The sequence below is a fragment of the Triturus cristatus genome, chromosome 7 (genome assembly GCF_964204655.1).
Source record: "Triturus cristatus chromosome 7, aTriCri1.1, whole genome shotgun sequence".
Classification (NCBI taxonomy): domain Eukaryota; kingdom Metazoa; phylum Chordata; class Amphibia; order Caudata; family Salamandridae; genus Triturus; species Triturus cristatus.
In genome coordinates this window covers 1628455780-1628744137 of record NC_140590.1, presented here as the reverse complement: position 1 = coordinate 1628744137, position 288358 = coordinate 1628455780, and the positions used below count along the sequence as shown (strand labels likewise).

The 288358-nt window shown below is 45.7% G+C and overlaps 1 protein-coding gene and 2 long non-coding RNA genes across 31 annotated transcripts; 1 reads left to right on the top strand and 2 right to left on the bottom strand.

The window, feature by feature from the left end:
* Window positions 1–84317: 84317 nt before the first annotated feature.
* TPD52L2 (TPD52 like 2) lies at window positions 84318–251771 on the bottom strand. Of its 29 annotated transcripts, none has more exons than XM_085619620.1 (11): window positions 251637–251771; window positions 220810–220967; window positions 169659–169807; window positions 168474–168533; window positions 158000–158059; window positions 154593–154694; window positions 153588–153644; window positions 139790–139816; window positions 118630–118674; window positions 117554–117602; window positions 84318–86822 (listed from the first exon to the last, which is right to left on the bottom strand). In XM_085619620.1, the coding sequence occupies exons 1-11, from the start codon at window positions 251653–251655 to the stop codon at window positions 86727–86729; spliced, it is 822 nt and encodes a 273-aa protein (XP_085475746.1). In that variant the 5' UTR covers window positions 251656–251771; the 3' UTR covers window positions 84318–86726. The 29 variants fall into 29 exon arrangements, with proteins under 29 accessions (XP_085475746.1, XP_085475747.1, XP_085475749.1 ...); XM_085619621.1 differs by having other exon boundaries at window positions 118630–118671; XM_085619623.1 differs by having other exon boundaries at window positions 220810–220940; window positions 251637–251770.
* On the bottom strand, window positions 200668–204189 carry LOC146812577 (uncharacterized). The gene is made up of 4 exons (XR_014965960.1): window positions 204088–204189; window positions 201268–201347; window positions 201078–201165; window positions 200668–200773 (listed from the first exon to the last, which is right to left on the bottom strand). It is a non-coding gene; the product is annotated as an uncharacterized LOC146812577 (long non-coding RNA).
* Window positions 231403–232778, top strand: LOC146812576 (uncharacterized). The gene is made up of 4 exons (XR_014965959.1): window positions 231403–231441; window positions 231940–232004; window positions 232263–232357; window positions 232691–232778. It is a non-coding gene; the product is annotated as an uncharacterized LOC146812576 (long non-coding RNA).
* Window positions 251772–288358: the final 36587 nt, after the last annotated feature.

The window sequence follows — 288358 nt, the reverse complement described above, 5'->3', positions numbered from 1 at the left end:
ATTACATAGCATGACACTACAACGCATTTTTAAAAACTACCTTTACAACGCATTCCAAAACATCGCATACTACCTTTACAACGCATACCATTACAACGCATAATATTAAATTGCATTTAAGGTAAGTATTAGATAGTATAGGGGTAAAAATTACTATTCTAACTCCAGGGGGTGAAACAGTAGGGTAAGTGTTGGATAGCATAGGGGTAAAAATTACTATTCTAACTCCAGGGGGTGCAACAGTAGGGTAAGCGTTGGATAGTATAGGGGTAAAAATTGCTATTCTAACTCCAGGGGGTGCAACAGTAGGGTAAGTGTTGGATAGTATAGGGGTAAAAATTACTATTCTAACTCCAGGGGGTGCAACAGTAGGGTAAGTGTTGGATAGTATAGGGGTAAAAATTACTATTCTAACTCCAGGGGGTGCAACAGTAGGGTAAGTGTTGGATAGTATAGGGGTAAAAATTACTATTCTAACTCCAGGGGGTGCAACAGTAGGGTAAGTGTTGGATAGTGTAGTGTAATATTATGCGTTGTAATGGTATGCGTTGTAAAGGTAGTATGCGATGTAATGGAATGCGTTGTAAAGGTAGTTTTTAAAAATGCGTTGTAGTGTCATGCTATGTAATGGAATGCGTTGTAGTGGATGTTGCGTTGTAAGTGTAGTGCGTTGTAAAAGTTGCATTGTAAAGGTTGTTCCCCTAGCATAACACATAACGCTGTCCATTTCAGGGGCAGGTGTTTTTTAGTTGGCATTGATTCACAATTGAGGACTTTCCCATCCTCTCTCCTACTCTCGGTTCTCTTCCTTGACTCCCTTTTGACCATATTGGTCGAAATATGGATACGTTTTGTCTAGCCTTTACTGATGAACACATAGCATCTATACTCTCAGGTCCATCACTATTACCTAACGCCCCTCAAAATGGGACGTCTTCAGCCCGTGATGAATGGGAAAAGCTATCTAACACTAGGAAACGACAAGTGAGGATTGCTCTCCACGGAGCGTTAATGACCGAATACCTCAGGGCAGGTGCAGCACCTGCTAGTCTCCTAGTGCGTATAGAACCCAAAATCTTTTTGGAAGACAAGAAATTCCGGGTGGACTGGAGCTACATAGCTAACAAGTGCACCCGGGATTGGCTTGTCTTGATTATTAACACGGCTAAGAGACTTAGCGATGAGCTCCTCAAAGAAATTTTAGAGATAGAGGAAGCAATTAAAGCAGATACAACCATTGCTGATATGAAAGAGCAATTAGCCAAGATTCAAAATGATTTGGGTGAATACCAGACATACATGGTTAACCAAAAGATCAAAGGACTCAGGAGAAATCTAGATAGATTCAGTCACGAATGGGCTTTTCCATATGTAGAAGACCAATACTATCAACAGACTCAACCACAGCTATTGTTTCCAACAGGTGTGAGAGGTGGTCGTCGACAGGGTAGAAGAACTCCTAATAACTGGACATTTGAGAACACGAGTAGTGAGGATGAGGAATACGCTGCCCAACCATCAACTTCTAATCAGAGAGTGAGATTTAATCCTTAAGATAGAACTAATGAAGATTTGGGAGCTATGTTCAGGGTTTTTTTAGGACAACAAACTCAACACCCTGTAGATCAAACAGGGGTCAGTCACAGAGGTCGGGGGACGGGCCGGGCCCGCCAAAACTTGAATTCAACTTGGCAGACATTCTCCCCAAGGATCACACGCAGCAGGGGCAGAACACCCCTATAACTGTGAGCGACAATAACATAGTGGTTAACCTCTCTAAACACCAACTTACAGATGACGAACTTGAAGTGCTCAACAAGGGGCTAGGGTTTGTACCAACTCCCCACCATGATGGGTTTAAACTCCGGGGTGAACTACATGGTCTTATGAGAAAGATTAAATTAAAAAAGTTTTTTGAAGGGAAGGAACAGGATAGTACATCGATCTTCTCGACCAATTTGCGCTGTCCATCACAGTTTTGTCCCTCTAACAGTTCAGTGGGCCCTGAGATACAGGTTTTTGAACAGAAGGTTCTCCAAGACATTCTAGATTTGGAACGGAATACGCAGACTGCCGTGCACAGTAACATGAGTCATAGAGATTGGCAAACATTAAAAACTATACAGAGCAATCCAGCCATCACCATCAAACCAGCCGATAAGGGCGGGGCGGTGGTGGTGATGGACACCCAGGACTACGATACTGAAGTTGCCAGGCTCTTGGGAAATTGTTGTAACTACAGACCTTTGGTGAGGGATCCTACTAAAGAACTACAGGCAACCATTATTAAACTGGTGACAGAAGCAAAGGAGAAAAAATGGTTGACATATAAAGAAGCCGAATTTCTGATCAATATGAAACCGAGAGTTCCGGCATTTTATATAGTACCCAAAATCCACAAAGTGCAACGACCCCCTCTGGGACGCCCGATTGTGTCGGGTATTCAGTCCGTGTTGGAACCTTTATCGCAGTTTGCGGATTTTTTTCTGAGGGAGTGTGTCATCACCAAACCCTCCTACGTCCAAGACACTACAGATGTACTGAGATTTCTAGAGGATGTAACATACGATCCTCTTAACCAATTCTTAGTCACTATAGATATAGAATCGTTGTACACAAGCATTCCCCAGGAAGCGACACTGGTGGCAGCAGCACGTGCCCTGGGGGATTGCGAGTGGTTTTACGACACCCCTCAGACTTTTGTCTTGCAATGCATAGAGATCGCATTGACCCAAAACTTTTTTTCTTTCAAGGACCAGATGTACCTACAGGTGTCTGGCACTTCGATGGGGGCAACCTTTGCTCCCAGTCTGGCCTGCATTTATGTAGGCCAGTTCGAGGCACATCACATCCATTCTGACACCAATCTCTTCCAGAGGAACATAGTCCTCTGGAAGCGATACATAGATGATGTGCTGTGCATATGGTCAGGCACGGAAGAGAGACTCAATGAGTTTCTAATATGGCTAAATGGTTTAGACGGCTGTCTAAAGTTTACGTGGTCTGTGAATAGAACATCCGCAGTATATCTTGATCTTGACATTCAGGCAGAACATGATAGGCTAGTGACTAAAGTGCACCAAAAACCAACTGACAAAAATTCTTTATTGCACTACAGATCATATCACCCCAGAGCCCTTCGAGATAACCTGGCCGTGGGGCAGTTTTTACAATACCGCCGCAACTGCTCTTCCCTACAAAAATATTCAGAACAGGCTACGGTATTAGCCAGTAAGTTGGAGAATCGAACTTATCCTAAGAAGGTTATCAAACAGGCGAGAAAACGAGCATACAATACGCCACGTGCCGCTCTTCTGGAAAAGACACCTAAGAAGAATGGCGACTGTATTCCTGTGGTTACCACCTTTGGTCCACTCTCCACGAAAATCAGACACATCATTCGGAGGCACTGGCACTTGCTAAACACTCCGAATATGCAAATGCCTCAGCCTCGGTTTGCTTTCAAACGATCAGCCAACATCTGCGATCGTTTGGTACATACTAGACCCAAACAAGAACCACGTGAGACCAATATCCCGCAGGGACACTACCCATGCGGGAGTTGCTCTGTATGTGAATTTACATCTCCCACAAAGAGTGTCACACTTGCTAGTAAAAAAACCTGGTTCTTAAATAAATTTAGCAACTGTAATACAACCAACGTCATTTACTGATTGACATGCCCGTGTGATTTACACTATATTGGCCTCACAACCAGGAAGGTCAAAATAAGGATACAAGAGCATCTGAGCACATTACGTGCAGGGAAACTTAGTACCAAATTGGTGCAGCATTTTCAAACTCATAAACATGCCCCTAAGGATGTTCGTTGGGTGGTCCTCAAGAGGGTGATGGGGGACCAATGCAACATGGAAACGAGATTGAGCACCAGGGAATCTGGACTGAACGATCTTATTGAATGGAATAAGGTCAATGTATAATCCATCCATCCAAGATGATTTTTCATGAGTGTGTATACCTAACTCTCCCTTGAACCCCAGAAAGTCGGGAATATAAAGGGAAAATAGAATTACTATCGAACACGATATGATATAACCGTCTGTCACATCGTGTTCAATATACCTCTTATGGCAGTCCTCATATGAGAGGAGCAGCTAAAAATTAATATGGTTGCTCTGTTCTTTACGTAAGATTAAAAACATCCCTCGTTGAAAACCGAACTACATATACATCCTTGCCTACATTGTACATCTTGGGATCAATAAAGTTATCAGACATTGAATAGAAAAAGAAACCCATGCTTTCAGTAGGGGCTCTGATGTTTGTTGTTTGCCCTCAATCTAAAGCTGTTCATATACATCGAGTTATAGCGATGCAAATTGTGACCATTGGAATTTAGATAGGGCTGCGCATTGTTGCACATAGACCATGTGGCTCTTCAAAATATCGTGAAGTGGATGACAAAGCCTACACAATTGGCACGGATAGATAATTTATCTAATGTCGCCAATATCGTTATCGAAACATCCTTTGTCTGTGTAAATAACAAAAAACGAATATTTCACTAACAACCCCACCATTTAATCATGGCGACGATGGTAACAGGGCGTGCCGACTGAAGCCCCCAATGAAGGCGGGGACGACCAGGCGCGGTGACGTGCCGAGCGGCAGCACGTTTATACTCACGTCAGGCAACAGCCGGCTAGACACGGTGCTGAGTTAATACCGGACACGGACTCGGTCACGGTGAGTCTACCTTAGGCAGTTTGCTCTGAAAACAGGCTCGATGAGCGTTAGGCTTTTTAAATAAATAATGATAACCATTAGACCCGCTAAGTAAAAGGAGAGTTCCCATCTTTCATTTGTCAATGCTATAGTGAGAGTATATGCCACAAGAGGGAAAGAAACTAGACGGGGACTGGGTTTTAAGATAAAACAGTCACAACACAGCATAGGGATATTCCCCATTTCACCACTCGTAAAAGCCATAGTGAGAGTATGTGCCAGAGAGCGGTAGATACACTTAATAAATGCCAGCACGAGTACTGTCATTTAAGATTAAGGGTACAATGGAAGAATACAGGTTTGGGAAGCTGTGGAGTTTGCATCACCCATGGTCTCATGACATTCTGTTATGCTTTACAGATTCATGATAGGAAGTGACTGGAAGAGCCTTTGAAGGAGTGATTGAATGTACACACATAAGTGCTCGAGGGTAAAGGTATGCCCATGATGGGCTACATCCCGGTAAATTTTATGAGAAAAATCAGTAAGGGAAGTCTCTCATACTGCATTACGTTCTCTGTGATTAGATGCCAACTAACTTTGTTATGTGTTGTTTGTCTATCTTTTGTTTCCCTGTGTCTCTATTAGAATTGTTTTTAATAGACAAGTGTTGGTGCAGGGTGGAGCGATAAAACCCACGCCCTGAAGAAATTGCCGTGAGTCTTTCCAGTGGCAATGAAACATGTCGGCGTTTTAAATGAGCAGACACACAGCACAGAATAAAAATTGATAGCAAGTGTGATCTAGCTCAGTTTGTATATAGGGACATGGGGATTGATTTCCTGATCCCCAGGTCCTAATTGTGGGGTTGTATCTGGTGCACGAATTATTGCACAGTTATTCTTCATCACACACCCTAGCACCTTCTCTTTTTGGGTTTCTACCCACTCCTATTCTTCTTCACATTTTCCTTTCAAAGTGGTGGTAGCTGATGATGAGACCTTGAGGTAGCAGGCGAGTACCTTCCTGCTTTATCCTCCCTGGTGTTGCTACCGTGAGGCACCACCATTCCATCTTCACATCTTTTTCACCACAGTTAGGGTTTTTAGAGACACAGGTCACTGTTTACATAGATAGCCTCTAATTCTCATACATTTTTCTCTCTTCCTTTGTTGGTGATCCGTTCCTGCAGGAGTACAGATGGTGTAACCACTGGCTCAATAGATTGTCTAAATGTATGACAACTATGTTAGGATTACGAGCTGTGACATCCCCGTGTGAACAGGTCATTTGCTGTGTATAAGTCTCAGAGTGGGGGAAAGACCTGTTTTCTGCCCCTATAGCTCCTTATTGTGTTTGACCCAGAAGTAGCTGACTGCTGAGCGGGAGCAAGGCTGGTCCTGATCTGAAGTCTGCAGGGTCCATCAGTCTCCTTCAGTGAGCTGAATAAAAAAGTATTCACCAAGTTGTCACTGTGTGGCCTGGGATTCCTACAATTAACACAGGCCAACTGCTACCTAAGGTACCTACTAACAGGAGCTGCTTCCTTAGCCTTCAGGGCTGCAACTGGCAAAGATGAGCACCTGTCTGCATCCACTTCTAGGGCCGCAACAGCTAAAGACAAGCGTCTCCCTGCACCGGCCTCCAGGTAAGCAACTGCCAAAGACGAGCATCCACCTACACCGGCCACAAGGGCTGCAACTGCTGAAAATGAACATCTGCCCACAGTGGCCAAAAGGCCACAAACTCTGACAAGTATGGTACCGCCTGGCCTGCATTTTTATTTGCCTGTCAGTAAAACAAATTGGAGTCATGATATCTGGTATTTTTTACCCTTTGAAATCTAAACCTAAAATAGCTAATGCATGAAGAAACCACTTTAAAAGTGCTTGAGAGCTGCCTTAACAATATGTAAGTGATTAGTACAACAAACAGAGGGATAAGTGATGTTGTATAAATGAATTTTATGAGGGAGTGGGCACTTTATGGACATTTACATTTCATTAGATCCCGTAAGGGGTATACAACCCTGTAACTGAGCCATCTTTGGAATGTGCAGTATTTAGTATTGCTGTGTGATTAAAGCACCTTCTTTTACTTAAAGACTAGCATTGGGCTGTATAATTCTTTAAAATATCTGCTTGTGTGCTGTTCTGAATTCTTCACTCCCACACCCCCCAAAAAATTTACCCCCTTTGCCTGATTGCCCTCACTACCCTAATAGCCAAGTGCAGAAAGGGTTGTACTCGGCACAGTTCGCAGAGCCGAAGGGGGTTATTGCCTTGGAGCTTCTGTGACACGTAAAGGTGGGGTTTTAGCAGGGGCGGCTCCTCCGCTAAGGGGGCAGGGCATCACCCCACTGCTTTCAACAGTGCAAAAAAGGGAAAATAAAATGATAACACGATGTTATAATCATTTTATGTGGTTAGTGGTTAGCGGTTGGGGCACTTTATAAGTGCACGTGATGGTTTGGCCGGCCGTATTGGGCCTGCCAAACAGTTATGTACACTTTGCGTGTTCTCCACCAGGGTGTATCACAGCCCAGGTGGGGAACATGCACAGGCTCATAATCCCCGTCTGAGCCTATGTGCTTCCTGCTTCCATGTCGGGACTCGTCAGAAGGGAAACGGAGGAGAGATGTTACCGCCAAAGAGGTAACTGATTATATTTTCTACACAATACCCCCTCCCCGCTCATCACCCCCAATCCGTGCCAGCCGCCACTGGGTTCCAGCATTTTCGTAAGTGCCATTGGAGTCCTCTCTCCGCATTGTTGAGGAGGGGTGCTAGACCAAACAGGTCTTGATTGGACCATAGTTCTAAGGGGTCAATGTCTGGACCAGAAGGGGTTGGTGGTGCATAGATAGCACTAGGGCTAAACAGATAAGCAAACAAACTGGTATTCCTATTTTCTGTGAGGGATTCTTTCTGAATGTGCGAGAACACGGTCTCAATGAAAGTGAGCGCTCAGGTGGCTAAAACGATTGGTACTCATGTCTTTTGCTTGCAGGAGTATGGCACTTACACCACATTAGCTTGGATCATCCACCAGTTCAGTGGATTTTGCAGGGCTGAAATACTATATGGTAGCTTCTAGTGGTAGAGCATCGCTTTTTGCCCGGAAAGCAACTTATTCCTTACTTTCTCTTCTCTGCTCCACCCTGCGTTCTGTCAGTTTGCGGAGTGATTCAACGATAGTGGCTAGTTTGAGAATTAAATGATTGCAACACATTGCCATGCCAAGAAAACCGCAAACTGCTTTCACTGTGTGGTGAAGAGCTGCTTTTTTGTTGCTGACCTTTTTTGGGTCTACAGACACCCCTTAGCCAAACTCAGTAACAAAGAACTTGGTAGGCAGTTTGTTGCCCCCTGGTCTGAACTCAGTTTAGAATACTCCTTTGAGCAACAGGGCTTTCAGCCCCCTTTACATGCATATTCTCAAGTTGGTGTGAATGAGTCTAGCACATTTTTCAGTTGTCTCTACTGTTTTTTGTCCATCATATATATTGACACTACTGTGGATGTTTGGGCACCAATAGGAATTGCAATTTGTCATGGGCCTACCCATCTTTTGTGTTTTGAGTAACGTTTAAAAATTGATATGAGAAACACTTCTTCATTTGCATCTCCCGGGTGTGGAAGAGGGGGTTTGGGCATCATTGTGGCAACTTGCCATCTGCTGCTTCTAGGTTGCACTTTTCGCAGTGAATGTTTTCCAGGCTGCGGCCAATCTAGACTGGTCTAGTGCTGCATCCCACTGACATAAAATGTCTGGACTTACCTCCTTTCTCAAGGTTTTGGCATACATCACAGGCATGCTCATCACTATGGAACTGCCCCAGAGCACCTTCATGAGGTTGTTGGTTGGATCCAGTCATTGATCTTCGATTACCAACAACCCTGGACAAATAATATTGCCCAAGTGCTTCTGCTATTCTCCTTTTGGCTCATATTTAATGGTCATGTGGGCAAGCGTAGACCTCATTTTGGAGGTCCATGTTTGTAACTAGGTGTGTGATCTACTCAAATGTAGGATCACCTCGAGGGTCATGCAAGTCTCTTGGAAGGTCAGCCAGTTCAGCACGGCTAATTGACAACCCTTAATTATATGCACCATCACCGGTTTGCTCTGATCATCATTAGTGCGTGCATAGTTTTCTATGCCATATATGGAAGTTGTATCATGTTTCTTCTACTCGTTACTGTGCTTGATGTGGTATGGAGTGTTGATAATCTGGAGTTATTTGGGTTTTATATTAGGCTTCAAGGGCTGCAACTGCTTTCTCATGATCTTCATCATAGGTGTCATGGAGCTTCTGAAATAACCTGTATATTCTCCTGTGTAATAAAGCAGAAGCATCCCATTGAATCCCTCCAATTGTTCTCCCTTGTGCCATTAAAGAATTTGTTCAAGTGACAAATCCATATTTCCAGTGTAGTGTGGTTGACACGCGGAGCAGCAACTCACTTAACAGCGGAGGAGACATGAAGTGATGCTTACCGGTCTTTACTTTTGGTCTGGTTTTCTCACCCGTACTTCATCTCCCATCATGCTCGTTGGCATGCAAATGAATGCAGCGGTGCATGTTGGTGTAGCACTGGTACCATCACCAATTTTTAAATCTAAATCCTTTTATTGCCACCACCCCACAGAGCCTTGCCTGGGTTTGCACATACCGATGAGTATTATATGGTCGCTTTATTTTGCATGAGCTCGATTTGCAGTACTTGTTTTGGGAGGTGTAGCTGAAGCGGAAGGTGTGAACATAATCCAGTTTGACAAGGACGATTGTCACAAACACATATCAGGGAGTTTTCCAGGACCTGTGGAACTCGGTGCAATTAGGCAATCCTTGTGACAAGCACTGCAATTGTCCTTAGAACCACAGGAGTGAGGTTCTCCTGCACAAACACTGAACTGCAAACTACCTCCTCCTTGGGCATTGAATGTCAGTGGATAGCAAGGTGGAAAGGTCATGGATTGCTGTTTGAGGGTAGGATGGGACAGAATGCTTCTATCAGCTTAGTACTTTGTTTTAGTGGTCAAGAAAGAGGAGACATTTCTGATTAGAACTAAGTGATAATTAGATGATTTAATTAGCTGAGTGACTTGATTGTTAATGGACAATGTGATCCAACTAGCTTCCTAGGCTATGAACAACTAACTGGCAATGGCATAGTGCCCAGTGTATCTTACCACTGGAAAACCAGTCCATTAGTAGGTGATATACTCAGTGCGCATATCTATCGCAGCCATACCTCCATCAAGGGCCAGTCTTTTATTTCATCCATGCCTGGATGGCTTTGATGCAGGTGAAGAGAAGCCCACGGTGGCAATGCTCCTTCTTAGAAGTGTCCCCTCAATCCCCATTCAAACCAATGACAAACTAAGTGTATTTCGCATAGACCTGGAATCCTAGTTTGAATAACCCTATAAAATCAGGCAGTGGTTACAGGTAAAGCTTTATGAGTTGAGAGGAAAACTAGGGTACTTGTATTGTCCCTACATTCCAGGGCATCAACGGAGAAAGAGAAAATCCGCTCATCAAATTCTGAAATCGTTCAGAGTTAAAATTGCTTCATAAGGCTAAGGACATGAGTGACACTTTGCTCAGTCATTCAGGAAACTGAAGAGCTCATCTTGCAATGCAGTAAAATTGAGGGGAGTTCAAGGAGCTGCTTGAATTCCTGCCCATTCCATTTACATACATACTTAGAGTAACCTTACTCAGAGTGAGGAGGTTGAACTCAGGCCCCTATTTCTTATATACATCATTAGGCATCCTTGTGTAACTAATACAATTAACTCCTAAACATCATGGAGGTCATTCAGGGGTCACAGCTGCGACCCCTGGCTTGCCCCTTGCTATGCCTAGCACTGCCTTTGAGAATACTGGCCTCAGAGGAGACAAATTCAGTGCAAGGAACACAGGGGCAGTTGGGATTCCACTCTCTTTATTTTCTGTCAATTTTTATTACACTAACAGTGAATAAATAAGATATAATATTCACTAATAGTGTAATAAAAATGGAGAACAATTAGTTAGAATCTGCCCTTCCAAGGCAGCGGAGGTAAGTAAAAAATGCTTTTAAATGTATGTTGTGTGAGTGCTTGCGGGTGAGTGTGTTTATGTCTGAGAGAGTGTATATGTGTGAATTTGTATATGTGTGTGTGAGTGAAAGCGGATATCAAAGGGCGTGTGATGTCACTTCCGCTACCCCTGAAATGTCGGTGAATTGACGTCCATTCTAAAAGTACTTTGTTTCAGCTCACGGTCAAAATAAGATCAATGGAAACTTAGTGTCTAGGAAAAGAAAACGCTGTGCAACGTGCCCTGGGATCACGGTTTTAGTTGACTGCAAAAACAAAAACATTGTCTTGCAAACGTAAAGGAAAGGTTATACCAGGACTCTATGGAATATTCGTATTGGTAGACTGCAACCATCAGAACATTACCTTACAAAGGTTAAGCGTTTGTGAGCTAATTTTATAAGCAGCTGTTTGTCAGGCCTACTGGAATACAAAACCACGAATACCAGCTCATAGATCAGGAATAATGAGGTTCTAGAGAAGAAACTATAGACATCTGTGCTGGCAAACTAATGGGGCAGACCACTGCACAGCATGTATCCTCGGATGGCACACTCAGATTTAGCATTGCATATTATTAATATTTGCTTGCCCACACCTCTCTAATCGCCATGGTCTGTATGACAATCATTTCAAAACTCTCCAGCCCAACACTTACCGCTGCAAATAAGGATAAGAGAGACATGGTAGACCCTACCATTCCACACCCTGATGCCACTCCACCAAAGAACTTTACCTACCTGTGGCTCCTCACCTTCCTGCTTTGTGATATGTAAGCACTTCCCTTGGAAGCTTTTAGTGGATTAAGTGCCTTTCCTTCAAACATGTAGGTCTGTGTTTGAATGTATTTTTAAGTTGATCATCAACTTCTCCAGAAGAATGGCCCTTCAAGCTGTTTGGTTTGCCTGCTGTAAATGGGAGTCAAATCCATTTTTTTTAGATCTCGCCTGGGCAGTGCATCGCATGTGTTGTCTCTTTGAGACATTCCGTATCTAGGATATGGGCTTAAAAAAACACCCTTCTTTTTCATTGGTTCCTCCTGCTGTCCTTTAGATATGCTGCCTTTTTATTGGTGAATTCACTTAGTAGTCCCTCCTTTTTGAATTATGTATCCTCCCATGAGGATTGCCCCGGTTACATGTGTTCTTATTCTTCAGGTTATTTACACTTTTAGAGCACTCTTTTTTTGGTTGGCCTGCCTCTTTGCTCGTTAAGTGTTCTGTTTACTTTGGTCTGCTTAATTTTTCTTCCAATGGATTTGCAAATATAAGACAGCTGGGTGCAAGAAGAAACTGGGAGATACAGTAAAAAAAGGTCTGGCCCTTTAAACAAATGGAATATGGTGCTTTCCTCCTTTAAGGGGACTTGCTTTGTCCACTAAGTATGAGTCACTAGTCCACGTCTATAAAAAAATTCAGAAGGGATTGTGTACTATTTACTAAATAAATCTACACCCATAGAAATACACCTATACACAAGTGCATAGCTACTTCAAACATTCCCAGATGTATGCATGGAATGCTGTGCACAGCACAATTTCCAGGCAGATATCTGGAAATATCGTGCAACATTATGTAAAGGCTCCTATTCCCCAAGTGGAATTCTTCATAGTGGAGACCCCTCCCCCCCCCCCCCCCCCCCACACACACACCGATTGGAACATAGCCTCCTGTGCAAATAAACTTTTTTAAACTTGGAAAACTTTATTTCCTGTGTAGAAAGTCCTTCCCCTGCACCCCAGCACCATTGATGGGGGTAGAAGGGAGTGGAATCATCCCCCATCCCATCCATCAAAGGCACTTTACTCCAGCCCTAGGATGGAGTCAATCTCCAAACATTTCCAAGATGGAAAGATAAGTCTAATGAAAGGCCTTTGGCAGGGGAGTGTATACACCTGGAGACCTTCAACCAAAAGAAAGCAAAGAAGAGCAACATTTAGCAATCACATTTTCACAGATTTGTCACGCACCTGGCTCATGGATCAGTGGTGCACTTTTCCACTAGGTTTTGTGCACCCATCACTGCACACTTACCGCAGCTCCCTCTTAGGTGCCTCATACTAATTAGAGTGAACTACATTGCAAGTGGCTCAGGTTTTGCACACTTCTTCCTGTTTCATGCTGCGAAGACTGTTCCTCAGTGGCCTCAGGACTTCTTATTGAAGGTTTCTTTGTAGGTACTTCCCGGTGGTCCAACACACATCTCTCATTGGTATGTATTCGACAGTACTGCCACCGTCTTAAAATAGTGCTACTTCTGACTGTGAAGTTGGCCCTTCCCTAGTTGGAGCTGTGCAGAGCGTTCTGGACCCTTGATCCTAGAATCCCCTTACCTAAAGTGGAACTACTTACAGAAGTTGATAAGCTTTGTGATTCCCTTCCTCACAATATAAGATCTACTCACTCCTGTTTTGCCACCATCTACAAACCTAAGCTGCCTCTTGGTCTTCGGTATGGCCATACTGCTGCTCCAAGTGATGCACCACAATGTCAACCATTTCCTGTCTATCCTTATCTATTACCCTACCTTGATTCACTTCCTAAATTATCTCTTCCTGCCAGTCTGTCAATCCTTTTTCTTCTTCTCCCTTCAGAATCCTGGAACATGTGGTCTGCTATCAACACTCACCACTACTTGGACAGTTAGGGCAATATTTCCAATAACATGTCGGAGCGCGGTGTTACAGCAAAATTGGTAACATCACACTCCAACATTTTTTTAATTCTCACTTCGTTTCTCATAGCGCTGGCACTAAAAAAGCTGCCTAGTGTCAACGCAGTCACCCTTGCGCCATGTTACATGGGTGCCTGCGCTGCAGGGGCGATTGTTTATGTACATAAAGGGACACCTTCCTGCACATAAACAATCTTGAAAGGATATGTGCTGTGTCAATGTGTGCTGCAGAATGCAGCACACATAGAAAGAGCTAAATACGAGGAGAATTGAATGATTTCTGCTGATATCGCCATCCTCAGACCAGGTTTTACCTGGCTTTAGTTTTTGGCGCTGCCCCATCCTAGTAAATAGGGTGGTGCGTCAAAAAGCAATGGATGTTGCGACGGAATGGCCACTGCAACACCCATTGCACTACGTGAAACATGAAAAGGGGCCTTATTTAGAAAGGCGGCGTTAAGCCACATTTAGTGGCTTTATGCCGTGTTGTAAATAAGGAGATGGGGATATCGCCGCCAGAACATCACTAAAATAGATGTTCTGATGGTGATATCTCCTTGTGTTCATATACCCCTAACTCTCTTCTTACCCCTCTTCTCCCTCCCTCCATTTCACCCCTCAATTAAATATGTCTTTTTTGTGTCAGTTTCACTATCACTACAGATAGAGGAAACCATAGGAGGTAAAGTGGTTTGGTTAGTTTAATGCTTGCAACTGACATCTCCTGTGATCTGCATAGAAAGTGTTTGAAACTCGGTAAGTTCGACTTTGTCTTCTGTCCTTCGGAGTCAGGTAAATTGAGTTCAATTAAATTAAATAATTATATTTATTACTGCAAGTCGCTCACAACAGTCCTCTCTTCAGCACTGGTATTAATCAACAGCAGTGTCTTTTTCCATCATCCAGCGCTTTACCAGTTTACCCTGGCGAGTCAGACATCTGATCTCTTATCTTGCAAAATGTGCTCCTCTGTGTTCAGATTTAAGCCCTCTAAATTTCCACTTATGCCACCTATCTTGGTTCTATTTTCCTTTCTTTCAGATCAACTTTGTTTCCTTTTCATCCTTCCCCACTCATGCACCATTCCAGCCTGTTTTCCTGACACTCAAACTTAGATAACATGATGTTCACTTTAAATGCAACATAGCTGAAATGTTGATATTACTGCCTCATTTCCTTATGTTTGCCCAGCATTGGCTTTCATCTAGGCCTGGGCGAAGAACTTCTCTCCGTTCGCGGAGTTTTTGGCACTCTGCGGAGCATGAGGATTTGAAGTTTTTTCCTCGCTCGCGAACGCCAACCTAAGTTAGCAAGTGCAAGCTAGGAAAATCCGCAAATTCACCGCCCAGCAAGATTTCTCAACATGCTCGCGCTGAGAAACCATCTGTTCGCATTAAGGAAGCTGCCGCTCGAGTAGAACATTTACTTGAGCGGCAAAAATAAGCAGTGCCTTCATGTGCTGCACTGCACATGGTGCCATTCATGCTGATTTTCCAGTGCAGGACAGACATCCAACGCTAAAAATCAGCACAAATGGCGTGACCTTAGGCATTCTGCCACTTGAGGAATGCCGTAAACTCAGGCCCAGGCCTACTTTCATCCCCGTCCCTTTTCTTTCTTGCAAGACTTGTACCCTTTGAGTAATCTTTTATTCTTCTGACATTTTCTTGTCTCATCACCAGTTACTCAGTTTGCAAGTATCAACTTTACATCTGCATGTTCGCGCCTTCTTGATCTTTCACAACCCCCTTACAATTTATTTTTGCATCAGGAATACTGACAGAGCCTATGTATATTTTAAGCACATCTGTTCAAGTTTACTCCTACAGCTCACAAATCAGATTTTATTCCTTTTCCTCCATGGTTACATTTCCAGACTCAGCTCCATCATCCATTTCCTCTATTGTTCTAAATGCCTGCATGATCTCACGCATCCTCATCTTTCTTCTCTTCGTACAGTTTATGTTTCTTTTTTTTTGCTCTGAAACAGTGCCGGATTAAACCCAGCAGCGGCCGGTGAAGGTAAGAGCGGTGGGGCTGGGTTGGGGGGGGGGGGGGGGGGGGGAGGAATTTCAACAGATGACAGACGACGACGAGGGAAAAATTAATTATTTATTTATTTCTCTTTGTGGTCGTCTGTCGAATCCGCCCCCAACCCAGTCCACCACTCTTATCTGCATGAGCCGCTCTTGAATAAACCCTGTGGGGGCCCTAGGCAGTCGAAATTTCAGGGACCCCCCTCGCAAATTAGCCCCTAAGTTATGTGAATCTGATGTCTCTGGTTATGTACTTTTAGTTGTTAATGGGCACATTATATTAATACAGTATTCTCTCGAAAGAACGTTTAATGTCAAGTTTTTGTTTCTTTGAGTTGATTCATTATTTCTCTCTTTTGGAATCAATATTTAAGACAACTTGATTGTAATTTTCTCTCAAGATCAAATCAATATTATTTTGATCCGTTGTCGCAGGGCCCCTAAACGGAGTGGGGCCCATAGGCCGATGCCTACTTTGCCAATTTGGTAATCTGGAACTGCTCTGAAACCCTAAAAGATTCATACCGGTTCTGTCCATTCGGTCTCTACCATTCCATCCCCAGGTGCTGGATTTAAGGATTAAAGTCCCTAAAATGTGCGAATAGCAGCACTATACAGTCAAGTTCAAGTTTCAAGTTTTTATTTATTTGATTTAATTCTCAACTGAGAACAACAAATATTTATAGAAGAATAAAAATACATTGGTCATTAAAAATTGCTTAATTACTAGGTAATTGTTCTAATACAATTTATAAAAAGTTTTAAAAAATGTAAACAGATAACACACTAATTCATTAGGAGGTGACTTAAAAAGCAAGCTCAAGCTCTGAACAGTTGTGCTATTACATTTTGTTTGTATTGTACCGCTTTCTAGCATCTACAACTGTCGAATTAGGACAAACAATACATGTTTCAAGTCTTGCACACCTCCATTACAGAGGTCACATGAACTGCTGGCATTTTCATTAAAAGTCCATTCGGAAGTAAAAGATTTGAGAGGGAGAATCCCGAGCCGAAGTAATATTATGCAACGCGTAACTCCATGCTTTAAATTAAAACGAATGTACTGTTGCAATTTCTTATATTCTATTGTCTCAGCATAAAGTTTGTAATGATGCAATTTAGTACAGTGTTGAATATCAAATTCATAACTTATCCTTGGTGTTAAATGTTTTAGGAAGAGCCTCAGATGTGCAGGAGTCCAGGATTGCAACAGATCAATTGTAACCTTCGATACTTTGAATGCAATGGATAAGTTTTGACTAAAAACGTACTTTGATGAACCTTGGTCGAAAGTCTGTGCTTTTAATAAAGATGTTAGTGCCTTGTTTAGCGTGTACAAGGTTATAAGCCCATCTTATGATGTTGGTAATACCTCTGGCATATGAACTGACTAAGGAGAGCTCTAGGCGTAGAGCTTGTACAGGAACTGCTTGATGCATTTTAATCAGTTTCCAGAGGATTTTCCCTTCTTTAAGTTGTGTTTGTTGCCATTGTCTTATTGGGATATATTCAAGAGTGTACGATAAGATTAGTGGGATCTTGGAACTAAAAACCTGGAGAAGAGAAGAAAAGTGCCTGTGCCCGGTGGAGGAATATTTCCCATTTCTGGACCACACTGAATTTTCCCTCTGTGACCCTGTACCCCAAGACTACTGGATACTGTGTGTGATGACGCTCACGGTTGCCAGAGGCTCTACCGGGCCCCGTGATTACTTTTAGAGGCCACAAAGCTATTTTAAAAATCGGAACTGTATATTTTATATTGCACTCGCACTTTGTCTGCTAACCCCCTTTTAATTGTGCATGTTGATCGCATTTGCTTACTTGGGCTTCATTTGTGCATTTGCCCCTGATTTGTCTCCTGGCAGGCGATCGAAGCGCTGCCCGGGACCCGACTTTGGCCGCCATCTTGGGTGAGGAGCCTGGAGTGGAGCCGAGGCGAGCGGACTAGCGCTCGGCCCCTCCCGCCCTCAGCCCTACAAAAGCCTCATTCGTGCTTTGGCCCATTGATAGACGCTCACGGTTGCCAGAGGCTCTACCGGGCCCCGTGATTACTTTTAGAGGCCACAAAGCTATTTTAAAAATCGGAACTGTATATTTTATATTGCACTCGCACTTTGTCTGCTAACCCCCTTTTAATTGTGCATGTTGATCGCATTTGCTTACTTGGGCTTCATTTGTGCATTTGCCCCTGATTTGTCTCCTGGCAGGCGATCGAAGCGCTGCCCGGGACCCGACTTTGGCCGCCATCTTGGGTGAGGAGCCTGGAGTGGAGCCGAGGCGAGCGGACTAGCGCTCGGCCCCTCCCTCCCCCCCCCCCCCGGAAGCGCAGCGGACGAGCGCAGCGGGCGCGACGCAGGCGCGCCGGAGTTGCGCCTGAGTTAAGCCCGTCTGCGCCCGTCCGCGGCCTGACGGGCCCAGGGCCTTGGGATGCTGCTCCTTTTATCACTCATTCAGCTGCCACACTTAGAGCACTACAGCACCCTCCCTGTGCTCTCTCGTCTACAATTTGGGATCGCCTAGTGTCTCTTGGCATCTCGGCTGATACACCCTTACCCCGACTCACACATCAGTCTCTGTCTGCCCCGACCCAGCCTGAGTCCTGTATCCGCATACTTTACCTTAACACACGCTCCCTCCCTCAACATCACTCTGATATATTCCTTCTTCTGACAGCCGAGAACCCCGATGTCTTGCTGCTCACCGAGACCTGGCTGTCTGACCTCTCCCTTCCTAATATCCTGGCAGCTTTGCCACCCAACTACTATATGCTGAATGCCAACCGGCCTACAGCCCATCATGGTGGAGGCGTGGCAGCAATCATACGCAAAGATCTCAAATTCATTGCGTCTTCTTCGCTTTGTCTCCCTGAGGTTGAGAACCTTGTCATCAGCGTAGCTTCCGAAGCTGGAGCCCTGACTCTCATTGTCCTGTACCGTCCTCCCACTCCTATGCCTCTGTTCCCCGCTGCTCTCAGCGAACAGCTTGCCGCCCTGATGACTGCCTCTGCTCGTATCGCCATGTTTGGCGACTTTAATTACTGGTACAATCAGGCTGATGCCGGCCCCCATGCTACTGAATTGTTCGAGGCACTTCTCAGCTTAAATTTGACTCAGCACGTCACCACCCCCACTCACACCGGGGGCCACATCCTGGATCACATCTGGACGCAGGGGGTATCGCTCTCCTGTCCGATCATTTCCCCATGCGTCTGGTCAGATCACTCGTTGATCGAGTCCTCCATCTCTGTGAAGGGACTGGTTAGACTCTTGCCTTTGGAGGGTGGGGCCGCTAGGAAATGGAATGCTCTTGATCTCCCTGCCTTCCTCTCTCTTCTCGCAGAGACCCAACCCCCACCTAGTAACAGCCCAGGCGTCAATGCTTTGGATGCAAATATCACCCACTGGCTCACGACGGCTAGCGACCAATTTGCCCCCCTATCCCGGTTCCCTCGCTCCCGACACAGTAAATCTCATAAATGGTTTAACTCAGCTTTGAAATCTCAACATCTTGAGCTACGCCAAGTGGAGCGCAGGTGGAGGTGTAATTACCTTAGCACCGACAGGGAGGCGTACGTGCTTGCACGTAAAGAATACAAAAAAGCCATTACCACCACTAAGGCCGCCTTTGTCTCCAAGAGAATACTAACTGCCCCTAATAAATCCAAAGAGATATTTAAGGTTCTTGCTGAATTAACATCAGACGCCAGGACACTCCCCAACCAGGCCCCCTCCGCCGAGTCATGCAATGCCTTAAACTCTTTCTTCATCGATAAGATTTCGGTAATTAAAAATTCCATTCCTCATTCTCCCCCTCTGGCTACTGCTGCAGTCCCTTCTATTAACACCTCTACCTTGACTTGCTTCCCGACCCTTGACTCCGACTCCCTAGCCGAATTGGCTACGCGAGTGAAATCTGGCTCCCCCAAAGATTGTTGCCCTCCTTCAGTGTTTCGTGAGATCTGCCATACTTTCCCGCACAGTGTTTTACCCTTACTTAACGCCTCTCTCAGCTCTGGAACAGTCCCCAGGTCGTTCAAGGAGGCCATCCTGGTGCCTTTGCTGAAAAAGCCTGGCGCGGACCCTGCGGTCCTCGCCAATTATCGGCCCATCTCCCTCCTACCTTACCTGTCTAAAATCTTAGAGGCACATGTCACTGCTTGCCTCTCGCAATTCATTGAGGAATCCAACTTCTTAGAACTAAATCAAGCCGGCTTTAGACCAGCCCATTCCACCGAGGCTGTTATCCTCGCCGTGCTGGACAACCTCAGAAGCAATGCTGACAGAGGACTCTCCCAGGCACTGGTCCTACTGGATTTGTCGGCAGCATTCGACACGGTGGATCATGCCATCTTACTCCACCGTGTCGAGTCAGCTGGAATCTGTGGGCTCACTCTGACCTGGGTTAGGTCTTTTCTCGAGGGAAGATCCCAAGCTGTCAGCCTGGGCCCTTTCAGAGCTCCCAGCGCCCCGTCGCTCTGTGGCGTCCCCCAAGGATCATCTTTGTCCCCCCTTCTTTTTAATTTGTACCTCCAACCCCTTATTCACTCATTGGGTAGGTGGGACGTCACCGTGTTCAACTACGCGGACGACCTACAAATTATTTTTCCCCTCACTTCCCCGGATGCCATCACCAACTTCCAGGCGGTCATGATACACATCCAGCACTGGATGAATCAAAACCAACTGAAGCTCAACCCTGGGAAAACTGAGCTCCTCCTTCCCGGGAGGAGCGCTTCCCACTGGGGCCCCCAGTATTGGCCCTCTGAGCTCGGCCCTCCGCCTCTCCCAGCTGGTTGTGTAAAGAGTCTCGGGGTCATCATTGATTCTGAGCTCAATCTCAAGGCCCAGGTGAGCGCTGTAACATCCGCCTGTATGTTCCAGCTTTACAGGATACGGAAAGTCGCCCACCTTCTGACCCCGGAAGCCTTGCTACAGGTCATAATAGCATTGGTGATGTCCCGTTTGGACTTCTCCAATTCCCTGTACCATGGCCTCCCAAAATCCCTGCTATCCAGGCTACAGATCATTCAAAACCAGGCCGCAAGACTTGCCTTTAAAATTCCAAGATGGCAGTCGGTCAGACCCCTACTCCAACAATTATACTGGCTGCCCATCAGTGAAAGAATAGCCTTCAAGGTCTGCTGCCTGGTCTTTAAAGCCCGGACTGGCCCCTCCCCGGCTTTCGTGAAGTCCCTGGTCACCCCCTACTGTCCCTCCCGTACTTTGAGGTCCACTAACCTCCTGCTTCTGGTCATCCCTCGTTTCAAACTCTCCAGACTAGGCGGCCGCAGCTTCATCCACCTGGCGCCCAAGCTGTGGAATTCTCTCCCACTCTCCCTCAAGACTGAGCCCTCTCTTCTGTCCTTTAGGAAATCCTTGAAAACTCTGCTCTTTTCACACCCCCGCTAAGTCCCTCTTGCACAATCTCGGTGGTCTATCAGCGCCAGGAAACTTATGGTGACAGTGCGCTTAACAAATCTCCCTTAACATTAACATTAACATGTGTTTGTTACTCCTTAGCACAGTATTGAACTCTTCTGGACACTTCAATCACAAACAATGGCAAAGTGAGTCCCACACCTAACTTCACGTTTACATTTAATAAAAGCTATACCCCAAATGCGCCCTCAAAATTAAACCAAAACCTACCAATGTCAACAGAGCAGTTGTGCACCCAACCAAATCTAGAGACGACAACGGGCGAGCTAAAAGAATGTAGGTAGAGGGAGGCCACAAGTCTGGTTTTGGTCTGTGTAACATTAACAACTTGCCCTATTCCTCTTTGAATGGAAGGTGGTAGTTTCCCAGTCCGCTCAGGTACTTTACTTCCCTGTTCCAACTACTGAATGGTTCACCATAGGTCTAGATTCCATATCCACTGCCAGGGGCCCAACCCATCATCACATGGCACACTCTTCACCATAGGATCCAGGTATGGCGAGTTCACTGGCCTGCATGCTTTGCACTCCTCGTACAGTTATTCCACATTCCTAGTGATGGCTCAAGGTAGAGACTGTCTGTTTGTTGTCTCCACCCATAACCCTATGGAAGGATCATCCCTCTGCGTGTCGAGCGGTTTACTAGTACCTGTGCAACTAAAGATACACCCCTCCCACAACCATTATTTACATTAATTACATCTCATTTGATAACCCCACCTATCATCTAAATGCAGAATGGTCTGTGACTTATCATAACAAAAATCCCAAACAGAGAATTGCACCGGCACCATTCAGACCAATTTAATGTCCATGTAAATGTTCTGCGCCAGATTATACTCTTGGGTGACAGACAGGGCGCTTAACGAATGCACAGAAGGGTGAATGCGAGATGGCAGAGCAGGGTGTGGTACCCTGAAGCTGAGGACACTTTGCCAGCCCATCGTTCAGTTTGCAGTGTCTGCCTTGAAAAGGCTGCAGAAGAGACCAGCCCTAGGATCAGGTTTCCTTGGCAACCAGTTTTACCTTCTGGTCAAACCCCTCCTCCAACAGTTGGTAGCTACAAGAATGTAGGTTAATCTTTTGCTTGGTGCCCAATTTGTGCCACATCCCTTATTGCAAACATAGATCTCTACAAAGAAAAGTTGCAGGGGGGGGGGAGGGTTTAAGCTGAACAGTTTGAAATGTTTGGGTTTCACGTCAAATAGAATAACAATTGTAACATGCTGTGACCCTTCCCTGTCTTGTCCCTTCCCCGCCCCCGTCCTGCCCTGTGTGTCCGTGCGCGTGTTTCCCGGCGCGCATTTGGAATGTTGGGGATGCTTGTGCGTAAGCCGTTATTCCAACGGCATTCCGTTATGTAACTTGAATAAAGCTGGTCGCTTACTTTATTATCTCTGTCGTCACATCATTACATCTTAATTTTGGCGACGAACACGGGATCAGGACCTGTCACTGGATCACGGCAGATCACCAGAGGCTCCTGACGTCCTGTACACTCTCCCACCGAGTGTTTTGTGAGGCGGACTTCCTCTCTTCGCTCCGCCTCTGTGTGACGCCCATTAACCCCTTCGCCTCACACCATTTGCCTTCCTTCAACCTTGTCAGCCCCGGGCAGGAGCTGCAACGAAACGTGAGTGAAGTGAAATTTGTCTGCCAACTAAAAAAAATACCACAAACGGCCACCGGAGGGAGCCTAACGCCTTCTTAATCTTTGCTTTTTGAGATTTAAAGCATCTTCCCAACTAATACCTGCACTGTGTCAAAATGACTGGAATAATGAATGCGGTGGCAATGCCCAGCACCTTCCTAGAGGTCCCTGGGCCACCCGCGGAAAATTGGACACAGTGGGTAAAATGTTTTGAGAAACATTTGGAGGCAATTGATGGGACTGAATATAATCCTATGAGAAAACAAGCAAAGGAAACACATACTTTTATGCTTTCCCTAGAAGAGCTAATACATTGCGTAATCCTTGAATCTTACAGGCGGAACAATTGTTCTCCTATCACGAATGGTATCAACAGGACCAGTGGCCACACCAGGAAGAGATACTCTGTGAAGATGCACCAAACCAACCCAGGTGTGATGTTGGTGTGAATGGTGAAGATGTCGAGATGTTGGTGGATACCGGGTCAAGAATAACAATTCTGTCTAAGGACACATACAGCGGACTCAAGTACAAGACACCGTTGGAATCTAGCAGAATCATTCCAGGAGCATATGGCGGATACAAGATAACATTAGAAGGGGTCTTCAAGGCGGATTTGTCGTTTAAGGGACAGAACACCTCCACAAAGGTTTTTGTAGTGGACTACAATGTAAACATTCTGGGTTGGCTGGAACAACAAAAACTTAAAATGATGATTAATCCTTGTCAACCACCGTATGTATTCAGCATTCAAGAGGATGGCCTGGAGACTATTCTCAAGGAATTTGAGGGGGTGTTCAACGAACAATTCGGATGCCTAAAGAACTTTGAACATCAGATTATCCTGAAGAGTAAAGCATATCCAGTGAAACAGAAAGTCAGGAATATATCCTTATCAGCTCGCACCGAAGTCAAGACAATCCTGGAGAAGTGGTGCAAGGATGGTATTATTGAACCAATCAATGCATCTGAGTGGTTGTCGCCAATGGTTATCGCGAGGAAAAGGAACGGAAAGATCCGTTTGTGCATTGACCTTCGCGAGCTGAACCGCCACGTAGTAGCTGATTGCCAACCTCTGCCCTTGATTAACGAAATGGTGATGACGTTAGGTCAAGCGAAGATCTTCACAACACTAGACTTCAGCGCCGCCTACCATCAAATACAATTGCAAGATGAATCAAAAAAATACACGGCGTTCATCACACCAGAAGGAGCGTATCAATTTCGCAGGTTGCCCTTCGGATTGTGTTCGGCTTCGGCTGTATTTCAACGCATAATGAACCAGTTATTCAAAGGCATGGAAGGGGTCAGATCGTTCCAGGACGATGTTCTGATTTACAGTGAGACAAAAGAGGAACACCTGGTCATCCTGAAGAAAGTTCTTCAGAGGATACAGGACAGCGGTCTTACACTGCAAAAAGACAAGTGCAAATTCCTAAAAGAAACTGTAGAGTACTTGGGACATCTCATCGATGGAAATGGGGTACGACCAAAACCCTCCTTGATTTCTGCAATTTCGTGTTCACCAAATCCAAAAAATAAGGATGAACTGGCATCTTTCTTGGGCATGTGTGAGTTCCATTCCAAATTCATACAACATTATGCAGCCAAGGTCGAACCGCTTCGGAAGATGGTGAAGAAGGATGCGGAGTTCATTTGGAATGAAGAATGTGAACGAAGCATAAAGACCATTAAGATGGAACTTGAGCAAGCACCGTCTCTGCAGTCATTCGACGAGAAGTTGAAAAGCACTGTAACAACAGACGCCAGCCAGATCGGGTTGGGGGCTATGCTTAGCCAAATGACTGAGAACGGGGAGAAAATCATCGCATTTGCGTCCAGGAAGCTAAGGGGCCCGGAGACAAAGTACTCAGTAATTGAACGTGAATTATTGGCTTGTGTTTGGGCAGTAACAAAGTTTAAAAGTTTCCTGTGGGGCAAGGAATTTACTATCCGCACCGACCACAAACCGTTGGTCAGTATACTTGAGGGAAAAGGTTCTAGCCAGCCTTCGCCAAGAATTGCGAAGTTGGCCTGCAAATTGCAGGAGCATCAAGTTAAGATGGAATACATTCCCGGCCGTGTGAATATATCGGCAGATTATTTATCACGTGCCCCGAGCGAGGATGATTCTGAATGCGAAATGGATGATGATGATGTACTTGTTGCGTGCTTATTTGAAGGTCATGATTCAAATGGTACCATTACTAAATCAGAATGGTTAGAAGCTATAAAAGATGACACAGTGTTAGAAACACTTAAAAAATATGTGATCAAAGGTTGGCCACGCGAGAGGGTACTTGATGAAGCACTCAGACCCTACTGGAAAATTAAGGATGATATTGGTGTTGTTGAAGATGTCATTCTCCGGGGTGGAACTTTAATAGCACCAATGTCCATGAGAAGCAGGTTGGTGGCTTTATCCCACGAAGGGCATGTAGGAATGACAGGCACCAAACAGAGGTTGAGGGAAGGATACTGGTGGCCCTCCATGGATCGTGACGTCGATATGTTTGTTACTCACTGCTCAATGTGCAATGAAGCTGACAAAACTTTGACGACACGCCATTGCCCCATGACCTCCGTTGAACTGCCAGAAGGTCCTTGGATCAAAGTTGGTATTGACTTCATAGGTCCCATGAATGCCCTGAGTCTAGAATTGCGTTATGCCATAGTGCTGATTGATTATTTCAGCAAGTGGGTGGAAGTCAAGTTTGTGTCTCAACCCACTACACGTGAGGTAATTAACTTCCTGAAGGAGTTATTTTGCAGAGAAGGTTTTCCTCATCAACTGGTCTCTGACAATGGAGTGCAGTTTGTATCCTCTGAGTTAGTCTCATTCTTTAAAAAAAATGGCATAGAGCACGTAAAATCCTCTTTATATCATCCACAGGGCAATGGTCAAGTAGAACGGGCCAATCGCCTGATTAAAGAAACCATCCAAATGGCTTTCAAGTCTCATATTCCTGTTGAGGCAGCACTACGCACCAGGTTGTGGTCATACCGTACCACCCCCCACAGTACCACTGGTAGAATCCCATTTGAACTCATCAGGGGCAGGGCAGCGATCACACGTTTGCAACCACATTGGTCATTGGCTTGGAAAAAATGGGAAAATGAAAACCATAAAGAAAAAGAGAGTAAGATGAGAAGTCTGGTAGATGAGCGCCAGAAGCGCATGCGCACTAATTATGACACAAGAAATGCTGTACGAAAGATGTCCGTGAAAGAAGGTGACGTGGTGAGAGTGAAGTATCCCAGGAAGGGGGCCAACATGAGCAAGTATAGTGAACCCAGGCGCGTGGTCAAAACAAAGGGTACTGCCGTTCTCCTAGACAATGGTCAATGGTGGAATGGGTCGAAAGTTGCAAGAAGCAGGATATCTGAGCCTGTGAGCAGGCCCAGTGGCTCGCAGGACGCTGGTCTGGTGTCCTCTGCTGACTTGTGCCTGGGTGGAGCATGTGGGGGGAAAACTACTCCTGTGTCAATAGAGGATATTCCCAGAGTATCTCTTCCTGGTGTGGCCACTGGTCCTGTTGATACCATTCGTGATAGGAGAACAATTGTTCCGCCTGTAAGATTCAAGGATTACGCAATGTATTAGCTCTTCTAGGGAAAGCATAAAAGTATGTGTTTCCTTTGCTTGTTTTGAAACTATGTATTCCAGAGTTACTTATGAAAAACGGGAGAAGATGTAACATGCTGTGACCCTTCCCTGTCTTGTCCCTTCCCCGCCCCCGTCCTGCCCTGTGTGTCCGTGCGCGTGTTTCCCGACGCGCATTTGGAATGTTGGGGATGCTTGTGCGTAAGCCGTTATTCCAACGGCATTCCGTTATGTAATTTGAATAAAGCTGGTCGCTTACTTTATTATCTCTGTCGTCACATCATTACACAATACAGTGGTGACCATCAGACCTTAAGCTCACAAACCAACTCGAGGAAAAGATGCGTCTGACAGCACAAACCAATCAACCTTTCACTAGACCCTCCCTAAAGTGCTGTCACTGCAGTAACGCCATATATCAATAAAAAAAATCGTATCTTACATGCATTTTTTGTTAAACTTTAAAAGAGAATGCTGGCTGTGCTCCCAACAGGTCAGGGAATAGTCCATCAAGTGGCTTCTTGCTTGCCGAAACGTATTTCCTGAGTGACTGCCGGGCTTGTCACAACTGCTAATGCACACAGCTAGTGAACTTTTTTTTAATGAAGTTTAGAAATTCTCAAATAATCAAATCAGTTGGTACCTGTCCCTGGGACCTGGGTGCTTCCAATTGGAGAAATTAACATCAGTTTTGCGTGATCCGCGCCCGCTTTAGAGAGCTGGGGCAGGTGTTCCATATCTGACATTCTACAGGTGGAACATCAGGGTGATGCTTTTTAATATCATCAGTACATGTTGTTTTGTTACTGAAGATTGAAATGCTACCCTAAAACTCATTTGCAACCTTTAAAGAGCACATGCATCAACACTTTAATACTGCACGCTGGAGACACTGGTAAGTCAAACGGCATGCCAAAATACTACAGCAAACAATCAGTCATCAAAGACAAGATTTGAACTATGGGCCTCCAATCCGCAAATGGGCCAACATTTTATGCATAACAATTAACATACAATTATTTCAGGACCTCAAGTGTGTGCCAAAAATGTGCACTCTGTTTCAGCGACTACTATATGCGATATGGAAAAACAACGTTTACGGTAATTTTTCTGGTACTCTAGGGCCTTGCTTTTCCTAATTTACAACTGCACAGAAATTGCACAGTAGAAAACACACCTTCGAAGCAATGTTGCCACTGTAAGTTTTTTTTTTTTCTAGAGGTCCAACATTAGAATCTATTCTCAGGCCCCGCCACCCACACCCTCTCTGTTCCAGCAGCTCTCCTATGTCTGTCTGCAATGTTTGGTAGAAGCGTGACATAACCTTAACACCAGGGCACAAGTCCTAAAAAAGGAAGTGGGGGGGACGCTGACGTCACGACCGGAAGTGACGTCATGAAAGGTGGCTTGCACGATCAGACTAATTGCCTCCCCTCGCTCACCCCTTAGATACGATTGCATCAGAGAAGCCAGCGCGTGAGCAGCGTTCTGAATGGGCTCCGATCTCGCCCCAGAGAGGCCAAAGAGTGAATGTGTGGCTCAATTTGCTCCAGTTATCGAGCTCCTGGTAAAATAAGTGGGGGGACACCGTCCACCCGCGTGGTACCCCGACTCAAGCCCTGCTTAACACAGGGATTGTTGGCCCCTGTGCGAGTGAGGGACAGCAAGTTGTGAGAGTACTGCAATCTCCAGGAAGGTCATTGTTGTACTTACTATGTCCCTGCTCTCCTTCTTCCCCAACTAGGTGGAACCTTATTCCCAGTCCCACATCATTGCAATGCGCAACAGCATTATCCAGACTAGCAACAAACAGGTGACACACTCATATTGGCCAAAATCTAGAGTGCGATTGAGCTGGTGAGGAGTGCTTACAAAAGGCATAAATGCTCGTTGACCTGGTGGTTCTACAGACCTCTGCAACGAGGGTGCGTCTACTGAAAGCCGAAGGTGCTGCTTTGGCTCTGGAAGAGTGAACATGAAGTCTCGGAAGAGGCTGAATGCGCTTTAGGAATACAAATAAAGTATGAAGTACGCCCTGGAGGATGAGCGACTCCGAAATGTTAACTATGCCGCGCATTCGGCGAGAACACATCACCTTGGCGACAGACCAGGCAAACTTCTAGCGTGGCTGATCTCACAGGACGCCCGCTCGACCCCGGTGACGGCCGTACAGAGGGAGGGGGGGGGAACAAGTGTACACGCAGCTTGGCATACATGACGCCTTTACTGCCCACTATGACGCATTGTATCGCTCCCGCCTATCAGTCCCTCATCCTGATATAGCCGACTATCTCTCCCCCCTGCAAATGCCGCAACTGACTATTGCGCAGCAAGACGAGCTGGGAGCCCCGCTGGAGTCAGATGAGCTCCGAGAAGCCATCTTTAACCTGTCCAATGGCAAAACCCCGGGCCCGGACGGGCTACCGGCTGAGCTTTACAAGGCTGGCTCGGACATCCTCGTCCCGGAACTACTACGAATGTACACAGCGGCAGCGGAAGATGCTGCTTTACCCCCAACGTTAAATGAGGCCATACTGGTCTCTATTCTTAAACCTGGCAAGGATAGCACACGGGTGGGCTCTTACCGCCCACTGGCGCTGCTGAACACGGATTATAAAATCCTGGCTTCTGCGTTAGCCAGGAGGCTGGCCCCTCATGTACCCGCTCTGGTGCATCGAGACCAAAATGGATTTGTCCCCACACGCCACACTTCCTACAACATCCGCCGCCTCTTTCGGGTACAGGAATACGCCACGCAGCAGTGGCCAAGGGCGGGATGCCTGATACTGGACCTGGCGAAGCCCTTCGACTCAGTCGAGTGGCCGTATCTGAGGGCGGTCGCAGAGAAATATCGGCTGGGGGGGGGGGGAATACAGTGCCATGGTTGACCTGCTTTATGGCAGACCGACAGTCCGAGTCCGTACGGGCCGCCTCCTCTCCACTGCCATCCGGGTCCGCAGGGGCACCCGCCAGGGCTGCCCGCTGTCGCCATTGCTGTTTTCACTGGCCATGGAACCCCTGGCCGCCACTCTCAGGACGCACGGACTGGAATGGGGAATTCCATTGGCGGATGGCCTGCATGCGGTGTCTCTGTATGCAGACGACCTGCTGCTGTATGTCAGGGACATAACTGCCATCCCTGCCTCCCTCACTGACATCTTCCGCACCTTTGAGGAGATGTCGGGCCTGAGAGTCAACTGGGCCAAGTCGGGAGCCTACCCCTTTAGCCCAGCAACGCCTGAATGCGACATCCGGCTGGGAGGAGACAGGCTGTGGTGGCATCCCACCACCTTCCGCTACTTGGGGATAAGGATCTACAGAATACCAGCAGATGTCCTGGAGGGGAACCTCCTTCGAGCAATCGCTTCTGTCTGAGCACAAGTTGGCTTCTGGAACACCTTACCCCTTAATGTGCCTAGTCGTGTGGCACTGACCAAAATGATAGTGCTGCCTCGCCTACTCTATTATTTTGCAAATATGCCTCTGTATGTTCCCACCAAGCTGTTCCGCGAACTAGAGGTGCTGCTGCGTAGCCTCATCTGGAACAAGGGGAGACCGCGAGTGGCGCTGGCTAAATTATACATGCCCACGGATTCTGGGGGCTTGGCAGTTCCTAATATGGAACTGTACTACCTCGCGGCACAGATGCAATGGGTGGCGGGATGGCTGTGCGGCAAGCAGCTTGAGGACACTACCTCGCACGCGGCTGCCTGGACACGAACACAAATAAATACACTGTTCCACCCGATAACCCGCATGCCCTGCCCCTCCCAGGTCTACCTGGCGGTAGCGCGCAGATGTTTCCTGCGGTGCCTCCGCCTCACGCGCGCGACTACGCCATACGCCCCGAGTTTGCCACTCTTGGGCATGCCTGGCCCGACGGGACCGCTCACGGAGGCCCACTTGGCTGGATGGGAACAAGCGGGAGTGGACACGCTGAGCGATCTATATGTAGATGGCGACTTACTTGTGTTCGCCAACCTGGCTGAAGACACGGCTCTTTCAGCGGGACAGTTCCTCCTGCATGCCTCCCTCATGCGTACGCTCACGACTTCCTGGGGCGACATGGCGGTGGAACCCCCGACGCATACCTTCATCCAATATCTACATGTTATGGGCAATGGCGCGCACGTCATACACTGGCTAGCACAGGCACTGCAGGCGCACTCGCAACCATCCACATTAACACTGAGGGAGCGCTGGGCGACAGACAGGGGAAGAGACTGGACAGACAAGGAATGGGCGATGATACTGGCCAGCCCGACCAACATTCCACGCAACCCCCGCTTTAAAATTATACAATACTACATACTGCAGCGTGCATACCTCACACCTGAAAAGATTAACAGATACTTCTCGCGGACAGATGCAGCTTGCCAGCGGTGCTCGCTACCGGGAGCGGACCTCTTACACATGCTATGGCACTGTCCTGGTATACAGACATACTGGGACAACGTATTGTCACTGCTTGCGCGCAGTGCTGATGGACGACTACCGCGCACATGGGACGCATGCATACTAGGGTTGTATAAGCGCACAAAAGATAACAAAGTGCAGGCACGCTTTTGGGACATGGGTCTCATAACGGCCAAACGCTTGCTCACCAAGCATTGGAAGGCAGCACTCCCCCCTCACATCATACATTGGAAAGCCTCCTTCATTAATTGGGCACAGGCGGAGAGTGCGGTGCTTCTTCGTGAGGAAACTGCGGGGCACGGAAGTTCCCCATCGCCCAGCTTTGGGACGACCTCCTCACAGCCTTTCAAGTGGCCTGCCAGGACCGAGGGATAACCTGAGTCTCTGGAGAGCACCGCTCCCTTGCTGGCTGGGTAGCGATATCCCTCAGACCGTGACAGAGTTAGCTCCCGCCCCCCTCTGCTTGCCCCCTAGCGCCTCTAACTTTTGCCCTACAGGGGACTGCTGCCGGGAATCACTCGCTGTACAACCATGGTGCGCGTGCAGGGATTGCTGTTGCCGCAGTCTGAAGCAACGCGCACAGTACCCGGCTACGGGCCCAGACGGGAAGACATGATCACTCCGCCCTACCCAGTCGCTCCCTCCCAGGCACAGAGGAGCGCCCTGTACATAGAGAAAAAGGGTACGGACGCCGGCGCTACGGGCTCTCGGCCTTTCTGACAGCCCCCTTCTCCCCCCCCCCTCCCCCCCCTCCAGCCTGCTGCTTACCGCGTATATCGCGTGGTCCCGCTGTGCCCCAATCGACAGTTGATGCCCCCTCCCGCTCTAACGCAGAATGATCTCCTCTTCCCTCCTCCCCCCTTACCCTTGACCCCGCCTGAGTTTACGACCCTAATCTCGATCCCCCCTATCGCAGCACATACACAGGGAACAGTTTGGTTATTGGTTAAGCTCCCTGACCGGATCCCTACCTAACCACGGATAACAAATGATGGATGCGTTGTCCGGCGCCCCCGAAGCGCTACCCTACCTAGCGTGCCCTGAATACTGCTGATGAGGCAGTGATGGCGCACACTCCGCGCAAGGGACGGATACGCCCGGAAAGCACGGAACGATCTTACCCGGAGCGCACAGAGTTGCATACCAGACGTACCCAGACACTTAGCGGCTTGAGGGGCACAATGCTGGAGGGACGGATGCGCGCCACGTAACACACACATAGACTTGAACAGCGAAGCTGCACACTGGGCTCGTCGGATATATGCGCTGCCATATACGTCACTGTGAGCTATACCGAAACCTCCTTGTCGCGCCCCAGCCTACACTATGAACACGACGCTGGTGCTAAGCTGCCCGGAGGCCTTGGCATTTGGGGGTAACCACGGTGTCCTGTACGACTCCCGCTACGGGCCTGGGTGGCAACCGAAATAGCCGCAAGGTGGGCTGGAACACAGCGCCATCCTCTATTGCTGGTAATGCGCTTCAGAAACACCACAACAAAACACAGAAAATCACCATAGACCTACCTTTTCACAATGTACGCACCTAATTCCTATACAAATGTTCACCTGCACATCGCCGCCGGACCTCCGGGTTGCCGGCTGAATGGCTGTGTCTTACCATCTGGAAACGTGTGTTTATTGTCTCACTGATCCGACACCTTGGATGGTGAATGTACATTGTAAAATGATGCAACTGCGATTAATAAAGGTTTAAAAAAAAAAAAAAGTACGCCCTGGAGGACAGATTGATGAAAATGTATTGTAGAGATCCAAAGGGAAAGAGTAATTGGCCATTTCACTCACCAAAGCCCATGTTCTGACCATTTATCATTCCCCTATATGAAATCAACAGATTTCTTTATATATGAAACCCTCTCACACATGTAGTTGTTTTGGAAAAAAGATTGTGAACGGATATCTAGAAATATACCTATACAAAATCATCAATTGTTTTTCAATTCATCCCAAATTGTGCATTTTTAAAAATCCTACTTGTATAACCGATTCACATGCATCAATACTCATGATACAACTATCAATCTTCAAATCTTTGACACATTTTTTAATTGCTGTGGACAAACCACTGATATATAGTCTCATACTGCACCATTAATCACACAGCATCCTTGTATTTTGAATTCATATGGACCAGTGTCTGCGTTTAGCCCTGGCTCAAAGAATGGAAGCCAATGAGATGATTTATTGGACCCATATCAATATAGTCCTTAATGCTGTCACTCTGTAGCCAAAGTCCTATGTTCCTGGCTATGCGGTTTGTCGGGCTTCCTTAGGAAATGTTGACGCGTTTCAGCCCCGCGTATTTCTTGTCTCACGTTTCTTCAGGACTAGTCCAAGGACAAACGTTTTTAACATCCAATCCTCCTATACAGGTAAATGGGTGGTATCGCATCTAGAGAGGAACTTGTCCCTACATAGGTGGAAGCGAAGTCCATTAGTGACCCACTTAGATAGAAGTCACTAATGGCCTCTATTGATCTACCCATTGATCAAACCCCCAGGGAGTACTTGCTTTATTTTGATTTTGTCTCCCATACTCTCGAGGGTTATAGGGAGAACCCCACACTTGTTGTGTCTTAGGCTTTAGAGGCACATGTAATTATTTAGCAATATTCTGCTTTACTACTTTGTTGCACAGGGCAAGTCAATGAAAATATAAAACCACTTCCTAAATGTACCCACTATTTCCAAGTGTAATTAAGAGCCTTGGTTACAATCATGTTGTGCGCACTTCCGGCAAAAAAGTCTAAATTGAATAGCAAAACAAGTATTTCATGGGTTAGATTATATTCTGATAAAACATTCAGATTAACAGAGGTGATTGTTCTCCACACCATTTTGTCAGGTATCATGTGTTCATTTTTGTACAATTAATTACACTGCGATTAATCTTGGGATATTAATTACAACGTGATTAATTTGAAGTCCCTGTTTTCCATTTGTTTTTGCATTAACATTTGATGAATTCTCTCCTCTTCATCCAAAGTTAGTTTCGTTTTCGTCTTTAGGTGGCAATCTCTAAGCGTTTTTTAAAATCTTTATAACATATATTTATCTCATCTGTAGATTTGCTGTGCCAAAAGCTATTTATTACCATTGTTGTGTGGCGAGGAGCCCAGACCCAAGCGAGAGAGCCTCAGATCTGTGTGGATATCCATCCACTGCCACAACAAGTGCGATATATAACTTATTACACTCTTCACACGTGTATGTATGTCGTTATGTTAAGTAGATTTGTATAGCGCCCTCGTCACCCGGTATGGTATCCAGGCACTGGGTGTAGACAGAATGAGGGTGTAAGGAGTCAGTGCCAGAGAATTAGTTAAAGAGCCGGTCTTCAGCTTCTTGCGGTAGGCATGGTTTATGCCACACTGTTTTTGTATCGATTAGTTGTAGAAACACGTATTTAAGCAAAATGAGAGCACGATATCATTGCATAAACAAACAGAGTGAATCAGTAATGATCTAGATCATACAGAATAAATAACAGAGAGCTGTTCACTATTCTCTAATATAGCTATCGAGTGTGTCTGGTGACATCAAAAACCACGAGGTAGAATGCAGAGTTGCTTGTAAATGTCATCATAACCACAAGATGGCAGCATAAGACCATAATACACGTTAACGTTTCTCTATTAATATGTTTATCACGTTTATTTTGTGATAGCTGAAGTATAGCTAATAACGGGCTCCGAGCAGGCGCGCAACACCCAATGGGCTCAAAAGGGCTTCTTTATGCTAGGAAGGTGCATACAGAAATGGGACTCCAATTTCCCCCCTATCTGCCTTATCTTCCAGTGAGAAAATGTCTGCAGCTTTTGACAGCTGAAGGGTCATGTTTAGTGGGGTTGCGAGGGTTCCTGATCCTGAAAAGCTTCTAATAAAAAAAGTAAGACATTGTTTAAGGTCGCATATAGAGCGTTTAAGAACTTCCAAGAGTTCAGTTGCAAACATGAATGAATGCATTTGCTCTTGAATTGTGCACAGTGAAGTCCTCCCTTCCTGCACAAACAGCAATATTTGCTTCTAACAGATCCAAGTGAGCATGACCTAGTTACTCAAGAACCAGGCTCTATAGCTCAGTAGCAGCAGCGAGGGATAGAAGGATTAGTTCTTGCTAGGCTTGGAAACCCGAAGACCAATTCTGCCTTTGTAAGAAAGAGGGACATTTTTGGTAAGTTCGTGAGTCCTCTGAATAAGGCAGGTGAGCAGAAGTGAAATTACCAAAGAGCCTAGATGGAGAGCATCAAATGGAAAACCTTTCCTGCTCCCAGTAGAGAGGGACTTTGTTATTGTCCACCAGTGCTTAATTTGTATAAAAAAATAATTATATATATATATATATATATATATATATATATATATATATTCACTCCACCAATACCAGTTGGAATCGACGAGACTGTCACGGGCGGTCCGAGTCCGGGCTACCAGGGTCCCAACATTTTCTTTCCAAAATCCTCCGCTATCGCAGAAAGTACTCAGACACTCCAGTATGCTGTATAAAGTTTGTAATGGCTCGAGAGCCATTAAAAACTTTATGCAGCATACTGGAGTGTCTGAGTACTTTCTGCGATAGCGGAGGATTTTGGAAAGAAAATAAATAAATATATATATATATATATATATATGCCAGGGCTCTCCTCAGGAGGCTACTGCAGCTTGCACCACACATTGCCCCAACCATGCTGCCAATGATAACAACAACGCAACTACTAACCATCACAATACTACAAGTGTGACAATTCAGACTATTTCCAGCCCCCAAAGCTATAAGAATGTCTTGGGTGACAGGTATTGGTAATTTGTAATGTATATTTAATTAATATTTAACAGTTGTTGTGGTCACCTCTAAATTAGCTAGACAGCGCCACCTTGTGGCAGATTTAACAAGTGCTGGTGTTGACAATTAAGTGCCGGTGCCGAGCACCGGAAAACACCGGCTCAGTTTAAGCACTGTTGTCCACCATCACAAAAGGATCCATCTGAAGAATTTCTTATTTGCGGAAGATGGACTGAAGCATCTGCCTTTCAGGTTGCTATCAGACTAGCCTATTCACATGGACGTCTCTTCTCCCCTCCCCATTGAATTACTATGCAGAAGATTTTTAGAACTATAAACCAGAAAGCTGCCAAAGAATGTGTTCAACATTGCTAATTCAATAAAATACTACTGCTCATCTGAACATGGACTTTTCTTTGGATCCCAGAACATAATTAATTAAATCCGAGCACTATTGCTTTATTTTCCACATTATTTATTTGGAGTTTGATGTATTGGGCTGACCGCAGTCGATTGGTGTTCAGATCTTCACAAAACGACACCGTAGCAGTTCCAAGCTCAGGGCGTTTTTAACTTAAACCGAGGTGGGGGCAGTCGCTAGGATTGTCTTGAGGCCATTTTGGATTCCTGAAAACACATATGGAAAGGACCCAAAATTTTGACCATGATGAATTTCTTTGCCTATGGTTCTTGTAGTTGGTCCCAAACCCAACAGCTAGTTGATGGCGCTCATTACTAAACCATCCACTGGACCCATGTAAATGCAGGAGGCCACAATGTCCAGATGCCTTAAAAAAAACTTAGTATCAAGGCTTTAGGCCCCATTTATAGTGGCTTATCATTTGTAGGATGGGCTATTCTGAGAGAAAGCTCGCAGAAACTAAATTCATTGACATGTCATCATGATTATAGGGAAATCTGTATAGGGTGCTGGACATGAACTGTAAGTTTCTGTGGTCAGTGTAGATACCATCTATATAGGTGCACTCTCTGAAATGTAGATAGAAAGTCATTACAGAAAGTGCCTTAATGAAGGCAGTAGAGTTGAGGCCATGCTGCCAACATTTGTGCCAGAGGGATTCTATGAAAGGAGTCAAGTGGGAGAAATGTGTTCATATCATATAGGTCTAAAGTTTCATACCCTGGTCGTTTGTGAAGCTTGGAAAAAAAGTTGACGACCTCTTGTTCTGCAACCAATTTTTCAGCTTCAATTAAGCATTTTCCTAGAGAATGTGACTGCAAGAGGTACTTCGGCCTCTCCTATGTAGATACCGTTGTTTTCAACTGGTGTCCCATGGCCAAAATACTATCGTACTCCACTTAAATGGGCAGCATGTGCCCTTTTAGGACTTGACTCTCTCAGGTTAGTGAGAACAAGCCGTCATGGTTTACTGAAGGAAATGGAGGGGCTTAGAAACTCGTAAAGCGGTATGACATTTATTTTGGATAACACTTATTAGCTTTGGTGTTGTAGGCATTTAAAACAAAAACAGGCATTAATAACTGATAAAACAGTAGACTTAAAGAAAAAGTTATTTACCTTTGGATACTGTATCTGCCTGCATGGATGAGGAAACTGTTCGATAGATCTCCGACACCTGTAGGAGCGCCCGCTCCACTTCAGCACTACATGTGTCACCTTGTGAAGTCATTGGAGCCACAAAGCACCCCGCCAGCCTTCTGATGTCACTTCCCATCCATTTTTAGTGCACCTTAGAGCCAAACGAATGAAACAACCATCTTATTCAGATAAATGCAGTTTTCAGTAATATGAATCATACGTAAGAACAGGAAAATTCGTATATAGAGCCATAAAATGGGAAAGTAGGTTGGTTGGTGGGAAATCTGCAGGTATAAACAGTATCCACAAGAAAAAGCGTTACCAAAGGTAAGTAACTTGTTCTTCTGATAGAGGCTTCTACCAGCAGATTCCTCAACTTTTGAATAGATTCCCCAGGCAGTCCCACATCCAAGGTTATACCAAAAAGTCCTGTAGAGCTGAACGAGCAAAGTGACCATCCCTTCTTACCTGAAAATCGTAATAGTTTTTTGCAAAATTTTAAAGGGATGACCAAGTTGCGCCTTTCCAAATACCTGCCACTGGCTCCTCTCACCAGTGCCCAGGTAAAAGGCTTTTCCCTGGTATAATGAGCTTGAATACCTTCTGGATGATCCTTGTGCGCCACGGCATAGCAGCTCATGATGCACAGGATTATCCATCATGAAAGAGTCAGTTTGTGGACTGCAGTGCTCCTCATCGTTCCAGCATATGCCACAGAGTTGATCATCCAGTCTGAACTGGTGTGTCCTATCATGGTAGAAGCTGACTGGTCTATCGGGATCAAGATAGTTGAGTCCTTCCTCCTCTTTTCGTTGGATATCGAGGAGGATAGCCGGTGGCAAGGGTTGCCCTAAGGGTTGCCCTAAGTTGACAGGGATGACTACTTTAGACAGGAAGGCAGCACTAGTTCTGAACATCAGCTTGTCTGGGAAGGAGGAGATGAAAGGTGGGTTTACACCTGAGGCATGCAATTTACTTAATAGTTTTGCTGAAGTGATAGCACTTACGAAAACAGTCTTCTATGGCAGTAAACTAAGGGACAACTGTGTAAAAGGTTCAAAAGGGGAACATGTTGGGTAAGTAAGAACCAAACGGAGATTCCGTTGTGGTATAATAACTGGAGTAGGTGGGTACCTGTTTGTGAGACCTTTAAGGAATCTTAGAATAAGGGAAGATTTCAAGACAGGTAGTTGATGTAGAAGGCATAAGAAAGCCAATAATGCCGACAACCATTTACAGTAGCAACTACGCAGCCCTCCTTGTCAGGTAGTTTCCACTTTCTATTAGGAACTGCGTGATTGTTGGGCAACAAACTTTGGGATAGTGCCAGTCTGATTCCAAGTACCCCCTCAGGATATGTTGTCCAAAAGGCCAGCTAGCTCACAGTGCCACCATAAGCACCCCTAAACCTACACAGGTAGTAAATGATTTTGGCGACCACAGAACATGACAACCCTGATCCCTCCTAGGAGCCGTGGTAGCAGATCTAGAACCCTTTCGCTCAGTCACTCGTGCTTTCTTTCTTTCATAGAAATATACATGAAATACACAGTAGGGTGTTTTTCAATATTTATTGAACTATTATGATTCTTGTATAGAAAATATGCGCTGCAATGATCCATAGACAGAAGCAGATAAGAGTAATTAGCAGCATAAGGACAGTGAACATAATGAACAGTTCCACCATCTTGCTAAACAATGTATATATTTGAGCATATAAAACAAAAATATATATAAATATATTTTTTTAAATTCTTTATTTTAGACATCCAACACACACGTTATATTTGCAATAAATACACTTATACAATATACATTTCAATACATATTTACAAGATGTCAAAAGTTTGTTTTTACACCCTCCCCTCCTTCTGAGCTAAACCACCCTGCCATCCCCTACCCTACCCTACCCAACCCCCCTCCTCCCTTTGAAACCAAAGGAATTTTAATTTTGGGTTGAACCTTGGTGTGCCCTAAACCTTGGTGCTTGGTACATAGTAGAATCTCGTTTCAGTCTCTTTTTAGTATCTCAATTAATCTTATGTCAATAAATCAGGTAAATTAAATCAAATCGTAACCTCATTAGTCCAGTTAGTTATTGGTAACCAAATTTCAAGCCCTCTTTTTTTTGGTTTTTAGACCCCCTTCGTTTGGATACCACTTTTTCCCAACGGTAAGTAGCTAGCAATTTCCCCAGCCAACAATGTACTGAAGGAGGTTCTTTATCTAACCAAACACTAGCCAGGCATAGCCTGAACACCGCCATAACTGCGAAAAGCAAAACCCGGTTTGGTTCAGTCATTACTTGGTTGCTTACCCCCAACACAATTACTTGTGGCATAAGATCCACCTCAAACCCCAGCATAAGCTTGATATAGTTACCCACCTCGGTAACCAAAGATAGTAATCGCGGACAAGTTGCCAACATATGTTCACTATCAGCCGCAAGACATCCGCATCGAGAGCAATGTATACCTGTAGAGCCTCCCCATTTAAAAATCCGAGATGGGGTGATGTACAAATTAAGCCAGGTTTTAAAGCATTGTACTTGTAGGTTTGCCGAGAAAAGTGCAGTCTGATTTAGCAGTAAAGAATCCTCGCATTCCCCTACCCCTGCTTGCAACAAATCCTGCCAGCGATTGGTATGTTTCATGGAATCATCCCCCATTTTATTGTTAAATAATTTACAAAATTTAGATATTGGTGATGGAGCCCCTAAAGCCACATCCAGTAAGGGAACTCTATGACAACTAATTGCCTTCTTGGATAAGTAATCCCTCACTTGTAAATATTTGAAAAAATGGTTATTTCCTATCCCGAATTTCACCTTGATCACCAATATAACTTGCACCCTTGTCAATCCATATTTTCTTATATCCATCTTGGAAATTTTCAGGCAGCAAGTCATTATCAGCCAAGGGGGTATATCTGTGTATCCTGCTTATTTTAAATTTCTTTCTAACTGCTGTCCAAACCTTAAATGCTCCCAGCAAAATGTTTAATTTCACTCTTTTCAAATAAGCTAAATCTATATGACGCATGAGACAGCCATTGGCCTCCGCCCCTAATACTAGCCTATATATAGAAGTATTGGATGCTTCCTCTGTTACTACCATCTCTTTTCCCAATAAATCAGCCATCTGTTGTAAAGCTGCTGCCGAATAATAAACCTGGAGATTCAGAACAGACCAGCCCCCCCGATCTCTGGGTAGAGTCTAAAATCTTAATGCTCTGCGGGGTCCTTTCCCGGCCCACAAAAATTTCGAGATTATTTGATTGAATGCAGAGAACCAGACCTTGTTTATTTCAACTGGATCAGCTCTTAAAAAGTAAAACATTTTGGGCAGGAATAGCATCTTAACAACATTACACCTGCCTAGGAGTGAAAGGTACAGGCCACTCATTCTTTTAAAATCTGCTTTAGTCTTTTGTAACAGAGGCTCCAGGTTGATTTGCACAATTCCGTCGATGTTGGCACAAATCTCAACCCCCAGATATCTAGCATTTTCCACTACCCGTGTATCATCCAAGTCTATTCTAGAATTTTTAACAATCATCGTCTTATTCTCGTTAAGATAATACCCTGAGATTTTACCAAAATCTTTTGCTTCCCTTTCTACCTCATTAATAGCCTCTAATGGGTTAGATGTAATTATAGATAGGTCATCCGCATATACTAGAATCTTAGTATCTCCTCCAATAGAGTGGATGGCCTGTATCTTGTCATTCTTCGCAATTCTTTTAATTAAGGGATTTATATAAAGTGCAAATAATAGCGGGGAGCAGGGGCATCCTTGCCGCGTACCTCGAGTAATTTTAATTAGTTCAGATGTGAAGCCCATCATAGCTATTCTAGCCACGGGTTCCTGATAAATACATACATCTGATAGCTCCAATAAAACCCTTGCCCAAACCTTTCCTTTCCATAATTGCCCATAAAAAGGGCCAGGAGACCCTATTGAACGCTTTTTCAGCATCAAGTAGTATTGCAGCCATAGGGTCTCCTGAAACCTTTGTATAATCAAATAGCGTGATAATACGCCGAATGTGTTCCGTCGTGCCCCTTCCCGGGACAAACCCATGTTGAAAAGGGGATACCAGCTTTTTGATAACTATGGCTAGCCTATTTGCCAAGATTTTAGACATTTTTTTTACATCGCTATTAACCAATGTAATTGGCCGGTACGATCCCAATTCCTTTGTGGATTTACCTTTTTTAGGGAAGACTATAATATTAGCATTTTTCCAGGAATCGGGGGCCAACAGATCTGATTGTGCTCTACAAAATACCTCCAGCATGAGTGGCATAATCTGTGTCATAAACTTTTTATAGAATTCCCCTGGTATTAAATCGGTTCCCACAGCTTTACCTAATAGTATAGAATCTATTGCTGCTTTTAATTCGTCCATTGTAAATGGTGCATCTAAACGATCTCTCTCCTCAGGAGATAACTGATCAAAAATTTGCCCCCTTAGATAATCTTCAATTTCTTGATCCCTATCCCGAATATCCTCAGTATATAATCTTTGATAACATTTTTGAAATACAGTAAGGATGGCATCAGGCTCACTTACCATACCTACGCTAGGATCTCTAATTTCACTGATCCGAGTTTGTACTATTTTCTCCCTAGTACGTACAGCAAGTAAATGACCCACCCTCTCACTATTCTCATAAACCCTACTCCGCCACGCCATATACTTTCCAGACGATTTCTTGAAAGATATCTCGGTAATGGCAGATCTAGCAATGATAATCTTTGGTTGGGCTGTATCCAGCTCTGCCACTTCAGACAATACCTCTATTAATTTGGCTTCTGCCTTACCCACATCCTCATACAGGGTTTTATCCTTCTTTTGTGCCTCCCAGCCATACTTAGATGTTTCTCCTCCGACCCCTGCTTTTAGTGTACCCCACACTATGCTTATATTAGTGCTCCCTAAATTCTCTCCAGTGAACCTAGGAATCCATTCCGCAAAGTGCTGTATATACTCTTCTTCACTTAATAGAGCCCTATTAAATGTCCATCATGTCTGTGAGGATTCTAGCCTAATATGTATTTCTATCACCAGAGGATTGTGATCAGACATAACTTTGGGATACTTACTTATCTTGCAACCTTGTAAAAACTCCTGTGACAGAAAAAAGTTATCTAACCTTGTATGTACTTGATGTGGTGCAGAGAAGTACGTGAAGCCAAGATCATTCCCTTTTTGTTCTGCCCATACATCTAATAACCCATGCAAAGATCTAAGTTGTGACAGTAAGTTAAAAACTTTGGGTTTCCGACCTTGGTACGTCACTCCTTTGTGGATGGAAACCTGACAACTCATGTTAATATTCATATCTCCGCAGAAAATCAGAGGGAGAGGCCAACCAACGAGCTCGATATTCAGCCATTCAAATAATGCAGGATCATCCAACACTGAACCATATACTGAGCAGACAGTAAACATCTTATTGTCAAATCAACATTGGGTAATTACCCATCAACCCATTTTATTTGCAGATGAGCGCGGAAAACTACCCATTCCCTTCCGTGCCAGTACCGCCACCCCTCTTGTCCTAGTTTCCTGTGTAGTGCTAGCAATAACTTGGTAACCAGCCATCTCCAGAACCCCCTTTCTGCATGCTTAAATATGTGTCTCTTGAAGACATATAATATCTGCCTTCAGAAATTGAACATCAAGACTTATTCTCCTTAGGGGGTCGTTCAGCTCACAAATATTAATAGAGGCGATTCTATGCTTCCTCATTGGTAAAAATACACTGATTCCATAACGAGTAAAAGTGCAATCTGTGAGATACCCAACTCATATAAGAAGTGCTAATCCCAGTGCAGAAAACCCTCCCTTTCTCCCCTTGGTTCCTACCACCCTCTCACTCTCCCCCTCCCCATCCCCTTAAAAAAGGTTCACATATCCTTGTGATGCCTCCTGCATGTTGTTGTGCCCCAAGCCGCTTCCTACCAAAAGACCAGAAGTGTAGAGAAAAAGACAAAAGTGAAAAAGAGAAAAAAAAGCAAACCAAATAATTATTCATTAACATTTTCAGTCCTTCAACCATAACTTATTTCTTGGAGAGTTCCTGCAGGAACTCCTGGGCTTGAATCTCGGGCGAGAATACTCTAGTTGTACCTTTACAAGTTACTTAAGTCTAGCAGGGTTCAATAAAAATACTTCACATCCTAGTTTCTGAAATGATGTGATTAGCAGACGAAGTCTCCATCTCCTCTCCACCGTTGAGTGACAGAAGTCAGGCCGAACGAAGAAGGAGTGCCCCTCTGCCACCCTCCTTGCGTTGGGCCTGGCCTTTTCAAATATGGACTGCGGAGAAGAAAGTTACCAAAAAATATAAGGATGGCTCTTGGTTTTTCATCTTGCCCTGGCCTCGTTTTAAGCATCAGAGGAAATCAATGCACCCTCTGCACCTCGGACTCCCAGTTCCAATAAGCCAGTTCAGGAAAGGCCCCCTTAAGTAGCCTCAGTATGAAGCCACGGAAATCGTCGCCCTCTGCTTTTTCTGCGATTCCAAGTAGTCAGATATTGTTCCGCCACTGTCTATTTTCAAAGTCCTCCAGCTTCCAGAGTACATCAGTCATCCTACTTTCATTAGATGTAGTTTGTTGGTCAGAAATTTCTGCACTGGTCTCGAGCTATACAATTTGTTCTTCCAACGCCGTGGTGCAATCTGAAATTTCCGTACAAGCTTTATTAACTTTGCGCACAGCTCCTTGTAGTTTTTTGGTAGCCAAATGGGCCATCTTATGTTCATGGCGTGCCTCAGTCTGCATTTGCTTCAGCGTGGAGTGTATTAAATCCATAGATGGATGAGGTATGTGGGGCTCCGTAATATCTTTAGTCTCTATTGAACTTTCGGGAGCTTCTGTTTGGGGTCTAATCTCATCATCAGTTTCCCTCCCAAAATGGGTGGTGGAGTAGTCCCATTTTAATTGGCTTGTCTGGCTGTAATCCGAGGTAAAGCCCTGGTCTTTGTCCGACCCTCTTGTACTCCTCTTCTTGGTGCGAACAGATATACATTTTTGTGTGTCAAGTTTCATGGGGGGACTGCCACTATCCCCCCTTAAGATCATCTTCTGTTCTATCCCTCTCGCTATTATTAGACAAATCAGATTCGTCTGTCAAAGAATAAATCTTTTCGGAATCCGGTGTCGCTACATATTTGCCATCTACCTGGGTGATAGCTCCATGTTTTCCCTTTAGGGCTTGTGTGTGGGGGATTTCATCTGTAGCTTGTGTGAGATCAGTAGTATCTCCTTGTTGTGCAGTACTCTCAGCTCTTGACGTCTACTCATCTATGCCCAGCATAATACTTTCGGGATTTTTTCCAGGTAAAACTGCAGGCCTAGCAACAGATTTATCAGACTCTTCAATCTCTGGGGAAGACTCTCCTGTGTTATGAGAGATATTATTTAGCACCCCTCCCATCAGTGATGATTTTCTAGAGCTCCGTATTTATTTTTGAAAAAAGTTGCCTTTACCTTTGTTTTGTTTTTACCCAGGGTGTTTGTAGACCCCCGGCAAGCGAACATCCCAGGTACAGTTTGCTGTTTGGGTCTAGTAACCATCTCGCTGGAGCGCTGTTCCCTTGTGTGTTTCTCGTTGATTGGCCTGTCTTTGTTCAGATCTGCATGTGGAGTGTCACACAGGTTCAGGCTCGGATTCAGGCTTTTCCCATCAGTAACCGCACGCCGAGTCAAGGGTATCCCTTTGACTCCTCCGGCAGCACCGATGTCTTTCACCGTAGACTTCGCTTTCGCTGGCATGATACAGTGTCCCAAACCGGTCAGCCCTTTCTCAGCAGCTACAATGTATCGCTCAATTTCTACCACTCTGAACACTGGCAATCTTTTCGCGATTACAAAGCATCGGCGAGATTCTCTGGACCTCTGGAGCACCTTGAATTTAACACCGGTTCCCGCTGAGAGAAAAGTCCTCAATGCTCGAGCCGTCAGAGCTCCAACCTCCGTCAGCAGCCTCATCAGCTTTTGTCCTGCAGCATAGCTTTTACCCAAAAAGCATCCGGAATAGTTATGGGTAAGTTGCAAACAAAATAACCAGATTTAACAGCATGCCTTTTCTCATTCGAATGAATAATGTCACCGTGGCAGGGAGAGCGGCTTTCCACAACGCTCACGCAGCCGCCATCTTGCCTTTTTTTCTTCATAAAACAAATATATATAGCGAACTCATACTATGCGTTCCCTAACCTAAGTGTCTAGGGTGTGTACGTGTTCTGCCAAGAATTCCCTATTGGATGATCCACCCTGTTACATGAAGGTAAAGAATGTAGGTCACCGTCTTGGTCCCAAGTTGGACATCCCTCCTCATAGAGGGACCAGCAAGCAGCTGGGCTAAGGTTTCAGCATGTAGTGACCTCGCAATGACAGCAAGTGCTCCTCTGCACAAAACCCAGAAATGCTATTTATAACAAAAAGCATCCTTGCTCCGAGCCGAGACCTTTAGTCAGGCCACCATTGTTTATGTTCTATAGAAAATCACCGCATGGATGAACAGCATACAACCACATTTGCACAATGTATATTCAGACCTTGTAGGGGATGTTCAAGGTGTCGTGATAATGTTCTTGCTAAGTTGAATTCGTATGCAATGTAGTTTCAGAGAAACTAATCCTGTATTGTCGCTCACACAAATGTGTGTTAAAAGTCATCATGTGAAAGAGAAGGCAACTTAGGAAACATGTACATGTTTAAAATAGCAGTGTTTCTCCTCAGGCCTAACAAAGACACATGACATCCTGGGCTAGCAAAAGGGTAAAACTGAGCATCTCAGACCGATGAGCTTGAAAAGGATCTGTGGATTAGTCTGTTCACCATATACCAAATTTGGCCTATTTGTTAGAATAAACAGCTTTTGTGGAGTGTCTTCTTGGACACCCACCACTTCAGGAGGTAATGAAAAATAACTCTGGTTGCCCCACTCAATCCCCAGGCATGTAGGTGAAGACTCTGGAGGCCTTTGCATAGAATCCTCCCCTGCAACTGCAAGAGGAAGTCTACACCATGAAGGAGAAGGCGTGAAGGGCGCAAAGAGAGGTGTATGTGGTCTGCATACCATACCCTTCACAGCCAGTCTTGGGCAATTATGTTTACTTGGGCCCGGTCAAGACGAATCTTCCTCAAGACACAAGGAGTCAAAAGTATGGGAGAAAACTCAGACAAAAGCATAAGGTTCCACTTAAAGAGAAACACCTCCCCCAATGTTCCCTCCATCAGATTCTGGAGGCCACAGCATGTCGGATGTATGTCGTTACAACGTACACTTTTACAACGCATGCACTTACAACGCATTTTTTACGACGCAACATCCACTACAACGCATTCCATTACATAGCATGACACTACAACGCATGTTTAAAAACTACCTTAACAACGCATTCCATTACATCGCATACTACCTTTACAACGCATACCATTACAACGCATAGTATAGGGGTAAAAATTACTATTCTAACTCCAGGGGGTGCAACAGTAGGGTAAGTGTTGGATTGCGGATTAATGGTATGCGTTGTAAAGGTAGTATGCGATGTAATGGAATACGTTGTAAAGGTAGTTTTTAAACATGCGTTGTAGTGTCATGCTATGTAATGGAATGCGTTGTAGTGGATGTTGCGTTGTAAAAATTTCGTTGTAAGTGTAGTGCGTTGTAACAGTTGCGTTGTAAAGGTTGTTCACCCAGCATGTCAGGTAGTGAGCTTTCTTCTGACTAATAAACTGGTCTATCTTAGCTGGAAGATGATCTGGACTACCTCCAGATGAAAACGCCACTCGTGATCAGTGAGATAGCACCAGCTGAGATTGTCCTCTCTGATGCGGAGGTCTCTGGCCAAGTGATTTGACAGTACGCAAATCTGATGGTCCTTAGCCCAAAACCAGAGTCTTAGAGCTTCTTTGCCGCGAAGATGCGACCCCACTCCACCTTGTCTGTTGATGTACCACATCATGCTCGTATTGTCTGTCAAGATTTTGACTGATTGACTGTAAAGTGAAAGGAGGAGGGCCTTGGGAGCCAAATGTTTCACCTGTAATTCCAAGAACTTTATGTGCAACATATTTTCTTCTGGTTAACATAGACCTCTAATCTTCAGTTCCTCCTGATGAGCCCCCATACATGATCACTGTTGCCACAGAAGGGAGGGGGTAACAGCATTCCTTGAGAAAGGTTGCTGCTCATGCCCCACCATTGTAGATTGTAGATCTACTGCATCGTCACTGGAGCTCTTGATACAGGCTTGTAGATCTCAGTTGTGTTGCAACCACAGCCTGTGGAGGCTCCACTAGAGGGCCCTCATGTGCCAGCATGCATGGGTGACCAACAGAACACAGGAAGGCTAACAGATAAGGAGACATAAGACCTTCAGGACTGGAAGGATTTCTTTATACTGAAACTTCTGAATTAAAGCCTGAATATCCCAAACTCTTTGAGGAGGAGAGAAGGTTTGATTCCATGTGGTGTCCAGTACTGCCCCTATGAACAGAATGGATTCAGAGGGCACTAGGTGAGGTTTGGGCTTGTTGATTGAAAAGCCCAGGTCGAACAGCAGTTTTGTTGTTGCCTGCAAGTGGCGAGACACCATTTCTGGAGAGCTGGCTTTGATGAGCCAGTCATTCATGTATGGGAATATTGGGATTCCCTCCTGCCTGAGATGGGGTGCAACCACTGCCAGCACCTTTGGGAAGACTCGAAGTGCAGAAGTGAGGCCAAATGTAAGAACCACAAACTGATAGTGTTCAGATCAGACCGTGAAGCGAAGGAACTTCCTGTGCGAGTGCAGGATGTGGAAGTAAGCATTCTGCAGGTCATTAGCCAACACCCAGTCTTCTGCTTTCCTTTTTGAGGAACCAGATAAAAAACGTGAGGTCTAGATTTGGACAAGGACCACCATCCTATTTGGGGATCAAGGAGTATTGAGAGTAAAATTCTTGACCCAGTTCCTATTTTGGGACCAACTCCAAAGCGCCCTTTGGGAGTGAAGACTGAACCTCTTGAAGGATGAGGGGGTATCTCAAGTTGGGAAGGAAGAGGAGGTGGTGACAATGGAAAGGCAGTATGCCCTACCAGTACAACAATATGTAAGACCCAAAGGTGTTTGTGGGAAAGCGGACACCCGACCACCAAAGGGCTGACTGTGTTTGGGTTAGGAGGAATTAGAGCTGCTTTCCTGCAGTGGCAGTGGAAGAGGAAGTAGGAAAAGGTACAGCACAATGTCTCCCCCTACCACATTCTCGATATTGCTTATAGAGGGGGTTTGTCTGTTGTTGCTGTTGAGAACCATATTGCTGATGGCCCCAAACAGAAAAACCTAACCTAAAGCCTCAAAACTTTTTGAAATGTCAATAATCCCTCATCTTAGTCTGAAGGGTGAGGGATCTGGCGGTAGTCTTGCTGCCCTTTTGACCTCTCCATCACAGTCTGCTTTAGCGTAGAAATGGCTGGATCCATCAAAGGGCAGGTTCATTATGGTGGACTGGACATCCTGCAAGAAACTGGAGTTGTATAACCACACATGACGTCTTAGGGAGATTGATGTCCCCATGGCCCTTGCCAATGAGTTAGCTGTGTCCAGTCCTATTAGATCACCTGTTTAGCTGCTGCTTGATCAGCCTCAATACGTTCAGTAGAATGAGAGCGAAAATATTCTGATAGATCGGAATGGTTGCCTGTCCGGAGTCAAGAAGGGTGTGTACATATCTGCCCAACAGGCAAGTGGCATTTAGGGATTTAGGTGCCATGCTCCCCGCCAAGAATATTTTCTTGGCAGACTGTTCTGTTTTCTTCAACTTCCAATTCGGATGGTGTTGAGGGGAAAATTCCTAGAGACCTCATAGATGAACAAGAAGCCTGCATAACTAGACTCTCTGGAAATGGATGAGCCAAGGGGAAGTCTGGATCTTCGGGTACGAGATTATATCTCTCATAATTGTTCTTGAAACCACTGTTGAAGGGGTCGGATTTTCCCATATAGCGAAAATGGGCTGCTTGAGGGCTTGGTTGAACAGAAGGGGTTCTGCTGTCTGAGAGGAGGCATGCAAGACCTCCATGAGGATATTAGGTTTGACATCAGTGAATGGGAGCTATAGGAAAAGCATTGCCTGCTGCCCTTATTATGTATAGTGTGGTATGAGGACACTTCTGGCAGAGGGATACCCGTGGTGTTACAGCACTCCCATTCCGGGGAGGGATTCAAATCCACTTGCATCCTTTAAGCCCTCACAATCTGGGTGCAGCCCAGTCTTACGCTCTCCCTCATCGCAGCCATCTATATCTTGTTGAGGGTCAGTGACCTCGGAGAGGTATCTTCTCTCTACTGATCTTTGAATCTCCCTTCTGGAGCATTGGGGCAATATAGGAAGGTCCTCCACTTGAGGCATTTGCAACTTAGGAGCTGTAGACTGAGGTGGAGCCATGTGTGGCAGCACTGGCATCATCTGCTGCACTGAGGGAGTCGATCATTGAGCAGGAGAGATGTTAAGTTCCAGCACCAAAGAAGTCAGAAGCAATGATCGCAGCGTCAACCTTGGCGCCAAACCCAATGCTGGAGTCAGGTTCGTCTAGGATACTTGTAGAAGAGGTAGAAATAGAATAAAGGGCACCGGTTGGTATGGAGTTGGCCATCCACTCAGCGAATATGTAATTGCACCAATGGGGCCAGCTGGAACACCAGTGAAGATGGGGGGAACAAGGACTCAATGGAATACATTTAACATTGCATTAAAAAATGCAGATAGATGGAGCTATTAGCAAGGTGCCTGATCTAAGTTAATCAATCACTAGTCCACCTGGAAAAATTTGGATTTATGCCCCACCGTAGTACTACCCTCAATCTCCGGTTCCTTCATGGGGTGCTGAGGCAACTGGCTAATCTTAGAGAGCCAGCATTGGTGCGGCCACTGGAGGCCAAAATGGCATTTGTCCCAGCATATTTACGGTGCTGGCCAAACTGGGATTCGGCCCGAAATGTACGCAGTGGCTTTGGCTTCTCAACACTGGCCCTATGGCACAGGTCAAGGTGAACGGCAGACCCTCTAGAGAATTCAAACTTCTGACAGGCTCCCAGCAAGGTAGCCGCCTATCACTGTTAACCTTCGCCCTGGCCCTCGAGCCGTTGGCGGCTTGAATCGGCAAGACCCATTGGTGAAGGGCATGCACTAGGAAGACCAAATATAATTACATGTAGACGCCGTCCTACTGTATGCGACTGACCCAAAAAGGACCCTGGCCAGGTTGATGTAGATCATCATGACGTTTGGTAGATGCTCTGGCTATACCATTGATTGACATAAATCCATATTATACCCCCTGAAGGGCCCAATACCGCAACTGCTGCCGGACTGCGCAGCGATGGTAGAACTGATGGGCTTCTGGTACTTGGGGATCTGTGTCTCCTCGGACACCTCTTTCTTTCTTCAGAAAAATGTGACCCTGGTGTTAGAAAGAATGAGACGACGTGAAACACTGGAAGGCATTGGTGCTCTTGTTATTGGGAATAGCTGCCCTGTTCACAATGATGGCGCTACCTCACTTCCCATACACTTTTCAAAACACTTCCTATAAGGTGCCCAGCTCCTACTTAAGGGCAATTGAGGATGAGGTGCGAGCACTGCTATGGAGTGGGGGTTCGACACGTATAGCCCTATCCAAGTTAATATGGAGTTGGTGCAATGGGCGTATTGCAATGTCTGACATTCAAAAATATCACAGGCTGCAAAACTCAGCACGATCAGCTACTGAGCCTTTCTTCCACTGTCAGAAACCGTGTTCCGTATGGATAGGTCAGTATTAGGACAGCAAGGCTATCCAAAGACCTTATATGGAGGTACAGAGAGGAGGGACTGGCAACACCCCACATGGAGCAAGGTCACTGCATTTCTGTTGGTGGAGGTCAAGGTCATGCAGGTGACTGCTACGGGAAGCAGATGTACTTAAGTCACTGTGGGCTAGCCGGGATTTGATGAGTGGGATCCAATAGGGATCTCCAAGGTGGGTGATCGTTGGAAACCGGGAGATGTCATCGCCTGGTCTGAGCTACGACAGGAGTACCAATTGGCACCCTGCGAAGTTTACAGATATCGGCAAGTTAGACTCACACTGCGTGCAATCATTACAAAAAGGACAGACCTACCAGAATCCACAACCTTAGAGGATACACTGCTAGATGACTATATGTCTCAGAAGACCACCGCCCTGACATTTAAAATGCTGCTTAATCACTCTCCAGTTGTTTTACAACAGTTTCAGGGGAAATGGAAGCGTGATGATTCAGGAGGTTTTGAGGATGGTGAATAGGAAAAGGCCCTGGCAGTCCCCAAAGAGATAGCCATACTTTCCAGATTTCAATTAATCCGGGTCTGAATTTTTCACCGCTCCTACTAGGCTACAAGAACGATGCGGATGGGGAGGACAAGAGATGACAAAGGCTTGTGTGGAAACAGGCAGACAGGCACCATCTTCCATATTAATTTGGAATGCCCTCTTATACAGAAATACTGGGGGGGGGGGGGGGGCAGCGATCGACTGCCAGAGGGTAGTGGGAGGTGCAGGTATCAGTGCAAAGCAATGTATTTTGAGGCAAGACTGATGCCACTAGGACACACAGGACATGGATGATGGTGGGTCTCGTAGTGGCAAAGAGGAGCATTGTAAAAGCTTGGGGATCTGCTCAGCCACCAGATATGGAGACGTGGAAAGGTGATCTGGACTGGTGTATGGTGGCAGAACAGGTGGTCCATTAAAGTAGGGGTTTCCCTAGGAAATGGGAGATCTGGATGGTTTAGAATACCTATAGGGACAATCTTTGTACAACTGAAGACCGACAGCGAGGGGGGGTGGGTACCCAGGTACAGAGATAACGTTCTTGAAACACACAAAACACCCACTGGATGAGTATTACAAAGGGGCGAGGGGGGATGCAAGAGGGGGCAGTGCAATGTTCAACAGTCTTATTTATGCAGATTGTAACAGTGTAAACGCTTTATAATTGATTTATTTAAAAAAATTAGATGCTTTCGATCCCAGGTGTTGGGAACTTTGGTTCTGGATGAAGGGTCTGGGGCCTTATTATCGACGCTGCAGATGGTCCTATGTCTGGAACCAGCAGAGAGTCGGTCTGAGACACAGGTGTTGGGTACTCAGAGTCAATTGGTGGGGTAGTCTTGATCCAATGTAGGTTGAGGCAAACGTCAGTGGCCTCTGTGACTTGTTTGAGAGGTGAAGCATTGATATTCTTTCATTTTCTTGTGTTTCCATCTTGAAGATTATAAAGAGGGTGGCAAAGAGACCTTGGATTTTGGGCAGGATTTTTGACAACCCCAATGGTTTATCCCTTGCTCTAACAAAAAACATCTTTGCCTCACACTCCTTGAGTGCCCTTGGATGCATTTTCTGGTAGGTTTCGCAGGCCCCGACGTCGTGGTTGGACTCAAGCTACTAAGGCACAACTGATCAATTTCATTAGTATTCGTGAAGGACATTGGACCATTGCAGTTCCAACAAGGTTTGAATCCCGAACATTTTGGCAGCGAAATACCAGTGGAAAACTGCACCTAATTGAAACAAGAATGAAGCAAACATCAAATAACTAAACAGCCTCTTAGAAGAGTTGAAGATCTCCAGAATGCATCGATGACACAGAAAAAAGGGAACTGACATTAACATGCAAACGGGCTTTATGGCTCTAGTGACGTCACGAGGTGCCGCATGCGGTGCTGAGGTGGTAGAGCTATTGAAAAGTTCAGCAAGCTGACTGATGCCTGCGATATTCAAAATATGAGGAATCTGCAGCTAGGCAAGTAGAAGCATCCATAAGAAACAAAGGGCCCATATGTACGAAATTCTGATTTTGAGATTCCCAAATAGCGAATCTGTAGAAATCGCTATTTGGGAATCGCAAAATGGAATGCATGTAATCTGCAATTTCCTAATAGAGATTCCTACGGATTATCATTTGCTATTAGGAAATCGCTAAATTGCGATTTCCTAACAGGAAATTGCTAAATGTACACATATGAACCATAATGGTCACAGATTACTCTGAATAGCCAAGAACATCTCACATAATCAGGGCCAGACTAGGACAAACAATAGGCTTGCGCACCAGTATAAAATGCCCCCCCACTGTTAGCAAACTGCATAGCTAAAATAGTGGCCTCATTTTGCAAATCCGGCCAGATTTGTAAAGGCACACTGTAAGGGTATTATGCAAGGTATTGGAGATTGCACTCATTTGTGTATGCTGGAGGCAATGCTTGTGGTAGTATCATGGAACTGGGTCACCATCCTCACCCCAGACACTATTTTCATCACAGAAACCTGGCTCAACCCCTCCTCCGTCTCCAACATAACCACCGCTATGCCCAACAGCTACAAAATGGCACACCGGAACCAATAAAAACACAAAGGCGGCGTCACCATCATCCACAAAGAAACAATCTGATGTACCACCACCGAGGATGACACCACACAGACCAAGGAACACCTCAATTATCAAATCCACACCGGCGACAGCACGACCATCAGAGGCATCCTCGTCTACAAACTCTAGGACCACACACCAGTTTCTGTGACACCATCATGACTTAATCGCCCCACTAGCCATCAAGTCCAAGCACTACATCTTCCTCAGAAACCTCAAATTCCACCTGGATGACCTCGCGCACAATAACTCCACCAACCTCTTAGCACGCATGAGCGACATTGCCTTGACCCAGCTGGTCACCAACTCCACACACAGAGCAAGACACACCCTGGACCCGATTTTCACAGCCAGCGACAGATTCAAATGCAACAATGCCACAGAACTCACCTGGACCGACCACTTCACCATCGAAAGATTACCATGCAGTGCCAGCAGCCCCCCCCCCGGCACATTCTGCAGCTGTAGCAAAGTAACACTGACCTAATGGATGGACGCCCTCAACACCACCCAGCCTGACCCCACAACCAATCTGGAATGAGAAGTCCAGAACTTCACCACCTGGATCACCAACGCTGCCGACCAAGTCGCCCCATCAAAAAATCTAGCACCCGCAGAGCCAAAAAAAAGCCAGCAGGTGCACACTACAGCTCAGGACAATGAAACGCAGCTGCAAACAACCGGAAAGAAGATCGCACACTAACGGAGACACCACAGACTAAGCCACTTTCAAGTCCTCCCTAAACAAATACCACCAGCGACTCAAATACACAAAAAAGATTCCCTGACAAGCCGCACTAAAGTAAGCGCCAAACACACCAAGGAACTATTCCGCAAAATTAGGTTTAATGCGGGATACAGCTTTGTTAGCCGAGTGGTGTTTATTCCATGAGCACAAGTTCAAGTGTGCTCATGACGGAACCATTCAGTCATGAGCACATGCTCAGAAAATCCCTTTGCTGCAGCCAGCAGAGGGATTTCCCATATATTTTTTTGCCTGGGGAGGTGGGGAAGAGCTTCCCCAACCTCCCAAGGCCTATTTTTGAATTTCTTTGTAGTGACGATCGTCATTGCAATGAAAACGAAACTGAAACTTAGTTTCAGTGCTTGTGGGCCTATCTCAGCCACCTGAGCACCGAAAAAGATGGGAGAGGTATAGTTGGAAAGGGGAGAATCTCCCCGTTCCAATGGTACCCTTCCCTAGTGGCTCCCTGCTGGGGGATCACCCCAGGAAGGCAATACCCAAGCAGGGATCCACCCACTAGCACCAGGGAGGGGGGAGCGGCCTCTTGGGCAAGGGCCTTTGCTCCCTCCATATTTGCTTGGGCACAACAGTCTTTCTGCCCCCCCCCCCCCCGGGGGGCAGAAAGCCCACTAGAAACCAGGGAGTTTTTCTTTTTTAAATTGACATTGGGGTGGGGGCTGCCCAAAAAGGGCATGGCAATGCCCCCCCCCCCCAGAGAAATGTCAGTCCTTCTGCCCCCCCAGGCGACAGACGGGGGCAGAAGCACAAAATCTGCCCCCAGGGCCTGTGGGAACGCTGGGTGGTAGGAAATTTGTGTCAGCCCGGTGATCCTACAACTTTCCCACACAGAAATTTGAGAAAAAGTGGGAAAAATCTCAGGTGATTGACAGCGGGGCAGAGCACCGACCCACTTGGTTCTATTTATGCCCGGATAAACTGCTGAACATTCGAGATGGACTGACTTGAGAGGACATGTTTACTACAAGAACCATAAGGGGGACTGTTCCATACAGAAATCGGCACCGGACATAGCGAACTCACCTGCCACAACTGTGCTGCTGCCCTGGGGGTGACTGCTCCTTCCCGCCTTCCCTCTCGCCGCCGCACTGCAAAATACCGCGGCTGCAGCGAGAAAGAACTACAGGACCCAGACACCCTAGCGGACCAAAGGCGGGACCCGGAAACGTTGGCTACGCGCCTGGAGGCGCCATAAATCATTGCCCCTCTGCGGTGGAGCGGGGGACTGTTCCATACAGAAATCGGCACCGGACATAGCGAACTCACCTGCCACAACTGTGCTGCTGCCCTGGGGGTGACTGCTCCTTCCCGCCTTCCCTCTCGCCGCCGCACTGCAAAATACCGCGGTCGCAGCGAGAAAGAACTACAGGACCCAGACACCCTAGCGGACCAAAGGCGGGACCCGGAAACGTTGGCTACGCGCCTGGAGGCGCCATAAATCATTGCCCCTCTCCCGCGTCGCGGGACGCGAGCGGGACGCCCGGGGCTAAGCCCGGGCAAAGGGCGGGCCCTCTGTGGCCCTCAGAGGCCTGAGGAGACTGGACTGGGCCAGGTTCTTTACGTCGTGACGATTGGTGTTCTATTGCATTGACTATCTTTGCCACTTGATATGTCCGTATGTTCTATTTCTATATTTCTACTTTTTAATGTGACTGCCCTGATTGTGAGTGCATAGGCAGACACCAGGGTATCTGGGTGGAAGCTTAACCTCTAACAGAACGAAATGGTTAAATCAAAAATTGACAAAGTGGTGGTGGCTCCTGCTACCCTAGATAATTTTCTGGTCAGGAAAGTAACACAGATTAATAATGATAGACGTGTATCTTTGGGGAAAGGCACTGTGATTGAAGATACACTATCAGAAAATGTTTCTCTAAGCCAGCCCCAAGACCTTGAGATCAACCCGAGTGGTGGCATTTCTATGGCCCTCCCAGTTCCCGTCCTTGTAGAGGTGGAGGTCCATTCTGATTCCCGGGTGTCGTTAAGTTCTGATGCTGATGTGCTAAATGAGACCCAACCTGAGAATAGGCATATGAGATCATGTAGAACACGGTCTCAACGGGAGAACGGGAAACATAATAATTGTAAGCCAAAAAAGAAGGTCGGTAAGTCAAATACCGGTACTGTCACACCAAACCCTTTTGTATTCACGGCCACCAATGGTATTGGTAATGGAGCTAATCTAAACTCGGATATGATTGCCTCACTTATAAAAAACTTAGAAGCTTCTTTTACAATCAAAATGGAGGAGCTTATCAAACCATTAACAGCTAAGATTGATGATTTAGCTAAGGAAGTGACAAGGCTGGGTGATCTGTTATTGTCTCGGGAGATTGCTCAGCCTAGTGGAGTTGATTACTTTGGCGGGAAAAGGAGAGATACTGCTGTACTTAATGATATAGAGAATAAGGGGAGGGGAGAACCTGCTGTTACAGTTAACCCAGGACCTGTAACTTCTACCCAGTCGGAAATTCCTGTGGAAACTGCTTTGCAGCAACAATTATCTATAATTCCCCACAGTAATAGAGCTTCTAGTTTGGCGAGGCACAATGGTCACCTTAATCTACCACCAGATTGTGCTCCGTTTGTGGTAGTACTGACCAATGTGCCCCCCTGTGGTACCCATCCCGCATCTCCTTATGATGAATCCTCTATCTCTCTGAAAAACAAGACAGTGTCCTGGCTCAACAAAAATTGCGGTTTCCCGATTTCATATTTTGACCAGATACTGACAGTAAGGCGTGTAAACTGGGTGGGGCCGTCAAAAAAGTCTGGTGCGGGGGACTGTATAGTCGTAAATTTTAAACACCCCCAGCATGTAGCAACCGTACTTCTGAGAGCTTCTGCACTGGTTTATAATATTAATAGTATCTGTGTACGCCCCTTGGGTTATTTTTATGCACACTTGTGCAATCCACAAATGCAACAGAATATAACCAGGCGGGGACGTGAACCCTTTACTCCTGTGCAAGAGACCCATCTTCTACATAATATTACTAATTTCTGTGGTGTAGGTGGACCCATGGGTGTGTCTAATAGGAGTGTTAGTGCTGGACACTATCAATATGGGCCGAATCTTCACACACAGAATAGGTTTGAAGTGTTATCTGGTCTTGAGCTGTGCGACTGACGGGGGGCACCTGTAGCTCAGGACATCGGGGCTTCAGGTGAACCTATTAATCCAGATAATTTGGTAGGTAATTTGCCAGGATGTCTTGCTGTCTCCTGGAACATTGCGGGTCTTGCTGCCAAAATGTCTGATGTAAACTGGGTGATCTATATTAAACAATTTTCGATTATTTGTTTACAAGAGACCTGGGAATTGGGCTGTGACCTCTTCTTAGAAGGGTACAAGGCCTTCTTTGTGCCAGCCTTGCCATCTGTGCGGGGTAGGCCCAAGGGGGGTCTTGTAATTTTTGTATCTATATCAATTCCCTGTGAAGTACAAAGAATTGTAGCACAGCATACAGGTGTAATGGGCATAACTCTAAGCGGAGGTAATGTTCGTGTCGGGCTGGTGAATTTTTATAATGCAGTTTACGATAGTGGAGGCAGGAATCATATTTATTTTTTAAACTCCTTTGTCTCAAATTTTATGGAAAATGTGGGCCATAACCTCCTGATTATGGGGGATTTTAATTTGCATCCTTGTATAGACCCATTGCACAAATGCTTACCAGAAATGGTGTGTGATCGGGCAGACTGTCTCCATATGGAGCACACAAAGGAGGGGGAACTGTGTAATGACTTCTTGAATGACCATGACCTCTCTTTGGCTATGTCTCTTAAAGATCCGCTATTTTGCTTTGACACCCCTACTTTTAAAGGGCATGGAAGGGGTACCTTTATAGACCATATACTGGTCTCACGGACGATGCAAACTTTTGTGGATTCTTTTAGCATTGTCTATAGTGAATTTAGTGACCACAACCCTCTTATAATCGGTTTAAACTGCCCCTGGTTTAAAAAAGGTAGTACGATTATCAGGCAAGGTAGTTTGGCTACAACAGATGGTAAGAGGCGCTTAAAATGGTCTATGGTTTCTGAGGATGTCCTCTATAAGAACATCACTACAGGATGTGCAGATGATATTAAAGTTTGTATGAATGGGGGAGGTGAGCCCAAGTTGGTCCTAGAAGCTTACCAAAATATTGCGGAAAAGGTATCAGCATTTCTATCGGTCCCATATAAACCCCGACCTAACTTAGGCCCGAGATGGTTCAGTCATGACTGTACTCTAGCTGCCCGTAATTTGAGGGTAGCCTTGGCAGCAACCCCGAGGAACAGGGAGGCCGTAAAACCTTGCAGAAAGGAATATAAGGCTACTATTGCTGCCCGCAAAGAGCTTTTGAGGAAAGAGGCCTGGGAGGAATTGCTTGATCCCTCTACTTTGAATAATAGTACTAAATTTTGGGGTCTGGTTAAGAAACCTTTTTTGACTGAGGACCCAGGAGATGGACTGGTTTGTTGTATAACCAAGGAGGAATGGGAGAGTCATTTTAAAAGTTTATATTATTCAGAGGCAGATGGAACCATGGCTGCTGTCCCCTCTGATAGGGACAGTACTGCAATTATTTTTGATATAAATGAGGTTTTGGTCGCTATAATGGGTCTTACTGCTAATAAAGCCCCTGGCCCTGATGGAATACCACCTGATCTTTACAAATCTGATCCAGACTTCTGGGCCCCCATTCTGACCGCTGTTTTTAATGCAGCAGTCATATTGGGTTGTCCGGGGACTTGGGGTCTCTCAACAATAGTTCCTGTCTTTAAAAAAGGAGACAGGGGAAGTCCTCTGTGTTATCGTCCAATCTCGTTAATCGATTCGATGGTGAAGATCATGGGGAGAGTGATACTTCAACGTTTAACAAGCTGGACGAATGAAAATAATATCCTGTCGACCTCTCAATATGGTTTTTGTGAAGGGCATTCAACTATAACTCAATGTCTTAATTTGTTTCTTATATTGAATAAATATACTGTTGTGTATAAAGGAACAATTCACCTTGCCTTCATGGATCTGTCCTCTGCTTTCGACTGTGTTAACAGGGGGAGGCTGTGGCAGACCATGAGGGATAAAGGCATTGATAAGGGGATTGTGGAGTTCCTTGCGGACCTGCACAATGACACAAGAGCTAACGTGAGGTTTTCATCGACCGGGGAAACTACAGGAAGTTTTAAGATCAATAAAGGAGTACGTCAGGGGTGTATTTTGGCCCCTTTTCTTTTTAATTTTTATATAAATGACCTAGAGGCTGTTTTACAAGAGGTAAAATCAGACTGCCCTAGAGCTGGTGCGAGGGGTATTCCTCTACTTTTATATGCTGACGATGCGGTCTTAATTTCCAGAACAGAAGTTGGTCTTCAGGCACTATTGAATGTTTTTAATAATTTTATGTCTGATAGGGATCTTAAGGTCAACAATTCAAAATCTTATATTATGCATGTTGGCCGGCAACCAAAAAGGAAGTTCAATTTTAAACTGAATGATGTTTTGATCCCTACCACCCAAACATTCACCTATCTAGGTATTTTATTTGACACCAAACTTAATTGGGCTGCACACTTGGCTAAGAAAAAGGGGGAAATTACTAGAGTCAATGCCTCCATCTTCAATATTGCCTCTAAATTGGGGAATAAACCAAATGTGGCTATGATGAAATTATATAACTCTAAATCCATAGCTACTGCAGTATATGGTAGTGAGATATGGGGCTACATAAATGGCGAACAACTACAAATAGTCGAAAATAAATTTTTAAAACGCCTGTTATGTGTCCCAGGCAGTACCTCGAATTTAATTGCACATGAAGAACTTGGTTGCCAGTATTTATCCGACATTGTCGGATTAAAACCTTTGTTATGCTGGGTAAAACTATGGTTAAGTGATGAAATTCCTTTAACACATCTGATAGTGGAAGATCTTATATCACTTGATCATGCCATGTGTGTACCTTGGCTTAAATACCTGAAGTCCCAATTTTTGAAACTTGGCTGCCTGAATCGGTTTGATAAACCGAGGGATATAGTTAAGGGTGATGTAGCAGCAATTAAAAAAGTTTTCTCTATGAAATGTATTGCCGTAAGAGATGAAGTTGAGCTCATAAAACCTAATGTTAGAAAGTATATTATGCTGAGTACTTGTGACTCTATGGAAAAGTATCTAACATGCCCCTTTACCTCATATGAGAAATTTTTGCTGACCCGATTCAGGTTTAACATTTTCCATCTTCTCTTATTTAGACCCACGTCAGAGATTTTTAAGAAACCTGCAGCTCCCTGTGGCTGCGACGGGAAGTCTCCACAGGATATGCTGCATTTTATGTTTTTATGTACATTTTATGAATATCCCCGTAGGCGATACCTTGTTACACTTTTAAAGAAATTAAATTTTAAACAAATTAGACCTGCCTTTACGTATTTACAGCTGCTACACTCGGATAGTGTCCTCCAGGTGTTAGAATTTTTAAAATTAACACTAAGATTTAGAAAATGCTTAGATGAGTAAATGTAACTTCTTCTGAACTATCAGCAGCCCATTGCACTAATGCACTTTTTTTCCTGCACTGTTTTGCCTTTGCACTCTATTATGGAATTCATGTATTGTATGTTTTTGTGATTGATTTTGTAAATTAATGTGATGTTTTTAATATGAACTGTTTATTGATGTGTACTTTTATGGATTGAAAAATATCCGAAATAAAGTCTTATCTATCTATCTATCTATCTATCCATAAGGCTGTGAGGAGAGCCACGCCCACTGAGGCAGGTTCGCGAAAGTTAACAGGTACACTGGAAAGCTGTCTTGAGCAAAGCAGAAATACCATTGATGAAGGGAATGGACTCCCGAAACACGTCTGGTTGGGCTGATGAAATGTGATGCCTGTCCCCGCTGTTACTTGCTTGCAACTGCCTTCAATAAACAGATGAAACACTTACCTGCCTCGAGGCTCCTTCCATTAGGGCTACCTTTGTGGATATATATATATGAGAGGAGTATTTATCCATATTTCGGACCCGGTTTGCGAGGTCTGCTCGACGACGCACCTGCTGATCAGGAGTGCGGTGGCTGTTCGCAAACGTTGTGGAAATATATATATATATATCTGTAAAGCAAACACAGATGCTGAAGTGCCCCCCTTCCGGACCAGGGCTCGTGTGACAGCTGTGTACATTTCTCTGCTCCCAACCACTCCTCACTCCGGTAAGGAAAAACGAGCCACACCAATGAAGTTACTTCATGTAATTTTACTTGGCAGAAAGAGGGAAACAACGCATTTCAACCAAACTAGGTCTTGATCACTTGACATGTAGTCGCGATCACCAAGTATTTATAGGGCTACCGACATTATAGACATGATGGAAAGACTTTTGCTTATACACAGCGTGAAGTGTAAAATACAAACCCTATTTGCCAGGATTATGGAATGAATAATAATATTGTAAATATAATTTATAAACAAAGAGCACATTGCCAGTTTCCTAAATACATTGGTGTTAGTTGGAGAGGGCCACGTTTGTACAATTGTAATGAAATATCAAGAAACCCAAATGGGATATCAATGTGTTTTTCACAGATCATTAAGAAGAAACCAAACTTCAATCATCGGCTGCAGTAACCAAATTCATAAATCATTAACCTCGCCTCCTTACTACAAGTAATCACTCATAATAAATATATACAATGCATGTGTGATTCATCCATTTAACACTGTGTTAGCAGAAGGGGACTTCTATTTCAGCAGATTAGAAACCAAATGATGTATTCTACATTGAGATAAGTCAGTATTCAAGTGGGATAATAGATACTCCCTACATATGATTAAAAAGAGAAAACAATACTAAAATTAACAGGCTATAGCAGCCATATTTACAACATCATGGAAAATTAGTCATCCTGGAATAGACGCTTTCTACTAAATCATCATAAATTACATAAAGTAACTTCATTGGTATGGCTCATTTCTCCTAATGTGGGGGGGAGTGGCGGGGGTGGTGGTGGTGGTGGTTGTGTATATATATATATATATTACCTACTGGCGGTTGCCAGTAGGTAGTCATAGTTAGGACCTATTATCCATAGGAAATCTGCAACATTCTATTTGGAATAACTTTGGCGCAGGTTGACGAATCTTCGCGAAATTTTCAAAACTCCTGGCCCGCTCCTATCCTGAAAGTCTCAGGGTGATTCATCAAGCGGGGGCCGAGAAAAAAGGGGGGTCAGAAAACGTGTTTTCCCCATGCAATTTTCCATAGGGACCGTTAGTCGCAGCTACAGCCCGAACTGCTGAACGGAATTACACCAAATTTGGCAGAAAGGTAGACCTTGGTTCAGAGTTGTGCTTTTTGCTTAAATGGTGTAAATCCGTTCAGTAGTTCCTGAGAAAATCAAAATCAAAAATCACATATACATCTATGGCCGCACTGGATCCGCGCACCCTGCCGTGCACGAGCTGTATTCTAATTGGCTGTCAACACTCCAAATCAGGAAGTGTTGGCAGCCATCTTGTGCCTCGGTAGAACCGAGGCACAAGAAACCTAATAAAAAAACGCACAAAAAGCGAAAAGGGGGCTGGGTAGAAACACCCTGACCCCCTAGGCCTGCTCAGGGGGTCCCACAAGGACCCCCAAGGCCCCAAAAAAAAAAAAATATATATATTTTTTTTAAAAATCGGCAAAATCCCTCTGGGTGCGCGGATCCTGCCGATCAAAAAAACGAGCATTGGCATAGCCAATAGGTCTCGCCTTTGGGACCTTATAAGTGTTTAGCCATGCAACACTTGATGTTGTTGCACCAAGGATATTGTGCTGGATAACTAAACACTTATAAGGTCCCAAAGGCGAGACCTATTGGCTATGCCAATGCTTGTTGTCTTACTGTTGTAGCCTAAAATGCTACTTCACTCCAATCCTATTTCTAGGACCCCTAGGGCCAACATACACTATTGTAAGAACTTGTTCCTTAACAGAGCCAGACCTGGTTATTTTGCCAATTTACTTTGGAACTATTCCATACACCCTTCCTCTTAGGAGGCTTTAGGGTTTTACTGTGAATAGGGGAGGGTCCTTATGTTATGTGGAAGGAGTTGCACTTTCTATTCCTGGTACAGCCACTTTCAAAATGATCTTGCCATGATTCCATTTCTGTGGTAGCCTGCAATGTGTTAAGTGTTACATTTCCAAAACTGGCAAAGCACAATTCGCCTGCGTAAAAACATTCTGTTGATATGTGGTTCACCGACTTGTGGCAATGTTGGTGTTTTCATAAAATGTGGGATTTTGAAAAAAAAAACACAATGTGCAGAAAAAGTTGAGGTAAAGTTGGACCCTGCCCCGTTTATTAGGTCTCGCCTGGCTATCGCGTAAGCGAGACTTATGTAGGGGCTTAAGAAAATGCTCCCAAAGGCTTCCCAGGCGGATCAGGTGGCGGTTACGCGCACAACCACGCGCATTCCATTTGCCACCAGCTACTTCCTGCGCGTGTGCCGCCTCACGCATTCAGAGAGATTTAGTAAGGGGCACAAGACCTTAGAAATATGGTTTATGGCCAGTGCATGTGGGGCATTCAAGAGCGAAGCTGGCATCGGACTTGAAAGCAGCAGACTGCTTTCGCCAGCGCGCGCTCAGACTCATTTCCTGCATCCCCTCTTACAACAATTAACTTTCGTTATAACTCACACCCCATATGCTCGTTCCCTCCCACCCTTCCTTTGATGTCCGCTTTTCTTGTTGTTTACAAACCACGCCACACACTGCTGCAAGCCACACACTGCTGCACGCCGCACACTGCCGCACGCCGCACACTGCCGCACGCCGCACACTGCTGCGCACACTGCTGCATTACACACTGCTGCACGCCGCACACTGCTGCACGCCGCACACTGCTGCACGCCGCACACTGCTGCACGGCACACACTGCTGCATGGCACACACTGCTGCACGCCGCACACTGCTGCATGCCACACACTGCTGCATTACTCACTGCTGCATGCTGCAAGACACTGCTGCATGCAGCACACTGCTGCACGCCGCACACTGCTGCACGCCACACAGTGCTGCATGCCTCACACTGCTACACGAAACACTGCTGCACGCCGCACACTGCTTTTATGCGAGTTTATGCTACTGACATTGTAAATGACAATGCCTTTTATTTGTTTTAAAACCAAAACATAAATAAAAGGCATTGTAATTTTACAATGCCAATAGCTCAAACTCTTATAAATGCGAGACCTATTGCATTGCAAATGCTTGTACTATATGTAATGTTTATCAAGTGCACATTATCTGTATGTGTTCTAGCTAGCAGGTGGTTGATAAATCTTACTTTTTCACCCTTTGCATACATGCTATTTAATTAGGTTTGGACAGCTCTTCTGTCAAGCACAACCTACATAGAGTGAGCGTTGGCTCTTCCCAGGGAGTTTAGCTCTCACTAAATGTCACTGACTGTTTCTTGTATCTTTCAGTCTCTTGTGCAATGCTTGCAGTCGCAGTACATGAGGTACGATTTTCATCCTCAAGTTCTGAATCATCACACACTGAATTCCTTGGCATGGGCGCATTGGCTATAGAATACAGCATTGTTCATTTTTCAGCGCACAATTTCTTTAAAAATAAAAAACACTGCTGCAAGAACTCCAAATGCAAGCCAAGCAATTAGCTTTGCCAATGCGTATAAACAATATGTATCTGAAGTGAGGTCTCTAAAATCTGTGAAGCAATCAGCCATGCAGGAGGGCTTGGAACTGGGTGGAAACATGGGGCAGTTTGGCAGGATTGGAGTCGGATGACCGCTGCATGCCAGCCGCAGTCAGTTCGCCTCTACAGGTCCTGCTTCAGGAGGCCGGTGTATTGTTGTGGTTTAACTTGGCAGTGGGAGTAGGCTTTTCTGGAGGGGCGGATTCTTCCATGAATTGGAGGCATTAGGGTTTCCAGCACTACATTGCAGAGTGTGAAAATTACTGTTTTGTGGTGCTGTGTGGTGGGTGGGAGGTGGGGGAATAGTTGACTAAATGTCCTTGCCAGTGTTGCCGAGATTGGGTGTTCAGTTAGTACACGTCACATGCTCCATTCCTCGTACTTTATACATTTCAAATCGCTGCATGGAGCAAACTTGTCTTGAGCCACTTTAATGCATACATCCGCTAGCCTTGCACCCATCGGTTTCCAAGGTGGGAGGATGGAAGTGCAGTGATCTGTAGGCTATCAGTTTCAGTCCGGCAAGACCGATTCCGAGGTCGCTAAACTCGGTAGCATTAAAGTTAGTATTAGTAGCACCGGCCATTTAAAGTGCCGAAAACTGCAGAAATGCGGTATTAGGCACTTATAAAAAAAAAATATGGATCTCCAATAATTGTGTAAATGCTGGCAGCGTTTTTCCTTCTAGTAAGGAGTTAGATTCTACGTTTGAAATATAAATAATCAAACCTGTAGTAAAGGTGGGGGTTTAAACAAAGAACCGTTTGACATCTCTCCCTCTCCTTCATACCAACAGAGCTACAAACGCTATGACGAGCAATCTCCTGAATTTCACGTGTCGTCTGATCTGAATTGCATAGCAAGAGCGCGTCTTTGCGTCCCCTGTAGTGGAAAGTTAGATATTCAAGGGGTCTCTTCAACGTGATGGCACAATAATAATGCACGGCTGAAGGGGACTCTGCGGTAATACCTTAAGAGCATAGCCTATCTGAACTGGCAGTGCGCAGCATATAAGTCCGCGTGTTATGCAGTGGCATTAAATATACACATTGTCGTGGAAGCGGATGCTTCCAGACATGTAAAAAGGAGTTTTGTCGGTGGGGTGCTGCTCTCGCCGAGGCCCATCATATGCACTGAATACAATGAAGTAGCTTCATGCAGACGAACTCGGGGCTGGGAGGCCAGCGAGAAACCTTGTACTGCAAGTAGTAGTGCTTTTCTAGCAGCGTAGCGCCGGATGCTGCCAATGTGAAATTGCTTATAATATTGCATTTGTCTTGCAATTTAATTTTATTAAATTGCAATTAATATTCTGTAACCAGGGTAGTAATGGAAGTTTTAAAAGTAGGTCTTTAAAAAAAACTGGGATAAATCAGCCAAGGGCGGGGGAGGGCAGAAGAGGTAACGAGCGAGGACATGAAAGGGTGCCCGGAGAGAGGCGCTTAATTACCCATGACAACAAAGGAAAGGCAGATGGCCGCGCGTGCACGCGCACGTGCGCTCAAGCTTGTAGCCAGCCAGCAAATGCCTGGGTAGCACTTCGAGATCCCCCTCACTAAAAGTCGAGCAACAGCGCATGCGCTGTTCTAGGCTGGACCTAAAAAACGAAGCACGGGCTCCCGCGCTTCAATGCTAATTAGCCCCGGGGGGGGGGGGGGGGCAAATCCCGGGGGCATTATAAAAATAAAGTGTGGGGGGGCCCAATCCCCCCCCCCACACTGCCCCCGGGACCGCCACCCCCGGGGCAAAGTATGAATAATTGTGGGGTGGGGGCACATGGCCCCCCCGCAGCCCCGGGGACCGCCACTCCCCAGGGCTTAATAGTTTAATGTGGGGGGGGCGTCTAAGGCCCCCGAGCCCTGGGAACCACCACCCCCGGGGCTCTAATTTATTAACATAGCGGGGGGGCCACACAGCCCCCCCGCAGCCCCGGGGACCACCCCCCCGAGGGCTTTTGTTAAATAAATAAATACCCTGTGTGGGGGGGCTCAAGAGCCCCCACACACCCTGGGGACCGCTACCTCCCCGGGCCACTAAGGATTCAAATTGGGGGGGTCCGTGACAGACCCCCCAGCCCTGAGGACCACCAACCCCCCGGGGCTTTGTAAAAGATGGGAGGGGGGGGCCGTGCGGCCCCCCTCCTGGAGCCGTGTTGTGGCCCTGGGGACCACCACCCCCCAGGGCCGGCTCCTGCAGTGTCCCGGGGTGCCCACCCCCGGGACACTGTAGTTTGCTATGGCAGGGTGGGAGCCTAAGGAGGGGGGCAAGGCAGACCCCCTCCTATATGATTTAAATTTTTTTTTTTTTTTTTTTAAAGGGCCATGCCCCGGGGGATGGGGTCCCTGGGGCCAACTAGCACACCAGGTACCTCCAGTAAGCACCACGGAGCTGCGTTGCAGCGTGTTGTAAAAAGGGGCATGGCCTCTGAACACCTCTCTGCAATGCAGACCCCTGGCGCATACTGGAGGCACCTGGTGGGCTAGTTGGCCCCCAGGGACCCACAGGATTGAGGAGGAATTAATTCTCTAACTTAAAACGCGCCACAGGGCGTGTTTGCAGACATGTCACCTCAGGCCACGCCCCCTTCCTTCACCACTGTGCAAACACGCACTGTGGCACGTTTTAAGTTGGGGAATTAATTCTCTTTCAATACTGAGGGTCCCTGAGGGCCAAATAGCCCAACAGGTATCTCCAGTATGCGCCAGGGAGCTGCGTTGCAGACAGGTGTTCAGAGGCCACGCCCCTTTTTACTGGATGTACCTAGTGGGCTAGTTGGACTCCAGGGACCCTCAGGATTGAAGGGGAATAATTTCCCCAACTTAAAACGCGCCACAGGGCGTGTTTGCACAGTGGTGAAGGGAGGGAATGGTGTAGGAAAGTGGCTCTATATATACTGGACCGAAGTAAAATCAGCCGAACTACGAATTCCAATTTACTCACCTGTTATCAGGAGAGACCTCAGTGCTGCATCTTTGAGCCCAGTACTGATCCTGAAAAGTAATTCTAACTGTACTGACCAGTAACTTGAATTTCCTTCCATAGGCTAACATTGACTGGTTTCACTTGGAAATTCTTCTAGTGTGGAGTTTTGGAACATTAAAATATTCACCTAAAAGCATCCGAACAACGAATTCCGATTTACTCACCTGTTATCAGGAGAGACCTCTGGGCTGCATCTTTGAGCCCAGTACTAATTCTAACCGTACTTACCAGTTTTCACCAGGAAAGTTTCTAAGTGTCAACTTTTAAAATACAATAATATTCCTTAAAAATCACTAGTGTAACCAAAACGCTTTTACTCAACTGTTTACAGGAGATGTCCCAGGACTGAATCTAGGATCCAGTCCTGTGGTTAGAAAAGTAATCCATAAAGTAACTAATTGCATTTAACTAGAAATTCCCATTGAGCTCAATGTTGCATTGGGTTTGAAATTGTGTTGCCCATTGCAACAACTGTAACTACTGTACTTAAAAGTCTATTGCCTATTTGCAAAGTATTTAAACTAAAGTAATTAATTCTGAGAAAGTATATTTTGTGATGTAATGTATAATGTAATTAGAATGTAATTTAAAAAATAAAATATCTAAAAATAGTTAAAAAAAATGTAGTAAATCAGTATAAAAAAATTAAATATAACAATTAATACATTTAAAAATTGTCATTTACAAAACCTTTGAAATTCACTGAAAAAACCATAGGTTTCAGACATGTTATAGTTAGGAATTACCTTTTAAAAAAACATTGAAATTCACTGAAAAAACATACGTTTCAGACAGGTTATAGTTAGGAATTAGCATTTAAAAAACCTTAGAAATTCACTGAAAAAACCATAGGTTTCAGGGGCGTTATAGTTAGCTGGACATTTCACTCGTACTAAACCATTGAAATTCCCCCGTTATAGTTAGTTCAGCTAACTATAACTCACGTGCCTGCAATGCACTGCTGAGGACGTCACATATTGGGATCACTCTTGATTTACGCTTCAAGTTACTTCTGCTACTTGTTTGTGTGATCCTAGCCTCAGAAAGACAGGTGTCTACGTCAGTTTTCTCCTCCATGGCAATAGAGGAGTCCAGTGTTTGTAAGGCCATTAGGGTCTCCAGATCGTGACTGCTTAGATGGTCAATCTCTTCTACTTCCTGGTGTGAACCATATGTTGCCTTTCTCTTTGGGTGTAATAGAAAGATCTTTTGCAATTTCAGCTTTCTTATGTATTTAAAGAGGTCGACATGAGTCTGTACATAATCTTAACTCTAAGTGGGACAAAAGGTTAACCCCAATTGTAAGACTTATTTCGTCCTGGGTGACTGTTCTATCCGAGAGATTGATTATTGTAATTTCTTCTCTGGATTCTATAATTTGCCCCTCCTCCCTCTGCTGCGAGTAATTCGTGGAGTAGGTGCCTCTCCTCCTTCCTTTCTTAACCCGCCTTATTTTTTATTTCTTGGTTGTTGTTGCGGTGGATGAGTCCTTGGTGTTGGTCTCTGTCGAGATTCTCTTATGAGTTTGTACTCCTGAAAATAAGTGCCGCTCCTATCCTCTGGACTTGTGGTTTGTTCTCCCTCGGATGTCTCTACTTCTGATTCTGAGGTTTCCTTGTTATAGGCAGCAGTAGCCCCTTGTTGGCTCATCTTCTTCATAGGGGCATCAAACTTCCGTACGAAAGTCAGGATATGCCCTGTGGCATAATCCTGCTGGTCTCTCTGGAATTTGGTCTGTATACGTCGTCTGATGATAGCTTTATAGTCCTTTAGACGTTTCATCATAGCACTCTCGAGTCCGTCTCTGTGCTTTACAGATCATTTTTTCCAGTTTCTTGTTCTCTGCCAATAGTTTATCACAATCGCTCCAGGCATACTTTTTTTTTTTTTTTAAAAACCTTTATTCTTGAAAACATGGACACAGCTATTTAGCCGACATCCCGGAGGTTCGGCAGCTTTGAGAAAGCAAACAAGGAAACGTCCACAGTGCATAGAGGAGAATCAAAAAAGGTTCTATTTTAAATAAATACAAACTCACACAAAACCCCAGCAAGGCGAATAACACTGAAAACCACTGGTGATTGCCCCTCAGGGGAGAGCAGATCCCCGTCGTCTAACAGTCACAACTCTGTGCTAAGAGGAAAAAGGGGGGAAAAGCAGAGGCCCAAAAAGTCAATTATCAATCCGATACATATACAGATGCTGGAAAGAATGTTAAGGAGAGAGCTGTTCATCGGGGAGATCCAAATCAGGGGCAAGACATATGCCACCCCTATACGGGTTCCACCTCCCCTAAATGGCATGCCACTTCCGGGGGCGCCCTCTAGCACAATATACTGTCTTTTCCCTCAGCATACTCCAGTCCATGTTTTCTTTCCACGCAGTCAATGTGGGGGGAGCCGCTGAGCCCCACAGGCGCGCGATGTCTCGCTTAGCCACCATATTACCCAGGGTCACCCACTGGGTCTGTCCCACATCGTAATCGGTAGGCCCCCAAACATTCAGGAGACAGCACCGTGCCTCCGGCTGCATAACAATGCCCGTCACCTCCCCCATCACCGTATGGACTCTCCTCCAGAATTCCCTGATAACGCCACATTCCCAAATGATATGCATAAAGGTACCCACCATCCCGCATCCCCTCCTACATAAACCCTCCTCCGAGAATCCCATACGAACCAGCCTAGGCCCCGTGACATAGGTTCTGTGGAGTATTTTGAGCTGCACCAGCCTCAGTCGTGATGGGATCGCGACCTCCTTAGGAGAGGAGACCGCAGACCGCCAATCCTCGTCATCCAGTTCGAGCCCGTCCCTAGTCCACTGGTCCCTCAGCCCCAACAGCAGGTCCGCCCGAACGTTTATCAATTTCTTATATATGAGAGAAATCGTACTCTCCGGCATATGGCCGTCGAGGATCCGATCCTCCAATGGAGAGGACTCAGGCACCTTCTCTCCGTCTACGAGAACTGATCGCAGGGCATGACGCACTTGAACGTAGCGGAAGAACTCGGATTTCCCCAACTCATACTCCTGCTGCAGCTCTTCAAAGGACTTCACCCTCCCCTTACTCAGCAAATCTCCAACCCTGGAGATTCCAATCAAGTCCCATTTATCAAAACCTTTCGTATGCCAGAGCTTCCCCAATCTGTCAGATTCAAACAACGGGGTAGCTAGGGTGAGCCTATCCTTCCAGCCCAACGAGTCAGTCGCCAACCTCCACACGCGCACCGCCACCCCCGTGGGCCCCGTGAGGGACGAGTCCAGCGCCCGAGAGTACAGCGCTCTATGATAATTACCGCCGCGCAGCAACCATCGGTCCATGGCATAACCGGGGCTTAGAGCCGGACCATAGAAACCATGATTAATCGCGCTCAACTGGGTGGCCCAATAATAGCGTCGAATGTCCGGAAGCGCAATACCCCCGTCGTACCACGGAAGCGTCAACTTAGCAATCGCTATGCGCGGCCTACCATCCCACAGCAATGATCGTTGGAGGCTTTCAACCTCCCGAAAGTAACTGGCCGGTACCCAATCAAGGGTATTCTGCAAAGCATAGAGGAACCGGGGAAGAGACATCATTTTAAACAAAGCGGCGCGCCCAACGAGGGACAGCGGCAGCTTCCGCCAGCCCGCAACATCCCGCCGCAAGCGCGCCAATGGGGGGGAGCAGGTTTCTCTCATACCGCAGGGTGGAGTCAGTGGAGATAAAGATCCCCAGGTACACAAAGCCCTGCTGGGCAATCTGGATCGAGCACGTTCGCGGGACAGGCGGAACCTCGCCGCTCAGAACATACAAATACGATTTACTCCAATTGATGACGAGACCCGAGTTCCTACCAAAGGACGTCAGAACGTCACAAACCACTATAAGCGAGTTCTTGGGCGAGGCGAGATATAACAGGATGTCATCGGCATAGAGCGATATACGGTCCTCGTGCTCGGGCGACCACCTAAGTCCACGTATATCCGGATGCCAGCGTATCCACGCCGCCAGCGGCTCGAGGGCAAGGGCGAACAACAAAGGCGACAAGGGGCATCCCTGCCGAGTTCCCCTCCCAAGCTGGAACGGAGTCGACGCCCGCCCGTTTACTACAACACTCGCAAGGGGACCCTCATACAGCAACCTCACCCAGCTCAAAAAACCAGGGCCAAAACCGAACTTGGCAAGCACTGCCCACAGATATGCCCATTCCACCGTATCAAAAGCCATCGTGGCATCAAGAGATGCCACAATAGCTGGTTCTCGGATCGTGCCCGCCCTGGCAATCACTCCATGGAGGCGCCGAAGGTTCAACGCGGTGTTACGGTGCGGGATAAAGCCGGATTGATCCGGATGGATCACGTCTCCGAGCACCCTGACCAAGCGGCCTGCCAGAATTTTAGCCAGAATTTTCGGCTCAGCATTAAGGAGTGATATTGGCCGATAGGAGGAACACTTATCTCGGGGTTTACCCTCCTTGTGTATTACAACAATCGTCGCCAGTCTCTGGTCCAACGGAAGGGACCCTCCCCCCCGCGCCTCCACAAACATGGCGCGCAGGTGAGGGGCAACCCTATCCGGGAACAGCTTATACAAGTCAATCGGCAAACCATTAGGGCCTGAGGCCTTACCCGAGTTCAGCGCACGGATGGCACCCGCCACCTCATCGACCGTTATGTCTCCATCGAGGTCGTCCCTATCTACGTCAGACAGGCAGGGCAGATCAATGTCCCGCAGGAGGTCAAGCGAGTCCTCGGTCGGCCTATCCGAAACTGCGGCATAAACAATACTGAAATAATCCGAAAAACACTGTACTATCCCCTCAGGGTCAACAACTACCTCTCCCCCCCTCTCTCGTCAGTTCCGGCACTACTCTATTAACCCGTTCTTTTTTGTCCAGCCAAGCTAGGAGCTTCCCGGCCTTATCCCCAACATCATACAAGCGGCCCTGCTGTTCCCTGAGGGTCTTGGCGGCATTAGTCACCAGGTCCTTATATTCGGCTAGCTTCAGGCTCAGCTCATGCAGTGAGGCCTCTGTAACCTCCTCCTCCAAGGCCACCTCTAAAGCCGCGATCTCCTCCTCAACCCGCCATCTCTCCGCCGCTTGGCCGCCACTACCAGGGAGAGGGCCTCTCCCCTCAGCACAGTCTTAAATGCTTCCCACAACGACACGGCCGAGTCAACAGACCCCTGGTTGTCCTTAAAAAAGTGATCAACTGTCTTCAACAGCGCACTGCGCATCTTGGGGTCCCGAAAGTACCAGGGGTTTATAGGAGCAACCCTGCCCCCTCCCTCGCGCCCGACATCCAGCCGAACCCACACTGGCGAATGATCCGATATGCCCCGCGCCATATGCCTGGCCTCAGATACCAACGAGGCATGCGCAGCCAGGGTAAGCAGGTAATCTATCCTAGAGAGGCTACCATGCGCCCCGGAGTGGAAGGTGTATTGGCTCTGTGTGGGGTGCCGGAGCCTCCAGCAGTCTACCAGGCCGAGTGTGTCTAGGAAGTCTGGAAGCCACTTCTGAGCCCCCCCGGTATCCCTGGGCGGGTACCTATCCAGCAGCCCAGAGCCGACAGCATTGAAATCGCCCCCCACCACTAACATACCCTCCGGGAGATCCAACAAGGCCCTACCCAGATCTGTGAACGTGGAGGCCTGCAGGGCAGGAGGGACATAGACCGAAACCAAAACCAAAGTTCTGCCTTCCCACCTCCCCGCCACCGCCACAAACCTCCCCCTATCATCAACAATGGTGGAGTTCACCTCAAACGGTAGTGAAGCTCTAACTAGGATGCCCACACCCCTGGATCCAGAGGAGAATCCCGAGTGAGCTATGAATTTGTAACCTTTCCTATTAAGAGCATGGCAAGTATTACCTATAAGGTGTGTCTCCTGCAGTAGGACGACATCCGGCAAAGACCGTTTCAAGAACTGCAGGACTATCCCCCGCTTAATGCGATCCCCCAAACCATTAACATTCCAGCTAAGAACGTTTAAACCCCTACCCCCCATCCCCACACCACAAGAGACCCACCCCCCACCCGAAGAGCCACCATGGAATAATCCTGACAATGAGTACTGCGCCTTGCAAAAACAAACCCCCCAACAACAAACCCAAAATCCCAACTATCCCCCCCACCCTGCACCCCTGCTGCAGCTTACAAAGCCCCCCCAACTTGCAGTGTGCCTGTCGCCCTACCAATACCCAAATCTACAAAAAGTACCCTGAGGGAGGAAAGAGCTCCCATCGTCCTCCCGCAACCCTCCGTATTGTACTGCAATCGGTTCAAGTCATCATCCGGAACCAAATCAAGTCAGTCCGGCTCCAAAGGCATCAACCCTGCTCATCCCGGCCACTGTCCCCGTCTGTGGCGGCATCCTCACCAGTCCGTCGTCGGGGCAAAGCGTCCAGCCATTCACCGGCCATAGCAGGCGACTCAAAGAAGAAAGTTCGGTCTTCATACACCACCCGTAATCTGGCAGGGAAAAGCATGGCATACTTCAGGTCCCTCTCCCGAAGCAGTCTCTTCACCCCCAGGAAGCTCAGCCTTTGCTTTTGCACCAGCTGGGTGAAGTCAGGATAGAAACTCACCGACGCGTTCTGAAAAGGGACCGGGCCCGTCACCCGAGATGCTTGCAGGATAGCGTCCCGATCTCGGAAGTGAAAGAGCCTGGCGACAATCGGTCTCGGTGGAGCTCCCACCCTGGGCCTCCCGCCTGGCACTCTGTGGGCTCGCTCAACTGCGAAGAACTTCCCAAGGCCCTTAGGCTTCAGATGATTAAGCACCAAGTCCTCCACAAGAAGGTCCACAGAAACCTCATCCGAGGATTCCGGGACCCCGATAATGCGCACGTTGTTGCGCCTGGCCCGGCTCTCGAAGTCCTCGAGCCGACGGGCGGAGAGGTCACTCTCGGCCCGCAGCTTACGAACCTCAGTCTGAAGTTCCGAGACATCGTCAGCGAGGCCCATGGTCTTAAGATCAAGGGTTTTTACCCGTTCATTGGTTTTGCCCAAGTCCGCGCGGATCAGGTTAACGTCCACCAAGATGGTATCCACTTTATGCGCCAGGGCATCAAACTGTCTCCCAATCGAGGCCTGCATCCCTTCGAGTGCGCCCATGACGTCCTGGAACGAGAGCTCCGAGGACGGGGGTGAGGCAGTCTTCTGTCCGTCCAGCGACTGGCTCGATCCACCGGGAGACCCCTTCTGCTGGGCATACCGGTCCATGTTATTAGCTTGAGTACAAGCTCCCCGCCTGGTAGCCTTGGGTTTCAGACGATCCACCTCTGGTTTACCCGACATGTCTGGCTCCAAGCAGTCCGGTGCCAAAAGACGGCCCTCTCTCAGGTAGAGGGAGCAGGAGAAGTCAGTACTGCAATAGCCCGCCTGGGTAGGGCGCAGAGCGTCCAGAGGATAATGAAGCAGGCGAGAGCACTCCCAGGCCAAGGCAGACAAAGGGCGAGAAAGTGAAAGTGAAAGGACGGGATCTCCCGTCCGACAGTTCACACCTCGCCTGGCCGCTGTTGTTCCATTAGAGGTCGGGCATCCTGCCAACGCCAGCCCCTGGCATCCCTCGGAGACAGGCCTCAAACTTCCGCCGTGCACAACTCCGGTTCCCGGTGGGCGATCTGAGCTCGGGCGGCATCAATCGCCTCCATAACAAGTCATCTGCAAGATGCCGTGCATATAATACAAGATTGAAGACAGGATAATCGACGGAGGGCGCGTGGGTCTCGGGAGCTCAAAGCTCACGCGGCCATCTTGGTCCGGCGCTAGGCTGCTCCGCTCCAGGCATACTTGATAAGTATCCTCACCATCTCCTTCGCAGACTCAGTCGTGTGTTCTGGCCGATCCTTAAGAAGTGGAGAGTCTGGGTTGTCATAGGAGGGGACCGTGAATATACGGAGGCCTCTGGGGATTCTGTCACATTCTATATGCCTTTGGAGGGAGGTTGCCTCCCACCATTTACGTATCTCTTTCTCATGCGCCTTTTCCAGTGATTGAAATAAAATCACCAAATTCCTCACAGGGGCAGATGCTGTATTAGGACCTTTGGGGATGGTGGTCCTTGGTCCGGTCCCCTGTTTAAAAATATCCGCCGCAGCCTCCTCCCGCTCCGTGATACTAGACATGTTGATTAAAACCACTGTTTTGTTCGTTCCGATTTTGTACAATTGTTTCGGGGGCCTGCACACGTTTTGAAACTTCCTTCGGGGCTGAGGCTCTGTATCAGTTACTGTAGCGAAGGAGAACTGGTGTTCACTCACCGAGTGGCCGGACGTTGGGTTCCCGCGTTGTCCGACAATGCATATCAACTGGCAGGTTCAGCTGTCTTCTCTGCTTATTACAAAAATGCTGACGCCAGCTATCACTCATGTATCTTCGTCTTTAAGCCTCGGGGCAGGCGGCCATTGACATTGTAGAACATAAAAACACCGCCGCCGCTCCGTCTCGTCCCGGGTGCTGAGACTCCAGCGGTTGTGAGCCGCTAAATGTGCACACACTTAAGGCAACGATTATCGAAATGCCACTTTGTTTAAATATACTTCTGCGAGTGCTCTCCATTACTTGGCATTTCGATGATCGTTGACTTAAGTGTGGGTGTGTGTGTGTATATATATATATATATATATATATATATATATATATATATATATATATATATATATATATATTTTTTTTTTTTCACTAAACAAAACCAAAGATTACAGGGACGTTCTAGTTAGGCTCAAATTTCACTCTTATAGAACCATAGAAATTCAGCAATTTTAGTTACTGGAGCCAAATATAACTTATGCCCCCCGCAATACACTGCTTAAGACCTCACATATTACATCACTCATGACATGGTCAGTGACAACTGATGACATCACGGATGACATCTCAAATTACATCACTGATAACATCATCCAGTTATTGTGAGTGTTTTCTAAACTTTTCTGAGTGTTAAACATACATACTAAGGTATTACAAAAGTTACATTAGTTTATTTTGTATACTATTATTGAGTAATTCTATTTTCAAACATTATGGGAGTGTCTGTGTATCTCCATGTGTGTCTGGCTCCATGGGTGAATAAGTGGGTGTGTGAGTGGGTATGTAAGTGGTGTATGGATGAGTGAGTGGGTGGGTATGTGAGAGACTATATAGATGAGTGAGAGGCTGTGTGAGTTTTTGCATGGGTGAGTGAGTGGCTGTGTGAGTTTTTGCATGGGTGAGCGAGTGGCTGTATGAGTGAGTGGCTGTGTGCGTCTTACTAGGTATGTGAGTGGGTGCAAGGGTGTGGGAGTGGGTCTGTGAGTGGGTGCGTGAGTGAGTAGGTCTGCGAGTGGGTGAGAGTATGAGTGATTCTGTAAGTGGATGCATGAGAGACTGGGTCTGAGAGTGGGTGTACGTGTCTGAGTTCGCCTGCGAGTAGGTGCAAGGGGGTCTGAATGGGTCTGTGAGTGTCAGAGTTCTTTTGTGAGTGAGTGTACGAGTACCTGAGTGGGTTCTGCTCACTTCTGACCTGTACTTTGCCTCTTTCTGTTCATTTCTGACCTTCATCTTGCCTCTTTCTGCTAATTTCGGACCTTTACCTTGCCTATTTCTGACCTCTATTTTGCCACCTTCGGCTCATTTCTGACCTTTATTTCAACTCTTTCCTACCCTTCATCTTGCCTCTTTCTGCTCATTTCTGACCTTTACCTTGCCTCCTCATTCCCGACCTTTACAGTGCCTATTTCTGACTTCTATTTTGCCTTTCTGCTAGTTTCCCACCAGTATTTTGCCTCTTTCTGCTAGTTTCTGACCTTTATCTTGCCTTTCTGCTCATTGCCGACCTTTACTCTCCTTCTTTCAGATCGTTTCTGACCTTTATTTGGCCTCTTTCTGCTAATTTCTGACCTTTACCATGCCTCTTTCTGCTCATTTCTGATCTTCACCTTGCCTCTTTCTGACCACTATTTTGCCTCCTTTGGCTCATTTCTGACCTTATTTCACCTCTTTCTGCTCGTTGCAGACTGTTATTTTGCTTCTTTCTGTTAGTTTCCGATCTCTATTTTGCCTCTTTCTGCTCGTTTGATCTTTATCTTGCCTTTCTGCTCGTTGCCGACCTTTATTCTGCCACTTTCTGATAGTTTCCGACCTTTATTTTGCCTCCTCCTGGTAATTTCTATCCTTTGTTCTGCCTCTTTCTGACATTTTCTGCTCATTTCTGACATTTGTTCAGCCTCTTACTGCTCATTTGTGACCAATTTTGCCTCTGCAACTTTCTGACCTCTATTTTGCCTATTTCTGTTCGTTTCTTACCTTTCACTCTTTCTGCTCATTGCTAACCTTTGTTCTGCATCTTTCTGCTAGTGTCGGACCGGTAATTTGCCTCTTTCTGCTCATTTCTGACCAGTATTTTGCTGCTTTCTGCTTCTTTCTGATAGTTTCCAACCTCTACTTTGCCTCTTTCTTATCATTTCTGACCTTTATTTCACCTCTTTCTGCTTGTTTCTAAGTTCTATTTTGCCTCTTTCTGCTCGTTGCAGGTCTTTATTTTGTTCCTTTTTGCTCATTGTGGACCTTTATTTTGCCTCTTGCATACACAGAAATGGACAGTGGACTAACTGGACACAAGGCACCAAACTCAGAGATTATACCAAACAGTATATTTAACAAGAACCAAAAATACTCCTGTGTGCAGAACCACAACGGTGCCTTCTGTCCAAAGGAACCTAACCCAATTAACAGGGTAAATTAAACAAATGAATTTGTATCGTGGTTGCACCACTTCAATTAAATATGGTCAAATAATCCATATTGAATCCATCAGATAATTGAATGTCCTTCTTTATTTGTTCATTTGTAATCTTCTTTCTTTTAAACAGAGCACAGCCAACGCGTTTCATTCTCACAAGAGAACTTCTTCAGGGCATGATTAATATTCACGAAGTAGTGGATACAAATTTCTATGACTATGTAGTCCCTGGTCCTATACGACCTATACGTCCAATGATTGTGATTCAACTTATAGCTTGACAATGGTGTTAGTACCGATCTAGGGTAACTAATGGTATTTTTCAATAGTATGGTGATATGATAGTCACCCAAAAGTTGGTTAAAACCATAGTTGCGACAGGAACATCACCACCGCACCTGTCGTAGGTACATTGTACTGTCTGTCGATCTTCCCGACTTGCAGAGTCCCACTGATATTTCAAAAACCATATTTTGCCTCCATCTGCTGGTTTCTCACCTTTATTCTGCCTCTTGCTTCTCGTTTCTCACCTTTGTCTTGCCTCTTTCTAATTGTTACTGACCTTTATACTGCCTTTCTGCTCATTTCTCACCTTTATTTTGCCTCCTACTGCTCATTTCTCACCTTTATTTTGCCTCCCTCTGCTCATTTCTCACCTTTATTCTGCCCTCTTTCTTATCTTTATTGTTCCTCTTTCTCCTCACCCTGGGACTCAGGAGGGAGCTTCAAGGCCCCCGAAGTCCGAGCCGACTCCCCACCTCCTGTGGAAGCTAGCATTGCTCTTGCACGATGGGAGCTGCAGGAAATGCAGCTCTGTGCGTGTGAGTGCAATCTTTAATCTCTTTCCCTGGCCACATGTCTGTGGGCATGGAAAGAGATGAAACCTCCGCTTCCAGCAGGCCAGAGCACTTTGACAGTTCCCTCCCGCTGGAACAGAAGTGTTTGCAAGGAGCTGTCACCGCTCCTGCCAAGCAAAAGCAAACAGCTATGTCCTAGGATGGGTACCCTGGAAGATAGCAGTAGCCCGCCCTAGGAGTGTGGTGGTCACCAGGGCCATTATTGGCTCCAGGAGAGGGGGCCCCGTGGCTCCCTCCTTTCATCTGCACAGGCCAGCCCGAAGCGTAGATGGCCCAGGAGGTGGGCCACACAGCCCCCTCCCTCTTTTAAAAAAAGGAATTGTCCCCAGAGAGGTGGTAGTCCCTGGGGTCGGGGGCGAGCCACGTGTGCACCCAGGTAATTTTTAACACTAACCCTGGGGTGTGGTGGTCTCCGGGGGTAGGGGGGGGTCTGTGCAGCCGATGCCAAGATTTATCCATAGCCCCGGAGAAGGGAGGGGGGGGGGGGGGGTGTCCACGCAGCCAGCCCGCCCGCCCACTAAAACATAAGGAGGTGGTGGTGGTGGTCCCCGGGGAAAAATAAGACCTTGGTGGGGTGGGGGGGTGGGGGGGGGGGGGGGGCCGTGCGCCTGCCTCTTTTCTTTTCATTTTAACTGCCCACATGCCCCTGGCCCATCCGGGGGCTATAATGTGCACAAGTGCGGGAGATCACACTTGTTTCTTTTTATTTTGCCGCAGATTAGCATCTCCATCGTGTTTGTGTGGCAAAAATAAATGCCTTTTGTCCCTGTTGGGGTCAGAGTGGGACCCCAGTTAGAGGGTGAGGGAATTCCTACCCTACCCCCTTTTCTTTTAAAAACTTTTTGTGTGGGACTCTGCTGAATCAGAGTCTTAAGAGGACTGCCAATACTTCCTGGTTGAAGTGTTGGCAGCCATTCAGATTTCAGCACGGGGACTGTCGGATCCTTGTAGGATCTGTGTCCCTATATATCCAAATTTGGATTTCTTTTAAGATCTCAAAAACTACTGAAAGGATTTACACCAATTCACAAAAATGTCGCTTTAATTGTCATGTCCACACAAACTGCCTGCCATTGAGGGATGTGGTGCAAAGTCCCCGTCTCAAGATTTTCTGAGAAGTCCTTCTTTCTTTATAATTTTGGAGAAAATAGTTGTAAAGCAACTGCAAGGTCACCTAGACAGTAAGGATTATGCTACTTACCCTGTAAGCATCTGTTCTTGGCATGGAGAGCTGTAGATTCACATGCTTTGCATACTCCTGCCATCTAGTGTTGGGTATTGATGTTTGCAAGTTGTTTTTCTTCAAAGAAGTATTTTCCAGTCACAAAGTACGGGGACTACTCTTTTCGGTGATAGTGCGCATGGGCATCAACTCCACTGTTAGAATGTTTTCCCGCAAGAGGGTGGGAATGGAGTAAGAAAGTGCAGTATAGAGATGTCCATGCGTATATAATGTGAATAAAAAGAACTGCAACAGCCATAGGCATCCGGGGAGGATGGAGGGCACATGTGAATCTACAGTTCTACATGCCAAGAACAGATGCTTACCGGGTGAGTAGCATAATCCGTTTGAGGCATGTGTGCTGTAGATACACATGCTTTACACAGATTGTATAGCAGTACCCTTCAAAAGCGGTGGCTAACCAGTGGGTGTTGCAGTTGATTGAAAGAGTGTTTTTAGCACTGCCTGTCCGACATTAGCCTGTTGATGTGCGAACCCATCTACACAATGTTTTGCAAATGTGTGTGGTGCAGATCATGTAGCTGCCTTACATATGCCAGCTATGGGAAAGTTACCTAAAAAGGTCATAGATGCTGCTATTTTGCGAGTAGAATGTGCTCTAGGAGATACTGTTAAAAGTTCTTTTAGCTTTAATATAGCAAGTTTGAATACATTTGACAATCCATCTCGAAATGCCAGATTTTGAGATGGGCTTCCCTTGAAGAGGTGGAGCAAAAGCAACAAAAAGTTGTTTTGCGAAAAACTTCTTGTCCTATCAATGTAGTATAATAATGCGCTTTTGATATCAAGTGTATGTAGAGCTATCTCTGCTACGGAATCAGGTTGAGGAAAGAATACAGGTAACTCAACTGATTGGTTAATGTGAAAAGGAGAGACAACTTTGGGAAGAAATTTTGGATTTGAACTAAGAACAATCCTATCTTTTTTTTAAAACCTTTTTATTATAACAATTAGAAAGGCAGATACAATTCCGACAAATCTCGTTATAAGTGCATTCCAGCGACATACAGTTCTGCAGCCTTTTGCCCGCCATCACTATTTTGACCACAACCTGTGACAATATCTCACATATGAATCTTATATTACCCCCATCATTCTCTTCCTCAGAAGCCTCATCCGCCAGTTCCTTTGGAGGTTCACATATGTATCCCCGAAATGTATTCCAAGCCCACCACACTTTGCTCCATTTCCGCGGACAGCTTCAGTTAATGTATACCGCTTTTTCGGTCACCATGGCTGTACACCACGCTTTGAGTGTTGGTATCTCCTCTGAGCCCCACTTTTGTGCGATGTTACGCTTTGCCACCATTATTCCTAAAGTAGACCATTCCTGTGCCGGGCGTGTTAGATCGTTTGGCTCCCACACATTCAACAAACACCTCTTGGGCTCCGGCACCAGTGACACTTCCTCTACTTGTGATATACAATCCTATCTTTATGCAGTTGAAAGAGGGTTATTCAAAGGTTACTGCCTGTAACTCACTAACTCGTCTTAGTGAATTAATAGCTATTAAGAAGGCAACACTCCATGAAAGAAATTGTAGTGAAGAATTGTGTAGTTCAAACGGTGGGCCCATAAGTCTTGTAAGAACAATGTTAAGGCTCCAAATAGGTGCAGGTGGTACTCTGGGTGGTATTATTCTTTTAAGGCCTTCCATAAAAGCTGATCACAGCTAATTTAAATAAGGATGAATGTTGCCTGTTCTGAAGACCAGCTACTGCTGCAAGGTGTAGTAGAATAGATGCGCAGGCTAAACCAGCGCTTTGTAGATGTAAAAGATAACAAATAATGTTTTGTATAGATGCATCTAGCAGATCAATTGAAGTATTATTACAATATATGACAAGTCTTTTTCACTTTGCTGCATAACATGCTCTAGTAGTAGTAGGTCTTCTTGCTTCTTTAAGAATTGTCATACACTCTGGTGGTAGGTTTAGATAACCAAACTCTATGACTTCAGGAGCCAAATCGCAAGGTTGAGGTCTTTGGGTTTGGTTGTCAGATTTCTCCACAGTTCTCAGTGAGAACATTTGATGTTATGTGAAGCTTCTGATGTGGAATCACTGACAGTTCCAGCAGTGTGGTGAACCATGGTTGACGAGCTCATGTGGGAGCTACGAGAATCAGTGTGAGAGATGTCTGCCTAAGTTTCGGAACTAGAAATGGAAGCAGAGGAACAAGCGGAAAAGCGTAAGCAAATATCCCTGACCAATTCTTTGGATAGAGGGTGTGGGAACCTGGAGGTTAAGTCTGGGCATTTTGAGATCTATGCTGTGGCAAAGAGGTCTATTTGTGGAAATCCCCAAGTATAGAAGGAGAACCTGTGGGTGAAGTTCCCATTCGTGCATATGTTGTTTCTTTCGGATGAGAAGATCGGAAAAAATGTTGTCTGTGCCTGGAAGGTGCTCTGCTAGTAGATGCATTTTGTGATGAATTGCCCAACGCCAAGTGGTCTGAGAGAGGTGTGGCATGTGTAGAGTGTGTCCCCCTGTTTTTGTATATAGTACATTGTTGTTATATTGTCAGTCCAGATTAAGACATCTTGCTTTACCAGGTGAGGTAGAAAAGCTTTCAACGCTAGCCTCTACGATCTCCAACTCTTACTTAGTAACTTAACGATTTTCAGGGCTGTCTAACTGCTGTTGCCGACTGCATGTATAATAGCGGTCTGCAACTCTATTCTGACATAGCTAAAAATGTTGTATTTGGTACTCTCTTGCCCAATTGATACTACCTGATTCTGGCCCACCAATTTGGGGCAAGCACCTACCCCCTCAACAGTTGCCAGGAATCTTGGGGCGATACAACAAACAGCATTACCTTTTAAACCTCAAGTCAATGCCACAACTGCCACGTGTTTTGGTCTCCTAAAATCTTTGAAAACGTTTTTAAAATATCTCTTTAGACACTTAGAAAGGAATTATTCATGCCTTGACTGCTTCCAGAATAGACTATGCCAATGTCGTCTATCTGGGAGCATCTTAAGAATTGCTTACGGGGCTTCAACACGTTCAGAATGCTGCTGCCCGGCTTGTGTTAAACATTTCAAAAATGCATTCTGTCAGGTGAAAAGCAATTGCATTGGCTTTCAATCCAATTTAGAATGAAATTCAAAACACTTTATCATCTACAGAGCATTCCACAAGTATAGCCTGCTGTACATTAAGAACAGGTTAATAAAATACTTCCCTACAAGTGCATGTACGGAAAGCAAAATCAGGAGATAGATCTTTTTCCTTTCTAGCACCAAGTATTTAGAACTCTTTACCTCTGTACTTCTGTACTATTCACAGTGAAAGCCAGTTTAAATCTCATTTTAAGATTATTTTGTTTTGGGAATTGCAGATTCTGTTCCTGCTCATTTGTTCCTTTAGCGCCAGGACTCTGAAGCAGCAGCTGCCTTTAGAAGGTACCACTCTGTACTTGCTTTATGGAGCCAACACAAAGTGCTCTACTTCGTGTGCAAATCCTTTCCAGCGTACAGATGGAAAGACCAACTATCACTGAATTTCATTACCGTAACAAACAAATCTTTAAATCTAAGTAGGCAGAATCCCATTGGGCTTTAGCAAAACAACTCAAATATCCGTCAGTTTAGGACAACAGACTTCTGAAAAGACAGACTCATTCAGACACACCACAGCTTGTAATGCAATAAAGGATTCTTTATTATTGGCAGTTACAAAACCAGTGTGAGAAACAAAATCAGGCAAACATAGCTGAAATTCTAGTCTACACTTTATATCCCAGACACTGGGTTTTTTCCCATTCTCCCTCAATGACATAACGGCAAAGATTTGTTTGGGGTGGGTGCGTGAATAATTATTTAGGGAGAGGCTAGGGCAGAAAGAAGGTGGCTTTCCTTCATTATCCTGAGTCAGATCTTTGGAATAAAATAACCATTTAGTAATGTGGCCCATTCAGCTTGTGGAAGGGCTGGTTGGATGCAGCAGACCAAGCCTTAATCAATATACAAATGCACTTCTTTGTCTGTAAAATTATTGATGCCTTGACAGTGCTGTAGAGTGAGAGTATGCTCCCGTTTCCAATCACATCTGATAAATTATGCCACCAACCTTCAATTACACACAAAGACCCTACCTACATAAGCAAATATCATCAATCTGATAGGGAGCACCACAGTGCATGTTGATGCCATACCGTGCATTACAATGAAACCCAATGAAGCTTCCAGAAACCACCTGAGGTGGCACTGTAGGAAGTAAGACTGATCCCATCAGCAATTGACTTGGAACAACAGGGAAGCGGGTCCTGACTGCCAAAGATGTTTCACCAAGCTGTAGTCACAAGGATGTACGATGGGAAACTGTCACTAGTATAAGAGCTTTGAGCATGGCTTGTCCTCTACAGTGGAAGACGAACTACATCCTGGAACCCAACGGAAGCATCGCTCACCCACTCTGAAGATGTCAATAATGTAAGAGGCCAGCATTCCAAAAGCAGCCAAAAACTGATTGAGGAACATTTCACATAATTCTGACCGACATTTCTGGAAAACAATTCTTTGATATGGACATTTCAGCTTGAAAATACAAAAAACCAATCCATGGGTTACACTTCCTCCAAAACTCAGGGAGGAATTTACCACTGCAAAGAGTAATCTTATTTTTCTGACTGGGGCAAAGAAGTTTTTCATTTACCTTTGAAATCTGAATCTTGTATTACAATGTTTGGAGGGAGTTAAAGCACATCCTAAAAGTAGGAACATTCTCCTTAGTATTATAAACACCCATATAGAGCAGAACCCTGCTGCAACTATGACAAATTCTGACAGCTAACAAACTAAACGCAGGACCCTCACAAATTTCTATACATACATATTTATATATATTATATTTAAAAAGAAACATATAGGAAACCTGTAAAGCGTACGGTGATGTAAGGCGTATGTTCTCATTTTCGTGTCCATGGATACAATCCCCCAATTGCAGCTTTAAAATCCTTGGTTTCAGCTATCAATTCTCTAAGCTCGGTTACATTAAAAATTGTGGAAAAAAAATCTTAACACATTACTAATGCTTTTGTTAAAGCTGGGGTGACAGCATGAGAACATACATAGCTGCTAACCTCCAGTGGGGTCACTATTACACTACTTGTGGGACATTAGCTGCCCATGGTTGTGGACCGGGTGGGAATTAGCAAGGGCATGATGGGGAACTCCTAACACAGGGAGGCTATAGTCAGTCACAGATTTCAGGGTCCTTGCACACAGAACATGGAGAGCTTGGGAAGTCTTTTCTTGCAATGTGAGCAATGCCTTATATGTGGTTGGGAGTGTTTTACCCATACCACACATCACAACCTACACTCAGTAACCAAGAGTACAAGATTACCAATCCCTAAACTGCATCACAATTCAATTCATGCATTAATCCAATCCTTTTCACTCGCATGTAAGTGTTGGGAAGTGCTAGAAACAGGACAGACGGACAAAAAGCAACGTGATGCTTCCATTTATTTAAAATAACAAATGGAACATTTACCTACTCCTCCCTCTCCTTTACTACAACTTCACATCTTTAAATGTCAATCCCTCCACTAGTGTCTACATGAACCAGCTCATTTTTTTCTCAGGCTTTCTGGCTCTCAGGAAGAGAAGATTTGAAGCACATGGTCTGTGTAGGTTAGGTGTGGGCTAGTTTCTGCACCTCCGATGTAGGTTAATGGTGAGTCCTGCATGACACCAAATATGCGGTTTAGTAGTGGGTCTATCATACACGCCCAGAGGCAGTTAGCAGAGGGCCCGTTAAGGTACACCTGCTTTGGAGATTAGCAGTGTGCCCATCACAGCGTCCTCGGAGGAGGTTAGCACAGTGATCCAGGGTCCCTAGAAAGGTTAGTGTAAAGGTAGGAACAGTACAAAAATGGGATTTAGGATAGAATCCAGCAGCAATGAATATGCACAGAGTGGGGACTGAACTGAACTTTATGTGGGGTGTGTGTCCCTTCAGGTTCTTGCACAGACTTCCTGTGGCAGGAGCCATCATTTGTCTGGTGCCAGACTGTGCAAAGGAATTTGTGTGCCACTGGAGTTAAAACGGAGCGTTGTCCTGTGGGGATTTCTCTCCAGATCCTGTCGGAGACTGCAGGCCATCTGCACCATTCTGTGTCCCGCCAACCACTTTAGACTGCAGAGAGAAAAAAAGATGAGGATTAAAATGCAAGTTCTGGAAGATGTCAAATTATAATATGGCTTCATAATTCAGGGGCACTAATCAAAAGTGCTGAAATATTACAATACATGCCTCCCAATGTGTATCCTTTTGTCCTTGGTGATGAATAAATACTTGTATCTGACAGTGTTGTAGTTACAAGTGTTCCCCTTTCTATTTGTGGTACTAAGATGGCACACATTCGCCGGAGTTTCTACGTGCTAAGAAACCAAATAACCATGACTAACTGCTCAGTCTATAAATTAAATAGATGAGTTTTAATGGTTTCCTGGAATGCTATAGAGCGTGTTCGCTAAGTAAAGCTAGCAGGAGAGTTGTCAATGTTTTTGCTGCCGTAATGGAAAAAGATCCATCGCTGATGACAACCGTTCTGGCTTTGGGGACATAAAGGAAACAGTTGAGTGGATTTTAATGATAGAGGGTTTTGTGCAAGCGAGCTAAAGAGACCTTTTTGTGGACAATAAACATTGCCCTAAAATGACTCCGGTTTAGGCAAAAAGTGCAGCTGTCTTAAGATGGGGGAGATTTGTTTTATTTTGGGTCACCATTATTTAGCTGGGCGGCTTCATTTTGAATTAGGTGGAGGATATTTCCTGGTGTGGCAAGACCGGGGTCCAATCGCTATTGAAAAAGGGCTTTATTTACAGGGATATGGAATAATCTTTTGAGGAAAGGGAGATATATCCAACATTTTCAGCTGAAAAATAAAACTGCCATCTTTGCTGCCTGTCTTTCCTAGGCAAGGTAAGAATCCTTATAAATGCCCAGCCTAAGAACAGAAGAGGCAGGGATGGGAGAGGATCCAGCACAGAAAGATTTTAAGTCTACTACAGACCAGGTACCATGTGCAATATCTAGGAGTTCTGTTTTAGTGGGGTTCAAGCTCATACAATGTTGACTTGTTTCTCTTCGGTCTTATTTACTGTTTTGAGCATACCTGGAATGACTCATGATCAAGTCAACATCTCCCGCTCAAGAGTGGAGAATGACTTGAGAGAAAGACTCCACTTTAGACTTGTTTATTTTCACCATTGAAGTACTGGTGTCTTGTGTATTTATACATTTTTGCTATATCTATTTCAGGACAGTGGGGCCGTAGAAGGATTGCCTATGAATCTACAACACACACTGCAAACCAATTATTATGCAACTTGATTTAGTTACAGAATGTGTTGTTGTAGGCCACAAGATGTGCATAGACTAAAGCAGCACCCTCATTGGCTGTAGCCGACGGAAAGTTTTAGCAGCAGTGGTGAAAAAAATACTTAATATAGTTTTAGCCGAGTATGATCACAAAAATGCTTTGTAAAAGTGTGTACAGATACCACTGTTGCCCGCTTGTCAGATGGCCACTAAAGATCAAGTTGCTTAACTTTGGTAACGCTCTTTCAGGTAAAGACTAGCTAGCCACATATTCCTCACCTTTTGAACACTTCCCCAAGCGTCAGACTGATCTGGAAAATCTTCAGTATTACCCCTGCGCGCAGTAGCAGGTGGTGCTGATGGCTCCACACCGATATAGCTCCACGCCGGATGTGACGTGCGTGGACATATATAGGCGCCAACCATGTGCGCTGACATCTGTTACTTCCTTGACACTTCGTGCCTGTAGATGCGGAGCCAATCAGATTGGTTGAGACCAGTGTGCAGATTCCTAAACTGGGATCACTTTTAAGTAAAGAGACCAGGTGACAGAACAGGGAGGTGGGAGGGTCGGTGAGAAATCTGCTGTTAGACAGTCTCTACCAGAAAAACTGTTACCGAATGTAAAAATGAACGCTGAATATGTACAACAATCTATCCTGATAAACTAGATTTTTTAGATAGCTTTGACCTTATGAGGTCGAGTGAAATTTACAATCAACTCTAGTTTTTTGGGTACATTTACTTAGTTTTGTCAATATAAATCGACCAAATGGTGCGGACCTTCAAAAGTAGGTAAAACTCTTTCAAGCCCACCCTAAGGATTCGCAAAGAACTTTGTTAAATCACTAGCTTGATTTAAGTGAACAGACAAAAGTATCTTTAGAAAGAAACTGAAGAGAGCGTACCCTGCCCTACTTTCAGACCAAGTTGACAGTTTTAGCAGCTCTTTCAAGAACAACGCAGCCTTCACTTCCAAATTGTGCTGCGATATGTCACCACTTGCACAGAATCTTTAGGTCCGGCATGTGAGTGTAGAGTGGTAAACTGTTTTCACTGTCACTAGCTGCTTACAAGCCGCAAACGGTCTGTTAACAACAAATGTTTCTTGTTCCACCACATCTATATGTGCCATACTCTGAGCAAGAACACAAGATCCTCCTTGACCCTCAGTCACTCGAGGCTACGGACGTGCTGATGGCTCTTGTTGGAGGAGCTTTTTTTAGCGTGAATTTGTAAATTTTGGAATCAACAAAACGCACCAAAACATCGTCCATCACTTTCCTCCTTGCCCCAGTCCATGATGTCTGGTAAAGAGACATTTCTATCTGGAATATCAATACGGTCTGTAGTGGGATAAACCATTGTTCTATTTGAACTAGTGTTCTATCCAAGAACTGTTGTACCCGCCCAAAAGTAATTGCCGATATAAACTAAGCACTGTACCGGGTCTGGATTGTCGAGAAAACAAGGCTTCAATCTTTTGAATGTTAGTAAAGATAGTGCATGCCTGGGAACAGGGCCAAGGAGGCCAACATGGCGGACGCACTTTAACGTCCCGCCGAGCCCAACCCTCGAGATCCAGCCACAATCCGGGCCAAATGGTGACTATTAGCAGCCCTGCCAACTGGTCGTGATCCACAGTGGTCCGGAGCCACGCCCTGCGCCTTCTGTCTGGCGCCACGGAAAGGCAAGGTCGGCGACTGCGGGGGACGAGTGATGATGGGCCCGCCCTTCACCCAGGAGGAGCCCGTGGAGTAGGGTGACCTGGCGTCCCGGATTTGCCAGGACGGTCCCCGTTTTTCACCAGCTGTCCGGGCAGATTTCGAGAAATTTAGCTCATGTCCCGGTTTTTGGAGACGGTCGACTAAAAACGGGGGGAGGTGTTTTTTATGTTTTACAAAGCGGGGATAGTTAGCAGTTGTTCCAAGAAAGCAATTTCATTCACAGGCAAGCTACTGGGTTTAAAAATAGCATATTATGTATGTTCTTACTGCCCGTTTAGTAATTCTCTGCTGAGGAGCGCTGTCATTCTGTGCGCTCGCTGGACGTAAAATTATAGTCCTCCTATTTTTAGGTCTCGCCTTGCTATCGCGTAAGCGATCGCAAAGCGAGACTATTGTAAGCGGGTTTTAAAAGTGCTCCCAAAAAGTGGATTGCATGGCTAGCACGCGCACAATCACGCGCATCGTGCCGCCATGCAATCCGTTTGGCATCGCAATTCAAAGGGTCCGCTCCCCCGCCTGGAATGCGCTCCCCCGCCAAGCGCGCGCGCCACGCTCCGCCGGGCTTGTCTTGTTTGTTAAGCTCCCAACCCCCAGTCACCAGTCCTGCCCCACTGCCTTTGCTTCCTACTCAACCAGCCGTTTTAATTCCACTTCCTTTGTCCACTTCTCCAACTCATTCTTAACTCCTTCACATTCAACCCCAGCGGAAGGTACAGCAGGCCAAAAACGTAATATACTCAGCTTTGTGGCTGCTTTATTACCTCCCTGTGCCCCAAGCTATTCTGGCATGGCAACTCAGGCTTCATTCAATGCAGACCGGTGTCCTTGCAAGTTATGCCTTGAATCTACGGCCCGCCTACATTTTCCTTCTTATTTAGGGTGCTATCCCTCAACATACATGTTTAAACCTTAGTGTTTTTTTGGGTGCACACAAGGCTTCTGTTAACAAAATATGTGGCAATAACGCTCGCTATGTATATTTAACAGCTTACTACACCACAAGCTGTTAGTGCTGGGGGAGGTGGGGATTTTATGCATTGAATTATATTCTACAGCTTAATTTGTGACAAATAGATATTGTTTTTTTTAATAGTTAAAATCTTTACTCGTTTGTAAAAAATGTATTAACACATTTTTGCTAAAGCGGTTTTGTGATTATTAGCATTTGTGAGCTGAATATTACATGTTTTTTTTTTTAGATTGTTTCCGGCGTGCTTTGGTGTGAACACAACTTTACCAGCTTGCTGTGCTTGTTTTACATCCCACAGATGCTGCCTACGAGTAGATTTTAATCGGTCATTCTCTGCTTGTTAGCGCTTCATTAGCCTGCCCTTGTTTCCTTTCTAAAGTGTCGATTTTCACTCGAAAACATCACACTATCGCAGACTTTTGGTCTGCTTTTGGCCCCCCAAAACCACGTTTTCAGACGGAACACTTTAGGTTTTTCTATGCCTAGGAAATAATTTGTAAGTTAACTTGAGGTACACTACACATTGTTTTTGTTTGGTATTTTGTTTTAGTCTTTTGCCCAGCAACATTTAGCATATACACAAAGCACTATTAATTTACTTTTAGGCCAATGTATTTTTACCACAAATGGGTGCTCATAAACGTTTATAAAGGCAACAGTTATGGCTTTTTGTAGATGTAATTTTAGTTTAGTTAGATGTTCGGTACTAACAGTAGCAGCAAAATGTCACTTGTGCGGTACGATATGCTCAACACTGATTTTGAGCTTGCGTGTAGCGCTGTGACTAGAACCAGCTTTCTGCAAACTTCAAAGGCGGAAACGTTTGCCTTATGCTAGAAATTTGCCCGTAATGACTAGTCCGTTTTTATTAGTAATACAGTAACGCTTTATTTGGCAGTTAATTATTTATGTGGAAACAGCTACTATAATTTGCGTATGCTTTCTATATGTTTAATTGTAGTTAGCATTACACTTTACTTACTGCTTTAAGTGGGCTGGGTCCAAGCAGGTACTGCAACGGGGTCTAATGGGGCTGTGCATTTTTTTACTATTATAATAGGTGACTATTTTACTTGACTCGGCTGTCATATGAGCTGCAGCGATGCAGAGCCACTGAGAGGCCTTCTGTATTTTGTAATTTGCCTGGCATTGGATTAAATAATTTGTGTAAGTATCAGTGCCGTCCACATTACGTACAAGTGCCTTATTAGATAGACGAGAGGGAGATGCATGTTAACAAGAGGTCCGGTAATTTGGAAAATGAGTGTTCTAAAACCAGGTTTGCTTGTTTCACTAAGTGGCTGTTGGAGACTGAATCTGCTCCAAGCGGGCGAGTAAGCTTTTGAAAATAAAAATGATACAGAAGGGCAAACTTTAAGCAGTGGTTACTTTAGGGAGAAAAATATTTGCCTATGCTTTATATATGCTAAACTACTATTACCACTACACTTTAGTTTGGACTTTAAGTTGGCCGGGTCCAGGCAGGTTCTTGTAAGAGGTGCAGATAGGGCTCACAGTTTGTACCGTAGTTGTAGGGGGGAAATTTATGTTACCTTTGTAGCATTTTATGGTTTAAAAATGTATTTGCTTTTTGGGCCATTTTCTATAGCGCTAAATTAGTCCTAAAGTATAGCATTGTTGTATATAGCCACTAGTCATATTACAGAAACAAAGTTTACGTCGTTTTGGTAGGTCGGCTATTACTGTAACCTGTTTGGGTGCAGTAGTAGGATTCGTAAAATGCCACTTAGGCGTTATACTATGCTGAGCATTAATTTTTAGCTTAAGCGCTTTAATGTAAGACGCTTATTAATTGCGTATGCCTGACACGTTTAAACCTTAGTCCGTTATTTCCTAAAACAATGTCTGTTTATTTCTGTAGCCATAGTAATTACATACATAGATATATTAAAACGCATTGCCATTTACAATGCCAATTGCTCAAACTCAAGTAAATGCGAGACCTATTGCATTGTCAAATGCTTGTTGTGAATTGTCCCGATTTTTGCTTTAAAATTCTGGTCAGCCTGCCATGGAGTGATGCCTGGCTCCCCCTGCCGGGAACCGATCTCGGGCTGATCATGCGGTGGCTGTGCACGGCAGGGTTGCTCCGTGGTGGGGGCCCACCTCGCCTCCAATAGGCCTCGTCCTTCAGCTGTCGAGGCGGCTGCAAGGTGAACCAGAGCCTCCTATGCGCGGACCCTCCTCTACTACGACTGACAGCCGAGATAGGACCGAATGGGGCCGTGAGCCACAAGGGGTAGGCGGCGCAGACTGAGGTGCCTTTCCTGCCCACCCCGCTCCTTGGCGGACACGGAGCAGGAGACCCACACGAGGAGGAGGCATGCCCAAGAGGGGTGGGGGCCCCTGACCCACTTGATCCATTCGCCGGTTGGGAGCTGCCTCGCGCCCTGTTTCCTGGCCACTAGTTGAAGGTGCTGTCCAGTGCAGGTGCCGTGTGGTGGCTCGCCTGTCTGATTGGCTGCCTGCGGGGGCCCTTGGATCCTGGATTTGTCCTCACTCTGCACAGGCTAGCTAGCCTGCCTGATCCCTGCGCTCCTCACCTGGGGGTGGTCACGGACTCTCCGGGGCCTGGAGTGAGGACCCAACGAGGGGAGGGAAAGGCCGGGTATCAGGGCTTGCTCTCCCCTTTGGCCTCCACCGGTGGCCCTGCCCTGGAAACTCACCAAGGCGCTTCCCTGCAGGAGTTTCTCAAACGCTGCATTGGGTTCCCCGCGCTTCCACTGATGGGACTGAGTACGCCCCGAGGACACCGTGTCCCTGTTGGCCTCTGGAGGTCGGACGGTGTCTCGGCCCTCTGCTCGGCAACCGGCTGGGGATCAGGCCCCTGCTCTGTGCCCGCTACTGGAGGGCCACTACTGCATCATCCCTAATCCCACACCGCAGCAGTCGGTGCAGTTGCGTGGATGCCGAAAGACCACCCCTGGATTTGCGGACTGCGGTTCCGCTGGCCATGATTTCACACGGGGCGCCTGACCGTACAGGGTGAATACCTGGGCTCGCCCCTTCCTCTGCATTTTCCAGGGACATAACTGTCTGGGACCCTGGTGAAATCTAGGTAGACACAGCATCCTCGATCCAGGCCATCCCCTCTGACCCAGGCTGGGCAAGGACAGGTCGGCCCGCTCAGGCACCACACAGACACAGGCGAAGATGGACCAGTCAACCGCCGGCCCCTCTGCAAACTCCTCAGACCACGCCTGGGGTGACGGAACTGGCCCCTCTCACCCGGATCTCACCACAATACTGCAGGCCATCCAGACTTCGCAGTCAGCGGTGGAGAACAAGATAGGGGAGGTGCAGATGGATGTGGCCCTGCTGCGCTAGGATTTCCGCAACGCTACAGCCTGAAGTGGAATCCCAGATCTCATCCACGGAGGACGACATCTCCAGCCTCCAAAAACACATCTCTATTCACACGAACAGCTGACCTCCACTAGCAAGCGGGGGATGCAGAGAACCGCTCACGAAGCAACAACATCCACATCATAGGTTTCCCGGGGCGGGTCGAAGGGGATAATGCTAGACAGGTAGTGGACCGAGTGGAGAATTGGGTGGAAGCCTGGATGCCCGCCGACCTCCTATCCCCATGGTTTGGCATCGAAAGGGTGTACCGGGCCCTGACCCCTAGGCTGCTGCCGGGGGCCCCGCCTCTTCTCATCATCACCTGCATCCTGAACTTCCAAGACAGGGAAGCTGTCCTTCAGGAAGTGCGCAGACAAACTGATCTCCAATTTGATGGCTCCAAAGTCCTTCTCTTTCCGGATTACACCTGTGAGGTCCAGCAGCAACGCCGTTCATACGGAGAGGTCAAGCAGAACCTGAGGGCAATGGAGATTCAATACCGCTTGCTTTTCCCTGCTTGCCTCCGGGTCCTCTACCTGGGCAAATCCCTTTTTATGGACACACCGAAGCTAAATGGCAATGGCTCAAGGAGGAGTTTCCGCTGCGGGGCACTGCCACCTCTCCCTCCCGGCGACAGGAGGCACCCCGTACCCTGGATACACAGACTACCTAAACCCCACAGATAGCGCAACACATCAAGGGGGGGGGGGGGAAGGGAAGGGGCTATTCAGTATCTCTGTCCGGGGCTCCTAGGCAGAACCTTCTTTCACCATCCGAGCGACCACCCAGCGCTGCCGCGGAGGATGGAAAGTAGAGCCCCGCGGCGGAGGATCGGAGTTTCCAATGACTGGGCTTGGCCGTTCCCTACTCCGACATGTCACGCAGCTTTAATATCGAATGACTGCCGGACAATCTCTTTCTCATCGTGGTCTCAGAGTCCGTTGTTTCTTATTTCTCCATCAAGAGGCAACACAGAGTTTGAGATCAGGAAGCCGTGTTTGATTCAGGTCTGGGGCCCCGGATTATGGCGCTCCCGGATCCGGCTGGAGACATTGCCTGGAGCCCGGCGGAGGCCAAGGCCCTGAGGGGCCTCCCGCCTCGCAGCTCACCTGCCATGAGGCTGTGTTGATTCCACTGGGCCACATCAACCCAGGTGACCCGGACTACCTCCACCTACCGGGCCCTAAATAACTTTGGTCAAACTCTGAGGATTCCTACATGACTACCGGGGGTGTTCCCAGAGTCACTGCGACACTTAGAATATTACTCAATACATTGATTACTTACTTGTTTTATTTTTTCTGTAGGGCGACAGATGCTTCTGGTGTAGAAGCATGGGAAGGGGTGGGCGTTGGGGGGGGCGGGATTATGTATACACACTGTTTGTTGCTCTGTTTAACCTTGTTCTTTTCCCTCTCAGGTTAAGACACGTGCACATAATGTGCAGTCCCAGGGTACCTCTCCTCTCCTTGCCACTGGCACATCTGGTAGGGCCTGCCAGGGACCCTTGGAATACCCCCACAAGGATACATTACTACACACTCACTACATAACCCCTCACCCTACACACACATGACCTTCCAGGTTAGGTCATAGAATGTTAACGGGCTGCTAGACTGAGTAAAACGTGAAGCGGTCCTTGCCTTCACACACCAACATCACCTGGAAGCTCTCCTGCTGCAGGAGACCCACCTCTTGGAGGATCTCTGCCCCTTCTTGGCACGGAGGGGCTACAATAGCGTTTATCACACAGGGTGCTCCCGTGGGGCCGCCATCCTGCTACACCGCTCTTTCCCACTAATGGATACACAGGTCACGAGAGATCGGCAGGGTTGCTACATCGCGCTAGAGGGCCAACTGGAGGGCCAAGTGGTGCTACTGATCTGTATCTATATACCGCCCACATCCCCGGCTGCCGGGCTTCAAGATCTTTCACATCTCCTTCCCCGCCTCCCGCAGGCGCTCGTGGTGATGGGAGACTTCAATGCTGTTCCTGACCCCGAAGCCGACGGCTACGGACCCCTTACGTCTTCTCAGGGACTCGGTGCTCGCCGTCTCACCGACTGGGCCGCAGCCTGGGGGCTCTGCGACGCCTGGAGGTTTCCTCGACACCGGCAATTCACGCACACCTCTGCAGCCCACCACACTCACTCTCGGATAGACCTGGTCTTCCTGCCTGCCCCGGATTGCCTGAAATTGGTCCAGAACCAGATTCTGGCCGGGGGCATCCCAGATCATTCCCCCGTTGCTGCACCTGGGGCACCCCATGGGAGCAAAACACATAAGATGATGGACGGAATGTTGCACATTGGCAAAACATTCACCCCCAGTCACAGATCTGGGTTTAATCCACCGTTATTTTGCTTGCCACCCCAGTTCAGGCATGGCCATATGACACCCCATGGGAGGTCAGCGGCCTATATGGCGCTTGAATGCCCGTTACCTCCAGGACAAAGACTTTGTACGTAGCCTTCGGTCCGAACTCCAATCATTTTTTGAGAGCAATATAGGCTCTGTGGCTTAGATAGGTACGCTATGGTATGCTAGTAAGGCAACATTGTGAAACCAAAGTGCTGTGTGCTTTTTCCATTCGTTAACTTGCTGTCTCCAGGATGTGAAGTAGTAACCTCTCATTAATACTCATTCCCTCCAGCTGTCCTTGACGGAAGACCAGAACAGTTTCCCCTTATTTGTCCTATGACTCTCAAATAACTCTCAGGTTCTGCCAAGTGTGACGCTGCACGGCACTTGAGAGATCTCTGTAGTCCATGCCTTCTAGGTCTCTGATGTATCCATCAAATTTGGCTTCGAATTAGATTGCTACACCACCTCTTGTACCGATGCCCACTGACCACTCAGAGTATCATTGCTTTACACATATTCCACATAGTAGCTGCAAAAGTGTATGATGCGAAGTTACTCTTTAAAAAATGTTATAGCTCCTTTCCTTTGTGGACTGGGCCTCAAAAGCTCTTTATTTGAAATCATCACTGACTCGTCGCAAAGCCACCTCTTCCTTCTCCCCAGGACATCTCCACATGTGTATGATAAGAGCTCAAATTATAGAAAGGAGAGTAGCCCACATACAAACGCAGGAGTGAGTAGATGGGTTCCTCATCCCTTCCTTAGCCTCTCTGACATCTGTCCTGTAGCACAGCAGGACTTTAGGGGGGCCTATCAAAGTCCAGATCCCATGCCAGTTTGAAATAAACCTCTGCTACTATATTTCCTTCCGCTTCTGTGAGCATCTCTTCTAGTGTCTATTTTAAGACGGATTCATGTGCAGTATTTAGTGTGTAGACATTTATGAAGACCGTAGGCTGACCGTGTCACCTCAGCTGGACCCTGATGTATTGCCCCACCTTATGTCCCCTCACCATCAGCCATTCCCCACCTATGTGTTCTAGAGTATTGCAAATCTAGCCATTTCTGATGGAGATGACAGCCAAAACTGGGTGGGGTATAGTTTCTGCGACATTTGGAATTCATCCTTTTGCAGCAGGTGTCTAGTACAGAGCAAGAACACAAAAATTGGGGGGAGGGAGGGGGAAGGGTAGGGTCACGCCTCCCGACACAGATCCATAATTGTTTTTGTTAGGGGAATTTAGCCCTTTCACATTAAGTAAGAACTTGAGTGTGGAATGGATAAGTGGGCACTTGTATGCTCTGAAGTAATAGTCTCCAGCCCCTGTGCCCACTGTACCCCATTTCCCCAGCCCGTCAAAGTTTTCCCTTGATCAAACAAAATAAGTGGTCAAGTGGGCCAAAACTACTTCTGAATTAAATTTCACAGGTGATCTAAATATTCATCACAGAGGAAGTCACTCCCACCACGTTGAGGGATTCACGTACGCCAGGTGGGAGTCCGCCATCCAGAAGCCAAACTACTACCCCAACCTGGATTAGGTCTTCCACTTTTCCCCATCGGCCTTGTGAATATTTATTGCCCTAAGAGCCTGCCTCAATGTTCCCCCAGCAGTCATCACCAGGTTATAAACCAACAGACTACTCCTTGGTTGTTGTCCTGACCATTCCGTCATGGAGGTCCTGGCCTTCTGGATTTTATTTTTAAATATATATTGTAGGGGGAGGGTACAAGGCCTCAACATTGTTCCTTTGTTTTTTTCTCCTCATCTTTCAGTTCCAACATACCTTTTGTCTCTGTCAGAGACTCGGCAAGCTCTTGGTCTCCCTTCGATTGAACAGTAGATGGAAGTAGTGGGCCAACTAATAGGTGAATCTACTGTTTCTAGAGGTGATCTGTCATTGGTTGAAATCTTGGCAGTTTAGAAAAATGATTGCAGAGAAATCCTGAACAGCTGTAGTTTGAGTAACAGGAACACAACTGCATCCTTGGTTTGAAGAATTTCATAATCGGCTCGACTTTGAAAATGTACACTCTTGAAATAATGTCAGAGGGGGGGGGGGGATTTGTTGTGGTTTTCAGGGAGGCCCAAAAAGTACATGCAGTCCAGTCTGACTGGTGTTGAAGTCAGTCAGTCAAAACCCCTTTATTGGGTTAATAAAAAACATAAAAGTACAACACACACGACATATTACACTACACAATAAAAACATCTAAAATACAAATCATCAATAAATATGGGCAACCTAAAAAATAGTCAGATTTCGTTGACACATAAAAAAACCAGAGTTGCCATTAATACATATATCGTAACAGATAACTAAGATAAAAATAAAAAATAACATATTCAAAATTAAAATGCCAGCATTAAAAAGGTAATCATTTAGTCATACGGGTACACTCGAAAGGCCTCTCAAGAGATACAGTTTTCTCCTGAGTCTAACGGCTGCCACTAGGTAACTTGCAATGTTAAATATCTCCCAAGGATCATTCAACACCTGAAGATAGAGTAAGGTAGGTCTGACCTGTATAAAACCTTTTCCCCTTAAAATTGGAAGTAAAAACCGGCTACGGATAACACTATAATGATCACAAAACATTATAAAGTGCATAGTGTCCCGAGTTGAAAAGTTGTTACATGTGCAAGGGCTTAAATCGCACACCCTGCTCCAACCTTGCGAATCGGCTAGTAAAAAATGAATCAAGTTAATACGAAACCTAGTTAAAAGCAGGCAATGGAAGGGCTTAGTGACAATTGTCATAAAGTTCGATCTGTGAGAGGTTTTTAGCAAAAGATAGGCTTTTACTGAGGGTTTCGTTAGCTCAGTCGTCTCTCTCAACAGACAATAAATTTTAAAAATGTGTTTTTACCCACACCAGATCCTCTTTTCTTATTTTGTCCGGAAAATCAAAGAGATCTGGATGCCCTAGTTTATATAAGATTTGCTTAACATGTTGTAGCCACAGGATACAGCTAACTCGCTCCATGGAGACACAATCCCTAATGATCACGATTTAGAGTCAATTCTGGATTAATCCAGGTCTTAAGCTAACAAACCACCGGGGCCAGCCTCAGCCAACCTGATACATAACTAACACCGAACTCTTGATGTATTTCAAAAGTAGAGGTAGATTGGGGGACCGACAAAAGAGTGCATAGAAACTTATTTTCGACTGTCTGTAACCCCTCCACCGACTTGTAACCCCAAATGGCAGATCCATACCCTGCAATGGCTATACATTTAGACCTATAGATATTAAGCATGGCTGCGATTGACCTGGCCCCCAAACACTGAGCAAAACCATGAAGGGCAGCCGTAGACCTTGCCATCGCGTTTCTTTTTTAGCTTTCTGTTGGGGGACCCACGAGCCCCTCTCGTGGATCCCCAGATAGGTGAAAGAGGTCACCCTAGACAGCTCTGCGCCTTCACAATAGAAAGTTTTTGGCTTTCTTGGTCTCTGACCCATGGTCATTGTATGTGATTTCGCTATGTTAACTACTAGGTCCAATGATTTCATAAAGGTCCAAAAGGAGTCCAAAAGCCTCTGAAGCCTTACAGCTGTACGGGCCAATAATACAGCGTCATCCGCGTATAGGAGCACAGGGATATCCCTGTCCCCTATTCGCGGAATGTCTAAGCTGGCAGAATCTAAAAACTTTCCTTAATTATTTATATACAGAGTAAAAAAGCAATGGAGCTAAAATGAAGCCCTGACGGACGCCTCCTCCGGACCTAAAGTGCTTTGTGCAATTACCTTCTTGGTTGACTCTCACCCTTGCAGAGAGAGCCCTATGCAAGTCAGCCAAGAAGTGAACTAAACATTGATCTATTCACATATCTATCAGAATGGACCATAGCTTTTATCTATTTACCAGATCGAAAGCCGGGGAAAGGTCAATGAAGGCCAGCTGTAATGTCCCCACTTTGGCCAATGTGTATTTCCCTGCTTGTTGGAAAACCACACTCCCACTCTGAAAGGGTGGTGGTGGTCTACCGGACACACTGTGGTAGCTTGGCTCGAGTGGTCAGGAATCAGGCTCCGTGCTAAGCATACGACATACCCAAACAATAACCATGCGTGCATCCGTTCCAAAAACGACTCTACACCGTAAAAATTATGAAAATATCTTTCTTTATCTTCTTTTTCTCTTAGTTGCTGATTGGATAAAATAAATAACAATCACAATATACAAACTTTTTAGATAGTGCAGGTCAAATAAATACTGGCTGAATGATTCAATAAATAGGGGTGATCATAAATACTGAAGGCATAAATAAAAGTGCAATACATACAGGCAATTAAATATTCTGAGGCAATAAATACTGTAAACCAATAAATACAGTGAAGCAATAAATAGGTTAAATACAATAAATACAGTGCCCCTAATAAATACTTAAAAGCTGACAGTGACACTCATAGAATCAGATCACTTTTGAATTCCTAAGGGCTGATTTGGCCCAGGCACAGCTTGTGGGGATGTGGAAGGCTTGGGGGTGTCTACTCCCTGGCTTGGACAAGGCTGAGGCCTAAACTGAGGTAGATCAAGGGGGGGAATACCAGAGACCTGGCTCTCTCCCTCCACACAACTTCTCTAGATTAGTCCCAGCTCACCCCTGGCACAGTCAGGTTGGTTCCAGCACCTCCCTAGCCCCTTAGAGCAGTCTCTCAGGTCTCCACAGGGCCTTAGGCGCCCTCTACTCCACTTACTGCCCTTTTTCTGATGCTCCGACGCCGCTGGAGTCGTGTCGACGCCGTGAGGCGGTTCCAGTTCGATGTCGGCGGCCTCGGCACAATGTCAGTTCTTTGACGACGCCGGTAGGCGGCTCCGGTCTCGATGTCAGCGGCCTCGGTTCGATCTCGACCTCCGATTCGATGGCGTCGGGCAGTCTTTACTCGATGTCGACCTCGGGCGGCTCCGGTCCGATGGCGACCTCGGATTCGATGACGTCGGCCGGCCTTGGCTCGATGTCGACTTCCAGCGGCTCCGGAGTGCGATCTCCACTCCCGACCTCCGGTGCTCCTCTCCTTAGGTTTCCGGCGACCCCGGAGTGCGACCTCCACTCCCGACCTCCGGTACACCTCACCTCGGTCTCCGACGACTCCGGAGGGCGGACTTCACTCCTCCGATGACGCCGCTCACTCGACCTCGGGTGACTTCCTCCTCGACCTCTGGTACTCCTCACGACCTCTGACGGCGCCCTCTCTCGACCTCTGGCGGCTCCGGGCACGACGTCCGCTTTCCAGTCGGCGCCGCTTCTCCACCTCGGGCTCCGGGTCTCAGGCTACTCGACGTCGGACTCCAGGGAAACCAGTTTCCAGGTCAGGATCTTGCTGTTCTCTGTTTCTAAGGCCTGTTCCTGCTGTCCAGGTCCTTAGGATGGTTTTTCTTGCTTCTTCCCACACAGGGCTCCAGGCTGGGCTCAGTCAGGAGGGACTAGTATCAAGGGTGGGTTTATGGACCCCACTCCAGGCACAAGTTTCCACCCCTGCTGCTTCACTCCTTCCTCCTTCAAGTTTCTGCTGCTCTCTCTTCACCAGTCAGGTGCCAACTGCCAGCTCCAACTGCCAACTCTCTGTCTTAGCTTCCCAACATTCTAAACCGCCTCCAACTGTCACAGGGTTCTGGAATGTTTTGGAAGGTGCTAGCAGGTTCCAGTGGATGCTGGTGATGTCACAGGTGGCCACCATTTTGTGCTCCAGGCCCTCAGACAGAAGTTTCAGGGGTAGCTAAAATGGCTCCCTGAATCTGCAGCAACACTAAAAAGTCTGGTGGTTCCCAAAAAGGAAAAATTCAAACAGGGTTTGAGGCAAAAGTGGGACAAAATAAATAATGATGAGGAGGGACCACCCAAAGGGCTGACAGGTCTAACACGCGTCCCCCCCAGCTGAAAGTGGGGAGAGCTACCCAACCCCTTGGGAGTTCTCATCACTAAGGCGGAAATACCTTGAGAGACCGTCTGCATTGGCGTGGTCCACTCCAGGCCGATGTTCCACCTGAAAGTCCATTCCCTGTAGGGAAATAGACCACCTCAACAACTTGGGATTCTCCCCCTTCATTTGCATCAGCCAACGAAGGGGTCTGTGGTCGGTCTGAACTAGGAAGTGCGAGCCAAACAGGTATGGCCGCAACTTCTTCAGAGCCCATACCACTGCAAAGGCTTCACGCTCTATTGCACTCCACTTCTGTTCCCTGGGAAGTAGTCTCCGGGATAGGAAGACCACGGGTTGATCCAGACCCTCTTCGTTGAGTTGCGATAACACTGCCCCAATGCCATGTTCTGATGCATCTGTCTGGACAATGAACTCCTTGGAAAAGTCTGGGGCCCTTAAGACCGGGGCCTCGCACATGGCTTTCTTCAATCTCTCAAAGGCTTGCTGACAAGCCTCCGTCCAGACTACCCGTCGAGGTTGTTTCTTGGACGTGAGCTCCGTGAGGGGGGCTACGATGGTTCCGTACCCCTTCACGAAGCGGCGGTAGTATCCCGTGAGACCCAAAAATGCTCGGACCTCAGTCTGTGTCTTGGGGGGTTCCCAGGCCATGATGGCCTCGATCTTCGCCTGGAGGGGTTGCACCGCTCCCCTACCCACCAAGTGTCCAAGGTACACTACCGACCCCAGCCCGATCTGGCACTTGCTGGCCTTGATCGTCAATCCAGCTTGTCTCAGGGCCTGGAGAACAGCTTGCAGGTGACGCAAGTGATCCTCCCAGCTGTTACTGAAGACGGCTATGTCATCCAGATAAGCAGCAGAGAAACTCTCCATTCCGGTGAGGATCTGGTTTACCAGGCGCTGAAACGTGGCAGGTGCGTTCTTGAGCCCAAAGGGCATCACACAGAACTGGTAGTGGCCATGGGGCGTGGAGAAGGCTGACCTTTCCCTTGCTCCATCAGTCAAAGAGATCTGCCAGTACCCTGAAGTAAGGTCAAAGGTACTTAGATATTGGGCAGCTCCCAGCCGGTCAATCAATTCATCCGCCCTAGGGATCGGATGAGCATCAGTTTTGGTCACTGAATTCAGTCCCCGATAGTCCACACAGAACCTCAGTTCTGGTTGGGCACCCGGTGGTGCAGCTTTTGGTACTAACACCACCGGACTGGACCAGGGGCTGCTAGAAGGTTCGATCACTCCTAGCTCCAGCATCTTAGTGACTTCACTATGAATGCTGGCCTTCACCTTGTCTGACATCCGGTAGATCTTGGACTTCACAGGTGGGCTGTCTCCTGTGTCCACGTCATGGACGCACAGGTGAGTCCTACCCGGGACAAGGGAGAACAACGAGGAGTACTGCCCCAGGACCTGGCGACAGTCCTCCTGCTGTTCAGGAGTTAGAGATGGGGAGAGAATCACTCCCTCCACCGACCCATCCTTCTCTTGAGACGCAAACAGATCAGGGAGAGGCTCGCTTTCCACGTCCTCTCCTCCGTCAGTCACCATCATCAAGATGACTTCGGGCCTCTCGTGGTGGGGTTTGAGGCGGTTGGCATGCAGCACCCGCAGGGGCTGACGAGGGGTCTTCAGGTCCACCAAGTAGGTAGCCTTACCCTTCTTCTCCAACACCTCAAAGGGTCCTGACCAGCGATCCTGGAGGGCACTAAGCTCTCCCGGTTCGATCACCCACACCTTCTGGCCAGGCTCCAACTCCACCGGGTGAGCGTTGTGGTCATACCACGCCTTCATCACTGCTTGGCTGGCTTCCAAGTTGTCAGAAGCTTGCTTCCACAACTTAGCCATTTGGCTCCGGAAGGCCAGCATGTAGCTCACCACATCCTGGGGAAGCTTTCTGGGAGTTCTTTCCCATCCGTCTCTCACCAGGTTGAGAGGTCCACGTACAGGGTGCCCATACAGAAGCTCGAAGGGGCTGAAGCCCACTCCCTTCTGTGGCACTTCCCTGTAGGAAAAAAGTAAACAGGGTAGGAGGACGTCCCATTTCCTCCGCAGGCTTTCAGGCAGACTTCTGATCATGCCTTTCAAGGTTTTGTTAAACCTCTCCACCAGACCATTTGTCTGGGGGTGGTAAGGAGTGGTGAACCGGTATGTCACTCCACACTCCTTCCACATGGCCCGCATGTACGCTGACATGAAGTTGGTCCCCCTGTCGGACACAACTTCCTTGGGAAAACCCACTCGGGTAAAGATTCCCATCAGGGCCCTAGCCACAACAGGTGCTGTTATGGTCCTCAGAGGTATTGCCTCTGGGTACCGTGTGGCATGATCCACCAGAACCAGGATAAACCTGTGACCAGCTGTAGTCGGTGGATCTAACGGACCCACAATGTCGATGCCCACCCTTTCAAAGGGGGTGCCAACGACAGGAAGTGGTTCCAGGGGAGCTTTCAGATTCACCCCTGTTTTCCCACTGGCTTGGCAAGACACACATGTCCGGCAGTAGGTATCGGACGACACTTTCATCTGAGGCCAATAAAAGTGTGGGACAAGACGGGCGAAGGTCTTGTCTTGCCCCAGGTGTCCTGCCAATGGTATCTCGTGAGCCAACTCCAGAAGGAAGGCTCGATAACGTTGAGGAACTACCAAGGCTCGTGACGATCCATGTAGGGGTGCCTTGGGTTCACTGTAGAGGAGGCCATCCTCCCAGTAAACACTGTAGTTCCCTTCAACGTTCCCTGCTGCCTGGGCTTCGGCCTGACGCCTTAGCCCCTCAAGGGTAGGGCACTCCCTCTGGCCCTGGCAGAATTCCTCCCTGGACGGGCCTCCCTCCACGTGCCACTCGGCCGGGATGGGTAGGTCCTCCAGGTTGGTAACGTCCCCCACCGCAGACTCCTGGTCCACCACCTCCGGTGGCCTATCCGTCCTACGGGGTGGGGACGCCGAGGCAGGCTCCTCCTGTCCTCGGTTCTTCCCTTGACTGGCAGCTGGCTGGGCCTTTGTTCCAGGCTCCAGCCGAAATGAACTCCCTCTTCGGGTAGTCGCGGACCTTGTGCTAACACAGGCCCAATCAGGTGTACCCAGCATCTCGGTGTGAGTCCGGTATTCCACCTCCTTCCAAGCGTTGTGCTCCATGTCATTCCCCAGCAGACAATCGACTGGCACGGCAGGGCTTACGGCAACTCGAAGTGAACCTGCAACCCCCCCCCATTCAAAGGGAACCTCGGCCACTGGATAGTGGCCTGTTCTGCCGTCAGCCATCGCGGCTGGGTGGAGTACATCGGGAATTACCTGCTCTGGAGACACCAGTTGGCTACGCACCATAGTCATACTGGCTCCTGTGTCTCTAAGAGCCTCCCCTCTTTGGCCGTTGATGGTGACCCACTGCCCATACTTTGCGGTATTTGCGGGCACCTGGATCTTAGGAACCATCTCCCGTTCTCCCAGGGACACTAAAGTGACACCCGCCCACTCCCTTCCCTTAGTTAAGGGCATCTCCTCCCCGAGCACTACACTAGCTACTCCGGGGGTCTTTCCTCCAGTGGGAGGGGGTGGTCGTTTCAAGCACTTCGGATCTCCTTTATAGTGTCCAACGCCACCGCACTCATAGCAATGGACAACCCTTGGCTGCTGACTCTGGCCAGGATTAGGGTTTCTGGGTGGGTTAGCCCTAGGGGTGAATCCTGTTCCCTTCCCTTGGAAGTTATTTTGGGGGCCTTTGGAGAACTCCTTTTTCTTTTCCCCTCCCTCTTTCTTCTGGGGGGCGCCCTGTCCGGCCTTTTGAGTATCCCCTCCAGTCCCCCTTGTGGACACCCGGGTACTAGCCCAAATGTCCGCCTCCTCAGCAAGCTTCCGGGGACTGGTCAGCTTGCTATCCACCAGGTGTTGCCGCAGTTCAGGGAAACATTTCTCGAGCAGGTGTTCCTTCAGTACTAGGTCAAACAACCCCTCGTAGTTCCTCACTTCACTGCCCTGAATCCAACCTTCCAGTGCCTTCTTTGCATAGTCCAGGAAGTCCACCCAATTCTGTGTGCCCAGTTTGTGACTACCCCTGAACTTCTGTCTGTACTTTTCGGGTGTTAGTCCAAACTTCCTTATGAGCGCCAGTTTCATGGTGGGGTAGTGGGTCTGCTCATCCTCTTCGAGGGCCAATAAAGCATCCCTACCAGCTGGAGGCATGTACTTGTACAATCCCCCTCCCCAGTACTTCTCTGGAACCCCATGGGCCCTCAACGAGACCTCATAGGCCGCTAGCCACTTGGCGATATCGTCGCCCACTCCATAGCTAGCTACTATGTCCTTTGGCAGGTATGGTTTAGGTTCCCTGGTGATCTCTTGGGTTTGGCTGCCACCATTAGGAACAGGTTGTGCCCCGATTCTCAGGATCTGAAGATCTATTTCTTTCAGTTGTAATTCATGGGCCATCCTCTGCTCCTCCTTCTCCTTCTCCTTCTCCAGCCTTGCTAAGTCCCATGTGAGCTGTCTTTTCTCCCTCCGGTCTGTTAACTCCACTTCAGACAAGCCACCGCTAGAGGCACTGCTGCCCTTCCTAGAAATGGTTCTGGGCCCCGCTGACAGGTTCCCCACCTCAGGTTGGTACATCTCAGCCCCCTCGGTGTCAGGCTCTCTATCCCTGTCCTCCTCCTCAGCCTTGCTTTCTCGGCGTGCCTCCCCCCAAGCCCTTAAGCTGGTTTGGAGTGCACCCTTCTTTGCTCCTGGGGGACAGTACACCCCCTCCCGCTGGCAAAACTCCCTGAGTTGGGCCACAGTGTACGTTTCTAGATTTTCTAGTACAAATTCCATCTCGCCCACTCAGGTTAGAGGACAGGTTTTGTGCAGTAACTATGCAGGGGGGTACCTTTAATAATACCTCCTCCCACCACCAGAGTAAATTTGGAAAAAACAAAAACCCACAATTAGGAAGGCCGCTTTGAGAAAACTCCCGGTGTAGGCCTATGGACTACCCACAGTTATTGTTGAGTATACGTAGGCACAGCTCTATCCCACCACTGAACACCAATTTATGTTGGAAAACCACACTCCCACTCTGAAAGGGTGGTGGTGGTCTACCGGACACACTGTGGTAGCTTGGCTCGAGTGGTCAGGAATCAGGCTCCGTGCTAAGCATACGACATACCCAAACAATAACCATGCGTGCATCCGTTCCAAAAACGACTCTACACCGTAAAAATTATGAAAATATCTTTCTTTATCTTCTTTTTCTCTTAGTTGCTGATTGGATAAAATAAATAATCACAATATACAAACTTTTTAGATAGTGCAGGTCAAATAAATACTGGCTGAATGATTCAATAAATAGGGGTGATCATAAATACTGAAGGCATAAATAAAAGTGCAATACATACAGGCAATTAAATATTCTGAGGCAATAAATACTGTAAACCAATAAATACAGTGAAGCAATAAATAGGTTAAATACAATAAATACAGTGCCCCTAATAAATACTTAAAAGCTGACAGTGACACTCATAGAATCAGATCACTTTTGAATTCCTAAGGGCTGATTTGGCCCAGGCACAGCTTGTGGGGATGTGGAAGGCTTGGGGGTGTCTACTCCCTGGCTTGGACAAGGCTGAGGCCTAAACTGAGGTAGATCAAGGGGGGAATACCAGAGACCTGGCTCTCTCCCTCCACACAACTTCTCTAGATTAGTCCCAGCTCACCCCTGGCACAGTCAGGTTGGTTCCAGCACCTCCCTAGCCCCTTAGAGCAGTCTCTCAGGTCTCCACAGGGCCTTAGGCGCCCTCTACTCCACTTACTGCCCTTTTTCTGATGCTCCGACGCCGCTGGAGTCGTGTCGACGCCGTGAGGCGGTTCCAGTTCGATGTCGGCGGCCTCGGCACAATGTCAGTTCTTTGACGACGCCGGTAGGCGGCTCCGGTCTCGATGTCAGCGGCCTCGGTTCGATCTCGACCTCCGATTCGATGGCGTTGGGCAGTCTTTACTCGATGTCGACCTCGGGCGGCTCCGGTCCGATGCGACCTCGGATTCGATGACGTCAGCCGGCCTTGGCTCGATGTCGACTTCCGGCGGCTCCGGAGTGCGATCTCCACTCCCGACCTCCGGTGCTCCTCTCCTTAGGTTTCCGGCGACCCCGGAGTGCGACCTCCACTCCCGACCTCCGGTACACCTCACCTCGGTCTCCGACGACTCCGGAGGGCGGACTTCACTCCTCCGATGACGCCGCTCACTCGACCTCGGGTGACTTCCTCCTCGACCTCTGGTACTCCTCACGACCTCTGACGGCGCCCTCTCTCGACCTCTGGCGGCTCCGGGCACGACGTCCGCTTTCCAGTCGGCGCCGCTTCTCCACCTCGGGCTCCGGGTCTCAGGCTACTCGACGTCGGACTCCAGGGAAACCAGTTTCCAGGTCAGGATCTTGCTGTTCTCTGTTTCTAAGGCCTGTTCCTGCTGTCCAGGTCCTTAGGATGGTTTTTCTTGCTTCTTCCCACACAGGGCTCCAGGCTGGGCTCAGTCAGTAGGGACTAGTATCAAGGGTGGGTTTATGGACCCCACTCCAGGCACAAGTTTCCACCCCTGCTGCTTCACTCCTTCCTCCTTCAAGTTTCTGCTGCTCTCTCTTCACCAGTCAGGTGCCAACTGCCAGCTCCAACTGCCAACTCTCTGTCTTAGCTTCCCAACATTCTAAACCGCCTCCAACTGTCACAGGGTTCTGGAATGTTTTGGAAGGTGCTAGCAGGTTCCAGTGGATGCTGGTGATGTCACAGGTGGCCACCATTTTGTGCTCCAGGCCCTCAGACAGAAGTTTCAGGGGTAGCTAAAATGGCTCCCTGAATCTGCAGCAACACTAAAAAGTCTGGTGGTTCCCAAAAAGGAAAAATTCAAACAGGGTTTGAGGCAAAAGTGGGACAAAATAAATAATGATGAGGAGGGACCACCCAAAGGGCTGACAGGTCTAACACTGCTAATAAGTGTAAATTTAAACACTGATCCAGTGTAAACCTTCCTTCTCTAAAACTATATTGGAGGTTTGTTAAAACACAATTCTTGTTCAACCAGTCCATTAACTTAGTTAAAAGTCCCTCTCCTTAATACTTCTACAGCAGAGTCAATTAAAGTTATCAGACTGTAGCAACGCGGGTCCCATCTCTGGCCTTTTTTAAAAACTGTGATGATAATGGAAGAAGACCACGATGCCAGGAAACCCTGTTGACTGGTGGAGTCATTCCGGGGCTCTGGTGATTTAAATTTTTTTTTTTTTTGAGTACGTGGTCGTCGCTGGTTGCACCTACATGTCCTTCACTTTGTGATCTTTCTTGCCTCTATTCTTTGGCACTACATTCCATTAGCGTGTTGTCTGTGGGGCCTCTTTGTGCTACAGCACTTTCCAGAAAACTTGTGCGCTCCCCTCACCGAGCTGCCTCTTTTATTGAGGTTGTAATGCCATTGGCCTGTTCTACGAGGTGTCAGTTTACTTATCACTCTGTAAAACATGCCAAGTCTTTTTGCTTTCATCTCCGACAGTCATTCAGTTTCTTCTACACGGCAGGTTGCTGTGGCTGTTTTACCTTCTATCTGCAGATTTTACTTTTGTTGGCACTTCATTGTGCATGCTTATGTACACCCCGACGTATTTATGGAAGCTTTGGGGTTCTTCCCCTGTGCTGCGTGTGCCCCTTTTGTCAGGTTAATGGGGCCTTACTGCCTCCGATTATTGGAAAAAATCCTGATCCTGGTTCCCCGCCCCCCGGGTCAGTCACCCACTGAGTCCTTTGTCTCATCTATGCGTACATCCCTCATTACATCAAATTTAATGAGGGAGTCTGTGGGGTCGGGGTACATCAACACAGAAGTTAGCAGTTTTAGACTTCAAGACAGTACATGTCTTCACTCTAAAGCCGGGGCACTATCCTGTGGTGGGATGCTGCTATACTGCCAGTTTCACTTCAGTTTGGATTTATAGTCATCCCAATGTGTTACCATTGCCTTCACTGTACTCTGCAGTGTTCAGGAGCTGCGAGTGCAAGCTGATTTTCTGAATGGATGAGCTTGAGCGAAGCTTTTAGACCCAACATCTCTCTCCATGCCCTACTTGATCATACCCCTGAATAAAATTACTGCCAAAGTTCCAAATCACAAGGGCTTTGAACACGGACAGAGACAATCTTTGATCTTGCGTATGAATTCAAAGAAGGCATAGTTGCTTTTTTAAACATGAGAAAAGCATTCAACTTGATAAACAGGGTGTTGCTCTTAATGTTTTTGGACATAATGGGCATGCCACCTCAGTTCAGTTAATGTGTTGGTTTCCCTGCCGTTCCATTTTTTTTTTGCCTGATTTAATTCTAGCTTTGCGGTAGAGGCGTACCCAGTGGCTGGAGAGTCGACCCTCTTCTTCTCACTGCAGGTAAAGTAGAGTACTCACTGGGTGTCACCATGATGTACAATATACACTAGATAATCATGTTGATCAACAGCATGAGTTGAGACCATACATGGTTGTCTAATACGGTTTGTCATGAGAGAGCTTTTCCTTTGTCTTTTAATATTGATGGCCGCATTGTCAATTATTTTTTCCGATAAGACAGTGGACCCAGAGTTCATAAGGGCCATTGCCTTCCCCGCCAGGCTGACCCTTTTTGTGGCCAATTTGTCTTGAATTACTGCTAATTTCTTTTGAGCCGAGTGATTAATTTTCCAGGTCCTGATGAATGCCCCTAAACCACTTAGGAGTCAAACATGGACAGAAACATGTTGACCAATCTACAGAAGCATATTTGATTAAATCCCAGAGTCCTCTCCCTTCAACCCTGTCCCACAGGACCATCGAATACAGTTGATTTGACTCTCTGGAGACACCTTTTCTCACAATTTTAGTTGCACTCTGCCCCTCACTGACCCTCTAACATCGCTCATTTTCAAAATACTTCCTCTTCTCCCGTTGGGGAGTTGTATCCCACAACAGGGACCTTGCAGTCAGAGTGTGAGGAGGGAAAACCATGATGAAGCAGGTCTTCCTCGGGCGAGTGAGGGTTCTCGTCCCTTAAGAAGCTCTTTTCTAACAGCTATACAACATATTATACACACATATACATACAGGATTATAATTGTGTATGGTGCCTTCTCTTTTAATCTACCAGATGTACTTTTTGTGAGATTGTTGACCATGCAGTGATGCCCACCTTTTTTTCTATTATATCCTCTTTTATTGAACCTTTCATCGCAAAGATATGGCCTGATTCAGAAGTTAATAGTAGTCCCCTGGAGGAGAGCAGGTGGAATATTAAGGTTTATGCAGATGTGGCATTGCACCTAGACTCACAGGGGCCCAATGTGCTTTAAATCTTATAAATCAATTTTACACCATCTCGGGCTACAATAATACTAATTCTAAAACAGAATTTCTTCTATTTAAGATTGCTGCAAACAGTCTACCTCAAAGCAAAAAAATTCTATCCTGAACAGTCCTGAAAATACGAAGTAGTATGGACAGTGCAAGCTGTACAAGATAAACTACATTCAATTACTATCACAAATTAAGAAGCAGTTTAGAACCTGGAAAGATTACCATTTTTACTAAAAGAGTCCATCTTGTACTACTTCAATGCATTTTTTTAGTTAACGTCATGTGATCTGTCTAAATAAATGTACTTAACTGTTCCATATTATAATATATATGGACGTGAAATAGTAGTTGAGTGAGCAGCAAAACTCTGTTTCATGTAGGCTGGGCATTGCCAGGTGTGGAGCAGTATTACGTAGCAGCACCCTTGTAGTATGTACATAGACTAATTAGCGCAGTATGGTTAGGCAATACGGATAATTCTTTTCTGGATGTAATGGTCGGACAACATGAGGTATGTGGATTTGCATTTTCGCTTGGACATCCCAGATCCTTGAAGAAAAGTGAGGGTCTGAGTAAATGTTAATCTGCTTGGAATACTTTTGATAATTGTTAAGAAATTCAAGATCCTCGAGTTGAGAGGGCGGACCTTTGTCTGGGACACTGCAATAATTCCTGCTTGATTAAAAGAAGGCTCTAGGATGAAGGGTGGGAAATCGCAACTATTGGCGAGCATTTAGTTGAGGATAGTATGAAATCCTTTGGTGAGCTGCAGCCACCCCTTATTCTGCCCATTGGAGGAGTCTTTTTAGATCTTCCTTGAGACAGCGCATGCACTGTCATTTACGAGGTCTTTTGTTAACTTAAACTGGGCTTAGAACCCGTTCACTAAATACCATTGGTTGGTGTTATCATAACTTATTTCCTAGCTTCTCTTTGGTCAGTGCTCGCCAGTTTCACTTTCTCTTCATGCGTTTTTCCCTTCGATGAAGCATGCACCAGGTTCTGATTAATTGCTTTAGTAGTGTCCTTCCATGGTAAATGCTGGGATAGAGTTACCCCTTTTTTTTTTCTTCCAGAGTCGTAAATGTTGCTTGTTCCCCTATAACCTCTCCTGCTTTGTTGCTTCACGACCTCTTCTACTCTCTCCTGTTTAGTGTTATAGAACTTCACACAGGATGTTGTGAAAACCATTTCTCTTCATAAGTCAGCCTTCCTAGGGTTTAAAGAGCAGCATTCATGCTTTAAATGCCATTGTCGGAACTCAATGCAATGAATTTGTTCGCCCCACGCACCTCTCACCCAGTCATTGATGCTGAAGCAGAAAACAACAGCAGTCAAAGGGCATAAGCACACCAACTATTCAAAGCACTGCTCATGGCACACAGCTTACATGTGGTTAATTTGCATTAAAAAAAAAAAAAGTGTTGGTTCTCTCGTCAGGAGGCAGTTTGCACCAGTCCATTTCTCCTGTTAGAACCAACTACTAACCCCGAAAGTGTGGAGAGGATGTGGCGTAATGGCCAGATCTGCCGACTTCAGAGCTGGAGAAGCAGGTTCGAGTCTCGGCATCGGCTCAACATCCTGTGATTCTGGGCAAATCACCTAATCGCCCCGTAAATGATGGGTCCTTAACGGGTGCTCATGAAAAGCACCAGTGGTGATGATTAAGTGCCGGTACTGAGCACCAGAAACCACCAGATCAAATTAAGCAGTGCATGTCGTGATTTTCCACCTGTGGCTGTGCAGTGTACAAGCTAATAAACTGAGCAATTTGAAGACTTTGCCAACAGAACTTTATGCTGCTTTTTTGTGCAACCATTTTATGAATCACCGGATTTAATCTCATATCCATTTGAGATAGGAACTTTACTGCACAATTCTTTGGCTAATGAAGGGCAGGGGTGTCTCTTTTGTGCAGGCGGGGCTACTTGAATTATTAAGGGCTTTGCTGTTGGAAATGATCTTAGGGTGCTGGCATGGATGAGCAGAACGCCTGATTTGAACAATGCGTTTCTGGCTGCATGTAAACTGCGTGCGACCAGTCCTTCCTGACCCAGACGGAGATTTATCCCGTGAGGCATTAGATTCCCGAACGTTTACCACAGAAGGATTGTCCCGTGACACTGTGGGATCCTTTGACCCACCGCCATGTGTGTTCTGGACAGTCATGCTAAGGTGCCCGACCGTGCCTTTGTTCACATTTTAGAGCTTTAAGGAGCCCATCCACCGCATTTTCCTGCCTGATATCCCTCGCTATTTCCAGATTTGGTGCTCCCTTCTCTATCCTGATGAAGACCCCATGCTAAGGACTTAATAACCTTGATTATTGGAAGGGGTCGAAACGTTGACTTTTGCTCCTTTTAAGACCAGCGTTGACTGAGATTTGTTATCAGCGTCCTCACACTGCTATGTGTTTATGTTGTAGTAATTTGCCTGTTATAGGTTGGACAGGTTTCATCATGTAAATATAATGTATATATGGCACATTGCCTTTACCTCTTTTACAACCCTCACAAACGCATTTACCCACTTTATTCTCTCCCCCCAACATGAGCACCATTTTTTCATTTTTTTCAAATGCATAAACAATTGTGATGTCTTTAACAATCCATTGATGTTTTGAGAATAAACTGCATCTATTGCACTCTTGAATGTGATCCTGTGAAGGCTTTTATCTTTATGCTTTGACATTGTCGCTATTGTGACCACTTTTCTACTTTACTGTGTGTTACAAGGCAGGATATATGTTTTGAAGTGGGGGGTGGGAGAGCAGAGGTGTTTGCCACGCCACTGAACAGGGCAGAAGCATTAAGGCTCCCGCTCTGCAGTTACTGCTGGGGACATACAAAAGCCTGTTTAATTTCAGTGGGTTCTTACACATATATTGCCATAAACTACCAAAGCGGACGTTGCTTGTGTAGCTTGCCCCCTTAGCCTCACAACGAATTGTCATTTTGACGAAAAGTAGGCCAGTGACTTCACTGCTGATGTTTTTGGGAAAGTTTTGAGTAACTTCCTTCAAAGAGACGGAACTTTGTTTTCAGCAGATAAGAGGGTGGCGGGGGAAGATCTGCGATGTGTGGGAGAGAGGGATTGTTGGGTGGTTCAGAATGACAACCAGATGTTTGCTGATGCAAAACAGACAACCCATGATTGTAACTGGAATGCCTGCTCGTGATCACGAGTGGGGTTTATCTGCAACATGGCTACTGCCCAATCTTGTCCCCAGTTGTCTATATGTTCCTAGAAACCTCGTCTCTTGCAGTGGACAGATCAACTTGCTTCACTCCTCTGCTAAATAAATTTACTCGCCCTTTATTTGATCTGTAAGTACACACGCCAATTGATGCCATATTGTGCCTTGCGCTCATACTCCGGAGGAAAAGGCCTGGTATATTATGAGGAATTTGAAATGCAAATACCAGCTTATGAGAGCTGAGGTAGAACCAATATGCCTTTTATCGAGGGGCAGTAATGCACTGCACCCACTCCATAACTGCCCGTTTTTTGGTTGGTTTAGGTCAGGCATGACTTAGAAATTGTGATGTAAGCATACTTATTAGGTGCTTCACTATATGTAGACAATGACATTGGAAGTGCCTACAAGAAAAGTGATTAGAAGATTAACAATATCATTTTATCAGCAGCCAGAAATAGGTCAGGGCTTATTCCATTATTCCGGCTGTTTTGTACATACCAGATCTACATATCCCTATCCACTATTTGGATATGGCAATGTTTTTTAAAGCAATGTTGTACAGCAGAACGGCTGCTGTGCATGTGAAGTGGCCAGCATTGACCGTGTAATAATTTTTTTTTTTTTACTTTTAGCTATACTGTACAGCAGTTGCGTTGCTGTGGAACATGGCAAAAAAAAATTTTTTTAAAGGACAAAGCCCAAAGATCTTGCATAGAAAATTGGCTATTAAGTAACTTAGACAACTGATCATCTATTATGGGTTAAATTATTTTCATTAAAATTGATAGACTGATAATGTTTCCAACATTTATGTAGCACTCCTTTCACAATGCTTGCCGATAGACGATAAATGGAATCGTGTAGCAATAGATTTGACTGTTACTGAAGCCGAATAAATCTGATGCATACACTCTGCAGGGGAGCAATCTCTAACAGTCGGTCTGTTCTACTTTGTTCGAGTTGCATTACACACGGAATCCACTGATGAACCCCAGGGGCAAGTAAAAACTGTTTAAGCCGTAACAATCAAATTAAAACAAAGCATAAGACTTTCTCTACAAGATATCTAGGTTGATGTTCAGAACTGGTTAAGCCAGAGCCGGTTAGCTGGGCGACACTTAATATTAACTCCTAAACTGCCTTTAACATTTAAAAACAAATGGTCTAAATTGGATTATCTATTGTTTCCTGGCACCTTAGTAGCTCAGATATATTTCAGAGATTTAAGACCTTTATGTATATGATACATTTGTACTGGTCAAATCCAAATAAATGTAGATAAGTACGCATGAGTCAAAACAACAAATTTACATAACCCCTTTATGCAATAGGATACAGCACGTTTAAGTACAAAGCACCATGCATTTTCTAATTACATATACTGATATATACTGATACACGGAAATGTATCTCAGGGCAGGAGCATTATTTTATAGCTTTTAATGTGTTGTACTGGGCCATTGTTATTCCTAAAGTTTATTACTATAACTATAACTTTCAGAGCAAAGTGTTTATTTTGTATTGGGAACATTTGATTTGTATTAATATATGTACGTATGCCTGGACTCAGTACCTCAATAAAATTATCTGTAAAAACCACAACTGTTAAGTACACATTTTGCAAGATTGATCGTTCTTATTAGATACATTACTGATTTGTTTACAAAAAGTCATATTGTATTGTTCTTGATTTACAATCACAGTACAATAAATACAATTATAATCTTATGAGCATCTGATAAAATCTATTGTGCCCGTGTAACATTGGTTATCCACTTAATTTTACCAGAATTATCCATGAAAGCCACATCCTGTAGATCTTTGTAATAATCCTCAAGGCCCAAGAAATATTTCAACCTCCGCCAAATACAATAGCAGTGTAAGTAGGGCCTCTTGGGTCATAGGCTCAATGCCCATGTCCCATCGTAATGGTATTAACGGGGTGTTTTTTGGACGGTTAGTTAGGGCTCTCATATTCTTGGCCACACCCAGTGCAGCCAAATTTGCATTTCCCCATACTTCAGCCCATGCAGGGCACTACCCTTAACCATGGCTCTATACACCTTTAACGCAGGGGAAATGCGCCTTACTCTGAAAGACCTATAGAGTTTTAAAATAGCAACAGAGTGCTGAGTTAGATTCAAGCTGCTCTTCTGAACACGGGGCGGCCATACCATAGATCTAGTTAACTTGATTTCCAAGTAAACAAACTGGGCTACCTTGTCAAACGGACTGCCCACCAGCATAATAGAGCCCCTACAGGATTTATGAAGGCTAACAGCAACAAACTTCGTTTTAGAGTGGTTAATCACCAGTCCTCATTCAGAGCAAAAAACCTCAAACTTATCTACTAAGTGTTGTAGGCCACTAGAGGTCTTCGACATCAGAAGGGTGTCATCAGCAAATAATAAAAGGGGAATCTTACAACCAGCCAATCGGGGGGCGTCATTTTGTTCATCCGCTAAATAAGTGACCACATCATTTAGATATAAAGAAAACAGGGTAGGAGCAAGGATGCATCCTTGCCGGACCCCGTTCTGGATATCAAGACAAGATCAAGGTCCTCCCACTACTTCCCTTGAGGAGACTAAATCGAACACAGTCATCTGCTAAAAGAGCTGTTCATCCTCATACAACACAATTGCACCTGAGCAGAAAAGGACAGTATTGACTCAAACCAGTCTACAAATTTACTGTCTTACCTTCAGGGAGCCAACTCGATCTTCAAAAGACTTAAACGTTTGAGAATTCCTATAATGAAAACGAAGGACAAAGACACATGAGACCTCATCCCCCGAGACCAGCAGTAGCACAAATCAGGTTACAGTCATAAAGAGTTTGTCCAAGGCCTGGGCAACTTCTTTAGCACTCCTCCCCTTCCACTCAGGGCTTGCAAGATATGGATTCTCATTAGGTGGCCATTCCACCACGAACGGCAGGCTCTAAGCAGGACCGTTCAGAGAAAGGCCTACTTATCGAACTGTAGTAGGTATGTAATCCTAACAAAATGAGGGAAGTAACATGCATAATTTACTTAAGCCATGAAACACAAACATCTTGCATTTCACATCAAGCAATAATGTTAACTCCTAGGAAAGAGTGCAAGTAGTTCACTACTTGCACCCCTGCATGTAACAGTAACTACCTGGAGAGGATGTTGAGATTCCATGTAGCATTTAAAAGGCAAAGGTTTGGGTCGACATGTAAAATATGTTTCCAAACATATGCTCTAAAAGCTGTGATTGCAATCCTTTAGAGCAGGCAGCAATTCTAGATACACCAAAAAACCAGGTAGGCCACTTCTCTTATGGACATCATAAGAGTGCAACTGTGAACATTCTGTGAGAGAAAACGCAAGCTACAATTGTACAGTTGATATTCCAGTTGAAAAGCAGCACAAACATGCATTATTGTCTCTTTCTATGTGCAATCCGAGAGCTAGAATTCTGCATATGGTTAAAAAGGTCCCTAGATTATTATAGGCCATGAAAATGTTCTGCTCTTCTAAGCTTGGAGCTTCTAATTACCACAAATCATGTCTCTCACCACAGTTCCACACACAAAACCTGCTTATATACTTCGAATCAGTAACATGGAGTAAGCTGGGCGTATAAGCTATTAGACACTCACTACGACCTATTTCCTAGCAAGGCATGCATCACACTATAACAAAAGAACAAACTAAGATGTAACAGGATAGGGAAAGTTTCTATGACACCAGTTTCTCAGTCTGGAATATGCTGAAATAGGAGATTTTATGGGGAGACAGTTACTTTACCTCATTGCCGGCATGCTTATCGAATGGCGGATGGAGTAGCTGCTACTTGGAAGCATTAAGAGGGTAGAGAAGTAAAGTTAACAATCAAGTCACAGAAGTTATTACATTAAAGCAAGCACCCAGCAGATCATTATCAGATGCAAGAACTGCATAGAGCAGGATAGACAGACAAGTGGACTTCCAAGACCCCCATAGGATATAACACAGATTAAATACACACAGTCGAGAGCACACTGGAGGAACTTCAGGCTGATTATGTGCAGGGGAGAAATGTTAGGACAGCAAGAGAGGACGAAGAGAGAGGAAAAAGCTATCAGAGAGCAAACAGTTGAAATAAATAAGAAAACACCTTGCAGGACAGACAAGCAGCAAGAAGTAATGCAAGGACCACTACATAACACCACACAGGTTAGGTAATGAGGACTGCCAGCGACAAGACAGAGTGGAAAGCTTTGGAATACCAGTAAGAACACATTAACAAGGTGGAAAAATATCAGTATAGTTAGACAGCACTTCACAGCACAGATAAACAGAGGAGAGATGAGCCCTCTGTCCTTTGAAATCCCTGATGAATAAAGGAAGCACAGAAGACAGGGCAGACAAAATGAGAGCAGCGGTACCATGGCTAGTGGGGAACTCCAGGGAGGAAAAATAAATTGAGAGGATGGCCACAAAAACAATTGGTAGGAGAGATAACTAGAGTGTGGTAGTACCATGATCGCTAGGGGACAACTGGCATCGCATCTGAACAAAGAGGAGTGATAACACAAGTATAAAACACCAGATAGGTCAGCTTAACAGAGACGTGGCCAAAACGATTTGGGCATTTCAGTTTTAGATAAGCGATCACTCAGGATTCATGAAGTATACAAATGACTATCTCCGGGGCCAAACCTCACCATTAGGGTTTCTATCACATGTAAAAGGAAGACTGCAGTGTAGCTACATCACAGCAGCTCCAGTGTCTTAGCAGGCACCAATACCTGATAATAATCTCTAGCCTATAGGTCTGTTTCTGTAACATGTGGCCATAGTTATAGTGGCAGACTGCAACTTTATAGAATAGAAGATCTCCCTGGGTAAGCTGCCCAAACTTCAGCCTTTTTTGGCAGACTTGCCACCTCCCCGAGTCAGACCAGTCAGCGAGTCTCCAATGTTGCCAGAATATAAAGGGAAACTTATCAGTGCATCCGACTATAAAAGCATATATCAATAAAGCTAAAGGAAGCAAAATAACTCTGTAAAGAGTCTTCAAAGAAACTATAGCTCTAATTTAGAATGCAGGGCTTGTTTCACTGAATTTGTGAAACGTAGGAGGAAAGGAGATGGCTGTAAAATTAGTACAGGAGGTGGAACAAGAACAACTTCAGTAGAAGGGAACATGCTTCGGTGGCATCCTCAGAAAAGTTATTTTGACAAAGCAAGGCTGATTACCAACTTAAGTAAAGCTATCATTATTTTATCTGGTTGTTCCATCCCACTACACGTCACCAAGGCCACTTCAGAGTGTTTCTCCTGGGTTGTGATCTTGGGCAGGATCTTAAACTAAGGACAATCAAGAAGTCTTTATTTCTTTTTAGGAAAATCTAGTTCACTATTAGTGGGTGGATCAATGCTGAAAATCCATATTTGTGTCATTTGCATTGAAGGAAACTGGAAAGAATAATACGCTCAATGATCCGTGTGTAGGGTCAGAGTCAAAAAACGAATAGTGAAATACTGCACCAGTGCCTTCTTCATGTGAATCTCCTTAATTAAAAAGTATTTGAGGAACAATGAACCTTATGAGATAACATCAGAAACCGTGATGTCACTAAAAACAACTACTGCAATAAAACATGAATGAAGTGCGTATGTCAAACAATGTGGATCAATAAGTAAAATAAAAACACCAGGAATAAAACCATACAATAGCAGGTGCAGGTGGAAGTAGACCAAAATGTGGATATTGCAACACCTTGTAAAAAATGACAAAGGTGAAATGGTGAAGCACAAAAAAAAAAAAAAAACACGCAAGTCAAGAAATCGTGCATAGCAACACAAAAAATGAAATATTAGATGGCAATGCAAAACTCATACTGAACAGAACACAGCAGGGAACTGCCAATGCATATAATTATTATTACCACTGAAATGGCTAATGACGTGAAGAGAGGAGGCAGAAAAAAGGAAATCTCAAATGTGGGTGCTGTGGTACCAAACATCTGCGTTGGTGGGAGTGTGGAGCTGGAAAGGGAGCCAAAGAGATGGCGAAAATGCGGTGTCAGTCAATAGAAAGAAAAATGGGCTTAGAAGTTGGCCGGAGACATAAAATATCCACCTGCCTTTCCACCCACGGTGTGAAGAAAAAAGGTGGGCCACCTCCAGGTGTTTAAAAAGGGAACACGCAATGATGTAAATGGCAAACGCCAACAAAGTGATGGAAGCACTCCATTGTTTGTTTGGTTCAGTTCGTTGGTCGGTTAATTCTGTTGGTTTCACAGGCGGGAGGTTAAGCCACTACACTGCTGGAGGCGGTGTTGGAAGATGAAGAATGAATATTTTTAAACTCTTGAGTTTATTTATTATTTGTTGATGTGAGGTTGGATGCAACAGATTTAAACTCAGATTTTGAGTCATGCATGACGCACTTGACATTCACAGTATTTTGGTTGTTTTCACAATTTTATTAACTTATAATGTTCAGTAAGGTCTGGTTTGAATCACAAATAGTTTTCAAGGGATAATTGGTCACAGCAAGTCATGGTGGGATTGAGTCGGGGGACTTGATTTTTGGAAGTTTAGGTTTTATATAAGAAAAAATTATTTTAAAAGTTTTGTTATGATTGTCATATTGCAGTTACCCCTAACAAAGAGCCGGTAGCTCGAAATGCACTGGGTGAATATATGCATGACCGTTTAAAGTGAAATGTGATTTCTGATGTGCTGCAGATAAAGACTTGGGCAGATCTCCAGCATTGTAATTGTGGAGTCATGTTGCCTGTACCGAGATTCTTGAAATCAAGTATAATGGAATAAGCTGATTGAACATGGATTCATTTTAAATAAACTTGGATACTTTTCAGAAATAGTTGTGACTTCCATTTTCATGGCAGTGCAACTTGAATGGCGCGTGACGATGCACCACATACTTTTGCAAATGACAAACTGCCATTTCAAAACAAAAAGGTTAGGTGACTGACAAGAAAGAAACACCCACCAAGTCAAATGGTAAAACGATTATGCTACCTACCCAGTTAGCATCTGTTCTTGGCATGTAAGCTGTGGATTCACATGCTTTGCATATTCCTGCCATCTAGTGTTGGGTCTGGATGTTTGCAAGTTGTTTTTCTTCGAAGAAGTCTTTCCTAGTCACGAGGTAAGGTGATTCCCCCTTTCGGTGATAGTGCGCATGGACATCGACTCCATTGTTAAGACTGTTTTCCAGCAAGAGGGCGAGAATGCAGTAAGTGTAGTACAGAGAGGTCCATGCGCATGTAATGTAAATAATGAAAACTGCAACAGTTACAACTGCCCGGGGAGGTGGGAGGGTGCATGTGAATCTACAGCTCTACATGCCAAGAACAGATGCTTACAGAGTAAGTAGAATAATCAGTTCGAGGCATGTGTGCTGTAGATACACATGCTTTGAATAGACTATAAAGCAGTATTCTCCAAAAGAGGCTGCTAACCGGTAGATGTTGCAGCTGTTTGAAAAAGTTACTTTAGCACTGCTTGCCCTACATTGGCTTGACGACGTGCTAACACATCCACACAGTAGTGTTTGGTTTAAGTGTGTGATGTGGACCATGTTGCTGCCTTTCCAATGTCAGCTATATGGATGTTATCTAAAAAGGCCATAGATGCTCCTATTTTATGAGGGGAATGCGCTCTAGGAGGTATAGCTAAAGTTTGTTTAGTTTGCCAGGTTTGAATGCATTTAGCAATCCATTTTGCAATACCAGATTTAGAAATCGGATTGCCTTTGTGAGGTGTAGGAAATGCAACAAAATTGTTTTGTGAAAATCCTTTCTGCTACCGAATCAGGTTGAGGAAAGAATACAGGCAACTCAACTGATTGGTTGATATGACAAGCAGAAACCACTTTAGGAAGGAATTTTGGGTTGGTGCGAAGAACTGTTCTGTCTTTATGAAGTTGAAAGAAGTGTTCTTCTAAGATTAAAGCCTGTAACTCACCAACTCTCCTCAATGAAGTGATCGCAATGAAGAAGGCCACTTTCCATGATAAACCTGTAGCAGACAGTTGTTTAATGGCTCAAAAGGTGGACCCACGAGCCTTGTAAGAACAATGTGCAGATTCCAAACTGGTGCTGGAGGTACCCTGGGTGGTATTATTCTCTTAAGGCCCTCCATAAAGGCTTTAATTACTGGAACCTTGAACAAAGTCTGTTTTGCAAATATGCGGCTACTGCTGCAAGATGCAAGCAAATGGAAGTGTAGGTTAGACCAGCACACTGTAAATGGAGAAGGTAACAAATGATATTTTGAGTGGATGCATCTAGTGGATCAATATTGTTATTAGTACAATATATAAAAAATCTTTTCCATTTTGCTGCATACCATGCTCTGGTAGTAGGCTTTCTTGCTTCTTCAAGAATGGTCATACATTCAGGTGGCAAGTTGAAATAGCCAAACTATATGACTTCAGGTGCCAAATCGCTACATTGAGCTCCTTGGGATTTGGGCATCTGACTTCTCCATGGTTCTGCGTGAGAAGACTGGAATTGAGATGCAGCTTTTGATGTGGAACTACTGAGAGTTCTAAAAGTGTTGTGAACCATGGTTGACAAGCCCAAATAGGAGCTACTAGAAGCAGTGTGAGATGTTTGCCTAAGCTTCCGACCAGAAATGGGAGGAGATGGAGAGGCGGAAAAGCGTAGGCAAATATCCCTGACCAATTCATCCATAGGGCATTGCCTTTGGATCGAGGGTGTGGAAACCTGGAGGCGACATTTGGGCATTTCGAGTTGTCCACTGTGGCGAACATATCTACGTGTGGGAATCCCCATTGTTGAAAGTATGGAAGGAGAACCTGGGGATGAAGTTCCCACTCATGTATTTGTTGACACCTTCTGCTTAGGAGGTTGGCAATCTGATTGTCCACTCCTGGGAGGTGCTCTGCCAGAAGATGAACTCTGAAGAATTGGACAACACCAAGTGATCTGAGGGAGGCATGACAGTTGTAGAGAATGTGTCCCCCCCCGTTTTTGTACATAGTACATCGCTGTCATATCGTTCGTGCGGACTAGGACAACTTTCCCTATGAGGTGAGACTGAAAAGTTTTCAGTGCTAGATATACAGGTAGAAGCTCTATATAGTTGATGTGCAGAGCTTTGTACTTGTTGTCCCATAGACCTTGAATTGTGAAGATGGGCACCCCAACCTGTGAGGGATGAGTCTGCTGTTAGCACGATCTGTGGAACAGAATGAATGAAGGGCGGCCCTTTTGATAGGTTTGGTGTATTTCACCACTGCAGAGAGCGATTGGTGCGGCTGTCTACCAACACTAGATCTGTTAATTGACCCCCAGACTGATTCCACTGACGTGCTAAGTAATCTTGTAGAGGACGCATGTGCAATCTTGTATGAGGCACTATCACAATGTATGATGCCATCATCCCTAGCAATTGCATGAAAGTCCTGACTGCCAAGTAGTGATTGGCCTGAAACTGTATTAGCAGAGATTGAATATTTTGAATTCTGGCTGCATTGGGAGAGGCTAGAGCTGTGCAAGTGTTTAGAGTCGCTCCCAGGTAGGACTGCATTTGTGAAGGCTGAAGGCGAGACTTCTGCACATTGACCGTGAAACCCAATTGGTGGAGTAGGTCTAATGTAGTCGGAGTGTGGTGTAGACACTTTTGGTGTGTGATGGCTTTGATGAGCCAGTCGTCCAGCTATGGGAAGATATGAATCTGTTGCCTTCTGAAATGTGCCGCCACCACTGCTGCTAGACATTTTGTGAACACTCTGGGCACTGGCGCACAAAATATGAGGGGCCCCTCATGCACGTTTGGTAGACGGGCCCCCTCCGGGCTTAATCAGGATCTCTCCGGCCAGAGTATTGTGCTAAGGTGTCCCCCTGCACCGCGGGGACTGCAGGGGCCTGTCTTACACCACTGACTCTGGGGAGCAGTAGTTACTCCGAACGGGAGTACCTTGAATTGATAGTATTTTCCTGCTATTGTAAATCTGAGGTATTCACGATGAGCTGGGTGAACCGGAACATGCGTCTTAAGTCCAGTAAGGACATAAAATCGCCTTGCTGTAGCAGTGGAAAGACCTGTTGAAGCGTGAACATGAGGAAATGTTCTGAAAGTATGTACAGATTTAATGTCCTTACATCCAAAATGGGTCTTAAGGAGCCATCCTTCTTGGGGATTAGAAAGTACAGAGAGTACACCCCTGAACCTTGGTACTGTAGTGGAACTGGTTCTACATGTGCTCTGACAAGAGTTTGTGAGTGCAAGGTAGAATATTGAGAGGATTGCTGGTGAGCTCCAGGCAATAACCATGTCAGAAAATGTCTAACACCCATTTGTCTGATGTTATGGATTGTCAAATGGGGAGAATTCTTTTAGTCTTCCCCCTACAAGTGTTTAATGATCGGGTGGAAAGTAGGCAAGTCGCTGCTTATTGGGGGAAGGGGAGTTGCGCGTTGGTGTGCTCTTACCCCTACCTTTAAAATGGTTTCCTCTGTACCCTCCTCTATAGAAGCCTCTACAGGAAGAGGGTTGCGTGTTGGACTTATATGAGGAAGTGTTAGGGTCTGAGTATCTACTTTTAGACCCTGATCTATAAAATGAGCGGCATAAGCATCTTCTGCTTGAAGGAGTCTGAAGGGTTCCCATGGAATTTGACACGTCAGTGTCTTTTTCATCGTTTGTAAAGCATCATCAACCTGAGGTCCGAAAAGATGTTGCTTGTCAAAAGGAGTATCTAAAATAGACTGCTGGACTTCCGGTTTAAAACCTGAAAGTCATGCAGACGTAAGAGAATGCTGGTATTAACTTCTCTTGCTGCAGTGTCAGCAGCATCAAGAGCACATCTAATAGAAGTTAGAAATTAGTTTCCCTTCTTGAACTAGCTCTTGTGCCTTTTTCTTGTGCTCTTCTGGGAGGTACTGAAGTAGGCCTTCCATCTCATCCCAGTGTGCCCTGTTCATACCTAGCTAGTAGGCCCTGCGTGTTGGCAATACGCCAGTGATCAGCGGCTTGAGCAGCTACCCTTTTACCAGATGAGTCAATAAGCTTAGATTCTTTAACTGGGGGAGGTGCATCCCCAGAGGTCAGCACGTTTGCTCTATTATGAGCGTTGGAAACTACTACGGAATCTAGAGGGACCTATCCTTTAATAAAAACAGGTCAGAGGGTGATGGTTTATATTTTCTAGGAACCCTGGGTGTTAAAATACATGCACGAACAGGGTCCTTACAAAGCTCATCTGCATGTCTCATCATGCCTTTTAACATAGGGAGACACTGTGTGAGGACCCTAGTGTTTCAAATAAAAAGTCGTCATCTAAGGCATCTTTATGCAGTGCAACCCCATGATATGATGCTGCTCTGGAAATTGGCTCTAGATAGGAACATTATCATCATCATCATCATCATCATCATCATCATCATCTCCTAAATCAGGCTGTGTATGAGGAGACCCCTGTGGTGTTGTGTAATGGATCGGAGCCTGGCAGTACTGGTAAAGGTGAAATTGGTGGAGAGGATGGCAAAGTAGGATGGATAAGACGTGTAGCAATGTCCTCCTTCTTATCAAGAGGGATCTTGTATCCAGTGTCCTCTGAACGGACGTTCCTCTTGAAGGGAGTTTTGGCTAATATATGTCCAGTGTCTGGATTGATTTAAGCTTTTTCTGCTTTGGATCTAGTCTGTCCATTATATCCAAGATCGGTTCCGGGGAATCTGAAAGACTTTTTTCGATTTCAGAGCCAAACCTTTTAGTGCCGAACCGGACTTGTCCTTCGAAGAGGAGGATTTCGGCTTCAAACCAGATTTGCCTTTCGGAGCGGAATGTTTCAGGTCCGAAGATGATCTGTCTCAGCTCAAATCCGAGCCGGAATGCTTGACCACTTGTTTCGGTGCCGGGCCCGAGGGCGGGGCGTCAGAAACATCATCTCAGTGCCAACTAAGGCCCGAAGGAAGAGGTGGTGCCGAAGCCTTACGTTTGGTGGAAGAAAGTTTATGGGGTACAGGCGTTTTAGTACTCAAGACACCCTGTCCCACTGGAATGTCTTCGGACTCCATCTCGAGGTTGGAATCTGATTCTTGGTCCGAGAAGGCCTCCTGTTCTTCCGCAGCTGCTGCCTCTTCCTGTTTGGATTCTTCTCCGAAGATATCCAGAGTCTCTTGAGTGCCTTGACGCTGCATTTCCCGTTGTTGAGTCCGACAATCTCGAAGAGTCTTTTTCGACCCGAACGGCCTATAGGCCTCACAGTCTTCTTCCTTGTGCTCTGGTGATAAGCACAAGTTGCAGACCTGGTGTAGATCGGTTTGAGGGTACCTGGAGTGGCACCAAGGACAGAAATGAAACGGAGTCCGTTCCATCGGCAGAGGGGTGGATCGGCGCGGCTAGGCCCGAAGGCTGCCCGCAATGTTTTTGACCAAAGATTAGAGACTTTCTGATCAAATGGATACACGGAGAGAGGAAAGCACGTACAATAACAATACTGTCGAGGGTAGAATGGATTGCGCACCGAGGGGAGCCCGAAGGACTGTTTCAAACGGGAGCGCAGAAATACACGTCCGAACCAGATGGCAGAAAGAAAACAATCTAACAATGGAGTCAATGCCGATGCGCACTATCACCAAAAGGAGGAGTCACCTTACCTCGCGACTAAGAAAGACTTCTTCGAAGAAAAACAACAACTGGCAAACATCCAGACCCAACACTAGACGGCAGGAGTATGCAAAGCATGTGCATCTACAGCACACATGCCTCAAACACACAGACTTATCAACTAATTAATCGTAGCAACACACAGGGTACGTTGGAAAACCCAAAAGTACTGTCACCTCCATACAGTGCACATTACCACATTTCACACCATAAGCCTGTGCTAAGGTAGTCAATATCTAATTAAAATATGTATGAAAGGCTAAACAGTCCATTTTCTACAGTACTTTGGAATCAGCTGTATAGATTGAAATGGCTCATCACAATAATAACAGTAATGCACCAATTCTCCTGCAACGAAATAGGAGGTTGGGGGAAAGTGTATTACTATGGATCTGGAGTGTGCAGGCTCAAGTTGAAAAAGCAATGCTCATCTTGACAAGCTTTTCAAGACGGACTCAAATAAATGCAGCAACACTGGATGTAGAAGTGAGACAGGCATATCCAGCTGATGGGAAAGAAAAATAGGTATGCCTGGCTTTGGGGCACCACAAAGTTGTCAAGCCTGTTTCTGGCTGTCTTTGGCAGGGTAAAGCCCTACACAATCCAAGCAGTCTGATCCCTACTCCGAATCCCTCATGGAATTAATGGCACAAACATTGCCAAAAGCAAAGATGTACTTTAATGCCTGGCAGTGCTTGTACAGTAGTGGGTAAACTTGAAAGCTTGGTACCATAGAAGATCCTAAAGTTATATAATTGGATCATTACTTCTGTTACAGTGTTACAGTGACAATCAAAGAAAGATGGCACAAAACACTAAAGACCCCCAGCCAGCCCGATTTTCTGGGGTACTGCAGATGGAAGATCTGAGGTCAAATCACCCATTTCTAGATAGGAAGCCCTGGTTCTGAATCAAATCATTTACTTAACAAGGGTCTCAGAGGGCTTGAGGATTTACTTAAAGAGCATTTTGTGGTATGTCACACATTACATTGATGCCTTGAGTACCTCTTTAAAACAGAGCTTCTACCAGATCATCAATACTACTTCCTTTTTGGAAGAAAAGGAAGGTTGAGGCCCAGCAGAGGAATCCTGGGTGGGTGAATGGGACAAGGGAAAAAGTTAAGATGTTCTCCAAGAAATACAACTAATGACTTACGAGTGGATGTCCACCACTACATGGGAAGGATAATGTTACTTACCCAGAAAGCATCTGTTCCTGGCATGTAGAGCTGTAGATTCACATGCTTTGCATACTCCTGCTATCTAGTGTTGGGTCCGGATGTTTGCAAGTTGTTTTTCTTCGAAGAAGTCTTTCCAGTCACAAGGAAAGGTGACTCCTCCTTTCGGTGATAGTGTGCATGGGCATAGACTCCATTGTTCGATTGTATTCCCGCAGAGGGTGAGAATGGAGTTAGCAAGTGTAGAATCGAAATGTCCATGCGTATGAATGTAAATTGAGAACTACAACAACTAGAGGAGACCGGGAAGGTGGGTGGCCGCATGTGAATCTACAGCTCTTTATCCGTTCGAGGCATGTGAGCTGTATATCACATGTGCATAGACTATACAGCAGTATACTCCCAAAGCGGTGGCTAACCTGTAGTGGTTGTAGTTGTTTGAAACAGTGTTTTTAGTACTGCTTGGCCTATATTTGCTTGTTGTCTAGCTGACACATCTACGCAATAGTGTTTGGTGAATGTGTGCGGTGCAGACCATGTTGCGTTGTAGACCATGTTGCTGCCTTACAGATGTTAGCTAGGGGACTATTCCCCAAGAAGGCCATAGTAGCCCCTATTTTGCGAGAGGAATGCGCTCTAGGGGGTATTATTAAAGTTTTTTGCTTTGGCATAACATGTTTAAATACATTTTACAATCCATCATGTAATACCTGACTTGGATATGGGATTGCCTTTGTGTGGTGAAGAAAAAGCAACAACTAGCTGCTTTGTTTTACTGAAATTCTCTGGTTCTTTCTACGTAATATAGTAAAGCTCTAACATCCAGTGTGTGTAGAGCTCTCTCTTCTACAGAATCAGGTTGAGGAAAGAACACAGGTAACTCAACTGATTGATTGATATGAAAGGCAGAAACTATTGATATGAAAGGCAGAAACTACTTCAGGGAGAAATTTGGGATTGGTTCGAAGAACCACCCTATCCTTGTGAAGTTGAAAGAAAGGCTCTTGTATAGTTAATGCCTGAAGTTTACCAGCTCTCCTTACTGAGGTTATTGCTATGAGGAAAGCAACCTTCGATTAGAGGAATTGTAACTGACATTTGTGCATTGGTTCAAAAGGTGGACCCATCAGCCTTGTAAGAGCTATGTTTAAGTTCCACTCTGGTGCAGGGAGAACTCTAGGTGGTATCACTCTTTTTAATCCTTCCATGAAGGCTTTAATCACTGGTACTCTGAATAGAGATAGTGTTGTCTATTTTGCAAGTATGCGGCTACTGCTATGTGTAAACGAATGGATGTGTAAGTCAATTCAGATTGCTGTAAATGCAACAGATAACAAATTATGTTCTGTATTATTGTTGTTACAATATATAACAAACAGTTTCCATTTTGCTGCATAACCTGCTCTAGTAGTAGGTTTTCTAGCTTCTTTGAGAATGTTCATACAGTCTGGTGGTAGCTGTAAATAACCAACTCTAAGACTTCAGGAGCCAAATTGCTAGGTTGAGTTCTTTGGGATTTGGATGTCCGATATCTCCATGGTTCTGAGTGAGGAGACTGGGTGTGTGTCACGTGGGACTTGATCAGGATCAAATAGAGGACGTCTCTACTGACCTATGGCCTCCTTGTATCTCTCCTGTCCTTTATTTCCAGTCGCCGTGGGAATCCTCCGGGACAGGACTATTACGTCCCCTTTAACTGCGAGCACTTCCTGGAATCCTCGACCCAGCTGATTCCATCACGTGGTCCAATCGGGACTTGCTATTCTGAGGAACCGGCTCCCTTAAAAGACACACAGGAAGAAAGCCTCGTTGTCATCCCGGACTGCGGAAGTGCCGACCCGACAGAGAATCCAAGAGAGTCCTGGAAGGCGTGCCGAGAGAGAGAGGAGAAGTACTCGTCGACCCTACAGACGCCGAAGAAGCAAGGGTGCCAGAAACACGACCGAGGACTTCAGAAGAGCCAAGACAGGAGACGGACTCTATCCGGTACAGCGGACAAACCAGCCACACTCCGGGAGGAGTGTGGCTTGCAGAGGTACGTGGCTGGTTCTCAAAGCGGGACGTGGCAGATAACAAGTCACTCTGCACGCGGAGGGAGGATCGTAGGGGTAACTGACTCGTTCTGAGGCTCCCGACTGGGGCTTGCAATCACATGGTGGCGGTCGAGGTGTTCTCCCCACCCTCCTTTCCCTGAGCACTATTAAAGGAGACAGAGTGTATGGTGACACTCGCTTTCTTTTCTTTACTTTTGTTTCGGCCGCGTAGGACCCTCCATCAACCAGACCTCACAGAGAGAAAAGCCGAACGTGGGGGGAAGAAAAAGGAGGAACGCAGATTTTGGCCGATTCAAGATACCGATAACAGTGAAAGAGACTTTCCGTATTAAGTAAAACCGGTCGTTTCATGGAGTGGCCATGAATAAAGATCCTTATCTCACTACTCTAGCGTACGGATCTATTTACTATTATCCACAGTGTGAGATGTAGCTTTTGATGTGGAACCACCAACAGGTCTAACAAGGTGGTGTACCAAGGTTGATGAGCCCATGTGGGAGCTACTAATATCAGGGTGAGGGATGTTTGTCGGAGCTTCCGAACCAGTAATGGAATTAGTGGGAGAGGCGGAAAAGCGTAGGCAAATATCCCTGACCAACTCATCCATAGAGCATTTCCCTTGGCTAGATGGTGTGGGAACCTGGATGCGTAGTTTGTGCATTTTGCGTTGCATACTGTGGCAAACAGATCTATCTGAGGAAATCTCCATAGTTGAAAGTAGGAAAGAAGAACTTGGGGATGGAGTTCCCACTCGTGAACTTGCTGCCTGCGTCTGCTGAGCAGGTCGACAATTTGATGGTCTACTCCTGGACGGTGTTCTGCTAGGAGATACATTTTGTGATGAATTGCCCAATTCCAAATGCTTTGAGCAAGGCGGGACAGCTGTAGAATGTGTGTCCCTCCCGCTTTCTGTAGATAGTACATTGCTGTCATGTTGTCTGTGTGGCCTAGGACAGTTTTGCGTAGAGGAGTTGAGGAGAGGAGTTGGCCTAACGGCTAGGGCACTCTACCTCGGACCTGGGGAACTGGGTTCGAGTCTCGCTAATGACGCTGAACATCCTGGGATTATGGGCAAATCACTTAATCTCCCTGTGCCTAACAAAAAAATGAATGTGTGTCCTCATGTAACGTAACTGGTGCTATGTGAAGCGCTCTGATACCCGATTGGATTCGGGTCAAGTTCGCGCTATATAAAACTCTGCAAAAAAAAAAAAAAATGGTGAGTGTGAAAAGCTTTGAGTGCTAGGAACACTGCTAGAAGCTCCAGGTAGTTGATGTAGAGACGTTTGTGAATGTCTGACCACAGCCCCTGTACTGTGTAATGTTGGAGATGGGCAGCCCAACTAGTTAAAGATTCAGTCTGTGGAATCGGGTCTATGAAGGGCCGCCCTTTTTATAAGTTTTGAGGGTTTCACCACTTTAAAGAGCGATGGGTGCAGCCGTCTACCAACACTAGACCGGTTAATTGACCCTGTGACCGATTCTAGTGACGCGCTAGACATTCTTGCAGAGGATGCATGTGAAGCCTTGCGTGAGGTACGATTGCAATGCAGGATGCCATCATTCCCAGCAGTTGCATAAAAACTCTGGTTGGTAATGTTTGCTTGGGTTGAAATGGTAGTATTGTGGACCATATATTGTGAATCCTGGCTACATTGGAAGTGGCTAGAGCTTTGAGCGTGTTGAGGAAAGCGCCCAGATAAGACTGCACTTGTGCAGGGAATAAGTGAGATTTCTGTGTGTGAAAACCCAACTGATGAAATAGGTGTACTGTTGCTTGAGTGTGTAGTATACAGTTCTGGTAAGTGCCTGCTTTGATAAGCCAGTCGACTAGGTAAGGGAAGACATGGATACATTGTCTCCTGAGATGAGCTGCTACTACTGCGAGACATTTGGTGAACACTCTGGGGGCCGTGGTGATGCCAGATGAACTGGTAATGTTTGCCTGCTATCACAAATCTATATATCAGAGATCCAGTGTGTCGTGCAATTGCTGCCGCGGCATCTCTTGACATCAAGCCCGATGACCACAGAGAGTTTTCTTCGATCTGAAAGATCGACATGTGTCACAGTCTTGTTCTTTAAGCTGGGGGACACCTGATGTAAGTCCGTATGCAGATACTTTGCGTGGCACAGGGGGCAGATTTTGAACGGAGTCTTTTTCATCGACCAGGTGCCGGACCGACACGGATAGGCCGGAAGACCACCCGCGAAAAGGGAACGCATTCAAAATCAATACCATCGAGGGTAGAGTGGATTGCGCACCAAGGGGAACCCGAGGACCGATTCCGAAACGGAGCGCATTAATACACTTCCGAACCAGATGGCGGAAAAAAACTAACTATGGAGTCGATGCCCATGCACACTATCACTGAAAGGAGGAGTCACCTTACCTCGTGACTGGAAAGACTTCTTCAAAGAAAAACAACATCCGGACCCAAAACTAGATAGCAGGAGTATACAAAGCATGTGAATCTACAGCTCACATGCCTAGCACAAATCTTTTCTCCATCTCTTGGTATCTTTTAGCAATTTGACCAAAGTCAAAAAGATCATCCTTTTAAAATGCAGAGGTTCTGGCCTTAAGTGCCACAGGACTTGCATGTACATCTGATAAACTTCAAGCTTTAGCAACAAATAAGTGGGTCATGAGGGCAAAGAGCAGACATCCTGGTGCCTTAGGTGCGGTCTTTATAACTAAAGTGGGAAGAAACTTGACCTTGCGCTACAATTTCTCCATTCCTTTATTTTCCTTCCTCTTGACAATTTGCTTCCGATTCCAAACTTCTGCCAACATGGTGCAGAGCTGCCTATGAAGCCATTAAAGTAAGTCAATGGAGAAACAGAGAGGTGTATGTGTGACTGTTGTAGGGGAACACAGCTCAACACAGTTCACGGCAGTTCTCATCTATACTTTTCTAGAAGAGAGCAAGGGGAAACAAAGGTACAAATAACAATAGTATTGCAACTTGATGTTGGTTATCGATTGAAAGTGTGTGAATACGGAGGCAGTCTACTGGTTCAAACTATACCAATATTCAAATTGGGGACAAACCACCTATGGCTAATGGCTTCAGACCCCTTGTAGTACAATGTCCATATACCAAAGCCATCGTTTAGTTGTCCTTGCTCACAACCATGTTTGGTTCTCAGCTTACTTTGACCTCACCAGTCCCTTCATGCTTCACCTCTATATACGATGAATATCTCCGTGTCACTTCAAATCCATAATTACTCCAGAGAGTCTTCATGCCAAACCGTCCATTCTTGACTGACAGGATAGTGAATGTTTAAGAGAGGGGGAGTGGTGGACACTAGCACCTTCCAAAGAATTAAAGAGGCTTTTTACCAGTCCAAGAATGGAGTCAAGGTCTAAGCTGAAGTGGTAAGTTGGAACCAAGAGACTCAATGAGAGAAGAGGATAAAAATCAGACCTATTCCTAGGGCGAGCAAGGGCTATAGGACAACTTGGACCTTGCTAAGGGGAAGTTTTAGGAAATTAGGTAGAAATTCCTGTACTTTGCAAAAAGCAAGATATGTCACCCTACAAAAAGCTAATAATGTACAACCTATTATATACTGAACTTTGCTAGACCTCATTCTGCAGTTATCCCTAAACAAGTGCTGTATAAAAAAAATAAAAGTGCCAAATCACAAGTCTTGGCTTCAGGTAATAACGTCACATTATTAGATAACAAAATTGAAGGTATTAAACAAACAAGTGCATTTACACACTAAACCAATACCACAATATTACTGGATCTAAATTATTTTAGAGACTGATAGCCTACGGTGTAACTGAGAGAAAGAGAGGCTTCGGATCATATTCACATTTGGATATTATATCCACAGCACCAGTAATTGAGGGGGGAGTAAGAGGGACTAATCAGGTCCTCTCTATATACTTCTACATACAGAACCGCTAACCAGTGAGGCAACAAGACCACTTATTAAGGACAGTGCCAGAAAAATAAATGTCTGTTTTATTGTGAGGTTCAATCATATTTTGCCTCATCAGTATCCATATTTTTAGAACGTAAGACACTCACTCACCGAGGTGGCATGCTTCATCAGAGGGTCTGTTGCTCTCACAGTCAAGATGTCCAGTTACAGCTGGGTGGGCTTCAACGACGAAGCACTCTCTGGTGAACTTATACAGAGAACTCCGTTGTATGTTAAGAACAGAAAGCACACGGGATGCCGCCTGTTGTAACCTGTATTATATTTATCTGGTTACATTGTTACTTTCTCCCTAGCTGCTCAGCCAGTGTGAATGTGATGCATGGAATGTTGGTGTGATTGTCTTCAATGAAATGTTTGGGTGCCTGGTGCTTGAGTGTGGCAGTTGGAGTATGGGCTGAGCAGCAGGCAGACTGCTCCTGGTGGGGCTGCATCTCTACATCTCGACTACCTGTAACTGGACTTAATAAATATACTTAAAACTACATCCTGGCTGCGGTCCTCGTTACTACAGATTTTTGGCAATGAGGATGAGATACGAACCCCTTCGGCTTGGGGTCGCTTGCAGTCTCTTCAGCGATGCACTGGAATCTTCGGTTATGACGATTTTGGTTGCTACACAACTCTGCGAGATGCTGAGGGACGCTTTGGAGCTCGGATGAGCAGAGAGCCATCCGGCACAGTGTCTAGTATGTGCCGCCATGTTCAGTATGTGCATTGCAGGCTGGTTCGTGGCCGCGCTTCCTGCCGGCTCGTCATGACTGTTCCTGTACGTCTAGCAAGTTATCTGTAATGGCTTGTGGGTCCTGTTATGGATCTCCTTCGCTGTCGGTATGCCAACACACTGAGCTGGATTCTGCTGGCATTTGTCATCCATACCTGCCACCTACTTAGTTTATCTGGATTCATTTTGTCATTATTATTAATTGGACTTTAATCCGCTGAAACACGGAGATATTCATCTTTGTTTTTTATTGTTATGAAGACACTCTCCAATGGCAAGATCTCTTCTATCAAAGCGTGCACTAATGAAGGTTGGTGCGTTTACTTCTCTTGGGCTACTTGGTTGTGTCTATGTACCAGATCATATCTCACAAGGGTGAAGCGTGAGACTCGTCAGTTTTGCCATCTTGTTCGTTTTGACTTTAAACTGCCACTTTGGAAATATTCAAGTCTCCAACACTCTAGTTACAGCCCTTTGGGTCACATAACTAAAGATAATTAACGCTGCATATGGTGTATCCGTGACTAGAGTGTAGCCAGAGTATCATTTCTCGAGTGAGAGATCGCTCACTGGTGGAAGTTTATCGTTTTTGGCCATTGTTTTGTTACATTCCTTTGTTCTTCATTTTTGCCTTTTCATGCCCTTTCGTGAGCGGTTGCCATAGTGTTCATTTGCCACATTGTACTGCTCGTTGTTTATGTAGTGTTTAAGCTCTTAGATGGGAATGGGTTAATGTCCCATTTTCACGCCTTAAGTCACATTACCCTTTCAAGAGGGGTGGCTTAAAGGGGTTTCACTCCCTTTATCAGCTGATGGGCTTTAGTCCCATTCCCATTCAACGCAGTTTTCACATTTAATGGGTTTTGGGTCTCAGTCCCATTTAACTTAGTTCTCACAGTTGATGAGTTTTATTCCCATTCAATACAGTTTTTTCTGTTGTGGGTTTCAGTCCCAGTCGACACAGTCTTTTCCTTTACAAGAGGGTACCTTCGTGGGGTCTTTCCCCTTATACAGTTTTACCTCCACATAGGGGTTCTAATGGGTACGAGTCCCATGTATTAAATTCTTTTGTTCACTCTAACCGCCACATAGGGGTTCTAATGGGTACGAGTACCATGTATTCAATTGTTTTGTTGACACTCTATCGGGGTTCTAATGGGTGAGAGTCCCAAGTTTTTAGGTCTCGCCTGAGCCAGCGCATGCGCTGCTCGGAGAGACATTTAGTAAACGGGGCTTTTAAAAGTGCGACTGCACGCTTTTGCTGGCATTCTGCCTGCGTTCACGTGCACAGGCACGAGCAAAGGGACCACACGGCTTTCCTCTCGCTCGGCCAAGCGCGCGCACCTCGCTTCAATACCCCTCCCCCACCACAGAGCGCGTTTCGCAGGTTTTTAGTTTTTTTTAAACTTTGAGGCGCGGCCAATGTTTCTTTTACTTCATTTTGTGCAAGAATAATTATGTTGTAAGTGGACTGGACTAATTAGAATACTGGAGTTTAGAAAGGAAAGCTCATTTCCTATACCTTCAAGTATAGTTCAACTAACAAAACAAGAAAGTCACTTTCTTAAAGACAAACTTAAAGGGCACAGAAAGATTCCACAAACTGTAGCGGCGCGCCGATTGCGACCGCTTCGGGTCATGATTTCATTTGGCCTGAGAGTAGTAATAGTTTTTAAATAACTGCTCTACAGTTCCCGACCCTGGCTGCCGGTTCAGCTGTGACCCACCTATCTCACTGTGTGTGCCTCAGCCTTGCCCAGTGCCGACCGCGGATGTGCGCCGAGTCAGCTGACTCGGTTGACTCGTAATTTTAATTACGCACTGCCGCTGAGAAGACCCTCCATCTTCTCAGCTGCTGTGCGTAATTAAAATTACAAATTTTGCATGGTTGGGGCCCTCACGTTACCAATACTTTTTTTCTCTCCATTTTTTGTATTGTAGTTCTATATTTTACCTTGTAAATTCAGAACTAGAAGAACCAAAAAACAAAACTCAACTGGGTGATCTATGCACACATGAATGGAATTGAAAACCGTGTTTCAAATAGAAGAGGTGCAACATCTTTAGGTGTCATTCAAGCTTCCCTGCATAGAACAGCTGTATTATGAGCAATAGGCACAAGTATCACAATTTGCAGCGTGCACTGATAGTTCTTGTGCACACAAATAATCTATAGCATGGGAGCAGCTCCATGTTGCTCTCTCTCCCCCGAGTGCTTCTCTTCCTCTCCCACGCTCAGTGTTCTCATTCATTTGTATGCTCCTTCCGATCCCACAGTATTCCTCTCCCTTGTGTGCTGCTTTTCCCCTCCCCATCTCATCCCCCCCACAACCGCACCTCCAATTCCCCCACCCCTCAGTCCTATGTTTTTTAATTACTTGTTTTTAATGTTATACTTAGCGATTCCTTTCGTAAAACAAAACAAGCATTGGCATAGCCAATAGATCTCGCCTTTGGGACCTTATAAGTGTTTAGTCATGCAACAGTTGATGTTGTTGCACCAAGGATATTGTGTTGCATAACTAAATACTTATAAGGCCCCAAGAGCGAGACCTATTGGCTATGCCAATGCTTGTTTTATTGCTTATGGGTACGAGTCCCATATTTTCTGTTGCTCTGTTTACGTTTCTAACCCCGCGTTGGGTTCTAATGGGTTTTAGTCCCATGTGTGCCTTGGGTTTATTCACACTGTGGTACATGCTTACATTTGTTTGCTAACGGTGTTTATTCGTGCTGTGCTTCACGTTTGTTATTTGATATATATAATCCACATTTGTAAAGCGCAAACAATCACCCGTAAGGGTCTCTAGGCGCTGGGGGCTGTTGGGAAGATTAAGAAAGCTATTGCCCAGAGTCACATGGTGCTGGGCTAATCTGCTGCCGGCACCAGGGATCGAACCGTGATCCCCAGATTACGGAATCAGTTGCCCTGGCTGCGGCGCCACAACTCACCATGTGCCTACTCGTGGTTGTCTGCCCTTAGGCCTCTGTGGCTGTATGGTTAGCAGTCAACGTTCTTTTCTTTCTCCTAACTATTTTCTTCGGTTTATGTTGGGTGTAGATGTTCCATGTTGTTTCTGGTCCATCTATACACCTGTATTTTGGGGAAAGTCAGTTTGGGTGCCCTTCACCCATTTCTACTGTTTCTTTTTAAACATTTTTATAGGAGGATGATGGGTGGGCGATATATATATATATATATATATATATATATATACACACATATATATTATGTATATTTATCTTTGCATCTCTACATAGTTTATTTTTCTTACATGTACTTCTTGTACATCTCTTGTATGTTTTCTCTGAATTTTCTTTCCATTTCCCTAGTACTTCAGTCTTAACCTTTTATTTCATTTTCTCTTGTACTTACTCTTGCATATCTTTGGTGTATTTTCTTACTTGCTCACGCTTGATTTTCTAGGTATCTTTTCGATGATCTTTTCACGTTTGGGTTAACTTTTTTCTTGCTTTTTCTCAACTTTTCCATTTTTCTTGGGGTTCTCCTTGTTTGAACCTTTTTCTTCTTTGTGGTATCTATTTTTGTTTTGTGGAAGAAGGGAAGGTATGTTGTAACCTGTATTATATTTATCTGTTTACTTTCTGTTACCTTCTCCCTAGCTGCTCAGCCAGTGTGAATGTGATGCATGGAATGTTGGTGTGATGGTCTTTAATGGCATGTTCGGGTGCCTGGATGCTTGAGTGTGACAGTTGGAGTATGGGCTGTGCAGCAGGCAGACTGCTCCTGGTGGGGCTGCATCTCTACATTTCAAACACGTGTAACTGAACTTAAATCTACTTAAAACTACATCCTGTCTGCGGACCTCGTTACTACACCGCCCAAGTACACTTTTGGGGAAAATGGCTGAACCGCAGGGCTGGGCGCATGCTGGTTAGCATGTTAAACCCACAAGACATCCACAACCAATGATTGGAGCGCCACCACTACACTGATAAGTTTCCAAAATTCCCATGTAAGCCAAGCTGTGTCACCACTCCTCTGGTGCTAAAGCAGATTAAATGTGCAGAATCTGAAAGGTAAGGGAGTACAAATAAAATAAGTGTATAATGTGATTAGGTTTCTCGAGTCTCCTCACGTCCAGCTTGTAACACAAATCCTATACCTTTCTTCATACACCCACAGAAGCAATCGCCTACAGTACGAACGGAAACGGAGATGACCTTTCTAGTCACGAACTTGAATATCTGCTTTAGAGGAAGTCCACTGCGCATTACAGGGAAGCAGGAAAAACAGGCGACATTAAAGCAAGGCAGACAGCACAACCCTTCTACTGAGAGCGCAGACACTCTGAGTTCAGGAAGGTCCAGAGGGAATGAATGATAACAGAGTGAGTCACTCTTCTGAAGAAGAGGTCCGGAATGCCTTACCTAAAGGAATGCGAGAAGGGATGAGCCCTGGAAAAGATCAAAGCAGAAAGGCAGCAGCAAAAAAGAGAAAGAAATATTTCAGTCCGAGCAATGCAGCAACATAAGTTCCCCAATTACGATCCAACCTACCCCATAAACATTCAGTATGGTGAGGCCACAGCCCACTACAACTACACAGCTAACATACAAATTCATGTTAAGGCTGCCATACATACAGCATGGTACAAGACCAATGACCAGACACAAATCTCATCACATCCAGCCCAGGCTTCCCCCATGCAAAATGTGATTTTAGCAGACCAAACGACTAGACATCAAACAAGTACAAATCTACCCAAAGATGCCCTGTATGAATCACAAAGCATTTGCAGCACACTGCATGACTTGACAGCAAGGAGACTAGCAAATCCACTCCAGGCAGCCTCTTGAAGACATGTCATCTCATCAAACAATTATGAAAAACACACAGTAACATGTCCACTTCTAGAACATCCACATGCAGGATGCAGACTATACAATAAGCATATGTTTATCCAGTCTCAATGGCAGGACAGATACATTTCTTAAAATTACTCCTATATTTACACTTACAACAAGTCTTAAAATGTTGGATGAAGAACCCTGCCAAACCACACACTGAGTACAAGCACACATCTAAAACAACCACAGACTACCCGACATGTGGAACAGAGAAAGGGAAAAATCCCAAAAGTAAACAAGCACACCTCTAAATGCACCATCAGAACACACAAACAAGTAGGTTGGAGACCCAATTACCTATCATGACATCAACAGAGAACCAGCAACTCTCAAAATACACCCCGGTCCAACATAAAAGCACAACATAGAACCCAGCACTCCAAATAGGTGTGCAATAAAAATACACACCCAGCCTGACAAGCATGCAGGATAAACGCCTTGACAGATGTACGTTATCTAGACAGCAAGCACACCATTCACCCGAAGCATTACCACATGCAGAAAAGAGAAGGCAAAAACAGGAGGTATAGACAAGACGACACGATTAAAAATTCTTTGCAGGCCTGCTCTACATGTAGCAATAGATAAACACGGATTGTGAACCATATCCTTACTAGACAAACACCAAAACATAAGATACCCCAGACACACCACATGCTGGTAAAACAAACCATGCATCAACACTGCCCTTCAGAACACCGCCATGCAGCAATGGGCAACTCACAGCACATTTGACAACAAAGGGCTATTTTCTGAAAAGAGTGGAACAAGAAACTTGACAACATCTGGCAAGAACATAGAAAGCCAAGCAATAATCCATGCAATTGTAGCTCATAATGCAGAGACAGAAACAAAGCAGAGAGGTTAGCAGATCTCCATGTCAAGGATAGGGGCAGCATGCATTTAAAAGACACTATTTGCCCACATGGAAACAGTTAAAGTTAATTAGGCTTGCAGCCATTCCACGTTTGAATATTAATAGCAGGCCATATGCTCATACCCAGCTGCTACACTAACTGCAATCAGTGTACAGAGCTTATCATGCTCATCTAAAAGAGTCCTTGGGAGCCAAAGTTCAAATCACACCATCTTTATCTAACTGAAAGCCATTTAATGGGACTGGTGATAAAATCACAGCTTTGTACCTTAAGAATCTCTATAGTGCCCAAAACACAATGAAGCACTTCTATTGAGCCATGGGGAAATTTGGCCTCTCTTATGACGTACACGGTGTAGGTGATGTTTTAGTCACATTTTAAATATATACATGTTTCCCAGTTATAGTAGCATGTCTAGTAAAGCTCACTTTAAACACATCTTCATTCATGTCATGCCTCAACCTATCAACATAAAAAATAATTATATCTCCAGTTCTGTTGCATCTCAAATAGGAGACAAAGTGCACTAGAAAAAATTTCCTACTTTTACAATACGAGTAGGCTGTGGGGTTTTAGGTTTAAACCTATAATAACTGATAAAACCCCACTGAAAGAGAAATAGCCCTCACTAGTGAAAACATATAAACACTGAAAAAACACCTGCACAACCACAAACTAAATGCCATTCAAAGAAAAGAAGAAAGAGAATGAAAGAGTTCTTTTTTTTCTTCCTGAAGGGGCAATACAATGTAACTTTGCTACACAAGCTAGCAGTAGGTACAACTGGGCTAACATTGTTCTGAATGAGTTTTGTTGTTTAGAGATGCCACTAAAATATAGTTTCTTCTTCCTTTTGCTTTTTTCAGTTTTGTGATCTTTGGTCTAAAGATGCAAGGTTTAGAAGCATGTTTTAGGTCTTGTTTAATTATTTTATAAACTGTAGAGAATCAGGAAATATCAAAATCATATTTGATATTTTAGCTGCGTTTGATTTTTCACTGATAGGTAAAATGGCTGGTTTCATTAAAATCTTTCCTAATATGTGGCATCACATTTACCCACAGAAAATGGGTAAAAACCCTTAATACATCAGCCCACAGTTTCTAGTAGGTCAGTATTGATAGTAGGTAAATTGCCAACACCTCAGGCTTTAAACATTCAATGCAAGGTATAGTGACAAGTATATGCATAAAGAGCGCTATCACCAAGCATCTGGGATAGTGGTGAAAACATGACACCAGACTTTTGGAAGAAATGGAATGCAGTTTCACTTGGAATGCTCTGCAAAAAAGGTTCTTTCCAAGTTCAACAAAGATTGGAGTGATATTGTTTGTATTTGCTGTGATTCAGCTACGTATATGAAAACAATGTGTGATGGCCTGTCAAAATTGATACCCGAGCTGAAGTGATTCCTTGTAGGAGATCCTTGTCACTTGTTAGATGGTATGCTGAAAGCATCTTTACAATCTTCAGAGTATATGAGGGATGCTATTGACTTTTTAGTCCATTCTGGTGCACTGTTTTCTTATGCACTGGAACTAAAACGCAAATATTTATAATTTTGTGCTTTGTGTGGCATCAAAGAAAGAATCATCCCAACTGTGTTCCTTAGCTGATGGTTCTCAGTCCAAGGGGCTATGAATGCTATATTATCCATGTGGCAACCGTTTACAGACTTTTTGCTGAGTGATGATGCCAAAGGCAAGAAATGTGAGGATCTTTGGTCGCATATTGATAGTGATGTGAAAAAAGTGCACTCTACTGCATTATTAGATTTTTACAGGAAAACATAACTGCTGTAGCAGACATAATAAAAAAACTGGAATCTGAAAAAACCCTTGTCTGCCAAGTGTTCAGCATAATTGGTGTAGATGTGAAACAGCTCCTTGAGAGTAGGCTGGGCGACACCTTTAATGACTTTGCACTGCAACATGTTCCAGGTTAGAGTGCTTGCCACTTGGTAAGCAAAGCAATGTTGAAGAGCAATTCAGGAACGTTTATTTTACAATGTGTGAGAAATGGCTTCCAATGATGCATAGAAATGTACCTTCACCACCAATGGCATTTGAAGTCAATGAAAACTCACTGTGGTACTCTGTACTAGTTCTAGATCCCTTCAGTAAAGGGGAATTTCCTCCGTAGTTTCAAAAGTGCTGCTTTATTTTTGACTGCTTCAATAACTCTTAGGGCATAAGCGCCCAGCTCAATGCAAATGTTGAAGAACCTGCCCTGAGAATCGCAATCTTCAAGTGCACCAGTATTGGCATGGAAAGCTATCTCAGTGGCCAGAGTTAACAAATTGTGTACTGGCTGTTTTGGCGTTGCCCTTCTCAAGTTCCAATGTTGAGAGGGCCTTTTCACAGAAGTTTATGTGGGAAGGAAAGATTGAGCGCACATGACCAGAGACTCACTGAAGAAGTATTGTATGGTGTACTACAATAAGTTTAATTTGCAAAAATCCATTTGGACCTCATATACACTACATGTACACTGTCTATATATCATGTTCTATCAGTGCAAAAAGCAAGCAATAATGAAAGCAAAACGTTCCATAAACACCAGAAAAACACTTTTTCTGTTGTTTTTAGTAGCTCACAAATGTGTAACCACTGATAACAACTGTTTTTTAAGGTATTGAAATCACTTGAAAACACTGGAAAAAACCCCACCAGAATTTACCAAAAATAGAAACTGAAAACAGGAAAGCCTAAATATGAGTATTCTTTACAGATTCACATACTAAGACATTCCCTGCTGCCTCAATGAAGGATCTTCCAACATGTACTAACTGTAGGTGTTTGTCATCTCTAACAATCACCCATTTTCTGGGGCGTGGCTTGGAGCGCTAAGATGGAAGTCGCACTCTAAGAGTGCTCCGGACCCCTTCTATCATTCGCTCCAAGATCCACTATTGTCCGTGTTTTTGTTTACTTATCTGCTCAACCTCCAGGGCTCTACCTTGATCTGGCTGGCCGCAAACTGGAAGAAGCTCAGCTCTGATCCTCCGCTCGACCGAGTTATGCCCTGTGAAGTTGCTCGGGCACTGGGGCCTAAGATGGCGACCCCGCCTCGGGAGCTGGAGCCGACGGCCTCGCTCCCTGTCCACTGAGTCCCTGCCAGCAATCTGCCTGATCTATCTGCGGCTGTGGCGTGACAAGGAGACTCCCCCTCGCTTCCTGGAAGTTCTGCACAACCTCAGAGTGCGGTTCTCTCCGTGCTCTGACTCCGGTCTCTTGGAGATCGTCTCGAGCCACCCGGCGACCTACCTTGGGAGACGTCGGGAGGTGCGGTGGGGGCATCGGCTGCCGAGCCGGGCAGCGGGACGCCGAGAGTGCGGGTGCCGACAGCGCTGGCTGGTCTCCCCCTTGCAGTGCGCAGTGCTGCTGGAGGAGCCGGGTGCCACTCCTTTTTCCTCATTGATCAGCGGGCCGCACCTGATGCCCCTGGGGCCGGAGAGGCCATCTACAACACGCCAAAGGCGAGCCCGGGACTGTGCGACTATCGGGGCAGTGGTGAGAGGGAGGCACTCGGCTGCTAATTCGGGCAGCGCCCCCCTCCCCGCTGGTCCTCCTTGCGGTTTGTTGCCTGTCCATGGTCCCCGGCGGTTCACTGGCCTCAACTGCTGTGACCTTGCCCTACGTCGGCCCCGGTGCTGCCTCCTGCCGGGCGGTTCAGCTGGCGCGGACCCGGAGCTTCACTTCTCACTGCCACCACTTTACTGCCCAGAGTCTTCGAGAGGCTTGCGAGAGGCTCCTGACGATTGGCCGCCTGATCACCGAGGTGAGCTTGGCTGTGCTGTCGGGGGTGGGGGCGTTCGGCTGCTATATCGGGCAGCGGGTCCTGACTGTTGGGCCCTAACCCCCTCCCTTATCCACTTCATCAGTTGGCGGCCCAGCATTGATGGCCCCCCTCCCCAGGTGCTGTGAACCCACGTGGGGGCTTGCTCTTCGAGGAAGACCAGCCGCCTGATAGGGGGGCTGTGGGCGGGTCGTCGCAGCGTCGGGCCCCCCCTCCTTCCTGGTGGTGTGACTGGGGCCCCTCGGGTGTGCTGAGGCTGTGCTGTCGCGTGGGGGGTGGAAGGGGTATTCGACTGCTCAGTTAGGCAGTACCGGACTGACTGGCAAGCCCCCACCGTGGCTCCTCACTTGACCCTGCTGCGGCTCAGCTCTCCTGTTCTTCTTGGCTGCTGTCAATCAGCGGGTAGACCCCCGTTCCCGCTGGACTGCTGGGCTGGTCTGTTGCTGTTCCACCACCGGGGCTCTCCTCCGGACTGTGCAATCACCTGTGGTGATTCACATCCGACCCTCGGCTTGCCCCCTTGACACGTGACTCCTCATCCATGGCACAACAACCCCAGAGCGCTGTATCCTAGACCTGAAAGATCCCCTGACCCACCAAACTGATCCCTGCACGACACTCAACTGCAGGTCTGCTCGTCACAACGTGGTACTGCTTCCGCGATCCTGCAGTCTTTGCTCCCAGCGCACACAGATCGGTTCTCGAGAAGGGAGTGCAGAGGCGGTGTTGACCAAGCCCAGAGGGAGATAGACCCACACTGCACCGAGCCTTCGCGTTCGGATCAGTCTCCGGCTGCTCCTGCATTCCACGTTTCTTGCTTGGTGGGCCCTGCACCCGTGGCCTGACTTGGGACCGCCGCTCCCCGCCAAGATTGGTGGAGCCTGCCGACGACTCTGGCGCGCTTTCTCTCCTGTTGATGGCCTGTCGGGGTTCTGACTACGGAGCTAAGATGGGCAGGGACCGTCCTCCAAAGACACCCGCCCCACACACCCAGACGAAGATGGACCAGTATACCACCACGGAACGCGATCTGGGAGAGGGGATCCCCAGTACCTCTCCTACTCCCGGAAATGATCTCTCGGCTATCCTGCAGGCCATCAGCACCGCTCAAGCCTCGGTGGAGGGTAAAATAGGGGCGGTCCGAGTGGACATGGCCCTCATACGCCAGGACCTTCGAAATGCCACAGCAAGAATTTCTGAGGCAGAATCACGTATCTCTATAGTGGAAGATGAGCTATGACAATTGAAAACTCAGCTGGCCACTCTACAAAGCCGCACCTTAGAACTACATCGATGCGCTGAGGAGGCGGAGAATCGCTCGCGGCGAAACAACCTCCGTATTGTAGGCTTTCCCGAAGGGATTGAGCAGGGGAAGACCGAGGCCTTTGTTGAAACATGGCTCAAATCATGGATACTCCATGATGCCCTCTCCGCCTGGTTCTCGATCGAACGAGCCCACCGCTCCCTGGCCCCGAAGACCCCTCTCGGTGCTGCACCTCGTCCCATTATTATCAGAATTCTTAACTTCAGGGACAGAGACACCATCCTTAAAAGAAGCGCGACTCCGCGGCCCCTTGAAATTTCAGAATCAGACCATCATGCTCTTCCCCGATTATACAAAAGAAGTCCAAGCGCAACGACGTACGTCAAACAAAAACTCTGCAATCTCAGGCTACGGTTTGGCCTCCTCTTTCCAGCCCGTCTCAGAGTTATCTTACAGGACAAGGCAATTTTCTTTGAGTCCCCCCCAAGCAGCCTGGGCATGGCTTATGGAGGAACGGCCCTTGAGGGCCAGACCCGCCTCTTCCTCCTACTCCTCGACTCAGCCGTCCTCCCCTCCGGTACATCCTTCTCCCCCCAGGCCGCAGCAGCGGCGCACCAGATCCCGCAGGAGTCAATCGCCGAGGAGGGCTCTCGCAATTGCCTACGCATCAATAACCCACTGGATCTTCCCTGCCCCCGGGGACACGGACCCGGTCCAGCTCACTGGAACTGCTGGACCGGCGGCCCACTTCGCCCGCCTCCTCCGGCCCTCTTGGGTCGGACTCAGACCTCTCCAGAAGTCCCCGGATACTGAGCTCGGGACAGAGGGCTGGAACGGGACCTGTGAGCTCCGACGGAGCCCCTGCCGCCTTGAACCATGTCCCGGACTCCTAATCTCCTAAAATACTGATGCCGAAACAGAAGGGTCCGCCCATGCCACGCATTCCCCCACTAAACGTTTTAGCTTAGCCCCGTTACTGACTATTTTGAGTTGTTTTGTTTATCTTGTTCCTTCCTCAGGGTGACAGATGCTTCAGTTTCCGAAGTGTAGGGTGGGGGGGGGTGGGTTGGGAAGGGTTGGGAGGGAGAGGGAGAGGGAGCTACCTGCTCCACAACCGGTTCAGCTCATAGTTCCAAGTGAGCTACAGTTCCATGTTCTTACACAGCGTCTTATCACAGCTCTACGAATCCACCAGCAACAGCCAAAACAACATCCAGCACGGGTCCCACCCCTGACCTGGCATGGAAACAAGGCCCATTGGAGGGCACACACCTTTCTTAGTCCACTCCCCCATGCTCCACATATGATCTAGATGACTAACATCAACAGGTCGCTACACGTTCTGTCTTGGAACATAAATGGCATGCTAGATCGTATCAAACGTACCACCGTTCTCAAATATGCCCAGCGCCATGCGTCTGAAATCCTCTTACTCCAAGAGACCCATCTCCTAGGTAGCCAATGCCCCTTCCTAGCCAGATACGGGTTTGGCATTCCGGCTTTAGTCGGGGCGCCCGGGTCGTGGCCATAATAGCTCGGAGAGGTCTCCCTTTTACTCCCACAAAGATCAGAACTGACTTTCAGGGACGGTACGTGACCGTCTCAGGAACTCTTGAGCACAACCATAAATTTTGCCTCAGTCTACGCCCCCCCCCCCGCCACCCTTTCCACAACCCTGCACTGAGATTATTTCAGCCTTACCCCAGGGACAGACCATCATTGGGGGTGACTTTAATGCAGTCTTACAACCGCGACTTGGCTCGACTGGTGCCCCATCCACGGCGCGACTGTCCCAGGCTACCAAACTCTGGGACTGGACCGGAGCCCTCGGACTCTACGATGCTTGCCGGATCTGGCACCCCCGGGAAAGACCATTCACCCACACTTCCGCAGCCCACCACACTCACTCCCACATCGATCTGCTTCTCCTTCCTGCACTTGACTGCCACCTTGTCTCTCATCTTGATTCTCCCTCGTGGACTGTTGGATCACTCGCCCCTCTCCTTACGCGTTGGGAAATGACGCACAACCAATATGGCGATTAAATGCCTGGTTTCTCCAGGACCAGCAGTTCAGAGAGGCGCTTGGGTTGGAGCTCCAACAATACTTCCGGATCAATCATGGGTCGGTCCCCTCCCCGGACACATTATGGGAGGCCGGCAAGGCAAGACTCCATGGGGTGGCTCGGGGATTGGTGCACTCGAAGCGGGCCGAGCAGATGGCCCGCTTGGCTCAGCTGGAAGCGCAAGCCTTGTGGCTGGAAATGGCTTCTGCGGATACATCGGACGCTCGCTCTTCTAGGCAGCTGGCGGCCCTCAGAGACGAGATCCGTCACATCTCTTTGAAGTCAGCCAAAATGTTGTGGCGTTCATCCGTGGCACGTGTCTATGGTTAGGGGGACAAAAATGGAAAGCTGCTCCACAACTTTGTCTCCTACCCCAGAGCCCACAGAATCATCCCTAAAATTCAGGACTCTGCGGTACCCTTCACCGCACATCACGAGCCATCGCCCAAACGTTTGCTAACTACTATTCCCGCCTTTATTCCGCTCAGATCCCCAAAGCCTTCCTGTCGGCAGTGCTAGAGAGCGGACGTCCGCCTCCCCTGCCTTACCCAGGCGGAGTCATTGGAACTTCACCTTCCCCTTACCCCAGAGGAGATACACAGCGCAATCTCATGACTGAACTCTGGGAAGACGCCGGGCCCGATGGCTTCCCACTGGAATATTATGCAGCCTTTAGAGGACTCTTAAGTCCCTCATCGGCACTATATACGGCGTCTGCACCTTGCTCTGGCCCACCGCCAACACCTATCCCCGTACCTTGCACTATTGCTCCTTGACTCTGAAAAAGCCTTCGACACAGTTGACTGGTCATACTTGGCGGAGGTTCTCCAACTGAAGGGCATCGGTCCCCTGTTCCTACGCGCGGTTCACGTCCTTTACTCTAATCCGCGGGCTAGGGTCCTTATCAACGGGACCCTCTCGGACGTGTTCCCGATCCGGAGAGGCACGAGTCAAGGGTGTCCTCTCTCAACCTTGCTATTCGCATTGGCAATGGAGCCTCTGGCCTGTCTTATCCGCTCTGATGTGGTGGTCCAAGGCTGGTCCTGGGACCCCCATCAAATGGATAAAATCGCTCTCTATGCGGATGATGTCCTCCTTTTTATGGCTGATCCAGAGCATTCTGGCCCCCGCTGCTTAGAGATACTTTGTAGTTTTGAGAGCGTTTCTGAACTCCGACTTAACCCCGCCAAATCCACCCTTGTCCCTCTCCACATATCGAGAGCCTTCTTCGAGTGGCAATCCACCATTCCTATCAGGAGGCAGTCCTTTAAATATCTGGGGATTTGGATAGCCCTCCTACCGGAGTTGGAATGGGCTCTGAATATCACCCCCCTGATCACCAAAGCCAAAGCCGATCTTAAACGCTGGCAGGCTCTGCAGTTTAATCCCCTTGGCCATAGCACCCTTTTTAAAATGATGATTCTCCCCAGCTTCCTTTATATTCTCCAGAACATTATTACCCTTCTCCTTCCGGGGAGTTGGTTTCGAGACTTCGACGGAGCCCTTACTAGATTCCTATGGGGGGGGGGGGGGGGGGGGGGGGGGGAGAAATCGGAGATTGCGCATGGCCCTGGTTCACTGCCGCATCCCGCCCTTTGACGGCGGTATGGGTGTGATGAACTTACACCTTTATTACCTTGCAACCAGACTCCTCGTAATCCCATGATTGGTATACGGGAGGCTGGTCTGACCTGGCTTAACGCATTGAGCTCAGGTACATGGACTTCCCACAGCTGCATGCCTATCTCTACGGCGCTCCTATACCGCTCACACTCCACCCCCCCCCCCCCCCTCCCCCCCACGATCACTAGAACAGTCTTGGTGGCTTGGCGCTTCGCCCTCCGGCACACCCACTGGGATAGGAAACTTACTCACACACCCTTATGGCAGGGCACATGGCTCCGAGAGACGTCCTCCCTCATGGGCTTCCGGTCCTGGGACCACATTGGGATCTCTCTCCTTGGGGACATTTGGGTGGGCGACCACATTCGGACCTTTGCTGAGCTACAAAAGTGCCAATCCCTCCACACCTCCCAATTCTATCGATACCTTCTACTCCGCCATGCACTCACGGCACACATCGCCCCCGGTACATCGATACCCAAATTCAGCCCACTAGAAGCGCAGGTACTGATGGGAAACCTGGGGTGGGGAGGGGTCTCGAGGATCTATCGATCTCTAGTTAACAACACCCCTACCAACCTGGACACACTTCGAGCCTGCTGGGAGGGATGGTTGGGCTCCTGGAGGAGGCGGACTGGCGTGACACCCTTATGGCTCCCAAAACCCTTACGACCTCCTCCAAGCTTCGCCTCATCCAACTTTATTACCTCCACACAGCCTACCTCACCCCGGTGCGTCTACACAGGGCGCGATTGCACCCCTCCCCTGACTGTCCCCGCTGTGATCAAGCCCCTGCTGATTTCTTCCATATGGAGTGGACCTCGCCTCGTTTTGGTCCAGTATAGAATCAGAGCTTACACAGACAGGGCTGGCAGGTCCCCCACAACCCCACGCTCCTTGGCGTTTTTGACGGCTTGGATAGCTCTAGAGCCGACAAGCTCTTTTTGGGCACAGCCCTCGCAGTTGCCAAACGTGACATAGCGGCGGCACGGGCAAGCACCAGGTCCCCTACCCTGCGAAAATGGCGACGAGGGGTGGATTGGTGTGCCACCCAAGAAGAACCCCTATTCGAGGCCCGGGGATGTCCGAGGAAGTTCCAGAAGGTATGGGGCAAGAGGTTGAATTTGCTGCCTTCTTAGCGTTCATGTTGCCCTCCAAATGTAAAAGTACATGTTACCCTGTGTATGGCCATAAGGAGCTATCCAATCATTCCCTAGAGCCGGATTTTGCTGTTTGTTGGACATGGCTATTGTAAAGATAGAGTACAATACCCCAAGCATAAAGAATCTGCTACAAATGCTTCTAAATTGGCATATTATCCATCTGAAAGAGTAAAGCCACCCATTAACAATTCTGAAAGAGGATTGAAAGAATGCGATATAAATCCTTACGTGCTACAATAAACGCAGTGATTATGGACCAAGATCACAGGACCATCCCCTCAAACAGGCATAGTAGATCTGGTCTCCTGGACAGATTGATATGTAGCACTAGGAAAGACAGGTCCGAATACTGGGCCTAGCTGCAATCATGAGAATCATCTTTCAGCCAATTCCATTCTTGGTGGCATGTGATTGCAAAATATTATGCATCAGCGAGATCCACCAATTCCCATAAGAGAGATTTATTGATTGGGTTTTCATCCAGTCAGCAAGGCACCCTGACTAACTTTGAAGGTATTAGGTTAAACAATTACACTGAACGATGACCCACAGATCGGTCACCCGTGACAGTTTTTTGTTGATCAATTATCAGGGGCTACAATGGGCTCCTGGGAAAATTAGCTTTCCAGGGACACACAACATTTGTTGCTGCCTTTCATGACTTTACTATTTGCTTCTGTTTTGCCATTTCACATCTCCTAATATCTCTTCATCTTGAACTGAACAAACAGAAACATTTACATCATCATCCATCAAGACATTTGTGCATAAATATGGATACAATTGCCTCTCTAAATGTATATAAAATTGGTCCTGGAACCCAAAGTGAAACCTAGAATACTGTATTATCTTTGTAAAACGTGTGTTGGTCGAATCAAAGTATTACACCACCAAAAATCTGTATTTTCATACACGCAGAACAAGGAAAACCCTAATTTATTGACCATGTCTGCAGTATGCTTGTGCTAGTTAACACAAGTGATGTTAAGTTGCATATTCATAGATATACCCCACAGCAACGTTTCTTGGTAACATTTGGGAATGATTAACAATTGTATAAAATCTACAGAAATGCGACAAAGCCATGTCAGTATTATTCAGAGGAGAAGAAGCAAAACCGCTGTTTTTCATATCTTTTTTATATGCCTGGGGCAGGCAAAACAACACCCTTCCCATTATGAGACATGGGAGCCAACAGACAGGGCAAAAGTCTCAGACTTAAAGTAAGTAAATCTGAAAGTATGTCTTCTACTTGCTGGGTCACAACAAACTTTTCAACATAATCAAACCTTTTTCTTATTCACCAGTATCCACCCAGGGAGTTGGATATTCGTGGAAGACTAGACATCACCCAGAGGACAAGAAATAAACAGCCTCAGAAAGAAATTTCTAGAGTCGGTATTAAAAGAGTAGGCTTGCACTTTAAGTGTCCTTCAATGTGCTTTTTTGTTTAGTCTTAAACTGCAAAATACAGCATCCTAACTCCGCTAGTTCAGTGCAGTGTGGAAGGATGCAATCCGCTGAGGATTCGAAGTTGCCAAGCAAATAATGTTGAATATGTGTATCTGCATGATAGTATGTTGATAAAAGCATAGAACGGCAATGTGTATTCACTGGCTCATGGGAATGGGAAATGGAATAATGGAACGTATTTCCAATCTCTTCAAACACCAACTTCTAGATCTAGACGTTGTGCAGTTCGGCACCACTGTCCTATCTGGGAGTGGGGTGGGGGGAGGGGAAGCCGATGTGGAAGAAGTTTCATCTCGCAGGGAAGATATCAAGTGCACATGCAAGTGCGCACACACATTGGTGGCTTTAGCCAACAGGAGGACTATGAATCCAATGACAACAATACAGGAATGAGAAGATCCTTTTCACAGTGGAAGCCACAGTGGGAGTCCATATAGAAACAGTAAAACACAAAAGAGTGTGTGACAGTATCAGTGGGAGCACACAGGAATAGGATACCTTTCGACAGGCCCTACAGCAGCAGATAATGCCACATCTATCTGAAAAACATATAGAAGGTAGGGCACTATCCCACATGAAAAACACACAAGGCCAGAGGCAGTACCATTTAAAGAAAGCTACAAAAATTAGAATATAACAGAGGAGTACATAAGTGCAAATATTTCCCCACTGTAGGGAAGTTCTTTTGGCTCTGTAATAGGATGAAAAATAGGGAGTGTGGACATACTCAGAAGAGGCCACACATCACAGCAAACCCAAGCATCTCTGATCACACGTGGCACAGGGGAGCCTGCAGACGGCACAAAGGCTGTGGCAGATGCACCAAGTCATACATATGGCACCAGTGAGGAATAGGTACTATTCAAACAGTGGTAAGAGATGCTCTCAAATGACTGCGTCAGATGGGCAAAAGCCACTAAAAGTTTTCACATAACTAAACAGGTGCAGGGCAAGACGGGGGAAGGATTGTAGGAATATCTTGTGGAGCATGGGGATAGACAGACGTTACAGAGAGGAAGGCTACCTGTGATCAGAGATTTCTGCCAATGCTTACCACCCAGGTCCTTCCAGCTGAAGGATGGGCCTCCTGCCCAAGAGTGCGGTCGTCAGTCTGCATTCCAGTCAATGATAGTGTTAGCAATTCATCACACAACTAGGGTACCATCATTATCACACACTCAGTGTCTGTATGCAAAATATAGGAGTGGAGAAATAACATGGGGGGGTGGGTGTGTTCCAATCATATAGGAATTAAACAGTAGGATCATTACACCATCAATTCAGGTCACGGGCAGAGGGAAAGTACTTTTTTACCCTACTTCTTGCTGCTATGGCTTTGTATACACCATTAGCCCACAGCTGAATTTCTGCAACAAATCCTTTGTAAGAAGCACATTTCCATGAAATGTATCCACTACAAAGGTATATAGAGAAACAATGAGAATAGCTCCACATTTCAAGTATACGCCCACATCAACCATTTTAGAGCGTGAATCAGAACTAGTACACACAAACATTAGTCATTTACTCCAAAGTTAATGCTTTTCATTATGGGCACACAATTTCCTGTATACTCAAATCTCTATATTGTCAAGAAAAGAAATGCTAACTTCCACTTTTACTGTTAGCTATTGATGCAGAGCGGCTTGCAATGGCTACATTTTAAATTCCTACCATCTTAGCTTAATGACTAAGCCTTCCCGGCATAGCTTTTAATTCAGATAAGCTTCAGCGTTAGGGGTATTTGAGACACACATACCTGCAGTTCTACAACTCCCCTTGGTCCTGGTAGAGTCAAGAGTCCACTGACTAAGGCCTCAATTGCCGCTACTGCCTTTGCAGTGTTTGCTCACCATGGAAATTTGCACTCCAATGCTACCAAGCTCCCCAGATACTTTGCAAAATATTTTCTGGTGCTACATTAGGCCACACATCAAAAGCCTCCCACTCTGATCTCTGTACTGGAAGGCTTCTAGGTAGGATGTTATAAAAAAAACAATCTATGCACACCTCAGTCTTGAAGGAGGGAAAAAAGACTTTAGGTTTCAGAGAGGCCTACCTCATATCACCAAGTTTCCTGGTGATGGCAGTGCCCACAGTAGAAAGTGCAGCGGAGGTCTTCTGTCCTGCCTGTGACAGCGTTTCCGAGGTCTTCTTGTAGCTGCAATGAGAAAAGAAACAGAACTCTGAGTGAACTCTAGTGAGTGTTCAGTAAAGAGATGACAAGCAAGTGTTTTGTGTGATGGGGAAGGAGTTGATCAGTGCTTCAGTTATTCATTTCCAATTAATTTATTTGTCTAAATTTTGTATACTAATATATTTCAGATTTTGGATCAGCTGCACAACTAAAGGTACCAAAAGAAGAGTACAGCTAAATGGGGTCAAGACCCCCATCACATGAAACTTGCTTGTCACCTGGTCAGAGTAAATCCCAGAAACAACCAGGAGCGAAATGGAAGAAATAAGATTAGCATGTTAAGAATGAAAGATAACAGATTCACCACCATCCAGCTCCAAATGCCCCAGGTCTCAAAGAGTTCCTGTCACCTTCTCACATCCACCACAGACTGAAACTGCAGTGCAGCTAGGATAAGTGTCAGTAACAGACCTCCAGGAGCGAGCAAGCCTATAGATGCATCTCATCTCCCAACATAACTATGGGAAATCTATCAGCTTTGCTCAGCCGAAAATAAGAGAAGCCACCTCTTAAATAGATTGAAGCATGCCACTGACCCCGTCGAACAAAAAGGAAAGTGGGGACAGAAGCCTTTATGGAGATTTAATGTCCAGGAACATAAAACAATAGATGTGTACACCACACCAAAAGCAAATGGATAGGTATAGGGACACACAGACACTTCATTCACAGCTTACCCCACTCTACCCTTAAGTTGCATCAGGGAGATGCGATCCTGCATCTTACTGGCTGTAGGACGAGTGGACCAGCGTTTTGTTTCTGGCCTCCTCACACTTAACCAAATTGCATGGTCCTGGGCAGACGATTATTTTCCAGCAATTTGGTTTGTATATTACAGTAAACATGCAGGTACAGGGTAGACAAAGCCATTCAAACCATGAATACAAATATTAATTAAAGGTAAGGGTCTAGTTCAGACTGCTGACCATGACAGTGCTATGTGGTGAAAGGTTTTGTTTTAGGGAAGAACTGTCCTGAATTAAATCCTGACCTCCCCCTATACCTGTAACCAACCACCTTAGAGAATGGAGGGCCTTGCAGGGATCCTTTGAAAGACCATCAGACATAACAGATCGTACAAGAAAAGGACATATGTTCCTTATAAAGGAAGGCAGTGTTTATTCCATAATCTGTGACCTTCCATCAGCATCCTTCGTTTCAAGAGTGAGAAAAGAAGCACCCTATGCAACTGCATGAAAAGGCACACACTGCAACAAATGAGCTGGAGATTTAAAGTAAGACGAATGATATCCTGAACAAGTTGTCACTTCACTGGCCCACTACACATGGATCACTGTAGTGTGTAGAAAACCTAAGCTCAGCCAGGACTCTGTGAGAAGGGAGCAAGGGAAAGCATTACAGCAAACAAGGAAATCCTCCAAGGGATTTCTGAAAGCAAAGTCTTCAGGGTTCAGACATATGAAGAATTGAGATATATGCATGTGTCTAGGCAGGAAGCTCTTGAGATGCAGATTTCCTGACATAGTAACTGATCTAAACAGTAACTCACCCATTTTCATGATCAAAGTTCAGCTAAATGCTGCTCCTTACGGAGATCTGTAGAGGAACCTAAACTCCTCTTTATAAAATTGGCTCCCATTTCCTAAACTGTATATAAAGGTCACCCGCATTCAACTCCACTGATCACTTTAATCTCAACTTTCACTTTCCTTACACACATCACTGGCAAGTACAAGCTGTAGTTCAGCTTTCAATAACTATACTCAAAGTTCTGTTCCTACCTCAAGAATTACCTGCATACCACCCAACATTCAACCACAAAGTCCTTTTGCAATTACAAAGACGTTGCTTTGACGTTTTAGGTCGTGCCTGAATTGCCAAGGCCACCAAGAAAAAAACTTCAGAACAATAAAACAGCAGCAAAAAAAAAAAACACAAAAAAGACCACTAACTATTTTAAATCAATTCAAGTGTAAGTGATAAAAACATTACGCAACGTAAAATAATAAACCAAATCTTTTGAATATTTCAAAAGCGTCAAAGTAACAGGTGATCATAGGTGATAAAGTGACTTTTAGGAGGGCGATATGCAATGCCGCAGTGAGCATGAAAGTCACATTGTGCATAACCATGTAATCTGTGAAACAGTTACACATTTCAAAGGTCCACAATCTTTTGAGACTGATCATAACTGACTCTATAAGGAGCATATCAGTCGCCAACAGAAAATCAAATTTTCATTCAGTATTTTAAAAGTATGAAAGTGTTTTGACCATATAGGGCCTGATTAAGAGTTTGACGGATGAGATACGCCATCATAAACATGACTGATATCTCGTCCACCGTATTACAAGTTCTACAGGATATAATGGATTTGCAACACGGTGACGGGATATCTGTCACGTTTGTGACAGAGTAACCCTGTCCACCAACCTCGTAATCAGGCCCATAGTCTGTAAAGTCTGCATCAGGATACATATTTTTAAATTATTCATTACTTTTAAAAATTCACCTACATGTATTTGTATTCAAAGTGTGTGTAGCACACTGCAAGGCTACCCATTTTACATTAACTTGTTATGCAAAGAGCACATTGTTATGAGGGACAAATTCTAATAAAACTGTATGTATATAACAAAGGTGATGTCATAGCATCAGTGTTTCTATATAACTATTTGCATGTGATGAATTTTCAGTCTTGCATTTTATGTACTATCCTACTGCTCAATTTTTTGACACTTTAAAAGTCACAATGCAAAGGACTAAAACATTTAATTACTGTTCCTACAGCACTTTTAATATTCCCCACTAATGTTATTTATCAAGCTTTTGCCAGATGGCAACAGGTATGTGTGTGACGTTCAAAATGACAACATGCACTTGGTTTTGGACACCTAATTAACTTCTCCAGTAGTCACTGAGCTTTGTTCCAAGGTAATAATCAATATAAATGGATGTACATGAATACAGTGGTCTGCTTAATACTACATGCCTAGAAAATTGTGATATCGGTGCATTAGATACCGGACAAGCTTTAAAAACAGTCTACCCAAGGGGAAAGCAGCTCGAGGGAGTAACAGACCAGAATCAGCATGAGACTGTTCAAGGATGGTCAGCAAAAAGTCCGTCTGCCCTGCTGCTGGTAAATTCTCCGTCGTGATGGGAGTAGTCCCAAAATGTTTTCCTTAGTCATCATTTTGTGTTGTGCAGCCCGGAATATAAAGGGAAACACTGAGCCCAAAACATGAAGTTAGTTGTAGTAGCCAGAGTGGCTGAAAGAAGCTGGTTTTACCAAGACAGACACTCACGCTTCTGACTGGGCAACTTTTTCATTCCATTCCTCCAGTGTGCTGGTGGCTGACACATATCTATAAACACAATGGGACAAAATGGGGGAGTTAGAGACAATGGTAGCCAAGGGGGCTACCACAGATAGAAACATCATCTCTTTCATGGCTATCCACAGATAGAAACATCACCTCTTTCATATGCTGCCCACCAGCCACTGTGGACATCAAAAAAGGAACATAATTAAGGTAAATTCAAGATGAAGGCTGGCAATTGCAGGAAAGAGTTGGATTCCCACAAAGCAAAGGCTAGTGTCTAGATCCTGGGCCAGCTGTGGCCAACACTTCGTTCAGAAATTTCAGGGTGGTGAAGATGGAAAAATATGGGTATCTTCATTTAAAGAGGGAGCACTGCTGTGGACATGAATCAGTTTGTTTGCTGGCTTGAGCCGTCATGCTGGTTTCTAAAACAGAACCTTCTGTTTATTTTTAACTTTAAAATTATCATACTCAAGGAAGAGTAAGGGTTTCTGATTAATATCACAGTTGGCTGGTGCATGCGGACCAAACTTGATGTCTCCTTAAAATGGTCTGCAGGAGCTATTGCCAAGAAGGAAAGGTGGATGTCAGCAGCTATTCCGGAGTAGCTTCAGCTGTGACTATTCTTGAAGTCACTAGTGTAAAGCACTTTGGGTCAAAGTGCTTGTACGGCACCAGAACTTCGGCTGAAAGGACATCACAATTACCCAAAATAAAGCAAAGGAGCCTTAATATGATGTTCAGAACGAGTTTTTGCTTCCTGTGCCAGAGAATTATTATAACAGGAACCCCACCTCACCGTCAAACCTAAAAGTGGACTATGAAGGTCTAGACAGCGATACATTTTCTACTAAGAAAGGCCTGTGAGCATGTCCTCAATCCAAATTAATGAAGGACACCACTCATCCCCTATGTCCAAGCTCTTTGAGAAATAAAGCCACCATTAATCCTCAGTAGGCTGTATAACCAGGTGACTGGGCTAGCCATATTAATAAATAATTTCTGAAGAGTTCTAAGGTGTGAAGCTGGCACACAAACACAGGATCTACAGATTGGAGCACTATTCATAGATTAAAAGCCATTGGAAAAATACCCCATATTCCAAAAGTCCACCCCTAACATCGTTGCTAAGCTGATCTTCAAATGCCTTCCAAAAAACACCAGTTATTTCTAACAATATCAGTATGGATATTGGCCAAGAGTTTGCCATGTTCTTGCCATCTTCAATATTTCTCAGGAAAACTATTCAGCTGTGTGATGGAAACAGCGAGTCAGGAATTGCCCTCAATTTTACACCCAAATTACCAAAATAAAGTGCATTTGAGGGCAGGAGACATCTTTCCCCCCTGGCAGCTTCAGAACACCAACCTCAGCAAGAAACATTTCTTCAATGACAAGACCTTGCACAAGCTTTCGATTGATGTGCAGCAGTACACATCAATGAACACAGAATTATGTCACTACATGAAACTGAAAAGTACACTTTTTATTCTTATCAAAAAGCCCTGCAAGCAGCACAATATATACACACTTAACTGCACTTCTCACCAGTCGCAATGACAACTAGAAAAGCTAAAGCTTTTTCATAGAAAAGCCTTGGGTTTACATAAAATATACACTTCATAAACGTACAGAACCAGGTTTAAAAAAAACCAGCACACACACACACAGAGCAATGTTTGAGGCATGTAGACAGATCCACGTAATCAAGACAAGTAACACAAAGGGGAACTTTAAAACCTGTACACAAACAAAGCACAAAAAAGACTAAGCAATACCATACGCTTATAACACTTAATCTTATCACTACACAAGAACTGGACTTGGTCAATAATTACAGGTAACTAGGTCCCATATTTTGAAATAGGCTAAGTTTACATTTCACTTTTAGGAAAAATACGTTTTTCACATAATTAGGAAATGCTTGAACCCATGAAGAAGGCAAGTAAAAATATGTTTTTCTTGAAACAAATATATTTTTGACAAAGTCTATATGATTGCTAGAGTTGGTATGTCGAATATATGAAATTATGTACTGTTTTAAAGATGTTCTCTTGTTTAAGCAGTGACAATAAAACTCTCAATCCCTACAGCTCCACCTCAAATTTGACTGTACAAAGTTTAGGAAAGGGCTGCGGCATATATGACTTATACACTACTGAGCGTGTCAGACTCCTGTGTGACCAAATTTCTATTCTTCCTCTTTGAAATCCATGGCGCTCTGAAGAATCCTTATGGCAGAATAGGCTGTAGAAAAAAACAGCAAATAACAATCCACCTTTATGTAGCAACACAGTAGATACTGCATTTATCTGACCAAATCGGCAGAGCAGTGAAGGTAGAGACAGAGGGGTGGATGGGGGAAAAGACAGGCTTGTATGTTAATCTCTATTTTATGTCACAAGCAATGTTATAATCATCTTTACAATTGGATGGCACTTTGTTTATCTCGGACCGTGAGGAGAAATCATGATATTTAGCAGTAGTTTAAAAAGGGCAAACAGGATTGTTTTCTATGAGAGGCTTTTACAAAGGCCTCTCTAATGAGAACTTACTTGACAAGAGGAGACAATTCAGTAAATGACTATGACCTATCCTGCCACAGCTAAAGTCATTTGAGAAACTGCACCTTCATGCGGAAAACAAACCTTGAAAGCATTATCCACAGTGGGTGATGTGCACTGAGACTGTCAGGGTTTAGCCCTCGCGCCTGCCTAAAAACTACATTTCCCAGGTTCACTGGGTTTCGAACTACCAATCCCAGCAGCCCTTGCTGCAGGACCGGATATAGAGAGGCAAGACAGCGGAGAAGACGTTCGTGATTTTGTAGGGCTAGCGGGAGCGGCTGCTCTCGTTTCCAGAGTTTTCCGAGTGGCTGCTGTGTCCACTTCGCTACAGACCGGTATCGTTTTTTGTCTGAAATAATCGACGCGCTTGAAGCAGCTTACGAGCTGGCGCTCCAGGAAGTGTCCCGGAGTCAGGTTACTGTCCGCGGGACTAGGTGAGAGTCCTGACAGTGGATTGTTGCTCATGAGAGCTGACTGTTTGTTATTTTCTGGAGGCCTCGTGGGGTGAATGCAAGTGGCGGAGTGCAAGGGGAAGTCATCCTCTGCATTACTGTCACGAAGTAAGCTCTCCTTACGGATTACAAGTGCCAACGCGGACGGCTGTAGTTGATCACTACACCCTACCGTGTTTGGAGGGGTCCAGGTCCGGAGGGAGTTTTAGTACGCAACCGGAGTATATGGAGTAATATACGCCGAGACTAGTTTTCTTTCATTTTCTTCATAAAAGCTGGGGTTTTCAACCAGGCATGAACTCTATGCAACGAGTAAACTTACCAGATTGAATCCAGTGGGGTCCTAGTAGTACGCTGGTGAGGGTAGGTTACGTACTGTAGTATTTCGTACTGTTGAGTTGGAGGGCGATACCACATTGCCAACTAACGGGGTTTTTGTGTCCTGTAGGGAGAGGGGATACCAGGAGTGTTCCATCGAAGTGAAGCTATTAAGCAGAGACAATGCAGGTGAATCATCATTTGTTTTAGCGAGACTTTACTGAGAGTAGTATGTAGTCCATGTGCTAACCCGTGTGTCTTGTTTTCCAGCTTCCTTTCCCAGCTGACCCTTCCTTTCCCCTCCTAAGGTTTTTTCCCCCTTTTAGGGTTTTTTTTCCCTCGCCGTATAGTTCGAACATCCTGTGTCAACATATACTTCAGGGTGTTTGGAAGGTCCGGAGGTGGAGCTTATTGCTGCGTCTGGATTCCGCAGAGTGAGAACCTGACAGAGACTGTATCTGTACAGTTCGGAAGCCTCTTGTCTGTATCAAGACTGGCCTATTCTCATTCACTCTGCCTAGAGACACCCAAATCCATCACTTTATGGCTTACTCTTCACAGCACATTGCAGGCTTTCTTGGTAGTAACTTGCACATGTAAGCCTTTGTTATTACCTTCAGTATAGTCGCACCATCCCCTTATCCACCTCCTTGGTCCCAAAGCAGCTATTTACAGGAGTGAAGCTCTCTTGGCAAGAGCTACCAGAAAAGGAATAAGGATTAACATTTACTTCATTATTTTTCTGCACTTAAGTGCTCAGTAAGTGACAATGCAACAAGGTTGCTGGGGCAGAGAGCTAAAGAACTGGTGACAGGCAGTCTTCATCTCCCCTTGCTAAACAAAGAGGAAGGGAATAAGAATGAAAGCTCTTTGTTCAAATAATATACCATATTCTTTGTGAATACGTGATCTGTTTATTCATCTCATTGCGCTTTTTTTCACAAAATGTAAGTGAATACCAATGGCTATGTACGCTATTAAATTTTCCAAAGTTTGATAACTGCACTTGAGGTACAATCCTACATTGGGGAGAGGTATAGATTGGACAGTTCCTTCGGAGGTCAAGTGATTAATACATTTCTAATAGTAATGAGCTAAATTTCATTATGAGCAACCCTAGGAACAAAGATTACGCCAGATTTTGAATAAATTAGATTCAAACATTATAAGCAGATGGGGTAATTGAATGAGTTTAAAAATTAACACCAGTTCTCTCTGCACTGGAACCACTCTTATCTAAAGGGTGCAGAGCTACTCGAGGAGGGAAGAGGGACCTTGCCACACATCACAGACTGGATTAAGGAAAGAAAGCATTGTAATAATATGTTCTATATTTCTAATATACTTATGGCTAAGAAATCCAGATCAAAAGATATCTGGGAGCCATTCCAAGTCAACCACTCCGTTGAGACTACGAAACTTAACCTTGTATAGCTACAATAATACTAAAAAAATCTATTTTAGACTTAGGTGGAATGCATGAGGTTTAATACCAGGAAAATATAAATCAAACCAAGATATAGACAAGTCAAAAAACTAATATATATATATATATATATATATATATATATATATATATATATATATATATATATATATATATACACACACACACACACACATACATACATACATACACACACAGATTCACATATATACATACACCCCCCCCCCCCAAAAATAGGGGCTAAAAAAAAGGGGCGTGGAGGTAAAAAAAAAAAATGTTTTAAAAGTGTGTTCCCATAGCCTCTTTACCCCCAACTGCTGAACGGAATTACACAAAATATGGCAGAAAGGTAGCTTTTGGTCCGCAGATTACGCTTTTTGTAATTTGGGGCAAATCCGTTCAGTACTTTGGGAAATTTAAATTTGTTTATCTGGGATCGCAAAGTCTTCGTGAATAATGACGAGCTCGTGCTTCAGCCAAAACCCCCCCAAAAAAAAACAGAGGAAAAAAATAAAATGAGCCTCAAGCCTTGGTCTTGCAAAAAAGCATTTTTCAGACACAAATATTGCAGCGAAATTTGCGAATTAGACGGAATATAGGAGGGGGCTACACTGATTTTCCCCCCCCCCCCCCTTAGGCTTTTGCCAGCCCCGGAGACCACCACCCCAACCCGGGGGTCCCCCCCGCCCCTGCTATGTCCCAGGGTACTCACCCTCAGGACATAGCTGTTTGGTTTTGATTGGCGGGAGCTGAGGGTTCCGCCCTCTGGAAGCGGAGGTTTAATCTCTTTCCCTGCCCGCAGACATGTGGGCAGAAAAAGAGATTAAATTATTGCTCCTGCACAGAGGGAACTGTATTTCCAGCAGCCTCCTGTGTGCAGCGGGAATGCTGGCTCCCGCAGGAGTCAGGGAGCCAGTTGGTACTGCGGGTGCCTTGAGGCTGCCCCCACGGTCCCCATCATGCACACTGGGTGCCTTGGCTAGTACCAGGACACCCAGAGACACATGACTGGTCCCCAGGACCCCACTGCATTAAGGCCAGGGGGATGGGGTCCCCGGGGTGAAATCGGACAAGGGAGGGGCCGCGTGCCATTAGGGCCGGCCTTAGCGCTGTTGGCGCCCGATGCGATAATTCTCTCCCTTCTAAGCAGTAACCCACTGAGCTAGCCACACAAAAATTGTGATCTGCCTGGTAAACGTTCTTTGCTGCAGGCATATTAACCATCTGAGCTACTTTATCATGAATGGAAACTAGCACTAGACAAAACGCTGATCTTGTGTCAGCAGGAACATTAATCACCAGCATTATTTTGACATTTTTATTGTTGCCTGAAATCTGGTGGACACAAGGAATTCTGCAGCGGGTACTTTTAAACCGACAACTTGTCTCTTAACCCCACAGCATCACCCCCAAACTCAGCGTTGGGTGCAGCTTCACCAGTCGCACCACCCCAATGCCGTCCCTGCCCCCCACTAAATTTCAGACGGGCCCCGGGGGATGGGATCACCAGGGCTTAAATTGGCCTGGGGAGGGAGGCATTTCGGCCCTGGGAGGGAGGCCTCTCGGGCCCCCTCCCCCGATAAATTATGGTGGGCGCTGGGAAAAAAAAAAAAAAAGGCCAAATATAACAAGCAGAAAAGGAAAAACAGAGGGCAACAAAATGAGCAGAAAAGGCAAAAACAGAGGGTAGAAAAATTAGCAGGAAAGGCAAAACAGAGAGCAGTCAGACACTCACACACCCACTCACAGACCCAATGACACTCACTCACAGATCAAATGACACAGTCCTGCAATGACAGTCACGCACCCACTCACAGACCCACTATTATAGCCAGTCAACGGCCTACTAAGGCTCACCCAGACTCACTCAGACTCATGCACGGACTCAGACCCACTTAGACACATCCACCCACTCAGACACTCACGCAGCCACTCATGCACTCACTGTCAAAGGTTAGTGGTTACAGTTAGGAAATTAAAAAAAATTAAAACATAGAAATTTACTTTAAAAAAACCCACAAAGATTACAGTGACGTTATACTTAGAAAATAAAAGTTAATGGGGCATGATATTTAAGCTCAAATTCCACTCACACAAAACCAGTGAAATTCAGCAGTTATAGTTACCGTAGCTAAATATAACTTACGACCCCGCAATGTACTGTTTATGACCTCACAAATTACATTACTCAGACATGGTCAGTGACATCACAGATGACATCTCAAATGACATCATCCACAGAACCACTCACACACCCACTCAAACCCCTACACAACCTCTCGTACACCCACTCACATACCCACACAACCACTCACATACCTATTCACAGACCCATTCACAGACCCATACAAGTACTCACACAACCACTCAGTCATCCATATAGCCACTCACACACTCACCCATACAGCCACTCACACACCCTAACAGTCACACAAACACGGATACACAGCCACTCAGAAAATCTATGTTAGAAGTAGTATCACTCATTAGTAGTACACCTAGTATACCAATTTAACTTTTGTAGTATCTTAGTATATATTTTTAACAATCAAACTCTTAGAAAATACTAACACTCAATGGATAATGTCACTGACCTTGTTATCAGCGATGTAGTATGTAAAGTCATAAGCAGTGCATCGCGGGGGCGTAAGTTATAGTTAGCTCAGGTAACTATAACTGCTAAATTTCACTGGTTTTGTACTAGTGAAATTTGAGCCTAACTACAACGTCCCTGTAACCTTTCTTTCCCCTATATATATATATATATAAGTATTTTCATTTCGAGTGCCGCTCAACCAACTCTTTCTTAAAGTTTTTAAAGACCACAGTGGGTCGCTGGGCAACTTACGAAGCTGTGGGAATGCTGACTTTTGCCTGACGAAACGTAGCACGTCGTTCCACCTGTGCCGCTTTAGTAACAGCACTGGACACGCTCTTCCGCGGGGTGGGGGGCCTTCCCGACCTGGCGCAGGCCGTAATAAATCCACCAAAAAGAAGCACAGGTGGAACGACGTGCTACGTTTCGTCAGGCAAAAGTCAGCATTCCAACAGCTTCGTAAGTTGCCCAGCGACCCACTGTGGTCTTTAAAAACTTTAAGAAAGAGTTGGTTGAGCGGCACTTGAAATGAAAATACTGTGATTTAAACTTCAAGAACCATAATGCACTTTGCGATAACGCCCGATGGGCGGGACATCATCAGCATATTTAACAAAGCAAGATGTGCTGCTTTTTCCACATTCAGCCGTGTCAGTGAGCAAGGGCGATGATGCCTGAAACGTTTGACGAATTGGTGGCTGTTTTTACTGAGCTGTGCTGTACGAGACTTGTTGGAATGCTGCCTGCGAATAAATTAGTTATACAAGTCACGCCGGTGTGAGGCCTTCAAATGTTGGGTTTCTTTTTGGTGGAGATATATATATATATATATATATATATATATATATATATATATATATACACACGAGATCAGCCTACTATGAACATAACTTCTTAATTCTGTGATTGTTACGTATATATGCTATCTCTCTCTGCAGTTATGATACAGTGTCCCTACCATGTATTGTATTGGTTTTTGTGACCTAATCCCAATTTGGAAGGAAACACGCCCTTACAAATTGCGATTCGGTAACCATTCGGAATTCCATTTTAGGAGTCTGTAAAAGTTTAGAGACTCATGAAATGGTATTCATGTAAAAGAAAACCTTATTTTGCGGGCGCAAACACTGTATGCGTCCACAAAACAGGTTAGTAAATCAGGCTCCACGTTGCCATGCACCTAACTGAAATGGTTTGTACTACACATCTATAAAGGTAATTACTCTGTTCATCGCACACATGCGAGCCTCAAGACCCTAAACAGGGCTGTCCTGGTCCACATTGGACACCTGCAGAGATGGTACAGAAGGAACCAGTGTGCCCAAAAAGAACTTCAAATAAAAATATCCATAATGCAAATAGTCCCTATTCAAATGGTGGGGTTCTGGAGAAATCGGCTTCTTAATTTTAATCAGTTTATCTCGACCACAAATGAAGACTGTAAAATCAAAAGATGCAAAACTACAAATTTAAAGAAACACTTGAAGAATGAAACATGGGAAGTCATTTTGGCTCACTCCATCTCCAAGTCCCTTAAAGACGTGCAACTTTCTTTCACACTGAACAAAACACAAAACTCACGTGGGAGAAGGAGAAACCGAGCTGTAGTGAGTAAGTCAGGAAGGAGGCAGGCAAGACTGTCATGTTTCTAAACTACCACTTCTGTTCGAAGGAACTAGACAAATACATTCTGCACAAAGGAAAGAATTTCACCTCAAGTTAAAAATATGAGGAGGTACAGGCTTTACTGATAACGTTATGCTAAAACACTGGATTCAGCTCAAAGTCCTCTTTCTCGCCTACACAGCAAGGATCTGACAACAAGAGTGCAACAAAGCCACTAATAGAAGTTAACATTCACAGAATTAAGCTGTAACTCTAACAACCTCTCTTCCACCACAGACAACCTATTGCAACTACAATCGCATTCCAGCTGCTGCATAGTCTGTCAACCTTTAATCAGTGCCGGACAAAACGTATATCACACAAATTCCTGTCTCTCTAACAGTTCCTGGATGAACACACCTTGAAAGCATCCAGGTACAATGCTAGTACCTTTCATGTTTTATAGTGCACTGCATATACAAAGAGAAACTGTACCAGGCCTAGCTCAAATGGAAGCCAAACATCACCAAACACACACAAGGTGGGTCTATGAAAAAGCTGCAGCCCATATTCCACCCTCTTCCCAAGAGAAAAAAAGGAACCAATATACACTAAAAACATGCCTTAATTACGGTAGCGCAAGTCACAGGCAAACAATTCTTTCCCTCTGAACAGTCTCATGCAGTATCAAATGAATTCTCTTGCCTTTATCGCTGCAATGATGGAATTGTGCCTGCTCCACCACTGGAAGGTGATGGCAGTGTGTTAGGAACTGCACTAAAGGGTGGCAGACACAGGAGTTACTGCCCTTCGTGTCTCACCCCTGAGCGCAATGCACTACAGGTACTTGACAGTGAAGGTCCTAAATTTACTTACTTACAACCCACCTACTGGTAATGGGTGCTGTAGGGGAAGCAAGATGGAAGTAAACATAGGAGATGGAGACCAGTGTGCAATGCAGACTGAGGCAACCTTTTAGGCTTGGTTCCTTCTGCCAGAAACTATGTACAGACTTTCTCCTCTGACTGCACCCACAGTCCATAGCACGCAAAATTTGGCACTTATTCTGGTTGTGGCAGAGACAATGGATTCAAACACCAAATACTGGAAGATTAAGAAGGTGAGCTAGAGTCTGACTCTTTCCTGCTCACCACCATGAAAGCATGTCAAAATAATGTCAAAGAAAATCGCCTCAGCTAAAGGTGCAGTAGGGAAATTAATATAAGAAACTTCCTAAAACCAAAATGCAGTAGGAAGTCTTGATATCTCAGGCACAAGAGTAACGGGCAGAAAAGCTTAGCCTGAGACTCCCTCATTACTGACTGAATAAGTCTGTGTGTTTAGTTTGGTTATTGCACGTGCGGTTAGTATTAAGCAAAAAGTAAAACTCCTGCTATTCTGCAGCCACAGTCCAGATAGCAGCTCGCTTGCACTCTACAAGGATACCAAGCCGGGCGGCTGTAGAACTCACGCATCAGATTGTGTTACTTTCTCATTCCACGCCCCCAGGGTCTCTGACGTTTTCACATAGCTAGAAAGAAAAGTGTTAACATGAAATGACTTGCCACTGAAAACAATGTTGAGAAGAGAACCAGACAAGGTAACCATTTAAGAATACTCTGCTTAAAGTAAACTCCATCAATGTCACTCTTGCTAAGATGAAAGTAAAGTCAAAAGTCAGTGAATATCAGCTCAGTAGACTGGGCATGAAAGTGAGTAAAAGAGTAATTAAAAGATTACTACTGATCGGACGTTTCATTTATTTAAAAATAAATCTGATGACGTATGTGCATTTCATTTTCATTCATAATTCTCGGAAGCAGGAAGTCAAAAGAACCTCTGCTCAGCAACATGTTAAGTAGTTCTCTGATGCACGGTGGGTAATCTGCGATGTCAGCTCAGCAGGAGATCAGGGCCTGCAGGAACTTTTGTCACAAAGTATATGGCAGACTAAAATATGAGGACATGCACCACCTAAACTGCTGTCAGCACAATTGTTTTACAAGTGAGCACAGTTGAAATTAAGCATTACACGTAAAAACAAAACACTTGCGATTCATGACTGAGACTTGAACATTTCCCCCCCAATTCGTGGTTTCTCAGACAATAAAATATGTCCACAGAAATTTTTTTTAAAAAAAATAAATCGGTTAGTATATTTAAAAACAATTGAGCAATAATAGTCAGTTAAGTATCCTCTTTCAATATAGATTGCCATCTGTGGAACATTATTTTCCTATTGACATGGAGACTTTGTAAGTGATAGAGGAATGCGGGTTCATGCTAAATGGTGAAGAAAAGCACCACTTGTAGCAAAACCAAAAGCGTTACTACATGACTGGTCTTCCTCAGCCACTACCCTCAGATTAGTAACCTTTATACTTCAAGCAGTCAACATGCCCTTGAAAATCAGTAAAATCAGTAAAGGAGCTCAATGCCAGAGGCTTGCTCTCAAGTTCCTTGCTGTGGTTAGACAAGAGTGCGTTTGGTAGCACGCGCGCAAGCAGGGCATGACCTACTATTGACTGACATACCCTAAACTCAACTGGCAAATCACAGCATGGTGGGAATAACCTGTGGCATTTGAACATCTGTTGCCCTATACATTTGAACGTTTTTAAGCACATAAAACAGCGGCTCAGAATATAAGACCCACGCATTGGACATCTGCACATCATGAAGACCCTTGGTGAAGTTCTGCTTCAGTTGGTTAAGAGGCGTCTGACCCAGCTTCTTCTTCAGGTCCCAGGCGTGCCTCTCTTTAGCTGCTAGCACCTGGCGCAACGTGGAGATCTCCTCTTCCACCTATCAGAAACACAAGAAAAACACACACTCAAATGAGGATACTGAACTACCAAGGAGTACTGCAGGCCACTCCGACATATGTGAAATGGCAGAGGGTTATGCCAATTGTCTTCCAGAAGGAAGTTATGTGAGCTGCCGACAGGAACATCTTTACCATGTGCAAGAATTGCACTCAAAGTGCTTGACGTATAAAGAGTACATTAGTAAATATTTATAGTGAGCCATGTAGTAAAATGAAGACTAGGTATTCATTCAGAATGGGACAGTGTGTGGTACAATAATTAGGTAACGAATGACTACACGTGAAAAGCGCAGGTCTCCAAAGTCTTGCATCAATCTACAGATCAGCTGCACGGCAGAGAGTGACTGTCAGAGCTTTACAACAGGGGGGGTCAATGCATCACAAACAAGTTCTGGAGTAGATGGTTAGTTTATGCTAAGCATTTATTCAATCATTAGAAAAAGATGCAAAATAGATCTTTTTCACACCTAGTTGAGGGACTAAAATAGTTTCACAGGTCACAGAACAGCTGAGCAAAAGGAACTTGAAGTAACCTACACCTGATACATTATAAGAACCTCAGCAACTCAGATCCCTCAAGTAGAGGCATTCACAGATAATGTGTTACATTTAAAGAGGATTCCTGCAATGTGCATAAATTTGATAAAGGCAGAGCCCAGTCTTTACAAAGCCATGCTGCATGGCCCATGGGTTTCACAGCAACATGAGAGATCCCTCAGTTTAAAGAACTGTGAAAGGCAGCTGGAGTTTATGAGCATGTTGATAAAGGTTCAGGATTACAATTCTCCAACCATTACCAGAACAAATGACTCTGAAGTACCGCTCGCCACTGGTTATCTGCAGTGACCAGAAGGGCACGAGGCGGCCTGGAAGATATTTTAACTACGTAAAGCAATTTTAACTACACAGGTGAAATCTGAGTAATTTCCAAACTTTGCATTATGTGAAATTTAGGAAATTTCACACTGAGCTTTTCCCAAAAGTTTTTTTGAATGCTTATGGTTCTTTTGCCCAGAAAATATCCAGCTGAGAGACATTTTCTACTTGAACCAGTTCTTCTGCCAGTATATAGCAAAACTTTTTGTTTTTAAATGAAAAGCGTGCACTTGCATGAACAAGTCACTGAAGACGCCTACCAACAACATACTGTTTCAAAAGCATAATTCTGTGAGATGATTATGTAATTTGCTAAATAATTGCACAATTTCACACAACCTGTGTCATGAACTTAAATATCAGCAATAGTAACTCAACCTTCCTAGTCATCTGAGCACTCTAAGAAACTGGATTATTATCTGGGGTGGTAGACTGCCCACCTCCAGGAATAATCAACTCTTGTCAGGGTGAATGCTTGAAGCCACTAAATGAACCTGAGCTCAGCTAGTTGGTAGCCATAGCACAGAGCAGACAGGCTTAATTTAAGGCAATATGTTTAAGTATTTATGCAGTATCAAAACAGTAATAAAACTAAAACCCATGCAATAAAAATCCTACACCGAATTAAAAAAGAAAAAAATGTCATTAACAAATTGAAATCAAAATGACAAAAATCAGATAAGTAGAACCAGAGATATGACTTAAACAAGCATTGGCATAGCCAATAGGTCTCGCCTTTGGGACCTTATAAGTATTTAGTTATGCAGCAGGATCCAAAGGCGAGACCAATGCTTGTTACAACTTCTGTTCTGTGCACATTGCTTAGGGCTCCAACAGTTTAAAAACTAAAAACTGGAACATTCCATAAACACAGACGCAGCACAGCAGTTTTGAGTAGAACCAAGGTGCACAGAATAATGTAAATGGTGGTGCACATGAACATAGAAAACAGACAACGATGCACAAAGGGGTCTTAAGCGTAATACGATAAATAAAGCGCAATACGATCTGGGGTAACTACATTTCTTTCTACTTGGCCCATAGTGCAGTAGAAAACAAATTCATGCATCCACTTAATTTATGTGATTGTTATGATCCAGCGACATCATCTGTACGTCCATTCTTTGCAAAGATGTCATGCGCATATAATGTGGTGTTATGTTGCGCTACGTGTTTTAACACATAATCCACTGGTGATACGGGCCGCAGGCTGTGTCACGGCCGCGAGTCCGAACCTATCCGGGTTGCTTTCCCATCTGATGAAATTAGGCAGCTCCTTACGCGGGGTGGCCGCGGTCAGTAGCATTTGTCATAGCAGCAGTGTCTGACAGATGCAAACCTAAGGGAGCTTTGCATGGAGGAAAGAGGGGGAGGGAGTGGGGGGGGGGGGGGGGTTAGTGAGGATCAGGGGCGGGAGAAAGTGCTCAGAGCCTCCCACAAGAGCGGACTTGTTTGTCTCCTTCCTTTCCGCTATGTGCCGAAGCTACAGTCGCTCTGCATTCCCATAGACTACCCCGCCCCCCCATGAAAAGTTAGGGGGAGGTGCACTAAACCTAAAACCGGTTAGAACAGTGGAGCGAGAGAGAGGGGGAGCAGGAGGTGAGCCCGGGAGTGGCACGTGCGTGCTCAGTCTGCTAATTTTCAAGCACTGTGCTCCCGCAAGGTGGATGCCGCCACAAGCACGAGTGTGTGCTTGAAAATGAGCAGGTGAGTGGAGGCCTAGAAGCAGTCTTATAAAGCAATATAACACTACTTTAAAAAGTGAAACTTGTTTTTTTTCTCTCCAGATTCTGCAACAAATGTGAATGCATATTTGCTTTTAAACATCAAAAGCAACCATAATATATATATATATATATATATATATATATATATATATATATATATATATATATATATAATCTACTGGCGGTCGCCAGTAGATAGTTATAGTTAGGACCGTGTTACCATAGGAAATCCGCAACATTCTATTTGGAATAACTTTGGCGCCGGTTGACGAACCCTCGCGAAATTTTCAAAATAGGTGGGGCGCTCCGCTCCTACCCTGAAAGTCTCGGGGGGATTCGTCAAGCGGGGGCTGAGAAAAAAGGGGGGTCCCAAAACGCGTTTTCCCCATGCAATTTTCCATAGGGACCTTTAGTCCAAGGTACAGCCCGAACGGCTGAACAGAATTACTTGAAATTTGGCAGAGAGGTAGTGCTCAGGTCAGGGATGTGCCTTTTGCAGGTCTGGTGTCAATCTGTTCAGTAGTTCCTGAGAAAATCAAAAGTAAAATCATATATATATGTGGGCGGAGCCTAACCACACATCTCATCCTGAGATCTGATTGGCTGTCAGCACTTCATCCAAGAAGTGTTGGCAGCCATCTTGGGACCAATATACATGATAGCACCTCATTAAAAAGCATTGCAGTTAATAGAAGGTTTTAAGACTTTAGTTACATTATAAATCATTTGTTGATGGTACCATACTCATTTTAGGAATTGTGGTATGTTCTAAGGTGATTTCACCATGTGAAAAAGCCTTCTGCTGGGATTTCATGATTGAGAGAAAAATATTTTCTCATGCTTTTCCCACAGAGGTTTGGAAGGTGATCTATAAGCTAAACTGAGAGCTTATTTTCTGTAAATTCACATTATCTTTCTCAGTCATGTGAGAATGAAGTCTGACATTCTCAGTAAAACATGTACATCCAACAAGGGCAGAGACGGTCAGTTGATTCCTCTGTGTTCTACTGCAGCTTCCCAGAGTGTTCCAAAGAACAACTAGAGCGCTAACAGTCCTACTTATGATAAACGTATGGCACACCTGAAGCCATCTTGCTTGGATTAAAGTGGTAACTCTTAAAACATTTAATTTAAAAAGGAACAAAATGAGGGGGTTCATTTTTCCATAAAAAGTATGATTAGTGCTGCAGAAAGAAAAATTAGGGCACATTTTGAGTGACTTCTCAAATCATCTTCTATTTCATTAAAAAATTCTGACATGCAGACTGAAACATGCACTTTCAATACCAGCAGCAGTTTTCCCTGGTGAGCAGTAGCTTTACTACAGTGATCTAATGAGCAAAAAGAGTACCATTCTGAATTTATGGCAAATGTGTGACACATCTGAATGCCTTTGGAATGAAAGTAAAAAACTGAAAGTATTTCCTACTGAGGAGACTGCAGTAAATGAGGAAATTAGGAAACTTCATAACAAATAAGTCTGCCAAGACGGCCACCAGAGACAAAAGAGCCCAAATGTAGCCCAAATATCACCCAGATGTAGCCCAAGTATAGCCCAATGACAGAATGTCCCTGAGTGTTCTTAAAAACAACTAGAGCGCTTACTGTCTTCATTATGACAAAAGTATGGCACACCTGAAGCCATCTTGATTGGAATAAACTGGTAACACTTAAAACATTTAATTTAAAAAGGAACACAATGAGGGGGTTCATTTTGCCATAGAAATTAGGATTAAAGCTGAAGAAAGAAAATGAGGGCACATTTTGAGTGACTTCTCAAATCCTCTTCTATTTCATAAAAAAATTGTGACATGCAGACTGAAACATGCACTTTTAATACCAGGAGCAGTCTTCCATGGTGAACAGTAGTTTTACTACAGTGATCTAATGAGCAACTAGAGTGCTAACATTCAGAATTTATGGCAAATGTGTGACATATCTGAATACCTTCATGATGGAATCAAAGTAAAAAACTGAAAGCATTTCCTACTGAGGAGACTGCAGTACATGAGAAAATTAGGAAACTTCATAACAAATAAATCACCCAAGATGGCCACCGGAGACAAAAGAGCCCAAATGTAGCCCAAAATCACCCAGATGTAGCCCAAATATAGCCCAATGACAGAAGTGTGCAAAACACTTATTATTTTGTGTTTTTGCAGTGTTATATAGTGCAGACTTGTCAGGTATTGGAGTGCTTTACATGAGCATTGGTTACATCACACAAGAACAAATTCATTTTGGTTGTAGACATGGGGAGACTAAGTGATTTGACCAGAATCACAGAATGTCGAGGTGAAGCAGAAACTCCAACCTGGTTCCCCAGTTACAAAGTCTGCAGTTCTGGAAGTAACACCACATCCTCTCCCCTAAGTGCAACATTTAATCAAGTGGTCAACTGGATAAAAAAACAAAGGTAACAAATAATTTAAAAGTGCTTTCTCGCTATTTGAAAACTCAGAAAATATGTCCTTATTTTAGTCTTTTAGAGCACTAACCTTAATTTTGATGCCAATAAGACCCTCTCATATATGTAATTTCTAAAGGAAATGCTCTAGGTATTACAGTTTTGATTACATCAAGATGACGTCAGGCGTTCCACACTTTTGTAATAAATATAGAATGTTAGCAATCTAGTTGTTCATTAGGATACTGTTGAGAGGCAGAGGCCAGGGGCACGGACTCTGAAAATTGAAGGCAGGTAGGAGGGTGCAAAGGCAACAATTTAACCACACTGAGCAGGCAGGAAGGGCCGTGGCAGCACAACAGACTATGGAGGGCAGTGGAAAGGGGGGCAGGGGCAACAAACCAACAATACAGGACTTGCAAGAGAGGTGTGGCAATGTAATAGACCATTGTGGTCAGAAGGAAGAGGCAATGGTAGTACAACCATACATGCCAACAGACCCGATTCAGCCAGGAAATGTCCAATACCCCAGTTTTTTTTCAAAATCTCCCTCAGGGAGGGCAGAAGGGTGTGGCAGTACAATGGACCATGTAGGACAGGAGGTAGGGGCATGGCATGTGGACAGGCAGGGTGGAGGTGGCAGGGACAGGTTACAGTCATCTGACAATGCTAGGCAGGTGGGAGGGGAGTGGCAGCTCAACAGAACACTCGGAGTAGATAGGAGTGGCAGGTCCATGGAACATGGTGGGCAAAAAGGATGGAGCAGGGGCATGCACAAAGACATCGGAGGGCAGGGGGAAGGAGAATAGGGGCAGCAAGCTAAGCACAGAGTTTAAGCAGGAGGTCAATGATGGGGCATAGAATTGGGCAATGGAGGGCAGCAGGAGTGGACTGGTACATCATACTAAATTGAGGGCAGTGGCAGCACATCAGACCATGCATGGCAGGAGGGAGGAGGCTAGTCCATGGATTCACACAACAGAGGATAGGGAGGAGGGGGATGGGGCAGCAAGCTAACTGTTCAGAGAAGGCGGGTATTAGGAACTTTATTGTTTTTAAAACGTGTGTCTGTGCGAACTACTTAAAATATGAACAAGTATGCAGCATAATCTCACTTTTATTCAGGAAGAAGAGGACGTTTGTGACTGACTCGGGGCTCACTTGGCAGAAACACCCCCTGACCCTCCACCCCCTATCGCAAAATGTAATGCCCGTGAAAAGGGTAGGTGAACACAGTGTTATATAGAACATAGTCCTGAGAGCACGATTGAAAATGAAAACTAGATATAGTGTATGGTATACACTATGCACCAAAAAGTGTGATATAAGATGAACCAGGCGTGAAATATAATATGCAATACATTGTGCGCAATGACAGATTCATTGGAGAGCGCGAGATAGCACAGGCACTAGCGCGTGCTATGTGATATGCGCCTTGGAGTGTAATATGCACAGGGCAGTGTTGTGTAACCTAACTAGTCTCTAAAGTTGTAATATAAAATATGTGCTGGGGAGTGCAACGTTGCATATGCACTGTGACAAAGACATGGATCCCAGATTGTAATATGTATGGCATAGCACTGTGCGTTATAACATAGGCATCGAGGAAGGCACGTTAGATGGGGCAATATAACCCGTACGAAGACAAGTGTGGCATGACATATTCAAGGGGTGGTGTTACAGTGCACATGGGCTAGAGAGTGTCATAGCATATGCACTAGCTAGTGGAATACAACACAGAGGTGTGTGGCACTCAGCAGGCAATGGTGGGTGTAACACAGCATTGGGCTCTGCCAGGAGCGCGCTGTGACTCTCAAGTGATGTTCGTCCCCTTTCCAGAGACTAAAATAAAAAGTATTACACATCCGGCAGTGGATGTGTGTTTTATTAACCGTGAGGGGGGTTTCTTGCATAGTTTGTCGAATTTTTGTCGAATCCCCTTTGAATGGCTTGGTGTGCATGTGTATTAAATGTGCCCGTCAATAGCTACCCATGTTTGTATAAATAAACGACAAGGGTGTCTACCGGGATTAGGCACGGTAGGGCATCAGACATGTCAGAGCTTCACTAGTGGTGTAAATACATTCCACGTGGATTCATTGTATGCATAGTCGCCTTTTAATGAATATCACGCAAATCGTCATGGTGATAGGTACGTACGGTTTGTCCAGCATGTCCTAGGTGTGTCTATAAATATATATTTTTTTTTAAATAATAAAAAACAGTGGCCGGCCCTGGGGACTGGGGTCAAAAAAATATAATTAGGAGACAGGCCCTGGGGGATGGGGTCATCAGGGCCAATAAATTAGAATAAGAAGGGGAACCACACAGCCCCCCTTCTTAAAAAATTAAAATAAATAAAAAGACTGGCATCGCGCCGGAGGCCACGCCCCCTCCTTGCAGCACTCTGCAAACGCGCCCCCTGGCGAGTTGTAAGTTGGGGAATTAATTCCTCTTCAATACTGAGGGTCCCTGAGGGCCAACTAGCCCAACAGGCATCTCCAGTATGCACCAGGGAGCTGCGCTGCAGACAGGTGTTCTGAGTCCAAGCCCCTTTTTACATCTCTCTGCAACGCAGCTCTGTGGCGCTTACTGGAGGTACCTAGTGGTCTAGTTTGACCCTAGGGACCCTTAGGATTCAAATGAACTTAATCTCCCAACTAAAAACGGACACAGGGCGTGTTTACACAGTGGTGAAGGGAGGGGACGGGGCCTGAGGTGACGTGTGCAAACACGCACTATGGCACGTTTTAAATTGGGGATATAATTTTCCTTCAATACTGAGGACCCCTGGGGGCTAACTAGCCCACCAAGTGCTTCCAGTAAGTGCCACTGAGCTGCATTGCAGAGAGGTGGTCCAGGCCGTGCCACTTATTACACCTCTCTGCAACGCAGCTCTGTGGCACTTACTGGAGGTACCTAGTGGGCTAGTTGGACCCTAGGGACCCTCAGGATTCAAATGAACTTAATCTCCCAACTAAAAACGGACACAGGGCGTGTTTACACAGTAGTGAAGGGAGGGGATGGGGCCTGAGTTAACGTGTGCAAAAACGGCCTGTGGCCTGTTTTAAGAGGTAGTTTTAATCCCCCTGCCCTATTATATACTAGGGGCTTACAGAGGAGGTCATGCTAATCACAGGGGGACCCCAACGCATAATGTTCCCTAGTGTATGTAGGTGTTTTCACTGTATTCTAAGTGTCTTTTAACATAGCACTGGCTCTAGGACTGGTTAGTCAGACTCAGTTACCACCAGTATCCGTCTGAAAAAGTTGAGGGTACAGGATGATTTTGCAACAAGGCTTCTTTCTGCTCTTCTTTTTGTTCTTTCTGCACGTTATCCTTCTTCCTGCACTTTTCTTCGTCTTTGAGGACTTCTGTTGCTTCTTTCTGCACTTCTTTTTTTTCTTTCTGTGCATTTTTTCTTCTTTCTTCACATGTCCTATCTCTGTAGGCATAGTTAGAAATTAGCATTTAAAAAACCTTTGAAATTCACAGAAAAAACCATAGGTTTCAGGCACGTTATAGTTAGGAATTAGCATTTAACAAACCTTAGAAATTAACTGAAAAAAACATAGGTTTCAGGGGCGTTATAGTTAGCTGGACTTTTCACTCATACAAAACCATTGAAATTCCCCCGTTATAGTTAGTTCAGCTAACTATAACTCATGCGCCCGCAATGCACTGCTGATGACGTCACATATTACATCACTCATGACATGGTCAGTGACATCACTCATGACATCACTGATATCATCCTTGTGATAGAGTGGCAGACCTCCTCTCACCCCAATATAACCTTTGATACACACATTCAAAAATAGAGACTAAACTTTTCAAAACAATGGACATACCAATACGTTACAACAACCTCTTCAGTAATTCTAAGATCCACATACACTCATTCACGAACAGTCACTCATACATGTATTCACTCATCATATGTACTCATACACCTATACATCTGTTACACAATGCCACTCATCCATAGAGTTACTCACACACATCAAACATACATTTATTTGCATATACAGTTATACACACACCACCACACTTACTTCTACGGAAACTTACACATACTTAGTCTTTTAAACAATCACTTATAGAAACACATACTTATTCATACAGGAACTCTTTCAATCTCTCACTCTCACATATACTCACTTATATACACCAATAGTCACATATACTAGTTTAAAACATATGTAGTTACTCATAAAGACACTATTGAGACAGTCATTCACTCACTAACACACCCATACACACACTCATCCACCCATACAGTCCTGCACACATGCTGTCTTCAACACATACAAAGAGTGAGTCACTCATTCATGCACCTATGCACTACGTAATACCCCCCACCGAACCATGCAGACACTCAGACTGATACTCAAAAAACCAACTAATAACCTATATAGACACCCATGTAGCTACTCACCAACCCATGCAGCCACTTATACACAAAGTGAGAGTCTGATACAGATATTTACATATTTAAACATTACTCACTAAGCCATGTATTCACTATGATACACTTAATCAGTCAGTTACACAATCAATTTTTCAAAAACAAATCATCCATTTAGACACTTATATACCCATTTATTCTTCCATCGACCTTGAGATATACATATATAAAACATATTTAATTTTCAGAAAAACACACATTCACTGGATGAGGTCATCAGTGATGTCATCAGTGATGTCATGAGTGATGTAATATGTGACGTCATCAGCAGTGCATTGCGGGCGCGCGAGTTATAGTTAGCTGAACTAACTATAACGGGGGAATTTCAATGGTTTTGTAGAAGTGAAAAGTCCAGCTAACTATAACACCCCTGAAACCTATGGTTTTTTCAGTGAATATATATATATATAAATCCTAATACAATAGTGAAATGTTTTAAGATGCAGTTGCGAGTCTTTAATTAAACTGATTTCCCTTACTCAACCACAATGGTCTCACGTCCTTGTGAAACAGAAATTAAGATCTACTTCTGGGAGAATTGTGTACGATATATATGATAAAGAAAGATAAAGGATTAAGATAGGCAGAAGGGACAGTGGAAGTAAATAGGAAGGGAGGGAAGGAGGAATTGAGGAAGGGAGATGAGATGATTGAAGTAATGAGTGGGAAAAGGAGGGAGGGTTAATAACGAAGGAAGGTAGAAAGGAAGGAAGGAAGAAAGGAAAAGTAAGAGGGATTAAGGAGGCCAATAAGGAAGGGAGGAATGAGGGAATAGGAAGGAGAGAGAGGAAAAAAAGGAAGGAAGAGTGGGTCTAAAGGAATTATACAGGGAGGATGGGTGGATTCATTATATTTCTAGAGCACCCTTATGGCTTTATTTGAAACAGGTGTACACATAGCGACTGAGAAACATTGCAGGCGCCTTCCAGTAATGAAAACATAATCCAGAATACAGGCCGTGTTTGTTTTTTTAAAAGGGCTCCGTTTGTCTTATTCAACTGCTTTTAATGTTATGAATTTCCTGGACAAACAGGCAGCCATGATAATAATGAAACTTTTTGGTTTCCATTCAAGTTTTTTTTACACAACACACTTTGGGATCACGCCACAGGGTTGGGACTGAAGCATGCATGGCTGTTTAATACACCAGCCGCCCCCCAGCAAAAAGACAGATACTGTAGGCAACAGCGGTCCGGAGTAAAAAGCCAAAGTGCGCACTCCATTCAGACTCACAAAGCATGAAATATGTTTCCAAAAGAAATCAAATCTGTACTCGGAATTCAGATGTATTAATCCAAGCAGGGAGTTCCAACAAAATATGGCTGGCAAAGTAAATAAAATCACTGCATTATTCTAGACAAAGCCAACGCTTTGCTAACCGAATTGGGTGAAGGTAGGCAAGACACAAACACATCCAGCACAAAGCAGCAGGAAGAAAAAAGTGTTTCCCTTACCTCATGCTCAGCTAAACCTGAAACTGTAAGAGCAAGAAAAGAATTGTGGAAAGAAAAGAATTGTGGAAAGAAACAGACAGTGGCATACCACGAGAGTGTGTCGGAAATGAAGATTTTTGGGCAGTGCGCAGGAAAAAGGTCATGCTCGATGGAGATTAGAAGGCATTGGACAACCCGGACAGGTAGAAAGCTCCATGAGACTCCATAATTAAATATATGCATAAATAAAAAGAAAAGGAAGTGCCGTGTTGGTCAGGGGAGTGAGAGAATGAAACCAGAAAGCCACAGAATGGAAAGAATAGGAAACGCTTGGCAGGGCTCGGATCATTATTTATGCCAGCAATCTCGCAGCGCACTCTAGTGAAATGCACCCTACGTGAACTCCGCTCCAACTTGGCTCCTGCACGCAGCTCTCGAGCTTCCTACTAGGAACATGCACCACAGAGCGCTCCGCGCCGTCTTAGTCTTTAAGTGCGTTGTACAAAGGTCCATCTAAGAATTCTTTACCCCGGTTAAACGCCTCGGAAATGCGTATGACAAGCATTGGCTCACGGAGAACATCAAAGCGGCCGTGAAAGTGATCAAGCCCGGCGCGCGCACATGCACGCAAGCTCTAGGCCGGCCATGGTAGCAATTTATTAAGCCCTCACTAAAAGTCTCGCCAGACCAGCGCATCCGCTGGGTCAGGCGAGACCTAAAAAAATTCTAAGTAGAAATAGCCCCAAAAAGCACAAATGATAGCCTGTGGAAGAAGTAGCCAAGGACCTAGGTGTGATGTGAGGCCAACAGAGAAGGAGCACTAGGCGCAAAGTTTCCAAACTTTCTTCTGGTGCCCAAACAAATAAAGGAGTACACTCTAAAGACCACCAGGACATCAGGGAAGAGCATGCAGAGGCTCTCAGGGTGTCGGGCAGAAGCCAACAGCAAGGTACAGGCCAGATCAAGTTGCCACTGGTTAGCTGGGTACTTCCAGGAAAAAAAGCCTCTTTTGGCCTATGGTACCCTGTAAGTTGATGAGGAGGTCAGCCATATGACCCTTGGGATCCAAGTCTTTGTCTGGGATACAAGAGGAAGCAGGTCCAATCCTTCAAAGCTAATCTCAGCCCTCTTCTGTTCTTTCGCAGGTCCAGAAAGTGTTCAATATACTGATTTACATAGAAACCCCCCAATATTGAAAACCCAGGACTTCTCCAACTTCTCAAGAGAGCAATCCTACTCTCTTTAGGTGATCCTGCCTCCAGAATCACACAAAAGGCTGGCTGCAATTACCAGTACAGGCTACTGTACAGGATGAGAACACAGCAACACCACTTTAGCACAGAAAAGTACCAAAACCGGGTGATAAAAGAAATAACGACAGCCTCGCTATAAAACCACAAACCAAAACTGCTCTAAAGGTTCAGCAGAATAGTACTTCATTCGCAGTACATCAATAAAGCTTATTTAGGTCCTTAAACAAGATGCAAACTTTGCTGATAAACGTTTCCCATGTCCTGTGGCTGATTAAAAGTGCATTCTTGTAACATGTAAAGAACGCTTGAGAGGCTGCACTCGACCACTTCAATGGGTACACCCGACTTTGTGGTTTGATTAGGGTACCTTGAATAACTCTCTGCCCTGACCGCAGACAATGACGTTTAACCTTTCCAAAGCTGTAAATTCCTTCCCTTTTTGTATGTCATCCACTTAGGAAGCATCTTCAATTTCCCCCTCTTCAACCAAAAGAGGACATTTTTAAAAGGAAAAAGACACAAAAGTTTTGATGGCATAAAAAGGAGCTGGTATTACAAGAAAGACAGCCTTAGACAGGAAGTTGAGAAAAAGCATTTGCAATGCAATAGGTCTCGCATTTGGGAGAGTGGGAGCTATTGCCGTTGTGAATGTCAATGTGTTTTACCTGTGTGTTTTCGTTTGGAGTGGAGCAGGCCACAGATGCATAAAGGGAAAGCGCAATGATTTACCAGCTCAGCAAGGCTTTACAGTGCTGTGTGCCTTCGGATGTGTCATTTCAGATTTAATGAAGATTACACCCTCTACAATCCTTCTCAAATTAAGATTCACGGAAAACAATGGATTCCATATCCTCCAGTAGATTGTGCCCGTTTCATGCTTTGAAGTAAAAACAAAAAGACTCGCCATTTACATGGCGACGGACACTGGCTCCCCGAAGTTGTTTGCTTTTGACACACACATTTTTTCTGCATGGAGTGCCCTCCACCAAAACAGCAGATCTCTGGGGCCCGAAACAAAAATGAGGAAGATAAGAGCAGAGCAGGCGGCACAGCACTGCCCTCAGGTTTCAGATGAGGGGGGGCACTAGACTAAGCTAAAATCAGCCTCTTGGTGAGGTCTGGCAGCCTGACACAAAGGTCTTACATTTGGCTACTTAGACACCTTACAGCTGCTGACCAATTTCCAAATAAATAAAAAAGTCCAAGCATCGTGATCTTGGTCGGGTGCCCTTTATTTTGTCTAGTGTTTTCTGAAATACAAAGCCTCAATTTGTTGGCAATTTATGCTTTTAAAAAAAAGATTTTGGGGGGAGGGGTTATGACATTTTTGATGTCAACGTTTTTTTGATTGGCTAATTGCGAGATTTGATTAATATTCTCGGTCTCTGAAGTGACAGGTGCTATAATCTTCTCCCTGGCAGACTCAGACCGTCTTTGCCTGAAAGGGCTAATGCGCTGCTAATGAACATTAAATTACATTTGATCATAAACTGTCATGCCAATCACTTTCTCCGTGTGGCACACAGCAGCTCTCTGTTCACCCGGTTGAGCGAGTCACTCCCTTACTCAAAAGTCCACCCCCACATTAAAAACAAGCACTCTGTGGAAACAGCTTGAGTATTACCTTTCTAACCTCCAGCCTCATCCAATCAAGAACTCACGCATCTTCGTCTCAGATAGGGACAAAAACCAAAAGTACTCCCTTGGGCAACTCACCCACTCTGAGTTCACACATCTCTCCCACACTGCACCAACCCCAGCAAACTCAATATTTCTGCACAGCTGCAGCACAGGGGAAACCCAACCTGAGATTATCGATCAGCCTTCCCCCCAGAGTGTCCACTGTCCACAACTTGCTATCAGCTATAGAACCCACCAAGCTCTCTGATCCTGCGCCTATAACATCTCACCCACCCTCACATCAGAAACACCGTCGCAGACGGTACCCTGAGACCGTCCTAGCCCAGCTACGGCACAACCAGAGCAGACTTCACCCGACACCAGGCTAAGAGCCAAGCGCTCCCATCGCCATTTCACCCACCATCGGAGCAGACAGCTCATCACCATGTGGCACGTTAATACCTCACTCGCCATCAGCGCTCACACACATTGTCCAGACACTGCAGTGAAAGTAAATGAATCTAAAAGGAAAAAACATTTACCTAGCGCAGCAATACAAAAACTGTATCTAGGCGCTGGAATGAATTATCTGATCTGGTGCCAAAGCAGACATCACTCCTTCGAACGCAAGCCCAATGCACTACTACACACTAGTGGAACTGGCATAGAAGTACATAAATAGAGGAACGCATCAGTGAGTAAAACACACTCTCATACTCAAGAGGGAAATGTAAAGAAAGTATAATTGCGAGTGCGTGCACAGCACCCCCGGGCGAGTCTGTGTGACACAGCGCTTACAAACTGCTGAATAGAGCTAGGAAGCGCTACATAAAGAATAGATTGATATACAGCAGGGGGTTCCCAAGCAGTGGCACTGTACTTGTGTTGTACAAGTAATACCTTCCCTAATAACCACGAAGAAGCACATAAAAGGTGCCGCAGCTTTCATGCAGTAGAAATATCGCAGTTGCTCACACACAGCATCTGCCTCAAATAAGCCTGCGCCCGGAGTGCTGTTGGGCAACACTTCCAGTGGCCGCTACACGTAGGGGCGTTTACCCCGGACTCTAGGGACACTGCCTCATTAGCTCACCTACCGTCGTCTGCAAGTACATCTTAAAAGGAAGGAAACGCGTCTCTCCCGCATTTCAGCAGCTGCTCCAGAGGTCTGCTGGGCCGTTCACTCCTGCCCGCTCCGTCCTTCGGCTCCTGCCCTCTTTGAAGTGGGCTCCCTGCCTGTCCGGCAGGTGACCCCCACCCTTCTGCCCTGAATGTAATAGAACTAGAAACATGATGTCCTAACAACATGGAGAAACGTGCAGCGGGGAAAAGAGGCAGGGACGGCTAGGTTGGAGGGAGGGAGGAGGGTGTAGCGAGCATGGAAGCAATGTGCGAACTGTATTTCGTGACAGGAGAAAGTGCGAGGAGTGGTCATGTTTTCTTTCTAGTGAACTGGCTAAACTCATCCAGCCTTAGGAAAAGTGAAAGCACGCCATGCACGCACGGTGTTCATGTGGGGACAGAAGATGTGCATGCGTACGGAGTGCACATCTCCTGTTCCCCTTCAGAGTAGACGCCATGCGCGCGCACATCATGCATATGGAGTGCACATCTCCTGTCCCCCTTCAGAGGAGACAACAGAGAGGAGACGCCATGCGCGTGCACATCGCCTGTCCGTGCGCGCACATGGTTTGTCTCCCTTCGCTAGCAAAACCCACAACAATAGTCTCGCCAAGGCGAAGCAGCGCATGTGCTGCATTCGCTAGGCGAGACCTAAAAAAAGTGTAAACAATTAAATCCCATTTGTATCATTCTCATACTCCTATGCATTACAGTATTATTGAATATGCCTATGGGTAAGCGCAGAACAATGTCTAAAAATCATCAAATATGGATGTTTTACAGTGGGTTGAATCTTCAAGTAGCATTGAATATGCTTGCTAATTTTCATGGTTCAAGTAGGCCCAGAAGCCATGTAGCTCAAGGTTGTACATTTGCACATTTGAAATATTATAAAGTGCAACCTCGGTTGCAAACCAGGTTAAGTGGAAGCAGGAATTCAGGAGAATAATGATCCTAGTATTGTATGTATGAATTATATCTTCTCCTCATGTTCTGTTTCAACCGACCTTTCTAGTGAAAGCCCTGGTCAGTGGAAATGAAAATTGTCTGACTCTTTTCCTATGCTGCTTGCTATTTTGCATTAAATGTTAGTTGGAATTTAAGCTTCCCAACATGTGTTTTAGTTTTAACAAGCTTCAAAGAGTGCTTACTTTGCTAAGAATAAGGTTTCTTGGGCGTTAGCCTCTTGGAATAAAAGCTAATCAAATCCCATTAACAAACTGTGATCCACCTCCCTTTTTCAATGTTGACGACTATGAAAACAGGACCAGATATGAACCACTAGCCACATTTTAAGGCATTCATTTCCACCATTAGCCCATGAGTAAAGATCAGTTAGCTTCTCTTATGGGCAGTAAACTTTCTTGATAACACAAACTTTACATACAAATCGGGCATCATTCTTTGGCAAATATCAGACTGACTAACTCTTTAGAGTGTGTATGTGCAAAGCTAAGAGCCTAAGTAACTAATGCTTTGAATGGTGTGGATGGCTGAGAGTGGGAGCGATAAAGCCATATTATTTTAGCAGCTGGTTGACATTAATAACTCTCACAAAAACGCAGTGCAACGGATTCTTCCATTCTGTTGTCCAGAGAGCTATGTGATTTGACACTGTGCAAAGACACCTGGCCTTGCACGGAGTAAATGTGGGAGGAAGCAAAGTTGACTTCAGAAGGCACTGTACAATGCAGGTACGAAAGACTGTACAACAACTCTCCCTCTCTATACAGCATAACTGGGAAGAAAGGCATAAAGAGACTTAGGACTTTGTGAGGGGCATGAGGACATATTGCTTAACAGAAGATGCTGAAGGGCCATTATCTGACTGCAGACCCAAAAGCTGTTTAAGGTATGCAGGATTAGGTGAATGGTTTGACAAACTTTAGTAAGAGAGAAAGTTAATCATGTAGGTTATAGAAGAATTCTGAGGCTGTTAATATATAGATACAGGTATTAGGTAGGGATTAGACCAATTCCTTGCAGGTTGTAGGGATTTGAGATGTAAAATGCTTTTGGTTTGTCTATCAGGATTCTCCAATGTCGGTCCCGGAGGGCCGGATTTGTGCCAGATTTTTAGCATATCCACATTTAGAAAAATGTACTTAACCTAAAAATCTGGCATAGGTCCAGCCCTCCAGGACAGACCTTGGAGAACCCAGGACTCTACAATATGACTGCTGAGTTTACCATAATAATTTCCATCATTATGATACACAAGGTTTATGTACTAATTTCACATGATAAATAACCCTTTAATATGCAACAGCTGTGTGACTACTGTTTCCATGGACTGGAGTGAGGGTTCGCAAATACACCTGCAGAAAAAGAGTTTCTCTGTCAGGGTTGTCTGACTCCTAACACTCTGAATTTAGAAAACAGTAAGCGGCATGCGTCCGTTTTCCTTCTCTCTGAAGGGGGTGAGATACGCAATATCCACTTGGCCTTAGGAAATATATCTAGGTGTGCACCAAACCAGGGATTTCACAACAAACGTATCTCACTGTCTTTATCAAGGATGCATGTCCATACCCAGAGGATGCACACTTGAGGTGACTGCCACCACAGCATGTTGTTTTGATGGGTGTTACTGTCAGCCACTTTTAAGTTAGACCTAGAAAATAAATTAGACTGCAGAAGTAAACTGTAAACAAAGAATCACAGAGGAAGGAGAAATTACATTTTCTTCGATAAAGGAGAAGTAATATATGAAGCTGGTGTTGTTTCCTTGCAGACGCTTGCGTCTTTGTTCTGCAATCTACTTCTAAAGTTGTTGACTTAGCCCGTGAGCATGCCCTAACGATCTGCGTGTATCATGGGTCTCATTTCATAACCCATTAGCAGGTTATCGATCAATGTATCAACCATCACAGATTATGGTGTTAGGTACCTTGCTTGTGATGGGAAGAAAATTAGGGCTATTCAGCAAATTAAAATGTAAATAGGAGACCTTTTCCAACTCAGAGTGACCGCCACCTTCTGTGTCTTCTGATGTCCACGATTGCACCATTAGTCCACCCTGTGACCTCTTACCAGCTCTGTTGCTGCCCAGATTACCAATGGACTGCCTTGCCAACAAAGTACGAATTTTCTTTCAAGTGCCACAATGTTCTCTTCAACTAACGTTAACGCCGGCTGTGCTACCCTAGTCTGTGGCCCTAGGCTGTGTGCCAGAATGTCAGTTCCTGAGCAATCCTAACATTACTCCCCAGTGCCAACACGCCCATCATCCTTTTGCCCCAATCTGCACTACCCACTGCCTCTCCCTGTACCGTCATTATCATCAGAGACTATGCTTGTGCCCAAATGCAACATCCTAAACTCTTTTCTCACTGTGCATGCCCTTTGACTGTGGACCTTCTGTGTCTTCTTTTTGTCCTTGTAGTTGTAAAGTTACACTCATCTGATGACCCTCACATGAGCTCCTCTGGCCCACTGAGCCTTTGTGACCATACTTCACATTGCCTTTAGATTCTGTGTCTAGTTCATGAGCAACCTACTCTGTGACCTCAGTGCCCGTTTTCCATTCCTCCAAACATGCCACCTTCACGCCCCTCTACCCATGTCCTTGTACAGCTCCATTGCCTGCAACACTCTCCCTCTTGCCTCTGCCAGATACCCATGCTCCGCCTGCTCCTATATCACTGCCCTCATCTTTTGGATTTTTCACTTCCTTATTTTGAATGCCTCATTCAACTATTCATCCTCAAGCACAAAACCTGACCCCACCGTATTTGCTTTTTTCATAGTGTGTCCATGCCCACCACAAGAACACTGTCTGTCGACACCCTACTTCACCTTTCAAGCATTCTCCTTTACTTTGCCAGTGTGTCCGCTTTGCACTTCCTTTCCTGTGTGCCCACAGCACAAATGCTGTGCACTTGGATTAACTGCCCCATTTAGTAATTTGTATGAGTGAAGGTTACACTGCTACTTACAAAGCTATGACTTATTAGTTGTGAGTGTGAGGGAAACTTACACTCCTGCTGCCCTGGATGCCTTCTTATGCGTATGAGAAACCAGTGCCACTGCACACAAAAACCAAAGCAATTCGTTTTGTCAATGTGGTGGTGTCTGTTGATTTTGGCCTGAAAAAGTCTGGGGAGATGGTGGGGCACAAAGGGGGTGGGTCAAAAAAATGACGTAATATTAGTCTAAAAAATAAAATAGAAAGAAATAAAGGGAGGATGCTGGTTACAAACAAGTAGGCATAACAGTACTGGACAGGGATAGATAAGGAACAAAAAAAAGGCAGATAAGAGTAGGTACAGCAATATCCCCAGTGAACATTGGTTCAAAACTACATTAATCAATCAATCAATCAACAAAGCTTTATTTCGACACGTAATGTCATAAAAGCACAAAACACATAAAAACAAATACAAATTCATTATTTTTTTAAAACATGTCGTAAAAAATCCAATTTGAAATATGCAATAAATATCTAAAAAATGTATTACATTTCACAGCTTTGGGGATTAAAAACAGTATTTTAAAAGATTTAATTAAAACTGATAGATTTTTGCCTGATTAGCCATGCCCAACCTAGAAATTTGGCCACTCCACAAACTAAGGTGGTGTTGGTGGTGGTTTTAAGGATTCGCATAGCGACAATGTGATCCCTTATTCCTAAGAGTAAACAGGCAGGTCTAAGCCATTTCGTCCTAGGTAATAGATAGGCTGGGCATGCAAAGAAGAAATGGGAGACGCTTTCAGTGGCACCGGGACAGAATGGACAGTCAGGGAGGGTCTTGTGGGGGGGGTTTCCACTTACTAGTATGGTTACGTAATGGGAGCGTCCCGAACCTAAACTGAATAAAAAGCGACCTGTCCCTGGGCTTAGTGATGAAGTCAAGGTATGGTTCTAAGAGGATAGTTGATTTGTGTTGATAAAAAGCCTCTGTCAGCCTCTGTCAGCCTTCCAATATTGGGATCTCTTTGTTCCGAAGCATCCACCCAAGCCCAAAAGGCTCGCTTAACTTCGATCTTCGATAATGGTGCCTCCGCTGGCCACTACATTAATAATCCAGTGCCAATGTAAAAGCAATTAAAAAAAAAATAGGACTTCAAATGTAATCCCTTCCTGTTTAACAGATTATTCCTGAAGTAATTAAAAGGTCCATAAAAATTAGCACATGGAAACAATACTTGTTCATTTAGCACCTGCAATCAGTATTTGTAATTGTTATTATAACAACATTTAATGTTATACTCAACCTTGGAAGGGTGAAAGGCTGAGTCCCATCCTGTCGGTCTCAAACCTGTGAACTGTAGGACATACAGACACACACAGACATGCAACAAGTGACTTCAGAAAGTGACTTTTCATTGGGGGGGGTAGTTTGCTGGTGACTGCACATGTAATCTCTCATCAATAGCAGAATGCACAATGGGAAATAGGTGTCCACTTAAAATGGGAAATAATTTATGCCATAGAAGGAGACCAATTCCTGCAGACCATAGCCAATCAAAACTTGGGGCCAGTCTTAAGCCACAGTAATATACAATTTGCTCTGTTATATTTCAAGACAGGGGTATCGCTAGCTAAGAGGTATGAAACCTTAGAAGAGCTTACGTTGGTGAATTCTACATCATAAGATCCATCATATAATGAGCAGTTAGTCAGACAAGCTCCACAGCCCAATTTCAGATGGTGCAAGCTACATTGCTACGTTCAGGAGCATACCACACAAGCAGCCTCTTTACTCGTCAAAAGAAATTAATGCTGGCTGTCTCAGAAGTGAAATAGTTTTTATCTGAACTGGCAGATAAAAAAAAGCTACCACTCCCTAGATTATGTTGTCAAGGGAGAAAGGAACAAGGAAGCTTGCTGGCAGATCTCCATGTTCCAGAGGCACTGAGGAAACCTGGTAGCTAGAGTGCAACAGGGAAACGGTTAATTACAGAGATGGAAAAAGTTAACTGTTGCTTCCATGCTTGTAGGAGAGTAACGCTTAGCAGCAGTATAGTGGTGAATGTAACTTATAGATCAATGCTGGGTGAACTATAGGAAATGGTGCTTTACTGACATGATCAGCCAGAATGTCGGCTGCACAAGCACACACAAGAGTTAGCTGCTGCATGCAGAAATGGCCTGCTAAAGTTAATTGTTTGTAAAGAATGGATGGTTATCTCCGAAGTGTGATCAACTAAGCTCATCTGTTCCCCTTCAAACATTTCTATATCAGACAAGGAATGAGTTAGTGGACCAGTCAGGACTACTGAATTGGGTACCCATCTAAATCTCTGAAATCCTGTGGTTGGTAGACTTCCGAGTGTGTAAAACAACTGCAAAAAGCTTCAAATGCAACTCCAACATTACCTCGTAGACTGCCACTTGGCCTTTTCTAAAGTACCATTGGACTGCATGAAGTCTATTATTAAACCAATTCTAACTATTTGCAGTGCAAATTCTCTCCTGTTCTTACCCGGAGCAAGTTTTCCTGAGCACAGAGTAAACTCCCCATCAACTAGGTTCTCATGTGGATAGCGCCGTTTAGCTGGCAGATGCAGATACTGGGAACAATCACCTACGCTCAAAAATGAATCTGTAAAGACTACATAGATTTTAGATGTCACGTGATTCAAACAACTTGCTACTTGAGAATCACCATCATCTAACTGTACAGACTCTTGCTTTCAGATCCTTCTGAATAAATGACCTTCTGGTATTAAAATTAGGATGGACATATGAGAGCACTAACAATTGCCCATAATCCTACTTGTTTGCTTATCTATTTTGGCTATGCAACTCTCATTCTGCCTCCCACTCATATGTTAACTGCTACTGAGAGTACCTCCAACTTTTTAAGTGCCCATGATGCTTTATGTTTCAAATATGTGGCAGTCAATACTCAACTTTGGCTCTTGATTAAACGGTGGTCCCATAAACACTCAACGACTTTACTCCCTGCACACGGTCTACTCCTCTACTGTTTTGAAAGTAGATTCCTCATCCTCTGTATGGTGTGTACATATTAGTTGCATTGTAAAATCTTTCCTTGTACAATAAAGGCAACTTGGCCTGAATGTTGATAGATCCCAATATAAGGATGGACTTATTGCAAACATCACACAATGTATAGCACTCTGTTGCCCACATCCATGGAAATGTATTTGGTAGTGGGCTAAGGTAGACACTGAAGAGAGGGGCAATGACTGATACTCATGGAAGTCCTGCCTAAATGCTGAAAGGTGGTGATAATAGTGAGGGGTAAAGATAATGCTGGATTCAATTGTTATGTAGAAGGATAGCCAGTCCAGAGTGATTCCTTTTTTGCTTCGTTTCTTGGGGGGAGGGGTGGCAAACTGGATCACATGAGACCATTAGATACAAACAGAAGTACAGGAATGCAATGTTTGTCCACCATTGTAGGCACCTTGGCACCTAGCTTGCCACTTGCGAGTGACCTCCAGTTCCTGCTTGTTCCAGTTGCCACTTTTTGGCTAAGTTATGACGCCACTTCCCAGGTTTTTCCTGCTCACCATTCTACCTGCCAACAGAAGCCCTGTCCACCCCAGGACCTACTTAACCGCGCATCAGGTCATGCCCAGTACCAAGAACCCTGGCCCCATGACCTTCCAACGCAACACCACAGCCACTACTGGAGCAAACAAATGCCACCATTACTCTTCCACCACCTCAACAACACACACAGGCAAACAACCTGATGCTGCACAATCCGCAGCCCCATGGTTGGACCTTTCTCCTGCACCCACTGCGATTTAATCTGCGACACCTTGGACACGATTTCACCTGCGACACCTCAGAAAATGACACCACCACCACCAAACAACTGACGCATGCCACCGCACAACTATCCCAAATGCTCCTCAACATTCGATCCCAGGGGAAATACTCCACCGAAATCTGGGACCTCCTCAACAGCAACATACCTGACCTTCTCTTCTTGACTGAAACATGGTTTAACCCAGCCTCTAACCCGGACATCGCTGCAGCCATCTCACCTGTCTACAAAATCAAACACCAGGACCAAACTCACAAACCAGGCGGAGGACTCGCATTCATCTACAAAAATACGATGGACTAACCACCTCCACGGACTAGGATACCAACCCCATGGAACATTTTTACTTCAAAATATGAACGGACTACAACCCTACCCTTAAGGGAACCAACGCCTACCATTCCTTCGGCCCCAGAGTGGAACACTGTAACCACATTGCAGACTTAATCGCTCCCTGTTCAATCAGGTCAACCAACATCATCATCCTCAGGGACTACAATTTCCACCTGGAAGACACTACAGATCCTAACTCCAGAGCCCTCCTCGACAACCTCAGACTCACCCAGCTCGTCCAAGGACCAACCCACACAGAAGGCCGCACCCTCAACCCTATTTTCTCCTCCAGAGAAGAAAACTAGACCAAGACCCTACACAAACACCTCCCAACCACACCGGGAACCTCCACGTCAACAACAAGCTCTTAAATAAATGACTAGCCAACTGCACCACTCCCACCAGAAAAAAGACTAACAAAACCAACAGACCACGCAGCTGGTACACAAACGTCCTCAGAAAGTCTAAGGACCACAGCAAACAACTGGAGGTAAAATGGAGACTCAACAAAAACACCACCGGAAGATCCACACACAAAGCTGCCCCCAACCTCTACCACCAACAACTACGAGATTACAGAAAAAGACCCTAACTCTCAGACTCGAAGTCAGCTCAAATGGCAAGGAAATCTTCATCATCAAGGAGTTCTCCAATCCCGCAGCTGCCAACAATGACATCATCCCATCCCAATCACTTTTAAACAACCTCTCAAACTTCTTGGAACAGAAGATTGTCAAGATTTACAACACTTTCGACACACAGCACACTGATACGAACACCTCTGACCAGCCGGACACCACCTTCATTGCCAAACAGCAGCTGAGCCTCTCTCGAACAAATAAACCATTGCCCTGATGAATACCATCTACTCAGGATCCCCTCAGACCCTTGCCCACCACTTCATATACAACCTTAGAAGAACCATCATCTCCCCAGCGTTCACAGCTATCATCAACATTTACACAACCACTGCCAAAAATGCAGAAGTCATCGCCCTACTAAGGAAACCAACTGCAGACCCAAAAACCCTCTGCAGCTGCAGACCCTCTTGCTCCTGCCTTTGCCAGCAAAAGTAATTGAGAAAGCCATCTCAACTCACAGACCACCTAGAACTCCATCAACTCGTAGACCGCTCTCAATCAGCCATTTCGAACCAACAAGAGACAGGCCTCTTTGTGGCAACTGATGACATTAGTAGCATCCCCGACCACAGAGAAACGACTACACTCATCCTCCTAGACCTCCCCATAGCTTTCGATACGGTATCCCACAATCATTCATCAGGCAAATTCAGTAACAGACTATCTGCCAGTCAGCCCTCAAATGGATATCCTCCTTCCTCAAGGGCAGAGCTTAAGGAGTTGGACTTCCCCCACTACACCTCAGTACCCAAGAAACTCATCTGCGGAGTCCCTCAAGGGTCGTCTCAGTCCAACACGACACCCCTCATCAGAGCCCACAGCATCAACATAGTGTACTATGCCAAGGACCCACAGTTTATCCTCTACCTTCCCGACTCAACCAGCACTGCCAAAGTAAACTTCCCCAACTGCATGAGCAACGCCGCTACCTCGATGGAAAAAAAACAGACTCAAGCTCTACATAGACAAAACCGAAGTCCTCATCTTCGGCAACAACCACTCCCCCTGGGGTGCCTCTTGGTGGCCCTCCAAACTTGGCCCTCCATCCACCCTTATGGACCATGCCAAGAACCTCTGAATCTCCTTGGGCACCAACCTCTCCATGAGCAGACATAACACCTTTTCATAATCATTCTTACACATCATGAGAATGCTATGAAAGATTTTCAAGTGGATCCCACTGAACACCAGACAGTCACTCGGGTTCTTATCACAAGTAATCTAGATTAAGGAATCTGCCTCTACATCGGAATCCCAGCCCATGTCTTACGCAGACTCCAAACCACCCAGAACGCCGCTGAGAGACTGATCCTGAAAACCCTACAAAACAAACACATCTCTCAACACTTCAACAATCTCCACTGGCTCTCAGTCCAGGAACGATGTAAGTTCAAGCTTCTCACCCACACTACAAAGCTTTCCACAATATCAGTCCAGCTTACGTCAACCACCAACTTCAACTTCTACCAACCAACCAGAAACCTACGTTTCATCAATACAAGAAACGGATAACGCTCTCTCTCATACCTCGTAGCCAAGACCTGGAACAACCTCTTGAACCCCACACAAACCTCCCCCTCCCTCATGGACTTCCAAAGGAATCTAAAGACATGGCTCTTCCAGACGAAACAGGCATGACCCCTCCTCTTTCCTCAGGCGTGCTCTACTTAGCACCTGTATACCCTCAAGGGGGATTAGCTGTGCTCTACAAATTCACATAACATAACACACTGTCTTTAGGATGTCCGATGTAGAGATCAGGTGGATTTTGTACCTCTCCCAGATCACAAATGACAGAGTAGGTTGCCTTCTTCAAGGAAACTGCAAAGGTGCTCTTTCAATTGTATTCCAAGGAACGGGCAATTTGAGATTGGGCTGAAGCAAGGTGCAGGTTCTTTTTTGTGAAGAATGGTAATATATAGATCGGCTATAAATAGAATATCTATAGGTCTAGTAAGAAGATGCCAGAGGTTAGGGAGTTGTTGACGACGTAAATTGGCAGGGCTTGCAGGGGGTCATATGTAGCAGGATGTTCATGAAGGTTTGATGGAAGGAGGGGATTGTAGGACAAAAAGCCGGCACACTAGCCTTGACCATCTGAGTGAGGTATGTGTGCATGGAGCATTCAGTAGCAGGGAATTTTGTAAGGAACATGTTGAGTTCTCTCATGGGGTAGTTGGCATAGTAGCTCCAGTTGGAGTTGTGTATCATTTTGCTTTTTTGGAGGCTTTATAGATCCTTTAGAGTCCCTGGAAGTGACCATTGACGGGCACATTATAGAATTGCTTCCACTGACATCAGAACACAGTCCGTTATGGCTGAATCTTTTTTTCCATGATTGAACCAAGTAATTGCATGAACTTGTTTAAGGTGCATGGATGTTCTAAGAGGAATGAGTTTGTCATAATCTTTGACAGCGGGTTGATATGTTATTTGGTGAGAGTTGAGATTGCCAAATGGCTAAAATTGAGCTCTGAGCGAATCACATTGGTTTCAGCACCTGCAGGTGGTTGACATCCATTTTGTGGTAGTGTCCAAGCTTTTGGGGAGGTGGCTTGGGTAGGTAAGTTTGTTAACTGTCTTTTGTGCAACTGGCGAGGAGTCATGTTTGAGAAAGATTTCTTCACACAAGGACCCAAACATTAAATTGACAGTGTTCCAACACCCGATTCATCATCAGATTATATATATATATATATATTACCTACTGGCGGTCGCCAGTAGGTAGTTATAGTTAGGACCACGTTTCCATAGGAAAACCTCAACATTCTATTTTGAATAACTTTGGCGCCGGTCGACGAATCCTCGCGAATTTCTCAAAATAGGTGGGGCGCTACGCTCCGCTCCTACCCTGAAAGTCTCGGGGGGATTCGTCAAGCGGGGGCTGAGATAAAAGGGGGGTCCCAAAACGCGTTTTTCCCATGCATTTTTCCATAGGACCTTTAGAACGAGCTACAGCCCGAACGGCTGAACAGAATTACTAGAAATTTGGCAGAGAGGTAGTCCCTAGGTCAAGGAAGTGCCTTTTGTAGGTTTGGTGTAAATCTGTTCAGTAGATTCTGAGAAAATAGCCTTTAAATCAATATATATATCTGAGCCCGCTTACGGTACGCTTACCGTACGCTTACCGTACGCTTACCGTAAGCTTACGGTGGCGTGCGCGAGCGTGATTCTGATTGGCTCTTAGATCTTAGTAAACATTCGAATCGGCCGAAACCAGGAAGCGGCGTCCGCCATTTTGTCTCTCGCACTGAGTGTTGTTTATCAAACATGATGGCCAAAAACATGTTACGGGGCTGTTTTGACAACTCCCTCCCACATAGTCATGTTGAGGGAGTCCCCAAACATCCCCCAAGAGCAAAAACGGTTTTATTTTTTTTTCGGCAGTTTCGCGGGGTACGCTTACCGTACGCTTACCGTACGCTTACCGTAAGCTTACCGTACGCTTACGGTAAAAAAATAAAAATAAAAAAAACACTATCCACACTTACCCCACCCCCTGTGCTTTTGGTGGCCGCAGGCCACCAAATGTGCAGTGCTTATTAATAGAGAAAAAAAACGTAATTTTGGCAACATGAAATTATAAAATCGAAATAAAAAAAACACTATCCACATTGACCTCACCCCCTGTGCTTTTGGTGGCCGAAGGCCACCAAATGTACAGGGCTTATTAAAGTTGATAAAAACCGTGCACGGAACGAACTGCGTTAAGTGGGCGCGCACGCCACAAATGGCGTAAAGTAACTTAGCATTTAAAAAACCGTACAAATTCACTGAAAAAACCATAGGTTTCACACACGTTATAGTTAGGAAATAGCATTTAAAAAACCTTGCTAATTCACTGAAAAAACCATAGGTTTCACACATGTTATAGTTAGCTGGACATTTTACTGATAAAAAACCAATGAAATTCCCCCGTTATAGTTACTGTAGGCAACTATAACTCACGCGACCGTAATCCTCTGCTGATGACATATGTGTCTTTATGAAAAAAAAATATTTGTAATATATGTATAGCTAAAATTTAATGGAAGAAGATATGGGCAAATAAGTGTCTAAATACAGTATTAGCATCAGCAGAGGATTGCGGTCGCGTGAGTTATAGTTGCCTACAGTAACTATAACGGGGGAATTTCATTGGTTTTTTATCAGTAAAATGTCCAGCTAACTATAACATGTGTGAAACCTATGGTTTTTTCAGTGAATATATATATATACATACATACATACATACATACACACACACACATACACATACACATATACACACACATACATATACATCCAAGTTCTGGTTTGCGCAAGGCTGGCGAGTGCACGGGTAGTCCCTCACTATTAACTACAATTTTCTGCTCTCAACAAACAAAAAAGCTCAGACACTACAGTATGCCTGATTCTTCAATTTAATAATGCGTCATGAAATCATTAAATTGAAGAATCAAGCATACTGGAGTGTCTGAGCTTTTTTGTTTGATGAGAGCAGAAAATTGTGGTATTATATATACACACACACACACATATACACATACATATATACACACTTATACACACACGCACACATATATACACATGCACACATATATGCACACATATATACACACGCACACAGACATATGCACACAGACACATATGCACACAGACACATATATATATATATATATACACACACACACACACTTATTCACATATATATATATATATATATATATATATATATATATATACTCATGCATACACATACATATATACATACACACGCCCTACTGGCAGTAGCCAGTAGGTAGTTCTACTTAAACCTAGATTCCATAGGAAAAGTATTTTTGACTTGCCTTTAATGTTAGTGTCGTTTGACCAATCTGCATGAAATTTTCCGAAAAAGTGTCAAAGTAGGTTCTGTGTGACAAGGAAAGTTGGGGTGAAATCAGTTTTGAGGGGACTGAGAAATAGGGGTGCGAAATAACGGTGCATTTGTAATGTTAATTTCCATAGGAACGCATTGTTGAACCTACAGCCCGAAGAGCTGGACGGAATTGCACCAAATTTGGCAGAAAGTTAGATGTTGTTACGCAGATTGTGCTTTTTGTTATTTGGTGCAGATCCGTTCAGTAGTTTTTCAGAAACGCAAGTTGAAAATTATACTCATATCTCTGGTAGCGAAGCCTTTGCGAAAAAAGACGAGCCCGTGCAGGGAAATGCACCGCTCTGATTGGCTGCCAACGCTTCAAACAGGAAGTGTTATCAGCCATCTTGGGACTCTGCTTCACCGAGTCCCCCCCCCAAAAAGTGAAAATAAAGTAAATGGGGCAAGGCAGGAATACCCTGACCCCCCCAAGCCATGATGTTGGGGTCTCCCTGGGACCCAGCCTCAGCCAAAACGTTTTTTTAAACAATTTGTGCCAAAATCGCGATAGCCGCAAATTTGTAGCAAAAATAAATACATTTTTTTTTTAAAAACAAGCACAGGCTCCCACGCTTGCTTTAGACTAACCCGGTCGGCTTGATCCCAGGGGCATATGCTAAATATAGGAGGGGGCACATAGGGCCCCCCTCCTTGGGCTTTTCAAAACACCGGGACTGCCACCTCCTTAGGGCACTTTCAATTATGAATGCGGGCGGGCCGCCCACTGCCCTGGAGACCGCCACCTCCCCGGGGAAATCAAGGTTTCAAATGATGGAGGGCCTGTGTGGTCCTCCCGCAGCCCCGGGGACCAGCACCTGCCTGGGGCAAATACTTAATGAACTGCAGGGGGCTCGCTGGGCCCCACTCATGACCAGGGACCACCACCACCTCTTGGCAGAAAACAATTAATGGAGGGGGCTGTTGCAGACCCCCAGCCCCGGGGACACTACGTCCCTGAGGACATACAGAAGATAGGAGAGGGCCACAAGGTCCCCCCTCCTGGAGCTATAGATGGCCCTGGGGACCGCCACCCCCAGGCTGGCTCCTGAAATGTCCCAAGGTGCCTACCCTGGGACACTGCTGTTTGCTATGGCTTGGCGAGAGCATGGCTACCACCAAGTTATAGCAAGCGTTGCTCACTTTCAACAACCGGTCCCAGGATGCTCGTTTCCGGTCCAGGGAGGACCTGGCCTGGCAGTTCGGTCAGGACTGTTCCCATGGGGCACAGGTTCAATACTGATTTGCATATGGCTGGGTCCAAACTGGGGTGGCGTAGTGGGCAAAAGAACGATGAATTTAACCCAGATCTTTTGACTAGGGGAGAATGTCTGCATGGTCAGCATTCCGTCCATCATTTGTTTGCTGTAACAATCAACAAGCAAGCGCATACAAAATGCTCTCACTCGTTGATAGCGTGCACAATTGCTCTGACCCAGAGGGAACTGCATATTAGCAGTTCCTCTGTGTCAAAGCAATGCGGACTCCCACAGGAGGCAGGGTGCCTTCAGTCTCCCCCCACGGTCCCCAACAAAGTGGCCTGGCTCCATGGGATGGGGTCCACATGGCTGAAAATGGCCCGGGAGGGAGGCTGCGCGGCCCAAATTGGTCCAGGGGAGGGGGGACAAACGCCGCTCCCCTTCCTAAAAAGTAAATAAATAAAATGCCGGAAACTCGCCAGAGGCTCACCCCCTTTCTCCACTAATCTGCAAACATGCCTCCTGGCGCGCTCCAGTTTGAGGAATAAAGTCCTCTTGGCTGCTGAGGGTCCTTAGGGGCCAACAAGACCTCCTGTCACCTCCTGGCTGTTTGGAATCGAGTTCCAATATATATTGGGTCTCTAATTTTTTCAAAACTCCCTCTGTTGCTCCCTCTCCTATTCAAAGGCACAGCATCAATTAAATATTTAAAATGCTCCAGATTGTTGCTGTGCGTCTCCTTAAAGTGACAGGCAACAGGATATGCCTGGTCCTGATTGCTGATCGCCCGTATGTGCTGGAGTATCCGTTTGTGGGCCTGTAGCTTAGTGCTACAAACATAACGTAGTGCACAAGGACACTCCAGCACATATTTCACGTGGTCTCTCTTGCAGGTCAATAATTTGTTGATCTTACGGTCCTGATCACTAAAAGGTGTTGTATAATATATATACAGAAAGGAAGTTGGGTAACAGGTAAATTGCCCGGCGCTTTTAATCTCAGACACTGGTCCCCACCAGTGTTATTCAAAATATTCAACACAAAAACATCTGAGAACAATAATGATCAATATTTTCAATGATCCACAGATGATTAGTCTTCTCATTCGCTTATTTCATGATGTTTTTATTCTTGTTTCTTTTTTAGAAGTCAACAGTTCACAAAGGGGAATCACAGAAATTGCCAACACGTGTTTCGCGCCAGCTGCGCTTCTTCAGGGCTGTCATGTAAACAAAATTGATACACTTAGAATTAACTAGTCCATCTTGATCTTACATCCATATTTATACAATTCTAAATAATAGTAATGATAAAGGGTATTTTAACCTTCAGTACTATTTTCTTAAACAGAAAACAAAGAAATATACACGATATATAAACAGGTGAGTACAAGAACAAAAGGGAAAATAGGAACAGCGGGTCTGTCACAATTTTATATAGTCTTTTAGTCTTAATTTGCTAATTTATACATCTAAAGTCCACACCTCTTTTGTAGTGAAATTTAACACAGGAGCAGAGTTTACCTCATCTTCCATTATAGGTATCTCTTCTAAATCGTTAAGAGGAAATCTTCACACTTGATGCGGATACCCTATATTATGGTTCAATTTCCTAAAGATAGAGTTGATCCATTGTTAATTAGTTTACATATTATAATCCTAGTTATTTGACTTTGTAGTCTACACTAAGATTTGTCCAAAAAGATAATCTCACCTTATTTATGACTATATTCTGCAATTCTTGTAATAAAATTTAGTCTGTTCGGTAGTTCTGCTAACGATCCATGATGAGATCTATAAGTAAAGTTATTGACAATCTAATTAGTATCACTATGGTCATTGAGTAGTATTCCAAAAAGGGATTGCATTCATGAATTGTCACAAATTATTGATTAATGAAGTCTCATTATGTATTCTAAACCATTTCTTATAACATGGAATTAGAAAAAATGTAATACGTAGTAGCGTCGATATGAACTGCACTTTTGATCATATAAGAAAAAGGAGTTTGAAATCTGAATCCGCTAATGTTATTCATATTCTAACACTCTAGAGCGGCTATAGCACGAAAAATAAATTGTAAAGTAGCGTTGGTATAGACTGCTCACTAAACCATTCTAAACACATTACAATGTTAAAGCTTATTACTCATGAGTAAAAAGGGAGTTAGAATCTTGTAACCGCTAGTATTATTCACAATCTAACCTTTAGACCGGCTACGACGCTTATCGGGCTTTAAATGTGCCAGAGATCTCCTTACCGCTAGATAGAAGAGTAACTCGGGTTCAGACCATCCGTCGGTTTTCACAAGTAAGGCACTGTTGGAGCCTTTGCCGTTATATATACTCTCCTCCCTCAATTGACAAATTAAAAAAACGGCGGGAGGATGTCAACGTTCGCTATTAAATCTAAATCTCTCCTTAGCTTTATAATCATTTAATCTATATAAATGGTTCAAAGACACCATTAATTATATCTTATAGCGACGATTTCAAATACTAATTTGATACTATGAATTAAATATAAAGATATTTATTTTATTTGAAAAAAAATCATGTGAGCTAAACTAGATAATCCTAGTGATGTGAGTTTTCTAACTTATTAATCAGTTAAAAACGAACCCCAACACACCCTACACAGAGATGTCAATTATTAACAGTATGAGCTATCTGATTGATCCTAATAAGGTAATATTAATAATAAATCAAATCAAAAGTCATCTTCATATTTGTATGTTCCTAATTAAAGTAATAAGATCATCCATCATATTGAGTAGATATATATAGATTTATTAAGTCTACTTACATCTATTCCCAACTTAATTTGTAGGTACTAAAAAAAGACCACACAGTTTTTAGAAAAAGATACTCAAGAATCTATTTAATTTTAAATATAAAGAAATGAATAAATGTAATATTCACCATCAGCCCGAGGTTGGAAGCGAACCGGTATATGTTCACCTTACAGTTGTCGATCATTAACCAAGTGTGCTATCTAATAAGTCACTTAGAAATTAAATTGTTTATTGAAATATCTCGCACTTAGTAGAAGAAATTAATTCAAAACTCAAAGATATATATTGAATAGAAATCCATCATATAGTTATTAATGTGTGTATAAACTGAAATTAATTTTGGGAACATGATTTAGTTATGAATTGTTATTTAGTCACACAGTGCTGAAATTTGAATTTTATTAGTGTGCTAATCTGGCTTGAACCAAAATTCACCTCCCTTTGCACTGATATTGAGATCATTACACAGAGGGTGGGAGATCTATGAACAGTATAGATAAATAATATCTCATTATTGGTCTGACGTCTACAAAGCATGTTATAGGTCCAAGGACATTAAAATTTAACTTTAACTTAACAGGGTATAAATTTCTCGATCTACATTCAATCCAAACTGTACCACCTGTAATTTGTTAATCCAGAACGTTTCTCTGCATCTTAATTTCGCCTCTTGGTCACCTCCTCTTCTATCCATGGTGACCTGCTCAATGCCCATAAATTGGATATCTCCCAATTCATTACGTCTATGTTGTTCTTTGAAATGAACTGCAATTGGATACTTAGGGTCACAGTTTTTAAATCGCTCTGAGGTGTTCCATCCATCTAATTTTGAGCTTTCTTATTGATGAGCCAACATATATCTTATTGCATACACATGTAATTATGTATATACAATGACTAGTATTGCATTTATAAATGATTTGATTTTGAAACAGTTACTATTGGTATAACCGCCAAAAGTTTTTGTTTTATCTATAACATGTTTACAACAAATGCAATGACTACATCTATAAGATCCTGGTGTCAATTGATCATCAATACGTATTGATTTGTCACTTCCATGTATAGGATAGGATAATGTATCACTAGGACTTAAGATATTCCTTAATGTGGGAGCTTTTTTGTATACCATATTGGGTTTATCTCCCAAAAAATCAGAGATATCTTGATCTATAGTTAACACATCCCAATGTTTACAGAGGGATGTAAAAACCTTGTTATTACCTTCACTGTAGGTTGTGATATATCTAATTACTTCTTTTTGATCTTTAACTGATCTTGGTCTGTCTTGAAGTAATGTATCTCTTAACTTTCTGTGCTTTATTTCTAGCTTTATCTACAACCCTTCTTTCATATCCTCTTTTGAGGAATCTTTCAGTTATGTCTCGACTGATGTTTTGATCTTCATTATCATCGCTACAGTTTCTCTTGGCTCTCAAGAATTCACCATATGGAATATTGTCTGTCTTTTAAGATGTCCTGACCTAGCATGCAAAATAGAGTTGGTTGAGGTAGGTTTCCGGTAAAGTTTCGACTCTAGGCGTCCCTGACTAACATACATTTCAACATCTAAAAAGACAATTCTTTCCGTGCTGTACTCAAGGATAACTGTTATGTTATGATTATTAGTATTCAGATACTTGTGGAACAGTTTCAAATTGTCTTCAGTCCCATTCCAGATCATAAAAATCTCATCTATGAACCTGCCCCAATAAATGATATTGTCTTCAAAATTGGTACCTGATTTCCAAGCATGTTCCCTTTCATAGTGTCCCATGAAGAGATTTGCATACGAGGGTGCGAATTTAGCACCCATCGCGGTACCTGTTCTCTGATGAAACAAGTCATCTCTATAAGAGAAAAAATTATTAGAGAGGACTAGGTTAAGAAAATCCAGTATCATGTTAGAGTGTCGTAGGTAACTTGCTGATTTGGTATATAGGAAATATTTAACAGCCTCAATACCTTTCTCATGTTTAATGCTGGTATATAAACTATTGACATCCATAGTTACCAAAGTCATTCCTGTTTCCCAGTTGATGTTACCTATTTGACGTAGAAAATCCTTCGTATCTTTAATATATGATACAAGTGTTTGAACAAAAGGCAGCAAAAACATGTCTATATACTCTGATATATGTTCTGTCATACTGTTAATACCCGAAATTATGGGTCGACCAGGTGGTGTTAGGCCTCCTTTATGTATTTTTGGAAGAAAATAGATAATAGGGATCTTAGCTTTATCTACCAGTAAATAATTAAATTCATCCTTCTCTAGTAATTTTTTTATCTAAATAGGGTTTCAAGGTATCTAAAATAGTTTCCTTAGCTTTAGTGATTTGTACTAACTTAGCTCTACCATAACTTTCACAGTCTCTCAGTTGTTTCAAAGCTTCTTTGTGGTAGTCATCATGGTTCAAAATCACCACATTCCCCCCTTTATCTGCTTGGCAAATAATAATACTTTTATCATTACACAGGTTTTGTAGTGCTTGAAATTCACCTTTATTTAGATTGTATTTACTTCTACTGGATATTTCTTTATCAAAAGCCTTCATAACAAGGTTGGTAAATACATCAATTACATTCTCTCCTTTCGTGGGAGGTACAAACTTTGATTTAGATTTCCAATTACTGGGTATACTGTAGTCTCTTGTTATGTTCAAATCAACTGCAATATCTTCAATATCACAATTAGTCTCATCGTCCAGATTTACAAGACAACCAATATCACTAGACATTTCACTAATAGTGTTCTCAATACACACAGTTGGTTTCACATCAGATTTACTATGACAATATTTTTTTAATTTCACAGTTCTAGCAAATCGGTTAACATCAACTTTTGCTTGTAAATCATCCCATTTGTGCGAAGGTGCAAAGCTTAAACCTTTATTAAGAACACTTATTTCTTTTTCCGTAAGAGTTTTATGTGATAGATTCACAATAAGATTTTCTACTTTCTCATTACTGTTTCTCTCTGTAGTTGAGACCTGGTTCTTACTCCATCTCTGTTTCTGTCTTCTACGGTAGGTTCTAGTCCCCCCTCCTTTCGTACCGCTATTTCTCTCATATCCTGTTCTCGATCCCTCCCTCCTGTTTGAAAATGTACTCCGTATTCTTTTGAGTTCCTTTAAAAAAGACGAAGATCTAGCTCCAGCTCCTGTTTCCTCTCTGTTCGATGTATCCAAATCCGATTCACTACTGCTAAGATCAGTACTAGATGTAACCCCAAGTGTTGTTATCCTGGAAGTATCTTTGGTAGGAATCCTATTACTGCGCTCATCATTACGAAATGACCCATCAAACTTTCTGGCATAGGTGTACACCCTACCATATTTGTAATCTCTCTCATCTCTGGAGAATTTAATTATCTTCTTTTCTTTCAATTCAATTTGATAGAAATCCATTATCTTATCTAAAATCTCATAATTCTTAGCAGTATTTTCTGAACAATTGAGATTCTCAATTTCTTTCTTAGTAGACTCAATCTCAGTTAGTAATTTCTTTCTCTCATCTTCTGCAAATTCAATTAACATGATCATAAGATCCTTTGATGTTGCTTTTAATCTCTCTTCCCATTTCTCAGCCTTCTGTTCATCAAGGTCTTCTACAGCAGGAAAAATATTGATCCTAAGACCTCTAGGTGTCCTTTCAGAATCTAAGTATTTCCTAAGGGTCATAGCATCCCACCATTTGGCTGACTCTTTTTTTTGGAGTCTTTCTAATCTATTAAACAGTTCTTTCAGGCTTTTTTTGTTAACTACTTTGGCAGACCCATTTCCTATCACTAATGCTACTGAAAATAGATCCTTGGCTAGACACTCACGTTTGTTCCTATTTTCCCTTTTGTTCTTGTACTCACCTGTTTATATATCGTGTATATTTCTTTGTTTTCTGTTTAAGAAAATATTACTGAAGGTTAAAATAATTCTAAGTGTATCAATTTTGTTTACATGACAGCCCTGAAGAAGCGCAGCTGGCGCGAAACACATTTTGGCAATTTCTGTGATTCTCCTTTGTGAACTGTTGACTTCTAAAATAGAAACAAGAATAAAAACATCATGAAATAAGTGGATCATTGAAAATATTGATCATTATTGTTCAGATGTTTGTGTTGAATATATATATATATATATATATTAATGCCACAGGTTGCCCACCGGATTGGGGAGCACTCCAGGACAAGCGATACCATGTAGACCCAGTAGTACACGTACGTGTACTACTGGGTCTACATGGTATCGCTTGTCCTGGTCGCGGGGGTAGCACCGCTGCAAGAATCAAAGCGGACCGTTGAGCTGGGAATATGCCTGGCTTACTGCGGGAGGACTTGCACCGAAATTAAGACTCACAGGTTCACGAGGCCCATCTGCGGGCATGCATGAGAGATCTTCTGATGTCTGGCACCTATTTAAGGTTTAAACAGCGCAATATAGACACTACAAATACCACAATGCTGTGAGAAAATAAAGAGCCTATCAGGAGGCGGCATATTTAAAAAGAGCCTATCAGGAGGCAGCATATCATTCTTAAGTGATTGCGCAATTTGCTGGGTAAAAGGAGTGATCGACCTTCGAGAAAGCAAGAAGCGAAACGCGTCAGGTCGCACTACGTGTACTACTGGGTCTACATGGTATCGCTTGTCCTGGAGTGCTCCCCAATCCGGTGGGCAACCTGTGGCATTAATCTATTTGCGGCCGGCCCGGTCGCGGGGGTAGCACCGCTGCAAGAATCAAAGCGGACGGTTGAGCTGGGAATATGCCTGGCTTACTGCGGGAGGACTTGCACCGAAATTAAGACTCACAGGTTCACGAGGCCCATCTGCGGGCATGCATGAGAGATCTTCTGATGTCTGGCACCTATTTAAGGTTTAAACAGCGCAATATAGACACTACAAATACCACAATGCTGTGAGAAAATAAAGAGCCTATCAGGAGGCGGCATATTTAAAAAGAGCCTATCAGGAGGCAGCATATCATTCTTAAGTGATTGCGCAATTTGCTGGGTAAAAGGAGTGATCGACCTTCGAGAAAGCAAGAAGCGAAACGCGTCAGGTCGCACTACGTGTACTACTGGGTCTACATGGTATCGCTTGTCCTGGAGTGCTCCCCAATCCGGTGGGCAACCTGTGGCATTAATATATATATATATATATATATATATATATATATATATATATATATACACACACACACACACACACACATATACTTATACACACACACACACAGACACACACACACACACACACACCGGGGGACAATGATGGTGAGGGTACATTTGGAGGACAGCTGATGTTTATGTTTACATGCCTTCGAATATAGCTCAACTGTTCCTTCCTGTTTAAATGCTAAATGATTCCCGACAATGTTTCTGGAACATGTATATATGTTTTTATTTGCAGGAGAAAAGGAAGGGGGTCATTTCCAGCAAGGAAGTGTTGGCCTACCTGAATCCCCTACACTTTTCTTAGCACCACAGGGTTTTGATGTTATATCACAGACATGTTTTTTACAAACATTTCTTTCCATTTTTAGGTCAAGCCTAGCGCAGCGCGCACACGCTACACTATGGGAGGCTTCTTGTGAGCACTCCAAACTTCCCCGAAACTACTCTGTGTGGGTGTGGCAACTCCTACACATTTGATTGGCCTTTGCATTTGGCTTTCATTAATGAAAGCCCGCAAATGGCCAAAGGCAGGTGCATGTCCCACCCATGTCCCACCTCTTCTCTAAAGGTTCACTCCCACAGCGGTTTGCTCTCGGGAGCGAGCTGAGGCGCACAGGGTGGCAGCTGCATTCCTCCCTCGTCGTGGATCATGTTACCTATTAAACACAGCACGGTCGCTTTCACTTTCGCGGCCGTGCTGGTTTAATTTTTTGTTGCTCTGCTCCCGCCCCCCACCTGTTGTCCACCTCCCACCTTTTGTCCGCATTCCCTTTGTGTACATCTCCTTTTTACAAACACACATTCGTAGGAGACTGGATGTTTGAAGCTGGGGTGTGATCCACCAGTCCCTCACTAAGGGAGACTTTTATAAGCAGCAACGTAACGTGTAATGGAGTGTACCCAGCCCTACCAGCCTTTCACGGATAGCAATACATATTTTATTGAATTGTGTGTATTTTTGCTGCAAACGCGGTCGCTTTCACTTTCCGCGCTTGTTTAATTTTATGTTGCTTTTCTCCCACCCCTTACCCGTTGTCCGTGTTCATAATGCTCCCACCCCCCTCCCGTTGTCCGCATTCCCTTTGTGTGTGTGTGTCTCCTTTTTACAAACACGCAATCGTAGGAGACTGTCCTGCGTGGATGTTTGAAGCTGGTGTGTGATCCACCGGTCCCTCACTAAGGCAGACTTTTTTAAGCAGCAACGTAACGTGTAACCAACTGTGCCCAGCCCTACCAGCCTTTCACCCCTTTGTGTGTGTCTCCACTTGGGGTCAAATGTGATTTCAGAATGTCAAAGGTGATTTCATCTGCCTAATGTAAATATTTGTAAATGACCCCAAGGTATTTAGTAGTGTGTGTATAATAAAAGTAGGTTTACTTTTTAAGTAAAACGAAACTGACTGACAATCATTTTTTTTAGTGGTATTATTGCATACTAGAGGATGGTGAGTAATAGCCGACACAAACTCCCCTGAGTAGGCCTTGGACTACACTACCCTGAAAGAGTCAACTGCTAAAATTGGGTGCTTGTTTCCCATTTAGGAGACAATATTCAACATATTACTTATGGAGGCCTCATATTCGGCTAAACGAATAACCCGTCCCCCCAAAGGCCAGACCTATTGGCTATGCCAATGCTCGTTTGTTGTTGTCCATATGGACTTGTCAAAGGGCCTTTTAGTGTTGGCCATTCTTTGGTTGGACTCCCATTATAGCTTCCATGACTGACTTCAATAATTGGCATTAGTCAGATCTCCAATGTGGCCCCACTTGGTCTGTATTCAGATGGAAATAGAGCTTTAATATTGATAAGGTGATTTTGATAACCTTAAGAGTTATTCTTCAGTTTGCACGGATTACATTATGCAACCTTGGTTTCATTTTCATGTAAAATCTATTTAGATCTATGCAACTGTGTATGACACCGATGATATTCAAGTGGTCGCTTGATTCAGCTACTCAGTTGTTTTACTCATTCACACTTGTTTTTACTTTTTTATATTACATGTCTTGAAATTACACATAACTATCTTTGATGGGGGCGTGGCCAAGGGCGTCAAGATGGCAGTCGCACATTAGGAGTGCTCCGGACCCCTCCGTCATTCGCCCTGAATCCGCCTGCCATCGGGACCCCAGTGACCCTGCAACCCTTCACCCGCTCACCTGGAGGTCCAGAGGCCCCCGCTGTAGTGCTGGTTGTTGATCCTTGGGGCTGCGGACACCTCTTCTTTTCTGAACCTCCTTGCTGCGTCTCTTAAGATGGCGGCTTCCTCCGCGGCCGTTGGCTCCCTGCCCGGTCTGTCACCCTGTCTGCATTGCTGTGGAGCGCTTCATCGCCAGCCTCCTGGGATCGGCTGGCGGGATTGTGGATTTGCCCCCTCCTTTTCCCGGCATTGCTGCGGCTACGGCTGACACGGTCTGTGCTCGGAAGATGCCTGCCTGCTTGCTTGGGCTCCCCCCTGCATTTCGGGAGCCCGGACCTGCCTGCAACCGCCCTTGAGCTCTAGCTGTTTGGCCTGGGGAGGAGCTGTGGTGTCTTCGTTGCCCCCGACAAGGCTGTGATATCGCCTCCCCGCTGGAGGGGCCGCCGCCTTGCTCCAGTGGGCCTCCCCTGAGCTGCCGTGAATCCAGTGGACGGACTGGCTGTCAGCCGGATCCGGTATGGATTGCTGTTGCCTCTGACCCCTCTGGCAGCCTGTGGCGCTGTATTGTGGCCTTGGAGGTGACGGGCGCTGCTTGGACCTCCTGGGGGCCCGGACCACGCTACACTGGTGTCTGTGAGCCGCCGAGGGACTTTCCTTCCCCCCCCCTGCAACAACTGAGGTGAGGTGTTCACGCTGCTGAGGGGGTGTGGGCCTCTGGGGGGGGGGGGGGGGGGGGGGGAGAGAAAAAAAAAAAAAAAAAAAAAAAAAAAAAAAAAAAAAAAAAAAAATCGGTGCGGCGGGGGGGGGGGGGGCGGTGTGTGCAGCCCCGGGCCTGCTCCATGCCCGTGTGGGCTTCTTCCACCCCCTCCCCTCACCCTTGGAGTCCGAGGGTCGGTAGGTCCTCGACTGCCGCTTCGGGCAGTGGCACTTGGGCTTCTCGGCGGGGGCCCGTGGGTGGTCCTGCGGCCCCGCCTTATTTCTCTGCCGGGGGGGCAGGGACCGGCGCTGGCCTGGATGCCTGGACCCGCTCACCTGACCCGGTGTACCCGTCTGGTGCGGTGCTCCTGGGCTGCGGCCGCTGCCTGGGGTTTCTAGTCGGCTGCACGGCTCAGGCGGCAGGGGGTCCTGGTCGCGGTCCCCCTCCGTTGGCTCCTGTCATCTGAGGCCGTGACGTCCTGCGTCTCCCTTTGTGGTTGACCCTGGCCCCCCGCACTGCGGGCCCGACGCCACCCCTGGTGTCCATCTTCGCTGATCTGGCGAGCCTGACACTCTTCAGTGGTCCACTGAGGCCCCCGCGGAGTACGATCGGCTCGACGCGGGGCAGCGAGGGCTGGCTGTGCCCCCCTCCTCCAGCCTCTTTCCTTGCCTCCCGGCTGACCGAATTACCCTAAGGGAGCCGCTGCCCCATCTCCATCCTGTCTGGAGGTCACCATGGTCCGGGACAAGATACCCAAGACCCCGGCTACCCAAACCAGGATAGATCGGTTCACCACCACTGACGCTGGGGCTGCCAGTGGTCTTGCTGGCACGGGTGCCCCTGCCACGCCCGATCTCTCCGTGATTCTTCAGGCGATCCAGACGTCACAGTCCTCGGTCGAGGGCAAGATTGTGGAAGTCTGTGTGGACAGAACGCTAATCCGACAGGACCTTCGCAACGCTAACACCCGGATTAGATTAAGGAAGCGGAGTCCCGAGTGTCTGCCGTGGAGGACGACGTTCAGCAACTCAAGGCCCAGGTGAACCGGCTCCAATCCCACACACAGGAGCTCCACCGGCAGGCTGAGGATGCAGAAAATCGCGCCCGCCGCAACAATCTTCGCCTGGTTAGATTTTCTGAAGGCGTAGAGTAGGGTCGGGCAGCGGATTTTGTAGAACGTTGGATACGCTCCTGGATGCCCGAGGGCGCGCTCTCCCCCTGGTTCACTATCGAGAGGGCACACCGGTCGCTTGCCCCCCCGGCCGCAGCCGGGGGCCCCTCCGCAACCAATTTTCCTGCGAATCCTCAACTACCGGGACAGAGACACTATGCTGGCTGAATCCCGGAAGAAACACCCGCTCAAACACGAGAACCTGACGATAATGGTCTTCCCCGATTACACCCGGGAGGTCCAATCTCAACTTCACTCCTTTGCTGAGGTCAAGCAGAAGCTGCGCTCACTTAACATTCAATACAGGCTCCTCTTCCCAGCACGGCTACGTGTGGTCTTTCAAGACAAATCCATTTTCTTTGAGACTCCGGAGGAGGCGTGGACTTGGGCAACAGAAGAACGCCCGCTGCAGATGCCTGCCCAGGACCGTGTGCAGCCAGCTGCCACCGGAGCCGCGTGGCAGGACGTGCCTGAGCTCCGCCCGCGCCGCAGACGCTCAGGGAGGCACAGGGGCCGGCAACGTGCGCGCTCTGCCTCTCCGATGGACTCTCACAGGGCCACACACCTGGGCCTTCCGGGGAGACACCAATCTCTACCGCAGTCCGACTCTTCTCACTGGGCCGGCCTGACCACATCGCAGTGATGTTAGCCTTTCATACAATGTTTGGGTTCCTGGTTGGGGGTCGCCGAGACCAGTGGCTGAGTCCGAGACTAGTATCCCATTTGGTCACTAACTGTTCAACGATGGTATAAGACATGATCATCCTAATATGAAGAAGGGTCCTCCACAACTTTCCCCGTTTCCAAGCGTTTTAGCTTGGTGTTTCAGTGTTCTGTTACTGTTCGGGCGACAGATGCTTCCGTTCCTGAAGTGGGGGGGGGGGGGCGGGGGGGGGCTGTGGGAGGGGTTGGAGCCTCTGCTCCTGTTTGTTTTTCAAAGCTACTGTCTTTTGCACCACCTTTGATCCACTACATTTGGGAGAACACATCCCATACACTGCTAAGCTATCCACGGGCTCTGGGAATTACTGCGCCTCTTATCCCAGCTAAGTCGCCTCGCGACCCGGCTCCCCCCATGGCCTCCTCCTCCTTGGCGATTCTAACGCGCTTTCATCGCTCCGCCTAATGTCCTGGAATGTTAACAGCCTCCTGGACAAAATCAAACGCGCAGCCGTCCTGCGATACGCCCAACGCCAGGCGATAGACATACTCATGCTTCAGGAAACCCATCTACTAGGCCAACGCTGTCCTTTCCTTGCCCGCTATGGCTATGGCGCTGTCTGGCATTCTGGATTTTGTAGGGGGGTCCAGAGGGGTGGCAATTCTGGCGCGTCACACTCTTCCCCTAGTGGCGCGTAAGGTGACACACGACCCTCAGGGCTGCTTTATTCTTTTAGAAGGGACCCTTGGGGATCACCCGCTAAACTTGCTGTCTGTCTATTCCCCTCCTGCTCTGCTGGCCCCTACACTCCGTGGACTTACCCCGCTGATAGTGGCTTTACCCCTTGGACTGACCGTGGTGGGGGGCGACTTTAACGCCATTATGGACCCTGGCCTCGACATTGCGTTCCCTCCCTCTACTTCCAGGACTGTCCAGTCCGGTCTTCTCTCCTCATGGGCGGCCAGCTTGGGGCTCGGAGACGCCTGGAGACTGTGGCACCAGATTGCTAGGCAATACACCCACACTTCTGCCTCTCACCACACCCATGCGCGCCTCGACTATGCTTTCCTGCCGGTTCAGGACTGCCGATCGCTCCAGGCCATATCTATCCTCCAGAGGGGCCTAGCGGACCATTCCCCAGTGCTACTTCATATAGGCGCCCTTCCCCCAGCCTCCCGACCGCTCTGGGGTCGCAACGTCTGGTTCCTCCAGGACGAGGAGTTAAAGGACAGCATTGGTGCTGAACTTGCGACCTATTTTACCATTAATCGGGACTCTGTGTCCTCCTCTCGCACCCTTTGGGAGGCTGGTAAGGCCACTATTAGGGGGTTCGCCAAAGGCCAGTTGAAACTCACTCGTGCGGCACATGCCTCCCAGCTCACACGACTGGCGGCACAGGCCGCCCTGATTGAGGCGCTGAACCCCGACGATAGATCCGATGCCCAGGAACGGAGACTGGCGTTCCTACGAGATGAGTCAGACCTCTCTGGAAGCTGCCAAGCTCCTTTGGCGTTCGTCCGTGGCCCGAGTGTACGGCTAGGGGAGACAAAAATGGGAAGCTCCTCCACCGCCTCGCCACCTACCCTATGGCCAACCGTATCATACCCAAGATGACAGACGCAGATGGAACACTCCACTGTGCCCAGGTAGTGGTTGCCCAATGCTTTGCCTCCTACTACGCTACCCTTTACTCTGTGCATTAGCCTGGTCTTTCTCTCCCTGACCTCCTCCAACGAGAGTTCTCTTCCACGTCTTAGCGACTCAGACGTGGCCGCGTTGGACCTTCCGCTCACCCCTGCGGAGGTGGCAGATGCCATTTCGCGGCTGGTAGGACTCCTGGGCTGGATGGACTACCCAGGAGTTTTATTCGTCCTATTGAGATACCCTGCTTCCACCTTTCGTGGTGATGTACAAGGAAGCGTCAGAGTTTGGCTCATTCCGGCCAGAGACGGATCTCGCTACCATCGTAGTGATCCCCAAGTCCCAGCCCCCCTCGCAGTGCTGCTCGGACTATCGTCCCATTTCACTCATCAATGCGGAACTAGATATCTTCGCTTCCGTATTGGTCAATCGCATACGGCCGCACTTAGCCCCGCTTGTCAACCATGACCAATGCGGCTTCATGCCTCTCTGAGGGACTAGACACTGTCTCCGACGCCTTCACCTGGCCCTTGAGAACAGACACCTGCTTACCCCATACTTGTCCCTTCTCCTTATTGATTTTGAGAAGGCTTTCGACTCCGTTGACTGGAGCTACTTGGATGCGGTGTTGGAACAGATGGGCTTTGGCACTCCTTTCCGTAACTTGGTGAGACTATTCTATCACCGTCCTCGGGCACAGGTCCTCGTCACCGGCGCTCTATCCCGGCCCTTCCCCATTGGACTGGGTACGAGGCAGGGATGCCCCCTCTCCCTGATCCTCTTCGCTCTGGCAATGGAGCCATTCGCTTGCCTTGTCCGCAGTGACCATTCCTTGACTGGCTGGAAGTGGCCCGGCCTAGCGGAGGATAAAATCGCGCTATACGCGGATGATGTGTAGCTGTTCCTGACGGGCCCAGCCCGGTCGGAACCTCGCTGCCTTCAGGCACTGACTATTTTTGAACGAGCTTCCGGCCTGCGGCTTAACCCGGCCAAGTCCGTCCTTGTCCCCTTACCCTTATCACGCGAGTGCTTTGACTGGCAGTCGTTGATTCCTCTTCGCGGCTGTCTTTCAAGTACTTGGGGATCTGGGTTTCCCTCCTCCCTGACCTTGAATGGGAACTCAATGTCACCCCGCTGGTTAAGCGGGTCCGCGCCGACCTCCTTAAATTGCGCATGCTGCCTCTAAACCCTCTGGGCAGGATTGCCCTATACAAAATGATGATCTTGCCCCGTTTTTTGTACATATTCCATAACACTCACCTCTCCTTTGCCAGATCTTGGTTCCGGGATATGGACGGCATGGCTACGCCTGGTCCAAGTCTATTTTCTGCACGCTGCCTACCTTACACCCCTGCGTCTCCACCGCGCTGGGCTTCGGCCGGACGCCCACTTCCCCCGCTGCTCCGACCCCCATGCTGATTTCTACCATATGGTTTGGTTGTGTACTGCGATTCAGAGGTATTGGGAATTTTTAACACAAGATCTGACAGGGGTCCTGGGCTGGGAGGTGCCTCTTGATCCCATACATGTTCTGCTGGGCGTCACTGGTGAATTGGACGGCTCCAGGGCTGAGAAGCTCTTCCTCAACACAGCATTGGTGGTCGCCAAGAGGGACATTGCTGCGCATTGGCTGGACACGGCTTCTCCCACTTTAAGGCGCTGGGGGTGGATTGGTGCGCTGCGCAGGAGTGGCCTTTATATGTAGCCAGAGGGTGTCCTGAGAAATTTCGCCGCATGTGGGACAAATGGGTCGGGGTACTCGATGACTGAGATGGAGTGGTCCGCTCTTCAGGTACACGTGGATATGCCCTTATTGATTTCCTTATGTAGCCTTGATGTCACTGCGAAGTGTTTTTCTCCCTATTCTGATAATGTACATGTAGCTCTGAATGGTGCGGTTTGTTGTTACATCCAAAACTCAATAAAATTGGCTGTAAAAAAAAAAAAACTATCTTTGATGGTGAGTAATTCATAATTTCAGGCATTTTTTTTTTGTGTTACTTATTTATTGAAGCTTGCATGAATTACTCATTTCATTGTTTTCTAGGTGTTTAGCCTACTCCAATATGCCCCCCGCGTGGCTTTATCATGAGTCTTCGGTTTATTTCTACTACTATATCACAGGGTTGATTGTTCCGTTCATCATGTGATCAAGGTCTTTTGGTGAAACGTGTCTTTTCAGAGTCCCCGATGAAGGATATACTGCATTGGAGCCGCAGTTCTGATTGAGCGTTCTTCTACCAGCCTCGTTAGGCAGTTGGCAGTAGCATCAAACTCAATGTTTTTGACTCAGAGTTTAAGATTTTTTAGGGCAGCATAGAAGGACTTAAGGCACGTTACAGAAGACACATTAACTTACAGACAGAAACACAAGAGTCAGATAATATAGGTCACCTCATCTCATGGTACTGGAAAAATTCCAATAAGGCAACTCTCAGTCGTGGGTTCGAGAACAGTCACTCCCTTTTAATTTAACTTCTAGCCCGGAGGGATAGAACCATCAAGCCTTAACATCCTGTGCTCTCTCTTCTTCATTGTCTTAGGTGCTCAATCCAGAAGAGTTGTTTCTCATATTAAGAGTGTGGTCCTAGACATTAACTTCAGCAAGAATTCTCATCTCATATCTAGGTCCACAGCCAAAAACACTAAAGTGGGCTGGCCTCTTCTTTCTGATCTGCGTACCTACCACAGTCTTCACTCTATCAAATTTCAACATAGTCTTCAACATTCAGATATACTTTCTGGAATCCATGGGGCAATAAATACCATTTGCCCCATGGAAGGTACCAAACTTATTGGCTACAATCTCCCCAATGTCTCTGGATACAGTGTTCCACCACAGAGTGCTGCATTCTTCTTTAAGCTAGTTATTTTGTGTTCAGTTTTTTCGTACACTCTTTTTTGTAACTTCAACTTTCTTAACTTTTTCAGGTATGCAAACCAATAACCAAAGAGCAAAGGCAGCAATACAGCTGGAAAGAGGTTTCTGAAATACCAAATGAGCTAATCATTGATATGAAAGGGGCCATGTACAAGTACAAGGAGCTGAGTAAGGAGCCCTGCAAGACGCCAAAAGATAAGGCTTTATCCTCAGATGAGAAACGCCCAATGGATACCATTCATTTCCTGTTTGCAAGAAACGATTGGAACCATGACCAGGCATTGCTGACGCTGCTGATTTCCAAGAAAATGTAAATAAGTATTGAATGAGTGATGGTATTGAAGGCTGCTGAAATATCTAACAGGATCAGGACACCATTATGTCTTCCATCCAGCGTCATTTTTATCGTCTCGAGGGGCAGATTCTGTAGAGTATCCAAGTCAAAAGCCGGATTAAAAGGGCTTCAGAGCCTTCGATTTTTCTAGAAAAGTCATCAGCTGTTCATTTACTAGTTTTTCCAGAAATTCATCAGGCTTGAAGGATCAGCTAACATTTTTTTTTTTTTTTTTAATGGGATTTTACCACTGCCACTTTCCAGGGCTCTGGTACTGCTTGTGAAGCCAGAGGGTTGTTCAAAATGTGGTTAATGACCCGACTGACCACTTCCAATTGCCTTCTGGAGAATAGCAGGTGGGCAGCGGTCTCGCAGCAATCCAGATTTACAGGTGAGAGTAGCCTGTTCTGATTTTACCGGGGAAATGGGCTGAAAGTCCACTAAGGAAAAATGTGTGAGTGCTACTACCCGAGTGGTCTCTAGAGGGTGAGTAGACTCAGGTTCTAATTTGTAAAGAGCCTTTTTGGATTTTTTAAATTTCTTTTAAAATTAGACAATTTGTCACAGAGGGATTGCTAGGGAGAAATCCCTCTCGACAAGGCTTTAGGTTTTTGAAATTTGAAAGAATTTCCTAGGATCAAAATTAGCAATCTTAACCTGAGAAGGATATAACTTTTTTTGCCTCCCTTTTCGTTACAGAAGATTTTCAAAGCAGTTTTAAATTTGATCTGATCGTACGGTTTACAGGCCAATCGCCATGAGTGCTCTTTTTGCTTGTAAGTAAGTGTTTCTTTTGCAAGTGAGGGCATGCACCATGGTGCTGAAGCAGCAACACTTTTTCTACTGGGTCTGGCTAAGGGAGCTAAATCGACAGCTCCCAGTATCCACTGTTTGAATGAATATAAGTAATTCAACAACTCACCTATAAGGGGTGGGGGCTACGACTAAACGATTTGTTAATTTATCACCAGTGATCTGTTCCCCCTTGCGAGTGTTCAAAGACGCAACAGATGCCTATCGATGGGAAGGAGCTGCGAGGGCTATTGTTACGATACTGCAAAGCATTGCAGGAAGCCAGAGCACGAACCTGGTGGGCGATAAATAATAATGGCTTTACCCCCACCTTGCCCTTCGGGTCTATCCTGTCTAAGAATGGTGTAGCGAGGGAGGAGCATGGCTACAATATCAGGATGTTACCAGGCTTTGAGCCAGGACACTGCAATGAGCATGAAATCAAGATTGCAGTAGCTAATAAGGTCCTGCCTCTCTGGGGAGTGTTTGGGAAGCGACCGTTCATTAATGAGCCCACCAACAGAAAGATATATCGTGTAAGGGGACTCAGAGTCTGAGATTATCATGGGTGACTGTCTCGTATGCCAGTAAATGTGACTTTACAACAAACGCAAGAGAAATGGCCGTCAATTAGATCAAGGCCGACTAGATTATCTCAGGAGGGCGTCTTACCTCCACGTTCTCTGTAGAAGCCTATCAACTGATTGCTACCGAACATAATACCCGCAGGGAGGCTGGCAGCGGAACGGATGTGAACGGGCACTGACGGACTTGCCTTTGGCACACCAGCAGCGAGCCCACTGCGCATGTCCCCGCCGTGGGCCCACTCATATCCCTCTTGTCCCCCTTAAGCACCACCTCCCAAAGAGCAACTACGCCGCTAACCTAGCGGTAGGAATGTCGGCAAGGAAATGGCCTCAAACGCGAAGGCCCCAAAACGTCACCCTGCCCACCGGCCAAGAGGGCCGATAATCAGGGTATTATGTTGAGAATAATCCAATACAATGCTCACAACTGGAGCAAAGTAGAAAGTGCAACATTGAACATCTCATAATGTTTAAGTGCAGTGTGCTAATAAACAATGCAGGATTAAAACAGTTCCAAATGCATACAAATTTTAAAATAACATGACATACAATGAACTTGCTAAGAAAGAAAATATGTTAGAGCAGTCTCTTTGGGTTCTGTGGGACAGTAAAGCTCTCAGCGGGCAGGGGGATAGAGTTGGCCCTAGTCCCACCTTTAAAGAACCTAAAGAAGCGTCCAAAATGGTAGGTTCTCACTAAAAGAAGTTCCAGTAACAAGGCCTCCAACGGTTTCAAACAATCCATGCTCATTCATGGGATAATTTATTATAGAGGAAGAATGTAAGACTGCATTGAAGATGGGCGTTAACCTCAGGGTCTCTCAATTCAGGGGTCAGGTCTTTGACGCAGGTGTCTTCATGGTCTCCTCCACAATGGGGGCACCCGAAGCTTAAATCAAACCAAATACTCAGTTGTTCTGTGCAGGGGCTCAGAAGAACGCCTCAGTGTCTCCCAAGGATAGTCTGGCAAGAAGGCCCTCCCTAAACCTACCCCAACGGAAATGTATGAGAGTTTATTTAACTTGATGGCCCCAAGAGCGTCTCCCTCCTGTACAGCTAAGCAAATATCTAAAAAAGGAGCAAATAAAAAATGTAATTCAGCACACAGACTTCGAAACAGTTGTTGCAGATGTCTATAGAGTATAGTGGTCCGTCTGAACAACAAATTCCAGCACCAGAGTTGCAACCAGTGTTGGGCACTTGATGATAAGTTCACAAATGCAGACGTTTACAGTGATGAGGAATGCGGTGTTATGTATTAGCCCAAACAAGCCAGGAAATCATGGAATGACAGCAGACTGTGCACAAGTGAATAAGGATAGGTTGCAGACAGTGGAGTGCAATGTTTCAGCTTGGCCGAAACTAGTTTAAGGAATTCAGAGATGAGCTGCCTAATGCTCAACAGAAGTTGAGACTAGTGGACAGAAAGACATAGAACGGCCTGAAAGGAAAGGCCAGTTTTTTCACTCCTGGACCCCCTCCTCGCCCAAACCCCAAATACACACACAACTAAACTGCCAGTACAACAGAGTATTCCTAAACATTGATAGGAGCACAATTTTTTTTACTCTTCCTCATTTAAGGAATATTATAACCATAAATGAGAGTGTGGGTGGGGTGGGGGTGTGGGGGGGGGAGCATGGGGCGGAAGGAGATTTTGCAGAGGGAACATGTCAGCCAATAGTCAGAAAAATGGTCTTCCTAGTTGTACAGACAGGGTGAACTTCGATTTGCCAAACCCCATTCCCTTATGTGGTGCTCAACAAACATTAGCAGGATTGACAAAAAAAAAAAAAACAGGGCAAGCACTTTAACTCTTATAGTTGAGGCTCTCAGAGTATCACACAAAGGTGTACATAAAATCAAAGAGTGTGGAACACCCAGTTTAACAGCATCTTTAGAGCGGTCTGTAAATATGCATAATGCTTCACCTAGAGGACCGAAGCCTATACGTCCATTTGACTTGCAGGGGACAGCAGTATCCAATCTGAATGGGGTGATCATAAGAGCTTAATGTCTGCCTCCATAGATGCTGCTCACGAAAAGTGAAATATTCAACCAAAGTGCTCACATGGCCCAAGGATAGTCTGGCAAGAAAGCAATACAGACATTCACATTTTTATAGACCAAGGCAAAAAGGTAGTCTAGAACCAAGGCAATTTGGGCATTTGCATTTTACTGAAACTGGCATCAATGAAGTTAGAGAAAACTAATGGTTCAAGATCATACGATGCATTACCCTGCATCAGAGTAAGCTTTTTAAGTTCAATTTTTTTTTTTTTTTTTTTTTTTTTTTTTTTTTACAGTGGATACTGTTCCTAGACACTGAATCAAAAGAGGCTAAGTGACACCCCAGTTTGACAGAGACCAGAGTAGGATTTACCTTGCACAGCTCATTCTTTAGCTCTTCCGCTTCGGCTTCAGTCAGTCCTTCAGGCAGGGGAGGACTCATAGGGTCACCAGCAGCACCACCCACATCCACTGGAACATCCGTCATAGTGTCAGCAAGCAGACCTTTGTTGGGAGAGTTAAGGTTGATATCTGTCACAAGGGAGAAGCGGGACATGGACAGAAGTAAGCAGCTGACAAGCAGCACAACGCACAGTCTGAGCCAATATGTTCCACAATGTGGCCATGGGGAGTAGAGGCACAGAGATGTTGAACCTCACATAATGGGACCCAGAAGTTTAAGGGGGTTGGAGATTAAAATTCTGGCTCCGACTGCAAATGCCTTACAACATTAACTTTGTAGATGGTGGCAGAGGAAGTGCAATACTGGCTCTGTCAGCCAAGGTGCCCCACAAGCATGATATGGTGATGGAGGACAGGAGGCGGCCAGGGATACAAAGCATTTCAACAAACAAATGATGGACGGAATGCTGACAATGCAGACATTCTCCCCCAGTCAAGAGATCTGAGTTAAATCCATCGTTCTTTTGCCCACTACGCCACCCCAGTTTAGACATGGCCATATGCAAATCAGTCTTGACCCTGTGCCTCATGGGAACAGTCCAGCCCGAACTGCCAAGCCATGTCTTCCCTGGACCGGAATCAAGCATCCTAGGACCGGTTACTGGCTATCAGCCATCATCAGCCAGGATAGCTTGACTCCAGTGGCGTAGTGAGCACGGGTCCCACGTCTGGGAATACCCATCCCACTTAGGGCGAAAAGCGTTACAAAAAACAAATGATGGACGGAATGCTGACAATGCAGGTCCTAGGATGCTTGATTCCGGTCCAGGGAAGACATGGCTTGGCAGTTCGGGCTGGACTGTTCCCATGAGGCACAGGGTCAAGACTGATTTGCATATGGCCATGTCTAAACTGGGGTGGCGTAGTGGGCAAAAGAACGATGGATTTAACCCAGATCTCTTGACTGGGGGAGAATGTCTGCATTGTCAGCATTCCGTCCATCATTTGTTTGTTGTAACGCTTTTCGCCCTAAGTGGGATGGGTATTCCCAGACGTGGGACCCGTGCTCACTACGCCACTGGAGTCAAGCTATCCTGGCTGATGACGGCTGATAGCCAGAAACCGGTCCGAGGATGCTCGATTCCGGTCCAGGGAAGACATGGCTTGGCAGTTCAGGCTGGACTGTTCCCATGAGGCACAGGGTCAAGACTGATTTGCATATGGCCATGTCTGAACTGGGGTGGCGTAGTGGGCAAAAGAACGATGGATTTAACCCAGATCTCTTGACTGGGGGAGAATGTCTGCATTGTCAGCATTCCATCCATCATTTGTTTGTTGTAAAGGGATACAAAGCAGGCTGTAACAATTGAACTGATCCTCCCTCATATTAATAGAAATGTCTGGGCGGGGGACCTGAGAAAAGAATGTGAAGCAGGAAGGCACACTCAAAGTAAGAATGCAGGCTGTAAACATGAACGCATTTAACCAGGCTGGGGTGCATGAGGGTACAGTGGTAGTCCATAGGAGTACCACTGTACCCTCATGCATTGGTATTCTTGTAAGCAGCTTACAGGACAACCACTGTATCCTCATGCACCCCAGCCTGGTTAAAGCATTCATGTTTACAGCCTGCGTTGTTACTTCAGGTATCCTCTGCCGCTACACACTCTTTCCTACACATCTCCGTGTCAACGGGGGACAACAGCAGCAAAATACAAGTCTCAGTATATAGTCTGCCTCTACATTAACAGAGGGTGAATAGGTTAAGGGAAAAACATGCGTAGCTATCCAACTTGGAGCACCACACAATATTATCAGGATTAGACCAGAGAGGCAAAAAGGGAGTGTGGAAACGAGAGCAGAGCTGCCAGCCAACAGACCTTGTGATGCTAGGTAACAAGGGGCGATTGGGTGCATGCAGAATCAATGCAGACTAATTAGGCCTCTTTTGCAGCGTTGAGAGTATAAAACAGTACAAGGAGAGTTAAATTCTCGCCATATGAAAGGACTTATCCCACTATATCAAGTGGTGTTGAAGGGGTGGAAAAAGGTGCAATGAGAGATGGGAGCCGTAGCCTAACACTGGGCCTGTGAGATGCCTGATCCACAACTTTAAAAGAAGTAATGGGTATCACATCTTAAGTCTGAGAGGGGGGCCTGAGGCACCTGAAATATGACAAGCACCACAATTGTAAGAAGGCAGTTAAGAAAGCTTAGAACACATGTGACTGCATGTGCTGCTTCGCCTTCAAACACCGCCCCCTTTCCCTGCACTCTAGGAGGTGCTCAATCAACCCCTCATAACTTGGCTTTTGTTAGCTCTTTCATTTAAAAAAACAAAATTATCAACCTAAACATCGCCCCACCTGTGGCTCCTTCCACATTTACTTCTCCCTACCACCAGCTGGTCCTCTGCTCCACACCCCTAAATCGGGGTCATCAAAAAAGGTTTTTGATTATTTTTTTTTTACGGGGGGGGGCAGAAGATTGGGGAGGATGGCTCCGGCAGCTGCTATTTTCTACCAGCCTGCTTTTCTAAATTTTCTGCAACAAGACTGGCACCTAAGCCAACCAAAGGTAAATATTGGGAAGTTGGGCTGTCCCAAAGACCAATGTAAGTTCCTGCAATACTCCACATCAGATCTTGGTAGGTGAGACCTAAAAAGGTCTTCTACCTTTCTAATCAAACTAGCCTTAGAATCCAAGGAACAATGGATATTTTGTCTTTGTTGTACTTTATCAGGGGTTTTTCAATAAGCATATTTCATGGATTATAATAAAGCCAGTGTTGACTGAGGACTTTTATGGGCAAAGCTTTCATCATGCGGCACTGCACATAGTCCACTGAAAGCAATTTAGGACACTATGCAAGGATGCGAGTGTGCAGGGTCAATACAGTTTAGACAGTATTCTAATAAATAAAAGGATAAAAGCAGGGGTGCGTGTTGGCTTCTCTGCTGTTTAGCCTGTATGCAGCTTACCTGGGGCAAACAGCACTAGGCAAAAGGTTTTCACCAAAATAGGGGGAGGTGCATATTCAACATTTTGCAATAAGGAATATCTGGCCATTTTTTTTAACCAGATCCTGATTTGTCTGATATGATATTTGAAACAGGTAGATAATTGGAATGCATGACATTGCCTGCAATTTATAACCAGTAAAAGTATGCATGATTCTTTAAAAAAAAAAAAAAAGAAGTGATTTTACGCACAAATACCTTTATTTAGCTGTTTGGCTCAAAGACACACGCATAACCAGATTTTGATTAGTCTCAGACAAGACTAATTCGGTTTCATTATATGATGCTTGCGGTCTTTTAAATAACAAAATATTGAATCCCACAGCTGACCCCATTCTTAAAGTTGTACGAGCTACGCTTATTCCCACTTAGGCTGATAAGCAGCTGGCCTACATGGAATGAGACACGGTTCTACTTGAACCTGTTGCAGTGTGAAACACCTATGGACTACTTTGAGAAATGGAATCTAGACCATATATTGAATTCTTATCGGAATCTCTCTAAAAATGTGTGCCTACACTCTGCTTTCTCTTATAGGTTACAGAATGAAATAATCAGGCAATGATTTTTTCTTATTCCCCACGGAGGAGTTTATAAGTTCACAGTCTTAATTTGAGAGCAGGACTGGAGACGATGCTATGCCAATAAAGGCCAGATTAATTACATTGGCTCTTCTCTTACACGCATTTAGGAAGCAACAGAAAGCTTTGGCTACTGCTTATATGCATATCACATGGTAACAGATGTTGTAAAGATGCTGTAAATGTTAGTCGGAATTGCCACCCCCCCCTGGTTTCATGCTGGTTTGTAATATTTGTGAGGGTTGCATACGTTTGTTTTTTTTTTCTAATACTATTGCCTTTATTTTATTATAGTATAATTTTGTGTTGCAACATTCTGATGTTCGTTTTCATTAATCAATTAATAAATTGCATGACTATTGCAACACTAATATTGAAGACCATAAATTGAGCTCTACTCTCTCGAATTACAGCAACATGCGCTCTACTAACCATAACCTACATACCAAACTCGATTTACCATGAACTAGATCCAGATAGCAATTCTTCAACCTTCTGGCTACCTTTCACTCGCTCTCACTTGCCAGCAAATTCAAAGCAATGACCCTGTTTCTTCTCTTCAAGCCGGTTTCTTCTATTCAAGGCTGCCATGAAAGCTCACCTACTTCTAGGGGAAACCAAAAGGGCAGAAGTCCATGCTGAGCACAAAACCGCCAGTGGCTAAGCAAGGCAAAAGGATCAGAAAATGTACAGTAGTGATAAAATCGCAATCTATTTTGTTAACTATTTTTATATCATCCACCGTATACATCGCCATCCACAAACAAATATCTTCACCACCTAAAATTGTGCCAACCCAAATGATGCAGGCCTCTCGCATTTCTTTGAAGTCTTCTCTGATAAAAATACGTGGGTGTGTTAATCAATAAAACCAGGAAATATCCAGGAAAAATGAAGGAACACTAAACAGCGCATACAGGAAGAGACACGTTTCACTTCCTATGGTAACGATCAATGACGTAAAAAGCAATAGGCGGTACTTCTACAGCTTACCAGATGTTGCATACCGTCTGCTAAAAGGAAATGTTTTCAAACGTGATGTTATGCTGGAAAGGACAGTGTGCCTGTGTGCCCATAAACAGTAAGGCCTTCACCTAAGCAAATCAATGAAAAGGCAACCGCTCAATGAAGTTATTCACTACTATGTTTAACAAATGAAGCAAAGACACCAACTCCAGAATGAAAAGTATTGGTGTAAAAGGCAGCAGTGATGTTAAGTCACTTGCCAAACAGTGCAACTTCTGTGAACACGTGTTAAAAGTAGATGCATAGATTGCTTACTACAGACACCTCTACACGCAAAACATGTGAGCCCAATTACACACAGAGTACTGTAAAAATACTAATGTTAATTGGACAACACAAATTTCGCCATGGGAGTAAGATAGAACTGAACTGACCCAAACAATAAAAATATTCATATTGAGGGAAAGCAAACCTACTTTTTGCCTCACTGCAGCTACCGATATTGACTGTCACGACAATACCTCTTTGCTCGCACTTCAAGAACGGAACCCCAAGGAAAGAAACGCATCCTAAACTGTCTCTAAGAGCAAAGTCCCCTTGGACTTTATAGTTTTCCCTGCAAGAAAAAAAGAGAAAGCACTACTTTCGTTTCCAGGGGTTATGATTTGAAGCATTTACTAGACCCACTTTAAGTAACTAGTATTACATTTCACATATATTAGTGGCCATTATCTATTAAACAGCTCGTAATACAAAATGAATATGCCTACGACAACTCAATTTTAAAGGCACGTCTTTGACGCAAAAGATGGTCAATATGCAGAGTGCAGACAATCACCATAAGTGACATTTAACCAGGTATTATGTCATTTCATAACCCTTTAAGAGGATTTAAATAATATTTCCACTACCTTTTTAGATCAAATGTGATTTAAGAACAGATTCAAGTTCTCTTTTGCGGGAAGAATCTAACCACGACATATATATATATATATATATAAATAAACAAAGCCATACATACAGAACAGAAGAACGGAACTGGAGTTCTTACCAGGCTTTAGGTGGAGTGCTGCGTCCTTAAATAGAACACATCTACACCATCACTGTACATTTGTCCTCCTCAAAAGTGAGCAAATCTAGTGTTGCTGGTGCAATAAAGTGTCATTCAGAGTTTTCATGCAAAGATATACTATTTTTTCATCATCACCAAGCCAGATACATTCAATGATCTTTCGACAGTTCCAACATGCATATGTCATATGTTGCAGAAAGTGTGAATAGGTTTCATTTCTGAACCATGCACTCTCCCACAGTTTTAGTGCTTATTTTCCAATTGTGATTTTCGGTTTACAGCACACTAACCATTACCCAGTAGCGCAACTATAAAAGACCCCTTAATTGAGTCCATTTGAAGTGTGACCTATTCTGTAGACTCCTTGCCTACTTTCACCACTGCAGCAATTTTTCCTCATTCTGTTTTGACAAGGCTGGGATAGTCCTTCATCAACCGTCCTGATCTGTGGTATTGAGACTTCATTTGTCCACTAATACTAGAAAGGTTAATAAAGAGGAGAGTGAGACTTGAGAAGTCGCCCATCTTCCCATATCAATAATCAAAGAGGAGCAAGCAAGCTACCAAGTTCCTTAAAGATGTACCTGGACGGGTCATGTTCACACTTTATAAAACTCCAAAAATAAATAAATAAATGCCTCTCATACAGAGTATGGAAAACAAAAGTGCCTTTAGTTTTGTTAAAGACCCACCACCCTAGTTGGTGGCATGCTTCATTATTGTGGTCTCACCCGAGACACCTAGCAAGTCAAGGGTGTGCTTTGATGCCTGATTACAGCGGGGCTGGCTTGTTGGGGGTAGTTTCGTTACCTCAAATGAGACGAGGGAGTGAATTAGAATAGTCTTCTAGGATACATACCAACAAGGTGTATTTTTTTTAAATTTATTATGGTACCCTTAGATAAGGATTAAAATTAGTGGTAGATGCGTGACAAGGAATCAGTGACCTCTCACATCCTTCATAAAGGTCGACACGTTTCAGCCACAATGCCTATGCCCACCCAGGGGCTCAGTATGGCTTTCCTCAGGACCAAGATCACGTGCAGGCTAAGGCTTGCGATAGCTTAACAGTGCGTAACTTACAGATTTCTGAATTACTCCATTTGAGTTTCTGTGTAAATAAAAGGAGACACATCATTTTGTACTTTAGTAAGCGATGCTTGCCACAGACATCGCTCCTGCCAGCATATAGCAGTGCATGTTGAGTTACCAGGCATTGCACAGAAAGTATTACGTTGCACGATACCATCTGCACATTTAAATAGCCTGCATGAGAGTTAATGCACAACCACATACAGCAACATGCTGCTGTTTCAGTTCAAGGGCAGGTGGTTGTGTTTATGATAGGTCTGTTTGCCAGATGGCGTAAGCATGCGGAGGGCTCATCATTTGACCCAGGTTTGTATTGTCTACTAAAGTACAAAATGAGGTCTTTCTCCTTTTATTTACACAGAAACTTAAATGGAGTAATTCCGAAATCTGTAAGTTACGGAAAGCCATACTGACCCCCCTGGAGCGGCATAGATATTATGGCTGAAACAGGTCTACCTTTATGAAGGATGTGAGCAGTCACTAATTCCTTGCCATGCATCCATCAGTGAATCTAAGCCTTGTCTAAGGATACCATTATTTTAAAAAAAAAATTAAAAAACATTAAAAAAAATTAAAATATACCACGTTGTTTGGCTGCCCAGAAGACAATGTTAATTCACTCCCTCATTTCATTTGAGGTAAAGAAACATCTTTAAAAAGAACCAGCTCTGCTGAACTCAGATGTCAAAGCACACCTGAGACAGGTTGAGGCTAGTTGGATTTGTCGTCTCAGAACCATTAATATGGGTCTTAACATCAATAATGAATTTTTCCATTTCCTATAGTACAGAGAAACACATATATATGCTTCTGTTCAATATTCAGATTGTCATGGTTTGAGAAATTGTAATTTTTCTCCATGAATAACTTAAGTACTATGCTCTGTCTGTCACTCGGATGCAGTCTCGTTATTGTCTTTTCGTATAACTTTTAGAGACTGTGTCCTTACAGGTGTGTTGTCTGATTAAAGTCCGGTGCACCTGCAACAATTAGATAAAGGAATTGTGTATAGAATTGTTTTCCAAATAGTGTTAATCAGCTACATGATGAGAAAATATACCTTGCTCGAATAGCAGTGAGCATAAAGGTTCTAGCATGTCAAGGACACGCGCAGCCACCTCTCAAAGCCACGGAATCTCTTCCGTTTAGCGCCGTAGAGACTACATGTCCCATGACCACTAGCGCCACCGGCATGCGCGCGCAAACGCGGAAGGCTTCAAAGAGCACTTCCGCGCTGGCGGCGTTGCCGATTATTCTGATAGCAGAGAGGACGCAGCGTGTTTCGGTTGCAGTCTTCGTTCCTTCATCCGAACCCTCAACAATTCCTTGGTATTTGGTGGCCGTACGGAGCTGGAGTCTCCGGTTGTTTGGTCCTTGGTCCTTGTTCTGCCGCAACCTGTTGACAGTGGGCGACGCGTGCAGAGCTGGCGTTTCTCTTCCTCCGGTTGGGGTATCGGTAAGGGTGCTGTGCACCGCCTCGTGTTAACCAATCAACACCGTTTGGGACAACTCTCTTCTAGCGATCCTTGGGTACGCCTAGCAATAACTTAATTAAGCAAGGCGCTGAGTGGAATATCCGCACCTGGTGTTCCTCCTCGTTGGAGGGCCACACGTTTGTAGACTGTTGCGAGTTGCAGGAATACCGGTGTTGGAACCCCATCCATTCCACGGACATTTAGTATTTGTGGAACTAGTAACAAGACCGTGTGGTGTTTAACACGGAACTTTGGTCACGTGTATTCCGCACACAGGAGTGTGGAATTATTATTTGATTTCGTTATTGTATCACCTTACAGAAAGGTCATTGCACATAAACTGTCCTGATTGTGTTTCCTTAGCAGGGGTATGTGGTTGACAGGTGAAGGGCTCATACTACCTCTGTGATGCAGAACGCCTATAACACATGGGTACGTTGGGGGTTAGAACGGAAATACTAGAGAATACTCTAAGTGTCGTGGTGGCGTATAGTCAATCCTGTGCTCTCTCTCTTGTAGTGGGACCTCACTGTTATTATTTGAACAAACCTAGTCCTCAGGACCCTCGAGCCGAGGGTGAAAAGACCGAAGGCCTCATTTGATGAAAATTGTACTTCATTATTTTCCTTTACAGGTAGTGTGGATAGTGAGGGAACTACACGCACATACGACCTAGTAGAGGAGAGAGGGAGGGTGGAGGATCAGTGTTTAACGTGCTGTTCTTATATCATTTCAGATCTCCTTCCCCGCTGTCCCCTCCCTTTCCTTCCCTCACTCGACCACTTCAATAATCTGCGCTGTAATAGCCATCAGATTTGAAGCTGTCGAGGGGTGGACCATAACGAGCATCGTTCCGATCCTGGGGAGCTGAGGAACCCGACAAGCATTACTTGAGCAATAGAGTGCATATATATAAATTCTCCTTATCAAAAAATCTTACATATAAAAAAAATATTTGAATATGCCTCATTTTCCGCTTTGGCATTATATATATCTATATGCACGTTTTTATGGACTGTGGGATCTTTACTCAAAGATGGCGCCTGGAAACCCCCACATTTTTAAGAATGTGTTATTAGTTAGTGACCCTTAAGAAGCGATACGCAAAGAATTACGCATGATTACCATATTGTAGATCTTTTCCTTTACTCAAATAAAGCTTTTAAGATTACTTTGCTTTGTTTCTATATAGAATATAGACGGGTTGGAATCGTTGTTAAGCTATGTTTACACTCAGCTGATTCGGAGCTCTCTATATATTACAAAATTGCACCTCGGTTCTAGAAATAGACTTGACGCATGCGCAAACAAGTCAGGAGTATCTAATACGATTATTAGCTCCACTGTTGGTTTGTTAGAAACACTCCTAGGTTGAGTCTTATAATATTTGAAGGTGCCTCTGCCGAAACTTAATAGTAGAAATAGTCATGCATTGAACTTAGGCTACGGACTTTCTTAAATGTGATCACATAATAAATGTTTCGAATAATCACCACATTAAGGATAAATATATAATGACCTCTCATGCCGTTTTCTTACATTTAGATCTTAATAGTTCAAATTGAATGGTCTTCGGATTAAAGTAGGCTGTTTGGAATGTAACACTCTCCAACATGGCGGCCGTTTTGGTCCGTTAATAATATAAAAAAATATATATATCCAGGTGGAGTCTCACACTGTCTGAAGTTGCTTACGGTTTATTTAATGATGGAAATACAACTTAATCATTCAGAAAAATGTTACGTATAACCCCTATAGTTAGGACTAGTATGAAATGAACTTGCATGCCCCCTTTTTGTTTGGAATTTAACACCTTCCAATATGGCGGCCCGATTTTTCACCTAATCGGCTTCACTAAATTCAGTATTAGAGACATAACGCAACTATTTGCGCTTCACGTAACCTTTATATTAGGTATTTTCATCAAATGACTTTTTATGTTGGTTTTTCGCCCTATACTTCGGACCAGTATGAAATGAACTTGCATGCCCCCTTTTTGTGTGGAACTTAACACGTTCCAATATGGCGGCGCCACCTGTTCACCTAATCGGCTTCGTTAAATTCAGTAATAGAGACATAACGCAATTATTTGCTCTTAACGTGACCTCTATATTCTGGATCAGCATCAAATGACTTTGTATGTTGGTTTCTCGCCCTTAAAAAAAAAATCAAAATATTTTTTGGTTCCAATTAAACGGTCTGTCTACATCAAGCTGTTTGGAATTTAACACTTTCCAATATGGCGGCCCGGTTCTTACATTCAATCGGCCTCATTTAAAGTCCGAATTGATCACAGGTGTGATATAGAGGAACTATTTAAGGCTGAACTATGTGCTAGTCTCATTAGTACGAGGACCATGACGAGGAAGGACTGCTCCAGGAACTAGAAATTTGGAAGTAAGTACTAATAGGGAATTCTCTTTGCTCAAGATAGAATATATAAATAGGCTCAAGTTTATTTTGAAGCTGGGATTTTTGAAGAGACTGTTAATATGGAACTCTCCCTATTTCTCTTTGAATATACAATCAAGCCCATGCTAAATTTGTACTTTGCTTTAGTCTAGTCAAGATAGGGACTATGTTTGATACATTTAATCCTGAAATCTGGAATTCTATAAATACACTTATATGGAACTTGTTACATTCTAAAACCCCTTTTTTTCTTAAATTCATATTATTTCATTTAACTTCCCAATGGGTTGCCTTGGGCAGCATGTCTACAGTCATAACTCTAATCTGAATGTACCTTTTGTCTAAGAATAGATTTTGCCTTTAAAAAACCATAATATAAAGTTTGAGCACTAATAGAAACCTTGTCGTTATGAATATTCCCTTAAAATCTGTGTGATATGGCTCACATATATAATGATTCTCTTCCATACTTGTTCCTGATAGATATTGTGTCTGCACCTACATGGGTTATGTCATATTGAGAATTCCACAAAAGGACATTCAACACGGTATGCTCTACTTTGATATTGAAATTAAACAATGGATTAATGGATCATATTGAGAATACCATAAAAGGACACATAAAATGGTACGCCTTGTTTTGATATTTTAAATATATTAAAAAAATAACTATTTAATTAATGAATTGGGTCCCTCTGTGTCTTTATCACACACATAGAAGGAGGGTCTGCTAAATAAGATTAAAATGTGATATTGATGAATACATATATATGGATATATCCTGATGCTATCCATTGTATCCTTAGATTACAAACTACTCTGGTCCATAAAAGAAAGAACTTACCTTGACTAAAGACTTGTGGGAATATATAAAGAAGAATTTGATGAAATAAGAATTTTGGTAAGGAAAATTCCCCATTCCGACCACCAAGATATAAGAAATTATATGCAGATACCATTTAAACTCAACAAAATAGTTTTCAAAGATATCTTTGGGATAGGATTAGTTCCAACATTGGAAATTATGTTTGCCATTAAGAACCGATCTAGTTCAAATATTATACCTCTTTCTCAGCAGGTTCGAAAGGATTGGTTTATGCTTCTGTAAATCATGTATAATGATGTATATTGTAATATAGGGTTTTTATTTTGTAAATAAGATTGTAAATATGATGCTGTTTAAATACAGAACACCTTACTTATTGTTTACATGTATGTTTATGATTACTTGTAGCCCTGAAGAAGTCCGTAAGGACGAAACGCGTTGGCTATGCAGATTTTAAAGAAGAAAACTAAATAAAGGATTTTTAAACGGAACCTGCTGACTGGACTTACTCTTGTTGGAATCTTCTAAATTGTACTGTATATAAATTCTATGGTGTGCTGGATCATATTATTTTTGCTGTGTGAGGGATGTGTTTAAGGAACACCGAATTGCTCGCTCCTCTTTGATTAGTCTAGTAATAAAAGACACTTTTTACCCACTCCTAGCGGGCTTCATTAATATTACAGGTAGAAGCAATAGATCGAAGAAGCTATCAAACAGCTTTTGACAAGACTGTAAGGAAGAAACAATAGGTCTGAAAAAGTAGTTGAAGGTCTGCAATCCTGGGCCTGTTCTTTACTACATGTGCTTTAACCACACTCTGACAATGTCTCAGCCCTAGAGGACAGAGCTGCAGCAGTTGTCGTAATGGCATATATTACTAATGCACAAATTGATGCAAACCCCTTTTCCCATCCTTTGGTAGACATGTTTCACATGTTGGCACAAACATCACCGAACTCTAGGTGCAAAGGATAAAAAGTTAAGAGAGCCAATAAAAACTAAACTGCTAACAAACACAACAAGAATTGGCAGTCGAAATATCTGCCTTTAATGTGCTAAGGCATGAGCAACAGGAATGCACAAATGCTCTTCTCATATTATGTAAATGTAAATGTCCAGTATTTGTAAAGCGCGAACAATTACCCGAAGGTGTCAAGGCGCTGGGGGCCCTCGGGAAGATTAAGCAAGTTATAGCCCAGAGTCACATGGTGCTGGGCTGATCTGGTGCCGGGGATCGAACCGTGAGACCCCGGGTTCCGGAGTCAGACGCCCTGGACGCTGTGCCACACCTCTTCCACCATGCCAAACCTATCGCCTATGCTCCTTTTACATAAAGCTTAGAGACAGTCCTGTGGTTCTGTGGCACTGTAGGTAAGTTCAGCTGTCTTTGACCAAGTCAGTATCACTTATTTTATCAACCTGAAAAGAACGAAAGGCTGAGTTGCGATGTTCAAGCTCGAACGTACTGCTAGCAAGTGCATATTTTACAGATTTCCTCACCAAGCATTGACTCACTGGGCCATTGTAATATATTAAACAGGCTTGCTGCCATGCGCATAGGCCTCAGAGTTGGCAGTTCTCAGTCCAGACGATAGGTGAGAATGCCTCAAGATATGCCAGCAGCATCTGCTCAGAACAAACAGAAGCAGTGCTGTCCATTGTCCTTGTATATACGCAACACTTCATATCAGTGATGAGGCACTGAAGTGCATTTGCTAATGGCAAGCATGATACTCCATGGGATTGCTTGGATGAAAAGTGCTTCTCAAGTGGACTATTTGGGTAGTCATCGTCATTCAACTTTATTTCGGTTGTTTGGACCATGCAAGTACAAAAAACATACAAACAGGTTTTAGAACTTTACCATTGCAATCGGGTCCAGATGGATGAGTAGGAATACAGTGCAATAAACCTTGACAAACTGTCGACCAAAAAACGATTAATAAATATAATACAATAAGCTAAAACAAAGCCATTAAAACTATCCAATAAGGACACAATCTAAAAATCGATCAATAAATAAGAGGGCTCCCGTGCTGGGCTAGAATTACCAGAGCAAGGGCCCTTGACTAAACGTACGAGTTGCCCACAAAGCTGGCTGGTATCTACACTTTTTACATACTCCGAGCTAATCAAGAAAATTACACAAGGGACCCAAAACAGTGGCATGTGAATAGCTTAAAACTATATGAATAAAATATCTAAAAAGAGTATTTGTCTGCATACAAGTTTCATACTTTAGACAAATGCCTTCCTGTTGCCCACATTTGACCCCAAGAACTTGGCAAAAGCACAGATAATCGTCAGGCTCGCCTCCAAGTGCAGACCCTAGATTGGGAGCAAGCGTACACAAGTGAAGTAGTAGGACACTATGTAACGCACGTGGGAGACTACTGAATACTCAAAGGAAGAAATGTACCTTCTTGGTTACTTATGCTTTACGATGCCTGTAGTTTATTATTTTTCAAGGTGGTGGGAACTGTGCCTGTACATTTACATATTGCACATTTATGTATTTTGTTAATAAAAATGACAAAGTTAAACAAAAAAAAAAAAAAAACAATCGTCAGGTGGTATCAGTTCAGTTCATAAACTTTATTCGGGTAACTTAATACCCATAAAAGCACAACAGGGTGGTATCTGTTCTTAGAATATGTAGGGCCTCAACATGACATTGTGTGCCCAGCAGCTTACAGATTGGTTTCAGTCTTGGAATACAGTACTTGTGGCAAACAAAAAATACGTGCGCAATGGTCTCAATAGCAGAAATGCACCTGGGACAATGGTGAGAAGGAGTGGGGATACCTGCCTGCAGGAGCTGGTGTGTGAATTTAACGGAAATGATCCAAAACGAAACTGCATATAGGGTTTTGTGTCCAAAGGAATGGTGAGGAGATCAAGATATTTTTCATTAAATCCAACAATTTTAAAATTCATAAAATCCAAAGTTATGCGTCGTCATGAGGAGCTAGTAACTGAACCCTGGGCTACCCAATCCCAATACTGTTTAAGTGCATCTTTCCTGAGGGACAAAAATGGGTTCTTACTGTCCCAGAGGCCCTCTACACCTAATGCTCACAAAGAGAAATTCAGTTTACAAATTCAGCCAATCTTCCTAGAATGATCAAGTGCAACCACTTCATCAAAGGCTGAGGCGTTCAAGGAGAGCAAGTCTTAACGGGTGTAGTGGCGTGCTCTGTGGTAATGAGACAAAGGACCTCAAAAACGTATTCTCTGAGATTAGTAAAGCTCCCATCCTTTCAAAGCCCCATAATTCTGCACCATAAAGCGTGGAAAACGCAGCTTTAGCCTCATAGATCTGAAGTGGGGCTGCCACTGGTTTGATGAAAGATGTTCTGTGTTCTTTGGGAAGAGCCCCAACAATTTGTCTATGTTTGAGCGTCTGCTAATCTATATGGGATTTCCAAGACATATCTTCGGAGATGATAATTCCCACGTAGTCAAATGAGTTCACCCTTTCCAAGTAGACACCTATTGTAAATTTACCTTTAAATGACTTGTGTGGGTTAAAAAGGAGAAGCTTCGTCTTTAGGGTATTCACCTAGTAGGTCACCGAATGTTTTGAATCGGTTCAAAAGTAGTTGGAGTCCACTTGGTGTTTTTATTACTAACAAGGTATCATCAGTGAATAAAAGTGTTACCACTTTTTCTCCCCCTAGGCTTGGGGCATCCACTGGAACCAGTGAAAGATGCTGGACTGAGTCATTCACGAAGAGGGAGAAAAGAGAGGGGTCCAGCACACAGCTCTGTCATACCCCCCCCTGTTGATTCCCATCGGGTCGGTGAGCTGACCTTGGCAACCCTATCGCACCCTAGCGAACTTTGCCTCATGAAGACGAATGATAAGTGTTAAGATCTCCTTAGGTAGGCCCATATAATTCAAAATTTGCCCTAGTTTATTTCTGGGGACAAGATCGAAAGCTGTCTTGAGATCGATGAAGGCTACATAGAGACTCCCGCGACCAAGATCACGATCTTTCATGTGAGAAGCAGGAAACGAAACGTCTGGGTCGATGGTGCTTGTCCTCTGCCTAAAGCCAGCCTGAAATGGGGAAAGAATATTACATTCACTCATCCAGTCTTGGACCTTGAGCAGGAGTGACCGGGTGAAGACTTTTTGTATGCAGTCAATAAGACTGATTGGACTGTAATTACCAGATAGGAATGATATGTCGCCTTTCTTAAACATTGGGATCCCCTCTGCTCCCTTCCAAGAGGTGGGTATTTGAGCCCCCGTAGTTATGGTATTGGCTAAGTCTAGAACATATTTTGCCCAGTTCTCACTATGATACTTGAACACATCACCTGGGACGCCATCCAGCTGTGGCCTTGGCAATGCAATTGATACAAGTCACGATTTTGCTTTGAGATAAGAAATCATTAGTAGGAGCAGGGTCATTGCCATAATGAGCATCCTCTCCACCAAATGAACTGAGCCCACAATATAGCAGTGAGAAGTGGTTGTGCCACGCGGTAGTAGAGATGTTATTAGTGGGGGCCAGGCGTCTTTTAGCAGGCCCCCTGACTACAAGGAGACAGAACTTTTGTGAATCATTGCTATCACAGGCCTCCCTAATCAGGGCCCATCTACTCACACCCCACTCCCTTTTGGCAGTCTTTAGAGGTACCTTGTCCCATCTCCTCAGGTCCCTCACTAGTGTCAGATTGTTCTCTCCGATTGCCTGCGCTAGGTGTCGTCTACTGGCTCTACATTCCTTGTTGAACCAACTCATCTCAGAACTTGGATTCAAGACCGTTTTACGTGGGCCCACTGATTCGTAAGAGAGTGTGGCTAACTGGTCAAAGAGGTGGGAGTGACAATCCCTGATCTTGTCCAGCCCTCCCGGTTGGCCAATCAAAATTTGGAGTGCTGCTGTGGATGTCAGAAGGTTCTGGTTGATGAATTTCAGCTTCTCACCATCCAAAACCACCTGAGGCCACTTAGGGCAAGGATTGTCATTTGTAGGAAGTATTACCTTTAAAGACAGAACCAGATTTTGAGAACTAGGTGAACCCACCCAGAATGACCTCAACGAAAGTTGTAAAGGGTTATGGTCACTGTCCAGGGTAAAACCCACACACATATCGCACACCCTGGGTCATAGCCTAAGGTCCACCAAAATAGAATCAATATGGCTTAAATTGCTAGCCCTGTTAAATGTGTTTGCCCCCCCCCCCCCCCTTTTGTCTGGAACGGAACGACCATTTGCTGCCCCAAGCCCAAATTCCAAGGAGAGTGCATTAAATTGGAGTGCCACTTGCGTCCACTTTTTTTTTATAGGGGGAAGATCAAGGTGGGGGACATGCCACAGTTTGTCCTCCACACTAGACTCACAGATATCCTCGCTCTGCAGAGGTTTGAAAGTGACATTGAAGTCACTTGCCACAATCAATGTAGGTTGAGCGGCCCTATCATCCAGGAGAGCCTCCAACTTGTCTAGCGTGGCTGACCTCTTTCCAGCCTTGGTTCCTCTGGCATAAACATATAAATATCAAGTAAGGCACCATCCGGGCCTTTAAGTTCCACAGCTAGGATGTCCAAGCTATCAGACCTCAGCTCACGAATCATACAGCGCAGTGCGATCTTGATCCAAATTGTCAACCCCCCTGCCAGACGGTCCAGCTTGTTGGAAATTGCTGGTCAATAGAAAGTTACATAGCCAGGGACACAAGTAGGCGTGGTACTCCAAGACTCCTGTAGTATACAATGTCAAAGGATTCGATAAACTGTAACCAGTGTGGGAGGGTCAATTTCGATCTTACCCGAGCTACATACCATGATACTATATTGAGAACACTCCATGGTTCCTGCCTGCAATTAGGGTTTAATTGTGAAATAGGGGACTGCATTTATACGCTAGACGCCGTGCATTAGAATTGTCAGAGAGACTATCGGTCACCCTACTATAAGGATACAAAAACTCAATACTCTTTTGGGTGGCTTTATTCGGAACATATGAGAGGCCATTAAGGGGAGATAGGCTCCTGCCTAGGTTTGAATGCTGATTTGTTAAAAAATGCAATAATGGAGGTTTTGGACACAGATAATTGCTAGGTAGAACAAGTCAATCATTAGCGTCTAAGATTGAGACACTGAGTGGGGAACAAAAGATTGAGCTCTGATGAACAGAGGGTTCGGTGGGGGGCTATACTCGAATTGAATGGGAGAGGATTTAGGGGCAGTAGATCTTGCTTATAAGGCTATCAGGTTATGAGCCACCGTCTCATCAGCCAGGCAAACTTCAAAATAGTCCACGTGGTCGTTGAGGCTCCTAAAATGTCGTCTCCAATTACTGAGCGACAGCCCCTCACGTGGCGAGTCCAATGTACAATTTTATTGAGAAGTGACTTTTCACCTTTGTATTTCCGATTTGGCAAAAGTTTAGGGTCGTTAGTCATGAAAATCCATCTAGGGTGGGAGTTAGGGCGCATACACTGTACCTTTGGATTGTCAACCGAATGATCATACCTTGGAAGTCTGGGAAAATATTCACGGTTAGGCGGAGGGCCCCTTCTTATCAGTGGGTCCTGCATTACCTGGAAATTGATGCTAATTAGCCTAGAAGGGCCAATTTGCCTCGGTACATTAGCGGATTTTGGTTTAGAGAAAATGGGAGTAGTGCTCAGGTTTAAGTCGCGATTGAGTGCAGAATGGAAGGTGGAGAGGCACAATGCCTGCATTGTGGGTGTGAGGCTGCATTCTGCTCGCACTGCTAGCCACAAATAAACTGATCTGGTCAGTGAAACCCTAATTGTTGATTTCAACACGCACACTTCTGACCTCAGATCAGGTATAGTTTTAATGATAGATAAATTAGTCAGTGTCGAGCCTTCAAAATGTGGATCATTATCAACTTCACCTATTGTCCCCCCACCCACTGTTATCAGGTCTTTCACTTCCCCACTCAATCTCTCAGGATTGTTGCTACCCTCTAGGTCAATACATTGGTCCAAAAGTGGCAAAAACCTATTACTCAATGTGAGACGAGTAGCCCGCGTATCAGGGGCTAGCTGAATTTCCAGCATTTCTGGATGGATAGGCTTGCTAGCAACCTCTGTGGCAATAACAGTGGGTGATGGTTGTGTCTGTTTAGTGCAGTGTGTTGGGGGCTTATTAAACATTGCAGGAATATGTTTAGAGCCAATTGGAGACGCCTCTAAAGTACAAACTGGAGTGGTCCCGGAAAAGTTAGCATCTCCTCACATTGGGCCAGAAGGTCATCAATACGATCCAACAGGCAATCACTTAAGTCTGAGATAAGCTGGCCAGGGTGAAAACCACCAACAAAATTGATTTCGAATCTACATCCAAACCTTTAACCAGCAAAAACATACCATAGACTGTACCCTCCCATTTCAGCAACCATGAGAACATGTTCCTTGAAAGGACCCATAAATCAATCTTATTCCTTCAATAACCTAAGTCTCAATATGCTGTGAAGAAGCCTCTTCGGATATTGTCCATATTTGGAACATAAGGAGTTCATTCCTATTATACAAAAAGACAGTGCACACAAGAAACAGAGGTTGAGTGGTTACGATCAGCAATGGAATCAACTGACCAACATTACAATTGCTTCTTCCTAAATGACTAAACAGTGTCATCTTAGATAGATCACACAGTCATTCTTCTCTAGCTCTGTCAACTATCGGTAACTAAGTGCTTATCTATGAAGTCAACCTCAGTACTAAGAACAGCATCAAAACAATTGAGTCACTGTCAGTGAAATTGCTCCCCCTCCCTCGCAGCTCCACCATAAAGTGAAGCCTGCCCCTGCACTTGCACTCTTGTGTGTTGGTATTCAAGGCCCTCCTCCATCCGCAGGATCACCTGCGCCTCAGCCCAGGTGGTCCAGTGGACCCCTGTTCTCCTTTGCCTCGCTTCGCTTTCCTCTCTGTTTTTTCCACTCGTTTTGCTTCTCCATCCTGTCCTTTTCTGTTCTGCACTTTTTCTGCCTTTTTCCACTTATTTCCCTTTGTCTCACTCAGCTGTCCACTCCGCTGTTTCACTTGTTTTTCACCCTTTTTAAATAGTTTCTGTACTTGTCTGTTTTCTGTGTTTTTCCTCCTCTCTGCCTTATTACACTCTTTTTCTCCAGTTTTTCTCCCCTTATTCCTCCTTTCCCGTCTGTTTTTCCCCCCGCCGCTGCTGCCCCCACAGCCCCTCCCCCCAGGCACAACCAGCGCAACCAATCCTGCTCCCCTCCCCACTCCCGCCTCCCAGCTGTCCAGCCCTCCCCGACTCCTATTTAATTGCGGCTGCTGTCCACACACTCAACCCACAACAACAACTGCAAGTTAGCGTCACCGGCTGACACCCATAGACCCTTCAGCTGGTACACCTGCAGCACTGCCAAGACCACGGACCCAGTGCAACCCACCCGCAAGAACACAACCGGACTGAAGAAACTGAAATGCATCCTCCTCAACGTCCGATCTCTCCACAAACACGCCACCGAAATCTGGGACCTCCTCGACAGCACCACCCCGGACGTAGCGTTCCTCACCGAAACATGGACCAACACCTCCTCTGGACCAGCCATCGCCATCCCCCCACGGATACAAGATCTCCAGGAAGGACCGCTCCACCCGCCCGGGAGGAGGAATTGCCATTGTCCAAAAAGCCACCCTCCACCTGAGCATACTCCCCGATGAGCCCACAGACCTGATGGAACACCTTCACTTCAAGATACTGGCCATCCCTCTCACCACCCTCTGAAGAACCCTCATCTACCAACCCCCTGGACCCCGCGGACTTTTTGCTGAATCCAAAACAGACATCATCTCCCCGCATGCCATCACATTCACCAACTACACCCTGCTGGGAGACCTCAACTTCCACCTCGACAACCAACGGGACCCCAGCACCACATCCCTCCTGGACAACCTCCACAACATTGGACTCTGCCAGATCGTGACCAAACCCACGCACTCAGCAGGACACACCCTCGGCCCCCTCTTCACGACAGGAGACTCCATCACCTTTAGCCACACCACCGAACTCCCAAGGACCGACCATCGATGCGTCCACTTCACCTTCAGAACACCCACCATCTACAGACACCAGCACCTGCTCCCACAAAGAAACTGGACCAGAATCACTGATGACCAGCTAACATCATCACTCAGCAACTCCACCCCTACCATTGTGGAAAACGACAAGCCCAACGCCGCAGCCCGAACCCTGCACAGATGGATCACCGACAACGCCAACACCTTAGCCCCCCTCAAAAAAAAACAACAACACCTACGCCAAGAAAGCTAGATGGTTTGCCACCGAACTTCGAGTCCAGACGCACTTGCCGCCGTTTCGAAAAGGACTGGAGTAACACCAAATCCACAGAAGCCTACAACAACTTCAGAGCAGCCACCAAAGTCCACCACCAACTAATCAGAAAAACGCTGAAAAAAAGCAATCGAAGACAGAATCTCCAGCCACGCACACAACAGCAAAGAACTCTTCAACATTATCAAGGAGTTCGCCCAACCTACCAGCGAGTCCACCGACATCCCACCCTCACAAGACCTCTGCGACAAACTCAGCACCTTTTTCCACCACAAAATCCAGAGCATCTACGACAAATTCAACGAAGAAAACCAACACACTGAACCCTCACCAACCACCCCCGACACAATGAAGCCAACGATCGACAACTGGACAGCCCTCACCACCGAAGACACACTGAAGACGATGAACTCAATCCACTCCGGGGCTCCCACGGACCCCTACCCCCACCACATTTTCAACAGAGCCGCCGACACCATCGCACCCATGCTCCACCACACCATCAACCACTCCCTGGCAACCGCATTGTTCCCTGACTGGAAACACGCCGAGATAAACACCCTCCTCAAGAAACTCTCGGCGGACCCCACCGACCTCAAAAACTACAGAGCCATCTCCCTGCTCCCCTTCCCAGCGAAAGTCATCGAGAAAGCCATCAACAGCCAACTCGCCACATTCATCGGAGAGCATAACATCCTCGACTCCTCCCAATCCGGCTTCAGAAAAAACCACAGCACGGAAACCGCCCTCCTTGCCGCAACAGATGACATTCGCACCCTACTGGACAAAGGAGAAACAGCAGCCCTCTTCCTCCTCGATCTCTCAGCGGCGTTTGACACAGTCTCTCACCGTACCCTAATACGCAGACTTCACGACTCAGGAATTCAAAACAAGGCCCTCGTCTGGATCTGCTCCTTCCTCTCCGGCAGAACGCAGCGGGTCAGACTCCCCCTTTCCTCTCAGACCCTACACCAACCACCTGCAGAGTCCCCCAGGGGTCATCCCTCAGCCCTATGCTCTTCAAAATCTCCATGGCTCAGCTCGCCCCCATCGTAAGAACCTACGGACTCAACATTGTGTCATACGCAGACGACACCCAACTCATCCTCTCCCTATCCAACAAACCCAACACCGCCAGATACAACTTTCGAGAAGGCATGGAAGCAGTCGCCAAATGGATGAAAAACAGCTGCCTTCTACTAAACACCAACAAAACAGAAGTACTCATCATGGGCCACAGACCGACGCATGGAATGACACCTTGTGGTCCCCACGCCCTCCGAAGTCCGCCCACCCCCACGGACCACGCACCAAACCTGGGAGTCATCCTGGACTCCGAACTCAAAATGGACTGCCAGATGAACGCCATCTCGTCCTCCTGCTTCCACACCCTCCGCCTCCTACGCAAGACCTTCAAATGGATCCCCCTCGAACACGGAAAGGCCATCACTCACGCCCTGGTCACCAGCAGACTAGACTACTGCAACGCACTCTACGCCGGAATAAACAAAAACCTCACACGCAAGCTACAGAACACCGCCGCAAGACTGGTCCTCAACCTGCCAAGACACCGCCACATCTCCCAGCACCTGCGCACACTCCACTGGCTCCCCATCAAAGCTAGAATCACCTTCAAGATGATCACCCACGCTCACAAGGCCCTCCACGACACCAGATCAGCATACCTGAACAGCCGACTCAAATTCTACGCACCCCAAAGGACCCTACGATCAGCCCAGCTCTCTTATGCTGAGGTACCCCGCACCAGAAAAACCAGATCAGGCGGCTTCTCCTTCCTCGCGGCCAGAGCCTGGAACGCCCTCCCGCTCCACCTCAGACAAACGACATCTCTCCCCATCTCACAACAAACCTCAAAACCTGGATCTTCGACAGACCCCCTCCTTGATGGACTGGAACCCAGCGCCTTGAGACCCCTATGGGTGAGTAGTAGTACTCAACAAACTTGTGATTGATTGAAAAAAGGAGCAAAAGTGTACCTTTAAATATCTGTGAGCCATCACAGGCCAACTGGGGGAGCAGGTTTATCTGCCAGATTACAGGCCTAAACAAATGAGCTATTGAAATGCGGTTGAACAAAGAATTGCTCCAGGGCTGGCATCACAGAGAAACAGAGGTATAGTGCACCTGTGGGTGTGAAAAAGCACTGGGGAAAGCTAGTCTTCGCTGTCGCCTTGCTTTAACCTTAACCACTCTGCAAAATTCCTGCTGGTCAAGAGTCGAACACAATTCTCCAGCAAGAAAGTTACCTGCTCTACCTGCTATTATGGTCTGGTTTGACAAGGCAGCTGTCGCCAGACAATTGTGTGTGCACCACTAGAGAGGGGCTTTGGCTGCGACAACATATTGGGAGCCAGGAGTACATGATTTGATTGGGCAGCAGATATTTGCATCCACAAAAACATGCTTGCCCTCCAAACAGCTGTGATCATTTTATTTGTCCAGCTGCCTGAGCTTGACCTTTCAGTGGCACACACGACATTGTAATGCTGTAACAGTGCCTTACAATGATAACTAGATAATGTATGGCGGTGTTCTGTGGGAACGGCACAGATGGAAGGAGGGCAGTCATTAAACTATATGGATTTTTACGCCTGGCTTGACAGTGCAACTGTCAAAAAACCTTTTTACCAACAGCAATATTATTGTACAGTTATGTGCTTCCACACAAATACATAACCATCCCCATGCTATCTACATTTAATGCTTCACATCACCATACCACATTGCTTTAAAGCCAGACTGTTTCGTAACGTGAGAAGCCGGCTGCTTGCGGCCCTTTACTAGAAACACTTCCACCAGGAGATTAATAATCTGCTCCATGTTATACCTACGTCACCGGCACGCCCGATTGGGAAACAGATCGTTTTTCCGAAACAAATATATCCCGTTCAACAGGCAGGGCCCTCCGGGTAAACCATGCCGACACTTTCTTGGAAAACATATCCTTTTCCAATTGCCAAGTGTGCTACCTACCGAGCAGGAAGGACAGAAGAGCGGTCCCGAGGCTTCGAGCGCTACCTCAGCTGATGAGGAGGGGGAACGACTCGGTCTGAATTCTACCTGCGTGAGTCTGCGGCCTGCGTCCGAGCGCAGGTCTGAAGCCGGCCCTGTGGGGGCTCAGTACTTCACATGTCACCTCATCCAACACCTTCTCCCAGGCATGCACCGGTGAAGCGGCCCACAAGACGCCCGGCTGTTCTGAAGCGCTTCGAGGTCGCCACAAGAGGCAGGAGGGCGTTGAAAACACAACAATACCTGCGGGTCAAGCACAACAGGCCCGCCCGAGGGAGAGGGTGATGAAAGCACACAGGTATGCGCCACGCCCCGTACGTACCGAGTCTCGCCGCCAACGCTCCCGCAGATCTCGAGGGACACGCTTAAAAGGCAGCTCTAAGGCGCCTGCCGAGCAGAGGCTCCGCGGACTTTAGGGGGAGAAGGCCTGCAGCTAACACGCCCTAGCAGTAATCACCACAAACCCACCTCCCAGCCCGGCCACATGCACCGACATGCCAGCATTCGCAGACCAAACATCTGGGTAAAGGGATTAGAGACAGTAATCTCCTGTTCTGCAGATGAAAACAAGGCACGGCCGTCACCGCCCGTCATCCACGGCCCCCTGGGTTCACCATTATCGTCCCGTTTAACAAACATGCTAGTAGCTATGTCTTTAGGAATGGCCTTCTTAGCCCCATTTGGCAGTACAACGTCTATCACGCGTGTCTCATTAAAGGTGAGGCGCTGCTAAGGCCTCCCACAGACATCAGCCAGCTCACTCAAGACACTTCAAAGCGCATTCTGGAAAAACAGGTGCTGGTGTACCTCCGAGAACTGTTGTAACGGCAGCTGCGACTCAACGCCACTGCCCTACTTACTGGGCAGGACCTTTTACTCTCACGAGGGACTGTCCCTCAAAGGCACCGCACTTGAGAGCAAAGACGAACACAAGCACTGACCAATGGTGTCCAGGATCTAACTTACTTCATTGGTCACAGAAGCTTGATGAATGTGAGTGAAGTAATGACTTGTGAGTCTGTGTATGCAGTGACCAATAAAATAAAAACAAAGAACAGGAGCACAAAACTAAACATTAAACCAAAGTGGTGGAAAACCCAAACATATATTACACATCCCAAAAAGGAGTAGTGGCTAATACGGTCAGAATCCCTCGCAATGGAAAATCCACGGAATCCACAGTCATAAAAACCTGCAGATGAAATGGCCGTGAGCTCACAGAAGTCCAAAATTCAATCAGAAATCTATATACACAAAGTAGTGGTGGCTAACAGTACTAGGAGCTTTGTGACAAAAGCACAACCATACATCCACAAACTATCAGCAGTAAACAAGAGGTTAACTCAAAATGCCAGAAAGCCCACTCATGCAGTGCACCCCTAAAATGAGCCACAGAAAGGAAGATCCTTTATGGAAACCACAGATGTGTTTGTGTTGCTCCAAGAGATTTATTACCTCTTGCTAGGCTCTGGAATGTGCATTTCTGCCAAAAACACATTATTACCAAAGGAACGTAGAGGTGATCTCCAATTGACAAAAATTGAATCAGCTGTAGATACAGCACTTGCACGGCTGTACTGCCAATTCCAGCACTTTTTTTTTTTTTTTTTTACAATTCCCAGTGATTTCATATTAGGTTGTTCTTTAGCTGCAAATAAAAGTTGAGGTATTTTAATTTCACAAGTGGTTTTAAGGGGTTTATACCAGTTAAAAGAAAATATTAGTAAGATACTGTAAAACCTGTTGACTGCACCCACCACCAGAGTAATTACTCCTATAGCCATGCTATCTCTGAAGCAGCTTCAGCATCCATTACATTTTTAAAATCATTTTATATATTGTTGCTGTGTCATAGTGGTATTACAGTGTTTTATATCGAACATAAAAAGGACTGCATAAGAAAAAGAGAGAAAGAGTATCGGATTATGGAAGGGAATAATCATATTCAGTGTAGATTTAAGAGCATAGAACACAATAGTCAGAGCCGAAAAGAGTAGCTAAATATTTCTGTAATAACCTGAAAATCTGAGTGTTCAAGTGTTTCCTGAGAATGAGGAGAGAAAGCTATGTTTTTCAATGAGGTGCCAGAGAAATTCAGCATGTAGCCGCCCACAACAAAGTCTAATTCTGTGATTTGAATTAGTTGGATACGAACGTTTAGATTTCTGGGCGAAACAAGTCTTTGCTTCAAAGTCATCTTAGACTTCCTCAGATGGTGAGCAGGTCTGTTAAATAGGGAGGATTCTTTAAATAAAATGACTTCTAACCAAGACACTAAAACGTACATTCATTTCTGGCTCCCAACAGTAACCAGTGCCAGTCTCTTAAAATTGGTGAGAGGTGATCAAATGTATTTGGGGATGCTGGACGGCTAGCCGTGGGGAGTACTATTGCTTTCAGAGATGCCAGTATGGACTGCAGTATCCTCCCAATACGTTTTACCAGAGTGAAGACAAGAAATGAGAAAGGGGTGCGTTACACATTTAAGTCAGGGAAGGCACATGTGTCAGATTTTTTTCTAAGTGAGTGAAGATTATACTTGGCAGTTTTTGCTACTAAGTTGACATGAGAGCATAGTGAAAGGGTGGAGTCTAGAGTAAAGCACACTGATTTTACTGAGGAAGGGAAGAAGCATTTTTATTACATTTAGTCTGTCAATGGGTGAGGGGTTGGCTTGTTTTTCTGTCTAGGCCTGGTAGCTAGAAGTCCACATTCTGGTGGATTTATCAGAAAGTTGTAAGACATCCAAATTTGAAGTATTGACAAGCCTGAGCACAGGATGACAGTGTCAATGACAGAGGAAGCTTTCAAGTAGATCTATTTGTCATGAACATATTGCTGGATTGAGGGGCCTTGTCCCTCGAATAGAAATGAAAAGTGAGGGATCATACTCTGTGGAACATCGCATGGCAGCATAACGCATTCAAATTTGTACGTTTCAACCTTGACAAATTGTGGACAACCCGATATAAAGCATGAGAACCAACTTAGAATTTTGCCTTCAAAAACAGGTGCTGCTCTGATAAGAAAAGTAGCCTGTGGTGATCAATATTGTCACCTGCAGATGAGAGGTGAAAAAAAGAGCAACAGGGATCTCTGTCTAAGATAAAATAAATGTTGCCCAGCATATTTAGAGGGGTTGTTTCAGGACAGAAGCTAGTACAGAAACCAGATTGATTGGCTCGTGGAGGTGGGAAATCAAAGTAATTGGTTAGCAATGCATATTTTGATGGTTTTCTAGAGCCATGAGTAGGTTTAAATAAGACTAAATTAATGCAGCAACAAAAAAGTCATACTATGTGGGTAATGAGGTACATTTTGCAATAGTATTAGTTCATTATTTTGTCATTTTTAAACATGTTAACACTGTCTGGGCAAAGTTTTCCCCTCAGTAGTACCAGTTTAAGGAACACAAAGGTGACCAGACACCCTTTGGAAAGGGCCTTCCACTGCACAGAAATACGTATCACGGTGTTTTAAGTACTTTTGATCCATTTGAGCTAGATACATTTTTAATGTTAAAATCTGCAGATTATGCAGCAGATGATGGATTAAGTGGCAAATACAGAAATCCATAATTATGCAGTAAACGCTGCAGCCACAAAATCGCATATTTCCAGTGGCCATGATGTTAGGATTTATGGGTAGTAAGTGGTGAATTTAGCACCTTGCAGTGTTGGTCTTTGGTGATTGGGAAGAAGGAATCCTAGGTGTTCTAGTTATGGGATCTATTATTGTTGGTTAAATTGGTTATGATATTTTCCAAAAAGCCTTTGACTTTATCCGTTAAGTGGGACAGGAATTCGATTTATTTAGCAGAAAACGAGTTGCCTACAGATTTTCATAGAGGTATACTTTGTGTGCATGTAGCTCAATATTTTTCTACTGGGGTTGGGGGACGTAGATGTTTGTTCTTGGAACAAATTGGACTTGATGACAAGAATCACTTTCTTTCCGTCTCTTTCAAGAGCTTTCATAGCCAAATGGTAGTAGTAAATCCAACTTTAAATTATAAACTGAACAGTCGGCAAGGTGAAGTTGTAAGACAGCTAAAATAGTGAATAATAATAGAAGAGGAAAATTCCAAGGAGACCGATGAGGATTTTTTCTTCCAAGGTAGGGGAAGACGAATGAAGGAAATCAAACTAAGGATGAAAAAGCAGAAGAAAATTTATGACAGGAAAACTTCGAAAAATGCATGCAAATATATCTATACTTTTAACCATTCCCCTGGAATACTGAGCTGCTGACCAGGCGCACAACACCCATTGGACTCAAAGGGCTTCAGCCCCCCCGTCGTGTGTGGCAGCCCGGGATGAGACAGCTTCCCGGGCACGCACACAGCCGCACCCGAGCACTTCACTGGTCTTTAAAAGACCATTTGCATGTTAATGAGGCCTTCCTGTTGTTTCACCCCTTCTAAGAGCCCCTGCAGCTCCACTCTGCCTATTGCTTAAAGATTCAGCCCCCCCCCCCGAAATTTGCCTCTAGTTGCGCCTCTGCAGTTGACTATGCCCTGTTGACCACAGAGGCAAGTACACCATGACGCCTTGGATGGGCTGGTGGAGGCACAAACAAGAGCAGCAGACAGCAAGAAAGAGGTGGACAACCAACACTGAACTTAACACAGTGAATTAGGGGATGCCACCCACTAACAGAATCCCAAAGACAGAAATGTGCAAGACTGCAGGAGTTAAGCAGAAAAAAGTACTACAAGTCACTTGAGCATCACATCTAGGCCAAAGTCTAAAGCAAGCCATTATAACCATACTTTTAATCTTGCAGTTAATGTCCTAAAAAGGTAAACTTCCTATAGTGCTACCACAGCTCCATCAATTTCTTGTTCAGAGCACTGCCAACATTGGAATGTTTGTTGCGTGATCCCACCACTGTACTTATGAGTTTGCAAAACCTGAAATGTATCATGACAGGGCAGAAATTCCACACACAAGATGGAAACATACTGTATATAAGGTTTTCCAAATCACTTTAGTACTCCCTGTGAGAGAAAGTATCTTCACTGGATTCCCACATCACAAACGTGGGAAACATATGACACATAGCAGCACCAAATAAACTACTGGCATGAGTACAACGCCTTGTCCAAAGGCCTCAACAAAAAAATTAGCAGACACTATAGGAAAGTGGGCTAAATATTCTCGGTTGGTTAAAGAAAAATGTGGAGCCAAAGAAACACTAGTCCCAAGATCAGAAGTTCTAAAAATAATCTGGAACACAGAACTGGAGCAAGAGCACAACTGAATCAATGTTGTCTATAGACAGACACAGCTTCCCAAATCTCTGAAGAACTTGTACCCTCTCACTAGTCCGAACATAATTCTTAACTCCTCTTCAAACCAAGAGTGAGCAATCAAAAGCTTATCAGTGAAACTCAAAATAATGAGCGTTTTGACGCCAGACCTGAGCACCGTCAGCTTACCATGAGCCTCTGAATATTTTTCCTCCATTGTTATACATCAAATGTCAATTAATCGTCTATTTGCAAACTTTTAAACGTATTTATTTCATAACTTGTATTTTTATTGTATGCTGTGCACCAAAGGACAGCAAGTTGAAATCTGCAAAATAAAACGAAATCTCTGGATTTGTAACCACCCCTCCCTCTCACATCCTTTTATCAAGACAGCAAAATTAATGACTGCCACACTAGGACATCAGCCCCAAAAGTTAGTACTCTGGTATTAACAAAGTACCAAAATATACAATTTTAAAAGTACTGTTACTAACTGTGTAAAATGTTTAAAAATAGTTTCATATTTAGCAACCTACTTACGCAGAAGTCTTGTTTTATATACATCAAGATGAGCATGAGAAGATGAAACTTTCGCTGTGGTTGTGTTACATAGCCAACTAATTTTTTCTGATAAACCAATTCTAAGCTTCCAAGAAGAACAGAGGGCATAAAGAGAAGTCTGGGCTCGACCAATTGCATCTCAGAGAGTGGCGAGTCCTACATAAAACAAGATATCAAAAAGTGCAACCAAAGAGAAAAAAAGGCGAACAGTCCATGTATAGATAGGACAATGCAAAGAACTGTCAATAGTGGCAGTATGAGATGATGTTGCTGAGGGGATGAGTCGAAATTACGCCTAACAAACTAGAGGTTAAATAGAGTAATAACGACCGTGTGGTGCGGGAGCACCCGTCCTGCGGCCTGGTGAGGGTCCGGGTGCCCGTGACGGGGTCCATCGGGCCAAGGGAGGCTCCCCAGACCTGGCTGGGATCAGAAGCAGGTACCGGGCCAGGTGGGTGTGTGGCTGGCTAAGTCTTTTCCTTGCGGAAGTAGGAGTTTTACTTTACAAACAGAATGACATTTTAGCATTGAGTCTGCCAGCCAAGTTCACCAACTTTAACTAGGTTCAAAATGTACAAATATGAATAGTTTGTAAACAGCACTGCTGTACTAACGAACTATTTCAGGCAGCTTTTCGTTCCTTGCATTAGGGCCCATAGCACCCTTGCTCAGCCGCTCTTACATATGCACACGGGAATCACGTAAACGGGACAATCAGACCGTGTAATAAGTTAAATAATTTTAATTCCTCAAATAGGTTAGTCTCTCACTCATTCATTCCGGTTAACTCTCCCTTTACTTAGATTGTTCACCCGCCTCTTCGCCCTATCCTTTCCCCCACACCCCATTACTCCCCCCTCTTCCCTATTACTTCTACTCCACCTGTCACCCACATTCCTCCACTCTCTCCCACCCCCTCAACCCTAACACTGCTCCTATCGCTCGGATGTATGTTCTCTTACCCCTTGGCGCTGAACCTCCGCCACACCTACCACGTAAATTTATCATGATCCATAGACTCGCCCTTTCCCGTCATCCACACCAGCTCTCCTGCCTTTCCCATCCTGGCAACGTATCGATCTCCCCCATATTCATGCGCGTACTTCCAACTGCCCACACCTTAAGATTCTCTGCCACCATCCCATTCTCACAGCCCCCCGTTCCTGCCCCTTCACAATATTCCGTGATCCTCTCACCCTGCCCCGCGGGCTCCATTTCTCTCCGGTTTCGTAAACCGCTCACACACAGTGCTGACAGTAACCGGAACCAGCAGAGCTAGCAACGTCAGCGCGCGAGACGCAGAAACAAGACTACAGTGAAGGGTCGTGGACATAGAGGTAGGACACTTCAGCCCTACGAGTGCTCTATATTCATCCGCCTCTACCCTCCCCCCCCCCCCCCCCCCAGCTCCGCCGCAAAATAAAACAAAAGTAAAGGAACGTTCCTAACAAACTAAAACAATATTCTCGAAAGAAGGAAGTGAGGTAAGAAAGGGAAATCAGATATAAAAACGTAAAAGGAACAGGTGGCTATATGATCTACCAAAGAGGAGCATTTATGACGTGATCCATTTGCTATAAAAGATCATAATTTATTAAATAATGTACGATTTTGATGTTTTGATATTCTATTTGATATTTTTTAACAAAATAAAGAGATATATTTTAGTTTTCTACCGATCGTTACAGTCTAACGTCGAAGTATACATATGAAAGATGGCGCTTCGTGTAGTACAGCTCATGGCCAATGGGCGTCAGCTTAATTCCCGTTGTCCGTCTTCTTTGTAGATGGCTTGTTTATTAAAGCACCATACAAGAGAGGGCTGAACTTGGACGTATTCTAGATGTGGGCGAGCTAACAAATTAACATAGAGAGCCGAGCAAAGGGAAAACCCCCTGCACGAGACAGAAAATATTTGCCATGTAAATCATGCAACAGACATCATTTAAAAAGATGTAAACTCTCTCCCAAATTGAAGATGTTTACTTATTTGACACACGGAAATATGTGTTTCACATTAGCACATCTGATTATTTATTATTAAAAGTGTTAGAAGGTTAACATGATATTGGAAACATTCTTGCTCCTGAGCTCTGATGACGATGCCATTTGTGAATTAAGAGGCAAATTACTTGTAATCTGTGCTTTTTTTTTGTAGATGGAGACACATTATAGTCCATTAAATCAAAAACAAAAGGTTTTTGTACATCACATATCCAGACAGCACGTATTTAAAGGTTTTGTCATATGGGTTAACGAGGAAAAAGGAGGCTCGGTGGAGTAATATATTTGCTTGCGATCACACAGTATGGTCAAGCGGGGAACCAGGATTGATCCTAGGTTTTCTCGTTTCACATTTTGCAATTCAGCCACTAGAGGGGTGTCATTTTCTCTCATTTTAACTTCAAATGTTTATGCTTTGTTTTCAATTCTTGCCATATGAGGGTAGAGCGTGTGTGACAGGCAGAAGTCATATGAAAACTTTTATGGTTTTGGGCTTGAGGGTCCGAGAGGACCTTGAGCTGAGCGAAAGCCAGGCTCATGCCTAGCTCAAGCAAGCATTCAATGGCTTGCCCACCTCTAATATAGTATGTGCCTTGGGCTCCGAATATAGTGATTGATCGAAAACAAGAGCAGCAGGCAAATATTTGGAACTCAAACAGTCCCTTTCCATTATTTATACTTATAAATGGTGTATGAAGATTGATTAGTCTTTCCAAAATGCTTATGTATTCTTGTGGTTTTATATTGCACACATTAGGCCCAAGGCCATCAGAGCACTTTACAAGACTACAAGAAGATGAATATGGATATTTCAACATAGAATTAACAGATAAGCAAAGAAAACACATAGACCAAGCAGTTCAAATCAGGGGTGAAATGTCAAGCAGATTGCAGTTGAATAGATATGATAAGTAAAACAAGAATTGGCATAGCCAATAGGTCTCGCCTTTGGGACCTTATAAGTGTTTAACCATGCATCAGTTAATGTGTTGCACCAAGGATATTGTGCTGCATTGCTTCAAAGTACGTCAAAGGGAAAATTAAGTCCCATAATTTTTGTTTTGTAAATCTCCCTCTTCCTTGTATTAAAATGTTGTCTTTTATAGAAGTGATCGTCTAAATCATTATCCAAATTGTCTGCCAAATGGGAAGCTTTTGAGATCCTTTTTAAATGTAAGACAATATTGTGCAAGGCTCTTGTGGGAGGTAGATTCAGATCCTTGGAGTACTACCAGAGAATGCCTGTTTTATAAAACCTTCTTGCTTGAATTTTGAAGGTTCCAAAAGGAGGGTCGGACTGGGACAGAAAATAGGCCTGAGCAGCAAAATAAAAGTGTCCTACATAAGCGAATCAGATAGCTAAAAAAGTGTCTCACGTTCTTCAAATTGGGGCAGTCTGACTTGACTTTGAAGGTGACAATCCTTCACCAGTGCCTTCTTCCTGACATGTAGGTCACTGGATGTGGCTTTTTACTTTTCAGTTACCTTTACGTTCCGTTCTTCACATTTGGCATATATGCTCCTTTTTAATTGTGAAAGGGGATTCCAGGATGGGTGGTCATGGAAGAAGTCAACCATAATGTGCCACAGGCACAAGTTTGTTAGGAAGCAGTGAGTGGTAGAATGAGAACTGTTACAATATTAACATGTGTATGGCCCTTATTACGAGTAGCCCAGCACTTTGATGTGATAATTATTGCATTAATTAACAAGTTACTTACCTTTGGTAATGCCTTATCTGGTAGAGACTCTATTAAGCCGCAGATTCCTTGCCATAGAATATCCCCCAGGCGTCACACTGGATTCAGAAAAGTTTTGGTGAGCGGAACCCCTGCAGGCCGGTAGGTGCCGTCAAATGGCTCCGTATGGCACCATCGGCGTTGAATGCACCCGAAGTGAGATAGGAGCTACCCCAGCGCACTGACATCAGCTTCTTTCTGCAACTTTCCATGCCAGAAGTCCAGAGCCACAAGGAACACTGACCACTGGTGCTTTAAGCTAGGGCCCTTAAAAGGGGAACATCCCTTAACTTTTAAATCCGTTCACACAGTGTGGAGGATGGGTATGTCGGTAAGGAATCTGCGGCTAGATAGAGTCTCTACCAGATAAGGCGTTACTGAAGGTAAGTAACTTGTTCATCTGATAGAGACTTCTTGCTGCAGATTCCTCTACGAAAGCATACCTCCCCAGAAGTGGGGGCTGGGATACAGATTAAACTAAGAAGTCCGGTTGGACCGAATAGGCAAAGTGACCGTCAATCTGGACCTGGCTGTCCAGACAGTAGTGCTTTGTAAACATGTGCAGGGAAGTCGATGTTGCTGCCTGACAGATATCCGGGACAGGATCTTCACGAGCTAAGGCAGTGGTCACAGCCTTGGCTCTGGTAGAATGAGCTCACAAGCCTCAGGGGGGTTGCTTTTTTGCCAGTGCGTAGCAGATCTTGATGCAGAGCACTATCCATCCTGAGATGGTTCATTTCTGCTCGCCTTCCCTGTCTTTCCTCTGATGTATCCCACAAAGAGTTGATCATCTTGATGGAGCGGGTAGAACAACATTTTGTATACCCCCCCCTATTCTGCATGAATATACGAATTGAATAATCTATTAATTATAATATTACTAAATAAGTTTGCATGTGTATTAATCAACCTTATTAATATACGAAATATACATGGGATTTGCATTTTGCATGGCTGAATTATTGTTATTATTAAAATACGTACGCATACTAACAGTAGTATATGTATTAAATAGAATACTGCATGATAAATGTGGCTTTTGTGACGTTATCGTTGTGTTGCCCTAGATGACATCAAATGGGTGAATATAAACGCTTTAAATGTCGCTATACGCTAGATAACTGCAAGCACATAGAGGGATTAGTAAGGGGTTAACATATTATTAATTATTTCTATGTATTAATTACTTTTAAGTGTTTGTTTCGCTTAAGTTGTCCATTGGGCCTAAAAACAAGATGGCCGCTAACGTAACACGACGTGATAGCCACATTCCACGAGGTTTCGGGCGAAGTGCGACTGCGCAGCTATTTGTTCCTCTGGCCTCGTAATGACCCATGTCATACTGTGCCCAAGCAGGGCCATGGTAGGAAGCCAGCCAAGTACCATAACACAGGACCGTTACAAGAAACCGGAATAAACTAAAACGATTACCTAACCTCTTGAACTGTGTGAAACCTCACCAGACGATCCCAACCGACCAATGGGAGAAGCCCAAATCCTGCAAAAATGTTACATCTTGACTTTACTTTATTATAAAAATGACGGTAGAATAGAGAGAAAGAGCTATGCTTTCCTTTTTCCTTTTTGCTGACGGAGACGACGGTGACGCTACGTGACTGCTGCGTTCCTGAATCTTTGACAGACTGAATGCTGCCCATTTCCTTGATGAACTGCGAACTTTATAAAATTTATGGGCACTATTAGATGCTTGCACGTCTCTGGTCCTTGTCCATTCTTGGGACTGTAGCGTGCTGCATGAAGAACTTTCGAATTCCAACTGATTGACGACTAAATTTGATGACTTAGAGGATGACCGATAGCCAGATTAGGTAAATATGGTGTTCTGTGATTTACGAAAGGTTTAAAACTTACTAGACGGAACAAAATTCTTGCAATAATTAGATAAACAACTATTGATTAACAAGCAAATGTGTTTTGTTGTTTATTGAGGGAGGATAGATCAAATCTGAATGTGGATTTAGCTGGTGTAAATCACCATACTGATCCAACTAAATGATCCATTGATCACGTGGGAGGAGTATCTTGATGTTTAGGATTAAGGTCTGTAGGTGTGAGGATATTCATGCATAGTTATGTAATATAATATTTTGACTATAGGTTATAAGATATTCCTTTCATGTCAGCGCTTGGAACATTCATCTCTCCTGTAAGTGCAGACCAGTGAGAAGTGAAGTGTGAATGTTGGTGATATGGGCCCCACCAATGATTGTATGAGTGAATGTGTTAATGTGATATTTGGTCTGTGACGAAGGGAGGATATTTGGTACGGGGTTTGTCCTGATCTCCGTTACCCAGGTTTCCGCGCTTCAACAGTTTTTCTGGTAGCAGAGTTATGGTTTTTATTGTTTTGGTTTGGTGATTATTGCCTGTAAATAGCTTATTGATTATTGGAAAGTATTGGTTTATGTATTAACACCCTATGTTGAGTCGCATCGAGTTCTATGTTGTTTGACGGCTTATGGGATGTAGGAAGTCGGAAGTTTGTAACGGTTCCGTAGCAGAGCAGAGGTAAGCGCTGCTCTCGGGAAAGACGGAATTGTTGTTGCCCTGTAGGTACACAGGGGAAACGTGTAACGAGTGAAGTTGCACGATGCATTGTCTGGGTTCGATTCGGTGACATCGTCGTGTGTTGCCATTAGAAATATCTCCTGTATGAAAGAAGTGTATGGTAGCGAAGGTCACCTGTGAAATTTTGGTCTTAGGTACCAGGAGTCCAGAAGGAGCTCTGATAACACTTATCACTGGAAAGGTAATAGGTGTTCCCTAAGCTTGTTAGAAGAATAAAGTAGTGGGAAGTGCTACTTTTTTAACAAATGTCATAATTCTGTAGTAGGACAGACTGTTCTCGGGAAAGACAGAATTCTGTGTGAATGAACTACATTTTCCGTGTGAAAGTGCGTGAATGAAAAGGCATTCGGGTTAATTGTGAAACTCTGGTTTTATTTCTCAGGAGCATTGGGTCTCCAACTAGGTGTCTTAATTCTGGAGAAACAGCCAATGCTTGATAGAAGGATAAGGTAGAGGGATGTGCTACTTTATCAACGGAAGTAACGATTCCGTAGTAGGGCAGAGGTAAGCGCTGCTCTCGGGAAAGACGGAATTCTAGTGAGAAAGGTCATTAACTATTCTTTGATTAGCGAAGCGGACAATGGTGGCGTTTTTATGTAGTTACTAACAGATTTGTAAATAAAAAGAACGTAAGAAAAGTTACCGATAAAATTTGTAAAGGAGGGGTCAGCAGGAGCAGGAGTTGCGACAGCGAGAAAAGCTGACGTCAGAGAAGCCGCGCTGGGATTGGCTAGTCAGTAAGAAACGTAGACGCCCTTGAGTGATACACTAGTGTATGCCGCTAGGAGTGGAGAATTACAGGGTGACGTAGACGCTGCTGATTGTTGCGTAAGTGTGAGACGCACTGGGATTGGAGAATTGAAGAAGTGACATATACGCTCCGGATTGGTGCGTTGGGGTGAGTCGCGCTACGATTGGTTAAAATAACAGAACAGTCGAAAGGAAAAGACTAGCGATACACGAAAGACAAGATGATGTATTACGATCCACCTGAAAAGGAGAAAAAGTCCTGGTTTGGGAAAATCAAGAAATTGTTTAAAAAGGACAAACCGATTGTGACTAGAGAGGGACAGTTGCTTCCTCCACCGAAAACCCCTGCATCCTTTATGGTTGCAAAATACAGATATCATACTTGTATTTGGTTAGATAATTGGGTGAAATACACAAAGAATGATGAAGTTTTGGCATTTCCAGAGCACGGTTCGTTTAATTTAGCGGTTTTGAGAAATTTGAGAGAGAAAATGATGAATCTAGAACCCAGACCTAGACCAACACAGTTTGAAGCACTAACAGAATGGGAAGATTAGATGCATGACAGAGTGAGACAGAGGAGTGGCGGAAGATACAGATACATGTCTGGTAGATATGGGCATGAATATCATGATGACAGAATGAGGAGGTGGCGAAATGCAATTTTGACTGAGGGGTTGTTTCTTGTAAGAAACGTTGAAGAAATTGGAGGTAAAAAATGTACAGAAAAGAGACATAATATAGAATCAAGAGGGTATGGAGTGAATGAATCGGAGGATGATGTTCTTGATGACATGTTTTATAAAAATCCACCCCCATATCAACCAGAATCTGAAATGTTGACACCAAGTGCCCCAATGAGAGAAAATTTGCGAATCATTAAGACTGAACCAGTTCCCCGAGAATTAGGGAAAAATAATTATTTCAGAGAAATAGAGAGAAAATCAGATGATAAAGTGAGTGGTGAAAGTTCGGCAGAATTAGCAAAAACAACTTTGGAATTAACTGAAAAGATAAGAAAATTGACTAAAAACCTAGAAGCTGTGACTGTTCTCGTGACTATGGGCCCTGTTATGCCTATTTTTGATAAACAGAAAGATAGTGAACATTATTTAACGGTTCCTTATAACAGTAATAAACAGAATGAGAGTCCAAAGCAAAGTATAGATGAAAATCCATGGAGACAAACAGTGAGTACAATCGAGCCAAATGTTACTAGAAACCTGATATTAAGTCCAAATATAACAGAAAGACCTACAAAGACAATGGAATCAGTATTAGAGTCTCAAAAAGACCTAGAACGAAGTAATGTAGAGAAACCAGTAGGTCCTACTTCAGAGGAATTAAGTGAATGGTTGAGAAGCTTGCAGAGAATAGACAAAGAATCCCAATCAATAGATGTGGCCAAACTACGAATGGTTCTGGAAGAATTAATAGATATTGAAAAAGTCCTTAGAAAGCCTAGAAATGCCTGAAAATTCAGTGTTAGTGCAATACATCGATGACCTTCTAGTGGCGTCGAAGACTCGTGAAGCTTGTGTAATGGACACTATAGCTTAGCTGAATCATCTGGCCGATGGAGGACTTGAAGTGTCACCATCAAAGTTGCAATTTTGCAAAAAAGAAGTACATTATTTAGGCCATAATATCGAAAAAGGACTGAGAAAAATAACAATAGACATAATCAGGATCATAAAAGGAATGAGAGCCCCTATGACGCAAAGAGAGGTGAGAATGTTTCTTGGAATGGTTGGATATTGTCGTCAGTGGATAAGCAATTTCTCCCTGATTGCAAAGCCTTTGGTACGTGTTAGACCTGTCAGCCCTAGGGTGGTCTCCCCCTCTACTTTTGATCGTGCCTCATGTTTTCCACCCTCATTTTGATGTTGGACTTAGGTCTCCGGGCGCCTTTTCATTGCCAACCAATGTTAAGGTGCAGGTGCTCCCTTCTCCCAAGATGGCTGCCACAGGCCCCTGCTACTGCAGAGTGGTCTTTCTAGTAGCACCCTATCTGCCAGGAGCTGGCTGGAACCCCACAACAATGTTGCGACACCAGCCCGCCATTTTTGTCCCATAGGTAGAATGGGGAAGCTCCTGGAATGTGCTGGAACCTTCTAGAAGGGAGGTGTGTTTTTACTTTTGCCGCCTTGGATAGAGGTCACCTGACCTAGGGCTACTTAACAGAGGGAGGGAACATTTTCTAGGCAGTTGGTCAGTTGGGGTAAAGCAGAGCTGGAGAATCCACGCCGGAGTTTTAGGCGGTAGGGCCTAGCCAGGGACTTATGCCTCTGAGAGTGACAGGATTTAGGTGCTGCCCCTTAAGTGAGTGAGGGACCCTGTAAAGCCCACTGATCTTGCCCAGCAGTAGGAGGACCCAGGGAACCTCTGCCCAGCCTGACTAGGAAGGAACTAGTCACCAACTCAATCCCGCCCACCCAAGGAACAGAACCCCAAGGGCACCAGTGACACCTGCGCCACAAAGACTTTATGCTGAAACTTCATGCCAAAACTGAATGCTGAAACTTCATGCCGAAACTGAATGCTGAAACTTCATGCCAAAACTGAATGCTGTAACTTCATGCCAGAACTGAATGCTGAAACTTCATGCCAAAACTGAATGCTGAAACTGCGTGCCGAAACGGATTGCCGGACTGCTGGGGATCAACCAGGTACTAGCGCAGGGACCCCTGCGCTCCCCGACCTGGCCTGTGATCCCCTGCGTCAGACCCCCGTCGAGCGCTGAGCTCGCAGTCCTCCCGCTTAAGTTGCCAACCCCCCCCCTGGCGCGGGGACCTGAAGCGCGCTCACCGCCACGGCCCGGAGGCCTGAAGTGTGCCCCATCATCGAGTCGGGGCCCGCGGATAAGCCCGGGGCCCCGTCGCTGCCGTCGCAGCTGCTGTCGGAGGCGTACGAGGCTGTGACCTGTCCCCCGCCGCTGCGCGCATAGATTGCGGGGCCCGGAGCTGTGCCGGACGCCGCTGCAGAGAGGACCCCCCCGGACGCCGATATCGAGGTAACCCCCAGGGGCTGGGAGGTAACGTGGCCGTGTGGAGGCCTGGGACTCGCCCCCCTGCTCCCCGGGAGGCTTGGGAAGGACCCGGTGCGCCCCCTGTTGATCGGGCCATTAAGAATAATGGGGTAACCCAGTGACCCTCAGAACCTGGGTGTATACATAGAGCAAAAATATTGGTTCTGTTGGGAATACGCTTAATTTAAATGACATTAAATGTGTTTAGATAGCTATTGAAATTTATGCTTAATCACTTTCATACACACACATATAGAAATCATTAGTTTGAAAAAACTGAGAGATAAGTTTCCTTTTAAACTATATTTGAATCCACATATATATTATTACTGTACAGGACTGACCAAAAAACATTTAAATCACGACATATATAATGACCAACAGTGCATAGTAACATAACAATCAACATACATGACATCAAACTGAATACACACAAATGTAAACAAATATGTGTTTCTTTAAATGAAGTTGATCCAAAGTAAATTGCATATAACACCACAACATATATCTTCTATTTTTCAAATGATGAAATTGCATGGACCAATCTGATGAATAACGTCGACGTTTCGACCCTAGGTTAATGTGTAAGTTTGTACGCATCAATGGCGGGTCTTCCTCAGGACAATAGTCTAAATGTCAGCCTGAAGGCTAGGAAAATTAATCAATCCTAGTGTCACATATGGTAAATTCAATGGACTTTGATCTTCGTCTGTTCAATATTTACTCTTAGAGATTGAACAATCACAGGTCGGGGGACGGTGCCGTCAAACCGATCACCGAAATTCGGAGCGCAATAAATCAGCTTCCAGTTCTCCACACGCCGGACAAGAAATGTTCCTGTTGATCGGGAGCGGCACCGCACTCTGAGACTCTGATTCCCCTCCGTGGGATTGCCCCTTTCCTTGAGACTGCCGCGTGTCAGGAGTGCTCAATGCTTTATGTATCCGAGTAGCGCTTTATCCTCAAGTTCTGCTCAGAAGAGTTCAATGCTTTATGTATCCGAGTAGCGCTTTATCCTCAAGTTCTGCTCAGAAGTGTTCAATGCTTTATGTATCCGAGTAGCGCTTTATCCTCTAATTCTGCTCAGAAGTGCTCAATGCTTTATGTATCCGAGTAGCGCTTTATCCTCAAGTTCTGCTCAGAAGTGTTCAATGCTTTATGTATCCGAGTAGCGCTTTATCCTCAAGTTCTGCTCAGAAGTGTTCAATGCTTTATGTGTCCGAGTAGCGCTTTAGCCTCAAGTTCTGCTCAGAAGTGTTCAATGCTTTATGTATACGAGTAACGCTTTACCCTCAAGTTCTGCTCAGAAGGGTTCAATGCTTTCTGTATACGAGTAACGCTTTATCCTTAAGTTCTGCTCAGAAGTGTTCAATGTTCTATGTATACGAGTAACGCTTTATCCTCACGCTCCGCTCCGAAGCACTAGGGAGGCCCGGGGTAGAGTTAGGCTTGCCAGGCCTGCCTTGAAGAGCCGGTCCCAGCCCAATTTCGAAGCGCTAGTTACCGTGCCCATAATCGCACTAGATACCGCGCGTGGGGCCACGGCAGAGTGAGACTTTAGTGGTGGGAGGGGCGCAGCGCTGGTTAACCGCTGTGTTTACCGCTTCTCCCCAGATTCGCGAGGTATTGCCATTGGAGCCATGAAGCAGCGCTCTGGAATCTGACGCCTAGGTATACAGGTGTGGCCTACTGTATTATGATGAAGTAATGGTGAATCTAAAGCTAAGGTATTCAGGTACTGCCTATGTGACCGTAATGAAATGCTGGTGATGCAAATGCTAATGTGTTCAAGTGAGGCCCATTGCCATCTCAGGAACTGTGCTTGCATATTTGATTAGATAGATAAAGCTGATTAATTTGAATTGATCTTACTGTGTGGCGTCCCTTATTGTGTACGTTTCCTGCTTCAGGGGATGAGTGTGTTGTATGGTCGCTTTACACATAAGCCTTTGGGTGCCCAGCCGCTCGTGTCACGTTACCCCCTTAGGGCTTGGTGACCCCAGGTCTTACATTGTTGGCGAGCGGTGGGATTAGGACCTGTTACCATACAGCACCCTCCCGTGAAGCGGAGGGCGCCACAATTAAACGCCTATTGTATTGAAGCTCTGCAACTGTTATTACTGCACTGATTGCATTCCACTGTCCAGACTGAGGGTGTAAAATCCTGGTTAGCTTGAAACTGTCACCCAGATCCTAGAGTTTTTCTTCCTTAGTATCTAGGTCCCCACCTGTCACGATGGAGTTCCGGTTAGCCGACCTCGAGGGGTACACTGTAAGGCAACTGAGGGAATTCGGGCAGGGGATGGGGGTGCCTGGGGTGCGGAGGGCCAAAGGACCGGAACTCCGTACCGCCTCAAGGGCATGGGTAGAGGCCCACCCAGATGGGAGAGAGGATGAGGGACAGGAGGCGCCAGATGCACCTCAGGAGGAGAGCGCCCAGGAAGTACTAGACATACTCAATGTGGATATGTCCGAAAATGTGCCCCCAGGGAGACGTTCTGGGGCCAGTAGTAGGACAGGGTCTAGTAGGTGCACGTCTCCAAAGGAGTATGAGGACAGGAGGGAGGAGAGGCAGTTAAAGTGGGAGCTGGCCAAGTTGGAACAAGAGAGAGAAAACAAGAGATGGGCAATGGAGGAAAAGAAGCTGGCGCACGAGCTTCAGCTGAAGGAGTTGGAGCTGCGCGCCCTCCAGATAAATGCGTCCAATAAGGACAATGGTGGCAGCGTACCAAGAGAGTCCCATGAGTCAAAATTTTATATACCCAAAGAAGTCATTGCCAGCTACACAGTGGGGGACGATATTGCCAAATGGTTGGAGGCATACGAGGTGGCCTTGACCGCCCATGGGGTTCCCAAGAGCAATTGGGGAGGGGGCCTGTATCGCTATATACCTCCCAATGTCAGGGACACCCTGTTATACTTAGCCAAGGCGGATCAGGTCAGGTATGCCCCCATGAAAGAGGCCTTACTCAAGAAATTTGGTCTTAACCCCGAGAGGTACAGGCAGAAGTTCTATGGCAGCCATAAGCTGTCCACACAGACGTGGGTGGATTTTTTTGACTATGCCCGTAAGGCACTAGATGGTTGGGTGCGTGGCAGCGAGGTGCAGGACTACCAAGGGGTGTACAATCTTTTTTTACGGGAGCACCTCTTGGATAAGTGCTTTCCGGAGCTGCGCCAACATCTGGTGGACCGCAAGTTAACGGATCCCCGTGAGCTTGCGGAGGAGGCAGATATTTGGATGAGCACCCGGGTGTCTCACAAGGGCCCCGGGGGAGATGGCTCGAAAGGCGGACAGGGTTTCCCCCAGAAGAAAGAGGGGGGAGATAAAAAGGTAGAGTTCTCAAAAGGCCCCCAAAATAAGTTTGGGAAAGGAGTAGGAACCCCACCCCCGTCCAATTCCACAAAACCCACTTACCCTGACAGGAGTCAGCAGCCAAGGATTGTGAGGTACTACGAATGTGGGGAGATTGGACACTACAAAGGAGATCCCAAGTGTCGCAAGCGACCCCCAGCCCCAACGGGCAGGAAGAGCCCCGGGGTAAGTAGTGTAGCGCTTGGGGTGGAGCTGCCCTTAGATAGGGAAGGGGACTGGACAGGCCTGACCCTGGTTTCACTCGGGGATAGAGAGGTGGTCCCCGTAGTGTCCCTGCCCCCGAACACTGCTAAATATCAGCAGAGGGTGAGAGTTAACGGGGAGGAGGTGGAGGCTCTGAGGGACACAGGTGCCAGCATGACCACTGTAGTGAGGCGGCTGGTGTCCCCAGACCAAGTAGTCCCCGAGGAGTTCCATCCAGCCGTATTGGCTGACGGCAGTGTGAGTCACTATCCTGTGGCTCGTGTTCCATTTGTGTGGGGAGGAGTCAAAGGCCTACTTAGAGTTGCGGTGAGCCCTGCCTTGCCTGTGGGGTGCTTGCTAGGGAACGACCTGGAGCACACCAAATGGAGAGATGTAGAGTTTCAAGCTCATACCGAGATGCTAGGATTACCAGGGTGGACTTGCGTAGTCACGCGGTCCATGGCTGCCCGGCATGGAACTCACCCCGGGTTGGAGCCTGGAATTATGGCCCAACCCAATGCCAAGTGTGGAGAGAAGAAGGTGGTGGAGGACACGCCCCGTGAGATGGATGGGGAGGCCGCAGAGGTGCCCCCGGAGTCCGCGGAGGTGGATGTCATTCCCGTGGGGGACTTGCCGACCCTTGCCGACTGGCATGTGGAAGGAGGGCCTACCCGGGAGGAATTTTGTCAGGCACAAAGGGCGTGCCCCACGCTTGAAGGCATGCGGCGACAAGCCGAAGCCCAAGTGGCCAGTCAGGAGGCGGGCGGATATCATGTGTATTGGGAGGATGGTCTCCTGTACAGTGAGCCTAAGGTGCCGGTACATGGATCTTCGAGGGCCATAGTGGTCCCCCAATGTTACCGGGCCTTCCTGCTGGAGTTAGCACACGAGATACCCTTAGCCGGACATCTGGGCCAGGACAAAACCTTTGCGCGGTTGGTCCCACATTTTTATTGGCCGAGGATGAGAATTGCCTCAGACACCTTTTGTAGGACCTGTAAGTCTTGTCAGGCAAGTGGCAAGACTGGGACTAAATTGAAGGTCCCGTTGGAACCGCTCCCAGTGGTCGGGACCCCTTTTGAGAGGGTCGGAATAGACATTGTTGGGCCGTTGGACCCTCCGACCTCAGCGGGACACCGGTTCATTCTGGTATTGGTGGACCACGCCACTCGGTACCCAGAGGCTATTCCTCTGAGGACCATCACTGCACCGGTGGTGGCGCAGGCACTGTTGGGAATTTTTACCCGAGTGGGATTCCCCAAGGTCGTGGTGTCGGACAGGGGCACGAATTTTATGTCGGCCTATATGCAGGCCATGTGGAAGGAGTGTGGAGTGACCTACCGGTTCTCCACTCCTTACCACCCCCAGACTAACGGGCTCGTAGAGCGCTTCAACAAAACCTTGAAGGGAATGCTCCGGAGCCTGCCAGAGGGCTTGAGGCGTAAATGGGACGTCCTCCTCCCCTGCTTGTTGTTCTCCTACCGGGAGGTACCGCAGAAGGGAGTCGGGTTCAGCCCGTTTGAGTTGCTTTATGGCCATCCCGTTAAGGGTCCCCTCAGCTTAGTGAAGGAGGGGTGGGAGAAGGCTTCGCAGAAGCTTCCCCGTGACATTGTCAGCTACATGCTGGCGTTCCGCAGCCAGATGGCCAAGCTGTGGAAGGCGGCCTCAGAGAACTTAGAGGCTAGCCAGACCGTTATGAAGGAGTGGTACGACCGCAACGCTCGGACGGTCGAGTTGGACGTTGGACAGAAGGTGTGGGTCATGGAACCTGGGGAGCTTTGTGCCCTCCAGGACCGGTGGACTGGCCCGTATGACATTGTGGAGCGACGAGGCCAGACCACATACGTAGTGGATCTAAAGACCCCCCGACAGCCCCTGAGGGTATTCCACGTCAACCGCCTGAAGCCGCACCATGAGCGATCAGAGCTTGCTCTCCTTATGGTGACGGATGGGAGCGAAGAGGAAGAGAGTGAAGCTCTTCCTGACCTTCTAGCGGTACAGGAGAAGGATGGCTCGGTAGAAGGTGTAGTCCTTTCCCCATCCTCGACCGCAGAGCAACAGAGGGACTGCCGCCATGTCCTGGGACAGTTCGCCTCGTTGTTCTCCCTCACGCCTGGAATCACTCATCTGTGTACCCATGATGTGGACACAGGGGACAGCCCCCCAGTGAAGAACAAGTCTTACCGGCTCTCTGACCGAGTGAAGGATAGCATCCAGCGTGAGGTAGCCAAGATGTTGGAGCTGGGGGTGATAGAACCTTCCAGCAGCCCGTGGGCTAGTCCGATGGTGTTGGTGCCGAAAGCGGCCCCACCGGGTACCACACCGGAACTTCGGTTTTGTGTGGACTACAGGGGGTTGAACTCTGTCACTAAGACAGATGCGCACCCCATCCCATGAGCAGACGAGCTGGTGGACCGGCTGGGAGCAGCCCGGTACCTCAGCACCATTGACCTGACATCCGGATATTGGCAGATTGCCATGGCCGATGGAGCAAGGGAGAAGACAGCATTCTCCACCCCCGAGGGCCACTTTCAGTTCCGAGTGATGCCCTTTGGGCTCAAAAATGCTCCGGCCACATTCCAGCGGTTAGTGAATCAGGTACTATCTGGTCTGGAGTCCTTCTCAGTGGCCTACCTGGATGACATAGCTGTCTTCAGCAGCACCTGAGAGGATCATCTGCAGCACCTCCAGGAGGTATTGCAGGCGCTGCAACGCGCTGGCCTAACAATTAAAGCCAGCGAGTGCCAGATTGGACAGGGATCTGTCGTGTACCTGGGACACCTGGTGGGCGGAGGTAAGGTGCAACCCCTCCAGGCCAAAATAGAGACCATCTTGGCTTGGGAGCCCCCCAAGACCCAAACAGAGGTCCGAGCTTTCCTCGGCCTCACTGGGTATTACCGCCGGTTTGTCAAGGGATATGGTACCATCGTAACCCCCTTGACAGAATTAACATCTAAGAAGCAACCTCGCAAGGTCATATGGACAGCTGCTTGCCAGGAGGCATTTGACACGCTGAAACATGCGATGTGCACCGCTCCAGTACTCGCAACTCCAGATTTTAGTAAGGAGTTAATTGTGCAGACAGACGCCTCAGAGCACGGCATAGGTGCGGTGCTCTTGCAACTCAACACCGAGGGCCAAGATCAACCAGTGGCCTTCATATCCAGAAGACTCCTCCCTCGGGAACGGCGATGGAGCACCATTGAGAGAGAAGCCTTTGCGGTGGTCTGGGCTCTGAAGAAGTTGAGGCCATATCTCTTTGGAACTCACTTCCTCATTCAGACCGACCACCGGCCCCTTCGCTGGCTCATGCAGATGAGAGGCGAAAACCCCAAGTTGTTGAGGTGGTCCATTTCCCTACAGGGGATGGATTTTCGGGTGGAACATCGGCCCGGAGTTGACCACGCCAATGCTGACGGTCTCTCCAGGTTTTTCCGCCTTAGCGATGAGAACTCCCTAGAGGTTGGGTAGCTCTCCCCTCTTTCGGCTGGGGGGGACGCGTGTTAGACCTGTCAGCCCTAGGGTGGTCTCCCCCTCTATTTTTGATCGTGCCTCATGTTTTCCACCCTCATTTTGATGTTGGACTTAGGTCTCCGGGCGCCTTTTCATTGCCAACCACTGTTAAGGTGCAGGTGCTCCCTTCTCCCAAGATGGCTGCCACAGGCCCCTGCTACTGCAGAGTGGTCTTTATAGTAGCACCCTAGCTGCCAGGAGCTGGCTGGAACCCCACAACAATGTTGCGACACCAGCCCGCCTTTTTTGTCCCATAGGTAGAATGGGGAAGCTCCTGGAATGTGCTGGAACCTTCTAGAAGGGAGGTGTGTTTTTCCTTTGCCGCCTTGGATAGAGGTCACCTGACCTAGGGCTACTTAACAGAGGGAGGGAACATTTTCTAGGCAGTTGGTCAGTTGGGGTAAAGCAGAGCTGGAGAATCCACGCCGGAGTTTTAGGCGGTAGGGCCTAGCCAGGGACTTATGCCTCTGAGAGTGACAGGATTTAGGTGCTGCCTCTTAAGTGAGTGAGGGACCCTGTAAAGCCCACTGATCTTGCCCAGCAGTAGGAGGACCCAGGGAACCTCTGCCCAGCCTGACTAGGAAGGAACTAGTCACCAACTCAATCCCTACCCCCAAGGAACAGAACCCCAAGGGCGCCAGTGACACCTGCGCCACAAAGACTTTATGCTGAAACTTCATGCCAAAACTGAATGCTGAAACTTCATGCCGAAACTGAATGCTGAAACTTCATGCCAAAACTGAATGCTGTAACTTCATGCCAGAACTGAATGCTGAAACTTCATGCCAAAACTGAATGCTGAAACTGCGTGCCGAAACGGATTGCCGGACTGCTGGGGATCAACCAGGTACTAGCGCTGTGACCCCTGCGCTCCCCGACCTGGCCTGTGATCCCCTGCGTCAGTCCCCCGTCGAGTGCTGAGCTCGCAGTCCTCCCGCTCAAGTTGCCAACGCCCCCCTGGCGCGGGGACCTGAAGCGTGCTCACCACCGCGGCCCGGAGGCCTGAAGTGTGCCCCATCATCGAGTCGGGGCCCGCGGAGAAGCCCGGGGCTCCGTCGCTGCCATCGCAGCTGCTGTCGGAGGCGTACGAGGCTGTGACCTGTCCCCCGCCGCTGCGCGCATAGATTGCGGGGCCCGGAGCTGTGCCGGACGCCGCTGCAGAGAGGACCCCCCCATGGACGCCGAGATCGAGGTAATCCCCGGGGGCTGGGAGGTAACGTGGCCGTGTGGAGGTCTGGGACTCACCCCCCTGCTCCCCGGGAGGCTTGGGAAGGACCCGGTGCGCCCCCTGTTGATCGGGAGCGGCACCGCACTCTGAGACTCTGATTCCCCTCCGTGGGATTGCCCCTTTCCTTGAGACTGCCGCGTGTCAGGAGTGCTTAATGCTTTATGTATCCGAGTAGCACTTTATCCTCAAGTTCTGCTCAGAAGTGTTCAATGCTTTATGTATCCGAGTAGCGCTATAGCCTCAAGTTCTGCTCAGAAGTGTTCAATGCTTTATGTGTCCGAGTAGCGCTTTATCCTCAAGTTCTGCTCAGAAGTGTTCAATGCTTTATGTATACGAGTAACGCTTTACCCTCAAGTTCTGCTCAGAAGGGTTCAATGCTTTCTGTATACGAGTAACGCTTTATCCTTAAGTTCTGCTCAGAAGCGTTCAATGTTCTATGTATACGAGTAACGCTTTATCCTCACGCTCCGCTCCGAAGCACTAGGGAGGCCCGGGGTAGAGTTAGGCATGCCAGGCCTGCCTTGAAGAACCGGTCCCAGCCTAATTTCGAAGCGCTAGTTACCGCGCCCATTATCGCGCTAGATACCGCGCGTGGGGCCACGGCAGAGTGAGACGTTAGTGGTGGGAGGGGCGCAGCGCTGGTTAACCGCTGTGTTTGCTGCTTCCCCCCAGATTCGCCAGGTATTGCCACTGGAGCCATGAAGCAGCGCTCTGGAATCTGGCGCTAAGGTATACAGGTGTGGCCTACTGTATTATGATGAAGTAATGGTGAATCTAAAGCTAAGGTATTCAGGTACTGCCTATGTGACCGTAATGAAATGCTGGTGATGCAAATGCTAATGTGTTCAAGTGAGGCCCATTGCCATCTCAGGAACTGTGCTTGCATATTTGATTAGATAAAGCTGATTAATTTGAATTGATCTTACTGTGTGGCGTCCCTTATTGTGTACGTTTCCTGCTTCAGGGGATGAGTGTGTTGTATGGTCGCTTTACACATAAGCCTTTGGGTGCCCAGCCGCTCGAGTCACGTTACCCCCTTAGGGCTTGGTGACCCCAGGTCTGACAGTACGTTTGACAAGAAGTGATGTGAGAGATCCCATTGATTTGAACAAAGAGGAATTGGCAGCTTTTAAACGATTGAGAGATGGTTTGTGTGAAGCGCCAGCATTGGGAATGCCCGATTACGAGAAGGAGTTTGAGTTGTATTGCAGTGAGAGGAATGGATGTGCACTTTCTGTATTAATACAGAAGCATGGAAAACTGAGGAGACCAATTGCATTCTTTTCATCAATGCTAGACCCAGTAGCTGTAGCCTTACCTGGGTGCTTGAAAGCAGTGGCTGCTACCTGTAGGAGTTTGGAACAGAGCGAAGGAATTGTAATGGGATACCCTGTGAAAGTGTTTGTACCGCATGATGTGGCAATCCTTTTAACAAGGAGTGGCACTCAGTTCATGACGCATAGTCGACTGACTAAATATGAGAAAGTCATATTAGGTGCAACGAATGTGAGCCTTGAGAGATGTTTGAATGTGAATCCTTCAACGTTGCTGCCTGATGCTGAGAATGTGGACGTCAGAGATGAAACAGATCATGATTGTCTGGATGTACTCGACTTCTGTACCAAACCACGTCCGGATATAAAAGATGTACCATTGCCAGAAAGTGATTTTGTGATGTTTGTAGATGGTTCTTGCCTGAGAACAGATGATGGAATGTTGAGTGCAGCATATGCAGTATGCACAGTTGCAGCAGTAATGGAAGCATCCTACCTGAAAGGAGTAAGATCAGCCCAAGTAGCTGAACTTGTTGCTTTGACTAGAGCATGCAAGATTGAAAAGAACGTGAGAGTGACTGTGATAACTGATAGTCAGAACGGTTTTGGTGTGGTGCATGACTTTGGCCAAATATGACTACAGAGAGGATTCTTGACATCGAGTGGAACTCCCATCAAGAATGCTGAAGTGGTTGGGAAGTTGCTTGAGGCGCTACAGCTGCCTAAGCAATTGGCTGTTGTGAAGTGTGCTGCACATAGTCAATCTGGCGATTATATCGCCATCGGCAACAAATACGCCAACGATATGGCCCAATACTGTGCACGTAATCAGAATTCTGTGAATCGGGCAAAAGAGAGAGATTTGAATTCTTGCACCTTAATGTTTACTAACATTGTGGGTACCTGGGAGGAAGTGAGGCAATTGCAGGAAGAAGCAGGAGATGAGGAGATGAAGCAGTGGGTAAAAGCAGGATGTGCACCAAGGGAGAAAGATCATGTATGGGTCTATCGGGATGGAAGGCCAGTTATGCCTGATAGCATGGTGTCTGCCATGGCACGCATGTATCATGGACTGGGACACATAGGGAGAGACGCTATGATCAGGTCGTTTAAACAGACCTGGTTCAATGCAAAAGTTAGACTTGTAGCAGAAAGTCTTTGTCAAAGATGCCTTTGTCAGCAGTACAACCCTGGTGGAAAAACAGTGGTGAGTCTAGGAACAATAGGCCTTTCACCAGAATGCAAGTAGATTTCATTGAGATGCCTCCCTGCAACAGGTTGAGGTATGTTCTAGTCATGGTCTGTTTGTTTTCTAGATGGGTACAAGCATATCCAACAAGAAGAAGTGATGGAATCACAGTGGCAAAATTGCTTTTGAGGGAATTCATTCCTAGATTCGGGTTTCCAGTAACCAATGAGTCAGACAGAGGGAAACATTTTCATAATGAGATCTTAAAATTGATTTGTGAAGCATTGAATGTACAGCAAAAATTACATTGTGCCTATCGCCCAGAGGCTTCTGGTGTGGTGGAACAAATGAATGGAACTATCAAAAACAGAATAGGGAACATGTGTTTAGCCACAGGTATGAAATGGCCTGATGTCTTGCCTCTAGTACTCATGACTATCAGATCAATTCCAGACAGAACTACAGGGTTGAGTCCCCATGAAATTATCATGGGTGGAGCAATACGTCATGTGTTCATACCAGTTAACAAGCTGTTACCTATAACTGATGACATGGTGTTGGATTACTGTAAGGGCCTGGCTGACGCAGTTCATTCTGTGTTTCATCAGGTTGGAGCGGATGCCACCACCCTTGAAAAGAAGCAAGCTCATGATCTGAGCCCAGGGGACTGGGTGAGAATCAAGGTACACAGAAGGAGGAACTGTTTGGTCCCAAGGTGGGGAAAACCATGACAGGTGATCTTGACTACAACAACAGCTGTGAAGTGTGCCGGAATCCAGAACTGGATTCATGCGAGTCACACACTGATGATTCCAAATCCAGTGGATAACAAAGAAAAATAATATTTCGATGAATCAGAATAAAGTTCTGAATCGGATGATGAAGAAGCAAGAACAAGAGAAAACTCTGAAAGGGGGGAAACAGAGTCAGATCTAACTTTTGTCCCAAGAAGTATTTCCTTGAGAAGAAGGTTACAGATTTCTGATACCAGCTCAGACTCAGAGACTGAACAAGTAAGTAAAAGAAAAAGACAGTGAAAAGACAATTAAAGAAATTGCTGATAAAGAAGTTCCAGATGAAAAATTGAGAGAAATTCCACCTGAAACAACAAAATTAGATGGATAGGTGCCAGATACAGAGAGAGGGAAAGATTCTTGCGGAAGACCCCCAAGGATGTGTAGGGAACTCCAACATCCAGTTAGAGAAAGGGACAAGTAGTCAGCAGGAAGATTGTGCGTTGGAAACTCGAGGAGGGACAGAAGTAGGGAAAACGAAAGAAGCGGTGGAAAGTAAAAAGCAAGTTGAAACAGAGTCGGAGGAAAACGTAGACGAAGTACCAGAAGGTCGAGTCTTAAGAAAGAGAGCATGGAGAACTGAAAAGAATGATAAAGGAAGTAAACTGAAAAGATCAGCAAAAGATGAAGTTTGGCTAAACAAAATAAAAAGGCTGAGATATCGATTGACACGAGTAAATTCACCAAGAGCTGAACAGGTGAATAAAGTAACTAGTCAAGAGAAATCAAAAGACGAAGAAATAATTGTAATAGAGGAAAGCAAAAGAACGAGAAAACCTAACCAGAAGTATAAGTCGCCGAAATGGACGTATGTGGCCCTGCCTGAAATAAAAGAAGAGGCGGATAGCCAAGAAAATCCAGAAGTGACTGTATCGGAAGTGGTTGAGGAAGACGAAGAATCAGAAATCCTGATAGTTATCTTGTCCGACATTGGAGAAGAGACAGATGTTCAGGAAATTCTGTATTCAGATCACGAGGGAAAAGTGAAGGACGATGAGATGCCAAACTGAATAAGACAAGAGTGCTGCCAATGGAAAGACAATAAAATACGGGAAAAAGACAAAAACTGGTAGAACCAAGTAGGTGCTTAGAGCCTTGGGTTAGACAAACTAGTTGTGAAGTAGAAGAGTTCATTTTTACAAAAATGGCAAACACGAATAGTAGAAAAGATAGATGTATATTCTTAAAGCGATGGTGTAAAATGTGTTGTTGTTGTACAGGATTCCTAATGCTTCTGTGGAGTATACTAGCTCTGATGATCTTATTTAAAGTTACCATTGACACAATAGAAGGACATAGTGAAAACAAAACTAATATAGAAAAGATTCAGAAGGTAGTTCCGACTAAAATAGATAGAAATTATTTGCATAAAGACAGGTCTATAACTGATTTTTCTAACAATGTATTTTCAAAATTACTGTATGAATATGTACAGACAATGGACGTAAGGGACTGCTACGTTTGTATGCAGTTACCTGCATCTGTATCGGAGGGAGTGACCTATCACCACCTGCCAGTAACTTATGGAATAACATGTAGTGTAATAGCTAGTTTATTTTATCAAACAGGGAAGTTAGAATATTATTTCTCAGATGTAGATAACATATTTTCACAAGTACCATCAATTAACAAGCTAAACAAGGTAAAACCTGCAAAGGTATTAGGTGAATTTTTCTTTAGACTAAAGAACTAACATTAGAGTATACATTTAGAAATAATTTGACTTGCAGTTTAAAGAAAGTAGAAAAGACGTTTTTGGATATGGTTGAAGAAAGGAGATTGAAAATGCAAAGGAAGAGGGCGTGGCTAGCAGCCGTCGAGAATGGCCGCTGCCTAACGGAGCTCCCGATCCCCGCATGACTTAACAGTCTATCCTGTGCCATTCACGGACGAAAAGTAACGGCGGAGTGGTGGCGGAGCACTCCCTAACTGCGGTTTGAGGCTGGCGAGACCTGGGGGTGGACAGTGGACGTTGGTGACCCTCTCGCGGAAGCTCCGACGGCGGCAGCAATGGCGGACTGCTAGAGCTGGAGACAGTCTCTTGCGGCGAGGGGAGGTCCTCGCGAAGCCCTGATGGTGGTGGGGAAGCGGCGAGCACCCGATGATCGCACCACCGGTGAGCCGAGGTTGTGGCGGTGAAATCTGGGCGGCGGACGCTGTGGCCTGAGGTCCCGGAGTGGCGGCCCGCTGATCGCGCTCCCCTGGAGGCAAGGGGTGTGTCCGGACGGGAGGTCATCGAAGCACGCACTACAAAGAGCGGGGGTGTATGGTGCTGCCCGCCGCGCGGGAGGAGAAGGCACGCGGCGGCAGAAGAGAGTGTGGGGCGGCAAGCCCTGCCACGCGAGGACCTGGTTGTGAGGCCTGTGGGGCCTTGATTGAAGTTAGTGGAGCCACACAGCGCCTGGGAGACTGGAGTGGGCTGGGGGCCTGGCTCGACTCGCTTCCGTGCAGCCTGCACTCCGGGTTGGATTTGGCACCTAGGAACCCCCTCCCCCCCTTCCCCCTTCAGCCAGTATGCGAGATGTCCTCCTGGGGGGGGGGGGGGGGGCGATGATGAACCCTACACCCTGAAGATCGGAGCCTGCGCCAAGACACACGGACGTGAGGAGCTTGTAGGCCCTAGTAGTAGGCAGTGATTGGAGCGCCGGAGGTACTTGTGGCAGGGCCTGGTGTGTGTAGCGGCGGTCACCCTGAACTTTGTGGGAGGGGCCGGCCCTCGGTCCCCAAGGAGGCTAGACGTGCCATTCGGGGGTGACCCGTGCCCCCCTCCCCCCCCGGGAGACACCCTGTGGTGCAGTGAGCTGAGAACTCGGGACTATAGGTTGTCCCTGGGCCCGGAACACCTCGGAAGAGAGGTATAATTGGACTTCCCTTGCGCCCCGGCGTGGCGGTGCATCAGAGCTGGCGGCCATTCTCGCTGGCGAAGCGAGCGACGGGCTGGGAGACGAGGCAACCAACTTGAAGACTCTGCTCAGATAGGTGCTGGGCCGCTCATTGGCAACATCGACGGTTAGCGATAGCTGAGGTAGACCCAGGTTCTGCACGCATGGCGACGGGTGGCAAAGGCCCAAAAGCGAACGCACAGAAGCAACTGGCCAAGTTCGCCTGGTCTAAGGCAGGAGATAAGGGTGAGCCGCCACACATTGGAAAAGAGGAGGGACCGGCTGTCCCTAAACAGGGGCCGGAGCCGACGCTGCACGATGTCATGGCGGCGATTAGCGGAGTGCGCACGTCACTGGACTCGGTTACTGTGGAAGTCTCACTCATCAGGGCGGAGTTTAGGAAGATGGACGACCAGGTGAAGGAGCTGAAGATAGCTACAACGGCCCTGCAGACGGATACGTCGGAGCTCCAGACGCAGATGGTTGAGATGCAAAAGAAACAGGACCGAATGGCGCAACAACTGGATGATTATGAAGGCCGCGCCCGCCGCAATAACATACGCATTTTGGGGGTTCCGGAACAGGCGGAAGGGCCTGCCGCTGACCTTTATGTTGAAGAACTAATCACTACACATCTCAAGCCCAAGACCCTGTCCAGCTATTTTTTGATAGAACGGGCTCACAGAGTGCCGGGAGGAAGGCCCAAGCCGGGTGCCCCCCAAGACCCCTGATAGCCAGAGTCTTCAATTTTCGGGACAGAGACATAATCCTACAGACTGGATGGAGGGCTGGAGCAAGCCTGGTAGCCAAAGGAGAGACCGGGCGAGTAGATCGGACCTGCAAAGAAACAGCAGTTAAGAGGTGCGTGATGGCGACTCGGCGGGCACTGGAGGTCCTGCTCTTGAGCGGGAATGAGACGCCCATCAAAGATCTTGGACGGTGCCGGACCCCGCCTGCAGAGTAAGAGTGGTAAAGCGGGGCCATGGCTCCAGCTGCGACCTCACATAAGACACTGAAGGAGGGACGATGGTTACCGGGTAAAGTATTGTGAACTTAAAGATACAGTTCGCCCAAGACTTTAGGGAATGCACAATGTGGATGGCAATGACTCAAAATTGTGATATGTAGATGTGGGGACGGGACTCGTTGACCCCGCGCGTTTTCAGCATTTCGGGGAGGGAGAGAGGCACTCTGCCATGTTTAGGGGTGGGTAGTTTTAAATCCACGGGCAGGGGGGCAGGGAGGGGGGCGGTGTTGGGGGGGGAGGGGGGGTGTTATCGTAGTCAGTTGAAATGCAATGGTAGGGTTTGGATATGTGATGGTATTTATGTTGGTTCTGGTAGTGACAGACACCAAAATGATGAAGTTGCTCTCGTGTGTATGGTGCATTATGACATCTATGTTGTACTATTGACCTGTGAGGTAGTCGATACTAACGTGCTATGGGATGGGGGTTGATGGGGAAGTAGTACTCTCAGTCCTTTCTTGGAATGTGAATGGCCTGGGTGACAAAATAAAGAGGGGAAATGTACAACAGTATCTCAAGAGGCAGGGCCCGGACCTGGTGCTACTGCAGGAAACTCACCTGGTGGGTAGCAAAAGCAAGGCCCTTACTAGATGGGGATATAAGCTCTTAGTCCATGCTGGCTCCAGAGGTACGTGTGTCCTGGTTAAAAAAAGCAAGCCCCTGATTATCCATAGGACATGGGCAGACCCGGGTGGACGATATATTGTGGTGGAAGCCCAATGGGAGGGAAGAGCCCTGAATGTGGTTTCTGTTTACCTGCCACCAGCACTGGGGAGGGTGGCCCTGGCAGACCTGGGTAGAATACTGACGGGACTCCCTGAGGGCACACTGATAATGGGGGGGGGATTACAATTTGACTATGGACGATATGATCGACAGATACCCACAGAGGCGGGGGGCCAGACCCAATGACCTTATGTCGGAATTAACTGCGGCACTAGGCCGTTCAGATGTGGGACGGGAGCTACAAATGTCGGGTCCTGAGTATACGTACTATTCTAGTGTGCATGGCAGTCTTTCCCAGATTGACTACTTCCTAACACACACGGCCTCTATCGGTAGCTTTAGACACCCGCGAACACTGCCCAGAGGAATCTCGGATCACTCCCCAGTGGGAATTGAGTTCCCGCATGGAGAAATTCAGGCCCGTAATACTATAGTTATTAACCCTTGGCTGTTAAAAATACCAGATATTAAAGAAGAACTGTGTACAGACAAGGAACTATTTGGCCAAAAATTTGGAATCGGTGGACTCTGCACAGATCATTTGGGAGGCATACAAGGTGGTCCTAAAGGGGTAGGCCTTGTCATTAAAAACGACGTTTGTCGCCAAGAGGCGTCAAATATTGGTTCAATTGGAGAAGGAACTCCAAGAGCTTGAGACGGACTATGCAAGGGACCCCTCCGAGGATGCACAGCATAGACTGACCCGAAAACAGGATGAATACAGGTTCAAGGCGCGTGAACACATGATGGCCACCCAAAGTGCGACTCACCATAGGTTATATGAAATGGGAGATCGGGCCGGGAGGACTCTGTCATGGTTGGAGAAGAGGGAGCGGGGCACAAGATGGGTGCCCCGACTCTCACTGCCCGATGGGAAGGTTCTCCATCACCCCAAAGATATCGCGGAGGCCTTCGCAGATCACTTTGAAAGAGTCTATTCTCCTTCCACAATGTATACGGAGGAGGACTCACGCCAACTTCTGGCAGACAACGATGTGCCGGCTCTCTCAGAGCTGGATAGAGATGCACTAGACGCGGACCTGACTGATGAGGAAATCAACAAAGCTATCGGTCACATTAAGTCGGGGAAGGCGATGGGGCCAAATGGCACCCCCATAGAGTTCCTTAAGGTCGTAGCCTCTCAGATCGTCCCTCACCTGTGGGCAATGTATGAGGAAAGCTATGACAAGGGGTGTCTGCCGGTAGACCAACGTATTGCTAGTATAGTAGTTATTCATAAGTCGGGAATGCCGGTGGATGACTGTAGTTCTTACACCCCAATCTCGTTGATAAATGCGGAAGCTAAGGTTTTGGTGAAAGTACTTGCTTCGCGGCTTGGAACGGTGATCTCCTCCCTGGTCCACCCAGATCAGTCGGGCTTTATGCCAGGAAGAAATACGGCTCTTAACATTCGTCGACTGCATAATGTGATGGCGTGCAGGGCCTTCCTAGAGGAAGATGCAGTTATCCTGTCCTTAGATGCCTCCATGGCTTTCGGTTCTATCGAATGGCCATAGTTCTCAAAAGGGTTGGGCTTGGCCCCAAATTTATTCGGTGGGTGAAACTACTCTACACTGACATCCAGGGGCAGGTCAGAGTTAACAGCCATACTTCCCGGGTTTTTACGCTTAGGAGGGGCATGAGACAGGGATGCCTACTCTCCCCACTGCTGTTTTCCCTTATGCTGGAGCCACTCGCGTCTTGGATCCGCCGTGATGTTATGATACGGGCCTTCGATGGACTTTGGAATGCGAAGATAGAATATCCTTGTATGCTGATGACATACTGCTATACCTTGCATCCCCCTACAGGTCCATGTGTACTGTCCTTGATATTTTTAAAGGCTTTGGGAAATATTCGGGGTATGCCATCAACTGGGGCAAGTCGGTGCTATTTGTGTTACATGGGCAAGTTCCCCGCCTCCCCAGGGACTGTGCGTTGGTAGTCGCAGCGGACGGTTTTCAATATTTGGGAATCTTCATTACGTCGGACCCGGCACTCTTTCATAGCCATAATATGGTGACCCCACTGACCAGATTGCGGGTAGACGTTAAACACTGGAGATCACTCCCTTTGTCCTTGGTGGGACGTGCCGCCCTCTTCAAAATGCTGGTGCTCCCGCGCTTTTTGTATGTCCTTCAGAATTGCCCACACCATATTCCGGATGCATATTTCGCAGCGATCGAAGGGGAGGTACGCACGTTGTTATGGGATGGTAGAGCCCCTAGAATCGCTCTTCAGAAATTAACAAAGGGATGGTACGACGGGGGGATAGCGTTGCCCGACCTTAGGTTGTACTACTGGGCCTCTCAATTGGTAGCAGTTAATCAGTGGATGTACACCCTGCCGACCTACCCGGCATATGCCATGGACAGATGGACCGCTCAGGCTATTTGGGTGCCCTGTATTCCCGAACCAAGAGACAAAAGTTTGTTGGCCCACACACTACAAATCTGGCACCTGGCAAACTCAAGGCTGGGATGGGCTAATGTTCTCACAAAGGCAACGCCCTTATTGTACACTCAGAAACTCGTGAACTGCTGGTGAACTATCACCAGTGCACAGCTAGGTGGTCTAAAGTGAACTCTTAATAAAGACTTTTACATCAAAAAACTGAAGTTGGAAAACATCAACAGTGATTCATCGAAAAGTGCATTAAAAAATAATCCCAAGATTGCAGTCAAAGAAACTCTTTTATGATACTCATTGCAAACAGAAAAGATACACGTAGCTTCAATAAATGGATTGAATTGAAGGTTATAAAAAAACAATATATGTAAGCTTAATAGCTGACAGCGTGATAGAACGTCAGTTCATGCAGAAGTGCCCAATGCATTTCGGGATTGGAAGACATCCCTTCTTCAGGGGCCGCTGTAAACAGAGAAATAAACTTAAGAAACAGATAATGCTCATTGCATCTTTGTCAAAATTCAAAGAACAAATAAAACCAAATACAAGATGCAGGGTCAAGAAGGGAAAAGGAAGAAAAGCAGCTGGTCAGTTTCAAACTTTAGCAATTCAAAATAATACCGAAAGGTGATGAAGAAACAGTGGTTTTTCTCATTTCCGCATTAGCCTTTATCTTCGTTTTTTCCGGGTTTCACATCCCAGAGGAATCTGTTTCTTCATCACCTTTCGGTATTATTTTGAATTGCTAAATTTTGAAACTGACCAGCTGCTTTTCTTCCTTGCGGCCGAACTCACGCGCCCCTGGGTAGCGGCACCCACGGAATGACCCAGCCATAAGGCATACATCATCTGGCCTTGCGGCGACACCGCAATTGAAAGTGATACTGTGGGGGTGCGACCAAGTAGGGACCATAATGGCCGCGTAGAGCTCGATCTCCATAGCCCAACATAGCTCTCTCACATCCTGAGCCGGCATCCACAGCGCAGGGGATCCTAATTTTTGTATCGTCGGCGGAGCCCACCTGCGGTGGCCTCGTGTCTCTGCGACTGGTGGAGGGGCGACTGGGGCTTCCGATAGATCGCGACCTGCTCTCCCCCCGGGTGCTGAACCTTGTGGTGGCGGCTGTGACTGCCGCGGGCCCCTCTCTGCTTCTCCTTTCCCACGGCCGGGGTCGTGGCCTGTGTGGTGGCGTGGGAGCCCCTGCCCCGGCGGCTGCGTACGTCGCCTTGGAGTCCTGGGCCGCCCTGGAGAGCCAGGGTTTCCTCCTGTCCTGATGCTAGTCTGTGGGGTGATGGCTAGCCCACAGGCCCCCGGGATGGCGTTTTGATGTTATAGTGGAGTATCGCGGCGGACCGCGGTGCAGACCGCCTACTTGCGACACGGCTTGCCCGCCCGGATCCAGACGGCGGATGGAATGTTCGCTACCCTGCCAGATGTTAACTTGCACCATACCTACAATGGGAGCAGCCCGGTCCTACAGCTAGAGTGCTATCGAGCAGGAGCCTTGCCCACCTGAGACGATCTGACAGGATACACGCCCTTGCTGCTGGTGGCCTGTTCTGGAGACCTTCTCGCATCCGTTGTGTGGGTCGTGGAGGCTGCCGGATGTGGAGGGTGCGCTGAGCCGAACGAAGAGTGGTCGACGCCGGGTGCCCTCGGCCGCCGCAGTGGATTGTGGTTATACCCGGGGTGGCTGCGGGCCCCTGTGTGCCAGTGCTGGTGACTGCCCACTCGGAGGGGACGGCTCAGATAGGAAGCCCTCCGGGGTACGGATCCAGACGTTGGCGCGAGTTGCCGTTTGACGCCTGGGGAGGGGCGCCTAGATCGTGTGGGCCGCAGATGTGGGGGAATCCCGACTGAGCCCCGATACACCGACTGAGGAGCGGTGCTTGCTACATTCTCTATCCGCTTTCCCCTCCCCCCCTTCCCCCCCTCCTGTTTCCAACCTGGAACTGATTGACATTTGGCACCATGGCGGACCGCATCAAGGGAGCTGGCACTAGGACAGCGAAGTCGGTCTAGACAAACAAACTAGACAGGTATACGATCTCTAAGGACCCGCAGCGAGGGCACTAGCAGGAGGATGGCGAACGGGGTGGCCCCGGACCGGAGGAGCAGGAACTTTCCCTTAAGGACGGCATAGAGGCAATAACAGGGTTGAAAACCTCTCTGGACTCAGTGGCTGTTGACGTCAATCTTATCAGGGCCGACCTGGGGACACTTAAGGAGAAGGTGAAACAGGTGGAAACCACGACTGCTGGTCTGGTGAGTGACGTGGCGAAGCTGCAGAGGGAAGTCCATGACCTGCAGGACTCTCGGAACGTAGCAGCCCTCAAGCTGGACGACTATGAAGGCCGTCTCCGTCGCAACAACCTCCGCATCATAGGAATCCCGGAGAAAGCTGAGGCACAGACTCCTGATCTATTCATTGAGGACCTTATCCTTAAGCACCTGCGACCCAAGGGACTCAGAAAATTCTTTGTGATCGAGCGGGCCCACAGGGTCCCGGGCGGCCGACCCAAACTGGGCGCTCCCCCGCAGCCAATGTTGGCCCGCGTCCTCAACTATCGAGACCGAGATGTGATTCTGCAAAACTCCAGGACTGGGGCCCCCCTCCGTTACGAAAACGCAGAGGTCTCCTTTTTCCCGGACTTCACGCAGAGAGTGCAGAAACAACGAAGACAATTTCTATCTATAAAACGTGTCCTGAGAGAGAAGGGCCTAAAGTACTCAATGCCTTTCCCGGCCCGCCTACGGGTTGAGGCGGAGGGGAGAGCTTGGTTTTTTTGATCGTCTTGAGGATGTAGCTGACTGGATGGAGTATTGAGACGCTAAAAACCCTGGTGCAGGGAAAACAGGCGGTCCCGATGAAAATGAGCCGACCTAAAGAAGAGCCTCGGCAGGAACAGGTCATGGTGCATCGTGGGGAAGGTGGGCGGGGGGATGGGGACGGGTGGTGGGAAACATGGCCTTCAACCAAAAACGGGACTAAGGATCTATTGTAGGACATATGATAATGGGGCGATCATGGTGTGACATTGATGTAGATTAAGGGTAGGGGCACGGAGCTCATAGCTTCACCCCCCTGGGCTGGTTTACTCTTCCTTTCCTTCTTTCTTTGAACTTTCTAGGGCGACAGGCAGGGAGGGGGGTTGTTGGGCTGGGGTTTTTTTGGTTGTTCATTCTTTATTAGTTGAACTTGTTGTTATGACGAAGGTACAGTTCCTTTTCCTACTGGCTATCAATGCCACTCTCCACAAATGCACTGATGGGGGTACGACGTAGCAAGGAAATTAGAATCCTAAGCTGGAATGTGAATGGGTTGGGGGACAAAATTAAACGCAGTATAGTATTACAACAGATTCGTAGGCTTTCACCAGATATCGTCCTACTCCAGGAAACCCACCTCATTGGCCACACATGTAAAGCCATGCACAGATGGGGTTATTCCATGCACACTCATTCGGGATTCGCGTCTAACTCTAGAGGGGTGGGTATCATGCAAAAGAAATCATTCCCCTTTTTGCCCGTTTCCACACATATTGATGACCGAGGTAGATTCGTGGGTGTCACGAGCACATGGGAGGGAATAACCATCACCTTCATGTCTGTTTATGCCCCCCGGGGCTACAGGCCACTACATTCTCAGATCTCAGTGCTGTGATGCTGACATTGCCAGAGGGACACCTCGTGATTGGGGGAGACTTCAACTCAGTGGTGTCAGGTACACTAGACAGATACCCCCCATACGCTGCCGCCCGCCGCTCACTCTTTCTCTTGTTTTTTGGAAGCAATGGGACTTGAGAATTGCTGGAGGGCCTACCACCCCGACAAGCTCCAACATACTTTCCACTCGGGTGCTCATAACAGCCTCTCGCGGCTAGATTATATCATCGTCCGCAGGTGACGAACATACATGAGATACGACACTTGGCTAGGGGCATCTCTGACCATTCTCCCCTCTGGGTCCACATTGTCCTTGATGACACCCCGGTGGGACGCATCGCCCCAATTAACCCCTGGCATCTCAAGTGCTCTAAGACGCGGTCCAGTCTCATTAAATCCATCGACAACTATTTTCTCGATAATGAGGTAGGCTCCCCGCAGACACTGTGGGAAGCCTTCAAAATCGTGATACGGGGCGAAGCCCTCTCCTTAATAGCAGGATCCAAAAAAGACAAGTTAGCGGAGGTCTCTGATATAGAACAGGACATCTACCGTCTGGAAAACGATCTTGATCCCGACCCCACGCCGGAAGCCCTCCATGCCCTTCACCTCAGACAGGAGGAATATCGGGCCCTTGTCACAGACCGTGCCAAGATACTAGGACAGTGCGGACTGGGACGGATTTACGACAGGGGTGACAAAGCCAGGAGATTAATCGCCTGGCTTGACAAAAAGGAGCGCGCTAGCCGACTAGTTCCCGAACTAAGGGATTCTGGAGGATCAGTTATAGTGGATCCCCAAGAAATAGTTGACCACTTTGCAACCCACTTCCGTGCAGTCTACCGCTCCAGGGTGCCATACAACGAAGCAGACTCCTCTGAACTCTTACGGGACATTTCTTTACCGGTACTGTCTGATGGTGACCGTGCTTTCATGTATATGCCGTCTTATACCGCATGAGATCGCAGCTGCAATCAGAACACTCCGCCCAGGCAAGGCCTTGGGCCCTAATAGCCTCACTATCGAACTCTACAAACTTCGCCCTGACAGATTCGCAACGCATTTGAAATCAATGTTTGAGGCCAGCCTCGAGCAGGGATCGCTTCCCCTAGACCAGCGAATTGCGACTATCGTCGTGATCCATAAGGAAGGGAAACCCAAAACTGACTGTGCCTCCTACAGGCCTATCTCATTATTAAACGCTGAGCCCAAAATACTAGCTAAGGTGCTCGCCAATAGCTTGATCAGGGTCATAAGCGGCCTATTGCACCCTGATCAATCGGTATTTATGCCCCGGCGAAATACCGCACTCAATCTTCGCAGACTGCACGGGGTATTGGGCAGGGCACCGACCCTGCGCGAGGACGCCGTCGTGGTCTCCTTGGACGCCACGATGGCTTTCGATACACTTGAATGGCCCTATCTATTCGCAGTGCTCAATAAACTAGGATTTGGGCCTGGCTTTATTCAATGGATACGATTGCTGTACAGCTCCCCAATGGCTCAGGTGGTTGTGAATAACAGGAAATCTGATTCTTTTATACTCAGTCGAGGTACTCGCCAAGGATGCCCCCTATCCCCCCTGTTATTTGCCTAAGCCCTCGAACCCCTCGCGGCCTGGATCCGCAGGGATGTAATGATCTGCGGGTTGCGGTGGTCGGCTGACCGGGAAGACCGAATATCCCTGTACGCGGACGATATTCTGTTGTACCTCGCTTCTCCCGAAAGATCCCTTATTGCATTATTCGATATCCTTTCCGTCTTTGGTAGGTACTCCGGCTTTGGCATCAACTGGCAGAAGTCACTCCTCTACGTCTTGAGTGGAGAGGTCCCTCCAATACCTCGGAACTGTCCCATACCAATAGTCTCAGATGGTTTCAAATATCTGGGTATCTTTATTTCACTAGATATAACCCTCCGATTCACCCGAAACCTTGCTCCCCCGATACAATGACTGAAGCAAGATATCGCAAACTGGAAATCACTCCCCCTTTCCTTATTAGGCAAAGCGGCCCTTTTCAAAATGATGTCCCTACCCCGCTTTCTCTACCTCCTCCAGAATTCAGCAGATCCAGTACCAAATTCTTATTTTCAACAAATAGAGGGATTACAGCGAGACCGTCTATGGAATGGGAGGCCTCGTATTGCTCTAAAAAAACTCACCCTCCACTGGTTCGACGGGGGATAGGATTGCCTGACATTCGGAAATACTATTGGGCCTCACACCTAACAGCAATAAACCACTGCACCTATGGGCGGCCTGACAATCCCGCTTTAGGTATGGACAGGCACCTCCTCCCCAACGGTTCCTTTGCAAGGGCCCTTTATTCCAAACCGAATAGGTACCCCCTCACTGGTCCTACTAAGCATTCCGTCCACATTTGGCACACTACGACCGCCTCAATGGGCTGAACCAATAAACTGACCCTTTTCACACCCCTGTGGGACTCCCAGAAACTTGGGGACTTGGGCAACTCGCAGGGTTTTGATAAATGGGACCTGATCGGTATCTCACATATATGGGATATGTGGGCTAAAAACGGGGTTAAATCTTTTGACTCCCTCCAGCTTCAATATACTATGGCAGACTCAGAGCGTTTCCGCTACTTGCAAATACGTCACGCACTACTAGCAGCACTGCCCCACGACACCCCCCCACCTGATTATACACCGCTGGAGGATAGACTGCTAGATGGCTATTTGCCCGAGAGAGCCATCTCCTTAACATACAGGAAACTTATCAACAATATGGACGACCCACTGGTGCCTTTGCGATAAAAATGGGTAAAAGACGGTATAGAATTGGACGAGGAGACTTGGCAGACTGCGGTTTCCTCCCCCAAAACTGTCGCCATCTCGGCACGTCTCCGCCTTGTGCAGCTGAAAATCCTACATCGAGTTTACATCACGGGGCCCCAATTGGTACACATGGGTAGTTCAGCCGATGGTAATTGCAGAAGGAGATGCACCCAGCCGGGCACGTTCACTCATATAATCTGGCACTGCGACCCCATACTGACTTACTGGCGAGACATCCATAGCATTATGAGCCAGGTACTCGAGCTTACTATACACCCGGAAGCCCCTAGATGCCTCCTTAATATCTGGGAACCTACTGACCTAAACTCACACGCTATACAATGGGTCACACTGGGCTGCATGATTGCTAAAAGAAACATCGCTCAACTCTGGGGGGCTGCACAAGCCCCAAGGGTCATAGATTGGGAATCTGACCTCGACTGGTGTATGCTGAGAGAACAGACAGTTTATGTGGCATGGGGCTGTCCCCAAAAGTGGTCTAAGATTTGGTCTCCCTGGAACGCATATCGTGGCTACGTATGTGCCCCACCAGATGATCCTGAATGTGATAGTCCCCCTTCACCATAACTTCCACTCCTCATCCTCGTAATTTTGTATGATTTTCTGTCGCTGTGTTCTCTGTCAGTGATCTGGTGGAACTGTACCCATGTTGACTACATTGCATAAATTTAATAAAAAGAATTATAAAAAAAAAGAGAGGGAATTTGAAGACATAGAATTAGAAGAAGTAAAGGAAAATATGTATAAAACAGCTAGAAGAGAAGAAATTGGGAAGACAGAGATGTATAATTAAAGCAAGAATTCATTTCAACTCCATGAAAATTAATACAATTTTTTATTGGTGTGGTGATAAAATCACCAAAGGGGGGATTGATGGAGCGGGTAGAACAAAATTTTGTATACCCCCCTATTCTGCATGAATATACTAATTGAATAATCTATTAATTATAATATTACTAAATAAGTTTGCATGTGTATTAATCAACCTTATTACCTTATTAATATACGAAATATACGTGGGATTTGCATTTTGCATGGCTGAATAATTGTTATTACTAAAATATGTATGCATACTAACAGTAGTATATGTAGTAAATAGAATACTGCATGATAAATGTGGCTTTTGTGACATTTTTGTTGTGTTGCCCTAGATGACATCAAATCGGTGAATATAAACGCTTTAAATGTCGCTATACGCTAGATAATTGCAAGCACATAGAGGGATTAGTAAGGGGTTAACATTTTATTCATTATTTCTATGTATTAATTACTTTTATGTGTTTGTTTCGCGTAAGTTGTCCATTGGGCCTAAAAACAAGATGGCCGCTAACGTAACACGACGTGATAGCCACTATTCCACGAGGTTTCGGGCGGAGTGCGACTGCGCAGCGATTTGTTCCTGTGGCCTCGTCATGACCCTTGTCATACTGTGCCCAAGCAAGGCCACGGTGGGAAGCCAGCCAAGTACCATAACAAAGGACAGTTACAAGAAAACGGAATAAACTAAAACGATGACCTAACCTCTTGAACTGTGTGAAACCTCACCAGACGATCCCAACCGACCAATGGGAGAAGCCCAAATCCTGCAAAAATGTTACATCTTGACTTTACTTTATTATAAAAATGACGGTAGAATAGAGAGAAAGAGCTATGCTTTCCTTTTTACTTTTTGCTGTAATTAGATAAACAACTATTGATTAACAAGCAAATGTGTTTTGTCGTTTATTGAGGGAGGATAGATCAAATCCTAAATGTGGTTTTAGCTGGTCTAAATCACCATACTGATCCAACTAAATGATCCATTGATCACGTGGGAGGAGTATCTTGATGTTTAGGATTAAGGTCTGTAGGTGTGAGGATATTCATGCATAGTTATGTAATACAATATGTTTCCTATAGGTTATAAGATATTCTTTTCATGTCAGCTCTTGGAACATTCATCTCTCCTGTAAGTGCGGACCAGTGAGAAGTGAAGTGTGAATGTTGGTGATATGGGCCCCACCAATGAATGTATGAGTGAATGTGTGAATGTGATACTTGGTCTGTGACGAAGGGAGGATATTTGGTACCAGTGGCATCACTATGGGGGTGCGGGGGGTGCGGACCGCACCGGGTGACACCCTCACATGGGGTGACACCAACAGGGCCGGTGTGCACAGAGCAACCTACCCTTTCAGGAGGAGGAGGTGCCTGTGCGCAGTGCGCACTGTCTCCTCTCCTTTCTTTTTTTTTTTGCTTCCCTGTGAAATGGATCCAAAAAAGAAAATCACTTTTGCTTCAGGGGCGTAACACAGGCCCCCCGCAGCCCCCGCGTTGGGGGGGGGGGCACGCTCCAGGGGCCCCCTCACTCACCAGCAGAGCCAGCAAGGGCAAGCCTCTCCATCATGATGGTGCGCACGCCCTTAATAAATTAAATGGTCCGCACGCCCAGGCCCCGGCCGGGCCTCAGAGGCTCTTCTTCATTGATTAAATGGTGCGCAAGTTCAACTGCGCACGCGCGGGCCCTCGCCGGGCCTCTGAGGCTCTCATTAATTAAATGGTTAGTGCGCAGCGCGCAGTTTACTGTCTTAGCGGCTGCGCAGTCTTCAGAGTGGTCCATTGTCATGCGCATTGCAGAGCACAATTAAAAGTGCGCGTGACTTGAGGTGAGGCATCCCAGGGCCCAGCCACGCCAGAGAGTGAGAAGGACCGTCCGTCACCGGCCACGCTATAATTTAAAT

Coding starts and splice junctions, on each gene's coding strand:
- TPD52L2 (XM_085619620.1), bottom strand. Junction 168,534..169,658: donor GATGTGCAGATGTCCAATGC/GTGGGTCTTATA, acceptor TTTTCTTTCTAG/CTATGTGAAAACGTCAGAGA. Junction 154,695..157,999: donor AAAGTTGCCCAGTCAGAAGC/GTGAGTGTCTGT, acceptor TTCTCATTGCAG/CTACAAGAAGACCTCGGAAA.